The sequence below is a fragment of the Ascaphus truei genome, chromosome 11 (genome assembly GCF_040206685.1).
Source record: "Ascaphus truei isolate aAscTru1 chromosome 11, aAscTru1.hap1, whole genome shotgun sequence".
In the NCBI taxonomy this organism is placed as follows: domain Eukaryota; kingdom Metazoa; phylum Chordata; class Amphibia; order Anura; family Ascaphidae; genus Ascaphus; species Ascaphus truei.
In genome coordinates, this window is record NC_134493.1 from 12,338,397 (window position 1) to 12,619,457 (window position 281,061).

Consider the following 281,061-nt stretch of genomic DNA (forward strand, 5'->3'; position numbering starts at 1 on the left):
ACCTCCCGTCACCCCCCTTCACCTCCCGTCACCCCCCCTTCACCTCTCCACCTTCACCTCCCCTCACCCCCCCACCACCCCTCAACACCCCCCGCTGCCCCCCTCAACACCCCCCGCTGCCCCCCTCAACACCCCCACCCCCCCCTCAACACCCCTCACCCCCCTTCACCTCCCCTCAACTTCACCTCCCCTCCATCTCCCCTCCACCCCCCCTCCACCCCCCATCCCCCTACCTCCCCCCTTCCCACCACCTCCCACCACCTCCCCCCTTCCCACCACCTCCCCCACCTCCCCCCTTGCCACCACCTCCCCCCACCTCCCCCTTCCCACAACCTCCCCCCTTCCCACCACCTCCCCCCTCTCACCACCCCCCACCTCCCCCCACCTCCCCTTCCCAACACCCCCCCACCTCCCCTTCCCACCACCACCCCCTTCCCACCTCCCCCACCACCTCCCCCTTCCTCCCCCCTTCCCACCTCCCCCCTCCTCCCCACCTCCCCCACCTCCCCGCACCTCCCCTCTTCCCACCCCCCCTCCCCACCTTCCCCCACCTCCCCCACTCCACCTCCCCACTTCCCCCTCCTCACCTCCCCCCTTCCCCTCCTCACCTCCCCACTTCCCCTCCTCACCTCCCCCCCTCCCCTCCTCCCCCTTCCCCGCCTTCCCTCCTCCCACCTCCCCTCCTCCCACCTCCCCTCCTCCCCCACCTCCCCTCCTCCCCCACCTCCCCTACCTCCCATCTCTCCACCACCCCCCTCCCCTCCTCCCCCACCTCCCATCTCTCCACCACCCCCCTCCCCTCCTCCCCCCCTCCCCCTCCCCCTCCCCTCCTCCCCCCTTCACCCCTCCCCTCCTCCCCCTTCCCCTCCTCACCTCCCCCTTCCCCCCATCCCCCCTTCCCCTCCTCCCCTCCTCCCACCTTCCCTCCTCCCACCTCCCCTCCTCCCCCACCTCCCCTCCTCCCCCACCTTCCCCCACCTCCCCCTTTCCCACCTCCCCCTTCCCACCTCCCCCCTTCCCACCTCCCCTCCTCTCCCACCTCCCCTCCTCCCCCCTTCCCCTCCTCCACCTCCCCCCTTCCCCTCCTGTCACCCCCCCCTTCACCCCCCTCCACCTCCCGTCACCCCCCCTTCACCTCCCCCCCTTCACCTCTCCCCCTTCACCTCTCCCCCTTCACCTCCCCTCATCCCCCCTCAACACCCCTCAACCCCCCTCCACCTCCCCTCCACCTCCCCTCCACCCCCATTCACCTCCTCTTCACCTCCCCTCCACCCCCCCTTCACCTCCCCTCCACCCCCACTTCACCTCCCCTCCACCTCCCGTCACCCCTCCTCACCCCCCCTTCACCTCTCCTCAACACCCCTCACCCCCCTTCACCACCCCTCCACCCCCCCTTCACCTCCCCTTCACCTCCCCTTCACCACCCCTCCACCCCCCCTTCACCTCCCCTTCACCTCCCCTCACCCCCCCTTCACCTCCCCTCACCTCCCCCCTTCCCACCTCCCCCCACCTCTCCCCCCCAGCCCCCCACCTCCCCCCACCACCTCCCCCCTTCCTCCCCCCTTCCCACCTCCCCCCTCCTCCCCCCTCCTCCCCACCTCCCCCACCTCCCCGCACCTCCCCTCTTCCCACCCCCCCCTCCCCACCTTCCCCCACCTCCCCCTCCCCACCTCCCCACTTCCCCCTCCTCACCTCCCCCCTTCCCCTCCTCACCTCCCCACTTCCCCTCCTCACCTCCCCCCTTCCCCTCCTCCCCCTTCCCCGGCTTTCCTCCTCCCACCTCCCCTCCTCCCACCTCCCCTCCTCCCCCACCTCCCCTCCTCCCCCACCTCCCCTACCTCCCATCTCTCCACCACCCCCCTCCCCTCCTCCCCCCTCCCCCTCCCCCTCCCCTCCTCCCCCCTTCACCCCTCCCCTCCTCCCCCCTTCTCCACCTCCCACCTTCCCCTCCTCACCTCCCCCTTCCCCTCATCCCCCCTTCCCCTCCTCCCCTCCTCCCACCTTCCCTCCTCCCCCACCTTCCCCCACCTCCCCCTTTCCCACCTCCCCCTTCCCACCTCCCCCCTTCCCACCTCCCCCCTTCCCACCTCCCCTCCTCCCCCACCTCCCCTCCTCCCCCCTTCCCCTCCTCCACCTCCCCCCTTCCCCTCCTGTCACCCCCCCTTCACCCCCCTCCACCTCCCGTCACCCCCCCTTCACCTCCCCCCCTTCACCTCTCCCCCTTCACCTCTCCCCCTTCACCTCCCCTCACCCCCCCTCAACACCCCTCAACCCCCCTCCACCTCCCCTCCACCCCCCCTTCACCTCCCCTCCACCCCCCCTTCACCTCCCCTCCACCTCCCGTCACCCCTCCTCACCCCCCCTTCACCTCTCCTCAACACCCCTCACCCCCCTTCACCACCCCTCCACCCCCCTTCACCTCCCCTTCACCACCCCTCCACCCCCCCTTCACCTCCCCTTCACCTACCCTCACCCCCCCCCTTCACCTCCCCTCACCTCCCCCTTCCCACCTCCCCCCACCTCTCCCCCCCAGCCCCCCACCTCCCCCCTTCTCACCTACCCCCTTTGCCCCCCCTTCCGCCCCCCTTCGCCTCTCCCCGCCCCCCCCTTTGCCTCCCCTTCGCCTCCCCTCCTCCCCCCCTTTGCCTCCCCTCCGCCCCCCCTTCACCTCCCCTCCGCCTCCCCTCACCACCCCCCCTTCACCTCCCCTCACCACCCCTCCGCCTCCCCTCACCACCCCCCCTCACCTCCCCTCACCCCCCTTCACCTCCCCTCCTTCAACGCCTTTCGACCGCCATCCCGCCTCTGCCTTTCGCCCACCCGCACTTCTGCCTTTCACCCGTCCACCGCTCACACCCCTGCGCCACACAGCCGCCGCATGCACTCAACAGACACCCGCCACACTCGACACACACCCGCTACCTCTCACCCACTCCACACACTCGATACACACCTGCCGCCTCCTGCCCCTACGCAACAACATCACTGACCAGCTGTCACCCGCACTCGCCACACACCCGCCGCCTCACACCCTAGCAGGACCCCCACCCACAGCCAGCACTCACTACCCACGTGCCACCCGTACTGAACACCCACCCGCCGCCTCACACACGTTCACACCCTAGCAGGACACACGCCTCACATTTTTACATCACTTATGTCACCAAAATATACATTGTACTGTGGTGTGTTTACAATCAACCATTTTTATACAACATCGTATTACATTTTCCACGATTTATAAATAATACTACCTATTACGGATTTACATCCCGGGCAACGCCGGGTATATCAGCTAGTATATATATATATATATATGTATGTAGAACAGCTGTTGCAGATGATGTTATTTATAGTACAGCAAGATCAAAGTACCATAGTGTTAGGAATCAGGGGCCACGTCCCTTGCGGCGTGACCCCTCCTTACCCACTACCAGTACTGCAGCGGCTGCTGCCCCCACCCCCGTCGCTACCCATGCCGCCGCCCAGCGCATACCTTGAACTCCGCCGTGGCCGCCATCTTGGATTCTGGCGCAGGTGTTACAGAGCGCGCGCTTCCTTCTAGGGTTTATAGCGCGCGCATTATGCCTGTCTCCGCCCCCCGCTCGGCGTGGGAGTCTTCACCACGTCTCCAGCACTCTCAGCTGTGCTCTACTACTTCCTGGTCTCTAAGCCACTCACGTGCAGCTCCTCGACTAGCCTCTGCCATGCCCCTCGTCCGGATTGCTCACTATCGCTTTAAATATCCTGCTTTGCCTTCACTTCCTTGCTCTGCATAGCTCCTTGCTACCTGTGTAGCCTGGAACCTGTGTCGTGCTCTCTTGTGTATATTCCTTAGGCTAAGGCCCCGCTCCCAGAGTCAGCGCGCCCGCACTGCAGACAGGCGGTGCGCTGACATACACAGACCGCGATATGCGGTCTGTAGGGAGCGGGGGCCGGAGCGGGAGGTGGGCGGGAGTGGGAGGTTTGAGCGGGAGGGGGGCGTGGCTTGAGCGGAGGGACCCGCTACTCTCCCCCCCCCCTCCCTCCACGGGCTCGGGCTGGAGCTGCTGATTGAAGGTAAGGCAACACACACACGCAGGCACACAAACACACAGGCACTCATACACACACACAGGCACTCATACACACACACAGACAGAGGCAGGCACTCACGTACTCAGACACACACACACACACACACACACACACACACACACACACACACACACACACACACACACACACACACACAGACACGCACTCACGCACTCAGACACACACACAGACAGGCACTCAGACACACACACAGACAGGCACAGAGACAGGCACGCACGCACTCAGACACACACACAGACAGGCACTCACGCTGCTGTCACTCCACACTCCTCCCCGCTCCCCGAAGCCTCTCCTCCTCCCGAAGCCTCTCCTCCCCATTGGCTTACAGCCACACCACGTGACGCGTCAACGCTAGGGAACACCATTTTCTTGTGTCCCATAGCGGCTGACGTGCCACAGCATGTAGTGCGCTGTGCAGCCAGGGGGGACCGGGACCGGCTCGCGAGGATTCCCCTGCTGGTGGGGAACTCGCGTGTGGCCGTCCGCGCCAACGAGCGCAGCGGGACCGAGGCCTTACAGCTACTGATCCGGCTCATCTGAATACCCCCTCTGGCTCCTGAACTCAGCTTTCCTACAGACTACTCTAACCTCTAAGACCCTCGGACTCAGCTACGGATTTTGACTACGGAACTTTCTAGATCCTCGGACTCGGCAAGTACTTGACCATTCTTTATCTACATCCAGGCGTGGCCACGCTACTACGCCACATCCCGGACACGCCCCCTCTGCTGTCGGTGCGTATACTCTACATCCCACCTCAGTACAGGGGACTGGTCTGCGGCTGCACAGCGTGACATTATGCAGAGCCCAAACGCAGACCTGGCTGAGGTGGGCCAACTACTTTCGATCCTTGCGCAATGCATCCAAGCTCTGGGAACGCAGATTTCCAATTTGATTCAACAGCTATCCTCTATCTCACTACCACCCACTCCGCCACCAGCTGCAGCCACACCTGGAAGTGTCCGGCATTCGGAACTCAGAATCCCTATCCCTAAAGCATATGCGGGTGACCATCTGGTCTGTCTAGGTTATTTGAACCAGTGTGAAATTCAGTTTGAAATGTCTCCAAGCCTCTTTCCTACCGGACGCACCTAAGTAGCCTATGTTTAAGTTCTCTTAACAGGGGATGCCTTGGCCTGGGCTTCTCCCATCTGGGAACTGCGTCCGGAGTTCACCTCGAATTACCAGCTCTTCCGCCAAGAATTCCAGCAGGTATTTGATATTCCTGCTCGCAAAGACACTGCTGTCTCTTCTCTAGTTCATTTGATGTTCCTGCTCGCAAAGATACTGCTTCCTCTTCTCTAGTTCATTGGTCTCAAGGTCGTAGGTCCATAGCCAAATATGCACTGGAATTTCGGACCGTCGCAGCAGAGACTCCTTGGATCGAAGAGGCACTTACTGCTGTATTTTGGCAAGGTTTGTCAGAAGCTGTAAAGAATGAACTTGCAGTCCAGCCCCGACCCCAAGGATTGGAGGATTTGATCGCACAGTGCATACGCGTGGATCAGCACCTCCAGGAGCGACATCATGAACGCCAACGTCTCAGGTTCGTGCCTTCTGACCCTCCTTATCCTAGGCCACCTCCGGCTATTCAGCCTGTTCCTGACGCTGTGGAACCCATGCAGATCGGCACTCAGCGGATCCGTACTCCCGACAGGACGGCCGAGAGGGTTCGCCTCCAGAATGAGGGCCTATGCTATTATTGTGGATCACCAGATCATGTGGTACGTTTTTGTCCTTTGAGGCCCAAGGAACAAACGGGACCAGCCACTCAAGAGGGACTTACCCTCGGATCAATTTCTTCTCGCTCCCTCACTAAAGAGGAACTCCCTAAAAGGATTATGCTCCCAGTTTCGCATGAAGGCCCGAATTTTCGTGTAACTACTGCTGCTTTTCTCGATTCAGGCTCCGGTGATAATTTTGTTGACCAAGATTTCGCCACCCGTAACAAGATTTCTCTTATCTCCAAGAAAGCACCAATTGGACTCGAGGCTATTAATGGACGTCCTTTCATCACGTTAGAGCCTCTTCCTCTCACTTTATCTGCCGGTACTCACACCGGTACTCACACCGAGATCATCTCCTTTGACGTAATACACTCTCCTGATGTTTCAGTTATCCTAGGGTTACCTTGGTTACAGCATTACAACCCACGCATAGATTGGAGGGACTGCAAACCGATTCAATGGGAGCCAGAGACAGACGCCTCATCCTCGCCGGTCATAGCTCCTTCCACAGTTATCGTGGAAATGGAAACGCCTTCTGATAACAACTCCACTCTTCCCGAAGTATATGCTATTTTCATTGATGTTTTCAGTGAGTCTCAGTCAGAGATCCTGCCTCCTCGTAGACCCTATGATTGTCCCATTGATCTGGTCCCTGGTGCCGTCCTGCCAAAGTCTAAGCAAAGTCTAACCCCTTGTCTCTCCCAGAGACTGAAGCCATGGCAACCTACATCAAAGAGAATCTTGAGAAGGGATTAATTCGCAACTCTTCGTCTTCCGCTGGTGCCAGTTTCTTTTGTGCAGAAAAAGGATGGATCCCTGAGACCATGCATTGACTACCGGGGTCTCAATCTCATTACTGTCAAAAAACGGTATCCCCTGCCTCTGATTTCGGAACTGTTTGATAGGCTTCAAGGGGCCAATTTTTTTTCCAAGCTAGACCTCCGAGGAGCCTACAACCTCATACGCAATCGAGAAGTTGATGAATGGAAAACCGCCTTCAATACAAGAAGCGAACACTATGAGTATCTCGTGATGCCATTTGGCCTAGGCAATGCTCCTGCTGTCTTTCAGGATTTTATGAATGATGTCTTCCGCGATGTCCTCAATTCCTTCGTAATTATTTACCTTGACGATATTCTATTTTTTCTGAGAATCTTCAAGATCATGTCCAGCATACTAGACTTGTCCTCTCTCGTCTCCGTGTCAATAATCTCTACACAAAGCTCAAGAAATGTCTTTTTCATCAGTCTTCTACCACCTTCTTAGGCTATATCATTTCGGATAAAGGATTTTCGATGGACCATGAAAAATTTAAGGTTGTTTTGGATTGGCCCCTGCCCAATTCTCTTAAGGCCATTCAGCGTTTTTTGGGATTTTCCAATTACTATAGAAAATTAACCGGAATTTTTCTACCACTGTGGCTCCCATCACTGCGCTTACTAAGAAGGGAGTCGACCCATCTGTGTGACCTCCGGAGGCCGTCTCCACCTTTGAAACCTTGAAGCAAGCATTTGTTTCGGCACCCATCCTTCGTTATCCTGATACTAGTCTTCCGTTTACGTTAGAAGTGGACGCCTCTGATTGTGGTGCGGGTGCCATTCTCTCCCAGAGACTCTCCCCTCAAGATAAATTGCACCCATGTGGATTTTTTTCGAAAAAGTTCTCCCCTCCTGAAAAGAACTATTATGTCGGCAATAGGGAACTCCTGGCCATCAACATAGCTTTACAGGAGTGGCGACACCTCCTGGAAAGCTCCCGCGAACCGATTGCTATTTTGACAGATCATAAGAATCTTCTCTATATCGAAAGTGCACGTCGTCTAGGATCTCGTCAAGCCCGCTGGGCACTTTTTCCCCCAAGATTTAATTATACTCTATTGTACATCCCTGGCACGAAGAACATAAAAGCTGATGCCTTGTCCAGACAATTTTCCCCTGAGGAAAAATCCAAAGAAATCCCAGAAACAATTGTTCCTTCGAAATTCATAGTCTCCGCCAACTCTTTTGATATTCTTGAAAAGATCGTAGAAGCCCAGTCACAGATTCCAAGTGGTCTAGAGGTACCGGAAGGAACCCTTTATGCCGCCCCCAAGTTTCGTCAGAAGATCTTGGAATGGGGTCACTCCGTCTGGTCAGCCGGCCATCCCGGCTTCAAGAGAACTTTGGATCTCATTAAGCGCACCTTTTGGTGGCCTAATATGGCAAAACTCATTCACGAATTTACACGCGCTTGTCCAGTTTATGCACAGAACAAGACTCTTCATCAAAAGCCTTCCGGGTTATTCATGCCTCTTCCAGTACCTGATCGTCCATGGTCACATATTTCGATGGATTTTATTGTAGATTTTCGGCTATCCAGAGGTATGACTACCATTTTGGTCATAGTAGACCGATTTTTGAAACAGGCCAATTTTGTTCCCCTCAAGGGTTTTCCCTCCTCTCCCACCCTGGCAGATATTTTTTTTACCAAAGAAGTGTTTCGTATCCACGGGATCCCTACCTCCATAGTTTCTGACCGAGGATCGCAATTCATATCAAGGTTTTGGCGTGCTTTCTCCAAGAGGCTTGGTATGGCCTTATCCTTCTCTTCTGGCTATCATCCCCAAACTAATGGGAAAACTGAGAGACTGAATCAAAGCATTGAACAGTATCTATGATGCTTTATTTCTGATACCCAAGATAATTGGGTTGATCTGTTACCATGGGCGGAATTTGCTTCCAATTCTCTCCGTAATGAATCTACTCAAGAATCTCAGTTTTTCGTGAATTACGGCTTTCATCCAAGTCGGCTTCCAATCTCCATCACTCTCTCAGGAGTGCCAGCAGCCGATGAACGGGTAACCACGCTACAGAACTCATGGATCAAGATCCAATCCGCACTCCTTAGTGCAGCTCAGAGGTTAAAGTCTCAAGCAGATTGCCGTCATCAATAGGCTCCCAATTACAAGCCTGGGGACCGAGTCTGGCTTTCAGCAAAGAATATCAGACTGAAGACTCCTACCCCGAAATTGGCACCTAGGTTTTTGGGGCTTTTCTTGATTCAGGAACAAATCAATCCTGTCACGTTCCGTTTACAGTTGCCTTCATCCATGAACATTCCGAACGCGTTCCATGTATCCCTGCTCAAGCATTTTGTTCAGAGCAATCGCTTCCCTGCAAAAGCCCGTAAACCCAACCCTGTTACGGTCTAAGGACACTCAGAATTCGAGGTGCAGTCCATCGTGGATTCCCGTATATCAGGGGAAAAGTACAGTTCCTTGTACATTGGAAGGGCTATGGTCCAGAAGAGCGTTCCTGGATATCAAGGGAAGACATTCATGCTTCAGCTCTACTCAATCACTTCCACAAGAAAATTCTACAGAAGCCTTGGATGGATCGTGCTGAGGTTGATCTTGAAGGGGGGGGGTACTGTAAGGAATCGGGGGCCACATCCCTTGCGGCGTGACCCCTCCTTACCCACTACCAGTACTGCAGCGGCTGCTTACCCCGCCCCCCATCGCTACCCATGCCGCCACCCAGCGCATACCTTGAACTCCGCTGCGGCCGCCATCTTGGATTCTGGTGCTGGTGTTACAGAGCGCGCGCTTCCTTCTAGGATTTATAGCGCGCGCATTATGCCTGTCTCCACCCCCCGCTCGGCGTGGGAGTCTTCACCACGTCTCCAGCACTCTCAGCTGTGCTCTACTACTTCCTGGTCTCTCAGCCACTCACGAGCAGTTCCTCGACACGCCCCCGCCATGCCCCTCGTCCGGATTGGTTATTGCTGCTTTAAATATCCTGCTTTGCCTTCACTTCCTTGCTCTGCATAGCTCCTTGCTACCTGTGTTGCCTGGAACCTGTGTCGTGCTCTCTTTGTGTTTATTCCTTACAGCTACTGACCCGGCTCATCTGAATACCCCCTCTGGCTCCTGAACTCGGCTTTCCTACAGACTACTCTAACCTCTAAGACCCTCGGACTCAGCTACGGATTTTGACTACGGAACTTTCTATATCCTCGGACTCAGCAAGTACTTGACAATTCTTTATCTACATCCAGGCCACCTAGACTAGTGCTTCTCACAAGTAATTATTTTCTACAACCGCATCTGTTCACAGTAAGAGCATCTTAATTTCAGCTTTCGTAGACATTTTAGTAGGAGACAAAAAGTGAACCCATTATATGCCTGGGCCATCAGAAACAGGACAAACCTTATTCTTCTTACAGTTATCTATCTTTCTATCTATATATGTATCTCAATGTCTTTTACTGTATAGTGCATACACCGAGCGAACCCTGCTCCTATGCACTTTAACCGCATCTAAATATGAGAGAGGAAAACTGAGCAAGTTATAGGCGCAAAGTTTGATACATCTCATTATAATATTGTGCTGACTCGTTCCTCCCCTAACTCCTCCTACAACCCCTCACCAAAACGCTCAGGACACAAGTGGAGCTAATTGAACAAAAAATTGAGCAAAGCACCTTGATACATTGACACAGCGTAAATAATTACGCAGTTTGTGTTGATTTTGGACAATGTTTGTGACATTTTACAGTATACTAAATTAGTTAACAGAGTAGATATTTCTGGTGTACGCTTCTGAGATCCGACTACTAAAAATATTGAATATTTAAATCACAACTTTTTCAAAAAAACCTTCCTCTGTAATCAAATCGTCTGTCACAGGAAGAGTCATAAATGTTATCACGACATGTAACAGTTAGACAGCAGAGCGGTGCAGAACAGTGGACATGCCAACACACAGAGTTAAGTTACTTGGTATAATGCAACTTTATTATTCTCTTGATATGTAGGCTTTTAAAAATGTATATTAAACATGCAGTTATACCTTACATGAAAACATGCACATATACATTTTTTCTTAATAGGATTGTGGCCTGCCATTAAAGAATAAGCTTCTGAAGAATTTATAGAAAAAGCAAATCCCATTAAACAATGACCTTAACCAATGGATAAGAGGTTGAAACAGTATTGTCTTGTAATGCATGTATACATTAGAAGGCGTCTGTGCATGCAATAAAAAACAGAGGGGACAAAAAGATTCGTGTGACAATTTCAATAGACTGTACTTGATAACCATGCTCTGATACGTTTATATTTCCAGCATGAGCCACAGAGGATAAAAAGTTGCACATTTACTGTCAAATGCTCCTACTGTCCTGCTTCTAAAAGTACTTCAGCTTCTAGGCAAGCAACAAGGTATTAAAACATGTGATGGAAAAGCGCAGTATAGCAAATACAAATTTCAGGAAATTAATATCAGCTACTATAGATAACTGAAATTTCTTTAGCTTGTGAAGTTCGTTTTAAACATATTTTCATATCTTTTTGATGTGTACTTTCCCCTGTCATATTTACCCCAGGCTACAGATTAAATTAAATTTAAAACACAGGTGTACTGTGCATGTTAAGATCTCACTTCCAATAAAATGCTCTAATATCTGTAACCAGAAATGGAAAGAACTTCCAAATGAGAAATTTCTCATGTGGTGAGACAACTATCAAGAATCAGAGGATTTCTACTTCAACAGGACTGGTTCATGCCAAATGGTCAGGACATTCACTGTATTATTGACTTTTTGAGGCACCGGTATATTTCTTTGTATTTGTTGTGTGTATAGTTGTATTTATATTTGTTCCTGGCAGCCCTCCTAATTTTTAGGCACTGTGGTTTTTACTCGTAGAGTTTATAGTACACTACTTTTTATTTAAGCATTAGCGCTGTCGCACATACTGTACACCTTTTTCACACATCCCATGAGCTGAAGCAAAAAAATTAGATATTCGCCGATCCACACTATTGTGTAACCGAATCAGCGATATCTGCGATTGGCTTTATTGCCAATTCAGCGCAATACAGTGGATCGCGCTTTGAAGACTCTGGGGTGATGAGAGATTAAAAAGGCAAAATGCTACAGCTCCCGGGAAGGTAAAACCCCCAGGCAGCTACCTTGGGGTACTATTCTCCTCTATTGCACCCCACAAAGTGTTAATCCCCACTGCCGGCAAATACTGTAGTTGAGTTCCTGCAGCTTTTCCCAGTAGTGAGGAAAATACGTTTGGCTACATATAGTTTGCAAGAGCATTTGGTCAGAAGTCTACCGGCAGCCTACCATGCCAAGGTAACCCCAGAACAGGCAAGTCTTAACTTCTAAATCCTCTAATGGCAAGATATACAGGACATTATTATTAATAGTTATTCATTATTATTTAGGTTTGCAAGTCAGAGAGTCTTCCTCCATTAAAAGTAAAGAGAGAAGCCTGAAGAATTCAGCTCAGAGTACGTTAAAACATTCCATTAGAAATTAGGATTTGGCCGATCAGGGGTTACCTTGGTGCGGTGAGCAAGCTTATCATATATTGTAACTATGTAAGTAACTGTTACCACAATTTTTAAATTAAATATTAGTAGGAGTTAAAGAGGTACATGTTGTTATCCAGCATAATATAAGTAATAAAAAACCCCGGAAATGTTGGGTTGAATTTATATATATATATATATATGTAACGGGTATTCTGTATGGCCTGACCCACCCAATCTCACATTTGCCCCTGTGGTCTAACCAGTCCCCATTACATGGTCGTGTCTGGTGGTGCACCTGTTGGCAACAGGACTCCTGAGTCTCCCGCATGATGGTGTATGGGGATTGTCAACCCAGACAGGCAGCTGAGGTAGTGTGTGCGAGTCCTACCTATATCCAGTGCAGCGCCTCCACCTCATCAGGATCCCTGCATCCGCATGGGGATGGTTCTGATGAGGAACTCCTCTTTGGTGGTGCCTTCTGCTGGAGAGTAACTTCACACTCAGACAGTGGGGTTGTCTTTGAACAGGGCATCTTTATTGGCAAGGTGGTATGGGCCAGCTGCCCCTCACAGCTAGCAGCTTAGCCGCTCATTCCTTTGCTGCACTCCATTAGGAAGGTTCCTTCTCCTCTAATAGAGTTGCTCTCCACCTCTCCTCTCAAGGAGATTCACCAGCTTCTCTGTCTCTCTGCTCAAAGCTGCACAGACTCACAGCTCTTGCATCAGACCACTGCAACACTGTTGCAGATCTCCACGTGCCTCTTACTGAACATAGGCAGCACAACAACAGGAAATGAACTAACTTTAGGAAGTGCTGTGCAATATATCAGCTTCCAGAAAGACCCACCTCTTCTCTGTGTCACTAACAGGGGACACAGACAGGCTGTCACTTCCTTTGCTACTATCTTACACATCACCAGGGGTTGAGGGCAAACCTCCATGATGACTACTGGCAATCCTGCTGTTACGCCGGTGCTGCCCGCAGACCACACCCATCCCCTGAGCTGAAGGGGGAAGTGGTAATACACGCACCCGCAGCAAAGGGAGCATGTCCGGAGTGTGGTATGAAGCGTTGCCAGGCCAGGTGTAGTAAGGTAGACAATACTTGCCAGTACCGGTTGTAGAGATAGAGTGAAGGATGCCTCGCCAATGTCAGGAAGTGGAGAGTGGAGATAGGTCATTGTCCAAGCCGTGTTCAAGGGGTTACCAGAGTGAGCGTTGTCCAAGGAGTGCCGAGATCGAGAGCCAGAGGGGGTAGTCGTACAAGCCGCGTCAGAACCTGTGAAAACACTGAGAGAATCCAGATGTACTTCCATACAGAGACTATGTCGAGCAAAGACTGAGAGCAGAGAAGAGCTAGATAAAGCAGGAAGGTCCAATTAGGAACGGAGGCGGGACAAGAAGAGCTACAGGGAGACACTGCAGATTGGTGCAGGCATAACAGGCCAGGTGAGTCTTGTTGGTAACCTGAGTATGCCCGTGCAGTGTGCGGGGGCAGAGCCTGAGGTCCGGGGGACGGGAAGAAGAGTGTGCAGACTGAGCGTGCTCCGTAACTCGTGTACGCGCGTGAACCGAGCCAGTGGATGGTGCAGGTGTGCGTGCAGGTGTGCGTGCAGAAGGGCGTGGGCGCGCCCGGCGCTGAGCAGAGGAATCGCCGAGGGGAGTGATCCCGCGACGGCGACAGGAGCGAGGAGCCGTGGAGGCCGGTAAGGCAGGTTTGTTTTGTGTGTCCAGGGACTCCCTGCGGGAAGGGGGTGCTTTGTGTGGGGAGCGTGGAGAACGCCGATTCCTGACAGTACCCCCCTCTTCAGGAACGGCCTCAGGACGATCCAAGAACGGTTTCTCTGGAAACTTTTTCCTGAAGGACTTAAGAAGGGCCGGGCATGAATGTCCTTTGAAGGTACCCAGGATCTCTCTTCAGGGCCACAGCCCTTACACTGCATCAAGAACTGGAGCTGACCCCTGGATAGGCGAGAATCCAAAAGAGAGTGAACTTCATATTCCTCGTTATTTTGTACAGTAATGGGATCCGGTTTATGAGTCTGATCCGGAAAGAAGTGACTGGAGATAAATGGTTTTAAGAGGGACACATGAAAGACATTGGGAATCTTCATACTGGGTGGTAGTTGGAGCCGGAATGCCACGGGATTGATTTGTTCGCAAATAGGGAAGGGACCCAGGAACTTAGGTGCCAGTTTAGGAGATGGTACCTTGAGGTGGATATTCTTAGAGGAGAGCCATACCAAATCCCCTGGTTTGTAACTGGGCGCCGAACGACGACGACGATCGGCCTGTAGTTTCGATCTGCGGGAGGAGTTGAGAAGGGTAGACTGAATCCTGGACCATGCGGTTTGGAGGGAAGAAATGCGTTCATCTACGTCTGGTACTCCAGAAGGGATGTTGGGGATGGGAAGACAGGGAGGATGGAACCCATAATTTATAAAGAAGGGTGACTCCCGGGTGGACTCGTTTTTGGCAGAATTGACGGCATACTCTGCCCAAGAGAGGAGTTGAGCCCAATCATCCTGGAAATCGAATATGAAACATCTCAGGTACTTCTCCAGGGATTGATTGATTCTCTCCGTTTGTCCAAAAGACTGAGGATGATAGGCGGAAGAGAAAGAAGAAGAGATGCCCAATCTCATCGTGAAAGCTCTCCAAAATTTGGATACGAACTGAGAACCTCTGTCAGAAACAATGGACGAAGGGATCCCATGAATCCGGAAAATCTGCTCCGTAAAAATATCAGCAAGGGCGGGGGAGGTGGGTAATCCTTTAAGTGGAATGAAATGGGACATCTTCGAGAACCTGTCCACGACCACCAAGATAGTGTTCATTCCTCTGGACCTGGGCAACTCCACGAAGAAGTCCATCGAAATGTGGGACCAGGGGCAGTCGGGAACTGGAAGGGGTAACAGAAAACCCTGAGGCTTTTGACGGAGAGTCTTGCTTTGAGCGCATGTGGGACAGGCGCGGGTAAACTCCAGAATATCTTGAGACATCCTTGGCCACCAGAAATTCCGACGAATGAGATCAGTAGTCTTCTTAAAACCTGGATGACCTGCAGATTTAGAGGAGTGACCCCAAGACAGGAACAAATTTGGAAGGTACAAAGAGTTTGTTGTCGGGAACGACCAAGTCCTTGGGAATGCGTCTCTGGGAGTGCAAAATCTTGTCAAGATTCTTGAAAGAAGACGTGGCGAGAATCCTCTCATGTGGAAGGATAGTCTCCAAAGATTCCTCTGGCCTCTCTTCAGAAGAATGTATACGGGAGAGTGCGTCTGCCTTTACGTTCTTGGTCCCGGGAATATAGGAAAAGTGAAAATCGAATCGAGAAAAAAAAAGAGCCCAACGAGCCTGTCGTGGACCAAGGCGTCGAGCGTTCTCTATGTAAAGAAGGTTCTTGTGGTCCGTGAGAATAGTAAACGGCTCTTTTGACCCCTCCAGCAGATGTCTCCACTCTTGAAGAGCCATCTTCACGGCCAGAAGTTCCCTGTTACCCACGTCATAGTTCCTCTCGGCAGACGAGCATTTCTTTGAAAAATATGCACAGGGATGTAACTTATCTTGGGGCGTGGGTCTCTGAGAAAGAATGGCACCAGCGCCGCAATCAGAAGCGTCGACCTCCAGGACGAAGGGAAGTTCAATTTTGGGATGACGGAGAATAGGTGCGGATATAAAGGCTTCCTTGAGTGTCTCGAAGGCGGAGATGGCCTCGGATGACCAAGCAGAAGGATCAGCTCCTTTTTTGGTGAGCACAGTAAGGGGTGCCACAATGGTGGAAAAACTCCGTATAAACTTACGATAATAATTAGCGAACCCTAAAAAACGTTGTATGGCCTTGAGAGGGATGGGTCTTGGCAATTCAGTGACTGCTTGAAGTTTACCGGAGTCCATCATAAAGCCCTCATTGGAAATGATGTACCCCAGGAACGGAGTAGAGGTCTGATGAAAGGTGCACTTCTCCAGTTTGGCGTACAAATGTTGTTCACGGAGACGGGAAAGGACGTAGGAGGTGTGGCGTATATGGTCCTGGAGATCTTTGGAAAAAATCAGGATATCATCCAAGTATACAATAACAAAAATATTGAGTACCTTACGAAAGACGTCGTTGATGAAATCCTGGAAGACAGCGGGAGCATTACATAAGCCGAAAGGCATTACCAGATATTCGTAGTGTCCACTACGTGTGTTGAAGGCCGTCTTCCATTCATCCCCCTTCCTGATGCGCACCAAGTTATAGGCACCATGTAGATCCAACTTGGAAAAAATCTTGGCCCCCTGTAATTTATCGAACAGTTCGGTAATAAGGGGAAGGGGGTAACGATTTTTAATAGTTATGTGGTTTAAACCCCTGTAGTCGATGCAAGGCCTCAACGACCCGTCCTTTTTCTTGACAAAGAAAAACCCAGCCCCTGCTGGGGAATTGGAGTGACGAATAAAGCCTTTCTTGAGATTCTCCTGGATATATTCATTCATAGCGTGAGATTCTGGTAACGACAAGGGGTAGGTCTTGGACTTGGGTAGGGAGTAACCTGGAACTAGGTCGATCGGACAATCGTATGTCCTGTGTGGCGGCAAGAGGTCTGACTGTACCTTATTGAAAACGTCCTGGAATTGATGGTAAATGGAAGGTAGAATAACTTCGGGAACAGAGGTATTGGCCAGCAGTTGATGAGTCTCGCCTGACCTCGGCCTACAGGAATTGGGAGCGGAGGAAGTCCAGTCAATGAGAGGATTGTTAAGCTGTAGCCAAGGAAGACCAAGGGTGATGAGTATCCCAGGCGCATGAATGGCATCGAGAACTAAGGTCTCCTTGTGCAGATGTGAGGACAGAAGCAAAGGAGCCGTCTCTAAGGAGATGTGGGCCGGGGTAAGAGGACGTCCATCGATACCGACGAGTGCGATGGGAACCTTCTTTCTCACGAGTGGTATGCGGTTTAACCTGGCGAATTCAAGATCCACGAAGTTTCCTCCAGCTCCTGAGTCAATGAAAGCGGCGGTAGAAGTCTTGAACCTATCGCCTGAAAGGGAGACTGGAAATGTAAGTTTCTTAGGGAGTTCACCTTTAGAAAGGGGACGTGGAGACATTACACCCAGAGAGAGCCCCTCTGTACTCACTGGGTGTTCCCGTTTCCCGGACGCAGTGGACACTCCCGAACCAGATGTTCCATGGATCCGCAGTAGAAACACAATCCCCCGCCGTGGCGGAACTGCCATATCGGTGTGCGGATGCGTTGTACCCCCAATTGCATTGGCTCTGGCAACTCCAGTGCAGGACGAAGAGATATGGTAGCACTTGGGGGAGCAGGAGTGTTGCTGGGAGTACTGGAGAACGGAACTTGAAAGTTATGGAAGCGAGTGCGCTGACGCTCAGAGCGGCGTACCTGGATACGTTGATCCACTTGGACAGCCAAATCAATGAGGACCTCCAATTGATCCGGCCTCGATTGGCGAGAGAGTTCGTCCTTGATGGGATCTGCCAGGCCTTGCCAGAATACGGAGACGAGAGCCTCTTGTCCCCAATTAGTCTCGGCTGCTAGAGTCCGGAATTCCACAGCATACTGTGTCACCATTCGCCGTCCCTGAGTGATCTGGAGGAGAGAAACAGATGCCATCTCCCGACGAGCGGGAGAATCGAATACTCGTTGAAACTCGGCTTTAAATGCCGGGTAATCTTGGGTAAGGTCAGAACGTCGCTCCCAAACCGGGGAAGCCCAAGCCAGGGCGCTGCCAGTGAGGAGGTTATAAATGTAGGCTACCTTCTTGCGATCAGTATTGTAGAGATGGGGGGCCATTTCAAACTGCACCTCACACTGGTTTAGGAAACCCCTACAATCTTGCGGTTCACCTGCATAAGGCTTGGGGGGAGGAATCCTTACATCTGAGCTGCTAACTGCGCTTGCGGAGTGGGGACTTACATCTGGCGGGGTCGCGTCGGTACCCTGTCTGAGAGTACTGCAAACTGGCGTGTAAGTGCCACAATTTGATCTGCCATGGCCTGGTTTTGCTGAAGCAGATTGGAGAGAAAATGTTGAAGTTCGGTCTGGTCTGCGTCTTGTGGGCTCGACATAATGTTACGCCGGTGCTGCCCGCAGACCAGACCCATCCCCTGAGCTGAAGGGGGAAGTGGTAATACACGCACCCGCAGCAAAGGGAGCGTGTCCGGAGTGTGGTATGAAGCGTTGCCAGGCCAGGTGTAGTAAGGTAGACAATACTTGCCGGTACCGGTTGTAGAGATAGAGTGAAGGATGCCTCGCCGAAGTCAGGGAGTGGAGAGTGGAGATAGGTCGTTGTCCAAGCCGTGTTCAAGGGGTTACCAGAGTGTGCGTTGTCCAAGGAGTGCCGAGATCGAGAGCCAGAGGGGGTACTCGTACAAGCCGCGTCAGAACCTGTGAAAACACTGAGAGAATCCAGAAGTACTTCCATACAGAGACTATGTCGAGCAAAGACTGAGAGCAGAGAGGAGCTAGATAAAGCAGGAAGGTCCAATTAGGAACGGAGGCAGGACAGGAAGAGCTACAGGGAGACACTGCAGATTGGTGCAGGCATAACAGGCCAGGTGAGTCTTGTTGGTAACCTGAGTATGCCCGTGCAGTGTGCGGGGCCGGAGCCTGAGGTCCGGGGGACAGGAAGAAGAGTGTGCAGACTGAGCGTGCTCCATAACTCGTGTACGCGCGTGAACCGAGCCAGTGGATGGTGCAGGTGTGCGTGCAGGAGGGCGTGGGCGCACCCGGCGCTGAGCAGAGGAATCGCCGAGGGGAGTGATCCCGCGACGGCGGCAGGAGCGAGGAGCCGTGGAGGCCGGTAAGGCAGGTTTGTTTTGTGTGCCCAGGGACTCCCTGCGGGAAGGGGGTGCTTTGTGTGGGGAGCGTGGAGAACGCTGATTCCTGACACCTGCATACTTACTAGGTTTACTGCCAGCATGAGTAAGAGATATGTACACCAATTTTACACATGGCTACATTTATATAGGCAATACGATACCGTTTGAAGACGAATATCAGAGGCAGCACTCCAGGTAAGTGGTCAAAAGAAATTTGTATTAAAAAGACATCTTATCCAAGGTTTCGGTCCTCGTGCGGGACCTTTCTCAAGGTGATGTGCCGCACGAGGACCGAAAAGTTGGATAAGATGTCTTGTTAATACAAATTTCTTTTGACCACTTACCTGGAGTCCTGCCTCTGATATTCGTCTTCAAACGGTATCATATTGCCTATTTTATACCATACAGGATTTGCACCCACATTGTTTCAACCAGACGGAGTGCCTATTGTTCTGCACCATCTTATATATATATCCTGTGATAACATCATTGTCCTCTGTGTGCTGGAATAGGGTAGATGTGGGACTTTCCAATGCTGCCTAATTGAGCAGATTGAACAAGGAAGTGTTTTAAAAGACAGACTGAAAGCTGCCATACTGAGAGACTGACTGCTGTCCTTGAGAGAAGGGGACAGAGAAGAGTTCTCCCCAGCTAAGGAAGCTGGCACAGCCCCTGGACTTACTGGACGGTGGTCGCGGAGCCTGCTGGGACTGCCGCGGTTATTAATCCCAGGAAGAAGAAGGAAGGACGAGAGACCGTGCTGAAGCGGGGATGTTCTATCCTTAATAATGGACTTACAGAGAGAGATTCTCTGAGCTCTTGTGGGGCCGAGCTCCCCTAGGAAGGAAGGCCGTGATGCCGCGTTGAAGTGGGGACGTCTGCTCCAAACCCTGGACTAACAGATAAGCAAAACCCTTTATTGCTGTGTACAGAGACTTTATATGTTCAGTCAAAATAGTACCTATTTGGGGTGATAATCAGCTTAGCTGTCCATCCGTGTAGTAAGGGTTAAAGCTTTATGTGTAGTTAGTCTCCTAAGAGGAGTAGGAGTTTATTTTATGATTTTGTTTTGACTTATAGGGACGGTGGGCCTGTTAGTGTATTAGTTGTCCCTATAAATAACCCCATGTAGAGAAAAACTAAGTTTCTTGCCTTAATCGGGGACTAAAGATGCTACAACATGGTGTGGGCATCACTATATATATATATTATATATATAGCTCAACCCCGTTATAGTGCGATCCGCTATAATGCGGATCCGCTTATAACGCATGTTTTTTTGCACACTGCACACTGCATACACTGAATACACACAGCACACTGCATACACTCACTGCACACTGCATACACTCACAGCACACTGCACACACTCACAGCACCAGCACACACTGCACACACTCACAGCACACTGCACACACTGCACACACTGCACACACTCACAGTATACAGCACCAGCACACACCACGCAGCACACTGCACACACTCACAGCAAACTGCATAAACTCACTGCACACTGCATACACTCACAGCACACAGCACACAGCACACAGCACACAGCACACAGCACACAGCCCCTAGAAGAAGCAAAGGGTGCGAAACGCAACGTCAGGCTTGTCTTTGTGTGTACTCCCCGTGGATCCCCCTTACCGGCTGTGAACTCTCTCTGCTACATACCACAGTTCTCTGTGAACTGTGAACTCTCTCTGCTACATACCACAGATCTTTTGCCTCTCTTGCCACCTCAGGATTTTATCACAAGGACATTTTTTTCATGATGATTTGCAAGTATACATAATGATTTTTCCATCTTATCCATGGTGATCCCTTTTTATTAATTTGTTTCCTTGATGACCTAGGTTATACTGTATTGGCAATCATTGTTATCATTAGCAGTCTACAGTTTACAGCACACAGCTTAAATCAATAATTTCTGACCGGCCGGTCTTTACATATTTCTCAGGAGTTGATGACTTTTCTCCTCCTGAGTAGCAATAATCTGTTCCTATTACACATTTATCAAGGATTACAGTATTGCTCTGTTATTTTGTATATCTTATAGCTGCAGGGATCCTAAGGGGATTGTTTTAACTTTGTATCTTGTTTGTGTTCTCCATGTTCATGAATAAACACTTTTTCATTATTATTTTTGCTTGAGTGCTTTTAGTGGGAACTTTTCTTTTTTCTTCTCTCATTATTTCATACACACACACACACACACACACACACACACACACACACACACACACACACACACACACACACACACACACACACACACACACACACACACACACACAACTCAACGCCGTCATAGTGCGATCCGCCGAATTTTAAAAAAAAATATATTTTTTTTTACAAATTTAAAAAAAAAAAAGTTTTTTTTCTGCGTATTGTATACACTCACAACACACAGCATACACTCACAGCACACTGCACACACACACAGCACACTGCATACACTCACTGCACACTGCATACACTCAAAGCACAATGCACACACTCACAGCACACACTGCCCACACTCACAGCACACTGCATACTCACACAGCACACACAGCACCAGCACACTGCACACACTCACAGCACACTGCATACACTCACAGCACACTGGACACACTCACAGCACTCACGGTACACACACCACACCACACACACAGCCCCCCCTACCTTTGGTGTCACAGCCCACCTTTTGGGTCATTGTGGGGCTGATGGGGGGAGGAATGGTGCAAGGCTGGGTGTTCAGTGTGGGGATCAGCGCGAGTTTGGGGGGGGGGCAGTGTGGGGATCGGCGCAAGGCTGGGGGCGCTCTGGGGATCGGTGCGAGGCTGGGGGGGGGGGGTGGTGCGAGGCTGGGGGGGGTGGTGCAAGGCTGGGGGGGCGGTGTGGGGATCAGCGCGAGGCTGGGGGGGATCGGTGCGAGGCTGGAGGATAGTTGCGGGGATCGGTGGTTGGCAGGTGCGGAGCTGCTGAGGGGAGTGCAGGGAATGCTGGGAGAACTACAGTGGCTGCAAGGGGCCATGTAGGGATGCCGGCGCATCACTCCACTTCCCTCCTCCCCCCTATCGGGTGCGTAGCGGCAATTTTTTTTAAATAGCGCGACTCCAGTTATTGCGCCGTCAGATCGGGTGGCCCCGAGGACTACGCTATAACGGAGTTGAGCTGTATATATACATACACACAATTCCAGCACTCGTATGCAATGGCGACAGCGAGGTGCCCTAAAAAATTATTAATATAACAGGAATTCCGCACACTCGTCTTGATGATAAAAACAATGAATGTTTCATTAGCAGGTGAGATCGGCGTTTGGTTCCCATTGAGACTTTTATCAAGTTAAATGTAAATATTCTGTATTTGAACTCTTAAAGTGAACTTCGTAAAGTGAACACCTAACTGGGAGGGGAGGAGGGGCTTGCCTAAGACCTGCAATGTATCGTATGACCCTCCCTTCTGAACGCAAAGCTTAAAAACTCTATCTTCCAACCGAAACTGTTACCTGAATTGTGCTCTTTCCTAGCACCCAATCATAACCCAAGCTGCTTAGAAAACCCCTCTGAATTGCTGACCTCCAATGTGCTTTAGCTACCATTCCCTTGAGACCCTGCAAACTGAACAGCAACAGTATATTATTGACTGGAGGCAGGGTGTCCACACTGTGTTCCCCTCTGAGTGCTGATGGTTTTATTCTGTCCATTTCTATCAATTAAGTGACCTGAACATAAGCATTTTACGTCCATCCTGACAATGGATATGTTACAGAGAAATGCAAACACAGAAATGAATAGTAATTACTGTGCATAAGGTAATATAGAAGTTACCCAAGAGTAATTATTGTTGCAACAGTAATCTAGCATGTTGTAAAATGCTAAATAAGTCCAAGGGGGAAATAAGAACCAATTAAGCGTATAATAAAATTAAGACAGTGGAAATTAAAGATGAGAAAATACCTTAAAGATGTTAAATGGTGTGAAAACGTCTGTGCTGGCAATAAGAAACAACTGGAGCCTGACACAGGAAATATTCATCTCATCTTTCATAATGCGAATTAAAAAGTTATCTTTACTTCTTTTCTAAGAGGAGGTAATTAATTAACATAATTGTACGTCAACGTTTTTTCTGTGTGCATTTGCTTATACAGCTAAACCCCGTTATAACGCGCCTCGCTATACCGCGATTCGGTTATAACGCGGTTTTCCTGTGGCTCCCGTTTTTTTTTTTTTTTAAAAAAAAAAAATTTTATTTAAAAATTTTTTTTTAAATTTTTTTTTGCACACTGCACACACTCCACACTGCACACACTCCACACTGCACACACACACTGCACACACCACACACTCCCAACACACACACTCACTGCACACACACTCACAGCTCTCACAATACAAGTCATGCAATAGCAGTTCTCTTGATGAAATACAGCTGAACGACATATGTTTTTTTTTTTAAATAAAGAAACAATCCAAAACTGAAAGTATTGCATGCAAAAAAAAGTGTTTACAAATAATTACAATGGTGTGTTTCTATAGCACAAATAGATTACAAATGACACGCTTACTATGAAATTGAATTATGCATACAAACTGGTGCCACACACCACTCTCCCACTATACACATTTTGCTTGCACAGCCTTATACTGGCATTTTGTTTGCATTTTGCCAAAGACTTTAGAAAAGGTCTACGTGCACAGCATTGATGTGACATTAGCCCAAATTCCTTTATCACGGAGCAACACAAGTGCAAAGACAGATCTTGTCCTTTTGTGTCATACAGCTAAGAACGGTTATACATGAACAAACTGACAGATATCCAACTCCTCCTATCGGAGGGGCCCAGTCGGTCAAACTCTTCCCCCCCTTCTAATAAATAATGGCAGCTGTCTGAAAAACATTATAACAGCTGGGCAAAACAGTCAACTCGAACATGCATAGGTTTACTAAATGAAATCTCGGAAAGCAGACAAAAACAGCAGCTCACGGCAGCCTGCTGCGTGGCTTTCTACCTGCAGTTGCATAAACTGACGCTCGTAATCTGCAGGACTAGAAAATTGATTGCAAAAGGAGGGGAAAAAAATGGCTGCAGCCGTGAGCTCAGCTAGCTGCTCTGAAAAATATCTCCACTGTATGTCAAGCTATTAACTCCCTGAAGCCTGCGCTACACTGCCTGTCTACACAGGAATTGATCGCATCCTCAGTTTTTTCCCCTGCATTCTTCTACAGACTACAAAGGGTCCTTAACTCCTCTCTAGGCTTTAAACAAAAATGCAGGAACAGTGGTTGAGTGGTAAAAAAAAACAGGCTGAAGGGTTGGAGCAGTAAGCTACACTTGATTAACTCTTGCAATGCCTTGTTGCATGTGGGATTTCAAAATGCATAGACCACCAAGTAACACAGACAAACCTATTTACAACAGAAATGCACAAAGAATGCACTAAAGATCACATGTAAACCATTCTACTCTCATAAATTCACTACAAAGGAAACTGCATTGCCAGTTCACCTTATGGAGTAAAACTGCCTTGAAATAGAAGAAAACATTTCTGTTTATTTTTTATTGAACAGCACAAAAAGCAGACAAAGGTTTAATGTTAAACTGCTCATCACTTGACCTAGTCAAGAGATAGAGATATACACACACATAGAGAGACAGAGATATACACACATATAGAGACAGAGATATACACACAGAGAGAGACAGAGATATACACACATATAGAGAGACAGAGATATACACACAGAGACAGAGATATACACACATATAGAGAGACAGAGATATACACATATAGAGAGACAGAGATATACACACAGAGAGAGACAGAGATATACACACATATAGAGAGACAGAGATATACACACATATAGAGAGACAGAGATATACACACATATAGAGAGACAGAGATATACACACAGAGAGACAGAGATATACACACATATAGAGACAGAGATATACACACAGAGAGAGACAGAGATATACACACATATAGAGAGACAGAGATATACACACAGAGACAGAGATATACACACATATAGAGAGACAGAGATATACACATATAGAGAGACAGAGATATACACACAGAGAGAGACAGAGATATACACACATATAGAGAGACAGAGATATACACACATATAGAGAGACAGAGATATACACACAGAGAGACAGAGATATACACACATATAGAGAGACAGAGATATACACACAGAGAGAGACAGAGATACACACACATATAGAGAGACAGAGATACACACACACACACATGCTCTGACCTCCCCGGCAGGCTGCCATTGAAGAAAAAAAACCACACGGCTGCCGGAGGGGGCTGGGAGGGAGAGGGGAGGGGCTGGGAGGGAGAGGGGAGGGGCTGGGAGGGAGTGGGGAGGGGCTGGGAGGGAGGAGAGATGAATCGTCGCCATTTGTAGGGCTTCCGGCCACCTCTTCCTTCCTTCCCTCCTCACTCCCTCCCGATCAGGTGCGCAGCGGCCATTTTTTTTTTTTTAAATTAGCGCGACCCCGTTACTAACGCGGTGGTCTCGGGGTGGACCCCGAGGACCGCGTTATAACGGGGTTTAGCTGTAATTTGAGGAGGCCAATAGGAAATATTACATAAAACATATATCCAATACTACGTGACACTAATATGACATAATAACGAAAAAAAATTGAACATATCTCCCCCCCCCCCCATTCTATACGCATCCAAAAATCTAAAGTTTTCGAATAGGTGGCATGCACTACTTAATCCAAACACACTTTAACAATGTTTATTTTTATCAGTAGCAGAATGTTTTTTTTTTCAGGTTTGGGGAGCACCTGATAATGTCCAAGCAACGACTGCTATGTGCAATCAGAAGAAAGAAGAGGGGCGCAACATGGTATCAAATCTTTTATGTAATTAGCAAAAAATAAAATAAATAAAATACACTCACTTGATAAAAGAAAGGGAAATGGAGTTTTAAAATCTGCTTAAGATAAAGCCCTTAAAACAGAAACAGAGCGCTGCTGAAATATGGCGTCTTCTCGGTTCATACACAAGTGCCAGCGCTAACCCACAATATTATATACTATAAATGTGTGTCTTATAAAAATTACCTATATATACACACAATGAAATTCTTTACGTTTAACAGTGAAAAAACCTTGAAAAGCGAATGAGTCCTGCAACCTGGAGCACTCCCGGATTGTCCAGATCCTTCAAAAGATGCAAACAACAATAGTCCTCCTTAGCGCTGGTGCTCAAAAATATAAACGTGCACAAAAGACAAAAAATAAAAATAATGTAACATTTCTCAAAGTATTAATAAATATAAATCCTCAAATTAATTTCCATCATTAGTATTTGTGAACATCTGATAATATCAGTGAAATATTACCTTATAACCAAACAATGATGTGACAATTTAATATAATCAGTGAACTATTGAAACAGAAAATACAAATATGTCCTCTGCCCATAATGTTTCCCAGTGATGGTGAGTGTGACTAAATGAAGGGACGTGCCCTAGTCACTCACATGCCTAATTGGGGACTTGGGGGATATTCCTTGGTCAGGTACTGGATTTATTTATTTATAAAATATTTTACCAGGAAGTAATACATTGAGAGTTACTTCTCGTTTTCAAGTATGTCCTGGGCACAGAGTTAAGACAAATAACACATGGTTACAAATACAGTTACATAAATGAACAAGGTATACATTATATACAAGACATTGCATGCACAGTTAGAGATAATATATATTATGGGCGAATGAAACAGTTACAGACCAGATTAAAATGTGAGACAGCCTTAGATTTGAAAGAACTTAAACTGGTGCTGGATGTGAGAGTCTCTGGTAGGTTGTTCCAGTTTTGGGGTGCACGGTAGGAGAAGGAGGAACGTCCGGATACTTTGTTGAGCCTTGGGACCATGAACAGTCTTTTGGAGTCTGATCTCAGGTGATAAGTGCTGTATGTGGTAGGGGTGAGGAGCTTGTTCAGGTAGCTGGGTAGGAAAAAAAAGCACCCAATTTGACAGCACTCGTTGTATGTGATGATGCAATGGTGAATTACTTAAAATCTAATATTTTGTTAATCTCAGTTAAAATAGATGTCAAAACATTGCAACCAAAAAAACAACTGACATTGGTGACAAAACACACAAAACAGACAACAATACTTAATACTATGTAACGGATTTTCTGGCCTGGCCTGACCACCGAATCTCACATTGGCCACTGTGGTCTGACCAGTCCCCATTACATGGTAGTGTCTGGTGGTGCACCTGTTGGCAACAGGACTCCTGAGTCTCTCGCATGATGTTGTGTGGGGATTGCCAACCCAGACAGGCAGCTGAGGTAGTGTGTATGAGTCCTACCTATATCCAGTGCAGCGCCTCCACCTCATCAGGATTCCAGCGTCCGCTTGTGGATGGTCCTGGTGAGGAACTCCTCTGTGGTGCACTCCTCTGTGTAATCACTCCACACTTACACACGAGGGTATGAGTTAACAAGATCATCTTTATTGACTTGCGGCGGGCCAGCTGCCCCTCACAGTGGGTGTACTTAGCCTCTCATGTTCACCGCACTTCCCTTTGAAAGGTGTCCTTTTCCTAAATTGGGGATTCCCTATCTCCCCTTAGGGAGATAGTCCCTGTGCCAGGTCCCTGGTCACAGTCTTATAAGCTGTCTCCTCCCAAGCCTGCACTCAGACTTGCTCCTTGTCTCATAACCTCTTACATAATCTTCCAACAGCTTAGCAACAACTTCCAACAACCTTTCAGAAACTAACTTTTGAGCAGTGCTGTGCCTTATGTATCCTCTGGGGGCTGGCACAACTCTGACATCACTAATCATGGATTCAGAGCATGTGACCACTCCCATCCATACATAGGGCACCTCACCAGGGTGTGAGGGCAAACCTCCATAATTACTGCTGGCATGCCCATAACTTACCAGGCCTTACTGTCAGCAGGAGAGATGACTGTAGCCATTTTACAGCATGGTTACACTAAAACTGAAAACTAGGGGGATAAAGGAATTCTAACCTATCTGCTAAATGGCAGAATATGAAACTCACAAATATATAGGAGTTAACCCCCTAGTACAGCAATGATAAGGGTTAAAAAGCCTGTATGATTAAAACAGGTAACGCAGGACTAATCATGCAGAAGTATACACCAAAGTAAAATACCAGGTATATAATAAATGAATGTTGACTCACTGCCACATGGGGTTGTATAGACCGGATGATATCCAATGTTGAAATGGTCTGATATATCTGAATTTGCTGAACCCCTGTAAGGAACACCAGTATGTCTAGAAAAGCTAATAGCTTAGCAAATCAGTATCAGAGATGTTACTCGTGAATAAAATGCACAAGAGCTCACAAAGTGTGATAACTGGCTCTGGGGCACGGATCTAGTCCGTATCCAGTTATAGCCCCCTAATATAATGTGCCATGTATACACGCTAGGGCTGAGGCAACAGACACATTGCAGGGGGAAAACAAACAAACATGAAAGAGGGGGGGAGTTTGACACACACAGCGGTTGTAATCAGCTGCTGTAACAGAACAAACAGGGTGGAGTGATAATACATACACAAGTAGCACACCCTAAATGCAGCAAAGTTATATCTACGAAGCCAACACTATGGCTGGAAAAACACAGTAATGGTGCAGCTGGTACAAAGCCCTTAATAGAGCATACAGTACCTTTGTTAAGTCTGTTCTTTAGTTGTTAAACATGCAGGGTACCTTATCATAATAAACAGGGTGGAGTGGTGATACACACACAATAAAAACACCCTTAATGCAGCAAAATTATATCCACAAAGCCAGCGTCATGGCTAAGAAAACAAAGTGATGCTGTAGCTGATACAAAACCACTGATAGAGCACACAATACCTTTGTTAAGTATGTTCTCTAGCGTTTAAACCTGCAAGGTACCTTGTAACAGTCAAACCGGCACTAAGCAGTGCCTCTCACCCTCTAACCAGCATGTGAACGTCATGACGTCATGACGTCAGTCCTGTAGCCGCCTCCCACCTGACGCACGTTTCGCTGGGGCGCTTTCTCAAAGGTGGTGACGTGAAGAGCTACAGACCAAGTTTAAATAGTGTGCAGTGACCAATGCAGCAAGCAGAACAGCTGAGTATAACCACTCTAATGTCTTACAGGCAATCAGCAGGCTCCTACCGCCTCCCCCCCTTCCCCTCCCCCACTCCATCCATTTGTCCCTCCCCAGGCCTTCCCCGCTGTTCCCCCCCTCCCCCCTCACCTTCCTTTCCCTTTCCCTCGTCCTTCCATTCTTTTTTCCCCTCCCCCCTCCCCCCCCTTCCCCCCTTCCCCCCCTTTCCTATTGAGTTTGATTATGTGCTTATATAGATTTTTTATTATACTGTATCTTCAGTAGCTCTTTAAGAACATCACACACAGTCTATTTGGTATATATTTTTATTGTTCAGGATCTCTTTCCACTGACTCAGTCTGTGCTTCCCAGGCACTTGCTGATTGCCTGTAAGACATTAGAGTGGTTATACTCAGCTGTTCTGCTTGCTGCATTGGCCACTATTCTGGGCAAGTGCTCAGTCTCACTCATGAAATTGTTAATTGAGTATGAAAGTAAGAAACTTATCACCGTGAAGGCAGATATAAGAACACACCTGGATAACATAAACCAGTGGAAAGATAAAACTGACTTTATTGAATCTGAAAACAAATTACAGACTAATATTGACAAATTCATAAAAGAGCTGAAAGAACGAAAAGCAAAACAAGTTCAAAGAGACACAAAGGATTATGAGGGGGGAAAGATTTACAGACACCATTTTTCCGAAAAAAGGTCCAGACCCAATTATAATGATTCATCAACAGATTGGGATACCTCGAATGACGAGGCAGATAGTACTGAAAGACCTACAGTACTGTCAGACCTGATTCGGATAGGATGAATTTTTTAGAACAGGGACCAAGCTATCCCCTGTTCTACGAAAAAAGAAAACAAGGAGAGGCCAAAAAGGATGGACTAAGAGACAGAAGCGTTTGGGACTACAGGGGCAGGTCGAAACGATATTAAAGGAGACACAGCTAAATTCTATAACATCTAATGTACCGAACATCAATCAGGTTATTAATTTATCTGACAAAATTTTGATCACAGATCAGATTACAGCACTGAACAAGGGCCTGTCGTTCTCTCCGTCGGAGAATTTTAAGATCTTTGACTGGGTTAAAGACACCAACCTGTTTGGGAGGAAACTCCTTTTGCATAAATTCTTTAAGCGACGTGAAACATTCCAACTTAAGAATGAGAGCTTGATTCATCTTGATCAGTTGCATATTGATAACATGCGGGACCTTACTGCACTACTGGAGGAATCCAATAGAACTGAAGGAGAGGGCCCGTTCTCTGATCTGAGACCCAGGTCAAAATTTACTCCACCTCTGGTGACAAGTCCTAATGTAGAAATGTTCATGAGACTTGTCACTAGGGATCTGGAAAATCTGACTCCTCACAATAGATTTGATAATCTATCTTTTCCCGAGCGTCAAGGTCTCAAAGATTTACAAAATGATGCCATGGTCACTATTAAACCCTCTGATAAAGGGGGCAATATGGTGATCATGAACACCGTTGACTATGTAAAAGAGTGCACTCGACTTTTGTCTGATCCTACCTGTTATAAGACATTGAAGAAAAGTCCAACAGAATCCTTTAAAAAAGAACTTAAAGAAATTTTATTAACGGGTTTAGAATCTAGGATCCTTTCTAAGAAAGAGTACGAGCAATTACTAACACCTGCACCAGTCCTGTCCACCTTTTATTGTTTACCAAAGATCCATAAGGGATCTTTTCCCCCTCCTGGAAGACCAATTGTATCTGGTATCTCTAATCTCACGGAACAAAGTAGTAAATACATTGACCAGATACTTCGGCCTTTTGTTGATAGTTTGCCATCGTTCCTCAGAGATACCAAGGATGCTCTTAATCGCCTCAATGACATAGTCCTTGATAGGGATACATTGCTAATTAGTCTTGATGTAGAGTCACTCTATACCTCTATTGTACATCAGATAGGTATAGATGCTGTTTACTACTTCCTTAAAAGTCGGAGCTGCGAATATGTTAAACATAACCAACTTGTACTTGATTTATTGCGATTTATACTGACCCACAATTATTTTAATTTTAATGGTGTTATTTACCATCAACCGAGAGGCACGGAGATGGGGACCACCTGCGCTCCCACCTGTGCGAATTTGTATCTTGGCTGGTGGGAAGCGGAGGTGGTTTTTCATGAAGCCAATGAAGCCTACACCATTCAAATCCTCTTGTGGGTCCGTTTCATCGATGATGTCCTGATCCTGTGGCAGGGAACCAGGGCATCATTTATTGAATTCATTGACATACTCAATAACAACGAGTTCAATCTTCATTTGGCATATGAAATTGACACACAGGAGATTACCTTCCTTGACCTTAAAATCTCGAGAGGGGATGATGACAAAGTAGAAACCACTATCCACAGGAAAAAGACAGTCTTTTACGCTACGAAAGTCATCACCCCAAAAGACTAAAGGAGGGTATCCCTGTAGGTCAGTTTCTGAGGATTCGCAGAAACTGTTCTACCTCCATCACTTTTGAGAACGAAGCAAAAAAGATGAGAGAGAGATTCCTAGAGAGGGGGTACAGCCATCGCTGTATAAGTAAAGCCTATCAGAGAGCTAAATTTACAGATAGGGCCTCCCTTTTGAGTAACCATCGAACTTCAGTTCAGGATCCCAAACTCATTAGATTTGTAGGAACGTACAATAACCAGTGGGCAGAGATAAATACAATTTTGCAGAAACACTGGCCTATCCTCATGGAGGACCCTGACCTTAGCGATGTATTGCGACCAACACCAATTCTGGTCAGTAGGAGGGCATTAAATTTAAAAGATCAGTTAGTTCATAGTCATCTTAGACCATTAACATCTAATACCTGGCTAACAAATAGATCCTTGGGGAATTTTAAGTGTCAAGGCTGCAAAGCCTGTACTCATTTGTCCCTGTCTAACACCTTTCAGAATTGGAACAATACTAAATGTTTCATAGTTAGACAGTTTATCAACTGTAGGACAAGGGGTGTGATCTACCAAGTGATCTGTCAATGCACCAAAAAATACGTTGGCAAAACTATCCGTGAGTTTCGCCAACGTATTTTGGAACACATAGGGGCCATACGTAATCATCTGGATACCCCTTTAGCCAACCACATACATCATGTGCTTGACGGTGACATCACTAACCTTCGTTTTATGGGAATTGAAAGTGTCCCCCCTAGCCCAAGAGGGGGAGACTGGAACCGCCTGATACTACAAAAGGAGTCCAAATGGATTTACCTGTTGGGCACTTTGGCACCCCTCCTCCCCCCCCTTTCCTATTGAGTTCAATTATGTGCTTATATAGATGTTTTATTATACCGTATCTTCGGTAGCTCTTTAAGAACATCACACACAGTCTATTTGGTATATATTTTTATTGTTCAGGATCTCATTCCACGGACTCAGTCTGTGCTTCCCAGGCACTTGCTGATTGCCTGTAAGACATTAGAGTGGTTATACTCAGCTGTTCTGCTTGCTGCATTGGTCACTGCACACTATTTAAACTTGGTCTGTAGCTCTTCACGTCACCACCTTTGAGAAAGCGCCCCAGCGAAACGTGCGTCAGGTGGGAGGCGGCTACAGGACTGACGTCATGACGTCATGACGTTCACATGCTGGTTAGAGGGTGAGAGGCACTGCTTAGTGCCGGTTTGACTGTTACAAGGTACCTTGCAGGTTTAAACGCTAGAGAACATACTTAACAAAGGTATTGTGTGCTCTATCAGTGGTTTTGTATCAGCTACAGCATCTCTTTGTTTTCTTAGCCATGACGCTGGCTTTGTGGATATAATTTTGCTGCATTAAGGGTGTTTTTATTGTGTGTGTATCACCACTCCACCCTGTTTATTATGCTAAGGTACCCTGCATGTTTAACAACTAAAGAACAGACTTAACAAAGGTACTGTATGCTCTATTAAGGGCTTTGTACCAGCTGCAGCATTACTGTGTTTTTCCAGCCATAGTGTTGGCTTCGTAGATACACTGGCGACAAGTTTAATTCTGATTAGGCTAGTTCCGCAAGCCGGGAGATTTCCCGGCTTGCTAGCCAAATCCCCTCAGCGTGCCGCGCATCACGGATGCGCGGTCACGCTTCATCGGGTGCCTGCGCCCCATGCGCGCGTGCCCAGGGCTCCCCGAGGGAGCCCTGGTGTCCCGCGATGTGGGGGACGACGGTGGGGGGTTCCGGGGGACCCGGCGGACCCGGAGAGGGGAGGGAGAAGCCCCGATCGGAGGACCGCTCCTCCGAGGCTTCGGCGCGCGCCCGGTTACTGTCGCGGCCGAGACCGGGTAAAGGTAAGAATAAATTCGGCCGCGACAGTATAACTTTGCTGTATTTAGGGTGTGCTACTTGTGTATGTATTATCACTCCACCCTGTTTGTTCTGTTACAGCAGCTGATTACAACCGCTGTGTGTGTCAAACTCCCCCCCTCTTTCATGTTTGTTTGTTTTCCCACTGCAATGTGTCTGTTGCCTCAGCCCTAGCGTGTATACATGGCACATTATATTAGGGGGCTATAACTGGATACGGACTAGATCCGTGCCCCAGAGCCAGTTATCACACTTTGTGAGCTCTTGTGCATTTTATTCACGAGTAACATCTCTGATACTGATTTGCTAAGCTATTAGCTTTTCTAGACATACTGGTGTTCCTTACAGGGGTTCAGCAAATTCAGATATATCAGACCATTTCAACATTGGATATCATCCGGTCTATACAACCCCATGTGGCAGTGAGTCAACATTCATTTATTATATACCTGGTATTTTACTGTGGTGTATACTTGTGCATGATTAGTCCTGCGTTACCTGTTTTAATCATACAGGCTTTTTAACCCTTATCATTGCTGTACTAGGGGGTTAACTCCTATATATTTGTGAGTTTCCTTTTCTGCCATTTAGCAGATAAGTTAGAATTCCTTTATCCCCCTAGTTTTCAGTTTTAGTATTAAGTATTGTTGTCTGTTTTGTGTGTTTTGTCACCAATGTCAGTTGGTTTTTTGGTTTCAATGTTTTGACATCTATTTTAACTGAGATTAATAAAATATTAGATTTTAAGTAATTCACCATTACATCATCATATACAACGAGTGCTGTCAAATTGGGTGCTTTTGTTTCCTAGTATTCATTTTGCTCTCTCCCCTCCCCTTTATTGCACCGTTGTACACTATATTTATTTTTGACTTTTTATATCATAGGCAGATGCGAGGGTTCTCTTTCCCTTCCCCTTTCCCCTACTTTGCAATTCAGGTAGCTGGGTAGCTTGCCCATAAAGATTTTAAAGGCAAGACAGGAAAGGTGAACTTTGTGCCTAGACTCTAGTGATGACCAATCTAGTGCTTTGAGCATTTCGCAGTGATGTGTGTTGTAGTTGCATTGGAGAACAAAATGACAAATTGAATTGTAGAGGGTGTCAAGTTTGCTAAGGTGGGTTTGAGGTGCCGTGCCATATACTATGTCTCCATAGTCAATAATTGGCATTAGCATCTTCTGTGTGATACGCTTTCTGACCAGGAGACTTAGGGAAGATTTGTTCCTGTAAAGTACCCTTAGTTTGGCATAGGTCTTGGTTGTCAGGGTATCAATGTGCATTCCAAATGTTAAGTGGGAGTCAAACCATAAGCCCAGGTATTTAAAACTAGTGACAGGGGTTAGGGTGGTGTTGGTTCTAATATGGAGCTCAGTCGCTGGAAGCTTTAAGAATTTAGTCTTGGTCCCTAATACCATTGTTACAGTCTTGTCAGTGTCTAAAAACAGTTTGTTTTGGGAAATCCAGTTTTCGAGTCTCAAAAAGTCAGACTGAAGTATGTGTTGAAGGTCAGAGAGACTATGGCTGTGTGCATATAGGATTGTGTCATCAGCATACATGTGTATTGAGGCTTCCTTACAAGCTGTGGGAAGATCATTAATGAACACTGAGAAGAGTAGGGGCCCCAGAACAGAGCCTTGCGGGACACCACAGGTGATATCCAGGGGGTTGGAGTTAGAGCCTGAGATGGACACATGTTGGGATCTTCCTGATAGGCAGGACTGAAACCAGTTTAAAGCATGCTTCCCTATTCCAGAGCTCTGGAGTTTGTTAAGCAGGATAGCATGATCAACTTTATCAAAAGCCTTTGCAAAATCTAGGAATACTGCACCAGTGAGTTGTCCCCGTTCCATTCCACACTGGATTTCATTGCAAACTTTTAGCAGAGTAGTTACGGTGGAGTGTTTCGGACGAAAGCCAGATTGGAATTGGCTAGGGAAATTTGTCTTGGTGTAGTAGTCGCTTGATTGGGAGTGGACACATTTTTCCATGACTTTGGATAGAATTGGGAGAAGTGAGATTGGTCTGTAGTTTGAGACAGTGTTTTTGTCCCCACTTTTGAAGATTGGGACAACTCTGGCAGTTTTCCAGGTCTTGAGGATATGGCCTGCAGACAGGGTAGAGTTGACTATGGAAGCAATTGGTTTGGCAATGCCTGGGGCACCAAGTCGTAGGAACCTAGATTGTAGCAAGTCGGGTCCACATTGGCTGCTTAGTTTTAGTTTGAGGAGCGCTTGTGTAATCTCCTCTTCAGATACTGGGCCAAATTGAAAATTGGGGGCAGTGTTGGGAAGGGGTGGGGCTATGTGGGCACTCCCAGAATGAGATTCAGGTTTGTGGTTTGGGCTGCGTTTCGCTAATAAGTTAGTGGCACACCCCACAAAGTAATCATTGAATGCATTTGCAATGTCAGTGGGGTTTGTCAGAGTAATATCCCCTTTAGTGATATTACTTGGTTGTTGATGGTTAGGAGGCTGGAATATATTGTTGATAAGCTTCCAGAAGTTAGCTGGGTTTGATGTATTTTGGTGGAGATTGTCAGAGTAATATTGTGCTTTTGCGTGCCTTGTTTGCCTTGTGCACATGTTCCGCAGGCATCTGTAGTGATTGAGATCCTTGGTAGTGCCAGTTACTTTGTAGCTTTTCCACAAGGTATCCCTGAGCTGGTAGAGTGCAATAAGGTTGTAACCCATGGAAGATGGGCCCCCCGTACCCTTATTTTGCGTAGTGGAGCATGGGTATCGCAGAGTGTCGTGAGGCTTAGGTACTTGATGTCGTGAGGCTTGACTTCGCGACAGAAATATAAGGAGATATAGTACAATATTGCTACAATTTAATAAAACCAACAAAAACAATACAATTCACAATATTGGAATCTCACTCACAGATTTACATTTCTTTTGCACTTTGGAATGGATGGGTATAGTCCTCACTTGTAGTGGCCCAAGCTTGAGTCTCCCAGACATTGGGTACCAGTGTCTGCACTTGCCATGCTCCTCGTGCATGCTCGCGTCTCCCCAGTATGCATCGTCAGCCCCCTTGATGTGATGACGTCGCCGACTCCCATCTCTACTTGGAATGGGTACTGGCAGCTTTCAATGGACTGCACACGCAACTACGTCACCAGCTCTTGAAGCTCCTTGGGATAGATGCTGATGGCTCTCTGTACAACCTCTTTACACTGTACACCCTCCAATCCAAATGAGCAAATTTGCAGAATTCCACCCTAGGCATTTACGGAACTCCGTCCGTTTCCTATGGGGTATAATGTCTATTTGAGGGGACTTAACCCTTATAAATAGTCCTTTGTTCCTTCAATTAAAAAAACTACTTTTGATTGGACCATGCATTAACACAGGAATTACACACAAATGCAATACTTTACATAATCAGTGGCACCAATCATTTAATAGTGCCCTATGAACCACCCGTAATAAATAAACCATTTAAGGGACTCTTTGAATTAATGTCTTTATTTATATAGCGCCATTAATGTACATAGCGCTTCACAGCAGTAATAGATTCAATCATATAAATAACACAAAGGGAAGAAGTGCTCAGACATAAAAGTAACTATAAGGAAGAGGAGTCCCTGCTCCGAAGAGCTTACAATCTAAGAGGTTGGTAGGAAGAACGTACAGAGACAGTAGGAGGGCATTCTGGTAAGTACGTCTGGAAGGAGCCAAGGTTAATGTGTGAGTTGTTAATTATCAGCCATGGAGCTACTCATATGCTTACTTAAGCAGGTGTGTTTTAAGGTGGGTCTTTAAGGTGGAAAGAGAGGGTGCTAGTCGGATATTGAGGGGAAGGGCATCCAAGAGGTGTGGGGCAGTCAGTGAGAAGGGTTTAAGGCGGGAGAGGGCTTTAGATAAAAAAGGAGAGAGAAGACATCCTTGAGCCGAATGCAAGAGCCAGGATGGTGTTTAGCGAGAAATTATGGCTGAGATGTAAGGACTTTGTACTTATTATTCGTATATTACAGGCATACCCCAGTTTAAGGGCACTCACTTTAAGTACACTCGCGAGTAAGGACAGATCGCCCAATAGGCAAGCAGCAGCTCGCGCATGCGCCCGTCAGCACGTCCTGAACAGCAATACCAGCTCCCTACCTGTACTGAAGCTGTGCGCAATTGTGGAGACTATAGAGCCTGTTACAAATGCTTTATTTACATCAGTTATGCACATATATGACGATTGCAGTACAGTACATGCATCGATAAGTGGAAAAAAGGTGGTGCTTCACTTTAAGTACATTTTCGCTTTAATGCTTGGTATGCCTGTAGTACCTTAGTATACTTACTACATCACCTTCACATTGTAACTTGTTGTTGTCCTACTGGTATATAACATATTCAGACACTTGAACTTGAATGTATAGAATGTAAGTTACAAATATTTCTAAATATAGGATATTAGAAAATAATTCTCAAAAACATTACTCAGTGGGTTCCTAAGGTGGTACTGACCAAATACACATTTCCTTTATATACAATCTACAATAAAAAAATATAACATTACATAACTACAATCAAATTATCTATTCCCATTGATATACTCCAATTGTGTACTCAACATTGGGAATACTTTTCTAATTACTAGTAATGCAAACCCAGAGAGGAAAAGTAAGGAGTTATATTCACCCAAAAACAAAACTTAACGTCTCAACGGACTGAACCGGTTAAGCTAGACATTAAGAATCAATTATGTAATTACATAGTTACATAGTTACATAGTTACATAGTAGATGAGGTTGAAAAAAGACGTAGGTCCATCAAGTTCAACCTATGCTAAATTTAGACAACAGATACTTTATCCTATATCTATACTTATTGATCCAGAGGAAGGCAAACACAAAACCCATTAAGGGGAAAAATTAATTCCTTCCTGACTCCAAGAATTGGCAATCGCATTAAACCCTGGATCAACATCCTTCCCATGTATACTTATTTGGTATATCCCTGTATACCTTTCCCATCTAAAAAGATGTCCAACCTTTTTTTGAACAAATCTATTGTATCTGCCATCACAGTCTCCATGGGTAATGAATTCCACATTTTAACTGCCCTTACTGTAAAGAACCCTTTCCTTTGTTGCTGGTGAAATTTCCTTTCCTCCAACCTTAAGGGATGGCCCGAGTCCTTTGTACTGCCCGTGGGATGAATAGTTCTTTTGAAAGCTCCTTGTATTGTCCCTGAATATATTTGTATATAGTTATCATATCCCCTCTTAGACGACTCTTTTCTAATGTAAATAAATCTAATTTAGCTAGCCTCTCCTCATAAGTTAGAATGTCCATCCCCTTTATAAATTTGGTAGCTCTTCTCTGCACTCTCACTAGTTCCATAATGTCTTTTCTTAGGATTGGTGCCCAAAATTGTACTCCATATTCAAGGTGTGGTCTTACTAATGCTTTGTAAAGGGGCATAATTATCTTTAGTTCCCTTCCATCCATTGCCCGTTTGAGGCAAGATAAGATCGTGTTTGCCTTTGCAGCTACTGCATGACATTGGGCACTATTGCTAAGTCTGCTGTCTACAAGCACTCCTAAATCCTTCTCCATCAAGGATTCCCTCAATATATCTCCATTTAATTTGTAAGTCGCCTTTTTATTCTTGCATCCCAAATGCATAACCTTACATTTATCTGTATTAAACCTCATCTGCCATTTACCTGCCCACGTTTCCAGTCTCTCCATGTCCTTCTGAAGAGAAATTACATCCTGCTCTGATTCTATTACCTCACACAATTTAGTATCATCAGCAAAGATGGAAACTTTGCTCTCGATCCCAACCTCAAGGTCATTAATAAACAAGTTAAAAATCAGGGGTCCCAGTACCGATCCCTGAGGTACTCCACTCACGACTTTAGCCAAACCTGAAAAAGTTCCATTTATGACAACCCTCTGTTGTCTGTCCTTTAACCAGTTTTCATTCCAGGTGCATATATTATAACTGAGTCCAATTTTCTTTATTTTGTACATCAACCTCTTGTGTGAAACCGTATCAAAAGCCTTTGCAAAATCTAAGTAGACCACATCAACTGCATTACCCTGGTCTAAATTCCTACTTACCTCCTCAAAGAAACAAATAAGGTTAGTTTGGCAAGATCTATCCTTCATAAATCCATGCTGACTATTACTAATAATTTTGTTTTCCCTTAGGTATTCCTGAATATTATCCCATATTAAACCTTCAAGTAGTTTCCCTACTATTGAAGTCAGGCTTACAGGTCTGTAATTTCCCGGTTGTGATATAGCTCCCTTTTTAAATATAGGCACCACATCTGCTTTACACCAATCTTGTGGTACTGAGCCTGTGGAAATGGAGTCCTTGAATATTAAATATAATGGTTTTGCTATTACTGAACTTAACTCCTTGAGAACTCTTGGATGTATGCCATCGGGGCCAGGTGCCTTATTTACTTTAATTTTTTTAAGTCGCTTATGAACTTCTTCCTCAGTTAACCAATTGTTCATTAATATGAAGGTTGTGGCTTCCTCCTGCGGCAATACTATTGAACTTGATTCTTCCCTGGTAAACACAGAGGCAAAGAATTTGTTTAATACCTCAGCTTTTTCCTTATCTCCAATAATCTGCCTACCCATCTCACACTGAAATATTTTCTTTTCTTGTTTTTTTGTTATTAAGGTACTTAAAGAACTTTTTAGGGTTGACCTTACTTTCTATTGCAATCTTTTTTTCATTATCCATTTTTGCTAATTTGATTGCCCTTTTGCAATTTTTCTTACATTCCTTATAATTCTGATACGATGTCTCTGTCCCTTCTGACTTAAAGAATCTAAACGCCTTCCTCTTCTTGTCCATTTTCTCCCCTACCTGTTTATTTAGCCACATTGGTTTTGACTTATTTCTTTTATACTTATTAACCAAGGGTATACACTGATAAGTGTGCTTTTCTAACAATGTTTTAAAGACTGCCCATTTATCTTCTACATTTTTCCCTACAAAAATATCATCCAATTGTATTACTACTAGATTAGACCTCAGTTTATTAAAATCTGCCTTTCCAAAGTTGAAGGTCTTTGTTGAACCAAAGTAATCTGTTTTTTGATAGTTTATTTCAAATGAGACCATGTTATGATCACTGTTACCCACATGTTCCAGGACTTGAATATTTGTTATTACTTCTACATTGTTTGATATGATCAAATCCAGTATTGCCCCTCTCCTGGTTTGTTCCTCAATAATTTGGGTCCTATAATTTTCTTTAAGCACCCCCAAAAACCTGTTTAATTTTGTTGTAAAACTAATCTCATTGCCCCAGTCTATGTCTGGATAATTAAAATCCCCCATTATGCAAACATGACCCAGTTTTGATGCCTTCTCCATTTGCAAAAGTATTTTAGCTTCCCCAATCTCACAGATATTTGGTGGTTTATAGCATATTCCCACAAACATTTTCTTTATACTTTTACCTCCACTGCTAATTTTTATCCACAAAGTCTCTACATTTTCATAATTCCCTTCATAGACATCATCCCTTATAATAGGTTTTAGATCCGGTTTAAGATATAAACATACTTCACCTCCCCTTCTATTTGTTCGATCCTTCCGAAAAAGAGAATAACCCTATAAATTAACTGTCCAGTCATGAGTTTCATCCCACCATGTTTCAGTAATGCCTATGATATCATACTGCTCCCTTGCAGCTATTAATTCAAGCTCCCCCATTTTATCTGTCAGGCTTCTTGCATTAGCAAGCATGCATTTAATCAATCTGATCGTATAGGATATAGTCATATAAAATGATTAGGAGTACCCAATCTATATAGATCATGTTATAAAAGGAGGAACAGAAAATATACGGTTTTAATTGTTCAGAAATGATCCCAGATCAGGTTGAGTCCCTTTGGTGCTAGTGTCCCAAGTTGGTAAATCCAATAGGTTTCTCTCTTTGAGTTTCAAAAATTTGGGGAGCATGAGGAACTGGAAAAAGTTAAGAATATATACAGTGGCGGCCGCCTTTATCCTAATGCGGGCATATGCTTTTTTTTGGGGCTGGAGTGAATTGCGTTATTTTAGCGGTCGTGATATTAGCATTTTATTTTCACTGTCTGCAATACTGCAATACCGTCTAAAAACTCAGGGGGGCGTTCACGAGCTGTTGTCTTGGAAGTCTAATACAGTACTTTAGAAGTTTAACCTACGTCAGTACACAGTCTGCGTGTGCGCGCGCAGTAATTGTAAATTTGCATATTTATACATGCATTTGCGGTGCTGTATGTCTCATTTGAAAATTGTTGAAACGCATAGGCATGTGGCGTGTGCTGTAACAGTGTCACATTTCGTCATATACAGTACAGCGCTCTCCCCTCGCTCGCCCCCGCACACACACAGGATAATTTACTGCACTGCAGTATTTCAACTTCTTATCTTATCTACAGTACAGTACACCTCTCCCACACCATTCCTTTGAATGTGTGTCTTTCTGGTTTCAATCACATTCCTGCTTGATAGCTGATGATTACTGCGCATGCGTCTGAAAGTTCACCACTGCTTGCTTGAGTGACTGACCAAAAAAAAAAAATATTTTTTTTTCTCCTCCTTTTTTATTTTTATTTTCTCCACAAGCCTGCATAAACCATCTTGATATTACGATATTCAATCTGTGCTGTAGCTTTTGACTGCGACCCTGTGCGTTTGACTGCACATGGTTGATTTGTGTGCTTTTTATGTACTGTATTTGGGGGTGTAGGGATCAAATTATTATGATGACCTGTCTTTTTAAATTATGTCATTTCTTTGAAAAGCAGTACAGCTAATCCTTCATGCAGCTGTACCCTGTACCCCCCTCCCCCACGCACACACACAAGGCTCGCTCAAGGATTTGAAACTCTTATCGACAGACACCTCTACAGAGTCATTCAGTTTCTGAAGCTTGCCCTTGTGTTTTTAATCTGTCCCTAGCCGAGCATCACCTCTCTATGCGCCTGCGTGTAATCCTCTTTGAGATGGGAGCTAGTTGATTACTGCGCATGACTCACCCAACCCCCCCCCCCAACCCTTTGAGGCTTTGTTTACGGTAACGCTTTGGAAAATCCCTTCTCGAATTTGATATGTAAATCTGATTTGCACAGCACTGTGAGAATTGATAGTTAAAAAAAACATTAACTGATTCATGTTGTTTTGTCATTCTTTCTTTTTCTTTGGTGTAGGTGTGAGGGGTGGGGGGGGGGGGGTTGTCAATGCAAAGTTCAAGAGTGAGTGACCAAAAAAAAATATATTTTTTTCTCCTCATTTTTTATTTTTATTTTCTCCACAAGCCGGCATAAACCATCTTGATATTACAATATTCAATCTGTGCTGTAGCTTTTGAATGCGACACTGTGCGTTAGACTCCACATGGTTGATTTGTGTGCTTTTTATGTACAGTACTGAATTTGGGTGTGTAGGGATCAAATTATTATGATTACCTGCCTTTTGAAAATATGCCATTTCTTTGAACTGCAGTACAGCTAATCCTTCATGCATCTGTACCCTGTACCCCCCTCCCCCACGCACACACACAAGGCTCGCTCAAGGATTTGAAACTCTTATCGGCAGACACCTCTACAGAGTCATTCAGTTTCTGAAGCTTGTGATTGTGCTTTTAATCCGTCCCTAGCCGAGCATTACCTCTCTGCGCCTGCGTGTAATCCTCTTTGGGATGGGAGCTAGTTGATTACTGCGCATGACTCACCCAACCCCCCTCCCCTTTGAGGCTTTGTTTACGGTTACGCTTTGGAAAATCCCTTCTCGAATTTGATATGTAAATCTGATTTTCACAGCACTGTGAGAATGGAGAGTTAAAAAAAAACATTAACTGATTCATGTTGTTAAATTACACTTTTTGTCATTCTTTCTTTTTCTTTGGTGTAGGTGTGGGGGTGGGGGTGGTTGTTGTCAATGATTATGATTATCATGAATGTAAATAAATATTTATTTTATTTTATCAGGAACAAAAAAAACAAATATAAAAATAATCATGAATAGTACATAATGTAATGCAGTCTTTATTAAGTTCTTCTGTCAGATGGAAATTGAGGGCCAGTGGATAATCATGAATAATGCACATTGATAATAATATTAATTAATAATATATTATATAGTAATATAATTTTTTCCGTCTTTATCTTCTTCCTCATTCTGTGTACAGTACAGTAGTTCATTGAGAGAGGAGAGGTTTTGTGTACATCATGACTGCAGTTTAGATACTGTACACTTAACTGTACAAACAGTTCACAGACTGTACACGATACCCCACCTCTCCCCGAGTCCATCCTTTTTTTCTGAAAAGACATGAAAACAAAAAATTAGTGCAGTTATGTGCATACTGTATTATGGCATTGTGTGCTGTGTAGTACTGTCAAACTAGTCTATACTGGAACTACTGTATACTCTGACTACTGTTAAATACTTTGTAACCAGATGGCTGGTGCTGTTCTCTCTGGAAAGAATAAAATTGAGCAGTTACTGTAGGTGCATACTGTATTATGGCATTGTTTACTGTATAGCTACTCCATATTGGACTACAGTATGCAGTTAGTACTGTCAAACTAGTCTATACTGGAACTACTGTATACACTGACTACTAGGAAACAAAAAATCTGTGCCATACTTACCTGTATCATACTGTACTTACAATACTACAGTACAGTACTATACCATACTACCTTCCTGATGCTTGCCCATTACGCGCGATCACAATGGGCAACACAGTCGCAATAGGGTCAATATATTTATTGCATCATTCCACGGTGAGTACATCGTTCCAAAAACTCAGTATGCCTTGCGCCAACTCATCGTTTTTTGAGGGTTTCACAACTTTTCGGATATGGTCCTTCAGCTGATGCCAGACCATTTCGATAGGATTGAAGTCTGGCGATCTGTCATTGGAGGGGGAAAAAAAGGACAATTAGTTAAAGAGATACAGTACACAGTAAAAACAGTGGGAAAAAATGAGACACGGTTACCGCACTTACTCCGCTGGCATCTTCACCCAGTTGATACCGCGCTCAAGGATATGCGCTGTTGACGCGGTGTGCTTCGGATCGTTGTCCTGGTAGAAACGGTGACCATCCGGGAACTCACGTGTGATGTATTCCACAATCTCAGGCACAATTTTCTCTTGGAAGAAAGCTTTATTCATGATTCCTATAACAAGAAAAGAAAAGTGCTCAAAAAACTGCACACTAGTACAGTACAGTGCGTAAGGCAAAAGCGTGTGAAATACCCTGTACAATAATAAACCATAAAAAAATAAACCATAACAATCCAGGGGTCTGTGTCTTCTATTTGTAATCCATTCCGTCTGTGGAGTCTTCATCTGTATTCTTTATCCGCTCTTCTTCTGTTCCGCTTTTACAGGTTTTGAATTTTTTTTTTTAATGTGATTGATTGTTTTTTATGTCCATTTATTCCCTCTGTCCCTATGGATAAACATAATACAGAGCAAATAAAAGCTTGTATTGCTCATGTTTGCTTGCTTTTTTTTGATGCATTTTTAACTGTATTTTGCAGCTTGGTGTGCAAATGTGTTTGCTATGGTTAATTTCAGGGGGGGCTTGCTTTTTAATAGTGGCTTATTATTGGTTAGATTTAGTTGATTGATGGTAATTTATTTCTGATTCCATGTTTTGTTTCTAGGATTTGAATAGTGAATTGTGTACAGTAGTTGATTTGGATTGTATTGTAATCGATTTGTGAATGGATTTATTTATGGTAATTTATTTATTTTATTTTATTTAGAGCATTGCTTGGCATACAGTACTGTAGTGTAGTATGTGTCAGAATGTACTGTATTGAGGTGGTAGTAAGTACAGTAGAACTGTATTTATTTTATTATGTTACTGTAGTTAATGTGTTTAATAATGGGCCAAATAATCTATTATCCATATCTGGATAATAGTTATTTGGCCCATTAATGTAATGTACTGTATGTGTGTTTGGTGGTGCGGGGGGGGGGGTGATTTATTTAAATGTACCGTACTGTGTAGGCCATGTTTTAATTTTTTTACACACAGGGTTGGCACCTGTGCCTTAACCCCTTCATTGCTAAGGTAATGAAGCTGCTTACATATTTAATTTTTATTTATTATGTGGGTGAGCAGGGGGTCTCCTGAGCTGAACAAAATTTATTTCAGCCTTGGAGACCCCCTACTTCCCGAGTTACAGGCCCAGTTATGGGGTGCCCGTATTCCTCTAGTCCCCCAGTCACGTGACCCACAATTTTAACATGGCGGGGATACCGGCACCCAATAACTGGGCCTGTAACTCGGGAAGTAGGGGGTCTCCAAGGCTGAAATAAACTTTGTTAGGCTCAGGAGACCCCCTGCACACGCACACTATGAATAAAAATAAAATGTAAGCAGCTTCATTACCTTAGCAGCTATCCGCTAAGGTAATGATTTTTTTATTTGGAGGGGGGGGGGGGGTTGATACTAGTGTGGGGGAGCAGGGGGTCTTCCGAGCTAAACAAAGTTTATTTCAGCCTTGGAGACCCCCTACTTCTCGAGTTACAGGCCCAGTTATGGGGTGCCCGTATCCCCCTAGTCCCGCGGTCACGTGACCCACAGGATTTTAACATGACGGGGATACCGGCACCCCATAACTGGGCCTGTAACTCGGGAAGTAGGTGGTCTCCAAGGCTGAAGTAAACTTTGTTCAGCTCAGGAGACCCCCTGCTCACGCAGACTATGAATAAAAATAAAATGTAAGCAGCTTCATTACCTTAGCAGCTACCCGCTAAGGTAATGATTTTTTATTTGGAGGGGGTTTGATACTAGTGTGGGGGAGAAGAGGGTCTTCCGAGCTAAACAAAGTTTATTTCAGCCTTGGAGACCCCCTACTTCCCGAGATACAGGCCCTGTTATGGGGTGCCGCTATCCCTCTGCATTGTTTTCATTCGATCCCACAGGATTTTAACATGACGGGTGTACCGGCACCCCATAACGGGGCCTGTAACTCTGGACGTAGGGGGTCCCCGGAACTGAAATCAACTTTGTTAAGCTCAGGAGACCCCCTGCTACAAAACTGTAATTTTAGAATTTTAATAAAACCCCCGCGATCGCCTGTGAGAGGCGCGCAGTTAAAGGGACTGATTCAAACTCTCTTTCTGCACGTCTATTACACAAAGGCAGACGCCGGTAGCATTCACACAGCAGGGGTCCCTGCTTTGGGAAGCTAATGCGCCGCGGTCAGTTAAAAAAAATAACGCGCCAAAACCGGCTAGAATTAGGGTATTATATCGTTTTCCAATTTGTGATCCGTTCGAATAACGGCCGCTGCATCAGTATACTGTATACTGTTGTTATATAAATATACCGAAATGACTATAAAATCAGATAGATCTACACAATATATTGTTCTATTAATATGCAGCAATATAAACAATATATACTGTAGTTATAAATATACCGAAATGACTATAAAATCAGATAGATCTACACAATATATTGTTCTATTAATATGCAGCAATATAAACAATGATAGATATACTGTATTATATAGTTATATAAATATACTTACGCGTTAGTTACCCTTGGTGTCCTTGTGCGTTGTTTGGTTTTTCGGTATGCATGATAGCACACGTTGGTTGATGGCACAACGAGGCCAGAAGCAGCTAACCAGCGTTGGATATCTGCAATTCGGTGTCCGCTCGTGTACATCTCCTTAATTCTCATGCTGAGATCCTTTGAAATCTTTTTAACAGGCATTGCTGCGAGTAGAAAGAAATACAAACACAAGAATGTATATTCGATGTTTAGTCGATGTGTATTCAATGTGCAGTGGATGGTGTATTTATACGTTAATGACTCACATTTGAGTACGCCCACTTTCAACACCTGTATCTCGTCGCCATGCATTAAAGGTTACACACTTTGCGTAGCCTCCCACTCGATGATCTTTATCTGAACTTGCCCTTGTCCAGATACTGCACTGTGCCATCTGCTTCCATTGATCAACCCCGATTCTACGGACACAAGAAGCCACTCGCCTCTGCCGTGCCTGTCACGCAGAAAAAGCGAACGGCAGGAGCCGTTCCCAAGCCAAATCCAACGCGACAGGCTAAGGCAAATAAAGAAAACCTTCTGCTGAGCCCAAAGGCTATGGTTTTTAATACACGTAAGCCTTATTATGTCAAGAAGAAATACGGTAATGTACACAAAACGCAAAACAAATGGCAGCCAACCCATCGAACCCGCAGACCACTTCCTCCAATACACTTCGACGACTCTGCTGCCGCTCTCCCGGAAATCTACAGCCCATCTTCTCCACTACTCGTCCACGACGCTGCCGCCGCTCTCCCGGAAACCCACAGGCCATCTTCGCCACTGCTCTTCGACGACGCTACCGCTGATGCCCCTGAAATCCACGGTCACTTTCTCCATTACGCTTAGACGACTCTGCCACTTCTCGCCCGGAAATTCACAGGTCACTTTCTCCATCCCTCTTCGACGATGCTGCCACTTCTCCTCTCCCGGAAATCCACAGGTCACCTCCTCCACCCTTCTTCGGCGACGCTGACGCTTCTCTCCATGGAACCCCCATCTCATCCTCCATAGCACCCATCCACCCAGATGTCCACAGCACCCTATGCTCAAGAACCAGCTCGTTAGACCGCATGCGGAATGGGTTAAGTGTGGATATCCCCGGGAACTCTATTGTGCTGGCAAAGATAGATCTGCTTATGGAGACCATGCTAACTATGGATCAACGGATGCCGAAGATAGAAACTGACATAGCGGGGATACATCATTTGCTCGGTGTTCATGCCCCAGTATCCCCGACGCCGCAGCAGGAGGGTGGTATGGATGTGATGAATGGGACCTTCGACCACCATACATCAGCAAGCGCACCCCCTCCACCAGAAGATTTTGGGTACATGTATGCCGTTGAGGAGGAGGATAACATGACAACCCCTTCAAGACCACGTCAGGAGACAACACGGCGACCAAGACAGAAGGAAAGCTTCCTCCCAGACAACCTAACCTCGCCCGCCACCACAAGCACACCTGCTCACAGAAGCACACCCGCTCCCAGAACCCAAAATACATACGCTTGCATCGAGACGGTGCCCGACATTATCCTGCGCGAGCTGCCCAATTCACTCAGGGAGAAGTATAGGGTGATGAGTGCTGGTTTACCCCACAAGTATGCCATGTTAATTTTTAATCACCACGTGTCCTACTTGGTGTACTGCGAGTGGGCCGACAAAGTGAACTATGAAGGAAATCGCAAAAAAAAGGCGCTTCCCGAAAATTTAAGAAAGACTATTGTGGAAGAATTGCGGCGCTATTTTTCAATTACAGATCCTTTAATGAAAAGCGTTCGAGACTCCATTAATGGCATTTTGCGCCATACAAGGCATCGGCCCTGGAAGGACAATCTGGTGGGATACGCATTTGTGTGAGTGTTCAACTGTTTTTTATTTTTTGTAAATGTTTTTGTAAATGTTTTGACTTGCTCTACTTAAATAAAGGAGATGTTGCATGTTTTAACTTGTATTAATAAAGAAATGTTTTTACTTACTGTACACACAGGACCTGCACAATTCCAGTCCCTGAGGGCCGCAAACAGGCCCGGTTTTCAAGGTTATCCTGAAAACCGGGCCTGTTTGCGACCCTCGAGGACTGGAGTTGTGCAGGCCTGACTGACTGTTCTGTACACCATCCTACTGTAAATGTTTTGACTTGCTGTACTTTAATAAAGGAGATGTTACGTTTTTTAAATTTTCTGAATAAAGAATTTTTTTTAATAACACCATGTGACTGTAAACCATACTGACTGACTGTAAATGTTTTGACTTACTGTACATAAATGTTTTCACTAGCAGTAAACCATACACCTGTTGATGTTTTGAATTGCTGTGCACTTAAAATGTTTTTACATTGTACAGTATTTGTAAATAAATGTTTTTGTACTTACTCCACCAATAAAAGAAAATGTTGATTTGTTTTAAATTGTTCCATTGTCTCCTTTTATACTGTAACAAAATACAGTGTTTCTAGAATGTACAGTACTGTCCAGGCATACTGTACTGTATACTGTAGGCATGCTCAGTACTGTACATCACAAGAGTATTAAAACAATACATGCTGTACGGGTATAGAATACATTTATGTACTGGAATACATGTAGAATAAATGCATACTTTTTATTTTCTCGGGTTTATTATACAGTATATATATAAAAAAGTATTGTATACGGTCTGAAAACATCAGCATACTGTTTCAGGTATTCTATCCTAATCAATAACAACGGCCACTAAACGGTAGACTCCGGTACGTGTTTTTTTAAATCCGATTTCAGCAATGTGCAGGCATTGTAACACAAAGCGATATTATCCATCGAAATCCCTCCATTTGCCGTTTTCCGCATGAGATGACAAAGTTTTCTTTTCTGAGGAAAAACAAAAGTAAAAGTTTTACTGTAATGTTCAGTCAGTCCTCAAAGAAGTTCCCACAGTCAGTCCCACCAATAAATTTCTCGGGGGGCGTCTCCTGTTCACATGCGCATGCGCCTACCGTCGATGTGATGACACGCATATGTGTTTCAAGAAGGTTCCAATGCGCATGCGTCTAGCTTTTCACCAATTGTGCAGTATCTACTGAAGAAGCCGCTCAGCCAATGATATTGCTTACAGGAGAATCGCTTGACTTTTGAATCGCACTGATATTGATATTTTCAAAATAAAAAAAACAGAATAAAATACGGCAACATTACTCACCATAGAATTTCCCAATCAGCTGGCGCCGGGCCACTGCCAGTCCCGTATTCTTGCTCATACACGTCGTTGACAGATGACAGCGGTACTACTAAACCTGTAGTCAGCTGATGAGGCTGGAAATCGCTTAGGTACATGCAAGCTTGCTCGAAACTGTACGTGAAATCCGGCTCAGGCTGCAGGTATCCGTGCGGGGACAGACAGCAAGGTTGTCACTGATGGTCGGACCGTTATTGGAAGCCGGTGCTGGTGCTGGCGAATTGCTTGCCAGCGACTGACGTTTCTTAGTTGGTTTTAACACGACCTTTCGCCTTTTGCCGTCTGCATGATCATAGATACGGGAAAATCCCGGCGATACACACCAATACCCTCCAAAAAAATCGGGATCAATACGAAAAAAAACATGGATCGCTACTTAACTTTTTCCTTATTGCACGTGTAACGCTTGTTCCCTCTGGTCTGACCCACCCAATCTCACATTGGCCCCTGTGGTCTATCCAGCCCTCATTACATGTTCGTGTCTGGTGGTGCACCTGTAGGCAACAGGACTCCTGAGTCTCCCGCATGATGGTATTCGAGGATGTCAAACCAGACAGGCAGCTGAGGTAGTGGGTGCTAGTCCTACTTACATCACGTGCAGCACCTCCACTTCATCGGGATCTATGCGTCCGCAGGTAGATGGTCCCGATGAGGAACTCCTTCTTGGTGGTGAGGGCCCCTGGAGAGTAATTTCAGACTCACACCATGGGGTTCTCGTTGAACAAGCCATCTTTATTGTGCGTGGTGATAAGGGCCAGCTGCCCCTCACAGTCATTGCTTCAGCCGCACATTGCTCCGCGCTCCCCTTTAAAAGGTACGCCCTCCCAATGGAGTGGGATCCCCTCTCCCTCGCAGGGAGATCACCTCTGTGCCAGGTCCCTGGACACAGTTGGCCTTCTCTGGCTGGATATCGAATGGTGTCACTAGTTACTGCACTAGTGGGCACCTTTGAACTTGCTGCTTCACCTTCACTTTGTAACATCAACCCGCAGCAACCACACTAACTTTAGGCAGTGCCTTATATACCTCAGGAAGCAGGCACATCTCTGATGTCACTAATCATGGACTCAGAGCATGTAGCCACTCCCATCCATACATAGGGCACCTCACCAGGGTGTGAGGGCAAACCTCCATGATTACTGCTGGCATTCCTGTAACTTACCAGGTTTTGCTGCCAGCAGGAAAGATGACTGTAGACATTGTTATGCATGGCTACATACTCCCCCTGGTGAATCCCCACCGTCCCGGCTGGGACCTAAATTTGGTGTACCTTTCTCCAGGAAACACTGCAAAAGGAACACACCAAAAGTCATAACAATGCTTTTCATAATTAGTTATATAACAGCGCTCACTGACCAGCAGGGGCGCTCAAGATTTCTCACAGATCTGGCTTCTTCACTTGCCTTGTCGGTCACTGTTACGCTATACTCCTGGGGCAAGCCACGCTCATGTCTATACACCACCTTATGCATATAGATGCTGCGCCCAATTCTCCAGACTCGTATTAACTGGGATATCCGTTCCTCCTGCATGAGGGGTTCGGGAACATATGGGTATTCTAGCCCATGGGAACATTTATATTTAGCTACAATGGCCCGTTCTGCTCGGCAGGCCCTTGTCAGATTAGCACTGCCCGCTCTCCCCGGCAACACCCATGACAGGGGTTCATCGGGATCCACAGGATCATCCAACCCATCCGGACCCAGGGGTTCTATTAACCCTCGCCCAATTCTATACCACCTCTCCTGGATCTCCCTTAGGTGATCCTCCTCCGTAAACTCCTCTTTAGCCCACCAATGATCTACTACCCCATCCCGATCTATGATGAACCGGGTCCTATCAATCCAGGGCACATATCCCTCATAAAAGGGGGCCCACCATCGGGTTTCCCTGACCTCCTCTAGCGATACCTCCTCTAGCTCTCCCTCTTCTGGTACACCCCTGGAAGATATGCCCGACGTACACTCGGAGGGTGCCTGATTGTCCGAACCCCTTTTCTGGCTCGAAATGGTAACGCTCACATTACTGGGTCACTTGCTGGATACCGACACCTGTCGCATAATCCTCCCTCCTCCCACTGACCCATCATCAGATGTCCCATAGTCCAGGCTCCCAGTCCGTTCATCGGAAGTGACCCGTGAATCCCCTGACATCCCTAAACTGGAGGATGACCCAAAAGTGAAAGTGAATGGGGCTGGGACTTTAACTAGGGCCTGGGGTCTAGCTAGGACTGGGGTTTGGGGATAGGGCCGCACAGTCGGTATCCACATGGCTAGGACCCACTCTTCTCCGCTACCAGGTCCGGTTCCGCCGCAGGGACTCTCCGTCTCTCCGGTCTCACGACTCCTCGATTGCTGCGTCGATCGCCCGCTCCTCTTGGACTTGGGCGTCCGACCTCCACTGCTCGAGCGAAGGGGCGCGATCATCTCCCACTCTGTTCCGCTCGGTCCACTGGAAGTGATGTCTGGACACGCACGTGTCCCGCCGCCATCTTGGGTTGGGTCCCCAAGCGGGACCTCTTCCTCCACCACGATATGCGGCAACGCTTTTTCCGTCGTGGCGCCGCCTGGGCCTGGCTCTGTCCTTCCTCCGCCACCGCCACCTTGGGAGTCTGGGACAAGCATGGACTCTGCTTACCACTCCGGGGCGTTGGAGTGGACCTGCCGCCATTGGATCCGCTGGTCACCACGGCCATGGGACTTCGCCGTGGTATGGGCGACACTCGTCTCCGTTCTTCGCCGACACCGGTAAGTGGCATTTTTTTAATAGTCCTGCTGCTGTGGTACGCCGGCGGTCGGGTCGTAACTGCAATAATGCTGAGGGACTCCTCGTCCGAGGACTCCAATTTTGCATGAGACCGGGTGATTTGCGGCGCGACCCCCTCTTATCACCGCATCGGTGACCGGTTTTCTCGGCTGGCTCTGTTTTGATGACCGGAGCTGGTCCCTGTTCACCGGGACCCATAGTCTCCCTCCAGAGCGCACCGGGAAGTTCCGCCGCTAGCATAGCGACATCTTCCGCAGCCTCTACAACCGGCACGAATGTTGGCATGGGCCATAAGAATTGTAGGCCACACTGAGCGCATCGTGCAGTAGAGCTCACCGCTCCTCCCGGCAGTCGGCACTGCAGGCATAGGCATGCCACCGTCTCTACGCCCTCTACTCGGAGGATCAGGAAGCCTCCTGGAGCCGAGTAGGGATGAGGAGTAGTTATCAGAGGCCCTTCTTCCTGTTTGCAGGCCATAGTCACTAATGGAGGTATTCGCAATAGTGGTCTGTACGGCTTGCTGGTTCCTCGCAACTGAAGGGCATGGGCTGGATCTCTCCGTTGGCGCCACTCCTGGCCAACTTTCTGCAAATTGAGCATTTGCAATATTCTCTGCAACTGGCCCACGCCGTTTCCCAGGGACGTGGGAACCGCCATTTTGGATTGCACTGTCAATCGGGTTCACTGTTGAGGTAGCGTTCGACTGTTTGTATATTGAATGACAAGCAAGTCCATTACGTTCCTCCCATCTCACAATAATGTCCCCTTCGCTATCCTCAGGGTCAGTACCCCAAGGTCCTTAGCAGGCCATACACGGCACAATCACTGTTTTCACGCCATTCCACAGCAGGCTCACAAAAGTCTCTTCTGTAGCTAGCTCCTCTTCCTCACACATCATAACATATTCGTTCTCTCCTTCGGCCTCTGTCAGCCATATTTGAGCTTCCGCACCGTGCGGATTCTCTATTCTGGCGGCCGCCATTCGGCTACTGTTTCTTGAATTATTGTACATGGAGCTCCACTCTGTGGGGCAGCTGCCACACCGATACAATAAAAATGCCTTGTGCACCACCTTGTGTACCTAATGTAGATCTGACTCGTGTTTGCACTACCTCAGGCTAGGCTCACCCTTGCTGTGTCTGCTGTATCTCCTTCCTCCCAGTCTGTGCTCCCTGCGTCGAGTGGTCTGGAATGGACTAGAGTACTTTGGTTCGTCCATGCAGTACTTTGGGGTCTACCTACTGTTGGTCAGTCTAACGCAGACCCTCCCCAGGATTCCAGTCTAAGTTACCAGTTTATCCCTTTAGGCATCATAACACTAGCACTGCCTCAAGGTTTCCGTGACAGCTATAGCCCGGCTCCAGACCTAAGAATCCCAGGGCGTCTATGCGGTCCGCATCTCCAGCAGCTCCCCTGACTACCCCTGGCTCCTTCCCACACAGCACAAAGTGGCAGCAGACACTCTTCCTGTTTCCCAGTGTGCCTAGCAAAAGCCTGTCCTGTTGACATGTATCTCAGCAGCGCCTCCAACTGTAACGCTTGTTCCCTCTTGTCTGACCCACCCAATCTCACATTGGCCCCTGTGGTCTATCCAGCCCTCATTACATGTTCGTGTCTGGTGGTGCACCTGTAGGCAACAGGACTCCTGAGTCTCCCACATGATGGTATTCGAGGATGTCAAACCAGACAGGCAGCTGAGGTAGTGGGTGCGAGTCCTAGTTACATCACGTGCAGCGCCTCCACCTCATCGGGATCTATGCGTCCGCAGGTAGATGGTCCCGATGAGGAACTCCTTCTTGGTGGTGAGGGCCCCTGGAGAGTAATTTCAGACTCACACCATGGGGTTCTCGTTGAACAAGCCATCTTTAGCGTGGTGATAAGGGCCAGCTGCCCCTCACAGTCATTGCTTCAGCCGCACATTGCTCCGCGCTCCCCTTTAAAAGGTATGCCCTCCCAATGGAGTGGGATCCCCTCTCCCTCGCAGGGAGATCACCCCTGTGCAAGGTCCCTGGACACAGTTGGCCTTCTCTGGCTGGATATCGAATGGTGCCACTAGTTACTGCACTAGTGGGCACCTTTGAACTTGCTGCTTCACCTTCACTTTGTAACATCAACCCGCAGCAACCACACTAACTTTAGGCAGTGCCTAATATACCTCAGGAAGCAGGCACATCTCTGATGTCACTAATCATGGACTCAGAGCATGTAGCCACTCCCATCCATACATAGGGCACCTCACCAGGGTGTGAGGGCAAACCTCCATGATTACTGCTGGCATTCCTGTAACTTACCAGGTTTTGCTGCCAGCAGGAGAGATGACTGTAGACATTGTTATGCATGGCTACACACATTTCCACACATGAGGATCTGGCGAAAATTTGTAAAAGTCATAGTTTTCGATAAAATACTGATAAATTTGAACAACTGTTGCCATCTTATCATCTGTTGCATTAATCACGACCCATATTAAATAAGCGTACGTTCTGTCGAGTTTTTGGAACACGGGCTGCCCTTGTACACTCATGGCGGCGGGACTGACTCTGGACAATAACCACAACAGAAACTGGCGCTTGTCTATCTTTAATATGAAAAGCCTAAATTGATATATTATTGTAACCTCTTCCTTCAGTCCCAAGGCCAATTTACAATAGACCACTGTGGTATTAAACGAGACACCTGCAAGTCGACACATTACTGAAGCGCATGCGCATTACAATTCATGAATATCTGCCATCCGGCGGACAAGCGAAGAATTGCAACCAATTAAATCCGAACCATTATCAATAAACACATCAACCGCGCATCAACCGCAGCTGTGAATGCAACATGAATGCGGTATGAATGCGTTCAGAATGCAGCATGAACGCGGTGAAGTGCGTGGCATTCGAAAAAAAATCCCGGAAAAATGCGGTGATGTTGGAGAATAAAAGGGGCCGCAGCTGTATAGTGCAACACCGTATAACGAAGTAAAAAAAAATCAATCAGTTCTCACAGAAGGCACACTCACAATATGGAGGAAGAAATCAGGCATCGAATCCCAGGTGGACTCTAATTGATAGTCTTTGGCCCCACAATGCGATGCTCAGATACAGTACTGTGCCACTGTGTCAATTTCAGGTGTTTAAAAACCAGAACACTAAAATGCCATTTTCTGCACTCGCCTGCACTCGCATATAAAGGCGTATGGTTGGAAGAAATCACGCGCCGTGACATGGGTATTCCGAGGTACACAACGCGTGAAGTGTTCGAATAACGGCCGCTGCATCTGTATATTTACAGTTTGGGACATCTCCTCCCCGGCACTCATCCCAGAAAGCCATGACACAGGCTGAAACGCGTTGGATTGAGCTCATCAGCCTAACACGGACTATTAGCCCCATCTACATTGCTGCAGCCCAGGGGAACCTCCAGTGATGTCACACGCATGCACACAGCAAGCGCGCCACCGAGGACAGCAGTTCCAATCCACAGGGAGACCGAGAGGACACCATTTCCGCAGACCCACCAACTTGTAGGACGCCACTGAGGGGACCCCAGCAGATTAATACACTGGAGGAACAGGTCACATCTGGCATATAACATCGGCTCCCAGACTGCCCTGCATGCGGAACCAGGAAGTGAGAGGAAACGGATCCCCCACTGGGGCTTTATCTTCAGCAGTTTTTAAAACACCATTTCCCTTTCTCTTCTCATGTGAGAGCATTTCTCATTTTATTTTATTTTTTGCTGATTACATAAAAGATGTTATGCCTTGTTGCACCCCTCTTCTTTCCTGTGAGGTACTATCGTTTGAGGAGTGGTTATCCTGTTTTTTTGGAGCTGCAACTACAGACTTTCTTTTTATCAGCAGGACTTGTTTATGCTTAACCAGTAATTGACTCTTGCTAGTGTACCACATTTGACTATACTGTTGTCTCCCTTGCAGTTTGGAGGACAAATCCAACCCCATCTACCAAACGGGAACTGGAATTCATCAACTCCGTGGTTCATAAACAAAAAGAAAAACCAGCGCCTTACAAGTCCAATTTGTGATTATGGAAGTCCAATTGGTGAAGGAAAGTGTCCCAATAATTAGACCTTTCAGATCTTTGAATACCAGATGGTCTGATGTGGCTTCATGTCAAACTGTTTGCAGTGACTTAGGTCACAAAATAACCTTATTATCTTTGTATTTCACAAGAACATTCCCTATGCTTTGGCCCACACTGATACACATTTGTAAAGGAGGAGGCATCACCCAGCATCTTCTCCAGACCATTTGGGTAAGATCAACAGTAGTTCCCCCTGTACATATGGGGGCCAAAGGAAGGTGGCTCTGAGTATTGATGTTAACCTAGCACATTTTTCTACCCACTTTTTTCTATTCCCATGCTATGTGCAATGCCTCCAACTAACAAATTAATGACGGAGTGAAAATGTCCCTTCAACATCTGTAAAAATGTAATAAAGCAGTGTTTCTGGGAAACTTAAGGGGAAAAAGTGTTGCTTAGCCAGTACTAAGCCTGCAAAATAGGCAACTGACCAATACTGTATATTACAAATGTTAAGAACAAGAAGGAACACATAATGCTACAATATCCTCCAGTTTAAACTCTAAGCTGCAACATCCAGTTGATTAATATTCCAGCAGCTTGCTGAGCAAGACTTATTCCGCTAAAAACAGTTTAAGCTTCTTTCATATGACTGCCTAAAATGCAGATGCTGTGGCTGAAATGTATTCCTAAATATATTTGAAACTACCATACATTACAATGTGACGGCTTAGACTATTTATTGCCTCTCCCCTCTTTAGTTTCTGTCTTCTATTTCCCTGGTCTGTAATACTTCATTCCTGTGTTCATTTATTTTTGGCAAGATGAGATATGCTGAGGCAAAATGAGGCACGCATTTTAAAAATCAAAGATGTGAGTACAGTATGCGTTATTGTCAACCAAATAAAAATTATTGTGCTTGTAAAATCCATAGGCTTTTCATAAAAGTGCATTCTTCTGTTCCCAAGGACGGGTGCTTACTCATGAAAAAGTCAGTTCAAACGGTGAAGGAGTGCAGATACCGTGATTTTCTTTTAAGGTATACAGCTGCAGCGGCCGTTATTCAAACAAATCACGGAGCCGTTTTCGTGTGCTCTGCTGTATTCCACGTGGCATTAATACGGCCAATCGCCCCAGGCACACGTGGCTATCGCGATTGCTTTGTTTGAATTTCATAGATTCTGTTTCTTTGTGTGCAATGACATGAATGAAATGTGTACAGTACTGTGCTACTGTGTCAATTTCAGGTGTTTAAAAGCCACCAAAATGCCATTTTCTGCACTCACCTGCACTCACGTCTTAAGGGGGTAAGGTTGGAAGAAATCACGCGCCATGACATGGGTATTCCGAGGTATACACAGAGTGAAGTGTTCGAATAACGGCCGCTGCATCTGTATCTACGCTTTGATTTTGAAAACAATGTTTTAAAAGATACATTAAGTGGCTGAGCCAAAGGGAAAGGTGGAATTGATATACAATACTCCCTTGAGCTACCCGCTTTCTCTCTCTAACCTCTTCTTTTGGTCTTCAGCAGTGGACTGCAGCCAGCACCCATAAGGATGGCCACTACCTAGACCTGATATTCACTAAAAACTTTTCTCTCTCTGATTTCTCCATCTCCCCTTTTACTCTCTCTGACCATAACCTCATCCCATTTTCTCTCTTTCACCTCTCCCCTTCTCCACCTCATCTACTCCTCATCTCTACAGAGACCTGCGCTTTATTAACCTACCAGATTTTGAGTCCACTTTACGCTCCTCACCCAGCTCTGCTCCAGACACTGACAACCTGGTCAGGAACTACAACTCTGCCTTATCCTCCTCTCTTGATCTACATGCCCCGCTTTCTCTCTGCCGTTCTCGCCCTTTGAACCCCAGACCCTGAATAAATCCCCATACGCGCATGCTGCATTTCTGCACTCGTTCCTCTGAATGCCTCTGGAGGACGTCTCACACTCTCGCAGACTTCCTTCACTACAAATTTATGCCATCCTGTTTCAACTCTGCCCTCTCTCAGGCTAAACAAAGCTACTTTTCTTCACTAATCAACATGCACAAGTCTAATCCACGCCGATTCTTCTCTGTCTTTGACTCCCTACTCAGACCACACTGCTGCCTGTTCTTCATCTTCCATCTCACCTAAGGACTTTGCCGATTATTTCAAGGAAAAGGTGGAATCCATTTGTCAGATCATCCCCTCTGTATCCTCCATCCTACACCTCTTCCTAACTCTCCTCCTGCATTCCTTGACTCTTTATCCGCTATCACAGAGGAGGATGTGTCGTTGCTGATCTCCTCTTCTTCCTCTACCACTTGCCCTCTTGACTCCATTCCTTCCCATCTCCTAAAACCTCTTGGTCCTACTATAATCCCTATGCTCACAAACATTTTTAACTTCTCCCTCTACTCTGGTACCTTTCTCTCTTCCTTCAAACATGCAACAGTTATACCATTACTCAAAAACAGCAAGCTTGACCCTACCTGTCTTTCTAACTATTGACATGTCTCCCTCCTGCTTTTTGCATCTAAATGCCTTGAAAGTCTTGCATTCTCTCGCTTACTCCATTTTCTCAACACCTATTCTCTCCTAGACCCTCTACAATATGGCTTCCGCACTGCTCACTCCACTAAAACAGCCCTCACTAAAATAACTAATGACCTCTATGCTGCCAAAGACAGAGGTCATTACACTCTGCTCATATTACTCGACCTCTCTGCAGCATTTGATTCTGTGGACCACCCTATTCTCCTTCACATTCTCCATACTCTTGGCATTCGTAACAATGCTCTTGTGACGGGCAAGTGTAACCAGGCTATATAATAAAGGTTCAGCCCATCTGGTTACCCTTGGAGCCCTTGGGTCCCTGGCAGCTACCTGGCACTATAAGCCAGGGGCTAGGTATCATTGAATGAAAAATTAAAGTGACCCCTGCTTTTCCACTTTTCATGTTCCCCATGTCCCCGACTCATGAAAATTTCTGTGTAAGTTTTAGGTGGGATATTTGGGTAGAAAAGCAATCCGTTTGTTTGCAGGAATTCGGGGTCTAGAGCTACCGGTAGTCCACTAATTCTCCCCTGTGAGCAGGCATGATTTGCTGGTATGCAAGGTGAATTACACCGGGGCTGCCTAGTGTCCCCCAGACTTCTGGTTTTCGAGCCAAGGTATCTCAATCCTATTTCCCGTATGGCTATGAGTCTCCCCAAGGTCCCCCATGTATTAAAATATGTTTTTTTGTGTTTTATACATTTCTTATAAGTCTCTATGCAGTCATCCCGGGCATCTGCTTAAGGTGCCAGCATGTCTGCATAGAGTCAGTAGAGGAGACGGAATGTTGAGAGATGTCGGGGTGCTAAGTGGATGGGGAGGTTGGAGTACTGAGCCCGGAGAACAGAGACCCCTGCAGGGAGGACAGTCTGGTCTGCCAGACTTAGCGGTGTCTGCCCAGATCTTTTTGTTCACAGCTGCATCAGATTCAATCTCAACCACCCCAGTGTACAACTGCGTTGCCCGAAGGCGGACAGCCTGATGGGATTCCCTAAGAATTGCTCCCCTCTGCACAGGACCAGTGTGCTAAGGGTTAACATGTGCTTGTACTGCTGCGACTCATCTGAGTCTAACACATCGCCGGTTTTCCCTGGCTTTTTCCTGGAATGCGACGCACTTCACCTGGAGCATGCCGCATTCATTTTGCGTTCTCAGCCACGGGTCATGCGCGGTTGACGCGCGGTTGATGCGTTTATTGAGAATGGTTTGGATTTAATAGGTTGCAATTCTTCGCGTGTCTGCCAGGTGGCAGATATTCATGAATTGCAATGCGCATGCGCTTCAGTAATGTGTCGACTTACAGGTGTTTCGTTTAAAAAAGATACCACAGTGTGCTATTGTAAATTGGCCTTGATTTTTTTTTTTTTTTTTTAAACTTAATTTTTATTAAAAATTTTTAGGGAGAGGGGAGGAATGAAGAAAATAAAAAATGGGGGGGAGGGAAGGGTACAGAAAATAGAGATGGGAGAAAGTTCACATTCATTTACAATTTTACCTAACAAGATTTCTTAAAATATTCACACAGTTAATATAAATATCCTTTTTTTTTTTTCCCCCCTTTTTTTTTGTTACAACAAAATTAAGTGGGTATTAATTTCTGGTTAATTTTCACTCAGAATCCAAGGTAACCACACCTTCTGAAAATCTGTGTAGGTGTCGTTATTAAGACTAACCATTTTTTCCATGTAGCAAATCTGCCAGACTTAATTTTTAACTTTGGAAATTGAGGGAACAATTGTTTGTTTCCATACTGCCGCTAATTCGCGTCTTGCGGCTGAAGATATGTGGCACAGTAATTTATTTTGATGTCTCATGAGGGGGTAATATGGTTTGTTTAAAAGAAATAACCAGGGATCCATTGGTAGGTCCAAACCGAAAAACCTTTGTGACCACATTTTGATTTCCAGCCAATAAGCTGCTATGAATGGGCACCCCCACCACATATGTATAAATGTGGCTTGTACTCCACATCCTTTCGGACATGTAGTTGGGTACTCTGGGATGAATTTAGCTAGTCTCATGGGGGTTAAGTACCACCTCATCATAACTTTATAGGCATTTTCTCTGATTGTGATACACAATGATGATGTGGCAACTTTTTGAAAAATATCATTCTAGTCTTCCATGTCTAATACCTCCCCCAGGTCATCCTCCCATTGTAGCATATATTTCAGTTTTTAATTCATTTGTGGAGGGGGGCTAACAAAATATCCATACAATTTAGATATCAGTCCGAGGGGCTTATGCAGAGAGGCACGTTAAGGTCAAATTCGGCAGGTTTGCGCCAAAACTGATAGAGATTGAAAGAGATAGTGGCGAGAATTTGGTGGGGCTATTCAAATTCGCCAGACGTGTGTCGAGAAGCGTGATCTCGCCACTGCGAAAAAACGCAAGATTCCAGTAGCTCCGATGCGCATGAACGCGCCAATCGGAGCTACTAAATGGCGCGTTTAGTGGAAATTTTGCACGCCAACAAAAGTTGGCTGTATTATGGACTAATACCGCGCGGCTCAGAATGGCGAGTTTCACGCCAAGTGAAACTCGCCTAATTAGCCATTTCCTGCACACCGCACTACCGGAGTTCCCTGCATACCACAACTATAAATTCCAATCCTGTGGTGAATTTAAGCAGTACCTCTCTGCATAAGCCCCCAGGTGTGTTACTATCTGCTAGACAAAGTGACTCAAATCTAGTTAGCAATTCGGGGGGTCGGATTTTGTTATAAAAGGCTTTCAATTGAAGGTATTGGAGGAACTGATTGTTTGGGATAGCCTTTTCTTTGTGGAAATATTCAAATGTTCTGGGAAATCCTTCTGAACCTACATCTTTTAATCTTGTGATACCTGCTATTTTCCAGTCTATAAACCTATGACGGCCTATTCCTGGACCAAATTCTGGGTTATCATATAGTGGAGTCATAAGTGTATTCCGTGTTGTAAGGAATTGTCGATTTGCAGGTGTTTCGTTTAAAAAAGATACCACAGTGTGCTATTGTAAATTGGCCTTGAGACTGAAGGAAGAGGTTGCAAAAATGTATCAATTTAGGCTTTTCATATTAAAGAAAGACCAAGACCAGTTTCGGTTACAGTATTTTCCAGAGACCCGCCCGCCATGAGTGTTCAAGTGCAGCCTGCTTTCCAAAAACCCGACAGAATTTACGCGTATTTGATATGGGCCGCGATTAATGCAACAGATGATAAGATGGCAACAGTTGTTCAAATTTATCAGTATTTTATCGAAAACTATGACTTTTACAAATTTTCGCCAGCTCTTCATACGTGGAAGCGTGCAGTAAGGAAAAGGTTATGTAGCGATCCCTGTTTTTATCGTATTGAGCCACAATTTGTTGGAGGATATTGGTGTGTATCACCGGCTTTTTCCTGTATCTATGATCATGCAGACGGCATAAGGGAAAGGGTCGTGTTAAAACCAACTAAGAAACGACAGTCGCTGCCAAGCAATGCACCAGCACCAGCTTCCAATAACGGTCCCACCGTCAGTGACAACCCTTGCTGTCTATCCAGAACGCCTGAGCCGGATTTCGCGTGCAGTTTCGATCAAGCTTGCATGTACCTAAGCGATTTCCAGCCTCATCAGCTGACTACAGGTGGACTAGTCCCGCTGCAAACTATCGACGTGGATGATCAAGAACACTGGACTGGCAGTGGACCGGCGCCGGCGCCAGCTGAATGGGAAATTCTATTGTGAGTATTGTTGCCATATTATTTTCTGTGTTTTTTTTATTTTGACAATACAGTATCAATATCAGTGCGATTCAAAAGTCAAGTGATTCTCCTGTAAGCAATATCATTGGCTGAGCGGCTTCTACAGTACTGTACTGCAGATACTGAACAATTGGTGGAATGCTAGGCGCATGCGCATTGGAACCTCCTTGAAACGCATATGCGTGTCATTACATCGTCGGTAGGCGCATGCGCATGTGAACAGGAGACGCCCCCCGAGAAAATTATTGGCGGGACTGGCTGGGAACTTCTTTAGGGGGCTGACCATTACAGTAAAACTTTTCTTTTTGTTTTTCCTCAGAAAAGAAAACGGCAAATGGAGGGATTTCGAATGATAATATCGCTTTGTGTAACAATGCCTGCACATTGCTGAATCGGATTGAAAAATCCACGTACCGGAGTCTACAGTTTAGTGGCCGTTGTTATTGATTAGGATAGAATACTGTACCTGAAACAGTATGCTGATGTTTTCCGGCCGTACAGTATACAATACTTTTTTATAAACGGTATACTGTGTAATAAACCCGAAAAAATAAAAACTATGCATTTATTCTACATGTATTATAGTACTGTACATACAGTATGTGTCTTCTATACAGTGCCAGTACATACAGTACAGTACAGTATGTGTCTTCTATTTTTTTTAATACTCTTGTACTGAGCATGCCTACAGTATACAGTGCAGTATGCCTCGACATTCTAGAAACACTGTATTTTGTTACAGTAGCAAAGGAGCCAATGGAACAATGTAAAACAAATCAACATGTTTTTTTATTGGTGGAGTAAGTACAAAAACATTTATTTACAAATACTGTACAATGTAGAAACATTTTAAGAGCACAGCAATTTAAAACATCAACAGGTGTATGGTTTACTGCTTCATGTGTGAAAACATTTATGTCAGTCAGTATGGTTTACAGCAGGCCTGCCCAACTCGTAAAGTGGGAAGGGCCGAACTGCTCCAAGGAAAAAAAAATTGGGCCGCACGGGTTAAATCATCATCATCATCATCATCATCATCATCATCATCATCTCTCCTCCAGCACCTCTCATCATCATCATCCTCATATCTCCCCCAGAACCCCTCACTATCAACCTTTACGATACTCCCCATCTATCTCTCATACCCCCATCTCTCCCCCTCACCCACACAATAACGCCCTCCACATCAAACACCCAATACCCCCCTCCACATCAAACACACAATACCCCCTCCACATCCCCCCAGCACATTCCATGTCAGCAGCCCCCCCAAGTCAGCATCCCATGTCAGCATCCCCCCCATGTCTCTCTTCCCTCAATATGACACTCTCTCCCCCTCCCCTAAATGACACTCTCTCTCCTTCTCCCCTCATTATGACTCTCTCCCCTTCCCCTCAATATGACACTCTCTCCCCCTCCCCTAAATATGACACTCTCTCTCCCTCCCCTCAATATGACTCTCCCCCTCCCCTAAATGACACACTCTTCCCCTCCCCTCGAAATGACTCTCTCCCCCTCCTCTCAATATGACACTCTTTCCCCCTCCCCTCAATATGACACTCTCTCCCAATCCCCTCAATATGACACACTCTCCCCCTCCCCTCAATATGACACACTCTCCCCCTCCCCTCAATATGACTCTCCCCCTCCCCTAAATGACACGCTCTCCCCTCCCCTCAATATGACTCTCTCCCCCTCCTCTCAACATGACACTCTTTCCCCCTCCCCTCAATATGACACTCTCTCCCTCCCTTCAATATGACACACTCTCCCCCTCCCCTCAATATGACACACTCTCCCCTCAATATGACACACTCTCCCCCTCCCCTCAATATGACACTCTCTCTCCCTCCCCTCAATATGACACTCTCTCTCCCTCCCCTCAATATGACTCTCCCCTCCCCTAAATGACACTCTCTCCCCCTCCCCTCAATGACACTCTCTCCCCCTCCTCTCAATATGACACTCTTTCCCCCTCCCCTCAATATGACACACTCTCCCCCTCCCCTCAATATGACACTCTTCCCCTCCTCTCAATATGACACTCTTTCCCCCTCCCCTCAATATGACACTCTCTCCCCCCCCCTGCAACTCACATCACTCTCTCCCCCCCTGCACCTCACATGTCAGCAGCCCCCCCCATACATGTCAGCAGCCTCCCCCCCATACATGTCAGCAGCCCCCCCTCACATGTCAGCAGCCCCCCCCTCACATGTCAGCAGCCCACCCCCCCACCAGCCTGTTTTTCTCACCCCCCCCCACCAGCCTGTTTTTCTCACACACACACACACACACACACACACACACACACACACACACACACACACACACCTACCTCTTAGATCAGCTCAGCACATCCTCCCTGGTACTAAGCCCCGCCCCCGGCATGCTCTGACCTCCAATCCTCCCTCCCTGCCCCCGCGCACCGCAAAACCCAGGGGCGGGGAGGGAGGAGAAGGGGGGGGGGGAGATGAATCGCCGCCATTTTTTAAAACATTTTTTTAAAATTTTAAAAAAATAAAATAAAATTGATTTAATTAACTGGCGCCCAGCCGGAGTCACCGCGGGCCGCACAGAGAGGCCAGGCGGGCCGCGCAGAGAGGCCAGGCGGGCCACGCAGAGAGGCCAGGCGGGCCGCGCAGAGAACAGCAAGTCAAAACATATACAGTGGGATGGTGTGCAAAACAGTCTGCACAAGTACAGTCCTCGAGGGCAGCAAACAGGCCCGGTTTTCAGGGTAACCTAAAGAGACGCCGACCTGGACACTCATTCAATCACCAGTCGGAAAACGAAAGTGGTGACGTCATCACACCCATGCCGGGACAGCGCGAGACACACGCAGTCACTGGCAGGGACTAGCAGAGACTGCTTGTTGCTGTGGGATAGCCGGGTCGGGCATTTCTAATTTGATTTTAAAACTCATGAATCTTGTGAGTATATTTCTATACCAAGCCTGGAGGCGCTATTAAAGTTGTTTAGATTATTGCACAATCCTCTGTTTTTTATACCCCTTGCTGGAGATTACATACAGGAGACCGGGACAGAATAAGGAGACAATTTCCTGAGACGGAGTTTCTTCCAGTGCCCAGAGGAATCGGGAACATCACGTGGGGTTCGTGTTAACCTGTTAACGTCTGGACCTGGAGGAACACATATACAGATTCTCTCAACTGCATGCTGCCTACCCTGAATCTAGTAAGTGGGCATCTTATTGAGTCATATAAGGGAGGACTTAATCGCTGAAAATACAATACCGCGCAATGTTTTGTACCTGTTTTTTGTTTCATATCACAGGATAACAGTTTGCTGCAAAAGAGAAACTTTTTTCAATGTACATTGAGGACTGAGTCCATTGCCCTTTCATTCACTATTCCACGTCTGAAAAAAGGACTTCACTCGATCGTAACACATATATCCTTTATTCACCTTGATTTTGTATAATCACAATATCATTGTATATATGCGCCAGGTTTTAATTTCACATTTGTATTTGTATATTGTTATAGGGTTACTTTTGAGATAGTTCCCTTAGTTGAATCACCAGGCTGCTTTTTTACACATTTTAATGCACTGCACATTTATATATGTGGTCTAGCGCTGGTTTAGTATTTTTGTTTTTACCATCTCCTTTATTAAAGAAACATATACAGTACAGTGGGATGGTGCGCAAAACAGTCAGCCAGGCCTGCACCACTACAGTCCTCGAGGACAGCAAACAGGCCCGGTTTGCAGGACAACCTTGAAAACCGTGGCTGTTTGCGGCCCTCAGGGACTGGAATTGTGCAGGTCCTGTGTATGTATACAGCAAGTTAAAACAGTAAGTTAAATACAGTACAGCAGGTCAAAACATCTCCTTTATTTAAGTTCAGCAGGTCAAAACATGTAAAGTACAGCACAGTTCAGCACAACAGTATGGTCTTACAGTTCCCGTGATTAAAACAGAAAGTTCACCACATTGTCCGTCCATGGCCGATTCCTTGCATGGCGCAAAACGCCATTAATGCAGTCTCGAACGCCTTTCATTACAGTATTTGTAATTGGATAAAAGCGCTGCATTTCATCCAGAATGTTCATTCTTAAATTGGCAGGAAGCGCCTTTATTACGCGATTTCCTTCGTAGTTCACTCTGAAGGCCCAGTCGCAGTACAACGAGTAGGGAACATGGTGCCAAAGTAACAAGGCATACTTGTGGGGTGCACCAGCACTCATCACCCTATACTTCTCCCTGAGCGCCGGTGGTAGATCGCACAGGCTGATGTCGGGCACTGTATCGATGCGAGCGAATGTATGTCTTCTGCGAGCGAGTGTGCTTGAGGCGATGGGCGATGGTAGGTTGTCTGGGAGGAAGCTTTCCTCCGGTCTTGGTCGCCGTGTTATCTACTGGCGTGGTCTTGACGGGGTTGTCATGTCCTCCTCAACGGCATACATGTACACTACATCTTCTGGTGGAGGGGGTGCGCTTGGTGATGGAAGGGGGTCGATTCTCCCATTCATCACATCCATGTCACCCCCTGCTCCGGCGTTGGGGAAACAGGGGCATTAACACTGAGCAAATGATGTATACCCGCTATGTCAGCCTCTATCTTCTCCATCCGTCGATCCATCCGTTGATCCATATGTTGCATCCGTTGATCCATATCTAGCATCCATTAATCCATATGTATCATCCGTTGATCCATATGTAGCATCCGTTGCTCCACATTTAGCATTGTCTCCAGAAGCAGATCTATCTTTGCCAGCACAATAGAGTTCCCGGGGAGATCCACACTTATCCCATTCAGCATCCCGTCTAACGAGCTGCTTCTTGTGCATGGCGTGTGGACATCTGGGTGGATGGGTGCAACGGAGGATGAGATGGGGGTTCCATGGAGAGAAGCGGCGGCGTTGTCGAAGAAGGGTGGAAGAGGTGACCTGTGGATATCCGGTAGAGGAGAAGCGGCAGCGTCGTCGAAGAGGGATGGAGAAAGTGACCTTTGGATTTCCGGGCGAGAAGCAGAGTCGTCTAAGAGCAAAGGAGAAAGTGACCTGTGGATTTCAGAGGCAGCATCGTCGGATAGAACTGGAGAAGATGGCCTGTGGGTTTTCGGGAGGGCGGCGGCAGCGTCGAGGACGAGGGGTGGAGAAGACGGGCTGAAGATTTCCGTGACAGCGGCGGCAGAGTCGTCGAAGCGTATGTGAGGAAGTGGTCTGCGGGTTCGATGGGTTGGCTGCCAATCGTTTTGCGTCGAGAGTACATCACCGCATATCTTCTTGACATAATAAGGCTGACGTCTATGAAAACCCTTAGCCTTTGGGGTCAGCAGAAGATTTTCTTTATTAGCCTTAGCCTGTCGCTTTTGCCTTGGCGTGGAAACGGCAACCGCCTTTCGCTTTTTCTGCTTCACAGGCACGGCAGAGGCGAGTGGGTTCCTGCGTCCGTAGAATCGGGGTTGATCCATGGAAGCAGATGGCATACAGTAATGCAGTATCTGGACAAGGGCAAGTTCAGATAAAGATCATCGAGTGGTGGGCTATGCAAAGTGTGTAACCTTTTATGCATGGCAGCGAGGTACAGGTGTTGAAAGTGGGCGTACTCTATTGTGAGTCATTACCGTATAAATACACCATCCATTTTGTGGATTCACTGCACATTGAATACACATCGACTAAACATCGAATATACATTCTTGTGTTTGTATTTCTTTCTACTCGCAGCAATGGTTGTTAAAAAGATTTCCAAGGATCTCAGCATGCGAATTAAGGAGATGTACACGAGCGGACACCGAATTGCTGCTATCCAATGCTGGTTAGCTACTGTACGTCTGGCCTTATTGTGCCAGCAACCACCGTGAGCTATCATGCACACGGAAAAAAACGAGAACGCAAAAGGGCACCAAGGGTAACTAACGCGTAAGTATATTTATAAAACTTTAAAAAAAAATTAGATCAAAAAATATACTGTACATCTAGAGTACTGTATCTAATATTTTTGTTATTTCTGTTGATTTATATTACAACAGTATATATATTTTGTATATTTATATTACAAAAGTATATATATTTTGTATATTTATATTATAACAGTATATATAATTTGTATATTTATATTACAACCGTATATATATTTTGTATATTTATATTTATATTACAACAGTATATATATTTTGTATATTTATATTACAACAGTATATATATTTTGTATATTTATTTTTCAACAGTATATATATTTTGTATATTTATATTACAACAGTATATATATTTTGTATATTTATATTACAACAGTACAGTATATATTTTGTATATTTATATTTAGTTTACAACAGTATATATATTTTGTATATTTATATTTATATTACAACAGTATATATATTTTGTATATTTATACACTGGCGACACACTTTATTCGAGCTCGGCTAGTCCCACGAATTCGGGTATACCCGGGTGTATTGAGGTTTGTGACTGTTTTCTGCCCGAGTGCATTGAGGTATTTTCCGGCAGGGATTGAAGCATTTTATTCCCGTTGGCTGCAATACTGCACAGTACATATATATATACTGCATTACAATTCATGAATTTATGCCATCTGGTAGACACGCGAAGCATTGCAGCCTATTAAATCCTAATCATTATCATTTAACAGATCAGCCGCCCATCAGCCAGGCATGAACCCAGGCTGGGAAGGCAAATGCAACGGGGCTTGTCAGAGGTGAGGAGCGGCGCATTCCAGGTATCTGCCAGGTACATACCGGGTATTTGCTCGAATAAAGTGTGTCGGTGCAGTATTTATATTACAACAGTTTTATATTGCTGCATATTAATAGAACAATATATTGTATCCTGTTGATCTACTGTCTCTAATATTTTTACTTACCGGATGGTTTTTCTTTACATTGTAGGGAGACAACTCTTCTGGTGGACAAAATAAGTGAGGAGAATGATGAGAAGAGTGCATTAAGGGTAAAATACACTCTGCAGGAAAATCACAATCTCACTGTATCCGAGACCAGCATAAAGAAGATGAGACGCAGCATTGGATGGAAATATGGACGTGTGAGGTTAGTACTGGACAGTACAGGAGGTGAAAGTGTTGTTTCGCAAACTGTACTGTACCGCTAAAATTATTTATTCCTTGTCATTTCAGAGCGTACCCCATGATAAGGGATGCAAACAAAATCAAAAAAGGGGTCCAGGCCCAGGTGACGAAGCGCCAGCAAGGCGTGAAACGCGTTAGAGACAGAGGTTTTTTCCTGCACCCATACCTGTCTGCACCATGACTTCTCAATAAAGAACTTTTATTTTCATTATACTGCTGCTGTCCCGTGGATCCAGTTTATCGCTGTGCGCTGCACTTCTACATCTGTGGCTACCCGAATAATTTCTACCAGCAGGAGCACGCTTTCCAGAAGGCACAATGGGCAAGGTCACGTGAGTTGTACCTTTAAACAGTACATAGAGGTATTTTATTGGTGTGTTTATACAAGTGTCAGTACCAGTCCACATTGGCAGTGAGGGGGTGGGGCTCATATATCTCCATCACCCACACTCACCAGGACATTTATTCAGGTCACAGACTACACACGCACCCATATATACCTCACTCAATTATATACCTTATACCCAGCCTATTCCCTTCAATCAAGAAATCATTGTTAATTACAGAGCATGTCACTTGAGCACTATATTTGAACATTGTTCTTCTACTTGTACTGTACCGCTAAAATTATTTATTCCTTGTCATTTCAGAGCGTACCCCATGATAAGGGATGCAAACAAAATCAAAAAAGTGGTCCAGGCCCAGGCATGGATCGACAGTGGGGTAACTTTCCAGGATTGCATCTTCACTGATGAGTCTACTGTGTCGCTGGAGAGATTTGCAAGCTTTGCATTCCACAAAAAAGGCCGCATATCTTTGAAGCCGCGGCCAAAACACCCCGTGAAGCTGCATGTGTGGGGTGCCATCTCTAGGCGTGGACCAGGATGCATTGTCATCTTTGAAGGTAAAATATATGAAATATAACGTCTCGGAGACGAAGCCCTACTCCAGAGGGTGAAATGTGTAGAGGGGGAGATCGTGGTGTAGCCCTAGTGTTATGTGCCAATAAAGCTTTTTGAATTCATCCGGGACCTCGTGGAGTATGTCATGCGCAGTTGCGCCGGAGCTCTTCCAATCCATCCATACCTATTGAAGGCAGCACGCGGGAGCTGGAGGACAGAGGCTAGCAGGACCCAGACCGGAGTGGAGATAAAGGTAAGAGTTTTATTACTTTATTGCCTCTCCACTTACTCCGGTCACTCTAGTGGTCATTCACAGCTTCCTCTAACCCAGCCCACATGACCACTTTGACACCGTCTGGTGCATTTGCTTAACAACTGAAGAGCAGGACAGGCTTTTCTCTTTACTGTATCTCTTTAACTAATTGTCCTTTTTTTCCAATGACAGATCGCCAGACTTCAATCCGATCGAAATGGTCTGGCATCAGCTGAAGGACCATATCCGGAAAGTGGCGAAACCCTCCAAAAAAGACGAGTTGTTGAAAGGCATAATGAGTTTTTGGAACGATGTACTCACCGTGGAACGCTGCAATAAATATATAGACCATATTTCCACTGTGTTGCCCATTGTCATCGCGCGTAATGGGCAAGCATCAGGAAAGTAGTACTGTGCTGTAGTATTGTAAGTACAGTATGATACAGGTAAGTATTGCACAGATTTTTTCTTTCCCAATAGTCAGAGTATACAGTAGTTACAGTTTTTTCTTTACAGAGAGAGCAGCACCAGCCATCAGGTTACAGTACATAGTATTTAACAGTAGTCAGAGTATACAGTAGTTCCAGTATAGACTAGTTTGACAGTAATACAGTAACTGCCTACTAACTGCTCAATTTTTTTCTTTCCAGAGAAAGCAGCACCAGCCATGTACAGTAGTACTACACATCACACAATGCCATAATACAGTACGCACATAACTGCACTAATTTTTTGTTTTCTTGTCGTTTCAGGAAAAAAGGGTGGCCTGGGGGGAGGTGGGGTGTTGTGTCCAGTCTAATCTATTTATACAGTCAAATGTACAGTATATAAACAGCAGTAATGATGTACACAAAACCTCTCCTCTCTCAATGAACTACTGTATTGTACACAGAACGAGGAACAAAATAAAGACGGAAAAAATAATATTACTATATATTACACATTACAGTATATATTATTAAATAATATTCTTATAAATGTGCATTATTCATGTTTCCCCATATTTTACAAATGTTTTCTAAATGTTTATCCAATTCCAATCTGCCAGAAGAACTTAATAAAGACTGCATTATGTATTATTCATGATTATTTTTATATTTGTATTTTTTGGTTCCTGATAAAATAAAATATTTATTCACATTCATGCTAATCATAATCATTGACAACAACCACAACCCCCCCACCCCTACAGTACACCAATGAATAAGAATGAATGACAAAACAACATGAATCAGTTAATGTTTTTTTTAACTCTCAATTCTCACAATGTTGTGCAAATCAGATTTACATTTCAAAATCGAGAAGGGATTTTCCAAAGCGTTACCGTAAACAAAGCCTTAAAGGGTTGGGGGGGGGGGGGGGGTGGGGGGGGGGTGAGTCATGTGCAGTAATCAGCTAGCTCCCATCTCATAGAGGATTACACACAGGCGCAGTGAGGCTTTATAGCTCGGCTATGGACGGATTAAGAACACAATGGCAATATTCAGAAAATTAACGACTCTGTGGAGAGAGGGGGTTGGGTGACTCATGCGCAGTAAGCAGCAAGCTCCCATCTCTAAAAGGATTAGAGTACACGCAGGTGCAGTGAGGCGATTGGCGCTCGGCTAGGGACGGATTAAAAACACAATGACTAACTAACTTCAGAAAATTAATGACTCTGTGGAGGTGTCTGTCGATAAGAGTTTGTGTGTGCGTGGGGGAGGGATGAAGGATTAGTTGTGCAGCAGTTCAAAGAAATAACATACTGTAGAGTACAGTAATTTCAAAAGGCAGTTCATCATAATACTGTAATTTGATCCCTACACCCCCCCAAATACAGTACATAAAAAGCACACAAATCAACCATGTGCAGGCAAACGCACAGATTTAACATCGTAATATCAAGATTGTTTTTGCAGGCTTGTGGATAAAATAACAGTTAAAAAATCATAATTAAAAAAAATTTGGGGGGGGCACTCAAGCAAGCAGTGGTGGGTGAAGTTACAGGCCCATGAGCAGGAATAAACTAGCTCCCATCCGAAAGAGGATTACACACAGGCGCATAGAAAGGTGATGCTCTGTGCAAATCAAATTCGAGAAGGGATTTTACAAAGCGTTGCCGTAAACAAAGCCTCAAAATTCCCATCTCAAAGAGAATTACACGCAGGCGCAGTGAGGCTTTGTAGCTCGGCTATGGACGGATTCAGAACACAATGGCAAGATTCAGTAAATTAACGACTCTGTGGAGAGGGGGGGTTGGGTGACTCATGCGCAGTAAGCAGCTCCCATCTCAAAAAGGATTACACGCAGGCGCAGTGAGGCTTTGTAGCTCGGCTATGGACAGATTCAGAACACAATGGCAAGATTCAGTAAATTAACGACTATGTGGAGAGGGGGGGTTGGGTGACTCATGCGCAGTAAGCAGCTCCCATCTCAAAAAGGATTACACGCAGGCGCAGTGAGGCTTTGTAGCTCGGCTATGGACGGATTAAGAACACAATGGCAAGATTCAGAAAATTAACGACTCTGTGGAATTTCAAATCCTTGAGCTAGCGTTCTTGGGGGAGGGGGCTACAGGGTACAGCTGCATGAAGTTCAAAGCTAAAGACATACTTTAATTTCAAAAGGCAATTCATCATAATAATACACCCCCAAATACAGTACGTAAAAAGCACACAAATCAACCATGTGCAGTCATACGCACAGGGTCGCAGTCAAAAGCTACAGCACAGATTGAATATCGTAATACAGTAAGATGGTTTTTGCAGGCTTGTGGAATAAATAAAAAAAAAATTACAATAAAACATTTTTTTTTAAAAAAATTTGGTCACTCACTCAGGCAAGCAAGCAGTTGTGGGTGAAGTTACAGGCGCATGCGCAGTAAATTCCTGCTGCCAAGCAGGAATGTGATTGAAACCAGACACACATTCAAAGGAATAGTGTGGGAGAGATGTACTGCATTGTAGAGAAGATAAGAAGTTGAAATACCCTGCAGTGCAGTTCATTGTCCTGAGCGAGAGGAGAGCGCTGTATATGCCGAAATGGGACATTGTTACAGTACAGTACACGCCTATGCGTTTCAACAATTTTCAAATGAGACATACTGAGTCATACTGTACTGCAGAACAACACTGCAAATGCATGTACTGTATACTTTAAATATGCAAATTTACAATTACTGCGCGCACACACAGACTGTGTACTGACGTAGGTTGAACCGCGAAGGTATTAGACTTCCAAGACAACAGCTCGCAAACGCCCCCCTGAGTTTTTACACGGCATTGCAGTATTGCAGACAGCGAGAATAAAATGCTAATATCACGAGCGCGAAAATAACGCAGTTCACTCCGGGCGAAAACGACAAAAAAACGCACCTAACCGGGATAATCTGAGAGCCGCGGATCTAGTCGACTTAGACTCAGATCCGCCGCCACTGTACTTTGTGGAATGTCAACCCCACCCACAGGAATGTTAATGAGCCAAAAAGGACACAAAGATCTTTTTGTTCACAGCTGCATCAGATTCAATCTCAAAGGCAGACAGCTTGATGGGGCTCCCAAAAAACTGCTCCCCTCTGCACAGGACCAGCGTGCTAAGGGTTAACATGTGCTTGTACTTTGTGGAATGTCAACCCCACCCGCTGGAAAGTTAATGAGCCAAAAAGGACACAAAGATCTTTTTGTTCACAGCTGTATCAGATTCAATCTCACCCACCCCAGTGTACAACTGCATTGCCCCAAAGGCGGACAGCCTTTGGCGCAGCCAAAGGGTACTAACCATTTGCTGCCGTTCACTGATGTTAAAGCTGCTCTATTTCAATCTGAAACACATCATCCCTTTATCCCCTGTACCCAATTTTCCAACTCTATCTGTCCATGAAATGTCTGTGAATTCACTGTATATCCCTGTTCTTTTAATGTAACCATGTATTTTTATAACTCTGTGCGCAGGACATACTTGAAAACGAGAGATAACTTTGAATGTATTACTTCCTGGTAAAACATTTTTATAAATAAATAAAACAGTAGGTGGCAATAGGTTGACTGGGGGAAGGGGCAAAAGTTTGGCGCATTTTCCATTGGTCAATTTGTATGTTCTGCCGATGGGGCATCTCGAGCCGGTTTGACACTCCTCCTCCTCTGACGTCAGCCAAGAGACAAGCCTCTGTTTCTATTGGCTAGTGGGATAGGGTTCCCTCGTTCTAATTGGTCGCTCATCCTACCTCCATGCTAAGGATAGCTTATTGGAGTGTATGTAAGGAGATGTACGAGGCAGAGAACTAGAGCATCCAGTGACTTGTGTCGATGAAGCCAAGGCGGGCTTTTCAAAGTTGCTCTGTTGCAAATAGCAGAGCAACTGGCTTTGTTTTGAAGCTAGGAAAGTCTGCCTCACAGAGACTAAGTCCTGTCTTCTGCGGCCAAGTTCTACAAATCGAACGTAGCAGTGGCGGATGGGATTTCAAGCCGAAAAGAGGACCAGGAGAACCAGGTGGACATCCCGGTCAGTGTCAGCCCATCCAAGCGGTGCCCTGCACCTAGTAAAGCCTGAATTTTCTCCCCAGACCCTCAGTAAGTTTGCAGTTATCTGTATATTGTGTAATTCTTCTGGTTGTATGCGGGTTTACCAAAATAAACTACATTTTGTTTCTACTACCTTGTTTTGCCTAATACATGAACCCGGTACAAATATAAATAGGTATTAAGAGTCCTGGTCTCCCGTGAAAGCTCTATCCTGGATCTCCTCTTACCTCTCCCATTGTAATTTCACTGTCTCTTTTGCTAACACCTCCTCTATCGATCTCTCTGTGGGGTTACCCTGGGGCTCTGTCCTGGGACCCCTTCTCTTTTCTCTTTACACACTCTCTCTAGGTGACCTATTCACATCTCTTGGGTTCAAATATCACCTCTATGCTGATGACACACACATTTACTTTTCTACAACTGACCTTACACCTGCTGTACAGACTAAAGTTTCTGAATGTCCCTTGGCTATATCATCCTGGATTGCCCTCCACCGACTTAAACATAACATGGCAAAACCAGAGCTCCTCATAATTCCTCCCAAACCTGGCCCTACAACCTCTTCCACATTACTGTTGGAAGTACTATCATTCACCCAGTACCCCAAGCATGCGGCCTAGGGGTCACACTCTACTCCTCTCTCACATTCTCTTCTCACATACAAAAGGTAGCAAAAAACTGTTGTTTTTTCCTCCGCAATATTACCAAGATACTCCCATTCCTCTGTTGCTCGACTGCTAAAACTCTGACACAGACCCTCATTCTCTCCTGTCTCGACTACTGTAACCTCCTGCTGTCTGGCCTTCCTGCCTCTCACATGTCTCCCCTACGATCTAGCCTAAACTCTGCTGCCAGAATCACTACTATTTCCGATATCTCTCTCAGCATCTCCCCTGCTGAAATCCCTCTCCTGGCTTCCTATCAAATCCCATATCACACACTCAAATCTCCTCCTCACTTTTAAAGCTTTACACTCTTCTGCTCCTCCTTACATCTCAATCCTAATTTCTCGCTATGCACCATCCCGACTCTTGCGTTCTGCTCAAGGATGTCTTCTATCTACCCCTTTTGTATCTAAAGCCCTCTCCCGCCTTAAACTCTTCTCACTGACTTCCCCACACCTCTGGAATGCCCTTCCCCTCAGTACCCGACTAGCACCCTCTCTATCCACATTTAAGACCCACCTCAAACACACCTGGAAGCATATGAGTAGTTCCATGGCTGATAATGAACTCATACATAAACCTTTGCCCCTTGCCGACGCACTTACCAGAATGCCCTCCTACTGTCTCTGTACGTTATTCCCACCAACAAATTAGATTGTAAGCTCTTCGGAGCAAAGACTCCTTTTCCTAAATGTTTTTTTTTTTTTAATGTCTGAAGCACTTTTCCCCTTTATGTGTTATTTATATTATTTGTTATTTATACGATTGTCTGTATATTACTGCTGTGAAGCGCTATGTACATTAATGCCACTATATGAATAAAGCCATACAATACAATATATAGTATGGGGGACTCCTAGCTGTGAAACTAATGCAATCTAGTGCAAAAACAAGTTCCAAATTACCAACAATTGTCTCTTTCTAATGAAATGTTTTCTTTGGTATGCTTACTGGTAGCTGTACTGCTGCTGACGTACAGTACTGTTTTGCAGCAAGAAAGTGTTGATGATCCCATGGTCTCTTTTTCAAATAGGAGCACTGCAGTGTCTATGTTTCTAGTAGCCGTATGGGTCCTTAATAGGTATAGATTTGTCATAGGTTGTGATACCTTATAATGGACCAAAATGTTTTTTCAAAGATGTAATATCCTTTATTTGTAAAGCGGCAACATATTCCACAGCGTGGTACAATGGGGGTACAGAATGACACCAGTAAGGTCAGACAAGCACAAACAGATACAGAATGTAATGCGTACCCTGCTCCTGAGGTCTTACAATCTAGAGGGAATATGTGGCAATGTTGAAACAAAAGGTAGAGTGGTTTCCCATTGTGGGAGGGAGTATGTCTCAGGGTGGAGTATGGTCTATCCACACAGCTGAACCCATTAAGGTTTTGGGGTGAAGAAGTTAGGGGGCAGTTAGCGTGGAGTTTGGTACAGCCGCACATCTGCTCCTTTTTAGGGTTGGAGTGGGGGTGGTGGATGTTAGGGGTATGCCAGATAGACTTCCTTCACAAGGTGAAATTTCAGGGAGTTTTAAATGTCTCAATGCTGGGGAGAAACTGATGGTGCGTGGCAAGGAATTCCAGACAGAGGGTGCAGCACGGGAGAAGTCTTGTAGGCGGGAGTGAAAGGAGGTTAGAAGGCAGGAGAAGAGGTGGGTGTTGTGGTCAGAGTGGAGGGGAGCATTTAGGGATATATTTGGGGATGAGAGAGGACATTTAAGGGGGCAGCATTGTTGGGAGATTTGTACGTTAGAATAAGGGATTTCAATTTAAATATAGAGGATATGGGAAGCTAGTGTGGGGATTTTCACAGTGGCGCAGCAGAAGTGGAGCGGTGAGTGAGGTAGATGAGTCTGGCGGCAGCATTTTAGATGGATTGAAGTTGGGACAAGTGGACGAAGGGAATGCCAACTAGGAGAGTGCTGCATTAATAAAGGCATGATATTAGTGAAAGTGAGTGAATTAGGATTTTAGTTGCATCAAAAGGTGGAAGTGGCAGGAGTTAGTGAGTACTTGAATGTAAGAAATGAACGAGACAGCAGGTTTGGTGTGTTGATAAGATTGTGGCATTATTAACAATGAGGGAGAGTTTGGGTGTAGGGGTGAAAGTAGCAGGGGGAAAGATGACTAATTCTGTTTTGGACATGTTCAGGGAACGGTGGGACATTCAGGAGGAGATTGCAGATAGACAAATGGTGACATGGGAAAAGAGAAAGGAGTAGAGGTAAATGTTGATGCCATCAGCATAGAGATGACACTGAAAGCCAAAAGATTGTATTAGTTCACCAAGAGAAGAGGTATAGAGTGAGAAGAGGGCCAAGGACAGAGACTTGTAGAACCCCAACAGAAAGAGGGTGTGATGAGGAGGAGACACCAGAGAATGAAACACTGAAAGAGCAGTTGAATAGGTACAGTAGGACATGAACAAGGAGACAACTGTGTCACAAAGGCCATTGGAGTGTAGTATGTGCAGGAGAAGGGGGTGATCAACAGTGACAAAGGCAGCAGAGAGATCAAGGAAAATTAGTAAGGAGAAAGTTCCCTTAGACTGTCAGTAGGCCGTTGATCACTTTTGTTAGTGCTGTCCTGGTGTCGTGTAGTGGGTGGAAACCCGATTGCAATGGGTCAAGAAGGGAATTGGAGGAGAGAAATTGAGTCAAGCGGTTGTATACAAGCTTCTCAAGTAACATGGCAGCAAAGAGAAGAAGAGAGATAGGGCGGTATTTAGAGAGGGAGGTTGGGCCAAGAGGGCTTCTTTAGAATGAGCTTGACAAATGCATGCTTGAACGAAGATGGGAATCAAAAAAAGTGAGTTAGGGTGGGGTTTAGTGTTCCAGAGAGGGAGTAGAGGGAATGTGAGGGAATAGGATTAAGGGACCAGGTTGTAGGGTAAGATGATGAGAGGAGCACAGAGACCTCCTCTTCAGTCACAGGGGAAAATGAGCTTAGGGTGGATTTAGGTTTATGAAGGGAGGTGGGTGTTGCATGTGATGTCATGTCTAATGGACTCAATCTTATCAGTGAAAAAGGTGGACCGTGAGAGTGGAAGGGGAGAGATGTGCTGTTTGTCAGAGAAGGGAGTTAAATGTGGAAAATAGGCATTTAGAGGGCAGAATTACTTAGAGGGCAGAATTAGTATGAGTAGAAAACTAGGTGTGCTTGGCAAGGGAGAGAGCAGTGTTATTGGAGGAGAGTAAGAATTTATAGTGGATGAAATCGGCTTTGGAGCGTGTTTTTGTTCTAGGAAAGTTCAGCAGTGTGGAGGTAACGGGTAGAGCTTGTGTGCCATGGTTGTGACTTAATTTGTCAGGGGCGATGGGTGGTGGCCCAGGTCTGGACAGGAAAGGTTACAGAAGGCAGAAAGGAGAGGTTGTAAAGATGTTGAAAATTAGAGGGGTTCTAGAGCATGTAGGTTTCTGTATGTGCATTTTGAAGTCGGTGTTGTTGAGGGTGCAGAGTGAGGCTGAAGGTTAGGAGGTGATGATCAGACAGAGGGAAGGGCTTGTTAGAGGAGTTATAGGCAGTGCAGAAGAAACCAGATCAAGGGGGTGTCCATTGCAGTGAGTACGAGAGGTGGTGAACTGGGAGAGACCATAGGAGGAGGTTAGAGATGAGGTGGGCAGCTGAAGAGGCATTGAGATGGTCAATAGGTATGTATGTCCATATCATTCAAAAACTTACCAGATCTATTCTTCATGTGTACAGTATAAAAACATTGATGTAGTTTATGTATTATTTCAAGGCTTCTGGGATTAGTATGATTATGGTTAGAAATTCATTATTGGGTATATCCAATCATATTGTAGTGCCTAATTATCTTAGAAGGCATGGAACTATAATGTGGCACTTGAATTAATTATTGTGTACCACCAGTTGTGTATATATACCTGTACTGTACCACAGGCTGGAAACGTGTTCTAGCATCATAAGTTAAAATAAATGTTGCCATGTATTAAAAGTCTTGTTTGACAAATGTATTTCTACTCTACTTTTTCCTTACAACCGACGTGCATTATCATGACCGTTATTACGAGGCTTTCAATCACACCGGAGGAGGGAAAAGTCAGTTCAAGCTCCAGGGCAAGCACAATAGATAGCAATGACAACATAAATAATGTGTCAATAGGCTTTGAATCGGGTATCAACTTGGAGGATAGAATCACTGTAAATCCATTAAAGATGTAAATAAAGCACCTAAATTGCTGAACAACGGAGGTGCAGGACAGGCATGAAGGGGAATGTTGATTACTATAATCGGTAGTCCGTGAAAAGTAAGTAAATGATCTGGTCAGACCTGGAATTATCTTCCCGGTGCCTTGTATCTTTGCGGTGAAGGTTTTTTTCTCTTGCCCCCATGGTAACACCTTCTCCGGTTCAGCTGGACAGTCTGCTGTGTGCGATCATGCAGCAGGAATGAATTGTAACGGGTAAGTGAAGCCTCTGCGCGTCACTCCAATCCGAAAGTAATGCAACAAAATGTAAAAGATTGGTGGGACAGCGGACCCGCAAAAATATCAACAACTCACCGGGAAGAAAAAAATTGTTTAATGAGTTACATGCTAAAAAACACTGAACAAAATAGAACAAAACAAACATGGAATCTTCCCCTATCCACAGATTCTATGTTTGTTCTATTTCGTGTAGTGTTTTTTTTAGCATCTTTTATTTTTCTAAGTTCCCGGTGAGTTGTTGATATTTTTGCGCGACCGCTGTCCCACCAATCTTTTACATTTTGTTTCAATCACACAGGCACTATTTAAATCAGAGGTCGAATGATTTTCCCTTCAGTATGTTTAGAAAAAGAAATGCAGTTAATTGAAAAAGTAAAGCATTCAACATACTGTAACTTGATATTACTCAGGATCGTTATTTCTGGTTTGTTGTGCCTTAACAATTGTCACACCAGGGATTTAGTACAAATAAAATATCAAACCAGACTCTTCTCCTATCCATATGTAACACAGTCCCCCCCCCTTCACCCCCCGCCCCCAATCGCAGATAGAGTGTATGTGAGGGGAATTGATATGTATTACCAGGTGCGGTGCTTTCACCTGTCAGGTTCACAGGAGACCTGAACCTCCGCCAGTGAGAGCCTGGGGTGTATCCTTTGGAACGATATTCAAAATGTACAGCGCCTCCACTTGTGTAAGATTCTAAAGGTAGAATGACCCCTAACACAGGACCCACATATAATAACCACATACACAAAAGGTATATATATATATATATATATATATATATATATATATATATATATATATATATATATATAAACAGTTTACAATAGGGGCAGGTAACACACTACAACAATATACATAAACCATATGACAGTGTCCCTCTATAACTCTGACCTCCTAGGGCCATACACCCACACCCTATACCCAGGTGTCTCAAGAGTCCCAAGAGTTCCGCAACCCACCCCTTAGGCGTGATCATTGCCTGTGTGGTACCGGTAATGGTGGTGCACTTGGTGACTGTACCTGCTCCTGCACCCGGGTACAGCATAACAATACAGAACGGAAGAGGACCCATCTGCGTCCAGCGCTGAAGTCGCAGCGATGGCGTCCTCCTCCAAATATAAGGGTATCCATCTGGTGATCTCACCACACAGACAGTCTCTTATCTGTGGTGAGGTGGATCTAGTCATAGACCTCACTTGTCAGAGCCACGCAGCACTGCAGCTGCGTCCCTGAACAAACTAACTGCTAAAGGGCAAAGTCCCTAACTGCAGGTGCCTTCCCTAAAGCAGCCACACACTAGGATGAGTAGGGGCCTACCTGGGGCCTAGGGGTTTCTGGCCTAGTGCACGGGCCCTGCACCTACATACCTTCCCCTGACTGTGTTCCAGTTCTTACCAACTCTTCCTTCTTCTGCGCGCCAAATGTATCTTTCCCCAGCAGGAGAATCTGGCCCTGCCATTGGCTCCCTGGTGTCACCTAAGCTCCAGCCCCTGGGGCTGCGGGGATTTGTAGTTCCCCATAGAGCCTTCTATCATTGGTGCAGCGTGTGTGATCTGTACTGTGCATGCTCGATCTTGCAATGTCGCCGCTGCTCTTCTCTGCACAGGCGCAACCTTAGGGAATCCCTCTGCTAAGGGTAATGGCCGCCGCAGCTCCAGATACTTACTGCGCATGCATGAACCTCGCGCCAACCCCAACATGGCCGCCGGACACCTTCTGCGCATGCGCGACACTCCGTGCATGCGCAGACATGAAAAACATGTGGCGCCCCTGCAGCTCCCCGACAAACCATGGGAGTCCTCGTTCTCCTGCGGAGGTAAGGGGGGCCAGGGGGAAGCCTGCTACACTCAGATTCTATGTTGTGTTCTATTTTGTTCAGTGTTTTTTTTAGCATGTAATTCATTAAATAATCTTTTATTTTTCTAACATCCTGGTGAGTTGTTGATATTTTTGCGCGTCCGCTGTCCCACCAATCTTTTACATTTTGTTTCAATCACACAGGCACAATTTAAATCAGAGGTCTAATGATTTTCACTTCAGTATGTTTAGAAAAAGAAATGCAGTTAATTGAAAAAGTAAAGCATTCAATACAACCTGATATTACTCACGATCGTTATTTCTGGTTTGTTGTGACTTAACAATTGTCACACCAGGGATTTAGTACAAATAAAATATCATTCTAAAAAGCTTTTGTAAACCCAGAGAAGAATTCAGCTGCAGAACATACCACTTAATATAACAGAAATAATTAGGGATACTATTGAGTTTATAATTCAGGCGTTTAAATAGCTTTATTTTGCCATGAATTTACACATTTTGATACAAGTTACAACCTAATTGACTAAACACATGAAATAGCAATGAAACCGAGTCCTTTAGGGTTTGCACATACTAATTATAACTAGCATGTAAATATGCAAATTATTAGTAATAAATGGTTAAACCCACATGCACACATTACTCAGATCCCTAGCCACATATATAGTTCATGTAAATATAGGTTGTGTAGAGCTACAGAAACATCCACTGTGATCACCATCACTGGTCACATAGGAGGTTATTCATTAAATAGCCATAATGCCGACTGCCAATTGGGGAACTATCACAAAGAAACTACCATTAAAATAAAGTTTCTATGCGATAGCGTCCTGATCAGCACTCTCACAGGACATTGGTTGCATCTGTCAAATCTGATCAAGAAAATATATGAGAACTAAAGGAAGATATCGGGGTTTATGCCGTGTCTGAAGCTGTATCTTCAGATCATGAGCGAGGCATCGCGATTTCAAATGTATTACAATATCAACTCAATTCTAGAAGATCTAGTCTCCTGAAGAGAAACAGTTGCAGCCGAAGGGAGGATTTATTACCTGATTTGCAGTTAACACAGGACCGGGCTCTGATACCCCACATTGCGGCTTATTGAATCCCAGCCAATGTATCAGTGCAGAGGAAAGTGTGTTTTGATGCACTGTTTGATGCTCCATACGTAATAATGTTAAACTTATGCCACTTTAGACCTGGCAGATATTTTTGCACATGTAAAAGAAAAAAAAGAACGACGCACAGAAATGTAGCGTTTGATACATCTCCTTACATTGTGTGCACCACCGTCCCTGACTTCTCCTACTGACACTCTCTTAGCTGCAAGCTGGTACCGACAGGGCAAAACTGAATGAAGTACTTAAATACATTGATATGGGGTGAAAATGTCCCAGGCTCGTGACAAAATTGCCTTGATACACAGAGCCCATAGTTTGGAGTATATGTCTACTTCAGATGTGTGTTGAATTTCACATTGATGCTGCATTTTAGCCCATCTTTCTCATGGTTTCTGTGTAGATCCTGCTTGTGTTTGTTAGCTTTTTCTGGTCCAGATCCACAAAATTGTGCAAAGCTTTAGCACGGGTGTAAAGGTGTGCTAAATCTTAGCACCCTTTTATGGATCCGGGTCAAAGATCTAAAACTTCAGTAGATTGTAGATCTAAAACTTTACAATTAGAGTAGGAGTCCTCCAGGATTCATTTTCAGCTCCTGTAGATATTATGTTAATAATATTAAGACAAAATGACAACCACATTTGAATGTAAGAAATGATTGAAGTACAGAGCAACTTGGTTATTTTTGTGCAAAATATAAAGCAATTACAAGACTGACATTGATACATTGGTACATTTGAGTAAATGACTTTATTCACCAATGATTGTTAATATAAGAAATTCCCAGTTGAAAAGAATAGAGAAAACCTCCAAGAGCCCCCACTGCAACAGATGTCTTGTGACACAGACAGCGTTCTGTAGATAAAGAAAGCAATATGACATTAGTATCAGAGTATTGCACAAGCATAAGGCCAAATGTATGAATTGTATTTACATATGCCACACTGAGGCCTAGATTGTGAATACTGAAGAGGCAGGGAGGGGCTCCTTCAGCAAACATTTTCACTGCACTTCCCCATATATTTTTTTATAAATGTTGTCTAATTCTATAGAAATCATTTCAGGAATAAATCTTGGTAGTAGTGTAGCAAACCCACAAACCTCCGAAACAGATCCAAAACGTCATTAAAAGTTCTGAAGAGTTTGTACTTTCAGTGTTTCCTTCTCTGGGGTCTCCTCTTCTCTCCCTCTCTCTGCTGAGGTCTCATGAGGCTCTGTCTTTCCCCCTCTGCTCTTCTCACTTTAAATCTATTTTCTTGGTGAACTACTGTAATACAATATTTAGACTTTGAGTGTCATCTCTATGCTGATGATACCCTGTGTCACCAACTGTCTCTCTGTAATCTCCTCCTGACTGTCCCAATATTACCTAAAGCGTAACATGTCCAGAACAGAACTAATACTCTTTCCCCTTCCACTGCCCCCCTCTACACCCAAATTCTCCCTCACTGTCAATGACACCACAATCTTATCAATACCTCAAGCCCACTGTCTATTTGACTCTGATCTCGCCTTCATTCCTCACATTCAGTCCCTCACGGAGTCCTGCCCTCTGAAATATCACCAGGATATGCCTATATCTTACTCATGATGAAACTAAAATCCTAATTTTCATGCTCATCTTGTCCTGGCTTCACTGCTGCAACCTTCTCCAAATTAAAATTCCCCTTGTCCACCTATTCCAACTCCAATCCATCCAAAATGCTTCTGACAAACTCATCTACCTCACTCACCACTCAACTTCTGCTGCCCCAATCTGCAAATCCCTGCACTGGCTTCCTATATCTACTAGAATAAAATGTAAAACCCTAGCTCTGACTCAACACTGCCCCCACCCTTACATTCTGACCACGACATCCGCCATTTGTCCTACCTTATTTCCTCTTCACAAACACCACCTACAAGACTTTCCCTGTGCTGCCCCAACTCTCTGGACTTCCCTACCACGCACCATCAGACTTGCTTCCAGGAATTTAAAAACTTCCTGAAACGTAACTTTTCAAGGAAGCCTGTCTGGCATACTCCCCGCTATATAAAACACCCCATAACATCACTCCCCCCCCAAACTTAAATGGTATCAGCTCTCAAGCTGGGTCATACTCCAACCTGAGGCATTCTCTGTCCCACAATGAGCAGCCATTTTACCTTTTTAATAAAAGATTGTCCTTCATTCTCTCAAGATAGTAAACTGTCTGAAACAGGGCTCTCGTTACCTTTTGTATCCATTTGTGCGTGTTTGTCCTTATTTGTATGCAAGTCTGTTTATATCATTAGCAAATTTTTGTACCCCCATTGTACCGTGCTGCTGAATATGTTGATGCTTTACAAACACAATAATAATAATAGCCCCCAAATATGGATTCCAGTAAAAATTAATGGCCCTCATTCTTTAGATGCTGGATTGTTCCTGGGTTTAACAGCATTCAGGAAGAAGGCATGAAGGCAGAGGGTGCTAAGAATCCCTGGAAGTTAAACAAAAACTGTCATTCAAACCTAAATCTGGCTATCTGCAGTGTACATCGCCCCAAAGGTGGACAGCCTTTGGCACAGCCAAAGGGAAGCTAAAGTGTGTGAGCCGTTTGCTGCCATTCGCTGATGTTTGGTGATGTTAAAGCTTCTCCATTTCAATCTGAAACTCACCAGCCTTTTATTCCCTGTACCCAATTTTCCAACTCTATCTGTCCATGAAATGTCTGTGAATTGACTGTATAACCTCTGTTCACTTAATGTAACCATGGATTATTATCAAAACTTTGTGCTCAGGACATACTTAAAAACGAGAGGTAACTCAATGTATTACTTCCTGGTAAAATATTTTTATAAATAAAATCTACAACTGCGGGACTCTCTCCAGTGAAGCGGCACTGCAAGAACAGGAAGACAAACTTGACAAGATTAAATGTGATATTCTTGGCTCTAGTGCAGAGAAAAGATTATGTCCTCATTGAGCTCAAAAGTGGACACCTAATTTATTATAGAAGTGCAGAAAATGAAAGAATCAGTGGAGTAAACATAATCGTTAAAAAAAGATATATAAAAAAAAACATAGATGGGTATGAAACCTCAACTGAAAAATCAGCCAGAATCATCATTTGGGTGGCAAAGAGATCTCAGATTCAGAAATTCCAAGTGTGCCCCAACATCAACTCACACAGAAAATGAAGTGAAAGGCTTACCGTGAAATCCACTTAACAACAAAGGAAATTGTCACCTCAAGATTGTTATGGGAGATTTCAATGCAAAGATTGTTGCCAAGCAGAAAGACGAAGCATCAGTTTGTAAATATCGTTACGTTAGCAGGAATGAACGGGGAGACAGATTTGGTAGAAGTTGCAGAATGTAAAAACATCTGCTGTACATAATGAATTCATTCTTCAAGAAGAATCCAAATAGAAAAGTTACATGGAATGGACCAAATGGAATCAAGAATGAAATAAACTATATCCTAACTATAATGAAACACATGATTGAAGACTGACACAAGGAGTGATCATCAATTGGTTCACTGCAAATTACATCTGACTGTGAAGATGGAAAGAAGAAAACTGTTTAAAAAGAAGATAGTAGCATTCAACATCAATAACAACAGCAGAGAATTTCAAATAGAACTGATCACTTTAGCTTAGTCGAAATGCATGGGGACACATCAGAAACAATTATAAAGAACGTATGATGAGTGTAGTTGAAAGCGCAGAAAGCATTGGAGGAATTGCTAACAAAAACCATTATAAGAAAATATTTGATGAGACAAAGCAATTGCTGAGGAGACAACAAGAAATGAAATACCGAGGAGTAAGAACAATAATTCAATATGCAGAGCTGTGCAAACATATAACTGAAGATGTTAGGAAATGTAACTGTGACGTGTTGAAGAAGACTAAGGCTGAGTCCACGCTAGCGCTGAGCGTGCTTGGCGCGCGGTGCCTGCTGCATTTACTTCTTTTAATCTTTATCCTCACGTCAGCAACAGGAAGCCACAGGGATAGGCAGGCCACAGCAACAGGCTGGGCTCTGGAACACGGAAGCCACAGGGATAGGCAGGCCACAGCAACAGGCTGGGCTCTGGAACATGGAAGCCACTGGGATAGGCAGGCCACAGCAACAGGCTGGGCTCTGGAATAGGGAAGCCACGGGGATAGGCAAGCCACAGGGACTGGAAAGCCACACAGAAAGCTCAAGAACTAGAAGGCACAGGAACTGGAGCCCAAGGTGGCAAGGTACAAATAGAAACATATACAATGCTCAGGCAGGGGCTGGAAGTCACTGGCTGCTATTTAAGCCCTGGAACAGGTGCAGCCAATAGAGCAGGCTGCCAGTAATCAAAATGTCCACAGCAGCCAGGTAAGGGCGGGTCCCAGCCAAAGCCTGGACTGGAACCCTTACAATACAGACCGAACAGTCTACTTCCAATACCTTACACTAGTTTTACAAAGATACTCACTAATTGGCAGCAACAGAATCTGGACTTTGCTCTACCTAGAAAAAAAGTGGGATTTAGCAGTGGATAGAATACAATGGACCACAGCCAAGTTGTACAAGAATTAATTTCACAAAGTAATGAATATGATCTACCACAAAGTTTAGGATTCGTAGATTATAAGAAATCATTTGTTTCTATCTACACCTCCGGCTGTAAATGCATTAAGAAGACAACATTTTGAAGAAGTGTACATTGATATTATAAAGAATATTTATGAGACTGCCACATCAACGATTATATTACAGTACATGTAGATACAAACGAGATAAGGACCAGCAAGGGAATGTGGCAGGGAGACACCCTCCCCAAAGCTTTTCACAGCAACACTTGAGGAATATTTCAAGACATTAGATTGGGAAGAAAGAGGAATCAAAATCAACAGTGGATAATTGAGTCACCAATGATTTGCAGATGACATCGTTCTTTTTGATACATGTCCAGAAGACCTCCAGCAACAAATCAAAGAATTTGATGAAACAAGTAACAAAGTAGGCCACCATATGAATCTCAGCAAGACCAAAGTGATGTTCAACTAATCTGTCAACTCTGCAAAGATTGAAGTAAATGGAATGGAGCTAGAGGAGGTCGAAGACTAGATCCATGAGGAGGCCTTCATCCAGCAGTGGATAAACAAGGGCTGCTTCTGATGATGATTATATATAAATGGTGCATATTTTAAGTGTATTTCATTTTAATGTATGTATTTGTAATGTTTTATATTACGTATGTATTATGTATCTAGTGTCAAAAAGTCCTATTAGCCACCATTGGCTAATAATGCTATTTGTCATGACTATTGCGGCAGGGTAAGGTTTGTTAAGGAGGTAGGTGTGTGTAGGTGTGTGTAGGTGTGTGTGGTGTGGGGGGGGGGGGTGTATTTGGAGTAGGTGTCCTCCCAGGGAGGAAGTTTAGGCCCCAAGGAGGTTAAGGAGAGGAAGGGGGTAACTTTTGCAAACAAAACTGTTATATCAATATAGTAAAAAATTGGTAAGCAGTTAGATAGTTAGGTTATTAACTCATTGGCCCCTTTCCCTACAAAAGGGTAATATAATCGTGTTAGTCTTTCCTTTCCCTATGAGTCCAGGACTTAAACGTATTTAATATTGCAAAGGCAATATAGCATGCTGATGTGGAGAAGTTTCCTTCAGGCCTGTTTCAGGTATCTCTTCACCCTATACAGAATACCCAAAGGAGCTTCAGCATTTGTTTGCTTTGTTTGGCAAAAAAAACTGCTGAAGCTGCCTCTGAGTGGGGAATATGACCTTTAAAATGTAAAATACATGTCCATTCTGCACAGTTGTAGTAGTCCTATTGGCACGTGATATCTGTAACTGTGCTGAAGATAATGTACAATGTTTATTTCTCAATTAAAAATGAGCTGAATCGTAATGCTGCTGTATATCTGGATCACCACATAGAAAAAGTATTGAATCGACAAAATAATTTCAATAAAAACGGCTGGATGTGGGTTTTTATGTTTCTCATAAACAGTCATCAAAATGTTCAGCAAAAATTGCTAGCCTGAAAAAAAATGTTTTTTATCGCCATAAAAAATTGCAAAATGTTAACATTTTTGGAAATCACTTAACTAAACACAAAAATATTTGGGAGTGTGAAAATATTTAAAGGTACTGTATATGTTACAGAAGTGTTTCCCTGTCTGATTGTTATGCATGGGAGACCTATGTTTAAAGGCTGAGCACAGCACTGAGCAGGTTAGATCTCAGTCTGAGATTTGACTGACTTGATTAGCCTGCTCACCGGGCTCGTTCGTGTCTTATAAGTGTGTAGCTCGGAGCCCTGTCTGAACCAGGGAGTAACACGCTACAGCTCTAGAGTAGTGGTTTTCAACCTTTTTTTCGTTATGGAACCCTAGAATTAGATTGTGAAATTCCATGTTGCGTGGGGAGCCGCCACACCTCCGGGCCTGGGAGAGCTGGGAGAGTTCTCTCAGCTCTCCCCCTCTCCCCCCCTGGGGTGCCCACAGAACCTCAGTTCAGCTCTAGAGGCAGTAAAGCCTGAAACAGGGTCTGTTTACCGTATATTGGAACTGTTTCTCTTGTGTATCCTGGACTTGAGCTGCCCTTGCTGGGAAAAGGGCAAAGCCCTTATCAAGGTTTTATGGTTTTGTTAACCATTTATATGCTGATGATAAGCTCTGTTTTATTCCACCGTTTTTGAGGCTCAATAAAAAGCCTATATTTAGACAAACCCACGGGTCATTGCATTTTTCCTGCAACAGTGTACTAATGAACGTATTTAGTGAATAAATAAGGTACAAATGTCTCTAACCCTCTGGTTTTCTTACTAGGATTTCCCTCATACAAAATAAGTCTCTAAACATCATAACATTTTGCAGGGAAAAAAATTCACTATGATTTTCTGAATAATATAGTTACACTTGGTATACCTTTCTGTTACCTCCATTATTACATAGTTACATAGTAGATGAGGTTGAAAAAAGACGTACGTCCATTAAGTTCAAACTACGCAAAATTTAGACAACAGATACTTTATCCTATATCTATACTTACTTATTGATCCAGAGGAAGGCAAACAAAAAACCCCAGTGTTATATCATCCAATGGTATCTCATTAGGGGAAAATAAATTCCTTCCCGACTCCAACAATTGGCAATCGGATTACTCCTTGGATCAACATCCTTCCCATGTTTACTTATTTGGTATAACATGGAGAAGCAAAAGGTCCTGGCTCTCGGTCTTCCAAAAAAGGTAATTTAATACAGCAAGAACTCCAATTTTGGATTTCTTGCTGTATTAAATTACCTTTTTTGGAAGACCGAGTGCCTGGACTTTTTGCTTCTTCATGTGATTCTTTGGGGACTTTGCAGGATGATCCCCTTTAGCCCGTGGGCACCGGCAGGTGATATTTATCTAAACGATTGCTTGTGTGCCAGAACATCCTCTATCATTGACTGTCTACTTATTTGGTATATCCCTGTATACCTTTCCTTTCTAAAAAGATGTCCAACCTTTTTTGAACAAATCTATTCTATTTGTCATCACAGTCTCCATGGGTAATGAATCCCACATTGTAACTGCCCTTACTGTAAAGAACCCTTTCCTTTGTTGCTGGTGAAATCTCCTTTCCTCCAACCTAAAGGGATGAACCTGTGTCCTTTGTACTGCCCGTGGGATGAATAGTTCTTTTGAAAGCTCCTTGTACTGTCCCTGAATATATTTGTATATAGTTATCATATCCCCTCTTAGACACCTCTTTTCTAATGTAAAAGAATCTAATTGCACGAATAAATGTATGACAATACATTAAAAAAAAATACCTACACTAATTGATGTAATCACTTCATTATTTCCAGGTGATAGTAGACATATATATGTTGCAATGAATGACAAATGATTTGCAAGTAGTTTATAGAAGTTTGACTAACTACTGTAGGGGGAAGGGAAATATGTCGTTTCTCAGGCTACCAAATGAACCTGCCCATTGTACAGTCAGCAAAACATTATGGAGAAGAAGGCTCCCCACTCATCCTCTATTATATAGATATTGATATTTTCCTGCAGGATCTTAATATGCAGACATAGATCTTTCTTCCCTTCCACAGATTCAAAGTTATTGCTAGGAGTCCGACCATTAGTATCACTATAGCTGATGATTTGGAGCGAATCAATACGTCTCTCCCCTCTTTAACTATATTTATCTGGCTTATTCAATTTCATCAGTTAGACAAAAAAGATGTAATTTTAGCCATGTGAACTTTGTTTTTACACAGTGTAGACAAATACTGTATATACTGTAAACCCACAATATAGAATCTAGGATGAATGTTGATATGGGTCTATTTTACTTACCCGACACTTTTTTCTCTCTTCTCTTTACTCTCTTTGGAGATTGCTTTTCTTTTTCAATTACTGATGAAGTTGTAAAATTTTCAGCTGAACAAATGGAAACTAGTAATCAATACCATAGTATCGCTGCACAAACATTACCAGGAGATAGGTTTGTTGATTTGGTGGCATTTCTAATATTAATCACCACACCCGTAATATAGTACAGCTTAACCCCACTACAACACGATCCGTTACAACGCGAATCCGCATATAACGCGAGGCAAGCGTGGCTCCCAATTTTTGTATTGATGAATACTTTACAACACGATTATTGGTATCTTAAATACTTTATTGTTCAATGCATACAATTGTACATTATTTCTAACGCGGTCCGCTTATAACGCGATGTGATTCTTTGGACCCCAAGCACAGCGTTATAAGGGGGTTCTGCTGTAGTTGGTTTTACTTTGGGGTTGCAGGTGGTGGCAGATTTCCCATTAGGCTGAGTAGGCTATAGCCAGAGCGGCAATGATTTGGGGTGAGGCAATAATTTGGGGAGAAAAGGTGTGTGCGAGAGCCTTACCTTTTCCGGTGCTGGCCCCCTCTTGAAGTGTCTTTTTGTCATGGTGTACCCAACGTCAAATGATGCTGCAATGTTACAGGATGATGCATTGCCATGGCAACACAGCATCATATGACACCGTGACATCATGACGTCAATACGCTAGTGTGGAGGGCTGCGCCCAAGCCCACGAGTGGCAGAAAGGTAAGTCTGCCACTGGTAGGAGGACAATAGTGACAACTTCAGAGTAATTTTGATCATAGTGCACAAAATACATTTATAGGTTATTTGCATTCAGGCAGCATAGTTTATGCCATTGCCTACTCGGTCAACGTGCAAGTTCATTCTTAAAGACAAGTAAAGACACCTTACAGCCTGTTGACTTTCTAGGGCCGGAAGGGGCCTTATGGAAGAAGACTGCTTACTAAATATGGCCCAATGTCACCACATAGAAATACATTATCTGTTTGTCTCTCATCAATAAGAGAAAGTGAAGAAAGAGCAGCCCGGAAGGAAAAGTACCGTTTGTGTAGCGAACACATAAATCATCATCAATAAGCATAACATGTCCGCCATATTTTCAATTCAAATTTCCCTTACCTATATCAAAACAGCCACTGGTAGAATCTTGCCAGCTGATAATTTCATTCATCCATCGTAATTTGTAAAAATCCAAAAACCCAGATAAACCACATAGCATAACTGAAAAAAATAAAAGCGTTGGTTTCATTTCAGTACAGTACGTATTTAATATTTTTAGTAATAAAGGACTTTAAATATTTAGCTTTATGAAAGCATTATGCAAAAAAACGTATTCTGGCAATCGTATCACTTATTGGGGCACATTCTGTAACCACTGTTAGCGCTGATCCATGAGATCTGCACAAAATAGCCCCATGTAAATCAATGAGGCTTCCTGTGCAGCTCACATGGATTAGCGCTAACAGAGGTTACAAAATATGCCCCACTGTCTTTATACAACAGAATTGCATGTGGTTACAACGGGACTCGTGTTTGAATGATATTTAAACAAGTCAGCTCATTCTTTATCCTTTTAATTGTTTTTCAAGGGTTTCCAGGTATCGCATATAAAACATGAGTAAATTGAAAAATCTCAAACAATCCAGGGGGAGCATGTAAGAGAAGAAAAGACAAGAGAACACACAATATAAGTGTAGATGTAAGGAAAATTGAGATAAGGCACGCGATTTGGGCCCGTTTCCATAGAGACCAGCAGATGGCGCCCGAGAGGAGGAGCGGCGGTTCCCCATTGTAAGTCAATGGAGCCATTCATTTCAATGGGGATTCCTTAACGCCGACCTCCAGGAACGGTTTGGCAGCCATCCAAACCGCAAACCGCAGAAGCGGATACAATATCTGAAAAAGAGCTTTTATCACACTAGTTCAAGTTCAAACACAATTGGCGTGGGAAACTTAGGTTCTAGGGCACCCAGAAATAAAATTCTTTTTACCCCTAGACCCTAGGAACCCCCACACTCGACCACCACCGTGTCCGAGGATTAAGGACCCCGTAAAGGGTCGCACTCACCACGAGGGTGGCGCCATTGACTCCAATGGCGGAGGGAAGAGCAGTGCATAAAAACGACTAAGTCCGAATGAGAAGAAACTCAGAGCCCATAACTCCGGTTCTGTCCAACCTAGAGGGCTGAGATTCGGCCACCATGCAGTCCTAGTTTTGGCAGGATTGCATTGCAAATACCGACCCTCTCAGGGCAGCAGGACGGAGTCAGGGTAATTGCAAAGTTTGGGTTTATGCCATTGACTTGCATGGCGGAAAAAAGCCTAATGTTAAAAAATGGTTTTTAAACTGTATTTTTGTATCTCCGACCCGGTGGGTCGCAGCGAGCTGAAACTTGGCCACCATGGAGAGTCACCACCGGCATAAGGGTCTGGCAAGTTTCAGCCCGCTCGGCCCAGCTGAACGGATTATTTTAATATACATTGATATTGGAAAATATATTGTATTTCAAAGCGGGGATAAAAGCCCGCGAAGGTTTCTGACTCTGTTAAATGTAAATGCACAGGGGGGCGACCCATTGTCTAAAACAGACCCCCTGATCAAAGGCTCAGCCACTCTGGCTGTATACATTAGGGCGGAGAAACGCAGGGCTTGAGTGGTCTGTAAGTGTTATAATTCACACTTACTGACAAAGAGTTTCCTGACCAGATCCAGGTCTGGTAGACATGTAAGCGCCCTGACTTTGTGTGGGGCTAAAGAAATGAGACCCCCAGGGCCAGAAGTACGCATGTGCCAACTAGCTGAGGGGCATGATCTATCAATGTTCCCACGTTAGAGATTGGGTGCAGGTCATTGTTCTCCAATGACCTGCACTCAATGACAAAGTATAGGACTGGAATTACATATAAAACAGTGTCAGTCCTATGCTCAGAGTCTTCAATTTTACCAACTACTTGATGCCTGATTGCTGTATGAATTGCTAATCCTGTTTCTTGATTACTTCATCACCCCAATCCCTAAGTAAGTGTTATTTCTTGTCTGTTATTTGTACTATCTTGCGTGCTCACCTATCTAAGGAATAAACTCTCTTTATTATATCTAAGTTGTTTTCAATTCAACCCAGTTATTTGGTGTATATTATATCCTATCACAAGTTACCGTGACACTGCTCACCACCTCCCCTTGCTGACTGTGCCCTTGAGGGGGGATCCTGACTACATTCATTCCATATGGGTAGCAGCCCTTCTTGCAAACTGCCTTTAATCCATCTACATCTTGTGAGTAGGCTGGACATACGAGCCAAGAAATTACTACGTGCCTTATCTCAATTTTCCTTACATCTACACTTATATTGTGTGTTCTCTTGTCTTTTCTTCTCTTTCATGCTCCCCCTGGATTGTTTGGGAATTACCTTACATCTTGAAACCCGTGAAACAGGTCCCACCAGAGGGTTTGAGCTGTGTTATTAGATTAACACTTTAATTTTTGATTGTCACATTTTTATTTTGTGTAATTTATATTAGTTCTACACATTCACTACTTTTAATTTCACATTTAAGTTGTTCGCGCCTTTATATTCACTTTTTCACTATAAATTGAAAAATCTGGCACTGTGTTATTTATAAAATGCTTTTAATTGTTACATTGAAGGACGTTCTCTAAATTAGCACAATGCTTCCTATTCTAGCAACTCCTATGCAATTAAGAAATTGCTGTCAACAGAGGGAGAATTCAGTCCGTGGGTGCTAATGTCCCAGATGGCCACTCTTAATGAGTTACAAACATATTAAAATCATTTACAGTATTAGGTAAATAACAAGATATGTTACTACAGTAAAATCTATTAAAATGAAGGGGGAGGTCGCTGCGGACTTTCTAGTAGATCCTCAAAGCAGGCTATAATTAATCAGTTGCCATATAAAGTGCATGATTGTTTTGTTACCCCTATGTTGAAAGCTGTTGCTTATAACCCTGTTCCTGCATTTGTTATATCTTGTACTGATGGAGCGGCCGTTATTCGAACACTTCACGCGTCATGTACATCGGAATCCCGATTTGAAACCGCGGGATGAATTCCAGCCTTCCCGCACTAAGATGCGAGTGCAGGAAAATGAATTTTAGTGTTCTGGCTTTTAAAAACATGAAATTGACACAGTAGCACAGTAACAGAGTGACACAGTGACACAGTAGCGCAGTGGCACAGTGACACAGTAGCACAGTAGCACAGTGACACAGTAGCACAGTAGCACAGTAGCACAGTGACACAGTAGCACAGTGACACAGTTGCACAGTAGCACAGTAGCACAGTAGCACAGTGACACAGTAGCACAGTAGCACAGTAGCACAGTACTGTACACATTACAATTCATCCATTTTATTGCAAACGAAGAAACAGAATCCATGAAATTCAAACAAAACATCCGCGATAAGCGCGGGTGCCTGGGGCGATTGGCCACGTTCATGCTGCGTGGGGAACAGCAAAGAACTCAAAATCGGCGCCAAGATGTGTTTGAATAACGGCCGCTGCATCAGTATACAGTACCGACACACTTTATTGCAGTGTGGTCGGTACCGCAAGCCGGGATATTTCCCGGCTTGCTTGTGGCTGCCCCTCGGCGTGCCGCGCGTCATAGACGCGCGGTCACGCGTCTTCGGGAGCCTGCGCCCCCTGCACGCGCGTCCAGGGCTCCCCGAGGGAGCCCTGGTGTCCCGCGATCGCGGGACAGCGGCAGGGGGTTCCGGGGGACCCGGCGGACCCGGTAGCGGTAGGGAGAGCGCCCCGATCGGAGGGCGCTCTTCCGCTGCTTCGGCGCGCGCCCGTCACACTCGGGCGCGTGCCAGGCTACTGCTGCGGCCAAGAACGGGCAAATGCTCGAATAAACTTGGCCGCAGCAGTATTGCCCTACGACCTGATCTGTGCTGTAGCACTTCCCAGGTCCATCGTTCCCTCTATCAGGCGTCAGCAAAGTGACGTCCTAAAACCCATGCCGGAATTATGTAACTATTACCCATTGGGGTTAAAAGATCTGGGTTACACATAAGCTACACACGTGGACTGATCACGATATTCCCTGGTAAGAGATATCCTCAACCTAATTAGGGCGGCAACTGCTTTAAGGATCTACTAGAAAGAGCCCGCAGCGACCTCCTCCTTAATTTTTATAGATGTTACTGTCGTTACATATCTTGTTGTTATTTACCTAATAAAAGATTTTAGTATGTTCGTAACTCATTAAGAGTGGCCATCTGGGACATTAGCACCCACGGATTGAGTTCTTCCGGCCATATTTCCCTCCCCCCCTTGTCTATATAGAGTGCAGCTAGGTGTCTTTTTAGGTTGCTTCATCAACCTTTTTGAATACACATTGCTATATATCCCTTGTGCACCATATTGCTATTAGTGTTTCCTTGATCTGTAATAGGTGAGCAGCAGGTAACATTCTATTCTATCAACAGAGGGATGCAGAATAAAGTGTTGTATAGAATGATGGGAATACATTTAGTAAATCTCGCTCAGTCAATAAGAAAATGAACGTAATTCTGGAATTTGGTGCACTTGTTTAGCCTTAGTACGTGTTTTTTCTCTACGCTTGGCTTTCTTTAGTTAGTATAAAGTGCTGCTTCATTAGTAATTTCATCCTTGCCTTTTTCATCAGTATCTTACTTTAGCATATTTAATCACATGGGGGAATATGTACAACTATTCTAAGGCGTTGCCTTGTATAAAGTAACGCCTGCTGTTTGCTTGCTCAAGCATTATTTGGATTAGTAAATGATTACTGTACCTTCACAAAAAGCCAGAACTCGTCATACTAAAATACATACTTGAGAGCTAACAGAAACATATTACTGTACATGATCTTAGATCTCAGTGTTTACTGTCGACGGATAAGTGAACTTAAAGAAAATGTCAGAAAAATATGATTGGGTAAGGAAAAAACTGGGTAATTAAAACAAAATAAATCTGCACGTTGTCCATGTTAATCTTTTTGTAAAGCTAAACGTGACTTACTATTTTCCATGAAAAGATCTTGTTGTAATTTTGGAAATCCATTGTATTCAATTTCTACGTTTTTCTTCATCATATTTGCACAGAACATATTTGTGTAATAAGGAGCATCCTGCGTAAATAGATTTCTTGTGCATCCTTTCTGTTGGCAAAAAAAAAAAAAAAAAAAGAAAGACAAGAAACTGTTTTTGCATTTTATCAAGTGTATATACTGGGAGTTGTATCATTAAAAAGATACAAAGAAAATCATTTAGATAATAAATACCAGAGGCTGATTTGTGAGGGTACTTTTAAAATTAATTTTGGTTGTTTCTAACTCACCTGGCTACATTAATGAATAAGAGGAATTAATGAGGTAAGTTATACCATAATAATGGTGGGGTGATCATAGAGTAGTGTATATGTTTGTCGTGGGATGCTATAACTTTTCCAACACAAGAGCTTGTCTTTTCATTGTACATAAGAGATATCACAAGACTCTTCTATTAATGTAGACAATGCATTTTGTAATGTACATCTGTTAGGCCATTAAGGGTTCACTTCAATTACCCATCATCTTTACCAATGTCTTCCGGCTGCAAAACCAGGGCAGAAAACCTGCATCAAATATTTTTTCCCATTTCATTTTTTGTGCCTCTATATACATACAGCTGCGGCCGCCTTTATCCTAATGCGTCCGGATTATTTTGCGGTATATTTTCTTTTTTCCGTAGCGCTTTCCGGTATGTTAGCGCTCGGATTTTTAGCGGTCTGCTATACTGCAAAACCGTCTAAAAAACACAGGTGGACGTTCGCGTGCTGTTGTCTTAAAAGTTGAATAAGTCTAATGCATGTCTAATGCATTATGTCTGTGTGTGCGCGCGCGCAGTATTTGTAAAATGGAGGATTTACAGTATACAGTATTACAAAAATATAGCGTTGTGTCTTCTTCGAATATAAAATTATCACATTTCTATACAGTACTGTATGTACTGTATTACAGTATTTTGTAATCAGTACTTTTACTTGTTTTCATACTCTTTTTATATTATGCGTGTACCGTACAGTACTATATGTCTCATTTGAACATTGTTGAAACGCATAGGCGTGTTACAGTATCACATTTCGGTGCATACAGCGCTCTCCCTCTCGCCCCCGCACACACACGGCTAAAGTACTATTTCAACTTCTTATCTGCAGTTCAGTACACCTCTCCCAGCCAGATGGCTTTCTGGCTTCAATCATCCTGAACCTGTCATCACATTCCTGCATGTATAACGTACAGAGCCTGGTGTCACATTTCAGCACCTGCATGTAATCTTCTTTGGGAAGGGACCTTGTTGATGATTAATGCGCATGCGTGTATAACTTCACAATCATGTGTAAGTTCAAGTCTGGAAAAAAAAAATCTTTTTTCTGTTTATGTTTAGTTTCCAGACATGTGTGCCTGCATAAAAAATCTTGTTAGTCTGATATTCTATCGGTACTGTAGCTTTTTAATGTGACACTGGTCATTCACATGCTTTATGTGATTTTTATTGATTTGGGGGGGTGGGGATCAAAACATGATGATGACCTGTTGAAAATATATTTTTGAACTACAGTACAGCTAATCCTTCATGCAGCTTTACCCCCCTCCCCCCCGCAGAAACACACAAGGCTCAAGGATTTCAACTTCTTATCGACACCTCTCCAAAACCATTCATTTTCAAAAGCTTGGCTTTGTGATTTTAATCATCCCGAGCCGAGCGTCACATCTCTGCACCTGTGTGTAATCCTCTTTGGGAAGGGACCTAGTTGATGATTAATGCGCATGTGTGTATAACTTCACAATCATTTTCAAATGCTTGGCTAATCCCTTATGCTAATCCAGTATGATGAACCCCCCCCAAACCTTTGAGGCTTTGTTTACAGTAACGCATGCGCACTTGTGATAAACCCTTCACGAATTGAATGTGTTAATCTGATTATGTAACCAATGAATAAAAATGTAACAAATGAATAAAAATGTAAGCCTTCTTGAAGAATCCCCCCCACACACACACACACATTCACAGTGAATTTAAAGTTCAAAGAAAAAAATATGAATGTAATGAAATATTTATTTTATCAGGAATAAAAAATACAAATAATCATTTTCAGTGTTTATCTTCTTTGTACATGTACAGTAGTGTACTGTAGTTCTTCTGTCAGTTGAAATTTGAGGGCCGTGCATAATCATGGAAGAATTAAAGATACAAATAATCAGTGTTCGACAAACATATACATTTGCATGCCCCGGGCGAGTGGATTTAACATCGTGGCGAGCTCCTATTGGCCCAAGTAGCACACGTTTGGTACTAAGTGGCGAGTAGATTTTTTTGTTCGGCGAGTAGATTTTTTGGTGATTTGTCGACCACTGCAAATAATCATGAATAATGCCCATTTATAATAATAAAAACAGTAATACAAATTTTTAGTCTTTATCTTGTTCGTCATGGCCACATTCCATTCTGTAGTTCATTGAGCGAGAGGGGGTTTTGTGTGAATCATGACTGTAGATACACTATACACACAGTTGACACAATTTACACATGATACCCCCTCCCCCCACCCGTTCTTTTGTAGTGCAGCCAGCTGTCTCTGAAAATGAAAGAAAAAATTAGTGCAGTTAAGTGCATATAATTGCATTGTGTACAATAAAACGATGTCATATTGGACTACTGTATGCAGTTACTAATGTCAAACTACTGTATACTGGAACTACTGTACTGTAAAATACTTTGTAACAAGATTGGTAGTGCAGCTCTCTCTAAAAATAAAAAATTAGTGGAGTAAAGTGCATGCTGTATACTGTAAAACAATCTGTGCCATACTTTCCTGTATCATGCTGCACTTGGTGTGCCTGTACTTACCATACTACAGTACAGTACTATACTACCTTCCTGATGCTTGCCAATTACGCTCTATCACAATGGGCAACACAGTCGCAATATGGTCGATATATTTATTACATTGTTCCACGGTGAGCACATCGTTCCAAAAACTCATTATGCCTTGCGCCAACTCATCCTTTTTTGAGGGTTTCACCACTTTTCGGATATGGTCCTTCAGCTGATGCCAGACCATTTCGATAGCTTTGAAGTCTGGCGATCTGTCATTGGAGGGGGAAAAAGGAGAATTAGTTAAAGAGATACACAGTAAACAATGTGAAAAAACGAGACACAGTTACCGTACTTACTCCGCTGGCGTCTTCACCCAGTTGATACCGCAGGCAAGAATATGCGCAGTTGACGCGGTGTGCTTCGGATCGTTGTCCTGGTAGAAACAGTGACCATCTGGGAATTCACGTGTGATGTATTCCACAATCTCAGGCACTATTTGCTCTTGGAAAAAAAGCTTTATTCATGATTCCTGTAACAAGAAAAGAAAAGTGCTCAAAATGATGCACACTACAGTAGTACAGTACAGTGCTTAAGGCTACAGTATGTGACTTTGTGCATTATTATACTGTACCATCAAAGATGACGATGCATCCTGGTTCACGCCTAGAGATGGCACCCCACACATGCATCTTCACTGGGTGTTTTGGACGAGGCTTTATAGACATGCGTCCTTTTTTGTGGAATGCAAAGGTGGCAAATCTCTCCAGAGATACAGTAGACTCGTCAGTAAAGATGCAATCCTGAAAAGTTTCGCTAGTGTCGATCCATGCCTGTGCCTGGACCATTCTCTTGATCTTGTTGACGTCCCTTATAATAGGGTACGCTCTGTAATGACAAGGAATAATTTTATACTGCACCGACACACTTTATTCGAGCAAATACCCAGTATGTACCTGGCAGATACCTGGAATGCGCCGCTCCTCACCTCTGACAAGCCCCGTTGCGTTTGCCTTCCCAGCCTGGGTTCATGCCTGGCTGTCGGGCGGCTGATCTGTTAAATGATAATGATTAGGATTTAATAGGCTGCAATGCTTCGCGTGTCTACCAGATGGCATAAATTCATGAATTGTAATGCAGTATATATATATATACTGTGCAGTATTGCAGCCAGCGGGAATAAAATGCTTCAATCCCTGCTTGGAAAATACCTCAATGCACTCGGGCAGAAAACAGTCACAAACCTCAATACACCCGGGTATACCCGAATTCGTGGGACTAGCCGAGCTCGAATAAAGTGTGTCGCCAGTGTAGGTACAGTGCAGTTTATTAAACCATGCTTTTCACCTTCTGTACTGTCCAGTACTAACCTCACAAGTCCATATTTCTATCCAATTCTGTGTCTCATCTTCTTAATGCTGGTCTCTGATACGGTTAAATTGTGATTTTTATGCAGAGTGTCTTTGACCCTTAAGGCACTCTTCTCATCATTCTCTTCACTTATTCTGTCAACCAGAACAGTTGTCTCCTTACAGTTAAAAGGAAAGACAACAATACATTACAGTAGGCCACAAGTACTGTACAGGTACTTTTATGCTCAGGCCTACAGTATGGCCAAATATAGATATTACTTTAATAGAATAGTTATACTGTATAAATATACAGCGATAACAATAATAATAGATACTGTATAGAATAGTTATATAAATATACAGCGATATTGTACTGTATACAGGTATATATATATACAGTATAACAGATATAACAGTATAAATAATATATGTAACAGATATAATATTAACGGTACTTTATGTGTGTGTGTGTGTGTGTCATAATGTGAGTAAACTGTGTACTGAAATGGGGGGTTGTGAGTGCGTGAGTCATAATGAGTAATAATGAAGTGAGTGACAATTACTTTACAGTATACAGTACTTACGCAGTAGTTACCGTTGGTGTCCTCTTTACCTTTTTTGTCTTACCGTGGGCATGATAGCTCACGGTTGCTGCTGGCACAACGAGGCCAGAAGTACTTAGCCAGCGTTGAATATCCGCAATTCGTTGTCCTCTCGTGTACATCTCCTTTATTCTCATGCTGAGATCCTTAGAAATCTTTTTAACATGCATTGCTGCGGGTCGAAAGAAATACAAGCACAAGAATGTATATTCGATGTTTAGTCGATGTGTATTCAATGTGCAGTGAATCCACAAAATGGATGGTGTATTTATACTTTAATGACTCACATTAGAGTATGCCCACTTTTAACACCTGCACCTCATCGCCATGCATAAAAGGTGACACACATTGCATAGCCTCCCACTCGATGATCTCTATCTGAACTTGCCCTTTTCCAGATACTGCATTGTGCCATCTGCTTCCATGGATCAACTCCGATACGACGGACGCAGGAACCCACTCACCTCTGCCGTGCCTGTCATGCAGAAAAAGCGAAAGGCGGCAGCCGTTTCCAAGCCAAGGCCAAAGCGAAAGGCTAAGGCTAATAAAGAAAACCTTCAAAGGCTACAAGTAAGGCTTTAAAGAAGCCTTATTTTGTCAAGAAGAAATCCGGTGATGTACACAAAGCAAAACAAATGGGTCACCTTCTGCATCAGCCCTCGCCGCCGCTGCCGCTTCTCTCCTGGAAACCCAGAGGACACCTTCTCCATCACTCCTCACCGCCGATGCCGCTTCTCTCCCGGAAACCCAGAGGGCACCTTCTCCATCACTCCTCGCCGCCAATGCCGATTCTCTCCTGGAAACCCTGAGGACACCTTCTCCATAACTCCTCGACGACTCTGTCGCTTATCTCCAGGGAACCCCCATCTCATCCTCTTATGCACCCATCCACCCAGATGTCCACAGCACCCCATGCACAAGATCCAGCTCCTTAGACCGCATACAGAATGGGTTAAGTGTCGATATCCCTGGGAATTCTATGCTGGTAAAGATAGATCTTCTTTTAGAGACCATGCTAAATACGGATCAACGGATGGAGAAGATGGATCAACGGATGGAGAAGATAGAGACTGACATAGCGGGGATATATAATTTGCTCGGAGTTCATGCCCCTGTACCTCGGACGCTGGAGCAGGAGGGTGGCATGGATGGGATGAATGGGACCTTCAACCTTCCATCACCAAGCCCACCCCTTCCATCAGAAGAATATGTGTTCATGTATGCCGTTGACGAGGATGACATGACAACCCCGTCAAGACCACCCCAGGAGGCAATACTGACAAGGAGACCAAGACAGGAGGAAAGCATCCTCCCAGACAACCTACCCTCGCCCGCCGCCACAAGCACACCCGCTCCCAGAAGAACACCCGCTCCCAGAATCCAACCCACATACGCTTGAATTGAGACGGTGCCCGACAGCATCCTGCGCGAGCTGCCCCAGCCACTCAGGGAGAAGTATAGGTTTGCAAGTGCTCATATACCCAGAGGCATGCCTTGTTAATTTTCAAGCACCCCGTGCTATACCCGGTGTACTTAGGGTGGGCCCACAATGTAAACTACAAAGGGAATCCCCAAAAAAAGGCTCTTCCAGAAAATTTAAGAAAGACTATTGTGAAGGAATTGCGGCGCTATTTTTCAATTACTGATCCTTTAATGACAATCGTGCGAGACTCCATTAATGGCATTTTGCGGCATATAAGGCATCGGCCCTGGAAGGACAATCTGCTGGGGATCGAATTCGCTGCGTGATTGGTCGTCTGTTAAAATGTTGATTCATTTCTGACTTGTTCATTGTTTTAAATTGTATTCTAATATTTTTTTTTAAATATACATGTATGTTTTTAATTACAGTACACCATTCATGTTTTTTTACTTACAGTACTCCACCAATAAAATAAATTGCTGCTTTTTTAAAATATACCTGTATGTTTTTAATTACAGTACACCATTAATATTTTTTTACCTACAGTACTCCACCAATAAAAATAATGTTGATTGTTGTAGATTGTATTCATACTGTCAATGTTTTTACTGTATTGGACACCATAAATGTTTTTTTACTTACTGCACCCACCAATAAAATAAATGATTGCTTTTTTTAAATATACCTGTATGTTTTTAATTACAGTACACCATTCATGTTTTTTTACTTACTGCGCATTACAGTACTTCAAAACAGTATTATCTGTATTTGTATTATTACAGTAGAACACACATACTGTACTGTAATACATGTACAGAATAAATGCATACTTTTTATTTTGGGGGTTTATTGTACAGTATGTAAAAAAGTATGTAATAAAGCTCAGTTATTCTATCCTAATCAATAAAAATGGTACTGATTCAGATTCAGCAGTGTGCAAGCATCGTTACAAAAAGCAATATTATCCATCGCAATCCCTCCATTTACCTTTCTCAGCCTGATGACAAAGTTTATTTTCTGAAGAAGAAAAATAAATACTGTAAATACTGTAATGGTTAGTTCAAACTAGTCAGTCCCCTAAAGAAGTTCCCACAGTCAGTCCCCACAGTCCCCTCGGTCAGTCCCAACAATTATTTTCTCGAGGGGGCGTCTCTTGTTCACATACAGTACACGCATGCACCTAGATGTAATGAGACGCATACTGTATGCGTGTCAACAAGGTTCCAATGCGCATGCGCCTAATTGTAGAAGCTGCTCAGCCAATGATATTGCTGGACTACATTTTAGCGAATTGTGACTACAAGAACTAAATAACCATAAGCAAATCGATTGATTACAGGAGAATCGCTTTACTGTGCATTGATATGTTAAAAAAAGAATTACATACGGCAGCTGTACCCACCATAGACTTTGCCATTCGGTTGGCGCCGAGCCACTGCCAGTCCCGTAGTCTTGATTATACATGTAGTTGACAGGTGACAGCGGGCCTGCTACACCTGTAGTTAACAGCTGATGAAGCTGGAAATCGCTTTGGTACATGCAAGCTTGCTGGTATCTGTACGTGAAATCCTGCTCAGGCTGCAGGTATCCAGGCGGGGGCTGATAGCAAGGGTTGCCGGTCAGCAGGTTTTCACAGACGGTCGGACCGTTATTGGAAGCCGGTGCTGGCGCTGGCGCATTGCTTGCCTGGGACTGATGGTTCTTAGTTGGTTTTACCATGATCTTTCGCCTTTTGAACTCTCTATGATCAAAGACACTGGAAAATTCAGGGGCAACACACCAATACCCTCCTCCTAACTCTGGGTGCAGGAGCAATACAAAAAAAATGTGGATCGATACATAACTTTTTCCTTATTGCACGCTTCCACCCAGAGCATCTGGTGAAAATTTGTAAAAGTCATAATTTTCGATAAAATATTGATAAATTTGACCAACTGTGGCTATCTTATCATCTGCTGAACTAATTGCTGACCATATTAAATAAGCGTACGTTATGTTGGGCTTTTTGAAAACGGACTGCAGTGGTGTACTCATCTCTGGACCTCTCTGGACAATGGAATAGACCACCAGACAGTTTGCATTTAGTTTTTAATATGAAACGCCTAAATAGATACTGTGTTGTACAACTTCTTCAGTACCAAGGTCAATTCACAAAGGACCACTGTGGTATTTTTTAAACACCTGCAAGTCGATACATTACTGAAGCGCATGCGCATTACAATTCATGAATATCTGCTACCTGGCGGATACGCGAAGAATTCCAACCAATTAAATCCGAAACATTCTCATTAAACAGATCAAGCACGGGTGACGCCGGCATGATTGCGACATGAATACGGCACGAACGCCGCACGAACACGGCGAAGTGCGTGGCATTCGGAAAAAGTCACCGGAAAATATCGGTGAAGTGTTAGAATAAAAGGGGCTGCGGCTGTAGTGGATACTGTAATTTGGGGAATAAGCAGAATTTCCTTTCAGTTTTCATTATTATTATTATTATTATTATTATTATTATTATTATTATTATTATCTGCAGCCGATCATAAATTTTTAGATGGACAACTTTTTCCAGTGACCGATCCAATGGTTTAAATCTAGGTGACATGTCTTTTTTTACCAAAAACTTCTAAGTATTTAAAAAATAATAATTCATGTTGGTTCTTTATTGGCTCTCTGGTAAGTCATCAAGCTAATGACAAACACTCTACCACTCAGCTACATATCATTTGAAGTAATTGGCTTTTATGGATTAACTATAGATATAAAAAGGACAATTTCTCTTAGGTGAGCAGCACTCTGGCTGAAAATGCAGTTGTTTAGTCACAGTGGTGGCAGGATGCATTGATTAAAATCTTATATTAATAAGCTCATTAAATTTCAACTGATACTAACACTGGATTTACTCATGACTAATTAGTGGTGGTAAGTTCTTTGGTGGAAGGATGATAAACTTTAATGGATTTAATCTCTGTACATTTTTAGGTATAAAAGAGGAAATATACTCTTCTACAAAGCTGATTTCATGTCTTTTCCACATATTTTTGCTAACAATTTGTATTCATTATGGAACATTTTGAACTTCATAGTGAACTGCCATTCTTGTTTAGTTGATTATGGAATAAAGGGTTGATATAACATGAAGTTAACCTACAGTATGTTATAAGGTACAGACGGAAAATATATTTTGGTTAGGCTTGACAGGAATGGGGTTGTGGACATGGTACACATGGCACTACAGATGCAGCGGCCGTTATCCGAACATTTCGTGGGTTGCATTGCTTAGCATACCCGGTCATGGTGTGTGATTTCTTGAAATTTTCCCGTGTTAAGGCGCAAGTTTACTAGTGTTTTGATCGAGTGAAGAAAATTGCATTTTAGCATAGTCTGCAATACCGTCCAGAAACTCAAGTGGGCGATCACGAGTTGTCTTAAAAAAATCAAAATGCAAATCACTTATTTATTAAGGCCTGCTTGAGGAAAAAAAGGAAAAATACGACTTCATTTTTTTGGACTTGAAAATCCCATTGGCAATGAAGTCATTGTAAACCATTTACTGCAGACTGCAGGACTTCTCAGGCATGCGTATGTGCGTGAAACCAGGCCAAGAACAAAATCTCAAACATAATGTTACTTTCTTGTTTAAGGTCCCATGGCCCGGGTGAGTGGAGGTGTTGATAAGGAGCCGAATGCCTTTTGCTTGGTTTACACAACTACGCAAATTGTTTCATCTTTGTGTGATTCTGGGTTGACAGTGCAGGATTACACTTGAAAGAAATAATTTGAACTGAACTGTTGTAAAATAAAAGGTACTGTATGACCCAAAGTTGAAAGTATTGAATAGAATCCCCCCCTCACCCCAAAAAAATTATTAGTATTTTGGGTGGTGGTGGGGGGGGGGGGGTTCTTCCCCACATTAATTGCACATGCAAGGTCTAATTATAATGCAAAATGCAACATCATAGAGAAATAAAAATGTAGTGATTTATAAATATAAAAATTGATCAAATATGAGTACAAATGCATACTGTAACAAAGTTTTCCTTAAAATCACTCATTTATTAAGGCCTGCTCGAGATAAAAAAAATACGACTTCATTTTTTGTGGACTTGAAAATCCCATTGGCAGTGAAGGTATTGAATAGAATTCCCCCGAAAAAACAAACTTCATTAATAATTTTTTTCTTGGTTTCCTGCCCCAATAAATTACACCTGCAAAGCCCAATTATACAGTAAAAAGCAACCTCATTGTTCAAATCACAACATTATTATTTGAGCAATGTTGAAATTGATTAAATATTTTTAAAAAAAGCATTACATAAAGTGTTTCTTCAAATCACTCATTTATAAATCCCTGCTCGGATAAAAAAAGGATATGCCTTTCTTTCTCTCTTTTTTTGACTTGACTGGAAATTCACATTGCAGTGAAGTCATGCCAAATTCCAGTGCAGGTCTTATTATCAGCCATGCATGACCCGAAGCATAGAGTACCTAATGTGTCTTTCTGTGTGAAAGTCCTGGATCGGCCGGGGGAGGTGTTGATAACGAGTCGAATGCCTTGTCCTTGTATTTTTGGGGGGGAAGGTGCAACTAAAAGGTTTCATCTTGGTGTACATAATGTTGTGATGAGTGTGCAGGATTACAGTTGAAAGAAATAATTTTAAATGTTGTAAAATATAAACAACATTTTTCAGTTCCTTGAAGAGTCATAGAGAAATAATAACGTAGTGATTTTATAAATGTAAAAAATTGATTAAGTATTAAAACCAGGAAATGTAAATTTCTATACCAGCAGACAAATCATGAAACCGTCTTAGACTTTTAGATATCTACTGTAGTCCCATGGCTTTGCTTTTTGAGGGTTGGGGGGAGGTGAGATGCAACTCAATTGGTCTGTCTTACAGTACTGCACGGGTGATCGTGAAGGATTAGAAAACAACCGTTTGAACTGTTTGCAAATGTAGTTATTTTCTAAATCTTACATTGATTAAATATGTAAAAAAGCATCACAATGTTTTCCATTAACCATGAAGTTGAATAAAATAAATCAACATTTCCGTGTGAAATTATCTAACAGGTTATGACATGTAATTGAATCACAGTGCATAGTGTGTTGTCCAAAATAATACTGTAGCATGACAAAGTTTTAAAAGCATGAAGCTGGTAATTCTGACTGTATAAAAGTAAAAAAAAGACAACATTTAAAAAAAAAAAAAAGCGATATTAGAGTTCCATTGAACTTCATCCTTATCTTTTGACGCTCAATTTCAAAGTTTCGTTTCTGAAAAATAAAAATGATGCTATAAATTCCGGAAGTGCACATGCGTCATGTTACGCTCAAGTGCACATGTGTACAAGCATTGATGGGCTATGGCAGGCATACAGTACACTATACCGGGCTGCTCTCCTCGGTGCCTCGCACCACCCCCCGTGCGCGGCTCAAATGACACGCATGGTCATGTGATGTCACGTTGCCATGGTAATTTTCCGTCAGGTTACCAGGACAATGTATTGCTGGAAGGGAAGGTACTATAAGTGGATTACAGAAGCTTCACACAATCCCCTGGCATTTAATTTAAATGCCTGGGGGGAGAACGCAGGACCTGTATAACTGCTGCGTCCCCCCCATAAAATCTAGCACCCCCCCCAGGGTAATTAAAGTTAATACTGTATAGTACATTATATTTACCTTCATTATAAACTTTGCCAACCGGGTGGAGATGAGCCAATGTCAGAGGTGTATTGTGCGTACAAGCTAGGGTCACTCATGTAGTCTGCATTATATTTATCTTCATTATATATGTTGCCAACTGGGTGGAGATGAGCCAATGTCAGAGATGTACAGCATTGTGCATAACAGCCGGAATCACTCATGTAATCAGCATTATAGCTGACAGATGCCTGCTGAAGCCGGTATTCAGGTGGGGCCAGGTAGCAAGGATTGCTGCTCATCAGGTTTTCAGTCACGGTCAGCCCGTTATTGCAATAGTATTGGGAAGCCGGTTTGGGTACACTGCAGGGTCGGGAAGTACCTGTACGAATCTTAAATGGATGAAACCCGACCTTTCTTCTTTTACAGTCGCCATAAGCAAACATACTGGCAAAATCTGGGAGCACAGACCAATATCCTCTTGTACAGGTATCTCCCAGAGGAGGGGCTGTGTGAAAAAAGCAATCCTCATTAGTTAATGTTTGCCTTATCGAATGCTTCCAGCCACGTTCGTTTGGTGAAAATTTGAAGATTTCATATTTTTCAATTATGTCGTTGTAAATCACTGCTAAAGTCATCTTCTTATCTGTTCTAGCATTAATTGCAGAAAATATGAGAAATTCGTACTACATTGTGGTTTGGTATAAGGACTTGACATGATGTCCATTCACCAAGCAGGGATAGCAATGTACAGTAGAATAACGGAACAAGCATTGTGTATACTGTGGGGATTTTAATTATGAAACACCTACATTTGATAAAGATCAAGGTCAATTTACAATCGATGATTGTAGTGGCCACTCTTTATCTAGTTTTTAAACACTTGCAAATTGACTACACACAACTCACTGGTTGCCCTGTGCAAAGGGATTCACTTTTGCCATCTGGCGGAAACACGCAGAACAGCACTGGTTGGGGGTATGGTTAATTCGACTGACCAATATGACTCAAATTCTGTATTAATGAATGTGGATAGGAGACAGTTAAATGAGCACATAATGTAGTATCTTACATACAGTAGATATATTTATGCTGCTATTCTGTCCAAAACATTTGATCTCACTTAGTAGAAGGAGTAGAGATAGAAAATACCGTATAATGCTTGGTAAAAAGCTGACACTCCAAATATGATTTGAACATTCTAATTCTGTTGGCCTGTTTCCAAATGTATGCTAATACGTTTCAGTAGAACATTGGAATGTGAAAACAGCCAGGATAGGGATGTGTACAGAGTTGGGAGGCTAGTGTATCAAGTTTCAAATGGGTAATATATTTTTGTTTGGCCTGATAATGAGGGGGACTTTATACAGGAACAGGAAAAAAAAATTTCAGAGAATGTTCCAGCACAACTTAATTTCACCACAGAAAATAGTAATATTGATTAAGGTATTTGGCCTAAATGCATAACTAATATGAATCACTTACAGAAGTTATGAATAGTGTATAAGTTTGATTTATTTCATACATTTCTTTGTAACAATTTTTTCATTCTGCTGTTATCCTACGCTTTTAGTGCAGTAATAAAGTTCTAAACTGGGAAAGAACCGGTGGCTGTTCCTGGGACTGCAATTTGTTTACATTCTAAAAACAAGTGATGGATTACGAGGAGAGATTCAACACAGCTGCCAGATTCCAGTCTCCTTGAATGGCTTTTATGACACACATTACGTTGTTGTTTAGTCTTAACACACTGCCACTGATCTCAGCCAGTATGCGGGAAACTTTGCGATACCTACTGGAGATCGAAGAAATTAAGGGGTGCCTTTCTTGTTTTGTTAACACAGAATCTATTGGTAATCATACAGTACCTATTGTAAATGTACTGATTTTTCTCACCGACCCAGATATTTTAATCACTGAAATCATCTCATGGCATGATTTGTCCCGTATCCTTTCTATCAAGAGTTAAATCATCTAAACAGAACAATAATTTATTGTATGCCCCCTGTCTTGCTCTTATAACATTTAGCCCTCTATTTCTAATAGTGCCATCAATTTGATAGTCCGGGGACGCGCTCTAGTGTATATTAGACTGTATTTGTTTGTTGCACTGTTCAAGCAGTTGGCTAGTCAAATAATATTTTTAAAAACAAAAAATTGCTGTAAGTCAAGTCTCTCCTTCACAATGCATGCTGTACTGTTAAGCTAGGAAATTCTTAACATATCACATTTTGTCCTAATCTTGTATACTGATATATTGCTACACGTAAAGAAAACCCGCACTGCTGGTGTTAACCCTGGTGAGGTGCTAACTGGATGAAGACATGATAGTATAAATGAGGAGAAAAAGAACCCAGTTTACTAGCACTCATTCACAACAAATGTATAATGATAATTTTAAAATACTTCATTAATAACTTATGAATAAAAAATAGGGTGTTAAAACGTAATTAAAAACTATTGAACAGCACGTGACTGTATCTGTTGGTAACCCACCCGGGTCTAGGTGGGTAAATATACACAGCAACCAGTGTAATCTCTATTTGGGGTAGATATATATAGGTCCAACCTAGCGCATTATATACCAGATTATTTAGAGTGTATCCATTAGAGCGCAATACACGCTGTGATACACTCACATAGAGACAGTCTCTTAGGTGGGCTTTCTCTGACTCCTTTCCTGCATTTCAGGTAGCAATAACCTATAGCAATTGATCCCGAGTATCTATCAGGAATCATACCATATCTACCCACCTAGACCCGGGTGGGTTACCAACAGATACAGTCACGTGCTGTTCAATAGTATTTAATTACGTTTTAACACCCTATTTTTTATTCATAAGTTATTAATAAAGTATTTTAAAATTATCATTATACATTTGTTGTGAATGAGTGCTAGTAAACTGGGTTCTTTTTCTCCTCATTTATACTATACTGATATATTGTCCTGGAACATAATTATGTTTTTTCTCCGCTCTCGTGATGCCAGCACACTTGCACCGAAACTAGTGGTGCATTTCTCCCTTTTATGTGATTCCTGTCACTGTTCAGTGTAACATTGCAACACATGTATCCTCCCCTCCCTGATTTGTCTGTTGCCTAGCAACTACAGCACAGACCCCTGTTAGTTTCTCCCAGAAACCCTGGCTGTATAGTTAGTCCACTATATTCTGTTTGTACAGCCTAGCTCACTTCCTTTTGGATCCAGCAGTCTTTGAGTACACATCTCTTACTGCCTCTCCCATACAAGGCATTCTTAATTTACTTCTGCCCAACATATGCCACTCACCCACAGTTCCCCTCATCTGTTGTTGTTATTGTTTGTTTTGCAATAAAAGAACATATATACTTGTATACCCTTGGGTAATAAATTTAAAATAAATAAGTCAAAACCAATGTGGCTAAATAAACAGGTAGAGGAGGAAATGGAAAAGAAGAGGCAGACAGTTAGATTCTTTAAGACAGAAGGGATGAGGGCATCATATCAGAATTATAAGGAATGTAACAAAAATTGCAAATGGGCAATCAAATTAGTAAAAATGGATAATGAAAAAAGGATTGCAATAGAAAGTAAGAAAAAATTAAAGTAGATAATGCCCCCGATGGCATACATCCAAGAGTTCTCAAGGAGTTAAGTTCAGTAATAGCCAAACCATTACATTTAATATTCAAGGACTCCATTTCCACAGGCTCAGTACCACAAGGTTGGCGCAAAGCAGATGTGGTGCCTATATTTAAAAAGGAAGCTAGATCAGAACCGGGGAATTACAGTCCTTTAAGCCTGACTTCAATAGTGGGGACAAGGAAAAAAGGCAAGAAAAAAAGGGGGGATGGGGGAGCACCGGTGGAAGGCTGGTATATAACCTAAATTGGTTGTGTAATGCTCTATGACAATGTGAAGGGTTTTGTGGGTGTAAAATAATTTTTAACACTCACACGGCCTTGTGCGAATGCTGTCGCATCAAGGTATCTTTTGGACTCCCTTTTCTTTCTTCTTTTTTCTCCTTTCTGTCTTCTGGATTCTTTCGCCGCCTTGCGTCTGTATTCTTCTTCTCCTACTTCTTTGATGTTTATCTCACCCTCGGAATAAATATATACACAAAATATGTGAGCAAACTGTGATTGTATCAGGAAGGTATCAGGATATATAGTAAGAATATAAATAAAACACTCACACGGGCATGTGTGCGTGCGCTCTAAGGGATGGTATCTTGGTCTTTAAGGGGCAGTCCCACTTCTTAAAGTAAAGTATAAGCTCTAAAAACAGAAAGTCAAAGGCCACACCTTAGTTAAAAGGCAGAAACAAAATAAAATGTTACTACTCACACGGCCAAGTGTGAGTGCACACTTGGATATGGTATCTTTTGGTTCTCCTTCTGAGGTCCCAGCTGGGAAAGGTCCACTGGTGCTGAACGTGGGTCCTCACCCCCCCCAATGGGTCAAAAAGTTCTGAGCCCGAGAAATTCAAGGCCAAGGTCTTTATTAAATGAACAATAAAACAACAGAACACAGCTAACTCAGCCCGTGAGTTACTCTGTGGAAAGGTAAAAAAGCCAGTCTTTAGGGAATCGAGCAGGGCTTGTGGTACTGCAGCTGAACTGCCTCCGCGTCCGGATGTAGCGCTGCACATCCGCGTGTCCCGCTCCCGACGGTGGCTTGATAGGTTCAAAATTACTGGGGGATTTTGAGCTACGCGTTTCGCCCTCAGGCTTCCTCAGGCTAATTACGGAGCCTGAGGAAGCCCATAGAATACAAAAATATTACGTCGCGTCTTCTTCGACTATAAAATGATCACATTTCTATATGTATTATTTAGTAATCAATACTTTTACTTCTTTTCATACTGTTTTTATATTATGCGCATGCGTGTACTGTACAGTATGTCTCATTTGAACATTGTTGAAACACATAGGCGTGTTACAGTATCACATTTCGGCGCATTAAACATTATGATGACGTTTTGAAAATATTTATTTGAACTGATAATCCATTATACAGCGCTGTCCCCCTCGCCCCCGTACACACACAAGGCTCAAGGATTTCAACTTCTTATCTACACCTCTCCCACACCATTCATTTGTAATGGATGGCTTTCTGGCTTGAATCTTCCCGAGCGTGGCCTTACATTCCTGCGCATGGGACCTTGTGATTATTAATGTGCATGCGTGTATAACGTCCAATTCAATTAGAAGTTAAAGTCTGAATTTTTTTATTTTTATTTCCGTTTCTAAACATGGGCTTGCATAGCAATTCTGGTTATTATGAGAATTAATCACTCAGCTTTTTAATGCGGCACTAGACATGCTTTATGAGGTGGGTGGCATAGTATGTGACTTTTATTCGGGGTGTGGGGATCAAAACATTATGCTGACCTGTTGAAAATATGTCTTTGAACTACAGGTAATCCTTCATACAGCTTCCCCCCCTGCACACACACACAAGGCTCAAGGATTTCAACTTCTTAGCGACACCTCTCACAAACCATTCATTTTCAAATGGTTGGCTTTGTGGCTTTAATCTTTCCGAGCCTGCTCTCACAGTTCTGCGCCTGCGTGTAATTCTCTTAGGGACCTGGGACCTTGTTGATTATTAATGCGCATGCGTGTATAACTTACCATTCAATTAGAAGGCTCAAGGATTTCAACTTCTTATCGACCCCTCTCACAAACCATGATAATGACTCATCCATCCACCCCCCCCAACCCTTTGAGGCTTTGTTTACGGTAACGCATGCGCACGTGATAATCCCTTCCTGAATTTAATATGTTAATCTGATTAGCCCTTCTGGGCCCTTCAACCACCTGCCCCCGCTACCATTTCACGCACAAGTCTTATAACATGAATACAAATGTTTATCTACACCTTCCCAAATTTAATATGTTAATCTGATTAGTCCTTCTGGGCCCTTCAACCACCCGCCAGTGGAGGGGGGGTGTTTCAATGATTATGATTATCGTGAATGTAAAGAAATATTTATTTTATTTTATCAGGAATAAAAAATACAAATAATCATGAATAATACAAATTTCAGTCTTTATCTTCTTTGTACTGTAGTTCTTCTGTCAGTTGAAAATTGAGGGCCGGTGGATAATCATGGAAGAATGAAAAATTCAAATAATAATGAATAATGCAAATTTATAATAATAAAAACAGAAATACACATTTTTAGTCTGTCTCTTCTTCGTCATGGCCACATTGCATTCTGTAGTTCTTTGAGAGAGGGGAGGGGGTTGTGTAAATCATGGCTGTAGATACATTACACACATAGTTCACACAATTTACACATGCTGCCACCCTTCCCCCCGCCCGTCCTTTTTTTGTGCAGATCTCTCTGAAAAGGAAAGAAAAAAATGAGTGCAGTTAAGTGCATATATTGGCATTGTGTACAGTATAACTACTCCATATTGGACTATGCAGTTACTACTGTCAAACTGCTGTATACTGGAACTCATTATACATTATAACTACTGTAAAATACATTGGAACAAGATTGGTAGTGCAGCTCTCTCTGAAAAGAAATAATGAGTGCAGTTAAGTGCATGCTGTATACTGTAAAAAATCTGTGCCATACTTACCTGTATCATACTGTACTTGGTGTGCCTGTACTTACCATACTACAGTACAGTACTGTACCATACTACCTTCCTGATGCATGCCCATTACGCTCTATGACAATTGGCAACATTAACAATATGGTCGATATATTTATTACATCGTTCCACGGTGAGTACCTCGTTCCAAAAACTCAGTATGCCATTCGCCAACTCATCCTTTTTTGAGGGTTTCACCACTTTTCGGATATGATCCTTCAGCTGATGCCAGACCATTTCGATAGAATTGAAGTCTGGCGATCTGTCATTAGGGGGGGAAAAAATGGAGAATTAGTTAAAGAGATACACAGTAAACAGTGGGAGAAAATGAGACACGGTTACCGTACTTACTCCGCTGGCGTCTTCACCCTGTTTATACCGCAGGCAAGAATATGCGCAGTTGACGCGGTGTGCTTCGGATCGTTGTCCTGGCAGAAACGGTGACCACCTGGAAATTCACGTGTGATGTATTCCACAATCTCAGGCACTATTTTCTCTTGGAAAAAAACTTTATTCATGATTCCTGTAACAAGAAAAGAAAAGTGCTCAAAATAATGCATACTACAGTAGTACAATACAGTGCATAAGGCTATAGCATGTGACTTTGTGCATTATTTTACCATCAAAGATGACGATGCATCCTGGTCCACGCCTAGAGATGGCACCCCACACTTGCATCTTCACTGGGTGTTTTGGACGCGGCTTCATAGATATGCGTCCTTTTTTGTGGCATGCAAAGGTTGCAAATCTCTCCAGTGATACAGTAGACTCGTCAGTAAAGATGCAATCCTAAAAAGTTTTGCCACTGTCGATCCATGCCTGTGCCTGGACCACTCTCTTGATCTTGTTGACGTCCCTTATCATAGGGTACGCTCTGTAATGACAAGGAATAATTTTATAGGTACAGTACAGTTTCTTAAACCATGCTTTTTCCTCCTGTACTGTCCAGTACTAACCTCACACGTCCATATTTCCATCCAATTCTGCATCTAATCTTCTTGATGCTGGTCTCCGATAAAGTTAGATTGTGATATTTATGCAGAGTGTCTTTGACCCTTATAGCACTCTTCTCATCATTCTCTTCACTTATTGGTCAACCAGAAGAGTTGTCTCCCTACAGTGTAAAGGAAAAACAACAATACGTTACAGTAGGCCACAAGTACAGTACATCATTTATGCTCAGGCCTACAATATGGCTAAATATATATAATACTGTAGTTATATAAAAATACAGCGATATAAGTAATAATAGGTATGTATATATATACCTGTATATAGTAATAGTTATAAATATACAGCGATAACAATAATAGATATATACTGTATATAATATATTTATATAAATACACTGGTACTTTAGGTGTGTGTCATACTGTTTACAGTGTACTGAAATGGGGGGTGCAATTCACTTTGAAATACAATTGATTATAAGATTGCAAGAATGCAATTATCATAATTGAGGAAGGAGGTGCAACACAAACAAATTGTACAGTACAGTATACAGTATCTAATAATTGCTAGGAAAATGGTTCTGCTAAAAACAATAAGCCATCTAAACAATAAAAGTGCTATTGCAGTACTGCACGGTAAAGAAAACATATTAAAAATACTTTACAGTACGTGTACTTACGCGGTAGTTACCGTTGCTTTCCTCGTGACTTTTTTGGTCTTACAGTGGGCATGATAGCTCATGGTGGCTGCTGGTACAATGAGGCCAGAAGTACTTAACCAGCATTGAATATCTGCAATTCGTTGTCCTCTCGTGTACCTCTCCTTATTCTCATGCTGAGATCCTTAGAAATCTTTTTTAACAGGCATTGCTGCGTATAGAAAAAAATACAAGCACAAGAATGTATATTCGATGTTTAGTCGATGTGTTTTCAACGTGCAATGAATCAACAAAATGGATGGTGTATTTATACGTTAATGAATCACATTAGAGTACGCCCACTTTTAACACCTGCACCTCGTCGCCATGCATAAAAGGTGACACACATTGTATAGCCCACCACTCGATTATCTGTATCTGAACTTGCACTTGTCCAGATACTCCATTGTGCCATCTGCTCCCATGGATCAACCCCGATTCTACAGACGCACGAATCCGCTTTCTTCTGCCATGCCGAAAAAGCAAAAGGCAGGAGCCGTTTCCAAGCCAAGGCCAAAGCGACAGGCTAAGGCTAATAAAGAAAGCCCCCTGATAACCCCAAAGGCTAAGGCTTTTAAGAACAACAGAAAAAGAGGAAAACAGCGCCCTGCCAGGGAGTCAGGTGGTGACTTGACTCCCTGGCAGTGCGCTATTTTCCTCTTTTTCTGTTGCTCTGGATTTCTACCTCTATGGCTGGCACGCCACAGTGGACTACCAGATACTGCAGGAGTGGGTAAGAATATCTTTATTATTCATTTTGACCAATCATGGAGGAGTACCATTACCTTGATCATCCCTATGAGGTTTATGTGAGGTGACTTTAGCATTATTACGCTCCCTCCATTATTGTTGATCCTGGCGCATATTGGTGACTCACAGGTCATTTGGAAACATACCCACTCCGTCATAATCTATTTGGAGTCCTTCAAGATTTATTTAGTGATAAGTTTCCCAGCGGTTGGAGCACCCATCTCCCCCTTACCTATAAGGCTTTTAAGAAGCCTTATTATGTCAAGAAGACATTGGCTGATATATCCTTAAAGCAAAACAAATGGAAGCCAACCCATCGAACTGCCAGGACACATTCTCGTGCACTCCGCGACGACGCTGCCGTTTCTCTCCCGGGAACCTCCAGGAAACCTTCTCCTGCACTCAACGACGCTGCCGCTTCTCTCCAGGGAACCCCGACAGGTATCTCCCACTCCAGCACCCATCCACTCAGATTTCCACAGTACCCCATGCACAAGATCCAGCTCGTTAGAGCGCATGCAGAATGGGTTGTGTCAATATCCCTGAGAACTCTGGTATGCTGGTAAAGGTAGATCTTCTTTTAGAGACCATACTAAATATGGATCAACGGATGGAGAAGATGGATCAATGGATGGAGAAGATGGATAAGCGCATGGAGAAGATAGAGACAGACATAGCGGGGATACATAATTGGCTTGGAGTTCCCACCCCTGTATATCGGCCGCAGGAGCAGGAGGGTGTCATGGATGGGATGAATGGGACCTTCAACCTTCCATCACCAAGCGCACCCCCTCCATCAGAAGTATATGTGTTCATGTATGCAGTTGACGAGGATTGTATTGCATTGTATTGTATGTCTTTATTTATATAGTGCCATAAATGTACATAGCGCTTCACAGTAGTAATACATGTGGTAATCAAATAAATAACAGATAATATAAATAACAGATCATGGGAATAAGTGCTTTAGACATAAAAGTAACATTAAGGAAGAGGAGTCCCTGCCCCGAGGAGCTTACAGTCTAATTGGTAGGTAGGGAAAACGTACAGAGACAGTAGGAGGGAGTTCTGGTAAGTGCGTCTGCAGGGGGCCAAGCTTTATGTATCATGTGTTCAGAATATGCACAGTGCTATTCATATGCTTCTTTAAGCAAGTGTGTCTTAAGGTGGGTCTTAAAGGTGGATATAGAGGGTGCTAGTCAGGTACTGAGGGGAAGGGCATTCCAGAGGTGTGGGGCAGTCAGTGAAAAAGGTTTAAGGCGGGAGAGGGCTTTAGATACAAAGAGGTAGTGTGGGCGGATGCTCACAGAGGTATGCAAGGGAGACTCGTTATTGTGAAATTAAATAAGGCTTTTTATTGCGCCTGTTTCCTTAACATCAGGAAACCATCCAAGCAAGGGATAAACAAAGCTTTTATTCACTTAGGAATATTTCTTGTGAAATAATGTGCAGTTCACAACTCCCTTAGATAAGCATGTCTCCCAGCCCCAAAACATATAGCATGAAATAAGCAGATATAAGAAGTCTCATAAATGAAAGTCTTATCTGTTCCTTGTGGTTTGGAGGGAAAATCTTCTCTGTCCCTGGTTCAGCTCCCTTTTCCTCAGGGTGTGTCAGCATTCAGGTTTAGAAGTTTTCCCTGTGTCTTGAAAGCAGTTTTGCTGTGTCTTCTGGCAGGGCTCAAGACAAATTGTGAGAGTCAAAGACAATCTCTGCTCTGTCTCCAAGTTCAGCTCAGGTATGAGCTAAGGAGTCTCAAAAGACAGGCTTTTCTAAGTAATCTAATCAGGCAGGTGGTGTTTGTTAATTGACTACCAGCAGTTAACCACCACACTGCTGGATTAGAGGCACATTACTTGAACAGGGATAACTCCCCTGTTACAGGTAGAAAGAAGACATCATTGAGAAGAACGCAAGAGTCTGGATGGTGCATAACGAGAAATTAGGGCTGAGATGTAAGGAGGGGCAGAAGAGTGTAAAGCTTTAAAAGTGAGGAGAAGAATGGAGTGTGAGATGCGGGATTTGATTGGAAGCCAGAAGAGGGATTTCATGAGGGAAGATGCTGAGACAGATCTTGGAAAGAGTAGAGTGATTCTGGCAGCAGTGTTTAGGATAGATTGTTGGGGAGACAGGTGAGAGGCAGGAAGGCCGGACAGCAGGAGGTTACAGTAATCAAGACGGAAGAGAATGAGGGCCTGAGTCAGAGTTTTGGCAGTCGAGCAACAGAGGAAAGGGCATATCTTTGTTATATTGCGGAGGAAAAAGCGACAGGTTTTAGATATGTTTTGAATGTGAGGGGCGAATGTGAGAGAGGAGTCGAGTGTGACCCATAGGCAGCGTTCTTGGGCTACTGGGTGAATGATTGTAGTTCTAACAGTAATGTGGAAGGATGACATGACAACCCCGTCAAGACCACGCCAGGAGACAAGGCGACTAAGGCTGCGTCCAGGGTGAATCCAGCCGGGCGGAGGCACGCTGAGGCTGAGGGAAAGCGGGTGCTTTCCCTGGCCTTAGACCGCGCGCCGTCCAGGGGCGTGTCGGGGGGGGCCTGCGACGTCACGGAGCTGGTTCGCCCTCATTGGGTGAACTGCTCACGTGACCGGCCCTGCGCTCCGGCGAGCGTAGAAACTAAAAATTGTATAAGACCTACGCTTCTGCACGCTTGCGGAAGCGTGCGCGAGCCCCTGCTAAAGCCGCTCTCATTGCGGCTGCAGGGGCTCACTGCCGAGCAGCAGCGCGCCTCAGCACGGGTCAGCGCCTAAGTGCTGACCATGCCTGAGGCCTAAGACAGGAGAAGGAAAGCATCCTCACAGACTACCTACCCTCACCCGCTGCAACAAGCACACCCGCTCCCAGAAGCACACCCACTCCCAGAATCCCACCCACGCACGCTTGCATTGAGACGGTGCCCGACATCATCTTGCTCGAGCTGTCCCAGCCACTCAGGGAGAAGTATAGGTTTGCAAGTGGTGGTGTAGCCCAGAAACATGCCATGTATATTTTCAAGCACCACGTGACCTACGAGGTGTACTGCGGATGGGCCCACAATGTAAATTACGAAGGGAATCGCAACAAAAGGGCTCTTCCTGAAAATTTAAGAAAGACTATTGTGGAGGAATTGCGGCGCTATTATTCCATTACAGATCATTTGATGAAAATCGTGAGAGACTCCATCAATGGCATTTTGCGGCATACGAGGCATCGTCCCTGGAAGGATTCACTGCTGGGGATCGAATTAGCTGCGTGATTCATTTTTGACTTGTTGATTGTTTTAAATTGTATTCCTAAATAAATGTTTTTACTTGCACCATACACCTGTAAATGTTTTGACTTGCTGTACTTCAATAAAAAAATGTTGTTTGTTTTAAATTGCATTCATAAATAAATGTTTTTACTTGCACTATAGTGAAGGGATAGAGGCACAAGCCCCCAGCGCTGATGCTGACCAGGAAATGTCCATGTGTAAATTCACAATACTAAAATATCTTCATTCCTTCCAAACACATCAGCTTAATAAGCCCAGAGATTCATATTCCACAATTGCATAGGTCAAACAAAGTCACCATATAACAGCCAATAGCCTAATACAGGTATATCTTATATGGTTGTAGGTGGCTAACCCAAAGCTTGATTGTAGTAAGTCATACAGTAGGTAATGTAAAGCAACTAATGAAGTTACTCACGCTGTCGGCGTGCTCCTACCAGAGGGATGAGGCAAACAAGAAAAAATCGTAGATGGCGGTGCAGCTGCCTTGGAGGAAGATATGAACCAAGACTGCCAGCTTACTAAGTACAACAATTTATTAGTGGCACATTAAAAACAGCAACGTAACACTCTTACGTGTTTTGCGTGGTCACCCACGCTTTATCAAAGTGTACAATCACACAGACACATGAATCACATAAATACCCATATGAGAGTGCCGATACATCACGGAGGGAGGTATTATGGGTATTTGTGATTCATGTGTCTGTGTGATTGTACTCTTTGATAAAGCGTGGGTGACCACGCGAAACGCGCAAGAGTGTTACGTTGCTGTTTTTAATGTGCCACTAATACATTCTTGTACTTAGTAATCTGGCAGTCTTGGTTCATATCTTCCTCCAAGGCAGCTACACCGCCATCTACGATTTTTTCTTACTTGCACCATACACCTGTAAATGTTTTGACTTGCTTTACTTCAATAAAAAAAATGTTGTTTATTTTAAATTGCATTCATAAATAAATGTTTTTACCTACAGTACTCCATAAATGTTTTTTGACTTACTCCACCAATAAAAAAATTGTTGATTGTTTTAAATTGTTTCATTGTGTCTCCTTTTATAACAAAATGTAGTGTTTCTAGAACATACTGTACAGTACAGTTCCATGAGCCATACTGTACAGTACTGTATACATGCGCATTACATCAAAACAGTATTAAAACAATACATACTGTACTGTATGGGTATAGAATACACACTGTAATACATGTAGAATAAATGCATACTTTTTATTTTTGGGGTTTATTATTTTTGGGGTTTATTATACAGTACAGTATGTAAAAAAAGTATTGTATACTGTATGAAAAAAAAACAGCACACTGTTTCAGGATTCTATAAAGCTGACAGTTATTCTATCCTAATCAATAAAAATGGCACTGCCACTAAATTGTTGCCTCCGGATTCAGCAATGTGCAGCTTCAGAAATCCATCGAAATCCCTCCATTTGCCGTTCTCCGCCTGATGACAAAGTTTCTTTTCTGAGGAAAAATAAAAGTATTACTGTAATGGTTAGTTCAAATTAGTCAGTCCCCACGGTCAGTCCCAACAATAATTTTCTCGGGGGGCGTCTCTTGTTCACATACACGCATGCGCCTAGATGTGCGTTTCAACAAGATTCCAATGCGTATGCGCCTAGCTGTCCACCAATTGTTCAGTATATATTGTAGAAGCTGCTCAGCCAATGATTTTGCTGGACTTCATTTTCGCAAATTGTAACTAAAATAATAGCACTAAATAACCATAAGCAAAGCGACTGATTACAGGAGAATCGCTTGACTGTGCATTGATATTGATATGTTAAAAAAAGAATAAAATACGGCAGCTGTACTCACCATAGACTTTGCCAATCGGATGGTGCCGAGCCACTGCCAGTCCCGTATTCTTGATTATACACGTAGTTGACAGGTGACAGTGGGCCTGCTACACATATAGCTGACAGCTGATGAGGCTAGAAATCGTTTTGGTACATGCAAGCTTGCTGGTATCTGTACGTGAAATCCTGCTCAGGCTGCAGGTACCCAGGCGGGGACAGACAGCAAGGGTTGCCGGTCACCAGCTTTTCACAGACGGTTGGACCGTTATTGGAAGCCGGTGCTGGCGCTGGCACATTTCTTGCCAGGGACTGACGATTCTTAGTTGGTTTTACCATGACCTTTCGCCTTGTGAAGTCTCCATGATCAAAGATACTGGAAAATTCAGGCACAACACACCAATACCCTCCTCTAACACCGGGTGTGGGATCAATACGAACAAAACACGGATCGATACATAACTTTTTTTCCTTATTGCACGCTTCCACACACGAGCATCTGGTGAAAATTTGTAAAAGTCATAATTTTCGATAAAATATTGATAAATTTGACCAACTGTGGCCATCTTATCATCTGCTGCACTAATTGCTAACCATATTAAATAAGCGTACGTTATGTCGGGTTTTTAGAACATGGACTGCAGTGGTGTACTCATCTCTGGACCTCTCTGGACAATAGAACAACAGGCACTTTGCATTAAGTTTTTAATATGAAACGCCTAAATAGATACAGTGTTGTAACTTCTTCAGTAAATTCTGGTCAATTCACAATGGACCACTGTGGTATTTTTTAAACACCTGCAAGTGGAGACATTACTGAAGCGCATGTATGTTAGAATTAATTACAATTCATGAATATCTGCCACCTGGGGGATACGCGAAGAATTGCAACCAATAAAATCCGAACCATTATCATTAAACAGATCAAGCGCAGGTGACGGCCGGTATGAATGCGGCATGAATACGGCATGAATGTGGCATGAATGCGGTCAAGCGCGTGGCATTCTGAAAAGTCACCGGAAAATAACCGAGATTTGTTCAAATAAAAGCGGCCGCGGCTGTATATATAGCATTCCTTAAATCTTGATGACATTTCACTTGCCTGAGCACCAAAAATATCCATTGTTGAACAATTTCAGTGAAGCCGCATAAATTCACCATTGGGTATTGCCCTGATATGGTGGGGTGGGTAAAAACTGCTGGCATGTAAAATGGTGTTTCTGAATGTTTCCTTAGGTAAATATCCATAAGGATTTGCCCATCATGACCAATTGAGACACTCAGATGCAGAAGCTTAACATTAATGTTACTTGACTGAAAAGTCAGTTTGATATTTATTCTGTTGTGGTTGAGGACATCGATGAACTGGCTATGTTGAAGGACTGGGCCCTGCCAGAGTATGAAAATATCATTGCTGTACCTCAACCACAACAGTACATGTACTCTCAAGTCTCGGTTTGCCTCTGAAAACACCTACAAAGGCGGCACATTTTATTTGAGTGCGGCTAGCTCCGCAAGCCTGGGGATGCCCCGGCATGCTAGTCGCACTCCCTCGGCGTGCCGCGCGTCATCGACGCGCGGTCAAGCGTCATCGGGTGCCTGCGCCCCCTGCACGCGCGTCCAGGGCTCCCCGAGGGAGCCCTGGTGTCCCGCGATGTGGGGGACGGCGGCAGGGGGTTCCGGGGGACCCGGCGAGCGAGAGGAGAAAGCCCCGATCGGAGGGCGCTCCTCCGCGGCTTCGGCGCGCGCCAGGCACATCCCGGCGCACGCCTGGTTACTGCTGCGGCCGAGACCGGGCAAATGCTCAAATAAACTCGGCCACAGCAGTATTTGCGTTCCCACCACCACAGAAAAAGATTTGCAAAGGAGGGTGTGCATGTAGCACCAATTGCCATTCCCCTGATCTGTAAGTAATAAGAATTCTTAAATACAAAATAATTATATTTAAGAACAAAATCCCAAAGATGTATTAATGTATCTGTGAGTGTAGGGCTGAGATTTTGCATGGAAAGGAAAAACCTTGTGACATAGATGCCATCCTCATGCTGAAAACAGGTGTGAAGTGTTTCCACATCACATGTGGCAAGTATAGTTTGATTATTTACTATGATGTTATCCAACCTAGATAAAATGTCCATGCTATTTCTGAGATATGACAGTAAGGTTTCTATGGATAAATTAAGAAAATAATCTAGGAAACGGCAAATGGACTCGCTCAACTCCCCTATGCCCGAAACAATCGGACATCTAAGGGGTGGGAGAGGTGTTTGTGGATCTTTGGCAAAATATTTAAAGTTGGTATTACTGGGAACCTTGTAATGAGGCCATCATGGTGCCATTTGGTAATTACACCCTGAGAGTATGCCTCATGTATAATAGAGTCAAACTCGGTCTTAAACTTCAGAGTGGGATCTCCGGGAGTTCTCTAACATTGGACATCGTGTAACTGCTTGAATGCTTCTTTTTCACAAGAAGAGTTTGGCCATAACACAATATTGCCCCCTTTATCACAGGGCTTTATTTCGATTGAGGTCATGGCTTTCAGTTCCTGAATTGCAGTCCATTCCAACTTTGAAATGTTGCTTGGGCCTAATGAATCTGGAAATTTGGAGATTGCATGTGTCACCATATTTTAAAAGACTTCAGCTTGAGAGCAGATTTAATATTGGCGACCGGCTTCAATTTATTTGGAGTAGGGTCATCGTGATACTGCTGAGAAGAGAGTTGTAGAAAGGGTAATGGTGCTGAAGTTGATGTAATAACATTTGGGGAATTAAATTCCATGTCCACTGTTTTTTTTTTAGATAATGGTTATGCAATAAGAATTTCCTACAAAAGAGCTGAACATCTTTTATCCACTCAAAATTGTCACACTTGTGTTGGCGCAAAGGATACAGATGCAGCCTCCAGTATCCGATGACTTACCTGGGAAAATACTGTGGCTATCTCACAGTAAATGCTGCAACATTTCTGTGAGATTCTGCAGCCAGACTAATGGCCCATCGGATTAACACAGCGGGGGGGGGGGGTCCCTGCAGTCTCATTCAGTTTGAATGGGACCTTCAGGGACCCCCACTGTGCTAATCCGATGGGCCATTAGTCTGGCTGCAGAAATCTCACAGAAATGTTGCAAGTTTACAGGGGAGATTGCCCCAGATTTTCCAAGGCAAGTCATCGGATACTGGTGGCTGCATCTGTAGACCATGCTGCAGTACGTTAATTTGCGTTGGAGTCAGAATAGTATCTGGTTAATTCACAATGGTTAAAAAATTTATTTCGGTAGTTTCTGTTGACCTTTTTGACCCTTGTACCCATATTGGTCTCTGTCTCTTTACCGTCTTTCTTCCCCGTCGTGTCCTCCTCCCCAAATTCCGTGTGCTGCTCCCTTGAATAAACAAGATTGATCATGTTTAGAGCCTTTTTTGGATATAACATCGCAGTCAGAAGAATCTATCAGATGTTGTGGCTCCAGATGATGATACCGAGGAGCCATCTTTAGTTTTCCTTTGATTCTTTATATTCTGTTTCGCGCGTCGTCATTTGTAAACTTTACCAAGCCTATAATCTGACAAGTCCAGTGAGAATGCATTTTTCCTCATTGTTAAGATTTCTTCTTCATATTGGTTAAGCTCTATCGCCATTTGTTTCAGCACATTTGTGTCAACGGTATCCATGGCTTTCTGCAGGATCTCAATTTGAGGTGTTATTTCTGCAAGCGTAGACTCATCGTTTGCAATGAGAGTGTTAATCAGCTCAAATAAGCAGACACTAAGAGCAGTTTCCAAACGTTTCTTTCATTTAGGATCAGAAAAGATAAATGCTGGGAAAGTTTGCAATCGCAGCTCCCTAAGGATCAATTTATTTTCTAGATATTTATTTAGGGCTGTTTTGTTCCACAATCATTTGCTCATTAGAGTTTTAAGTGCTCAGATCTGATCTTGTTCTGAGGGAGTGCTTAATAGGAACATACAATAGTAAATGGAATAGCCTGCAAGATACAACACTGGGGTATCTTACTTGCTGATAAAGATCTCAGATCCATTTTGGGTGACACAGTCAATCTAACAAGTAGGAGAGCACCAAATTTGAGAGACAAATTGGTTAAAAGTCAGTACTCTCCCCCTTTGACCACTACTTTTCTCAACCAATCTGAGATGAAAGAATTGTATGTGTGGCTACTGTTCGGTCTGCAAACACATGAAACAAACATGTATTTTTAAGAATTCAGCAGGCACAAGAGAATATAACATTCTTTATTTTTTTCAACTGTAAATCCAAAAATATAATCTATTATCTCAGTTGCCCATGTGGCTTAATTTACATAGGCATGACTACGAGGGAGATCAGGATCCGTGTTGTAGAGCATTCTAGAAACATTAAGAATGCACAACGTGGGGGCGTGGTCTGGAGCCTGACAAAGATGGCTGTGGTTTTCAGATGCTCCAGGAATATAGAACACAATCCTTAACAATCCTGGCCCAGTCCAAGCTTCATCCAAACAATCTTTACAAATTCAGCTAGTCCTTGCATTAAGGATAATTGTGAGTCCAAATTTGAGAGCCTTGCACAACATTGTGACAAACTAAGTTTGCCTGGTGGGCGAAGCCACACTTCTAACTGAGGCACAGGGACTGTGTTGGGGTTTCGGGGCGCGCCCCACCCCTCCTGCCCGATGCACAGATACAGGCTTCACAGAAAAGGCATCGCAAATAAAAGAGAGATAATTTGAAGGGAGAAAACAAAAACGTGAGTAACTGTTTCCCCTGGAACACAGCCATCCCCTATACCAGGCCAAGAAGGCCTTAATAGAATACAAGAGGCCTGAGACAATAAGGCCAAAATCTACATTGTAAAATATAAATATACTGCCTTGGCCTGGGAGACGATCACAGGGCTTTCTCCTCTGAAAAATACATACCCTCGGGTGTAGTGGGGTCAGGCGGGGCCATCACCTTCCCCCAGAACGCTGTGGAGGAGTGTCAGAAGCAGTGAGGCTTGCCCCCTCATGGGAATAGGGCTCTCCGCGGAGAAATAAATAAAAGCCATCTTGCTCGGGGGAGGGGGGGGGGGGAATTCGGTGAAACCACTTGATCCAAACGCCGACACTGCCCTGTAATAAGGCGGGGACAAAGCGGCCGCGAGTGATCCGAAGCGGCCACGAGTGATCCAGAGCAGCCACCTTGTTCCCAAATCCTCTCATGGAAGGCCATTTTGCCTGTGAGAGTGATGGTGTTGAGGCAGCAAAGTGTCCCCTTCCCCTGGCCATGAAGTTTTGCTGGCTGGGTCCGGAGAACACGGTGGATCTCCCCAGGTGCAGGCGGGACCATCCATGGGCAGGGAGGAGGTGGGAGAGCCCAATCGGAGCTCCGGCTCAGCCTGGTTTGATCGCAAGATGGCCACCATCGGCCTGTAGTGCAGAGAGCTAGATATCCTGCCTCGGTTGAACTCAGGCAGCTATCCGGTTCCTATACCCTCTGGTGGGCAGTTAAGACCGTGCGGCGAACAGATCTGGCAGCCGGGTCTCTCGGGCCAGGGGACACACGTGACTGCAGCTCGGGTTAGCTGCAAAAGCCATCCACAGAACAATATAGTAAAAAAAAAAAAAACTGGGACTGGGCAGAGCGGGCCAGGAAGGAACAAGGCAGAGGTGGTGCAGAGAGATCCCCAAGGTAAAAGATACCTAATACCCCCTGATTGCTAGATTTCTGGTTCTGTGCCAATTACTGCAGGGGATCCTGGGTCCTGGGACCTATGTGGAGATCAGAAGTGGATGATCTCTCTCCTATACATCCTAAGAGGTGCTTCTGGGGAAACTGAGGCAGAGAAAATTGACATTTAGTATAGCGGTGGGGATTATTGACCTGTTATAAGGTCTCTGCTCTGTACAAAAGTAGATTCTGGGAGGCAGAGAGACAGAGACCAAAGCCGCCAAAGATCTCAGCATATAATTAACATAAAGTGGAGTGCTGATTCCACAGGTGCTGTGAATAAACTGAAATACCTGTAAGCATCTGTCCACTATTAAACACGCAGATTATTAAATAATTAAAACCAATCATAATCAGAGCATATACATGTTTCATCTACATTATCTACATGCTACAGACCTTGACAGATAATTAAACGAAGGCCAATAAACGGTATCCATCTGCTCTGATATAGCAGGAGGGGTTCCGGCCTTGCGCCCCACTAAGAACTATCAAAACAGGAGTAATTGAAACAAAGATGCTCCTCAGAGATGCGCACGTGGCGCAGTCCACAATTACTGCCTGAGGCCAGCTCCATGAATTGGTGGGACTACAAAATAATGTTACTATATACAGTACAGCTCAAACCCGTTATAGCGCGATCCGCTATAACACAGATCAGCTTATAACGTAGTGTGAGCGTGAACCCCGAATATTTTGCCAATCTTTACACACACACACACACACACACACACACACACGCACACACGCCTCTGGTGGTGCTGGGGATCGTGGTAGGGCTGGGGGAATGTGCTGGGGCTGCCGGCACCTCACTCCTGCCTTCTCCTTCTACCAAATATGCCTGGGGATCGTGGAGGTGCTGCTGGGGGATCGTGGTGGGGCTGCTGGGGTATCATGGTGGGCCTGCTTGGGGAAGTGCTGGGCATCGTGGTAGGGGTGCTGGGCATCGTGGTAGGGCTGCTGGGGGATCGTGGTGGTGCTTCTGGGGGAATGTGCTGGGGCTTCCGGCACCTCACTCCTGCCTTCTCCCTCTACCCAATATGCCTGGGGATAGTGGTGGTGCTGCTGGGGGGTTAAGGTGGGGATCGTGGTGGGGCCGCTGGGGGAATTGCTGGGGCTGCAGGGGGAAGTGCTGGGGCATTGTGGTAGGGCTGCTGGGGGATCGTGGGGGGGAACTTGGTGGGGCTGCTGGGGGGAAGTGCTGGGGCAAGTGCTGGGCATTGTGGTGGGGCTGCTGGGGCTTCTGGGGGATCGTGGTGGGGCTGCTGGGGGAAGTGCTGGGGCTGCCGGCGCCTCACTCCTGCCTCCTCCCTCCGATCATTTTTTTTCCAATTAGCGTGACCCCGGTTATAACGTGGTCGGATCGGGTGGCCCCAAAGGACCGCGTTATAATGGGGTTCAGCTGTAAGAAAGACAGACAAAGCATAGATTGGAGGAGTTACAGTAGAGGCAATGCTTATTCTAACAAAAACCAGTGGCAATTCCCCAAAAGACCCAGGTACACCCAGGTACATTCTGAATACATGCCTTAAACTTTCCTTAAACTAGCCCCAGCATTTCTGCATTGATTAATGGCCTATCAGATTAACAGCGGGGGGTCCCTGACAGTCCCATTCAAACTGATTAAAAGAGGGACTTAAAGAGTTTGATCTAAGAGATGCATGAAGAGAGATGTTTCCTTTTATTCTGCACCTCATAAAGTATATACAAGGACAGATTACATATTTGTAGATTCTTCTATAATCCTGAAAATAACAACGGCCACAATGCACCCAATTACATGGTCAGATCATGCCCCAGTAGACGTTTATATTGAAGATATACATAAGAAACCAAGTAGAGGGACATGGAGACAAAATGAGTCACTACTAAAGATGCCAGAGGTCATCTCAGAGATCAGTAACGAGGCAAATAATTATTTCCAAACCAACAAAGGTAGCGTGGAATCGCCCTTTACACTATGGGAGGCCCACAAGGAGTTGTGAGAGTTAAACTTATAACACGACGTGCGCGCGCGCGTCCGTCACCGACCCCTGGCGGCCAATGGTAGTGTTCATTGTTGAAACTACCATTGGCTGCGAAGCGTGGCGTCGTCACCGCTGCTGTAGGTGGCGTCTTTCAAAACTGATTCCAGGTGGCAGCAGCGCGGCGTCAGTTTCAGCAGCCAATCAATGCCCAGACGTTTTCATTGATTAGCTGCTGAAATTGGGGCGGGGGACGGGGGACTGTGCGCAATAGTTTTTTAACTATTTGCTTTTACCCCCTGGTCCCCGCTGCTCACAACCCCCGGTCCCTGCTGCTCACACCCCCCGGTCCCTGCTGCTCACACCCCCCGGTCCCCGCTGCTCACCCCCCCCCCCCCCAGTCCCCACTGCTTACACCCCCACCGGTCCCCGCTGCTCACACACCCCCCCGGTCCCCGCTGATTACACCCCCCCCCGGTCCCCGCTGATTACACCTCCCCCGGTCCCCGCTGATTACACCCCCCCCCCGGTCCCCGCTGATTACACCCCCCCCCCGGTCTCCGCTGATTACACCCCCCCGGTCCCCACTGATTACACCCCCCCCCCCCGGTCCCCGCTGATTAAACCCCCCCGGTCCCCGCTGATTACACCCCCCCGGTCCCTGCTGATTACACCCCCCCTGGTCCCCGCTGATTATACCCCCCCGGTCCCCGCTGATTACACCCCCCCGGTCCCCGCTGATTACACCCTCCCTGGTCCCCACTGATTACACCCCCCCCCCCGGTCCCCGCTGATTACACCCCCCCCCCAGTCCCCGCTGATTACACCCTCCCTGGTCCCCACTGATTACACCCCCCCCCCCGGTCCCCGCTGATTACACCCCCCCGGTCCCCGCTGATTACACCCCCCCAGTTCCCACTGCTCACACCCCCCCGGTCCCCGCTGCTCACACCCCTCGGTCCCCGCTGCTCACACACCCCCGGTCCCCGCTGATTACACCCACCCCAGTTCCCACTGCTCACACCCCCCTGGTCCCCGCTGCTCACACCCCTCGGTCCCCGCTGCTCACACACCCCCGGTCCCCACTGCTCACACACCCCCGGTCCCCACAGCTCACACCCCCCCAGTCCCCGCTGCTCACACCCCCCCGGTCCCCGCTGCTCACACCCCCCCGGTCCCCGCTGCTCACACCCCGCAGTCCCCGCTGCTCACACCCCCCGGTCCCCGCTGCTCACACACCCCTTGTCCCCGTTGCTCACGCCCCCCGGTCCCCACTGCTCAACCCCCGGTCCCCGCTGCTCACACGCCCCTGGTCCCCGCTGCTCACGCCCCCCGGTCCCCACTGCTCACACCCCCCCGTTCCCCACTGCTCACACACCCCGGTCCCCGCTGCTCACACACCCCTGGTCCCCGCTGCTCACACACCCCCCGGTCCCCGCTGCTCACACCCCCCTGGTCCCCGCTGCTCACACCCCCCGGTCCCCGCTGCTCACACCCCCCCCGGTCCCCGCTGCTCATACCCCCCGCTCTCCGCTGCTCACGCACCCCTGGTCCCCGCTGCTCACACCCCCCCGGTCCCCGCTGCTCACACCCCCCGGTCCCCGCTGCTCACGCACCCCTGGTCCCCGCTGCTCATGCCCCCCGGTCCCCGCTGCACATTATACACATGACATGATCATCCTGTGACTGTGCGATTATTTGTCAGTGTCCTACTGTATGTCTCAGGCAATCACAGGCTGTCACACACAACTTTATTGCAGCCTCTTGTTTTGGGGAGGGGGGTCTCTGTTGCTTGAGATGCCGAGAGGGACCCTGGCTTCCTGCTCCCTCAGGGTAGGACGCTGAGCGCGTCACGTGGGGGCGTGGTGTATCGGATCATTCCATCTGCTGAGGATGATCATACATCACCCAGCAGACGGAGGAGCGCGCGCACGCAGAATGCGGCGTCGCGAAGTCACAAGTGTGCTCCAGCCCTAAGTTTTGCAACACAGAAAGAGAGAGAGAGGCAGAAAGAAACTCTAATCCGGCAGGAGAAGATAACGGCTTTAGCAGAGGCACATAAAACAAATCACAGTAAACAATTGAAAAAGAATTAAGGGATCTAAGAGGGAAATTAAACTTGAGCCTGACTGAAAAAGCTATAGCATGGACAAAGGCCGATACAATGCTGGTCACAAGATTGAGGAAAGATAGGATGCAATCTAGAATAGATACTGTAGCATTAGAAAAGAGGATGGGGTGACAAAATCTAATGAAATCACCATATTTTATAAAAAATCTATATAATTGAAATAAAGTAGATACAGTATAAGGGAACAACACCAGGGAAAAACAGAGAAAAATTCTGAAAAAAATGAATTTGCCTAAACTCACATCACATAAAAACATTATCCCAGTCGATCACATTGAAATAAGTCTCAGAAACAATAAAAGGGCTGAAAATGCCAAGGCCCCTCCTGGCCCAGACGGCCTGTCCAATATATATTATAAAACATTAGCTCACATACTAGTACCTCAAAAGTAAAGATATTTAACAATGTTTTAGAAGGAGAGAAGTTCCCACAAACAATGCTTCAATCTAAAATAATATTAATACATAAAGAGGGCAAAGACCCCACACAATGCAAAAGTATAGATCAATATCCCTAATTAATAATGATTTTTTCCCCAAAATGCTAGCCACTAGATTGAATAAGTATCTTCCGCAATTGATAGATGCAGATCAGGCAGGATTTATACGAGGTCGGCAGGCAGCGGATAACACAAAAAAAAACAATAAACTTGATCCAAATAGCTAAGCAGAATAACACGCCTTCAATGTTACTATCAGTGTTACGTCTGGACGTCTGGACACAGAGAAAGCTTTTAATCGCATCAATTTGGCATATGTTTCAGACACTTAGTGTTTTTGGAGGCAAATTTGTGATCGCTATAGCCTCGTTATATAGGGAACCTACAGCTAAAGTATGCTACCTCAATATACAGATAGATAAAATACATATCAGAAACAGCACAAGACAAGAATGCCCTCTGTCACCCCTGCTGTTCGCTCTAGCGATAGAACCTTTAGCAGTTCAAATCAGATTGAACGCGGATATCGGAGGGATAGAGGTAAAACAAAAAATATACAAGCTGTCATTGTTCACCGATGATATATTATTAACGATATCAAGACCCCTAACCTCTCTGCCAAACCTATTCAATAATCTAATCAGAGTTCCAAAAAGGATCAGGGTTTAAAATAAATAATGACAAATCCGAAGTCTTAAATATAAACCTCCCATAGGAACAATTAAAGCTTATAAAACTAAATTTTGATTTCAAATGGAAGACCCAGGCCATAAAGTATTTGGGAATTTGTTTGACCAACACACAGGACACCATATATGAGGCAAACTACCCAGCAATGATAAAAACATTGAAAAAAGAGTTAGAGGAATGGTCTAGTTATCATATATCCTGGATAGGTACATTAAACACTATTAAAATGAACTTACTACCACAAATCTTGTACCTATTCCACACATTACCAGTGCGGGTCAGGGCTAGGGATATACACGAACTACAGATACAAATTACAAAATTTATATGGAACAACAAAAAAGAGAGAATAAAGTTGCACACACTCATTAAATCCAGGGCATCCGGAGGTTTAGCTCTGCCAAATTTATTGCAGTATTATCAAGCAGCTCATTTAAGCCAGTTGATCCACTGGCATGCTCACAAAAGTAGGAAAAAATGTGTGAAAATTGAGTCTCACACGCTCTTACGGTCAACTATAGATAAGATATTATGGTTAACAAAGAAAGAAAGACCAGAACTGATGGTGCCTCTGGAATCTATTACACACTCACTTAAAATGTGGGACTCCTTGAAATTCAAACATGAGTTGACCAACCTAAAATATCAGATGACACCACTATTTGAGAATCCAACCTTTGCCCCAGGCATGGAACCAACAGCTTTTAAAGATTGGAGCAAGGCAGGAATAACAAGGGTAAAAGATTTATGGGTAAATAAAGAAATTAAACGGTTTGAGACAGTAATGAGAGAAATTGGGTTACATAAATCAGCCTTCTTTAGATATCCACGGACCATATAAGAAGCAACGGCTCATATAATGAATACACAGTATTTGAGGACATGTGCCTCTCGGGAGAGGATAAGAAAGGTCTGATTTCAAAAGTATACAACATATTAGAAACTGAAACGAACCCCAAATTTATGACAAAGTGGGAAGAAGCGCTGGGAGAAGAATTAGATCAAGAAGAGTAGGATAAAATATTTGAAGGGATTGCAAGGAGTTCCACATGTGTCCTAATTAAAGAAAACGCATACAAAATGCTTCACCAATGGTATTACAACCCACTAAAATTGTCCACATTTTTAAGAAACATGTCACCCCTATGCTCAAGAGGATGTGGTCAGCAGGGATCATTTGTACATATGTGGTGGACATGCCCAAAAGTTACAAAAGTATGGAAGGCCACACATGGTATGGCACAGGCAATTCTCGGATTTGCTTTCCCCTTGGATCCCTGGACAGCTCTGCTATACAGATCAAGTGAAAATATGGAAAGAAATTAAAATAAGCTACCGAGACATACATACATACATACATACATACATACATACATACATACATATATACACAGCCGCCAGGTGTGAAATAGATTAAGCCTAGAAACAGAAACAGCCGCCAACCCTAGATGCAGTAAAAGCGAGACTAGGGAGGGTCTGTCTTATGGAAAAAGTGACGGGGATACAAAATGACACAGTTCATAAATTCTTAAAAGTATGGGAACCATGGAGAATTTATATAGGAAATAGATATCTTACTATGGGAACTCTCCAAATTTGAAAAACTAGGGCAGAGGTTGGCAACCGCTCTTTCAGCACCTACATATGGCTCTCCTCACTGCGCTGCTCTTGGCTGTGGAGGGGGGGGGGGCTTAGCCAGTGCTGGTCAGGCCTCTTGTTGCCGCCCAGCATCTCCCCAGCTGCTGGCCTGCCTCCTACACTGTCCCACGCGGGGCCTCTCTGATGCCATCACGCACTGGAAGTGCATGCCACAACTTCCGGCATATGCTGATGTCACAGAGCAGCCCGGCATGGGACAGTGTAAGAGGCAGGCCAGCAACTAGGGGAGATGCCAGGCGGCAACAAAAGGCCCGACCAATGCCAGGTGAGCCCCCACTGCAGCCAAGAGCAGCACAGTGAGGGAGAGAGACAGCAGCTGGGGAGTAGCAATCCAGGACAGTGAGGAGAGAGGCAGACCCATTGTAATGTTCATTATGCACAGCAATTCCTGGAGGGAATAGCACAGGAAGCCAATCAGGCCAGAGCTGCACAGGAGGCAGCAATAAGCAGGTGATTGCATGAGCAGAGAGGGTTTGTCTGGAACCTGCATAGCTCTGTAAGGAATGGGTTCCAGCCAAACCCAGGGGCGGATTCCCCTTCCTCAGTGATCATTGCCGAAACGCGTCTGATGTGTTTTGGGCACTCACAGCCACCATAGTTGTCTGAGAGCAGAGCTAATTCCTCACGCAGTCCTCACGCAGCTGTTGGAGCCTAATCACGTGTGCTCGTGTACTCTTGAGCAGGATAGGAGAAGCAGCCTGCTGGAAGCAGAGAGGCTGGTGAAACCCCTCCTGCAAGGAAATCAACAGAGGACAAGTGAAGGAAGATCTGCCTAACAAAGACAACAGGAGCTGGCAAGCTATGCACCGATGCACTGCTGTATAGCACGATTGTGAGTGTTCCTACTTTTATCCTTTCCTGTAATAAACGTTATTATGCCATGTCCCTCTCTCTTTTCTTTTCTTAAAGTGGAACAAGTGTGAAGAGAAACACTTATCATCTGGATGAAGTTAACCTGTGGATACTTTCTCCAAAGTGGACTTACTTTGCGGGACATTTTCACTTGCACATTTGTTTATGTAAGTGCACCTTTCACAGAGATTGGATATATTCTGCACTGTATATAGGATAGTTGTGTGTTTTATAGGTTTAAACACATAGTGTTTTTGCACATTAGGGCACATATTTAACCCACGCGCTGGTATTCCTTTTTCCTTTATATATTACTTTTTGGGAGGATTTGAATCACCTCCCCCCTCTCCCCCCCCCCCCCCCCACAATCCAGCAGCGGGATATTTAGTCACTGTTTGTATTTAGTAGTTGCCGCTGTGTTTTCTTTATTCAAAGCCTAGTAAGGGTAGCTTTGCCAGGTGTAATTATGTGTTTTCCCCACACATGCAGCTCAGTGAGTCAGAGAAGGTGGGCAATCAGTGACAGAGGCCTGGTTCTCACTGGAACTGTTTTAGTGAGTTGCACTTCCTGATTTAGCCAGTCTGCCTCTACCGTGAGAGGGGCGAGGTTTACCCAACTAAGCGGTCAGGGCTCTGGCAGGCTTGAGGCCCTCCCTCCGGGGAGCGGTGTGGGAAACCAATACCTCCTATCCTTCAAGGGGATAGGGGAAGAGCAAGGACCACTCTCGGTGCCCTTTGGCTGGGAGTGGGTCCAGGGACATCCTGAGGGTGAAGACCCTTCTATTGCTGCCATCTGTGGCTGCTGAAAAAGTAAGATCACATAAAGCATTCTGAGTTTTACTATACCTCCTGCCTAAGAGGAAGTCTATTGGGAGGAGGGGGACGTTATTCTTCTGCAGAGACTTCACCCCATACAGCTGGGGGCTGCACGAGATGGAGGCGCTGCACCTGTGAGTAGTATTCAGGCAAGACCCCAGAAGTCTGTCCTATTATTCCCCTTTACCACATTGCGGGAGACTCAGGGCCCCCTGTTACCAGCAGGTATGCACCACACAAAGCCATGTAACCAGAGTAGCATTTCCCCTATGAGACCCTATGTGAGATTGGGTGGGGGAAACAGGGTTACATTTGTAAGAAACTTCAACTGTAGCTCAGACCTACCATTTTGCCAACAATGAAGTACAACAGTTGGTGAGACAGTAAGTAGTCAGTATAACCACTTTTTGTCATCTTCCTCCGGCAAGGACTACTCACAACACAGGACTCTCCCTGGTCATTCCTGTAAAATGGAAAACACTGTAAGTGCCAAGCGTTACTATTTTGTTACTTACTGCCACTTGTATGCAGAAAAAGAGTGGCTCAGCCACTAGTTAATATATTAGTCCAAAAAAGGCTACACAGACGATCATTTTTTTCCTTAGCATTGTTATGTAAAACGCATACCAACATGTTTCCTATAATGCAGGAGTAATAATGAGCAGAACAGTCGCTAATTAGAACATCATATCCCTGAAAGAATCTGTCTGCCTGACCTCCAGAAGCAAGTGAGCAGTATTATTTCTACTGTGTATACAGTTCTTGTTCTCACGAGGTAGGTTCAGATCTTTTTTTATTTGGTGACTGTGGGAGATGAGCAAGATGGTAAAATAAGAACGACGACGACGACAATGCAGGAAACACAATGAAAGGTTCAGAACATACCACCAACTTATTGTGTTCAGATTCTATGGTGAATGCTGTTCAAAGAGAAACCATAATCAAAATCCATTTTGAACTCAAAAGGACATGAAGCAATAACCAGCAGAAGATCAATTAGGATTACATTTGAAAGTAGTTAATCAGCTCAGATGGCATTGTGAATATCTTTAACCCCACATGACATTTCGAAACGTTACGGTATTTTATTGTGTTACTTTGTGCAGTATGTGGTCATCAGTGCCTGCTGAAATGTGAGAAATAAGATGCTACCCGTGACATTTGCTAAATAAAGTTAAACTGAAGGAAACCTAGGATAAATTATTAATTCTTTTCTGAAGTATCACAGGAGTCAAAACAATCAAGAAATACTGTACTGGCTCATATTTACCCAGCCAGCGGGTTCCTGCCATAGTGCACCTTCCGGTTTTGGAAGATACCTTACAGCCTATTGACGTGAGTGGGCTGCAAGGAGTCTTCCCGCGCCAGAAAGGTACCTTATGGCAGAGAACTGTTTAATACTTTTGTCCACCAACAGCACTGCGTGTAGGAAAGATATCCTACACAAGAGCCTCATCTTGCACTCAAGGGACAAAAATGGATCCTGCTTTATTACTAATTATTTATTATCAAAGGAATATGAATATTCCAAATACATATACATACATATATACACACATACATACATACATATACACACACACACACACACACACACACACACACACACACACACACACACACACACACACACACACACACACACACACACACACACACACACAGCTAGCTCAAACTCTTACACCCACCACATCATGAATATATATTTATGCCAAAATGAGTGCTACTGAGGTGCCCAATGCTACATCCAATTGACAAAACATATATGGTAATAAGTATCAAATTTAAATACTTCAATAATAATATTAATTACTTGGCTATTTAGTTAAACCCTTTGGCCAAAGCATCGTATGCATACCAAACGTCAAGGTATAACCAAAAATGCAGATCCTAACACTAAAACTGTGAACCCTTCCTGTTACCTCTGTATGAGGGGAAGCAACTGCAGTGAGTCTTGTCCATTCAGCAAAATGCCAGAACCAACCAAGTTAAAAAGGTGGGGAGGGGTGAGCTCTGGGGGGAGGTGCCACCTAACCTCCATTTAACTGTTACCAGTCAGAAATTGATTAACACACACATTCCCAGCTTGCTCAAACTCCTACACCCACCACAGCATGAATATATATTTATGCCATAATGAGTGCTATTCATGATGTGGTGGGTGTATAGTAATTTATGGCCTTGTGCTCAAAAATAGATACAAGGATATATATAGCAACAATATTGAGTTTGAAACCTGTGGCAAATTATCAGCTGTGTTGCATCTTAAAGTATAGCGCAATAGGGTAAAAAGACCCCGCCATACAAACCTGAGTAGGAATTTTTGCGACGCTATAGCGGTGGCGTCCTTGGAGGTTGGCGGCTACCTCTAAGGAACTCCATAGATCATGTTGTATGGCGGTGTCTTTTTACCCTATTGTGCTATACTGTAAGATGTAACACAGCTGCTAATTTGTCACAGGTTTCAAACTCAATATTGTTGCTATGTACTGTATATCCTTGTATCTATTTTTGAACACAAAGCAATAAATTACTGTTAATTGTAGTGTTTACAGCCTTTTCTGATCGGAGTCTGTAATAAAGCAGGATCCATTGTTGTCCCTTGAGTGCAAGATGAGGGTCTTTGTGTAGGATATCTTTCCTACACACAGAGTTGTTTGTGTATGTCTATAATCCCTCTGCACCGGAATTTTTTTAAATTCCTTTAATACAGCGTTTTGGCTGAACGGATGATCATAGACAGCAGCTTTATTAATACATAAGTCCCACAGTATAAAAAGGCAATGTTGGGAATGAGCATAAGCCTTACAGACACCATTTTGTCTCACTCAAGCATGCTTCTTCCTGAACTTTATATCATCATAGATGCAGCTGCAATGTGCGGCTGCTATGATATCTGATGAACACACAAAGGTGGGATCCCCAAAAGGAGAGGGGGTCCCAGAAACCCCAAAGAATGGGGGCACTCACGGAAGTGACCCAATTTTTTTGGAGTTTCTGGGACCCCCTCTACTTTTGGGGATCCCACCTTTGTGTGTAAATTAGTTATGTGCTAAACTCCAGGGGAGCTTCACCCGTGATGAATAGGACATTGAGTGTGTGTTACTTATTAGTCACTGACGGAGTACTTGTGGGTTGTAGTGTATTCCTGCCCCCTTTTTTCTATTGCTATATCTGCCTTACAACTTGCTAGCATTCACTGTGCTGAAAAGAAGGAGATCAGAGAAGAATGCATCTGCTACCAGGCGTTTAAGGTTGAAAGAGGCATGATTAACTGAGTGCTCCCTAGCAGGAGGGTGACCTGAGGCAAGGATGGACATGACTTCAAAGCTCAAAATGTTAAATAGGTACTTTATTTCTATTAAATTCTACAAATTACGGACCGCTAGTCCGTGATTCACATTACACGGTTCACTTGCATTACATCCCGCATATTTCTGCAGGCAGAGCTACTACTTTTTTGAGGATTTCTACAAAAGCAATCTACAGTAGCTGTAGTGTCTCAGTTTCAAAAAGCTCAGTGGTAGACATGGTAAAGTTGAGTCACTTTCCTCTTTGTGAAATCTGCTTTATGCTATTCTCCAAGTCGCTCATTGTGACAGGGTCTCTTCCCTGTCTAAAGGCTTTTCTGGAAAAGCCTATCATTAACTACCGAGTCCAGCGGGGAACTGGTTAATCTGCAACCTGAAGCAATTAATCAGATTCCACTTGGCTCATTAGCAGACTTTAAAAAACCCTGCAGTAGTGACTGCAGGAGATCTCTCTGATCCAGGAAGCTGAGCGCACAAGAGGGATCACACTGCACAACAGTCAAACCCCCCGGGGCCACTGTGGAGGATACCCTGGCCCTGGACTTCCCAACCTCTATACAGACAGGATGAAGCCGGAAGCCCCGAAGGTAAAACTTACCCCACACTGAATTCTGTTTTATTGATGGTAAGGGACTTAGCCCTTCGACTCACAGATACAGTAGGGACTGACTTTTGTCAGAGCTCCATGCGGAGATCGGTATGTTTATTTTTGTTTTCTCCTTATTACAGATGCAATATTTTATGTTAAAGCTTTGGCCAAAATAAAAGCCTTCCAAAGCAGTCTCCTGTTTTCACCTCGGCACACATCTCCCACACTCATTGTAACGCAGCTGTAATCCCTCTAACTTCTGAAATACATTTGTAACATACACTTGGTTTGGGGTTAAGAAAAAATATTTAAATTCGGTAGCAGTATAATAAATGTGGCATTGTGTTATTTATTGCAATATTGGTAGAAGTTTGAACCATGATTATACACTAATAAGGAAATGTACATACCTAGTTCCCAAAAGAAGTATAATACATTTGTCACTGAAAAACTCTGAGAAAACTTGGGAATCTTCCAGCAGTAAGTATACAAGTTCTGGGTTAGTGTGGTTCCAGGAGGAAGGAAGAATCCAAAAACTGTCTGTTAACAAGTCCCGAAAGTCTTTAAATATGCAAATAAACATGGAAATAAATATTATTCTAAGCAAATCAAAACTCGATAAACACTTTTACATGAAATAACAATATTATTGAGGCACTCGCATACAGTAATACAAATACCGGTGCTGCTAACCCCAGGTCAGACCTGCTGCAGTGCAAGACATCCAAAGAAAACGGAGATCGAGGGCACTTGTCCGATTTTCAAACAAAATGTAGTTATTTAGTCACAGAGGACCTACATTTTGCCTGACACAGCAGCCTTTCCCAAGGACATGGCCTGTCAGCCAAAACGCTGGTCTTCTATGGCTAAATAAATCAACAAAATTGTGAAATCCGACAAGTGTCCTTCCTCTCCCTTTTATTTAAACATTTTTACATAACATTATTTTTCTAAACTACTTTAAGCCAAGTTTCATTATTTCTGGTAAGCCAAAGTTTACTAAAATTAAATGTAAAAGTCAAGCATTTAAATGTATTTATGAAATAACACCTGACATGACAATATGATTTTTGGGTATGTAGTGTTAGCTTCGAAGCCAAATAAGAAATAAATATGCCTAAAACTGTATACTCTTGTAGCCTTGCCTTTTTTGGGCTACCAGTCTGCCCTCCCTGTCATGCAAGCCCTGGTAATAGTGTAGGCAGTGACAGGACTAATCATGGTTTCCCCCCACAGAGGCAGCTCCCTTGAGTGACAGTGGATGTGGGACAAGGCCTGTGTTCTGCCCAATCATGGGTTCAGACCTTGTACCTTCCTCCCACTGTACTTAAGGGGTTGCACCACTAAATTTAGGCAGTTGTCTCTATCATTTAGAGAGACAGGTAACACACAGGATTGCCTGCACATTGGCATCCCCTGTTCCTCTTCCCCTTGGGGGGAGAGTGAGTGATTACCATTCCCCTGGCTCTGCTGGAGGGCCAGGGAAGAGTAAGGACTGCTTTGTGTGCCCTTGGCCCGGAGTGGAGGTCCAGGGACCATCCGGAGATTGAAGACCTGCATTGAGCTGTATTGGGCAGAAGACTGAGTGATACTGTGTATGCAGAGGAATAAACCGATTCCAATTAAACTATAACCCCTGACTGGTTTGCAATCTTCTTTGGGGGGGTTTGAGTAAGTTTCTTCTGTAGGAGATTGCCTCCAAAATCTCGAGCTTTCAGCAGATGAAGGCACTGTGTTACCAGAGATAAATGTCAGGTATGTACCCCAGAAGCCTGTCCAGACGTCTCCACAATCATCGGCGCACCACTCAGCATTCTGTGAGCCAACAGGTAGCATGCACCAATCACCTGGTAACAGGGGAATCTCCCAAAGGTTGGGGGAAACACGGTTACGCTCCAAAATCATATGTGTTCTTTTTGTAACTTCAAAAAATATATGGGTCTGCTGTTAACAGGACTACAACAATACTTAATGTTTTCTTCTATATATATATATGAATGTCTTCTCTATTCTTGGGAAGTTTTTCTTCCAATTATGTAATGAACCGTTTCATTGTTTAAAATAATATTTTCCAATGTAATAACCATGTAAAGAGCCTTCCCTTACCATTAAAATACTGTGGATCACTTTGCTTAGCAAAGTAAGTTGCCTTTTTAGTGAGAGATGTCAAAGTATTTTCCAGTCTTTTTAGACGTAGCCAGTAAAAATATAGCTCTTTCTTCATAGCCCATCTCTCCATCGTTCCTTTGACTTGCTCTGAAAGTAAAACACAAAGTATTGGATGAGGAATAAGATTATATACTCTTATGAAACATAAAACAATGCTAATACCCTTTTTTTTGTGTGTTTTTGCAATAATTACAATCCAATGGAAAATAATGATGTTGAAATTAGAAATGTGTATATTTACTATATTATAGACGTCATTTAATTTATTTAGCAGATTATACTATGGGAATATAGTTCTTAAGAATATGGCTAGTTCTATGGTATAAAAGATTAATGCCATCTCAGACATGACCGTGTACATATTGAAAGTGGGAAAGAGAGGCTCCTTGCAGGGAATAGTTAGCTATACAATAGATTACATTCAGTGGTGTAAGTGGGAAAGAGAGGCTCCTTGCAGGGAATAGTTAGCTATACAATAGATTACATTCAGTGGTGAAAGTGGGAAAGAGAGGCTCCTTGCAGGGAATAGTTAGCTATACAATAGATTACATTCAGTGGTGAAAGTGGCCTAATTAAAGTGTTGGTAATGTGACAGATTTAAATAAATAAACATTAAACATTGTGGCAAAGATGTAAGCAACAATAAAAGGGGGTGGGGCTTTCTGAAATAAATCTCCATTTCCTTAAAAATCTAGTGGAAATGTAAGTTTCTAAATAAAATGTATTGATACCTTGGATGTTAAAAAAAAAAAAAAAAAAAGAAGGATAATGGTATCCGACCCATTACACAGAGATTTATGCATTGTTAATGGTGCATCGCTTTCCTTCTCATTAGATTGAATATTGTGCAAAGAAAGAGAGACAGTGTGAAGGAAAGCTTCATAAAATCTCGCCACACACTTAATCCTGTGAGTGTGACCTATAAAATAACCTTTACATAAATCAGTTAATGAATAGCTCTACTATGTAATAATAAGCATATCATTGTGACATTGCCCTTTCTACCTAAGGCATTATTAATGTCCATAAAAAGGAGCTAATAAAGACTTGCCGGAGTAGTTTATAAGTGGGTAGTTATTTTTTATGTTGTATTAGGGAGTGATTCTTTGCTCTGGATCCAGCCAGTCATTTAGTATCAGCGTTTGCAGCATAGTTTACTCTGTTTGTGGTAGCAATGTAGACAGAAGAAATTACAGCATGATTCAACTGTGTACAATACTGTGATGAAATAGGCAGCAAGGCTTCCTAAAATTAATGGGAGGTGCTGTCATGCTGCCTGTGCTCGTTCTAAGGCCTATGGGAAACTATAGGGTTAATGGTGGGCATCAGGGTTTGGCCCATGTAATTACTGATATATTATGCTTAAACATGTAGATGCAGTGGTACTGCTTGGATTCGGGGGTTCTGGACATGCAATCATTAACTCTGAATGTACTCCTTAAAAAAGAGCAATGTTTACTGGGGCTGTATCCTGCTTTGTATGCCTGTGATGGGGGTATATCGCTGTATATCGCTCCATATTTCTGGCATGATTTTGTGTACGTTTACTATGTAAATATGTTAGGCCCATTGTGGGTAAGCTGGGGGAGAAAGAGAGAGCCTGTTGAGAGTGAACACGAGAGAAAAAAGTAGAGCTTTGTTCTGCCCCGACATGTCGGCGCCAAAGCAGCATGCTGCGTGGAGCCCTGAACCGGTTAGATGCAGCCGAGTAGAGGCTCCATAAGTACTCGCCCGATTGGCCCGTTCAAAATTCCTGCACGCACTGACGTCACTCTTTCTCAATCGTCTGGTGCTGTAGCCATGCCCCATCAGTTATTGGCCTGTTCGATTCGCCCACGTAACTCCCGATTGGCTAAGTCGCTTTTGTCCATGTTTTGAATAGGAGCAAGCTGCCTACATAAAGCAAGTGGATGAGATTCAAGGGTGATGAGTTTGGCTGACTCCATAGGGACTTCAGCTTCCGGGGGCGTGTCTGGGGGCGGCCAGTTTCATCATGGAGCTGGTTCGCCCTCAATCGGCGAACCGTTCACATGACCGGCCCTCCACTCCCCTCAGTGCGCAAATTTAAAATCTGACTGTCTCCTCCGCACACCTGTGGAAGCGTGCGTGAGCCCCTGCTAAAGCCGCTCTCATTGCGGCTGCAGGGGCTCACTGTTAAGGGTGAGCGCGGCTCAGCGTAGGTCAGCGGCTAAACGCTGACCATGCCTTCGGCCTTACGCCACTGAGGTGTGCAGCAGAAGCTGATAGCAGCGGAAATCTCTCAGGAATGGATCCTATGGCGGCGGACACAGTGGGGTCGGCAACAGGAGTCAGTTTGTGTGCTGGATCGTGGGGATTATTCATCGAAGAAAGAACCCCAGGGAAGGATTCTAGCACTGATGCAGAGGAGACCAGCAACCATTCATCACATGGAGGAGCACTGCCATGGAAGCAAAGCTTTGGCAGCCCCAATGTTTGGGATATCCAGCTGCGCAGAGTGGCGTTCCCCACCACACAGGGCTAAGTAGTTAGGACGCTACTAGTCATGTCTCCCATAGGGATGTTTTGAACCATCCCCAGTCCATTGATAGCAGTCCCCATTATACCAGGCAAGTAGCCAGTTGCCTACCAATTACCTTGGGCTGGATAGCCAGGGGACTAGCAGTCGTGTTGTCCTGTAAAGGACTGTCTTGATTTTGGGGCATCCACAGTTGATGGATCATGGTCCCCATCTCACCAACCAACTAGCCAGGAGGCTACCATCCATCGTGGGCTAGGTAGCCAGATGGCTACCAGCCACTTTCCATTATTTTGTTCTTTTAACTGCTGGGAAGTTACTAAAGGACTAGGGGTGGACTGTTTAGGCTCCATTTGAGCCACTCACTTGAACTGAGGAGTCCAGGATCGCCTTGTTTAGGCGGCATCCTGGGGTTAGTGTAAGTACTGTGAGTATTTGCCATTCCCCTTTATGTGTATATGATATATATCCCTGGATGTTTGATATCCCTATTGCCGTGTCGGCATATAATAAACCCAAAATGTATTATATTCCCAGTATATAGCTAGGATGACCTGTGTCGGGTGTCTACACTCAAGGGCTGTGGTGACAGCAGATATCACGATGATCTGGACACAGATCGGGGACCTCTAGTGAGGCACCCGCTGGCATGACAAATGCAGTACCCCTAAGTAACTAGGTATTAGACTACTCGGGTGGTAATTCTACATAGTCTGAACAAGCAGTCTAAGCCATTTCCGGACAAAAATGGGGATTTTCATCAAAAAATGGCACAAACTGTCGCTTAGGCCTGTAGGGGAGTTAGAAAAATATAGCATATAGAATTCTGGTGGTGGAGAGGATTGATACATTCCTCACCTTCACTGAAACAGGGCCACAATATGCTGCTCCCATTCGTACTGTACATGAGAACCTGTGGTAGGTTTGGTCTAGCACCTATCATTACAGAATTGAGTGGGTACTATTGAACGTTTCATGGATATTACTACTTGGTCCTTGTTGCTCAAGCAGGCAGCTCAACAGAAGGATCAAGTGATACTTCATCAGCCAAATCATTTAGTCCAGGTAATGCTTGTTTGTGGGTCCTGGTTAGTGTTCACATGATACTGTAAGTGCTAATCTTTATTTGTACGAGTGACTAGTAACACTGCGGAACATGGATGTAAATCTTGGTAGTAATCTTGTGCACACATGTGGTGTATTTATGTTACATGTTTCTGATGTATTTAAATGTGAATCTGGTGTGTGTGTGTATTTTAAGGGTGGGCACTTTCCCATATGTTTTGGTTTTACTCAAAAAACTTTTGTCTTGGCTTTGCCAGAACTCAATTGATTTTGGATTTGGTTTAGAATTTTTTTTCTTTTTTAAATATAGAAAAATCTCAAAATATTTTTCTAAATGTTTGAACTGTAAACCCCCCCCACGTCTTCTACTTTTATCTTCATGCCTTTCTCTTTTCCTTTTCTCTCTACAGTCTCCCCAGCATGTCCTCCTCCCTGCTGTACCTCCTTGAGTCTTTCTATCTTCTTTCACCTTTCGTGTCATGCTCTCTTTTCTCCACTCATGTATTTCTCTTCTTTCCCCCTTATGTCTCTCTCCTTTAAATTGTCCCCAATGCCATTCTAACTGTTTCCAACCTTACCTCTCTTTTCTCACACACATTTATTTCTTTTGACCCTAATGTCTCAGTGTAAGAGATGTGTGCAGAGGTATTTAATGGAGACCGATTAGGGTGAAATTAAATCCAGGCTTTGTTGAGCCTGTTCGTTTAACACGGCAAAACATACAAAAAGAAACAAAATAAAGGCCTTCTCCACTTTGGAGAATAATTAAACCTTGACTCCAGCCTTATCTAACTGGGTGGGTAGCTAGGCTGATTACCACACAAAGAAATATAAATATATACACACACACACACACACACACACACACTAGTCCAACACAAAAGTTTCTTATCTGTTTCTGTTTGTGCTTCTGTAGAAGAAGGCCTCTCTATACTCCTGGGTCACAGTATCTTTTTGTGCTATGGCACTCTCTGTGTCCAGGTATAGAGATCTTTTCACCTTGTCTTGCTGTCAGCATACAGTCCTTCTGCGTGCATCAATACATCATCTTTTTCTCAGGTCAGCCCAGTTGTGGGCTAAGGAAATCTCTGCAGTCCTCCTTCTCCTTATGTCAGCCCAATTGTAAGCTAAGGAATCTCTCTCCTGTTTCTAACATCAGGCTTTTCTCAGAGTCCTAATCAGCCAGGTGGAGTCTGGTTGATTGCCTGTGTGCAATTAACTAGCACGCTGCTGGATTTAGTTTCAGTTTCTCTGAAAGAGTGATAAGTCCCCTGTTACATACCTCCCCTGTTTGTGGGAAGCTCGGGTTTACCACGGCCAAAGCCCATCCTTCCACTCTCACTCGAGATATCTCTGCGGTTCGAATGAGAGAGGATGGAGGAAGAGAACCCTTAGTCCTGCTGGGATTGGAGCCCTTTCTCCAGGTCAGTAATGTCTCCCAAAGAGCGTGCTTGAGTTCAGCACTCTTCAGTCGCTCAAGGAGGACTTTTCCCAAGCACAGTCTTTCTTCTGACCACTTGGTCACATATTTTTCCCTGCGATCCTTTCTTCCCTGAGTTTAGGGTGACCACCTGCATCGGGTTCTGTAGCCATTTTCACTGATGGTTCAAGCTGGGCAGAGTTTTTATCCATACCGATTGACTCCCGTGGCATCTCAGTATGGTAGTTACCTGGTGTTGTACCTGTAGAGGTGTGAAAACCGAAACAGTTCTGCCACAATCGAGCCAAAGACTGTATCTTTCTAGCGGATATTTTCATTGTGAGGAATATGGCTTAGGCCATGGGGCCACAGTAGCATGACTGTATTGGTATTGCGCTTCTCAGTCGTATTTCGGTTCTTCTTTCCTGACTTACAGTATGTGGAAAGCCGATCGTACTACTGAGTTGACATTGCGGGTACGCTTATAGCAATGCAGCGCTTGCTTGGTTGTGATGTTGAACCTATATCTGGATTGAATCACACCAGCAGTTTCCTTTAATTTTTTTGTAGTATCTTTGCTGCAGACACTTCCTAACATTTGACTGGAGTAAGATTACACACTGCTTCAAATGTTCATAATTCCTTCTTTGCCGTTGCATTCTCCATAAGGATTGGAGAAGGCAGGCTGCTTTATTCTGGCTATTTAGCCGACGAGTTTTCATTCCTCTGTTCATCAGCGTGTATGGTGAGCGCTGCAGAGCTGCTTTTAAGAAGTTTAGCTCATCAGCGAGAATCCTGTTTCTGGAGCTTGCTCTTAGTTTGAATCAACGCATTCTTGTTATATTTTGGAGCTCTGCAGATTTCTTTGCTCAGGCCACAGTTGCTTGCCTCAGTTTCTGGACCTTCTGTGCTCCCTCTTGTACCGAGTCGCTTGGCCTCTAGCGATGCTCTGGTGATGCTCAGGGTAGCCTTCAGTTTCTCATTCTGCTTTGCGGGGACACACTGGGTAATCAGACATTCCTGCAGCACTTGTACTTCTTTAGCAGCCTGCAGAAATCGCTGCTTCTGTTGGCATTCTGTAGGTGCGAACGCAGATCTTTCAGTTGGTTATGCAGTAGGTGCTCTGCTTTTCATATTCAAATAGTTTCATAATTTTTTCTAGCTCATTAAGCTTTTCATTTTTTTCATTGACATGGTCAGTCAAATCAGAATTTTCTTCTTTCAGCCTTGTATTTTCTCTTTTTACTTTCTCTGTAATATTTAGGGCCTCCTTGTAGTCCTCCTTCCATTAACGCACTTCTGAGTTGAGACTCCCGGTCTCCTGGCATGAGACTTCTATCTCTAGGTGGAGGGTGTGAAGCTCCATAAGAGAGTTTAAGATCCATACTAAGACTGTAGTCAGCTTTTTGAGAGATGTCCAGCTCCTCAGAGAGACTGTGAAGTTCCTTTTTTAGAGACTTCGTTTTGTGCGGCAACTGCTGATCTCTTGTTGTGAGGCATCCAGTGCTATGCGGAGAGTATGAACCGGATACTGTTTACCTCCTGGTGTGAGGTATTCAGTTCTATGCGGAGAGTATGAAGCTAATTCTGAGAGATTTCCAACTCTCTATGGCAATCGCAAACCTCTTGCTGAAAGACTAATCTCTTTCAGTGCCTCCTCATACTTCTGTTTCAGATTAGCAATCATTCTATCAGACTTGCTCTGCTTTTCATCCATGGCGGTAATAGTAGTGTTCGCAGTATCTAGATCCATCCTTAAATCCTCCATTTTGGTCTTGGCTGCAGAGTAAATTGTGCTCGCAATCTTCTGTAGCTCAGAAATATTTTCTCTCTCCATTTTCAATTCTTCACAGAGCAGATCACAGTTATGCTTGGCAGATTGCAGTGCATCTTCAAGGCTGGTCAAGGGATAGTCACCCACTAGCTCCGGCTCCGCTTCCCTGGTATTGCTGGTTGAGGGTTCCTCACTGTTGGCCCCGGAAAGACACTTCTTTGGCTTGCACGACTTCTGCTTTGAGCCCTCTGGATATTCTGTCATCCGCGTGACGAATCCTCCATTTTTTCTAGGCTGCAGGGCATCTCAGAACCCGTCTATCTCTGCGGAATCTGCGGACGCATCTGTTCCTTCCACGGTAAGTGAAGAACCGCTTTTTCTTTTTCCGCCTTTTTGTTTTGGACGACTCCGTCCCATCAGGGATACTGGGGTCTCCATCTTAATTTGGAACTTCAGCAGCTTCACTGTATCCACCAGGCTTTTCTTGCAGTTGCATGAGCAGGCAGGAATATTCAGGGTCAGAGAGTTTAGGCACCTCCAGCATTCTTATGGTGTTTTGTGGGTGTGACTCGGTTTGGGTTCCCCATAAGAGATATCTTCATCCTTATCCATATTCTCATAGGACCGGAAGGGCCACCCTTTTGTAGGTTAGAGTTTATTACAGTAATGCCACATCTTGTCCTCCATTTTGGGGCAATCAGCTGTATTTTTCCTTTCTGACCTCGGGAGGCGCTATTGCAGCTGTATAGCTAGAACCCCAACTGGTAGTCCTACAGGTGGGAAAACTTTGCTTGCACAGTTTGTAGCTCTCTCAGGCGTCTCCTTAGACTTTTTCTTTTTCTTCGGTAGGTTCTGAAACATCAGCAGAACTGTGCACACATGATTTCTCATCAGTGATACTGAATGTGCCCTTGCCAAGTAAAATGTTTGCATTTCCTTGTGACCACAGCGCATTGCTTGCTGCTGCAGTTCCTTGGCTTGTTGAAAAAAATATTCCTCTGGCTGCTGCCCTTTATCTGGGGCCACGTAGGTATTATCCTCATCGTCCGAATAAGGCCTGAAGGGACATTGCTCTGTGTGGGTGGGCTCTTTACACCAGGAACACATTTTCTTCCCCATTCTTGCAGTCTGTAATTGACTGCGGCTGGACGGCCATTTTAAATTCCCAGGTTTTGTTTTTCTTTTACACGTGGTGGGGTAGACTCTGGTCATAGCATCAGTCCCTTGTTTGGGTCACCATCTGTCACAGTCAATCTGTGGCCTTGTGGTTTTCTCCAGTGCAGTGTAGCTTTCCTGTCTTGATGTGTAGCCCTGTAATTCTGGTCACTGCTGCATGTGATTCTTTGTTTTGTTTTTCAGGCTATTTTCAGGAACTGTATGCAGGCAAAAGCACAAAAATTCACAGGCAGTCTCCGGGGCCCCTTTTAAATTCAAGGGCCACCTCTCATCCCAACTTCTGACACCATATGTAAGATGTGTGCAGAGGTACATTTAATGGAGACCGATTAGGGTGAAATTATATCTTGGCTTTATTGAGCCTGTTCCTTTAACACGGCAAAACATACAAAAAGAAACAAAATAAAGGCCTACTCCACTTTGGAGAATAACTACACCTTTACTCCTTCCCTATTTAACTGGGTGGGTAGCTAGGCTGATTACCACCCGAAACAAATATAAAATATATATTATATACCGTATTGGCCTGAATATAGTACGGTGAAGGGTGAAAATCATCAAGAAGCGCAAATCATGTGGAAAATAAAGAAAGACAACAAACTTATGGTGCAGTATTATGTGAACTTTGTGTGATAAATGGCTGTGGTTAGGTGCTCAGAATACTCACAAACGTGAGAAGTACGCAGGCATATAAAGGTATCTTTAACCCATGGGATGAGGCCAATTAGTAGGATAGGAACCGCACTGCTAATCAGGTATACTGTAGCGTTCTGGTACACTTGCGTCCCCTTAGATATAAAATGAACCGGACATAGTGCAGACTGTACATAGAATATTTATAAAAACAAGCAAAATCCAATCAACTCACATGGTGATGGAAAGAAACAAGCGTGTAGATCACAAAGTGGATCTCTGCAAGACCGGGAGAGTGGTGTCTCTGCTTTTCCTCTGTTCAGCTTTGCGTGTCACGGATGCGTCTCACCGAGGACCGGAAGTGACGTCATCCGCTCTCAGAGGCTCCAGTTTCGTCTCAGGACATCACTCTACACGTTTCACCTTGTAGGTGAAGACTCCTGAAGAAACCTACAAGGTGAAACGTGTAGAGTGATGTCCTGAGACGAAACCGGAGCCTCTGAGAGCGGATGACGTCACTTCCGGTCCTCGGTGAGACGCATCCGTGACACGCAAAGCTGAACAGAGGAAAAGCAGAGACACCACTCTCCCGGTCTTGCAGAGATCCACTTTGTGATCTACACGCTTGTTTCTTTCCATCACCATGTGAGTTGATTGGATTTTGCTTGTTTTTATAAATATTCTATGTACAGTCTGCACTATGTCCGGTTCATTTTATATCTAAGGGGACGCAAGTGTACCAGAACGCTACAGTATACCTGATTAGCAGTGCGGTTCCTATCCTACTAATTGGCCTCATCCCATGGGTTAAAGATACCTTTATATGCCTGCGTACTTCTCACGTTTGTGAGTATTCTGAGCACCTAACCACAGCCATTTATCACACAAAGTTCACACAATACTGCACCATAAGTTTGTTGTCTTTCTTTATTTTCCACATGATTTGCGCTTCTTGATGATTTTCACCCTTCACTTGCCTACGAGGATTGAAAGAGCAGTCCTGCATCAAGTCACAGCAGCATTGAATACACGTGGTTGTATAAGTATCACTGTTTATTTTCTTATTTATTTTAACACTGTGGGTTTATTTGATGTTGATTTAAACCATATACACTGAGCGCCACATTTTGATAAGTTTATACACAATCTGAATATAGTACGGGCCTGCACATAATAAGACCCTACAGTTTTGAAGGTGTTCTACATGAAAAATATAAAAGGTGTTAGGCTGCGCATACAATACGAGTACAGTTTTCAGAAGGACATTTTTAGGAAAAAAACATAGCTCTATATTCGGTCTTGTCCCCTTGCCTTGCTAAAAAATTAGCCAACATTAAAAAGCAAACACCACTCAAAAGCCAGAAATAACAAATTTAAAACACCAGCAAAACTTCCTGTAGACTACAAAAATATGCAAAATAAATATATAAACACAAAAAAGGGCTCAAAAAGAGAGAAAACAAATACTGAATTAATAACAAAAATTTACTTTATATGTCAAGTAATGAAGCATATAGCACTCACATTAAAAGAAATATCTAATAGATCTAGTGGTCCGAGTACACATACAGGGTCGGGCTCTGTGATCGGAGACCCCGCGAAGCTGCATAGGTTTTATAGTCCTATGACATCACATTTTCGGCAAATGGTTCACATTGCTCTGATTGGTCAGTGAAAACCATGTGATTGCTTTTTTTTTTGGATCATTTTTTTGCTTTTGGATTTGAATGATGCACTTTATTTGCATATTTATTTTAATTATACATGGTTTTGTTTTGGTGTTTTAATTGTTAATTGTGGTATTTATTTTGGATTGGATTAATTGATTGGTGTTAATTTAGTTCTGTTTACTTCTTTATTTGTTTTTAGTTTCTCCATTGTTTTTAGTTTCTCCATTGTTTGGAATGCATTGGATTTTGTTTGTGATTTTTGTTTTTAGGTTGACCATTTACTGGCATAGGGCCTCATGCAGTAAGCCCCGATAAGGCTTTTTCGGCATTTTATAGCCGTTTTTTGCCCTCCTGATTCAGTAAGCCCCGATAAGTGGGAATTATCGGCAACTTTTCTTGCGAAAAAAAATTTTTCGCCACCCGGCTGCCGATAAGCCACTTATCGGGACTTTTTTTTCCCGCCTGAATTCAGTAAGCCCCGATCAGCTTTTTGGTGCTGATCGGCAGGCCAGATTGGAGATTTTATGGCCAATCCAGCCCGCCAACTAAAGTTGGCAACTTGCTGAAGGAGAAGCATCGGCAAGGGCGACACTTAGGAAAAATCAGCCCTTTTTCCTGCCTGTGATTGATGCCGGGGGTCTCCGGAGCTGATACCCGCACCGGAGCCCCCCGGCATGCATCCGAGGCAGGAAAAAGGCATTTAAAAGCCACTTCATTACCTTAGCGGCTAACCGCTAAGGCAATGAAGGGGTTAACCCACCGTGCCAGCGTTATTGTGGGTAGCGGGGATGGGTGAGGGGGGTATTTGGCCCTGGGTGTGAGTTTAGGACTTGCGGGGGGGTTGCGAGGGCACTTAACCCCTTCACGACCGTAGCAGTTAATACCGCTACGGTCCTGAAGGGGTTAAGGCCTCCCGCTACCCACCCGCAAGCCCTAAACTACCACCGTTGGGGCTAATACCCCTTTCACCCACCCCCACTAGCCACAATATTAAAAAAATACACACCCCAGCCCCACAATAACTACATAAATAAATAATTATATTATATATATATATATATATATATATATATATACCCAACAACACCTATACCCCCCTAACATACTGTATAGTAATTGGTACAATGACTATTATCCACAAAAGGATAATAGTGCAGTTGTCCATTTACAATACATACACAACAATAAAGACTTTAAATACATATAGCACTCACCCATGTCCCACTGCCACGATGAAGGCCATCCTCATCTTCATCCTGCCCATGCCCCATCCGCTTCTGCAAAACAAACACAAGAATTACAACATCCAAATTAATGTCCCCTAACCCCTTAATCACCATAGCGGTTATTAACCGCTACAGTTATTAAGGGGTTAAGCCACCATCACCCACATACCCTCCCCCACAAAGCCCCCCAACCACCCTCACCCAATACCCACAGGGGAGTCCTACCAAATACCCTTGGGCCTAATACCCCCTCCCCCAGCACATACAGTACAATAATGTGCCAAATAACTATTATCCACATAGGGATAATACATTATTTGGCCATTATTAAACACATTCAATAACGTTAAAATGTAAATAAAATTGTACTAACCTCATCAATAAGAAGTCTCCGTCGCCAGCATCATCCTTGGGGTCCGTTGCCAACATTAGAAATAGCCACAACATTTCAATATCATTAACATAACACTGAACCCCTTAATCACCTTATCGGGTACTAACCTGAAAGGTAATTAAGGGGTGAAGCCATCCTGCAATGCCTACAACAGTTATGCATAACATCTTCAGTGAAATAAAAACCAATTGCCTAACCAAATTCCATTTAATCATTCAATCTGTAGGCTCACATGCCTCATAAAACATTGCATTTACAGTGTATACATGTAGCATAACATGTAAACTGCATGTACACGCTGCAAATCAATGTTAACAATACAATAATGCCACTCAAATCGCCATACATCACAAGAAGTATATTATTTAATACAATAAACTCACCATCAATGAATTACCACACATCAATTACATCCCTAAACAATTAAAATACCATCCATACCAATTACACAATGAACTAAAGCTATCCTAACAGAGAACCACTTCAAAACATAGAAAAAAGTACACCAACAAATACAATATACTAAAGCAAGGCTTTCCATATCCTATTGTACGGCCTGGAAGCCCAAAACTTACATCTGTCTAAAAATAAAATACATTTAGCACACATCAATGCATAGCCACAATGATTAACAATACAGAATTAGAAGCTTTAACAACACTATCATTTCTTACCCTGTATATATATCTGTACACATACATACAGACATACATACAGTGGGAAGAAATGATATGCATTATAAAAAATGAAAACATGAAAAAGCAACACAAAAAACAGTTACATTAAGTACATTTCTTTATTTAACTTACCATTACTTGCCCCCACCGACTCCCGTTGATCAGCTTACTCACGAACCAATCCACGACACCATCCACGACACCATCCAGGAACAAATCCACGACACCATTCAGGAACAAATCCACGACACCATCCAGGAACCAATCCAAGAACAAGTGCAGGAACCAATCCAGGAAGCAAGCCACGAAGAAATCCAAGAAACAATCCACGACACGATCCAGGAACAGGAACCCATAAAAGAAAAGAAAAAAACAAATTAAACATTAAAATAATAAAACATGACAATCAAGGGTTGTACTAGTTTTATTCTTAGTGAATCTGTATTACAATACCTTGTTCCGGGGTCTTCTTGACATCCGGTGCCACGCCCTGGTCTTCAATCTTCAGGAGGAGGTCCGTCCTCCTCGGCATCTGCCTTCAAAATGAGACGACATAGGCTTTTATAGGCCTATGACGTCACATTTGTCGTCATATGGTTCCCACGGCCCTGATTGGGCCGTGAAAACCATGTGTTTTGGCCGATGTAAAAAAATTGATGACGTCACTTAAAGGCAATGCCAGCACAGCCAATCAGAATGGCTTTGCTGCTATTGCCTTTAAGAAAACGTCATGAAATGACACATGGCCGGACTCACATGGTAAGCCAGCCAATCAGAGCGTGGGAACTCCATCCCTACTCTGATTGGTTCAAGTACCATGTGAGTCCGGCCATGTGTCATTTCATGACGTTTTCTTAAAGGCAATAGCAGCAAAGCCATTCTGATTGGCTGTGCTGGCATTGCCTTTAAGTGACGTCATCAATTTTTTTACATCGGCCAAAACACATGGTTTTCACGGCCCAATCAGGGCCGTGGGAACCATATGACGACAAATGTGACGTCATAGGCCTATAAAAGCCTATGTCGTCTCATTTTGAAGGCAGATGCCGAGGAGGACGGACCTCCTCCTGAAGATTGAAGACCAGGGCGTGGCACCGGATGTCAAGAAGACCCCGGAACAAGGTATTGTAATACAGATTCACTAAGAATAAAACTAGTACAACCCTTGATTGTCATGTTTTATTATTTTAATGTTTAATTTGTTTTTTTCTTTTCTTTTATGGGTTCCTGTTCCTGGATCGTGTCGTGGATTGTTTCTTGGATTTCTTCGTGGCTTGCTTCCTGGATTGGTTCCTGCACTTGTTCTTGGATTGGTTCCTGGATGGTGTCGTGGATTTGTTCCTGAATGGTGTCGTGGATTTGTTCCTGGATGGTGTCGTGGATGGTGTCGTGGATTGGTTCGTGAGTAAGCTGATCAACGGGAGTCGGTGGGGGCAAGTAATGGTAAGTTAAATAAAGAAATGTACTTAATGTAACTGTTTTTTGTGTTGCTTTTTCATGTTTTCATTTTTTATAATGCATATCATTTCTTCCCACTGTATGTATGTCTGTATGTATGTGTACAGATATATATACAGGGTAAGAAATGATAGTGTTGTTAAAGCTTCTAATTCTGTATTGTTAATCATTGTGGCTATGCATTGATGTGTGCTAAATGTATTTTATTTTTAGACAGATGTAAGTTTTGGGCTTCCAGGCCGTACAATAGGATATGGAAAGCCTTGCTTTAATATATTGTATTTGTTGGTGTACTTTTTTCTATGTTTTGAAGTGGTTCTCTGTTAGGATAGCTTTAGTTCATTGTGTAATTGGTATGGATGGTATTTTAATTGTTTAGGGATGTAATTGATGTGTGGTAATTCATTGATGGTGAGTTTATTGTATTAAATAATATACTTCTTGTGATGTATGGCGATTTGAGTGGCATTATTGTATTGTTAACATTGATTTGCAGCGTGTACATGCAGTTTACATGTTATGCTACATGTATACACTGTAAATGCAATGTTTTATGAGGCATGTGAGCCTACAGATTGAATGATTAAATGGAATTTGGTTAGGCAATTGGTTTTTATTTCACTGAAGATGTTATGCATAACTGTTGTAGGCATTGCAGGATGGCTTCACCCCTTAATTACCTTTCAGGTTAGTACCCGATAAGGTGATTAAGGGGTTCAGTGTTATGTTAATGATATTGAAATGTTGTGGCTATTTCTAATGTTGGCAACGGACCCCAAGGATGATGCTGGCGACGGAGACTTCTTATTGATGAGGTTAGTACAATTTTATTTACATTTTAACGTTATTGAATGTGTTTAATAATGGCCAAATAATGTATTATCCCTATGTGGATAATAGTTATTTGGCACATTATTGTACTGTATGTGCTGGGGGAGGGGGTATTAGGCCCAAGGGTATTTGGTAGGACTCCCCTGTGGGTATTGGGTGAGGGTGGTTGGGGGGCTTTGTGGGGGAGGGTATGTGGGTGATGGTGGCTTAACCCCTTAATAACTGTAGCGGTTAATAACCGCTATGGTGATTAAGGGGTTAGGGGACATTAATTTGGATGTTGTAATTCTTGTGTTTGTTTTGCAGAAGCGGATGGGGCATGGGCAGGATGAAGATGAGGATGGCCTTCATCGTGGCAGTGGGACATGGGTGAGTGCTATATGTATTTAAAGTCTTTATTGTTGTGTAAGTATTGTAAATGGACAACTGCACTATTATCCATTTGTGGATAATAGTCATTCTGCCCATTACTATACTGTATGTTGTGTATTGCTGCTATGTTTATTGGGGGCATTTGTCCCCAATAAACATGCTACTATGCGTTAACCCCTTCATTGCCTTAGCGGCTATCCGCTATGGTAATGAAGCAGCATTAATGTATTTTAATAATATTGTGCGGAAGCAGGAGGCCCCCTGAGCTGAAGCGCATTTATTTGTGGCTCAGAGACCCCCTGCCTCCCGAGTTACAGGCCCCGGTTTGGGCCATCGGTTACAGTGTGGACGCCATGTTTATTGCGGGGACGCTATAAACATGGCGGCGACTCTGCCACCCAATGACACATACCGGGGCCTGTAACTCAGGAAGCAGGGGGTCCCTGGTCCACAAAGCAATGCGGTTCAGCTCAGGGGACCCCCTGCTCACTGTACAGTATAATTAAAAAGACATTCATGCTGCTTCATTACCGTTGCACATAGCCGCCAAGGTAAGGAACGAGTCTTTATTGATGTGTGTGTGTTTTATTTATACTATACATGTGCAGAGGGTCTCCGGAGCAGAACAGCGTTGGTTTGAGGTCCGGGGACCCCCTGCCCCCCGAGATACAGGCCCCTTTATGGGGTGCCGGTATCCCTCTGGTTTGTTTACAGGCCGCGGTCACGTGATCGGGACCTTGAAACGCCGAGGGATACCGGCACCTCATAAAGGGGCCTGTATCTCGGGGGGCAGGGGGTCCCCGGACCTCAAACCAACGCGGTTCAGCTCCGAAGACCCCCTGCACATGTAGAGTATAAATAAAAGTTGTTTTTAAATACTTTTTTTGGTGCCGAAGTTTGCGCTGAGAGAGCGGCTTGTCTCTCTCAGCTGCAAACATCTATCGGCACCAAAGGCTTATCGGGAGCCTTATCGGGAGCCAGGCTGTATCGCCACAGCTCATCGGCAGCTTTGCTTTCGCAGTGCTTCAGCAGGGATCGGAAGGATTCGGCCCTTACTGAATACTGCGAGGGCAAATCGCCCAAAAAATACATTTTCGCAATTCGTGCCGAAAATTTTGTATCGGGGCTTACTGCATGAGGCCCATAGTGTTAAATGATGCCCATATTATATGGGCATTATGTACCCACTGTGGCATTCAATTGTTTTATTGGCATTTGTTATCTATTTAAGTGGCTATGTGAAGTGCTTTATTTTGCTATGTGGTGTCACCGATGAAGAAGTCCGGTCATTCGGTTGAAACGCGTAGGGATATCACTTGCGCTGTGACCTGTGTAGCAGTTTGGAGCCTCTGCCTTGCCGATAGCCATCTCCCCGCTGAGAGATCCAAATCTCACGCCGACGCCGACTACCCAGCTGGGCAACCCCTCCCCTACCAGTGAAGGACGGAAGGAGAAGGTCTGTGACGTCAGACGCCGCCAGAGTGCGGGAGTAAGAGACACGAGAAGGACACTATTCAGCAGATTTAAGCAGAGCCAAGCAAAGCTGCGTCGTTACAGAACCCAGAGTGGTTAAACTGCTTTTTATATCCTGGAGCATGTGAGTGAACTGGAGCTCCTTGCTCTAGTTTTGTTTATGTATTTGTAAGGAATCCGCTCCTGACTTTGATTATAGCTTTTGCAGACTTCTGCAGTTGCAAAAGCTTCCTCTGGCAATCAATGGCACATGTGCTGTCTCTCATTGCAGCTTCTGCCCTGTGCTCCATCATTGGAGGAATACTCACACACCCTCCTCCTGTGATTGGATCTCCGCCCTTTATATCCTGGGCGTTGGCACTGAACCAGTGCCTAGCATAACTCCTACCTTGGACGTTACCATCTCTGCCACAAACCACCCAAGCCTCTCTCCTAGTGTTCTAACCTTCCTAGTTCCTGAGTATCCAGAGGCCTGTTCCTGTCTCCTGTGCTGAAGCGTGGTTAGCCAGCACTGGTACCTGCTGCATTCTCTCCTAGCGGTGGTTACCCTTAATTTCCTGGTACCTGCTGCATTTTCTCCTAGCAGTGGTTACCCTTAATTTCCTGCAGCCTGCTGCTATCTCCATGCAGTGGCCTGCCCTGGACTTCTGCGCTGAAGCATTGGTTTCCCCGACGCTGCCCTGCGGTGTACTTCGGCCAGCCTGCTGTCTCCCCCTGCTGAGACCGGCGTCATGGGCCGAGGCCTCTCCTCGTGCAGAGGCCACTCCCACGCTCCTAAGCTGAAGCGGGGAACTCCTGTCTGCCTGTTGCCGATTCCTTGCTACGACTACGACCACCCAGATGTCTTCTATCCTGACCCTGCTTCGGCCATCGATTGTCCTGTCTTCTCCTACCCCGACTTTGGCTTCAATAACGACGATGCTGCCTTCTCCAATCCTGACCCTGCGATGTACGACTACGAACTGCGGACTCCGGATCAGTCTGCGCGGACTAAGGTCGGTGATTATATAACCCCACCTCAGCCCCGCGGTCCGGTCCCGGTTTGTGGCGAGCATCGGCGTAACAGTATTAAAACTGTGTTGCACTATTTTTTCTTCTCTTTTCTTTTTAACATATGCTGCTTATACGGAGACCTGATTCCTGTGAACAAACATCTTTACCTGTGAGAGGAGTTTTTGCGCTTCGTGTGCTCCTCCAGACTCCCTGCACATGTACACTACTATTAAAATGTATGTTTATACTTCACGATCGCCTGTAAGAGACATACATGGAGACACAGTGTCTCCATGCAGCTCTTACAGGCGGCTTTTTTTTTACTATCGGGCGATCTGGCATATTTTTGCCCACCCGGACCAAAATGCGCTTCACTTGTTTGTGAATCCCGCGTTTGGCTTCACCTTGTAACGGGCGAGTAAAAATTTCCCAATCGTCCACAAAAGCTCACTGCTTAGTGCATAGCCCCCATCATCTTTTCCTCAGGTCAGGCCAGTTGTGGGCTAAGGAAATTTCTGCTGTCCTTCTCCTTATGTCAGCCCAAATGTGAGCAAAGGAATCTCTCTCCTGTTTCTCACATCAGGCTTTTCTCAGAGTCCTAATCAGCTAGGTGGAGTCTGGTTTATTGCCCGTTTGCAATTAACAAGCACACTGCTGGATTTAGAGGCAGTTTCTCTCAAACAGTGATAAGTCCCTGTTACACAGTCTCTATTTTCTCATTTATGTTAAAAAAAAATGTAATTCTTGTCTCTCCTCTTCCCCAAAGCCCCACGTTTTTATTTGTCTTCTTTTGCCTTGCATGTTATCCTCTTTTTAACCCTCATGCCTCTGTTCTTCATTTCATTTTTTTTTCATTCTTTCCCTCTCCTGCTTCTTTATTTTTCTCCTTATGCCTTTCTTTCATTATTTACTTTAGTTTTATTTTCTTATTTTTGCTCTTCCTTTCTTTCTCTTACTAATTTCCCCTTCTCTGTATTACCTTTTACCATGCTCCAGCCCTGCGTTGCTCTACTAAGTACCTTGTGAGGTCCCATACACAAGCAGGTAGGCATAGGAGCAGGAGAGCAGAGAGGGAAAGGGATTTATTCTTTAGCTTCATTGTCCCCCAACAGGTGGAAGTGGCAGGCCAGAGGCCACCTTGTAGAACATCACTCATATGTAAAAAAAAAACCACTGCAGACAATCTACAGTTGCCTGAGATTATGTGGCTAGGAGAGCAGCTAATCACACGCACTCTATTTGGAACAGCATATTTTTCTTCAGCGTGGAATATGGAAAATGTGTTTAACGGTCACTGCACCTTTTGGTGTTTTTAACTAAAACCTCTCCATGTACTGCTATAAAAGTAAGAGAAGAAAAATAAGGATGTTTGGGTCGCTCTCTCTCTCTCTCTCTTCCTCTGGGGGGGATGACAATTCCCTCCTAACAAAATAAGATGAAAATTGCTTTCAGTAGGTCGTTTGACGCTTATGACATTTCAGAAAGAAACAGAAATCACTTTTGTTTGAAGGAAAACTCACAAAAATATTCTTAAGAGGAAACACCCGTTGGGAGGTTATTGGACACTTATAATAACACTTCAGTAAGTGGCTGAAAATACATTTCAATTGAAGGGAAATGGAAATACAGTAAATCACAAAAAAATATCTAATTAAATATATACCAATAATTCTACATACATTAAGTCCTTAGTCTTAAACATTTGTGAGGGGAAAAATACTTCTAAAAAGCCCCCCAGATTTACATACAGGAGAGTGAAGAATTTGGGAAACAAACTTATATCGAGTGATTTAAAATTTAAGGCAAAAATATTGTTACTAATGCCATCTACCATTGTGGTTACTATGCCCAATGTTCACATACTCAATAATGAATATGTAAAGCACCCAATATCTATGTAATATGCTGTCAGGTCCAGGCACTCAAAATATATAGGCTGCATGAGTAGACTACTAATAGATCACATAAGTGGAAACAAATCAGCTATAAGGAACAGTGGTAAGATTTTAGGAACAGACCAAGAGAAACGTAACCCCATTGCGGTACATTTTGAAGAGAAACTTCTTTGGCGGCACCTATCTAATTCTCATAGGACTAAAACTCCTTCATGGAGACAAAAAAGTGTCACGATCAGGCGCGCTCGCGCATGTGCACCCGCGGACTCAATTCTCACAACACTAAAAGTCCCTCATGAAGACAAAAAAAGCTATTGGGCGCGTGCACCACAGTTAGCTCAAAATTCTCATAGCACTAAAAGTAATTAATGGAGAGGAAAATGTGATCAGGCGCGTGCACGCGGGTACACCAACAGTTCCTTCAGCTCCAGCTGAACAAGAAAAAAACAATATATAGCAGAGACAAACAAATACAGTTCCCACGACGCATTCGTACAGGAAACTCAGAATGGAGGTCAGGAGTTCACAATGGTGGCTGTCTTACAACTGGGAGTGGGGCAAACTTAAGGTGACCAGATTTCCAAAATTAAAAACCGGAACACACAAAAAAATGACATTACTAAATACTAATACTCTGTCTCTTTATCCCCCCACCAACCTCCCAAGCCCCCATTGACGCCCCCCCCCCCCCGGGACGGACTGGTAATTGTTTACTTGGGGAGCAAGTGCATCCCCTCAGTCCTGATATCATGGGGCCAATGCCCCCCCACACATCTGTAGCCAACATTATTGCACCTATTATCACACAGTAATGGATGCAATAATGTTGGCTATATGTGTATGTAGCCACGATAAACACAAGCGCACACACCTGTACGTCCACCATACAAATAAACAACCACACACACAACGCGTTAACTAAAACAGACACACGCACTGATCTGAACAACACTCAAGCACACACACAGCCCCCGACCTGCACAACACACACCCTGACTTGCATAACATTCTCTCACACATACACACACTGATCTGCACAACACTCTCCCATACTCTTCCCTGTACAATACTCACACAGACAGACCTGCACAGACACACTGCCACTGACCTGCACAAAAAGACCAGCACAGACACTCCCACAGACAGACAGCCACTGGCCAGCAGACACACAGCCACTCACATACAGACCTACAGACACTGACCTGCACAGATACACAGACAGACCTGCACAGACTCACAGCCACTCACACATATACTGACCTACACAGACACTCACAGACATGCCCCAGGGTGGGTAGGCCTCCTGGTTGGGTAGCGGGCAGGGTTAACCCCTTAATTACTATAGCGGTTAATACCTGGCAGGGGTAAGGTAGTAGGTGCCCATTCATTGCCATTGGGGTTATCTTTGATCCCATTGAGGGCATAGGCAACCACACTAGCAATTAATGGGTGAATTGGATAGTATTGGTTGTTGTTTTGCATTTTAATATTTATTGAGGGGATAGGTGAAGGTGGTATTTGGCCTATGTGGACACTAAGCACCCACCATGGGGCTACTAACCCCTTCACCCACCCCTCTACCCCCAATAAACCAGGTACTCAGGTTTAACACATGCATTACCTTAGCAGTTGGCTGCTAAGGTAATGAAGCTGCTTTTATTTTAATAACACAAAACTGAACCACATTAATGTCAGCCCCGGGGACCCCCTGTTTCCCAAGTTATAGGCCTTGGTATGGGGTGCCGATATCACTCTGCATGCATTGTTTAAATTTCCCGCGTCACGTTACCGAGACATTTAAACTTTGCGGAGAGGTCCGCGACTGTCTCCGTTTTACCGTTCTCGTAACTTTATAGATAAAATAAGTACACTTTCAATTCCACTTCGCACCTTATTTAGGATCGTTGAAATATTCATGAATCGCTACTTATTCTCTCGCTATTAACACACCCTAAAAAAAATTCTACAATTTTGATTAATATCTCCACTTTATCAAAATGTGATGAATCCAGGCCACAGTTCCATGTGGAGGAATTTACAGTGTATCATCTGAAGGAATGTGAGAGTAATGACCGAAGGAGACAACTGTATATAAGGCAACTCAGCAAGGTTTTAACCATTGGCTTGTCAGTAGGGTAATAGGTCTCTTTAAAAAAAAAAAATATATATATATATACATATATATATATATATATATATATATATATATATATATATATATATATACAGCTCAACCCCGTTATAGTGCAATCCACTACAACACGGATCCGCTATATCGTGGTCTAAGCTTGGCTCCCGTTTTTTTTTTGGCAAACTTTAATAACACATCACGGGTACCTGGATGGTTGGTAGAGAGTTCACCATAGCTAACAGCATTCAAAAGGCAAAGACACAAGACAGGCAATGAGAAGAGGAGACAGTATTTTGGCTAATTTAGACTCTAAAAAGCTGTGCAGAAACACTGGCTGATTTTCAAAAGGCACAAACTTGACTCATTTTATAATGTACAGACAGTCACACTTTTTGCACATACTTATAAGGGATGATATCAAAGGTGGCAAATAAGCACTTTTATACCAATAAGCACCGCTCTATACAGTCAAAATACTGTACTAGCAATGCATTTGTGACAAGGTTTGGGGACTTTAAAAAGGCACAATAATTTACAAAGGAAAATAATGTAGTTAAAAAAAATATGTAGCACACACACACACACACACAAACCCCTCCCCCCTCCCTCCACTATGGAGGGAGGGGAGCTGGTTCCAGGCCGGGGGACTCACACAGAGACAGCAGACATCTCGGCTTTTCCTGTGCGTGAGATCCTCCACCCGCTCCCCCCTCTCGCAGACTCACCAGCTTCTCCTGCACTGCACACAGATGAGCTGCTGGGTCATTCAGCACTTCTAGGGAGACTCAATAAACGGTCTGCCTTAGGGGAAGTGTATTCCCTGTTTCTGCATGTGTAGCTAGCTGTGTTTTCCCTGTTAACATGTTCTACTACTGTATGCCTTAAGCATATATATAGCTGGTACATTTGCAAGCCAGTAAGCTGCTTACTAAGAAGAGTCCCTTGTATTGTCCCCCACTGTCCTGGGTTGCAACTAACAAGTCCAGCACTGGGTCAGTTTCTGTTCTTTCTCTGTGCATACAGCTCAGTAGCAACCCTGCTGGTACTAAATGGGCTAATTTTTCAATGTTATGCAGCCTTTCCTTGCACTAGTCTATAAATAACACATTTGTCAGGACTTAATTGGGAAAAACCTGAGTGCGAGTCCAGGATAGAGCAACTAGCTACATGCCCTGCAGTCAAGTCCAGCTAATGAAGTAAAGTAATAGTAAAGTAATACTTTACTTTACAAGTCTCTTGTTACACACACACACACACACACACACACACACACACACACACACACACACAGGTGACACACAGAGACCGCTGACATCCCTGCTTCTCCAGAATGCGTGAGATTCTCCACCCGTCTCGCAGACACCACAGCTGCTCCTGCACTGCACACAGATGAGCTGCTGCGGTGGTGGGTGCTGCTGCAAAGCTGGGTTCAGGGAGAGTTATTCCAGCTCTCCCCTCTGGCAGCCATTTTTTTACCCCTGATCACGGCGGCCAGTTTTTAAATCGCGATTCCGTTTATAACGCGGTCTTATTCTGTGACAACTGATCATGGCGTTATAACGGGGTTCAGGTGTGTGTGTGTGTGTGTGTGTGTGTGTAAAAGGGGATAAATAGAGATATATCACTATAGATGTTTAGAGGGAAAATGAGAGAGGTAGGGAAGGTGTTAAAATCAAGTTAGATATAAATCACAAAGGTATGTGAGCCTGAGAGATGCAAACAACACAAGTCAAACAGACAAACAAACATGTAAAACAATGGAAGGTGAACAAGGGAAAGAGGAGAGGGGAGATGGGAATATAGAAATGTAAGGGTAACAAAAATGGCAAACAGAAAAAATGCCAAAAAATGAGAATAAAAAAAACGGTGGAAACACAGAACAGCTATCCACAGGAGCAACTACCTTTCTCGATTCACTATAAAACAAAAAAAGGACAGCGCGGCCACCATAGTGTGAGGATTCGGGGGTCATGGTGGTCTCAGCATGACCCCTCTTTGCCTCTTACTGCTCCCGCTGCTGTGTGACGTCCCCGGTCCCACCCGGTCCCCGTTGTTGTGGGGCTTCCCCGTCGTCTCCGACGGGCCACCGCTGCCCCGCAGGCAGCCTGCACTCAGGTGGCTGCCATTAGTCCTGGGCGTGCTCTCCAACATTACAGAGTGAGTGCCGGGCGAAGCTAAATTATTCACTGCACTGGCAGTGAAACTATGCCCCCCACTCATGCGCAGGCTACAACTCAATACCAAAGCTGCTCACCTGTGTGCTTATCAAGGTAACCTATACAGGATGGCTCCACGCGCTCCTCCAGGCCTATATAGTGCGTCTTACGACTTCCACATTGCTCGACATAGTCTCCACTTGTGGATGTCTACTCTGGTTTCCTCTTCTCTTTGCTACTCAGGTTATGACCCGGCTTAATCGACTACTCTCTCTGGCTCTCGACCCCTGCTCCTTCCTGACTACGCTGCTTCTCACGTCCCTCGATCTCAGCCTGCATCGCAACCTTCCAGACCTCTCCACTCCCTGACCCTGGCAACGGCAACTACTACGTCTCTTCTTTACCCAGTACCGGCAAGTATTGCTATAGCTATATCCACCTGGCCTGGCAACACCAAAACACCACACTCCGGACACGATCCTTCTGCTGCGGGTGCGTGCACACATACATCCCACCTCAGTAAGAGGGACTGGTCTGGTCTGCGGGCAGCACTGGCATTACACATAGCGTACAATATTTTAATAAAAACGAGATATAAAATTAGGCCACTCACAAAAGTAGATAGAACATGTGCATAGGATCTGTACAAAGTTCATCTAGGTAGTCACTGATATTCCTCAGATTGAGAGCTGGAACCTAGTGGTGAGCAGTGTGTGCTGTGTATCCACTTCCAGATCTGGGTACACTTCAGAGATGTGCATCCACACAGTAGTCCCCCGGCACAATCACGATACCTCTCCTGGTTCTTCAGCTCCTGTCCGTATAATGTGCTTCTCACATACTCCTTGGTGAACAGTTCTATTGACCAACCCTACGTGTTTCGTCGCAACAGTATTGGCGACTTCATCAGGGGTTAGAAGATGGAGGGACTAACAGCCCTTATATATTTAAAACTTGATTAATTAATAATCTTAATTTAACCCATTGGGGTGTATATGAGTGTCTGCTGATTATATGGCATATGGAACAAGACAAAACAATAAATGGCATTTGCATGTAACAAAAAACAAAACAAGTATAAAAGTCTAACGAAAAATAATTTTTTTACATTTTTTTAATTGAATAATTTTTTTCCCTCTGTCAGATCAAACTATTAGATGAAAGCTAATGAACAACCTATTAGAATTAATAATATAATAAATATATAGATATAGATCGTGAGTTCACTAAGGAAATACCAGAGGAGAAATTGCAGCAGTGCAAAGGTTAATAATAATTTTAAAAAAGGATTAAGTTGAAGGAACAACATTTAACTAGTCTGTTATAATGTATAAGATTATATAGATCACTAAATGCATATGATCATAAATATAATAACATCATAATAGATGAAAATATTGACCTTAATAGTGAAATGCAAAACACTAGTAACATTCCAAAATGTGCAATATGTTGCAATGATTAAATATTTAAAAATATATATGTAGTGTATGCTACCAAATAAAAATGAGAATTTATCAAATGAAAATAGAAATAAAAATTAAATTTAATAATAAAAATAAAAATAGCATAATGAATATATAAATTAATATATCTATAACCTAATCTAATGTGATTGTTTTGGGCACTGAGACCCTGCCAAAGCAGGCAAATACTGCAATATGATGTGAAAAAATGAACTTTATAATCTATATCATAAAAATCAGCTTAAATTGTTAAAATGATGATTCGGTCAACTATAGAGAACTACTGGGGATGGACCAAAAACAGTAAATGATGCCTTGAAGGAACCAAAGAAAGAATACTAATAATCTATATGAGTGTACTGGTGTCAATACACTCATTGAATCCCCCAGGAGACAGAGTTCCCAAAGTATTGATCCATAATTTCTCTCAAAGACAGAGCCTCTTGACTCTATCGCCTCCCAACAATGAAGGGGCAATGTGCTCTAAACCAATAATGCTCAGGGAGGATGGATCCTTATTATGTTTAAGGGAAAAGTGCTTAGATAAGCTATGTGCTTGATTCCCATTTAAAAAATGTACTGCACCGACACACTTTATTCGAGCAAATACCCAGTATGTACCTGGCAGATACCTGGAATGCGCCGCTCCTCACCTCTGACAAGCCCCGTTGCGTTTGCCTTCCCAGCCTGGGTTCATGCCTGGCTGACGGGCGGCTGATCTGTTAAATGATAATGATTAGGATTTAATAGGCTGCAATGCTTCGCGTGTCTACCAGATGGCATAAATTCATGAATTGTAATGCAGTATATATATATATACTGTGCAGTATTGCAGCCAGGGGGAATAAAATGCTTCAATCCCTGCTTGGAAAATACCTCAATGCACTCGGGCAGAAAACAGTCACAAACCTCAATACACCCGGGTATACCCGAATTCGTGGGACTAGCCGAGCTCGAATAAAGTGTGTCGCCAGTGTATGGTGCTTGTTGCAGGGTACATGCAACTACACACGTGGGTTTCTTGACAAGGCTTATTTATTTAGCCTTAAAAGATATACAGTACACAAAACAAAAATAGCTTTTCATCAGCAACAAACGAAAATGGCTTTTCTTCAGCAACAAACGAAAATGTTTTTTTCTTCAGCAAACCAAACAAAACAGTTTCTCTTTAGCAGACAGTTTATATATAAGGTAGCTATCCTTTTTCTATGCAGGGGACAGACAGTTCACAATTCAACTACTTTGCTACTCAGACCTTGTTTCAGTAATCTTTAGCAGCTTACTCCTCTCTCCTCAACAGCCAGGCTCCATGTGTCTACAGCCTGGGTTTTAACACATCTTGATTAGGCAGCTGGGATCCAACTAATTGTCCTGAAGTTCCCAGCTGAAGTTAACCTAGTCAGTGCTGCACTGCAGACTAGACATAGGTTTTCCAGGCATATAACTGGTGGCTTTTATTTACCCTGTCACATTCCTCCCCTGTTAGTGTGTGGCTGGGGCTACGCAAGGCTGAAGCCCGACCATCCACCCCTTCTCTAGAAAAGATGTCAGCATTTGCGTTCTCTTTTCCAGGCTTATGCTGAATCTCAAATGAGAAGGGTTGGAGGGCCATATACCACCTAGTCAATCTAGCATTGGAATCCTTCATGCTATGTAACCACTTCAGTAGAGCATGATCCGTCACCAAAGTAAAATGGACTCCTGCCAGGTAATGCCTCAAAGCCTCGATTGCCCACTTTACTGCGAGGCACTCTTTCTCAATCACTGAGTAGTTTTTTCCCCTTGGGAACAATTTCCTACTCAGGAAATCGATAGGATGTTCAACTCCCTCAAACTGTTGTGACAACACTGTCTCTGATGCATCTGTTTGCACTATAAAAGGGCTGTTGAAGTCTGGGCTTCTTAGGATGGGACCCTCTGATAAAAAGGTGTCTATGTCCTTAAAGGCTCTCTGACAATCCCTTGACCACACCACTTGTGTAGGGGCACACTTTTTTGTGAGGTCCGTTAAAGGGGCTGCCACTTCCGAATAGTTGGGGATGAACCACCGGTAGTACCCTGCTAAACCCAGCAGAGAGCGTACCTGCATTTTTGTTTGGGGGTTCGGAACTTCTTTCAGGGCAGCTACCTTGTCGGCTAGTGGCCTTACTTTTCCACCTCCCATTGCATACCCTAAGTATTTGGTTTCCGCTTTACCCAAGGCACATTTCTTAGGGTTGGCTGTGAGCCCTCAGTCTCTTAGAGATTTGAGGACCGCTTTCAGCCTATTTAGATGGGCCCGCCAGTGTTTACTATAAATGACAATGTCATCTAGGTAGGCTGCGGCATAATTCCTATGGGGCCTCAGTACCTTATCCATGAGTCTCTGAAATGTGGCTGGGGCTCCATGCAGTCCAAATGGCATTGTCACAAACTGGTATAAACCCATGGGAGTGGCAAAGGCTGTTTTGCATTTGGACTTTTCCTCTAAGGATATTTGCCAGTATCCTTTTGTCAAGTCCAACGTGGATATATATTCCGCGTTACCAAGGGCGTCAATTAATTCGTCCACCCTTGGCATCGGATATGCGTCAAACTTGGATACCGCATTGACCTTTCGGAGGTCCACACAAAATCTTACATTCCCATCGGGTTTAGGGACCATAATTAGTGGACTACACCACTCACTGCATGATTCCTCAATCACTCCTAAGTGTAACATTTCTTGTACCTCCTTCTCTACCAGAGCCCTATGACTTTCAGGCAACCTATAAGGACGGGAATGTACTTTTACCCCAGGTGCTGTCTCAATTGCATGGGAAATTAAGTTAGTTTGTCCTGGTAAGTCAGAAAAAACATCCTGAAATTGTGTAATTATTGCTAACAAGTCCCCATTTTGTTCAGAGGACAACTGTTTACCCATTGGGATTTTATCATCACTCACAATGTTCTCCCGTGGAGGCTGAGGACCCAAGTCCGTTTCCCCCTCCACCGGGTGGATGAATAGAGACCGCTGCATCTTCCAGGATTTCAGCAAGTTCACATGGTAAATTTGTTTACCCTTCCTGGACCCTGGTTGAGCGATCTCGTAATCCACCTCACCCGTACGGTGGAGTACTTTGAATGGGCCCTGCCATTTGGCCAGGAGTTTACTCTCGCAACTGGGTAACAATAATATCACCTGGTCTCCTGGGTGAAACACTCTCATGCGAGCATTCTGATTGTAATGTCTCTCCTGACTGTCCTGGGCTGATCTAAGAATTTCCTTGGCAAAATGGCCGACCACATCTAGGCGCTTCCTAAGGTCTAGTACATATTGCAGGGTATTCTTAGAAGGGACTGCTGTTCCTCCCAGGACTCCTTTAGGAGATCTATGATACCCCGGGGTTGGCGGCCATAGAGCAATTCAAATGGAGAGAATCCCGTGGAGGCCTGGGGAACTTTCCGCACTGCAAACAGCAGAAAAGGGAGAAGTTCATCCCAGGCTCTCTTCTCTGAATCTACAAATTTCCTCAGCATCCCTTTTAAAGTTCGGTTAAATCTTTCCACCAATCCGTCAGTCTGTGGATGGTAGACCGATGTCCGAACAGACTTGACCTCTAGTAACTTTAAGACATCCTGCATCAGTTTAGCCATGAAATTTGTACCTTGGTCTTCAACATAACCTGGGGAAGTCCAACCCGTGAGAATAGTTCCAACAACTTGTTGGCTACTTGCTTCGCTGTTGCTGTTCTCAGGGGGAACGCCTCAGGATATCTTGTCTGATAATCAACTATTACAAGGATAAACTTGTGTCCTTTCACAGAAGGTTCAAGAGGTCCTACCAAGTCTACCCCAATCCTCTCAAAGGGAACTGACACCAAGGGTAGAGGAACCAAAGGGGCTGGTTTTTGTCCTTTTGGACTAGTTAGCTCTCTCTCTCTCTCTCTCTCTCTCTCTCTCTCTCTCTCTCTCTCTCTCTCTCTCTCTTTCTCTCTCTCTCTCTTTCTCTCTTTCTCTCTCTCTCTTCCTCTCTCTCTCTCATGCTGCACATAGCTTAGCAATATCACTATGCATCCCTGGCCAATAGAATCGGGATGAAATACGGTCCAATGTTTTATCCCTGCCCAGGTGACCACCCCAAGGGACAGTATGGGCTAGAGAGAACACCGATTTAACAAACGCCTTGGGAACAAATATCTGTCTGGTGACCTCCCCTGTTTGTGTCTGCCTATTCACCCTATATAGGATATCCTTTGATAGCTCAAAATGGGGGAATACTATCACCCCCTGTGCATCTAAAATATGTTCATCAATTTTCACCACCTTGTCATACTGTCTAGCAAGGACTGGGTCTTCCCTTTGCTTCTGGCGAAAGTCAGGGAGGTACAGGTCTGGTAAATCTCCAGGGCCCATATCCCCCTCCCTTTGGCCATCCCCAGCCATCACTTGTGACCTCTGACTACTAGAATGGTCACCTTGAGACCCAGATTTCTGCAACCAGTCCTGTTTGTCCAAGCGTCATTGCTTCCGAGTCTTTTGAACCCGGTGTCTACTGGGAAAAAGGTCTGCTGAGAAGGGGAACAGTTTGCCAGGGTTCTCCTGAGCCCTAGAAGGAGGCTCCTCGTGAAAGACTGGGGCCATTAGGTCCGAAAAGAAAGGCCAGTCCCTACCAAGAACAACGGGGGCAGGGAGCCAAGGAGCGACTCCTATTTCGAGGTAAGCCTCCTTTTACCTGTAGCTGGATTTTGGCCGTCGGATAGTGTTTTACATCGCCTTGTATACATTCTATGCTCCATGGGGAGTCAAAAGAACATACATTGGGCGGTAACAGTTCCTGGAGGACCAGAGTTTTCCCAGAGCCCGAATCTAAAGGGCCTGGATGTTTTTTCCCCCAATCAGGGCTGGAAGTAGCATGGCTTGTAATTTTCCCCAGTAAAAGCCGAGGCGACAGTTCTGCTGAATGAACAATCCATCAGTGGACAGTCTACATACCGGTGGCCTTGTTCTCCGCAGGCGGAACATGGAGAGGGTTCCCACGCAGGAGGGTGCTGTGGATAGCGCTCCGCTGGACCGGTTACTGGAGACCAGGCATCTGGTGGGTCCTGTGGACGATGTCCTCGGAAGTTCCTCTCATTTGGCGATGAGCCGACATCTGGAAGGAGATGAGGGTCTCTGCGGGGACCAGCATTTGGACTCCGTCCTTGCTGGAATGACTGCTCCTTCCGTTGGACTTGGCGGTTCCGTGACGGGCCGTAGGTTCCCCATTGATCCGACCTCCCTCTTTGGGCATCCGCAAATGTCGGTGGAGTCTGGTCCAGGACACTCTCCTGCTGCTCAGCCCCAAGGAAGTTCTCCACGAGTCGGACCGCCAAAGCTAGGGTTTCAGCTGCGTGGCGTTTTACCCACGAGCGTGTGGAAGGGGGTATTATTTGTAGAAATTGTTCCAAAACCACCTGCTCAAGAATTGCCTCCTTAGTGCACTCCTCGGGTTGTATCCAGCGCGTACACAAGTCCAATAATCGCTGAGCGAGAACCCGGGGTCCCATCTTAGCGGTGTACTTCATGTTCCAGAACCGCTGCCAATAGGTCTCTGGGGTCAGACCTAAGCGATCCAGTATGGCGGCTTTCACTTGTCGGTAGTCCATTGCCTGATCTGTAGGGAGGCCCTGATATGAGGCCTGGGCTTCTCCTATGAGGAGCGGGGCCAAAGCAGTTGCCCAGCGATTTGCAGCCCCGCCCTGAGCTTTGGCGACTCTTTCAAATATGAGTAAAAAAGCCTCTGGATCCTCGTTAGGCGCCATTTTCCTCAGGAGTATCGGGGGTCTGCTTGCCAGTTCTGCACTGGCAGGCCCTTGGAATTGGGTCAGCAGCTTGGCAATCCGCTCATCCTGTGCTGCTTGTAGTCTTTCATCTCTCTCCGCTTGCAGCCGGGCCTGCTCCTGCATTAACTGTCCCTGCTGTCTGGTCTGCTCGCACAGAAACTCTTTAAAAATTTCTTCCATTCTTGTGTGTGTGTGTGTGTGTGTGTGTGTGTGTGTGTGTGTGTGTGTGTGTGTGTGTGTGTGTGTGTGTGTGTGTGTGTGTGTGTGTGTGTGTGTGTGTGTGTGTGTGTGTGGCCTTTTAACTGCAGGAGCCTTTTGAAAAAAATCCTTCCCAATTCTTGACACCATATGTTGCAGGGTACATGCAACTACACACGTGGGTTTCTTGACAAGACTTATTTATTTAGCCTTAAAAGATATACAGCACACAAAACAAAAATAGCTTTTCATCATCAACAAACGAAAATGGCTTTTTCTTCAGCAAACCAGACAAAACAGTTTCTCTTTAGCAGACAGTTTATATATGAGATAGCTACCCTTTTTCTATGCAGGGGACAGACAGTTCACAATTCAACTACTTTGCTACTCAGACCTTGTTTCAGTAATCTTTAGCAGCTTACTCCTCTCTCCTCAACAGCCAGGCTCCATGTGTCTACAGCCTGGGTTTTAACACACCTTGATTAGGCAGCTGGGATCCAACTAATTGTCCTGAGGTTCCCAGCTGAAGTTAACCTAGTCAGTGCTGCACTGCAGACTAGACATAGGTTTTCCAGGCATATAACTGGTGGCTTTTATTTACCCTGTCACAGTGCTCAATATAGATAACAAAAGCTATATAAACTCATAATGGCATAAATGATGTATGATGAATCCTTGAAGTATCCCACACAAATGATGTGATCACCCATAAAATGATAAATATACCAGATCCACTGTATATCGATAAACTGGATAGAGTTCCACCTCTTGATTAGTGAGAACTCACACTTGCTAGTGTCCAGGCATGAAGCATCGATGTGGATAGCTGGAGAGTGTATAAGAGAGTGGAATAACTCACTGTTGGTTGATCTCCGGTGAGATGTGCCTCCACAGGTGTGTGCTTCCGGTACTCCGCAAAGTCCAATAGAGTTGATGAAGGAGAAATAGAGCACTACTGAAACAAAAGAACTACCAGAGAGTGGGTCCCAAAATAAAAGCCGTTTTAATGGATCAGTGCATGGGTACTAAATGAGCACTAAGGCCCCCACCATCGCGTTTCGAGCTACCCGCTCTTTCTCAAGGTGCATACTGATCCTTACAAAACCCATACCTGATATACATTCATTTTCCCACCATTCGCCGCCATCTATCCGTCGCCGAGACGCGTCACAAGTGGTGCGCCGTGCGCGGCATAGAGTGGTGACGTCAGCGCATCTTTGAACGTATAATAACAACCAAAACTTTATTAACACTCGAACTCAACATAATTATAACTATGAAAACTTTATTAACAAACAGAGACCTAGCAATATACGAAGCCTTGTTTGTATATAGATACATATGAGTAAAAACAGAATAAAAACATTTTAAAAAGAAATGGTTAATGTGAAAAACCTTTTGTAGATGGACAATAAGACCCCCTCTCTCTACAATAGAATCAGAGCAGGATGTAATTTCTCTTCAGAAGGACTTGGAGAGACAGGAAAAGTGGGCAGGTAAATGGCAGATGAGGTTTAATACAGATAAATGTAAGGTTATGCATTTGGGATACAAGAATAAAAAGGCGACTTACAAATTAATGTAGGTGTGCAGCGCACAGCATCCAAACGAGAGCAGGTCTGGCAAAAACTTTCTTTATTTAGCAAGGCATAAAATTGAGGGACGCAGCCCTTCAACGCGTTTCGTGCAAAGCACTTTGTCAAGAAGTGCCTTTACACGATATACAGCCACTTAAATACAGATGACCGGTCAAATCTCGCAATATGTGGTGACGTCATCAAACCGCCACTAGCCAATGAAAATGATATCCCTCACGCATGTGCGCCGCGATCGAGCCCCGTGATAATAACAACCACCGCATACCAATCATCTCACTGTCACGGCGACGTGCACCAGCGCTGCTCAGGAGATCAACCCTGGATGCGGCAATTGAGTACCCCAGACCCTCCGCCACGCGCATGCGCATGTGGATAATCTAAAGTGCCTTATCCATTGACGGATCGATGCGTCTGAGCTGCCTAAGAGTAGAAGAGAGCAGACTCATATACAACGATCCATCCGGAGAGGCAATGACAGATTTATAAAAGTGTACATTAAAAAAGCGGCTTATCTCCACAAAACTACGCGTTTAGTTTGGCAATCAATGTCACCATACATCATTATAATAAACAGTTCAATAATATACAATTTATTGTTTAAAAACTTAACTAAACTAAACTAGATACACCCTTAAAATACAAGTATACTGCTATACTCATGTAAAAACAGTTGTGCTCCCTCCTGATGACATTGTGATCATTATATCCATATAAAGCAATACTCAAATATTAATTTATTTCCTCTGTGGAGAACCTTATAGAAAAAACACATTGGCAATTAAGCACTGAAAGCATTAGTATAAGCCAAGCATGTCAAACTCAAATGCTAACAAGGGCCAAATAAACAATGTTTAAGTCTAGGTGGGCCGCAAAAAAAAAAAACTTAAATTTTCATAGAAACGTAGGTTTATTTCGAAAAGTACTGTGTGTGCGTGCGTGCGCATGCTTGCGTGTGTGTGTGTGTGTGTGTGTGTGTGTGTGTGTGTGTGTGTGTGTGTGTGTGTGTGTGTGTGTACCTCACAAAACAAAAATAAAAAAGCCAGATGTGAATGACTTCTGAACCTATTAACCTGTGTCAGGATGCCCCTCTTGATTTCCAAAGCAGCAATCCCGCCTGGGATCTTACCTGATCCGCTGTCCCTCAAGGTACTATACTGGATGGGAGGTGTTTCCTACCTGTCTTCCGATGTCTCCCGTGTGAAACTTGAGTCAGATCTGGAAGAAAGCAGAATAGGTTATTTCGGTGTAGGTATAGGGCAGTTAAGATAAAAACGAGAGGCAGAGAGAGAGGCAGAGAGAGAGAGAGAGGCATATAGAGAGAGAGGGAGGGAGAGAGAGAGAAAGAGAGAGAAAGAGGCAGAGAGAGAGAGGCAGAGAGATAGAGGCAGAGAGAGAGAGCGGGAGAGAGGGAGAGAGAGAGGGAGAGAGAGAGAGAGACAGACAGAGGCACAGGGACAGAGGCACAGGGACACAGGGACAGAGGCACAGGGACAGAGGGACACAGGCACAGGGACACAGGGACACAGGCACAGGGACACAGGGACACAGGGGCACAGGGGCACAGGGACACAGGGACAGAGGCACAGGGACACAGGGACACAGGGACACAGGGACATAGGGAAACAGGAACACAGGGACACGGACACAGGGACACAGGGACACAGGGACAGGCACACAGGGGCACAGGGGCACAGGGGCACAGGGGCACAGGGGCACAGGGACACAGGCACAGGGACACAGGGACACAGGGACACAGGCACAGGGACACAGGCACAGGGGCACAGGCACAGGGGCATAGGGACACAGGGGCACAGGGAAACAGGCACAGGGACAGAGGGACACAGGGACACAGGCACAGGGACACAGGGACACAGGCACAGGGACAGGGACAGAGGGACACAGACACAGGGACACAGGCACAGGGACACAGGGACAGGGGCACAGGGGCACAGGGACAGGGACACAGGGACAGAGGCACAGGGACAGAGGCACAGGGACAGGGGCACAGGGACAGGGGCACAGGGACAGAGGGACTGGGGCACAGGGACAGAGGGACAGGGGCACAGGGACACAGACACAGGGACACAGGCACAGGGACACAGACACAGGGACACAGGGACAGGGGCACAGGGACAGAGGCACAGGGACAGAGGCACAGAGACAGAGGGACAGGGGCACAGGGACAGAGAAACAGGGACAGAGGCACAGGGACAGAAGCACAGGGACAGAGGGACAGGGACAGAGGCACAGGGACAGGGGCACCGGGACAGGGGCACCGGGACAGGGGGACAGGGGCACAGGGACAGGGGCACAGTGACAGGGGCACAGGGACAGAGGGACAGGGGCACAGGGACAGAGGCACAGAGGCACAGGGACAGAGGCCTGACACTCTCTCTCTCTCCCTCTCCCTGACACTCTCTCTCTCCCTCTCCCTGACACTCTCTCTCTCTCTCTCTCTCTCTCTCTCTCTCAGACACACACACACTCAGACACTCAGACACACACACACTCAGACACACACACTCAGACACACACACACACACACACACACACACACACACACACACACACACACACACTCAGACACACACACACTCAGACACACACACTCTCAGACACACACACACTCATACACACTCATACACACACATACACACACACACACACACACACACACACACACACACACACACACACACACACACACACACACACACACACACACACACAGAGACACACACACACAGACACCCACACACAGACACCCACACACAGACACACACAAACACACACACACACACACAAACACACAGAAACAGAGATGCACACACAGATCTCCTTCTGCACGTGCAGCTCACACAGAGATTTGACAGGGGGGAGGGGGGCTTCTGTGAAGACATACCCCTGTCCGTGGGATCTCCAATTAACTACTGAACTCTCTGCACCTCATGGAGGGGGCGGCCATGATCTCTCTGGTTTACCAGGCTTCAAGGAGAATGCAGTCTCTCCACCGGGGTTTTGACTCCGCCCCCGTGTCCTCCCACACACGGCACGAGTTCAGATTGACTGCACCCGGCCACCGTACGCCTCCAGCCCCTGCAGGACATATTTTACTTCCGCCTGTGCTACTCGCTTCCCCCACACCCGCGCTCGCTTCTCCCGCGGCCAAAACTTTTTACCGCCGCCCACGCACTCGCCGACACACACGACCGCCGCGCTGGTTGTGAGCGGGCCGCAAAAATATCCGTTGCGGGCCGCATGTTTGACATGCCTGGTATAAGCCATTGTACCACATAGGAAACAACAATAGGAAACAACAAGTTATTGTCTATTTGTGTCCGTTCTTGAACGGTTAATTCATCATTTTTGATTTGCTATTAATAAGGTTCTTTTCATAAACCAACCATATAATGAACCATTAGAATATTTCCTGTACATAATTTCTGTAAATAATTTCTTTAGAAAATGCCCCACACAGTATATTTCTTTAATATATTCTGAGATAGTAATCGGGTCACTTCCCAAAGAATGCTGCCATTGTGTAATACACATTTGATCATTTAGTAACATAATTACAATTTTTCAGACATAGATAAAGACTACTTCTGTCTCAAGGTTCGTGATCATTTTAAAAAGTGGTTTATAGTCCACTCCACATTCATTCCTTCTGGGAACCTTGTTCTTAAAGTAAAGATCCAAAAGGACTCTCTACAATTCAAAATGTTGAGGATATCACCCCCTCTCTCTCGTCTTTTGACTTTCTCTAAACCTATAAACGAGAAGTTCTTTATACTGCCCTTACTGCATTGCGTAAAATGCTTTGATACAGGATGTTCCAGATCCCCTTTACGAATTAATCTACAGTGCTCTTGCATTCTTATTTTGAGAGCCCTCGTAGTTCTACCAACATATCTCTTCCCACAGCCACAACTAATTAGGTAAACTACAAAGTTTGTATTGCAATTAATATAGCTACCGATGTTATATTTTTTATGTGGACTGTGGGAAAAGAAATGCTGCGAGGGCCTCATAAACTGACACATGTTGCAGTTATTGCACCTAAAAGAGCCTTTAGTCAAGAACCGGTCAGGGTCACCCACTTTGGTGGATATCACGCTAGGGGAAATAAATGCGGCCAATGTCTTGGCTCGCCTGTATACACACTTTGGGCCTGACTTTGTATACTCACATAGAATGGGATCCATTCGTAGTAATTCCCAGTGCTTGTTTATGATCTCTCGAACCTGGCCACTTGATCTATTATATTGAGATATGAATAGGGGGCACACCTTATCATTTCATTGAACAGTATTCTTCCCCTTTAGCTCATTCCTCACTCTGGACCCCGGGGGCAGAGTAATTTCTCTATCAATCTCCATTACCTCTTGTACAGTGGATTGGAGGGTCTCCCGATCATACCCTCTTTCTATAAATTTGTTGGTCAGCACCTCAGACTGGGCCTTGAAATCACTCATTGTAGAGCAATTCCTCCGCAATCTGAGGTACTGACCTTTTGGTATTCCCTTTACCACTGATCTGGGGTGACAACTGTCCGCTCTAAGGAATGAATTTCTTGAATTTGTTTTTGTATATACATCTGATTGTATTTTATAGTCCATATCAATATAGAATAGAATGTCAAGGTAGCTAATGTGTTGTGAGTGACTATGGACTGAGTATATATACAATGAATTGATACCTTAATACCCAGTGCTCTCCCTCCCTTCAGAAACACACACACAGCACTTTGAGCACCATTTTTCTATCCTTGACTTACAAATTAAATGGAAATATATTGGGGGAATCCTTGATGGGGAAGGATTTAGGAGTGCTTGTAGACAGCAGGCTTAGCAATAGTGCCCAATGTCATGCAGTAGCTGCAAAGGCAAACACAATCTTATCTTGCATCAAACGGGCAATGGATGGAAGGGAAGTAAACATAATTATGCCCCTTTACAAAGCATTAGTAAGACCACACCTTGAATATGGAGTACAATTTTGGGCACCAATCCTAAGAAAAGACATTATGGAACTAGAGAGAGTGCAGAGAAGAGCCACCAAATTAATAAAGGGGATGGCCATTCTAACTTATGAGGAGAGGCTAGCTAAATTAGATTTATTTACATTAGAAAAGAGGCGTCTAAGAAGGGATATGATAACTATATACAAATATATTCAGGGACAATACAAGGAGCTTTCAAAAGAACTATTCATCCCACGGGCAGTACAAAAGACTCGGGGCCATCCCTTAAGGTTGGAGGAAAGGAAATTTCACCAGCAACAAAGAAAAGGGTTCTTTACAGTAAGGACAGTTAAAATGTGGAATTCATTACCCATGGAGACTGTGATGGCAGATACAATAATTTTTTCAAAAAAAGGTTGGACATCTTTTTAGATGGGAAAGGTATACAGGGATATACCAAATAAGTATACATAAGTATACATGGGAAGGATGTTGATCCAGGGATTAATCCGATTGCCAATTCTTGGAGTCAGGAAGGAATTATTTTTTTCCCTTAATGGGGTTTTTTGTTTGCCTTCCTCTGGATCAATAAGTATAGATATAGGATAAAGTATCTGTTGTCTAAATTTAGCATAGGTTGAACTTGATGGACGGAAGTTTTTTGTTAAACTCATCTACTATGTAACTATGTACACCTGAAAAGAAAAAATATATAGGTGTATACATACAAAGAACTAGGAAATAGAGAATGTATATATATATGTATGTATGCATGTATATATATATATATATATATATGAAAAACTATCTATTCCTATGTATACACATATTCTAATTATGTAAGAGAATATGAGGTCATACTGTCCAGATCAATTATGTAACAAATGCACAAAAAGAAATTGAAAATGAATTTTAAAGAAGATCTTAAACGATATAATCTAATTATATCCCTGTCACCCCTGTCACATTTTGCCTATCATCATTTATTTATTTGTATTAGTTATACAGATAACTTTATCCATATAAGAAAAGCACTGTAAGTGAAAAGGGTGACATAGAGAAACAATTTATCTGATCCTGAAAGAGAACTCTTATCAATAAAAAGTACATAAACTAATGCATAATGTCAAACCAAAAGATATGCAATCATCATTAATAATTTCATTTTAAGAATTGACTTAGATCCCAATCAGAGTTTAAACCATTCGGGATCCTTGTATTGAGAGTAAAGATCCAGTAAAGTTCCCTTTTATCTAGTAATTCCAATCTATTACCCCCGCTAATTGGTTTAGGGACGTGCTCAATTCCTCTGTACTTTAATTTGTTAACATCTCCAGATTTGCAATTGGTAAAGTGTTGAGATACTGGATGGGTAAGATTTCCCAATTTATTAAGCCTAATATGTTCTCTCATTCTGGCCTTTATGGCTCGAGTGGTACGTCCCACATATTGCTTACCACATCCACAGTCCAAATGATAGACTATGAATGTGGTATTGCAGTTTATGAAAGAGATCATTGGGTATTGTTGTCCTGTACTAAAGGATACAAAACTGGGAGATGGTTCCAAATAAGCACAAGAGATACATTTTAAACACTTGAAACATCCTTTGGGAAGATTACTCCCTTGTGTCTGACTCGAGGACGAAAAAAGACTCCTAGAGACATAATTGGCTATGGTTTTTGCCTTTTTAAAAACAAAACGTGGGCCTTCTAAATACACTTTTTTAAACAATGGTTCTGCAAACAAAATATTCCAATGTTTCTTCACAATATCTTTAATAAAATTAACTTGTACATTATGCTGTGTGACAAAAATTGGACTATTACCATCCTATGTTTTTTTGTTTTTTTAGTTTCCTTTGTTTATCCAAAAGGTCATCCCTATTCATGCCTGCCACTTCATCAAATGACCTTTTAAGATTAAATTTAGAATAGCCCCTTTCTTCAAATCTATTTAGAAGTTCCTCAGATTGTTTGTTTTAGGAAATCTTCATTATTGGAGCATATTCGTTTCAATCGTATAAATTGTCCTTTAGGGATCGAATTTAAAAGAGATCTGGGATGGCAGCTGTCTGCCCTTAGGTAAGTATTGCGTGAGTTATTTTTTCTATATACGTCTGAACTAATCATCATATTCATATTAATAAATAAAGATAGATCAAGATATTGTATGTGATGAAGATCATAAGTGTAAGTGAATTTTAAATTTAACTCATTGTGATTAAGGTGATTAATAAATAATAAAAGTGAATCTTCCCCTCCTTCCCAAATAAAAATGAAATCGTCTATAAACCGTCTATAAAAAGTGATAAACTATCGATAGGGATTGTTATCTCCAAACACGTGGACCAACTCCCACCAACCTAAAAATAGGTTGGCATATGAGGGAGCGAAGCTGGTACCCATAGTGGTTCCACGTGTTTGGAGATAAAAAGTGCCATTAAACAAAAAATTATTGTGAGTTAATAAAAAATCTATACAATCTAAAATAAAGGTGCTTTGTGTTAGTGAAAGAGTGGAGTGATCTAAATAGAATCTGACAGCTGCCATTCCATGATGGTGTGCTATGATAGTGTATAAAGAGGTTACATCTAGTGTGACCCAGATGTAACCCCTTTTCCATTCAATACATGTAAGTTTATCCAAAAGGTCACCGCTGTCTGATATAGGAAAGTAAAGACTGTTTAAAAGTTTGTAAATGAGCTGGAGGTGCTTACCTCCAGTTTGGGAAAGATGGGTTCATAAAGACAAAGTGGCACATCCAGCTCTATTTCAATTTCAATTAACATTATGCAAACCACGGTTATTTTTATATGTTTTATTTTTTATATTTTTATATGTTATGTGTTATATGTATATATATGTGTATATATATATGTTATGTATATATGTATATATATATGTTATATATATATATATGTTATATACTTTATATGTTATATGTTATATATTCTTATATGTTATATGTTACAAAGTTAATGTTTATGCTGGGAATTTAGCACTAAAATACGGGGGAAACAAGTTTATAAAAAAAAAAAAAAGTTATCACTAGCGGAATAAAATGTAAAATACGTTATATTTATGGATTAAAACATATCTCTATGTATCATTGTGCCGGTGGGGGCTCCCACTAACGCCGGACATGCGTACTATTGTACAGCTCCCAATGCTCCGGAGCTGTACTCAAGTCCCAGGGAGGTCAGTCCCCACTATGGGGAACCGACCCCAAGTAATTAGGGAGCTAACTGACCTACCCTCTGGGCACAAGAGCCGAACTCGGGGGCTCCCGAGGTGAGCTCTTGCTCTATTTGATTTTTTATATTGTATTCTCTTTTTTCTCTGTTTTAATTTGTTTTTCTTATTTTGTTCCTCATGTGACTTTCCCTGTTCAGTAAACCCACCCCCTCCTCACCCTTCTCCCCGACCCCTCCCAACCCCTAGGAGACGAGAGACTGATCATGGTCGAGGTAAGAATCCCAATAGAGGCAATATGGATGTGGAAGCACAAATGAAAACTCTTAGACACACCAGGATGGGTGAGTACATACATATATCACAGAGAGCCAATACTCAGGGTATGTAATATCGCATTAACAATATTCTCGCACAATGTTAAAGGCTTTAATAGCCCAATCAAAAGGCGGATAGCTTTCGCTGACTACAAGAGGAAAAAAGCAGACATACTGTTATTGCAAGAAACACACTTTAGCAACACAAACACACCCAAATTCCTGGACAAGGGTTTTTCTCATTTCTATACAGTACATCCTCAGCCCCAATTAAAAAACGAGGAGTTGCCATCCTTTTCAACAATAATACCCCATTTGTGGCCCAGAAAGTTAAAAAAGATAAAGACGGCAGATTCCTCATATTAATTGGAACAATATACGAACAATGGATTACAATAGCTATATATACGCCCCATGCATACAGGACGCAACGTTCTTTAGCAAATTCTTTCAAACCCTTCAAGCAATAGCAAAGGGATGCGTCATACTGGCAGGGGATTTCAACATGACAATACATTCGGGCCTCGATAGATCAGGAGGAGGGCAGTCAGATTACAAGAAAACAAGGGCATCCCTGATCCAAGGTTGCAAGAACAACCAGTTGGCAGATATATGGCGGGAGATGCATCCAATAGACAGGGACTATACGTTCTTTTCCCATCCGCACCACACATATAGCAGAATCGATTACTTCATGGTTTCATGTCGAATGGTTCCAATGGTCTCCCATACGGCGATCCATGATATTTCATGGTCGGACCATGCACCAATCGAGCTAAGGTGCAAAGATATTCGGCTCAGCCGACAGGGGGCGAACTGGAAACTTAATGAATCCATCCTTAAGATTCCTGAAACGTGCTCAACAATCGGGAACGAAATAGAGCAGTTCTTCCGTATCAACACAGGCTCTGTGGAATCCCATACTGTACTATGGGAGGCTCACAAAGCTACACTACGTGGCGTTATAATTAGTATCACAGCAAGGCGGAAAAGAGAAAGAGAGGCCAAAATCATTGCTTTACAATCCAAGCTACACACCCTAACATCCAAACATAAAGCTAACCCTGATATACAACTACTACAGGCAATCAAGGACATTAAGATAGAATTGAATATGCTATTAACCTCCAAAGCCGATAACTCACTGAGTTGGTCCAAGAGGAAGTTTTATGAAAAGGCTAATAGACCGGATACGATGCTAGCCCGAGCGCTACAAAACAGGCAATCTAAGTTTAACATCCAAGCTATACGCTTAAAATCCAATCATTGTACGGCCAACCCACAAAAAATAGTAGAAGAATTTGGAGAATTCTATAGATCCCTTTATGATGGAAACAAAGTGGCACATAATCAATATACGAGCACAGCCTTAAGAGATTTCTTAGCTACCTCGAACCTGGGTAGATTAACAGAGTGCGACCGACAAGCCCGGAGTACTGACTTCACATTAGAAGAGGTAGAACAGGCTATTAAAGAACTTAAACCTTCAAAGGCACCTGGACCTGACGGTTTCTCGGGGCTTTATTACAAGAAATATGTGAAATATTTAGCCCCAAGGTTGCTCCACATGTTTAATGCAATTTTAGCAGGAGCTCCCATCCCCGGAGATATGCTGCGAGCGTCCATATCACTAATACATAAACCTGGCAAAGACCCGCTGGACTGCAAAAGTTACAGACCGATCTCCCTAATTAACACAGATATTAAGTTGTATGCTAAATTATTGACCAACAGATTAGGTCTTATCCTACCCAGACTTATACACCCAGATCAGGTCGGGTTTATCGCAGGGAGACAAGCAGCGGACAACACCCGACGTATTATTGATCTGATAGAATTGGCGAATAAAAATAACACCCAAAGCATGTTGTTAAGTCTGGACGCTGAAAAAGCATTTGATAGGATAGACTGGCCATACCTACAAGAAACGCTCGCAGCATTTGGCTTCGGGGATCAGATGAGTAGGGCGATCATGTCGTTATACTCAAACCCAACAGCTAGGGTGATACACCAGGGCTTCCCCTTCACATTCATTCGAAATCAAAAGTGGCACCCGGCAAGGATGCCCGTTATCTCCCCTTCTATTCGCCCTGTGTATCGAACCACTAGCTGCTAAAATACGAGCTAATTCGGATATCGCAGGGTTAAACGCTTACTCACAATCACATAAAGCGGCCCTGTATGCAGACGATATCCTATTAATCATAACAAAACCCCTTACCACACTACCCAACCTATTTGACCTCCTGAGCAGATTCTCAAAGATATCTGGATTTAAAATTAACCAATCTAAATCGGAAGCACTCAACATTAATCTCCCCAGTCACACGGAAAAGCTGTTGAGGTTAAACTTCCAGTTCAGCTGGCAACAGAAACACAAAATATTTAGGAATCCACATCACCAGAGGGGTCAACCTCATATACAGTGCAAATTATCCCCATCTAATTCGGACTCTTAAAAAAGATCTATACAGATGGTCCTCTAAGAGGATATCATGGATCGGTAGGATACACAGTGTCAAAATGAACCTATTGCCACGTATCCTTTATCTCTTTCAGACACTCCCTGTGCCACTCAAAACAACAGATATACTCTCGCTCCAAACAGAAATCTATAAATTTATCTGGTGTAGGAAAAAACCGAGAGTTAATCGCTCCAATATGAAAAGACCTGTTGCTGCCGGTGGTTTGGCGGTACCCTGTTTATTAACATACTATAAAGCAGCCCAATTAAGCCAAATTGTTCAATGGCACTCTAACCCCCAATTGAAACGATGGGTAGAGTTGGAAAACGCCGCATGTTCCCCAAAGGAACTTAGCGACCTGATTTGGTTACCAAAATTAGCGTTTAACCACAGAGAGATGCCGCTCACCTCAATGACCAACTCTTTATCGATTTGGGAGGCGACAAAATTTAAGAACACTCTGACATCAAAGTACTCAATGATGTCCCCCATTTGGTATAACCCAGCGTTCGCACCCGGTATGGCAGGGACTAGTATCCCGATTTGGAAACAAAAAGGCTATTCACGAATGAAAGACCTAGAAGGAGACAACCAGAAAATCAAGACCTTCGATCAATTAAGATTAGAAAACGAAATACCTCACTCTGAATTCTTTAAATACCTCCAGGTCAGAGCATTTTATAACAAATTTGCCCCATATCCCCCTTTGACGAAATTCGAAAAGCTCTGTCGGAATGACGCCGACACAAAGGGACTTATATCAACAATTTACGGAGAGGTAATCGGCTCTGCTGACCCCAAACAACAAATCCCTACATATAGGACTAAATGGGAAACAGACCTAGGGGAAACCCTAGAAGATGAGGAATGGAGCGCCATCTATTTGGCCTCCGCCAAAAGCTCCATATGTACCACCCTAAAAGAGAATGCATATAAGGTCCTCATGAGGTGGTACCTCACCCCACTGAATTTATCTAAATATATACAAGGATCCTCCCCACTATGCCCCAAGCAGTGTGGAGGATCAGCAGATTTGTTGCACATGCTGTGGTCTTGCCCAAAATTACTCCCGATCTGGGACGAAATCAGAAATTGGATCCAGAGGGTTTTTGACCTCACAATCCCCCCTGACCCGTGGCTGTTCTTGCTAAACAGACCACTGCCGGGCCTATCAAAAGCAAATTCCAAGCTAATAGCACATTTTGCTCTCGCAACGAGATGCGAGATCGCAGCATTGTGGAAAAGCCCTGATATACCAAACATCCCAAAGATTCGAAATCGCATTTGGTTCATCTGCCAGATGGATAAGTTAACCAGTCTAGTTAACGACACTGGCGACAATTTTCTAAAAGTCTGGACGCCATGGTTGGCACAGACAGATATCCCGGGGATTGAGAGCACCACAATCTGGCATTAATATCAACAAATGCGTTGTCTTTTGGGGGAGTCAACATAGACAAACAGATTCACAACTGCCGGAGAAGGAATAAAACTTTTATATGCCCTCAAGACCAACTCAAAGACCGATTCTCCTTTCCTTCCCCCCCCCCTCCCCCTCACAACCCCTCCCCACACCCTCCCTCCCCTTCAAGAGGTTTTTTTTTTTTTTTTAATTTTTTAATTATTATATATATATATATATATATATATATATATATATATATATATATATATATATATATATATATATATATATATATATATATATATATATATATCTTATACTATATTAGTGAAAGCACTGTATGCCTGCCTGCCAGCCTGCCTGGATGTCCGGTGTCCCTAGGGGAAATCTCATTGGTCCCTTGGTCTGCCCCCGCAAACCTCTCATTGGCCTGAGGCGGAGTGACGGGCCAAAGGACACACAGGGACACACACACACACAGGGACACACACACACACACACAGGGACACACACACATACACACACACACGGACACGGACGGACACACACACACACACACACACACACACACACACACACACACGGACACACACACACACAGGGACACACACACACACACACACACAGGGACACACACACACACACACACACACACGGACACGGACGGACACGGACGGAGACACACACACACACAATCCCCTCCCGGGTGCCCCTCACTCTCCCCCGTCAGCTGGACCGCACCTCAACTTCCACACACCCCCCACCCTCCCTGTGCCCGTACTTACCCGGAGTCCCGTGTACACACACACATTCCCACCCCCCCCCCCAAGCTCACACACACCTCACCCCCCCCCCCCCCCCAAGCTCACCCCCCCCAAGCTCACACCCCAGCGCCGCTACAGTCAGCGGGGGAGCGGAGCGAGCGCCCGGGACACACGCGGGGGAGCGGCCACAACATGCGGCCTCCCGCCTCACATCCACGTGGGAGCGGCCGGATGAGTGAGGCAGCGGCCGGATCAGTGAGGCAGCGGCAGGATGAGTGAGGCAGCGGCAGGACGGGTGAGCTCCCCCCCCCTCCACATGCTACGTGCTGCTCTTGCCCCTCCGCTCCCGGCTCCCCCCTGTCACCGCGTGACAGGCCGCGGGACGTGAGATGGGAGGGGGGATGCCCCTCCGGTCCCCGCTTCACCTTCTCCCCACCGTTGTCCCCGTTGCCTGCGCAGGAGGAGGGGGGGGGGGGGGGGAGCGGGTGTTGGTGCTGGTGTGTGTAATTGTGTGAGACTGTGTGTGAGTGTCTGTGACTGTGTGTAAGTGTGTGTAAGTGTCTGTGACTGTGTGAAACTGTGTGTAAGTGTCTGTGACTGTGTGTGACTGTGTGTAACTGTGTGTGACAGTGTGTGTAAGTGTTTCACAGTGTGAGAGTGTGTGAGTGTGTGTAAGTCTGTGTAAGTGTCTATGACTGTGTGAAACTGTTTGAAACTGTGAAAGTGTGTGTAAGTGTGTGTGACTGTCTGTGAGTGTGTGTAACTGTCTGTGATTGTCTGTAACTGTGTGTGTGTGTGTGTGTGTGTGTGTGTGTGTGTGTGTGTGTGTGTGTGTGTGTGTGTGTGTGTGTGTGTGTGTGTGTGTGTGTGTGTGTGTGTGTGTGTGTGTGTGTGTGTGTGTGTGTGTGTGTGTGTGGTGCACTGTGCAGTGTGAGCAATGAGCAGTGTGTCAGTGTGTGCAGTGTGAGCAATGACCACTGTGTGTGCAGTGTGAGCAGTGTGTGTGCAGTGTGCAGTGTGCAGTGTGTGTCAGTGTGAGCAGTGTGTGTGCAGTGTGTGCAGTGTGAGCAATGAGCAGTGTGTGTGCACTGTGTGCAGTGTGAGCAATGAGCAGTGTGTCAGTGTGTGCAGTGTGACCAATGAGCAGTGTGTGTGCAGTATGCAGTGTGTGTCAGTCTGAGCAGTGTGTGTGCAGTGTGCAGTGTGACCATTGAGCAGTGTGTGTGCAGTATGCAGTGTGTGTCAGTGTGTGCAGTGTGAGCAGTGTGTGTGCAGTGTGCAGTGTGCAGTGTGTGTCAGTGTGACCAGTGTGTGTGCAGTGTGCAGTGTGTGTCACTGTGAGCTGTGTGTGCACAGTGTGCGTCAGTGCGACCAATGAGCAGTGTGTGTGCAGTGTGCAGTGTGTGTGTGCAGTGTGCAGTGTGAACAATGAGCAGTGTGTGTCAGTGTGAGCACGGTTCACATCCCGGGCAACGCCGGATCTCTCAGCTAGTATATATATATATATATATATATATATACACATATCTCTATTGTAATTTAACCCTGATTATTATTTTTATTATTGCTCTTACTATATGATTTGCTTATACACCATATGGCCGAGTAGGGACCGAAAAGCCATATGATTCTATCATATACACCAATATTCCTGAACGATCTACAATACTATATTTATATCCAATGTACACAAGTAGCCATTCTAAGTTCATATTTTGTATTGTACAATTATGTATGCTTTTACCAATAAAACACAAGTTATAAAAAAAAAAGTTTGTAAATAATGATCTACATATCTAGAGACACCATCTCCCAAAGATCCAATACGCGAAACTATTGGTCTCCCAGGAGGGGAGACCAAAGTTTTATGGACCTTTGGGAGATGGTGAAAGACAGGAATGATGGGATGAGCCTCAAATAGAAATTCACACTCCTTTGGATCGAGGACCCCTAAAAGGGAGCCCTCATCCAGGAGGGACCTAAGTTGTTTTAGAAATATTGTGGTGGGGTCGCCATGTAGCACAGAGTAGGAAGATACATCAGATAATTGACGAATAGCTTTATCTCTATATTGTGTTCTACTCTGTACAACAATGGCTCCCCCCTTGTCTGCATCTTTAATGATTAAAGTTTTATTAGATTTTAATTTATGTAAAGCATCCTTTTCTATCTTGCTGAGATTATTGATCCTGCTCTGTAGGGGAGACAACTCAAATGTGTATCCCCTAGAGAGTAGGGTCAAGTCCCTCTCAACAAGCTTCTCAAAAGTCATGAGGTAATGTCCCTTCATATGTGTTGGGAAAAATACTGACCTCGGGGTGGGCAATGGGGTATTGAAGCCCTAGCCCAGACCATCCTGCCGGAGGAGCGACTTGGAGGGAAGGAGAGGAGGAATTATCTGGGTGAAAGGCGAGCAGCGTAATAACCCGTCCTGGCTATTGTTGTTGCGGCTGCGGAAGCCACTATCGTTGGGATATTGCTGCTCTGTCAATAAAATAGACTGTTCGTTATTATCAAAGACTGTGTGTGACTTGGAAAGTACTACCCTGGGACCCAAGGGGTTCTTCTATACCGGTCCTGTCCCATATTCCTGGGAGTATAGAAGATGGAGGCACTGCACCACTAAGAGATCATGGAGGCTACCACCCCAGAAGCCTGGTCCTGGCTCCCCCACAACATCGCGGGAAGCTCAGGCCCGCCTGTTCCTCACAGGTACACACCACACCGCATGTAATCTGCCCTCATGCACCCTAGACACCACCGTAGAGTCTGGGGGAAGGGGGGAAGCAGGGTTACACATAATTAGAATATGTGTATACATAAGAATAGATAGTTTTTCATTATATATATATATATATATATATATACACACGTTCTCTATTTCCTAGTTCTTTGTATATATACACCTACATATTTTTTCTTTTCAGGTGTAGAGAGATGAGGTCTTATTGTCCATCTACAAAAGGTTTTTCACATTAACCATTTCTTTTAAAATAGTTTTTATTCTGTTTTCACTCATATGTATCTATATACATACAAAGGCTTCGTATATTGCTAGGTCTCTGTTTGTTAATAAAGTTTTCATAGTTATAATTATGTTGAGTTCGAGTGTTAATAAAGTTTTGGTTGTTATTATACGTTCAAAGATGCGCTGACATCACCACTCTATGCCGCGCATGGCGCACCACTTGTGACGCGTCTCGGCGACGGATAGATGGCGGCGAATGGCGGAAAAATTAATGTATATCAGGTATGGGTTTTGTAAGGATCAGTATGCACCTTGATAAAGAGCGGGTAGCTCGAAAAGCTTTGGTGGGGCCTTAGGGCTCGTTTTTTGTACCCATGCACTGATCCATTAAAACGGCTTTTATTTTGGGACCCACTCTCTGGTAGTTCTTTTGTTTCAGTAGTGCTCCATTTCTCCTTCATCAACTCTATGATTCCCATTTATGACGTTCCTTCTATCTTCTAGAAATCTTGTGCTAATGGTACAAATCGTGCGACACACATACTGTGGCCGCAAGAACACGATATCATATGGATGACAAATGATGAAAGACAATTAATCCTTCCTTTAACCTTGTGTAATTCTTTTAGAAAATGACCTAAAGGAATTTTGGACAACCAAATGCCTGCATGTTAAACATTGTTTTCTCCCACAGACATGGTTGCCTTGATGTGAATTAACAGAACTTGATATCCCATTTGTGATGTTCCTGAGTTTACTTGGTGCCAAGATATTTAAAAAAAAATTTGCATGCTTGTACGTAATGGGAATCATAGGGGTAGAGATGGTCCTAGAATGGGATCACTCTGGAGAATACTCCAGTGTTTCCCAAGGACCCCCTTCATCAATGAAGCCGCTTGATTGAACCTCGTAATAAATAGAAGATAGCTAGCCTGAATCTGACCTGGCTCATTATTCGCTACACATGAAGTATGGGCTTAAACCGTCTTGATTGATTTTTACATTTGGATTGTGATAGAAGAGTGTTCATATCAGCTTGCCTCACTTCATTAAATGCCTTCAGTACTTGATCCTTACTATATCCCTTGCCCAGAAATGTGGTCACTAGTTCTTGACTGTTTGATGTAATAATTTTATAATGTGCAGTTCCTCTTGATCCTATAAAATTGCATCTTTGGAAAATATTCCTACCATTTAATATGGCGATTGCTGGAAGCGTGCAGATAGTCTACAGTGACCTCTTTAAAATGTGTTTTCTTATAAATTTGGTGGTCACCCAAACATGTGAATAATTCAATATCCAGGAAAGTAATCTGCGTGGGATGTATCTGATATGTAAATTTTAATCCAATATCGTTCTCGTTCAATGTTTTTACAACGCAGACAGTTCCTTTTCCTCACCATCCCAAATCAAAATGATATCGTTGATTAAACAGCCATAGAACACCAGGCCCACCCCCAGCCTAGCATTCACCCACACATGGAGGTCCTCCCACAACCCCATGTATAGGTTAGCATAGCTATGGGCGAACCTGGTGCCCATGGCCGTTCCACATGTCTGTAAATAAAAAAATGTTCTCAAACAAAAAATAATTGTTCTGTAAAATAAATTCCATGCTAAATAGCAAAAACTTTCTCTGTTCATAATTAACTGTATTTACACCCCAGCGATGCTCGATACATGTGTATAAAGAAGATACATCGCAGGTGGCCCACAGGTAAGTTGACTTCCACTGGATGTCCTTGGTGGAGTCAATTGAAATGTATATATTTGGAGGACCTGCCATTCACAGGTGCTCTGATCCTTTTTGGGATATTTTTTATTTCTGTTTCAAGTGAATGGAGGATTGTTTATAATATATGGCAGGCTTAGTGAATGTAAGGAATTGGGGAACACGTCCCCTGCGGCGTGTTCCCTCCTTACCTCCTTCTGCACAGCAGCCCGCTGCTAGCGGTCAGAGAGTGCGTTCCTCACGGCGCGCTTACTCCTTGTCTCCTGCTGTACAGCCTTCTGCGCACCTTACAGAGCGCGCGCCCATGGAGGGCAGGCGCCAACAGAGGGCGTTCAGAGATCACACTGCGCTTGGCTCCGCCCCTCTGCTGGTACAGCGCGGTACACGCACACATGACGCGCGTGCACCACTCGCCAGCTGCGCGTCAACACTAATCTCTCTCCCACCTGTCTTCTGCACCTTGCAGCCTATCCCTGCTTCCAGAGGCCACGCCTCCGCTCCTCCCCTCACTCCTATTCATCCAGCTCTCCTATATATGCTCAGCCTTTCCTTTCATTCTTTGGTTGAGCATAGTTCATGGTAGCCTTGTGTTCCAGCGTACCTGCCTTGCCTTGTACCTGTTGTGCTTTAACCCTCTGCTGCTTATCTCTTCTGTGTACTGACCCGGCTTGACTTTAGGACCTCTCTCTGGATTAACGACCCCGGTTTGCCTCTGACCATCCGCTATTCTCCATCCCTGACCACGACTATCAGACCAACTACCTTCCTACTGGCTCCAACCCCAGACCACGGCACTCCAGACACTGACTACTCTCCTGGCACCTACCTACAACCTCGGCAAGTATCAAGACTAAACCACTCTCTCCTGCCCAGACCTGGCGATCTTGACTATCCACCCTCCAGACGTGCCTCCGCTGCTGTGGGTGCGCAGTTTCATACTTTCCCACCTCAGTACCGGGGTCCCGCCTTGTTTGTGGTGATCGCAAGAGTTACAGTTAATCTCTAATTGGGATTAACAAACAGAGCAGAGATCAAGACATTTAATGATGATGAAATAAATACTATTTAAGTCAACCCCAGAAGAAGCTTTTGGACTAGAAAGACCTACTGATCACAAAAGAAGGAAATTAAACTTTTCTCTCATGGAAACACACTGACTGAACATTACAAGCAGAAATGAATTCTTAAAAGGCGTTAGAATTAGAAATTGCCCCACAAAAAGGAGTGAAAAGAATAAATTCTGCGATAATTGTTGTAGGATCCTAAATAAAGCATCATTAGATCTGATTCTCCTAGTGATAGAAGAGGTGGGAATTCAACTGAGTAAAGTCAGGCATGACATTTTGAAAATCGAAATTATAATTAGAGGAGTTGAAAGTTAGAATGAAGAAATTTAAAGATGATCTAGTTCACTTTAAAAAACAAACATTTAAAAAAATAATCTGACTATAATGAAAACAATCTCTCTCTAACCTCTTCTTTTGGTCTTCAACAGTGGACTGCAGCCAGCACCCACAAAGATGGCCACTACCTATACCTGGTTTTCACTAAAAACTTCTCTCACCGATTTCTCCATTTCTCCTTTTCCTCTCTGACCATCACCTCGTCTCATTTACTCTCTCTCGCTTCTCCCCCTCTCCATCTAGCCCTTGTTTTTGCAGAAACCTGCGCGCTATTAACCTACCAGCTTTTGATTCCACTTTACGCTCCTCCCTCTCTTCTCTCAGTTCTGCTTCAGACCCTCTGCCTTATCCTCCTCTATTGATCTACATGCCCCGCTTTCTCTCTGCCGTCCTCGCCCTTCTAACCCCAGACCCTGGCTAAATTCCCACACACGCATGCTGCGTTCCTCCACTCGCTCCTCTGAACGCCTCTGGAGGAAATCTCATACGCTCGCAGACTTCCTTCACTACAAATTTATGCTGTCCTGTTTCAACTCTGCCCTCTCTCAGGCCAAACAAACCTACTTTTCATCACTAATCAACACACACAAGTCTAACCCACACTGACTCTTTTCTGTCTTTGACTCTCTACTCAGACCACCCTCGACTGCCTCTTCTTCCTCCATCTCACCTCAGGACTTTACTGACTTTAAGGAAAAAGGTGGAATTCATACGTCAGAACATCCCATCTGTTGCCTCCTCCCATCCCACACCGCTTCCTAACTCTCCTCATGCTTTTCTTGACTCTTTTTCTGCTATCTCAGAGCAGGATGTGTCACTGCTGATCTCCTCTTCTCCATTTACCACCTGCCCTCTTGATCCCATTCCTTCCCATCTCCTAAAACCTCTTGCTCCTTCTAAAATCCCTATGCTCACACAGATTTTTAACTCTTCCCTCTACTCTGGTACCTTTCCATCCTCCAAGCATGCAACCATTATACCATTACTCAAAAACAGCAAGCTTGACCCTACCTGTCCTAACTATCGACCTGTCTCCCTCCTGCCTTTTGCGTCTAAACTCCTTGAAAGTCTTATATTCTCTCGATTGCTACACTTTCTCAACACCTATTCTCTTCTAGACCCTCTACAATCTGGCTTCCGCACTGCTCACTCTACTGAAACAGCCCTCACTAAATAACCGACGACCTCCATGCTGCCAAAGACAGAGGTCATTACACTCTGTTCATATTACTCGACCTCTCCTCAGCATTTGACACCGTGGACCACCCTCTTCTCCTCCACATTCTCCATACTCTTGGTATTCGTAACAAAGCTCTATCCTGGATCTCCTCCTACCTCTCCCATCGTACTTTCAGTGTCTCTTTTGCTAACACCACCTCCTCCTCCATCGGAAATGAAGGAGCAGATAAGATGATAGTACAGGCTGAAAAAAAACTGAAATGCATGCTTGCTAATGCAAGAAGCCTGACAGATAAAATGGGGGAGCTTGAATTAATAGATGCAAGGGAGCAGTATGATATCATAGGCATTACTGAAACATGGTGGGATGAAACTCATGACTGGACAGTTAATTTAGAGGGTTATTCTCTTTTTCGGAAGGATCGAACAAATAGAAGGGGAGGTGGAGTATGTTTATATGTTAAACTTATCTAAAACATATTATAAGGGATGATGTTTATGAAGGGAATGATGAAAATGTAGAGACCTTGTGGATAGAAATTAGCAGTGGAGGTAAAAGTATAAAGAAAATGTTTGTGGGAATATGCTATAAACCACCAAATATCTGTGAGATTGAGGAAGCTAAAATACATTTGTAAACGGAGAAGGCATCAAAACTGGGTAATGTTTGCATAATGGGGGATTTTAATTATCCAGACATAAACTGGGGCAATGAGATTAGCGTTACAACAAAAGGAAACAGGTTTTTAGGGGTGCTTAAAGACAATGATATGACCCAAATTATTGAGGAACCAACCAGGAGAGGGGCAATACTGGATTTGGTCATATCAAACAATGTAGAAGTAATAACAAATATTCAAGTCCTGGAACATTTGGGTAACAGTGATCATAACATGGTCTCATTTGAAATAAATGATCAAAAAACAGATTACTTGGGTTCAACAAAGACCTTAAATTTTAGTAAGGCAGATTTTAATAAACTGAGGTCTAATCTAGTAGTAATACAATGGGATGATGTTTTTGTAGGGAAAAATGTAGAAGATAAATGGGCAGTTTTTAAAACATTGCTATAAAAACACACTCATCAGTGTATACCCTTGGGTAATAAGTATAAAAGAAATAAGTCAAAAACAATGTGGCTAAATAAACAGGTAGGGGAGGAAATGGACAAGAAGAGGAAGGCGTTTAGATTCTTTAAAATCAGAAGGGACAGAGACATCGTATCAGAATTATAAGGAATGTAACAAAAATTGCAAAAGGGCAATCAAATTAGCAAAAATGGATAATGAAAAAAGGATTGCAATAGAAAGTAAGGTCAACCCTAAAAAGTTCTTTAAGTACCTTAATAACAAAAAAATGAGAAAAGAAAATATAGGACCCTTTCAGTGTGAGATGGGTAGGCAGATTATTGGAGATAAGGAAAAAGCAGAGGTATTAAACAAATTCTTTGCCTCTGTGTTTACCAGGGAAGAATGAAGTTCAATAGTAGTGCCGTTAGAGGAGCCACAACCTCCATATTAATGACCAATTGGTTAACTGAGGAAGAAGTTCATAAGCGACTTGAAAAAATGTAAGTAAATAAGGCACCTGGCCCCGATGGCATACATCCAAGAGCTCTCAAGGAGTTAAGCTCAGTAATAGCCAAACCATTATATTTAATATTCAAGGACTCCATTTCCACAGGCTCAGTATCACAAGATTGGCGTAAAGCAGATGTGGTGCCTATATTTAAAAAGGGAGCTAGATCACAACCGGGAAATTACAGACCTGTAAGCCTGACTTCAATAGTAGGGAAACAACTTGAAGGTTTAATACGGGATAACATTCAGGAATACTTAAAGGAAAACAAAATTATTAGTAATAGTCAGCATGGATTTATGAAGGATAGATCTTGCCAAACTAACCTTATTTGTTTCTTTGAGGAGGTAAGTAGGAATTTAGACCAGGGTAATGCAGTTGATGTGGTCTACTTAGATTTGGCAAAGGCTTTTGATACGGTTTCACACAAGAGGTTGGTGTACAAAATATAGAAAATTGGACTCCGTAATAATATATGCACCTGGATTGAAAACTGGTTAAAGGACAGACAACTGAGGGTTGTCATAAATGGAACATTTTTCAGGTTGGGCGAAAGTCGTGAGTGGAGTACCTCAGGGATCGGTACTGGGACCCCTGCTTTTTAACTTGTTTATTAATGACCTTGAGTTTGGAATCAAGAGCAAAGTCTCCATCTTTGCTGATGATACTAAATTGTGTAAGGTAATCGAATCAGAGCAGGATGTAATTTCTCTTCAGAAGGACTTGGAGAGACTGGAAACCTGGGCAGGTATATGGCAAATGAGGTTTAATACAGATAAATGTAAGGTTATGCATTTGGGATGCAAGAATAAAAAGGCAACTTACAAATTAAATGGAGATATACTGGGGGAATCCTTGATGGAGAAGGATTTAGGAGTGCTTAGCAATAGTGCCCAATGTCATGCAGTAGCTGCAAAGGCAAACAAGATCTTATCTTGCATCAAACGGGCAATGGATGGAAGGGAAGTAAACTTAATGATGCCCCTTTACAAAGCACTAGTAAGACCACACCTTGAATATGGAGTACAATTTTGGGCACCAATCCTAAGAAAAGACATTATGGAACTTGAGAGAGTGCAGGGAAGAGACACCAAATTAATAAAGGGGATGGACAATCTAACTTATGAGGAGAGGCTAGCTAAATTAGATTTATTTACATTAGAAAAGAGGTGTCTAAGAGGGGATATGATAACTATATACAAATATATTCGGGACAATACAAGGAGCTTTCAAAAGAACTATTCATCCCACGGGCAGTACTAAGGACTCGGGCCATCCCTTAAGGTTGGAGGAAAGGAAATTTCACCAGCAACAAAGGAAAGGGTTCTTTACAGTAAGGGCAGTTAAAATGTGAATTCATTACGCATGGAGACTGTGATGGCAGATACAATAGATTTGTTTAAAAAAAAGGTTGGACATCTTTTTAGATGGGAAAGGTATACAGGGATATATCAAATAAGTATACATGGGAAGGATGTTGATCCAGGGATTAATCCGATTGCCAATTCATGGAGTCAGGAAGGAATTAATTTTTCCCCTTAATGGGGTTTTTTGTTTGCGTTCCTCTGGATCAATAAGTAAGTATAGATATAGGATAAAGTATCTGTTTTCTAAATTTAGCATAGGTTGAACTTGATGGACCTACAGTGTCTTTTTTCAACCTCATCTACTATGCAACTATGTAATTATGATCTCTCTGTGGGGGTACCCCAGGGCTCTGTGCTGGGACCCCTTCTCTTTTCTCTTTACACACTCTCTCTAGGTGACCTAATCACATCTTTTGGGTTTAAATATCACCTCTATGCTGACGACACACAAATTTACCTTTCAACCCCTGACCTTACACCTGCTATACAGACCAAAGTTTCTGAATGTCTCTCTGGAATATCATCCTGGATGGCCATCCGCCGACTGAAACTTTACATGGCAAAAACAAAGCTCCTTATACTTCCTCCCAAACCTTGCCCTACTACCTCCTTCCATATTACTGTTGGAAATACGATCATTCCCCCAGTAGCCCAAGCACGCTGCCTAGGGGTCACACTATTCCTCTCTCACATTCTCCTCTCACATTCAAAACTTGTCGCTTTTTCCTCTGCAATATCACAAAGATACGCCCTTTCTTCTGTTACTCGACTGCTAAAACTCTGACTCAGGCCTTCATTCTTTCCCGTCTCGATTACTGCAACTTCCTGCTGTCCGGCCTCCCTGCCTCTCACCTGTCTCCCCTACAATCTATCCTAAACGCTGCTGCCAGAATCCCTCTACTCCTTTCCTAAATCTGTCTCCGTGTCTCCCCTCCTGAAATCCCTCTCCTGGCTTCCGATCAAATCCCGCATCTCACACTCAATTCTCCTCCTCACTTTTAAAGCTTTACACTCTTCTGCCCCTCCTTACATCTCAGCCCTAATTTCTCGCTATGCACCATCCCGACTCTTGCGTTCTTCTCAAGGATGTCTTTCCTCTACCCCCTTTTTATCTAAAGCCCTCTCCCTCCTTAAACCTTTCTCACCGACTGCCTCGCACCTCTGGAATGCCCTTCCCCTCAATACCCGACTAGCACCCACTCTATCCACCTTTAAGACCCACCTTAAGACACATTTGCTTAAAGAAGCATATGATTAGCACTGTGGATAATCCTGGACACATGATACATAAAGCGTGGCCCCCTGCAGACGCAATTACTAGAATTCCCTCATATTGTCTCTATACATTCCCCTACCTACCAATTAGATTGTAAGTGCCTCAGAGCTGAGACTCCTCTTCCTTAATGTTACTTTTATGTCTGAAGCACTTATTCCATGACATGCTATTTATATTATTTGTTATTTATATGATTACAACATGTATTACTATTGTGAAGTGCTATGTACATTTATGGCGCTATATAAATAAAGACATACAATACAATGTATATCAATGGAAGAAATTAGAAAGACGTCCTAATTATCCCACATGATCTAAGACAATTTCCGGGAAGACAACTGTTGTTACCAGTGGCTCAGATACTGGTTCTTCAATAGAAGGAGCACATCCACAGACACCAGGGGGATCATCTTTTTTAGACAGGGAAAAAGGAAAAATAACAAAGAAAAGACGGAAACAAGGAGGAGCACAAGAATACCCAAGGACTACCCCAGTGATCTGTCTATGTCAGCTATGATTATGTAAGGATTCTGCTTGATCCATGCCGGGTTTTCACTACGCTCCAGGTTTTCTGTTTCTCCTGCCCTTTCTGCTCACTGTGGCCATTTTGGGTACTGGCGACCTGCTTTATAAGGCTGCAGTTACTATAGGGAGTCGCCGAGCAAAGTTCTACCATTTGCAGCTCCTGTTGGTCTTTGCAGCTACGCCTTACCCTTTTGCCTATTTTGATTTCCTGGTGCTGACCCCAGCCCGTGACCCAGACCTCGCTGCATTCCACCTGCCCTGACCTCCGCCTGTCTCACTGACTTTGCAACTCTGCCGCCAGCCCTGACCCCTGTTTCCATACCGACTACAGATACTCTTAGAGGACTCTGTCCCTGGGCCCGGGTCGGTTTATTTGTATCCCTACCTCAGCCCTATGGGTCCGCTTCCCGATTTGAGACGAGCACCATCACAGAGTAAACACAACTTGGTTATTAATGTATCCAATTATCAACTAACACAAATGGAAGTTGCTATTTTGTCCAAGGGACCCTCATTTCTTCCTACGACAAGGCCAAATCAATTTGAACTTGAAGTGGAACTATTTAAGTCCTTCTTTTGCAGCAAAACGACAGACCTGCCAGAACAACAGTGGCAGCAACAGACACAGGTAAAAGCCAACACGTGTAAGCTTAAATCCAGGTTCACTGCACCATTTAAAAATTCAGGCGTTAGTGTGTTTATGCGGTTAGTAAAAAATTATATAAAGAACTATTTTTTTTTTTATAACTTGTATTTTATTATACATAAATGCATGATATACATAGAAAAAATACATCGGGTGCATATTTAGCATACCATATACAATAACAGAGGCATAATGAACTCACATAGTTTTTCAAGCCCTTCTTAACCACGTGAGTGAGAATCTTCATTCGTACTGTAAGGTATTGGGGTAAATGATAATTATTATAATAAATAATAAATAAAACAAAAAGGGGGGAGGAGGTAAAGGAGGGGGTGAGGCGAAGGAGAGAGGGAAGGGGGATCTGAGGATAAGGATGCATCCGCTCCCAGGAGGCAACGTGGCGGCGTGAAGGTTGTGAATCAGCTAACGCGGTCTTTCAGCGGTATAAGTGAATGGGTATATGGAGTGTGAGGTTCTCGTTGTGGGGTTGGTTTATATGCCCCCAAAGGAGAACGCATTTATAACTATTATAGCCAAATTGTGTCACGCTCTACCCCAGGGATGTCTGTTTGGGCAAGCCAAGGAGCCCAGACTTTTAGATAATTGTCGGCAGTGTCATTAACTAAACTCGTTAACTTTTCCATCTGGCAGATAAACCAAATGCGATTCCGAATTTTTGGGATAATTGGGATATCGGGGCGTTTCCATAATGCTGCGATCTCGCACCGCGTAGCTAGAGCAAAATGTGCAATAAGTGTATTGTGTGATTTTGATAGGACCTTTATGGGTCTGTTCATGAGAAACAGCCACGGGTCAGGGGGAATAGTGAGATCGAATATTCTCTGGATCCAATTTCTGATCTTTTCCCATATCGGGGATATCATCAGGCAAGACCACAGCATATGTAACAGGTCAGCTGTTCCTCCACATTTAGGGCACAATGGAGAGGACCCTGGTATAAATTTAGATAATTTGAGTGGGGTGAGGTACCATCTCATAAGAACTTTATATGCGTTCTCCTTCAGTGTGGTGCATATCGAGCTTTTTGCTGCTCCCAGGAATATAGTAGTCCATTCTTCGTCGTCTAGGGTCTCCCCTAGGTCCTTTTCCCATTGGATACGGAATGAAGGCGATTGTTGTTTTGAAGCTGCAGGTTCGATTACCTCTCCATATATCATAGATATAAGTCCCTTAGTGTCGGTTTCTGCCCGACAGAGCTTTTCAAAATTCGTCAACGGGGGGTATGGGGCGAATTTATTATAAAATAATCTGAGCTGGAGGTATTTATAGAGTTCAGCGTGGGGAATGTCTTTTTCTAATCTGAGATGGTCAAAAGATTTAATTTTTAGATCATAGCCCTCCAGATCTTTGAGTCTATCATAGCCTTTTTGTTTCCAAATTGAGTGAGTATGACCAATAAGACCAGGTGCAAAGCTAGGATTGTTCCAAATGGGTGACATCAGAGAACTTCCTGAGGTGAGTGAGTTTTTTAATCGTGAAGCTTCCCAAACAGATATGGAGTTAGTCATTGAGGTAAGCGGTAAAATAGTGTTTTTCCTTAAAGTTTTAGGTAGCCAAATTAAATTGTTAAGCTCTAAAGGGGAGCAGGCCGCGTGTTCGAGCTCTACCCATTTTTTTAATTTGGGGTCGGAATGCCATTGTATGATCTGGCTTAGTTGAGCCGCTTTAAAATATGACGACAGGCAGGGTACCGCTAGGCCACCGGCTGAGGTAGGTCTTTTCATAGTTAATTTATTTACTCTCGGTTTTTTACCTCCCCAGATAAAATTAGATATTTCAGACTGAAGTGAGAGTATGTCCTTCAGTTTGAGTGGCACAGGTAATGTCTGGAAGAGGTATAGAATTCGGGGAAGTAGATTCATCTTAACGCTGTGAATTCTTCCAATCCAAGAAATCTTCTTGGAAGACCATCTGATTAGGTCTTGTTTTAGAGTCCAAATCAGTTTGGGATAGTTTGCTTTGTAGATGCTTTTTGCATCTTTGGTGATATGGATCCCTAAATATTTTATTGAATTATAAAGAACTATTTTGAAAGAAATCATACGGTTTAACTTAATACTTGAACAAAATACTGCCTTAAAAACTCAGAGAGAAAACAAAGATATTTTTTTTAAAAGCGGATGAAGGAGGGGCATTAGTTGTACAAAACTATAGCCATTATAAAGCAGAGGCCATGAGACAATTATCTAATCAAGCGTGTTATTCCAAACTTGATCATGATCCAACACCTGGATACCAGTTAGAACTCAAGGGTATGCTTCAGTTAGGCCTTAATAACCTATGACTAAATGAGGAAGAGGTTAATTTTTGACAATGAAAAATCCAATAAGGCCAGTGATTTGTTGCCTAAAATTCACAAGGGTTACATAACCCACCAGGTAGGCCGATTATTTCAGCAACAAATTCAATTAAAAAACCTCTGGCATTATATGTAGACACTTTTTTACAACCACTGGTCCTAAATCTGTCTCAGCGTCTCCCCTGATGAAATCACTCTCCTGGCTTCCTATCAAATCCTGTATCACACACTCAATTCTCCTTCTCACTTTTAAAGCGTTACACTCTTCTGCTCCTCCTTACATCTCAACCCTAATTTCTCGCTATACACAATCCTGACTCTTGCATTCTGCTCAAGGAAGTCTTCTCTCTACCCCTTTTGTTTCCAAAGCCCTCTCCCGCCTTAAATCCTTCACACCAACTGCCCCACACCTCTGGAATGCCCTTCCCCTCAATATCCGACTAGCACCCTCTCTATCCACCTTTAAAAACCACCTTAAAACACACCTGCTTAAGGAAGCATATGAGTAGCTCCGTGGCTGATAATTAACACCTCATACACTAACTTTGGCCCCTTGCAGATGCACTTACCAGAATGCCCTCCTAATGTCTCTGTATGTTCTTCCTACCAACAAATTAGATTGTAAGCTCTTCAGAGCAGGGACTCCTTTTCCTAAATGTTACTTTTAAGTCTGAAACACTTCTACCCTTTGTGTTATTTATATCTTATTATTTATATGATTGTAACTATTACTGCTGTGAAGCGCTATGTACATTAATGGCGCTATACAAATAAAGACATACATACATACATACATACATACATTAAAAGCAGATCATATATTACAGACACTTTATTTTTTGCAAAAAATACGATCCATACCATTAGAAGGGAAAGACATCTTAATGGTAACAATGGACGAAACAAATTAATACACCATAATTCCACATGAGGATTACCTAAATATCATCAGACAGAAATTGGAGGAAACACAAAAATAATCCCCCGTAGATTACATTATGCTTTGCCTTCATTTCAGCCTTTATAAAAAAAAAAAAAAAAAAAAAAAAAATCAAATTTGAACAAACATTTTACTTACAAACCTTAGGAACAGAGATGGGCACCCTTGTACGCCAATCTTTTCATGGCTGATTTTGAGGAGAATTTTATTTTTCCATCTGAGTATTACAATAAAATGTTTTTCTACTGTCGATACATAGACCATCTATTCTTTTTGTGGGAAGGCACATCTGATGAACTCAAACGGTTCTTTGACTATTTAAATGGACTAAATACTTCTAAGTACACTTCACTAAAAACTGGAGCAGTAGTCAAATTTATTTTCTTGATGTATTACTGACCAATGTAGATGGTACACTGCACAGTGATCTATACAGGAAACCTACCGACAGAAATGCAACATTGCACGCATCCAGTTTCCACCCAGAACGTCTCCAACATATGTTACCATTCTCCCAGAAGGGTAGGGCAACACGCATTTTGATAGGTAACAACAACTTTAAGAAACGCTTAAGGAATTTGAGAGACGTTTCATAATAGGGGACAAAAGAGATCGGTAATTGATACGGAATTTACTATGATACCAAAAAATCCAGTGGGTACAAAAGCAAATGATAGAATTACATTTGTCACTAAATTCACCACCGCCAGTGTAAAATCACATTGGAAAGTTTTACAGACAGTTGAGATCTTGAATAAAATTTGTAAGGTTCCCAAGATTTGCGTATAAAAGGGGTGAAAATCTCAAGGACATACTTATTAGAGCAGATTATAAAAATTATTAGTCAACTCCGCATTTTTTAAGCACTCCTAAACCAGGATGTTTTACAGTAAATGTCAAAGCTGCCGTGTATGCAATAGTCTTAATACAGGGGATCAATTCCATCACCCCAGAAGTGGAAAGATGTTTAAAATCAAGGACCGCATAACCTGTACCACTACTAATATTGTATACATGATTAAAAGCCCCTGTGGCCTATGTTACATAGGGAAGACCAACAGGATGCTTAAAACAAGGTTTATCGAGCACAAAAGCAAAATAAGTCATCGTGATGAGGAAACTGCTTTAATGAAACATTGCAATCATTCTAACCACAAAATATCTTCATTAAAATTGATGGGTATTGAACATGTGCAAAAAGTAAAACCAGGAATAGAAAAGGATATATTATTGCTACAGTGAGAGTCATATTGGATCTATACTCTTGACACGGTATACCCTAATGGGTTAAATGATTATCTATCTCTAGGTTGTTTCGTTGAAGGAAGGTAATTATAACAAGTGTCTTTTTTGTATTTCAGGCTGCTGCCACTGTTTGCTGGAATTTTGGATACATATGTTGAAGATCAGTTACTTTCTGGAACATGACAATTAATAATTCATATACAGTTATGATTGTACTACTTTACAACAAACATCCTTTTAAATTTAAATTTATTTTAATATTAAATTCTCACTGGACACAGTTGGGTTAATGATGACTGACAACGATTGTTGATATCCACTGATTCAGCCTTATTTATGTTCTATGTGCCTGGAAGAAGGGATCTCTGAACGACTTCATGCCGAGTAAATTAGGAAACTCATGGCCAAACTACAAGAGGGATCACCATAATAGCATTAACAAAGGCTTCAGCGATTACACCGAGGATCGTGATGATGTCAGACACCCTGTGGAGAAATACTGGGTGCCTTGACGACCGGATAGCCGTGTGAAGGATGCGTGATGACGTCAACTGATCTGTCGGTAGAGAGGACTACACACAATACCGTGATGGAGTCGGATGCATCCCGTGTAGGAAAACGAGGAATCAAGCAAAAAAGGTACCCTCGTGGGGAACACATGATGACATCAGACTATGTGATGACGTCAGATGTCGAGGATACAGCACGTGACAGTGTGAGGACCAATCGCAGAAGCAGAAGAGATAAGCTGAACTGCAGTTACATCAGCACGTGAGGAAGATCGTGGTTAAATCAACATACACTGGCGACACACTTTATTCGAGCTCGGCTAGTCCCACGAATTCGGGTATACCCGGGTGTATTGAGGTTTGTGACTGTTTTCTGACCGAGTGCATTGGGTTATTTTCCAGGCAGGGATTGAAGCATTTTATTCCCGCTGGCTGCAATACTGCACAGTATATATATATATACTGCATTACAATTCATGAATTTATGCCATCTGGTAGACACGCGAAGCATTGCAGCCTATTAAATCCTAATCATTATAATTAAACAGATCAGCCGCCCGTCAGCCAGGCATGAACCCAGGCTGGGAAGGCAAACGCAACGGGGCTTGTCAGAGGTGAGGAGCGGCGCATTCCAGGTATCTGCCAGGTACATACTGGGTATTTGCTCGAATAAAGTGTGTCGGTGCAGTACGGCACTATGGGAAGGTGGGGGCTATAAGAAGGACATTATTGGACATTCACAGTATGCCACTTTATTTAACTTGAGAAAGAACTATGGGTCGAAACGCTGTGCATTGGCTTTAATAAATTAGAGTAACTAAAATACGAATGTGCCTTGTGTTGCTTCTCTGTACTTGGTGAAGTCGATGACATGCAGCGTGTCCCTCATATGATTTGAGTAGGATGATATTTGGCTGTAAATAATGATCCAAATTTTGGGATATGCTGGATGTCATCCACTCCACCCCAGACACAATCAGCCGCCCTGGAGGATGGTCAAGACTTTTATGAATTTTAGGGAGGTGGTAAAATATGGATATCATAGGGTGCTCCACAAACAGTTAGAGATGGTGGGAGTCAAAAACCCCTAGCAATGCTAGGAGGAAAGTCCATATAGTGTGTATATTTAGAACTCAGGAGGCAATTGACTAAGCAGTGAACTTTGCGCCCGATTGGAAAATTTGTAATCCCACGATAAAAAATGAAGCCAGACGCGGGATTCACTAAGAAGTGATTAGGTGCGGGCAAAAACATGCCCGAACGCGCGAGCTGTTTTTCCCCCTTACTATCATGCTTAAAATTCTAAAGCACGATAGCTGATAGAAAAAAAAGCAGCCTGTAAGAACTGCATGGAGACGCTGCGTCTCCATTCACGGCTCTTATAGGCGATTGTACATTATACATATATATTTTAATACTTGTGTACATATGCAGGGGTCTCTTGAGCTGAACCAAATAGGGTTCAGCCTAGGGGACCCCCTACTTCATGAGATACAGGCCCCGTTATGGGGTGCTGGTATCCCCTGTGCTTTTAAAACTCCCGCGTCACGTGACTGGTGGATTTAGATCATGCAGGGGGATACTGGCACCCCATAATGGGACCTGTATCTCATGAAGTAGGAGGTCCCGAGGCTGAAACCAATGCAGTTCAGCTCAGGAGACCCCCTGCTCATCTACACTAGTATCAAAACACATATCAATAAAAAAAATGAATTACCGTAGCGGCTATCCGCTATGGTAATGAAGCAGCATTAATATAATTTTTATTAATAGTGTGCGGGAGCAGGGGGTCTCCCAAGATGAACCGCATTGATTTCAGCCTCAGGGACCCCCTGCTTCCCGAGTTACAGGCCCAGATATGGGGTGCCGATATCTCCTCCATTATTTAAATATCCCGCATCATGTAATGTTGACACTTTAAAAATGGCGCCGACACTGGCAACCGATGCCTCATACCGGGGCCTGTAACTCGGGAAGCAGGGGGTTCCTGAGCCAGAAATCAAAACGGTTCAGCTCAGGAGACCCCCTGTTCCCGCACACTATTAAAAAAAATACATTAAAAGCAGCTTCATTACCTTATCGGCTAGTCGCTACGTCAATGAAGGGGTTAAGGGCCAATAGCAGCTTTATTGGTGGCAATTGTCCAATAAACCCTGTAATATGTGCTACCTAGGCCCTGGTGGTCCCCGCGGGCTAAGCTAACCCCTTAATCACCCAAGAGTGAGGTCCCAGTCAGCACTGTGGCACGTGCGCCCGGCAGGGGGGGTGTGGCGCATTCACAGCGCTGCACTGCGGTCTGAAGGGAGAGGTACCATTTGCGACAGGAGGGGGCATGGTGGTGGGTTTGCAGGGACGTGGTCATGTCCTCACGCGGCTGGTTCGCCCTCATTGGCTGAACCGCCAGCGGGGGCGTGGCCATGCCTCCGTCGCAAACTCTGAACTTAAATTTCCCTGCCTGATTGAAAACCTGTCACGCACCTTTCCCCAGGTAGGAACTGGGACCGGCCTGACTGGGGGGGCAGGGCTTGAACCCACAGCGCACGTAGAAGTAACTGGGGCCGCCCCCTTAGTGGTTATTAACCACTATATAATTAAGGGGTTAACCCACCCTCTCCCACTACCCACCCAGGAGACCTAACCACTCTCCCCAGGCAACTACCAATGAATGGGTGCAGTGGGTACATCATGCCCATATAATATGGGCATGATTTACCACTATAGCAAGAAATGGGGAAGCAATATAAAAACAGGCCCAAATAAAAAAACATTACATTGCAAAATGAACACATTACTAATGTCAAACAATGGAATGGCACAGTGGCTACATCATGCCCATATAATATGGGCATGATTTAACACTATGCCAGTCAATTGCCAACCTAAAAAAAAAAAACACAAATCTCAAAATAAAAACAAAGAAGTAAACAGAACAAAATTACCACCAACCAATTAATCAAATCCAAAATAAAGACCAGAATAAACAATTACTGCTGCGGCAGAGTTTATTCGAGCATTTGCCCGTTCTCTGCCGCAGCAGTAGCCTGGCGCGCGCCCGAGAGTGACGGGCGCGCGCCGAAGCAGCGGAAGAGCGCCCTCCGATCGGGGCGCTCTCCCTACCGCTGCCGGGTCCGCCGGGTCCCCCGGAACCCCCTGCCGCTGTCCCGCGATCGCGGGACACCAGGGCTCCCTCGGGGAGCCCCTGGACGCGCGTGCAGGGTGCGCACGCTCCCGATGACGCGTGACCGCGCGTCTATGACGCGCGGCACGCCGAGGGGCGGCCACTAGCAAGCCGGGAGATTTCCCGGCTTGCGGTACCGACCACACTCGGATAAAGTGTGTCGGTACTGTAAAACCCCAAAACAAAACCATGAATAAATAAAATAAATATCGAAATAAACTGTATCATTCAAAATCAAAAGTCAAAAAATAATCCAACAGTAAAAAGCAAACACCAATCAAGCCAGAAGAAAACAATTTAAAACACCAGCAAACATTCCTGAACACTACATCAATATGCAATATAAATAGCATACACATTTAAAAACAAAGAACCAATATACATTTAAAATACATACTGTACAAGCAAGTTTTTGCTAAAACAACCATTGCTTCTTACTGTATGTATGTATAGCCCTAAAGGGCCATACATAAATACATTTGCAATGAATGTGTGCAATCCCAAAAAATACAATAAAAAAACCTGTAAATGAAAAATAACAAATATACATTTTTTCCCCTTACCTTTAGATGTCTTCACCCTCCGATTCCCATGGTTACCGCAAACTCTCGAACCAATCCATGATCCGAAACAGCAACGGGCCACAGGTTAAAAAAATCTAAAGTCCCTTTCTTCTTTCTTTTTCATCATATGGGCATGATGTACCCACTGTGCCATTCAATTTTTTGATTGGCATTAGTAATGTGTTCATTTTGCAATGTAATGTTTTATTTGGGCCTGTTTTTTTTATTCCTTGCTATAGTGGTAAACCATGCCCATATTATATGAGCATGATGTACCCACTCTACCAATGAATGGGTGAATGGTGGGGGTAGTTGCCTGGGGAAGGTGGTTAGGCCTCCTGGGTGGATAGTGGGAGAGGGTGGGTTAACCCCTTAATTACTATAGCGGTTAATAACCGCTAAGGTGATTGATTAAGAGGTTAGGGGACATTAGATTGTATTTTTGATTGTACTGTATTGTTTGTGGCAACAGAGGACATGGACGGTGATGAGGATGGCCTTCATCGTGGCAGCCCAGCAGGGGTGAGTCCAAGTTTTATTTATTTTATTTCTGCAGCTTAATGTTTTATTTAATGGACAAATGCACTATTATCCATATCTGGATAATAGTAATTTTGACCATTAATGTACTGTATGCGTTAGGGGGGAGGGGGGTATATTTGTTTCAAAGTATTGCCTGTTATGTTTTTTTGGCCACACGATTGGTACCTCAGGCCAGCTGGAACCCCCGGACTCCTGCGGGGATCACCCAAGGGCCCTGGTCTCCCGCGGGGATCACCCGAGGGCCCCGAACTCCCAAAGGGATCACCCAGGGACACCCACCGGCCAATTGTATTAATTGTATGGTGGAAAAAACGTAAACAATGATTTTATTCATTGCTCCATTTCTTTTGGCTGGTGCAAAAATCTGGCATGCTTTTAAAGTTCAATGACTTATCACTGCTTAGTGAATCGTGCTGATTGGCAAAAAGAGGCACGTTTGCCGTTTTTTGCCTGATCGGACATATTTTTTTTTCACTTTTTTTTTTAGGCTGAAATATTCCTTTTATGGCCAATAAACACTGTTAGCACTGCTTAGTGAATCGCGCAGCAGGCAGTATCGGTCTTAAAAGCCATTTATCGTACTTAAAAGCAGTTATCACTGGTCAATTTCTCTTTGAAGCAGTTGCACCGCCTCACAACTTCCATATTGCTCCACATACAGGAACTTGTACTCAGACACAGTGATGACCTTACTATATCTAGTTTCCACAAGAAGACTCTGAATTAGTGACTGAAATTCACAAGTTCACCATTCAAAATTTGATCAAATGTTACATCCTGCAAAAGACGATGAGCTTCCTGTACGTAGACCACCCTATCCTCAACCACAATACCACCTCACTTTGATCTAGATCTTTAAATTCACTCCCTCATCCTAGGATCCTCTCCAGCAGCCAGGCGGCAACTCTTCTCTCCATTTCCTCCTCGGGCTGGTCACCCAGGCATAGTCCATGAGAGCCTCTTCCACCCAAGCTCTCAACTGTCACTGCTATATTGGGCCATAATCACAAAGTCCCTGCTCTACTGGAGCTGTTGCTTCTGGACCAGCCCAGTAATAAGGGTAGGAACCAGTTGCGCCCCCCTACTAATATAACCTCCTATAACCTCTCCCCTCACTTCCCCACTAGCAACAATTCGCCCCCACACCTACTGAGCATGCGGTCATGTTGCCCTTTTAAACAGGTGCTCTGGGTCTGGCTTTAGCATGAAAAATTTATTTTGCACATTTCATGTAAAATGTATTTGCAGCCCAATGTAAAACTGAAATGACCAATCCAATGTTCAGACAGATTGCTACTTCCTCTATTCTGATCCGATTTTATTTGATCCTTTGATATTTTTCTAATCACATATCTGTTCAGCTGTCTGTTTGTAGAAATGGTGCAATATTAATCTTTAAACCCTTTCTGGCAAACTAGAAGAGGCACAGAGTGTTACAATTTATGAAAAACACATATACCTGTTTTATTTTATTTGCAATTAATTTTTAAGTATTATTACCTCCAAATGGCAATCGGTTACAAGTCACCGTTGGCAAAGGGTATAAAGTGAATAAATATTGTATTAATACTTACAATTACAAGACAAAAAGTAAGGCAATATACAAATATATGTACAGTATTGAATATCTCTGAAGAACAAATTATTTTCTTTTAACGTTAATATTTTATTTTAACAGATACATTTTTTCTTTATATTGGCACTTTGTATCAGACAAATAGGTAAAATAGATTCCACACAAATCTAGTAATAAAACAATGATTACCATTCATCTTTTTAAACATATTTAACTCAAACTACATACCTAATAAAAGCTTGAATCCCACCACGCCATCAAGATTAAATTCTTGGTATTCGTTCTTCAGGAATAAAGTAGCTTTCTCAATCGCTGAAATAAGACTGCTCAGTATAGTCTCATTTTCTGATGAAGTAAAATTAAATAGAGCCAGTGCAATTAGCAATAGTGTTAACTGCATTGCTGACTGGGTTCAAAACCTTCTTAAAAAAGACATACAGTATGTCCTTGATGAGATGTCTGTTTATAATTTCTGTATCTCAAGAGCTGTTTGTGGGTAGTTCCAATCTTTTGTTGTGTTTAAGGGAGGGACCTCTTTAAACTTTTGTATTAACCCTTATAGAGCATTGTGACAGGGTGAAGTCAGCTACTAACAGTTACTGTATGCCTGGGAGACATATGTCTGAGTGCTTCATCCAGCACTCAGAGGGTTAACCCAGGAGGAATGGTTGGGTAATCAGGAGGAAGCAGACACCTGACAACCAGCAGGAGTTATAAGAAAGCTTTTGCTCGCAAGCAGGCGGCTGCCTAAGGCTGCGCCATGGAAGGACAGGCACCACTGAGCAGCACGGACGCTCCGCGCTGAGCCTCAGCATCCTCAACAGGCAGCACACGTGTGCTGAGGAGTTGGGTTTTCAGCCGACAGCCAATGCTGTTTTTCAGCGTGCTGTCGGCTGAAAACCTCCAATCACAGCAAAGCAGCGTCAACGTCGCCGCGGCTATTGGCCCAGCAACATCACTGCCCCGCCTCCCGATTGTGCACGCTGGCTCGCCTGCCAGTCCATGGGATCGCTGCTGACCGGGCAGGCGAGCCTCAGCGTCAGTGCGGAGGAGTGCGGGCTGAGGCTCTATGGACACAGCCTAAAGCTGCGGTCCCAGTAACTGCCTGTGCGCACGGCACGGCGTGCGCTGTGCGTGTAAGCACCGCCCCTCAATGGGGCTGGGCCCAGTAGACACCGTCACGCTGAAAGTGCAGCCGCGCCGTGCTGCAGGGCTTTTTACATCAATCAAATTGAGTTCAAAACTTGCGACGGAGGACGAACCAGCCCCGTGACGTAATGGCCACGCCCCCGCAACTCCCCGACCACGCCCCCTCCCGTCGCAAGCTTCCCTTTCTCCTGGAGACCGCAGATCGCGGTTAGCGCTGTGCACGTGCCACTCCCTCCCCCCCCCCCGCCGGGCGCGCATGTCACAGACCGCACTGGGGACTCAGCCTTAGGCTGAGTCCACGCTGCCGCTGAGCTCCTTGATGCTTGAGATCGGTGACATCACCAGCTCTCCAAGCATGAGTGATCACTGTCCTGCAACATTTTTAGAGCAGGAATGGGGGGCGTGGCTATTACGGGAGGGGGCGTGTCATTGGCTGGATAGGGGCTGTCTCTCTCTGTGTCTCTCTCTGTGTGTCTCCATTTCCTCTCTACCCCTTCCCTCCCCTCTCTTCCGACCCCCCTCTCTCCCCCTTCCCTCATCTCCCCCCCATTGCTCTCTCATCTCGCCCACCCCCACCACACCACTCCGTTTACCACCCCCACCACACCACTCCGTTTGCCCCACCACCACTCCGTTTGCCCCCCCACCACACCACTTTGTTTGCCCCCGCACACCACACCACTCCGTTTGCCCCCCACACCACACTACTCCATTTGCCCCCCCCACCGCACCACTCCGTTTGCCCCCCACCACTCCACTCCGTTTGCCCCCCACACCACACTACTCCATTTGCCCCCCCCACCGCACCACTCCATTGCCCCCCCACCACACCACTCCGTTTGCCCCCCCACACCACACCACTCCGTTTGCCCCCCCACACCACACCACTCCGTTTGCCCCCCCACACCACACCACTCCGTTTGCCCCCCCACACCACACTACTCCATTTGCCCCCCCACACAGTACCACTCCGTTTGCCCAGCCACACCAAACTACTCAGTTTGCCCCACCACCACACAGTTTGCCCCCCACCACACCGTTTGCACCCCACCACTCCGTTTGCCCCCCCCCCACCACACAGCACCACTCCGTTTGCCCCCCCACCACACAGCACCACTCAGTTTGCCCCCCCACCACACAGCACCACTCAGTTTGCCCCCCCACCACACAGCACCACTCCATTTGCCCCCCCACCACACAGCACCACTCAGTTTGCCCCCCCACCACACAGCACCACTCCGTTTGCCCTCCCATCACACAGCACCACTCCGTTTGCCCCCCACCACACCACTCCATTTGCCCCCTCCACCACACAGCACCACTCCATTTGCACCCCGCACCACACAGTACCACTCCGTTTGCCCCCCCCCACCACAGAGCACCACTCCATTTGCCCCCCAACCACACAGCACCACTCCGTTTGCCCCCACCACAAAGCACCACTCTGTTTGCCCCCCACCACACAGCACCACTCTGTTTGCCCCCCACCACACAGTTTGCCCCCCACCATACCGTTTGCCCCCCACCACACAATTTGCCCCCCCACCACACAGTACCACTCCGTTTGCCACCCCACCACACAGCACCACTCCGTTTGCCCACCCACCACACAGCACCACTCCGTTTGCCCCCCCACCACACAGCACCACTCCGTTTGCCCCCCCACCACACAGCACCCCTCCATTTGCCCCCCCACCACACAGTTTGCCCCCCACCACTCCGTTTGCCCCCCCACCACAAAGCACCACTCCGTTTGCCCCCCACCACACAGCACCACTCCGTTTGCCCCCCCCACCACACCACACCACTCAGTTTGCCCCCCCCCACCACACAGTTTGCCCCCCTCACCACACATCACCACTCTGTTTGCCCCCCCACCCCCACACCACACCATTCCATTTGCCCCTCCCCACACAGCACCACTCCATTTGCCCCCCCACCACACAGCACCACCCTGTTTGCCCCCCCACCACACAGTACCACTCCGTTTACCCCCCACACTACCCCACTCCGTTTGTCCCCCCACCACACAGCACCACTCCGTTTGCCCCCACCACACAGCACCACTCAGTTTGCCCCCCCACCACACAGTACCACTCCGTTTGCCCCCCCACACCACCCCACTCCGTTTGCCCCCCCACCACACAGCACCACTCCGTTTGCCCCACCACACCACCCCACTCCGTTTGCCCCCCCACCACACAGCACCCCTCCGTTTGCCCCCCCACCGCACAGAACCACTCCGTTTGCCCCCCCCCACAACACTCCATTTGCCCACCACCACACAGCACCACTCCGTTTGCACCCCACCACACAGCACCACTCCGTTTGCCCCCCACCACCACACATCACCACTCAGTTTGCCCCCCCCCCCACCCCCACACCGCACCACTCCGTTTGCCCCCCCACCACCACACACCACCACTCCGTTTTCCCCCCCCTCACCACACAGCACCACTGCATTTGCCCCCACCACACAGCACCACTCAGTTTGCCCCCCCACACTACTCCGTTTGCCCCCCCCACCACACATCACCACTCAGTTTGCCCCCCCACCAAGCCACACCACTCCATTTGCCCCCCCACCCCCATACCGCACCACTCTGTTTGCCCCCCCCCCCACACTGCACCACTCCATTTGCCCCCCACCACACAGCACCACCCCGTTTGCTCCCCCCCACACTGCACCACTCAGTTTGCCCCCCCACCCCCACACCGCACCACTCTGTTTGCCCCCCCCCACACTGCACGACTCCGTTTGCCCCCCCACCACACAGCACCACCCCGTTTGCCCCTCCCCAACACACATCACCACTCCGTTTGCCCCCCACCACACAGCACCTCTCTGTTTGCCCCCCCCCCCCACACCGCACCCCTCCGTTTGCCCCCCCCCCACACCGCACCCCTCCGTTTGCCCCCCCCACACAGCACCACTCCGTTTGCGCTCCCACCACACAGCACCACTCCGTTTGCCCTCCCACCACACAGCACCACTCCATTTGCCCCCCACCACCACACAGCACCCCTCCATTTGCCCCCCCCCACAACGCACCACTCCGTTTGCCCCCCCACACAGCACCACTCCGTTTGCCCCCCCACCACACAGCACCACTCCGTTTGCCCCCACCACACAGTACCACTCTGTTTGCCCCCCCACCACACAGCACCACTCCATTTGCCCCCCACCACCACACAGCACCACTCCGTTTGCCCCTCCCACCACAAAGCACCACTCTGTTTGCCCCCCACCACCACACAGCACCACTCCGTTTGCCCCCCACCACCACACAGCACCACTCCGTTTGCCCCCCACCACCACACAGCACCACTCCGTTTGCCCCCCACCACCACACAGCACCACTCCGTTTGCCCCCCACCACCACACAGCCCCACTCCTTTTGCCCCTCCCACCACACAGCACCACTCCGTTTGCCCCCCACCCCCACACAGCACCACTCCATTTGCCCCCCACCACCACACAGCACCCCTCCGTTTGCCCCCCCCCCACAACGCACCACTCCGTTTGCCCCCCCACACAGCACCACTCCGTTTGCCCCCCCACCACACAGCACCACTCCGTTTGCCCCCACCACACAGTACCACTCTGTTTGCCCCCCCACCACACAGCACCACTCCATTTGCCCCCCACCACCACACAGCACCACTCCGTTTGCCCCTCCCACCACAAAGCACCACTCTGTTTGCCCCCCACCACCACACAGCACCACTCCGTTTGCCCCCCACCACCACACAGCACCACTCCGTTTGCCCCCACCACCACACAGCACCACTCCGTTTGCCCCCCACCACCACACAGCACCACTCCGTTTGCCCCCCACCACACAGCACCCCTCCGTTTGCCCCCCCCCACACACAGTACCACTCCGTTTGCCCCCCCATACAGCACCACTCCATTTGCCCCCCAACACACAGCACCACTCTGTTTGCCCCCCCTTCACACAGTACTACTCCGTTTTCCCCCCCACTACACAGCACCACTCTGTTTGCCCCCCCTCCCCCCACACAGTACCACTCCGTTTGCCCCCCCCCACCACACAGCACCACTCCGTTTGCCCCCCCCCCCCCTACCACAGCACCACTGCATTAAGGAACAGGCTGAATAAAGCCAAGATATAATTTCACCCCAATCGGTCTCCATTATATGAACCTCTGTACACGTCTCTTACAAGCATAAAGCATAGGGTGACCAGATTTTCAAAATGAAAAACCGGGACACAATAAAAATTATTTAGAAAACAAATTACATTACGTGACGCACACCGTTGCCATGACAGCGAGACACCGACGTCAGGCAGTGACATGTTGCCATGACAATGTGGTATCATGTGATGCCTCGGCACCATAATGCGTCCCGTTGGTGGGGGCTGCAGTGTGTGTCTCTGTGTATAGGAGGTGGGCCCTGCAGTGTGTGTTTGTGTGTATATAAATAATGAAGACATTAATTAAAATTTAAAAAATAACCAAATTAAAATTAAATAAATAATTAATTGACAAATTAAAATTAAATAAAAAAAATTTAGGCATTAATTAAAATGTATTCAACGTATAGCGGTATAGGGTGAAGTGGGTGCGCCAAAGTCAGTGGAACTTCCAGCATATATATCCGTAATAATAAACCAGGACTGGTGGAAAGAGTAAATAACGGAGTGGGTATATTGAAAAATGTGATATGTGAGTCACCTTTTAAACACATACGTCTCCTGAAGGAGACCAACTATTGTGCCATAAGGCACTCTAGTGACACCTCATTGGAGACAACACAGTGCTATTAATGGTACTCATCTACAGTATAACAATCACAAATAATTAATAAAAGAATCTTACCCACTCCATCTGTCTGTCATAGTCCTGCATGGTCCATCCAAATGGCGTGCAAATCTGTCGGTAGTAGTCCAGCAAGAGAAAAAAAGAGCAAAACAGTGCACTGCCAGGGAGCCAGGTGGTGTAAAAATATAAAGTCTATTTATTCAGCAACACTCACAAAAACACTTGTTTATGTATATATATAATAATAAAAAGATCACTTGTGAACACATTTACGTGTCTTGGGCAGGTCTTCAACCCTGCCTTTCATCTTTTTATTTGCTATATGCTATGTTGCCTTTTTCACCCACCATAACTTAAAACGTGATGGTAAAGCCTACAGTCTTGAAAATGATTAAAGCCAGCAGTACATCCAACGTCACACTGATGATACCCATTAAGGTTGATGAATCCCAGTGACTTAGAATGGCGCTAGACAACAGTGATAGTGCAAATAATTAATAAAGTGAATTATAAGGTGTAACTGAAATGATTCTCAACCTTCACAGGGAATATGTACAGATTCCCTTACAAGTAGTGTAGCATCTAGGGTAGGAAGGGAGCGATGGTATCAGGAACACCCAAAAAAGAAGAGCAAACAATGATGGTGCAGCAAGTTAACACTATAATGGTGCAGGTAAGTCTTGGCTCTAATAGAATGCCTACTTACAACAAGTAAGGGATTAAACAGCAAAAACAGGAGTTGAAATTGGGGATGATTCGTGAAGACTTCCACTCACGTTGAATTTCATAGAAGACAAGGAGAGACCATAGTGTAGTTCAAAAAGTAACAGGTTTATACATTAAAAACACATAAGAAATGTACTCACAATATGTACATAGAACGAATTCACATAAGGGTTTACTTGAGGCAGTAGATTTGTCTGGAATCAGATGGTAAGTTTGCAGCCACTTCAGAGTTCCCCCTCGAGAGTTCCCCCTCGTCGGATCGCGGTGGAGAGCGTCTGACGTCACGTCCGGTCAGGGACTGACGACTTCCGGTTTGAGCGAACCAGGAAGTGGACGGCAAAAGCGCAGGGCAGACTCGATGCCTTCAGTTGTGGAGCAGCAACAAAACTGTAGTACAGCTATGCTGTGGGAGGCTCTGCGCGTTTCGCTGAACTACGACAGCTTCTTGAGGAGCAGAATCACACCCCTAGTGGGTTCACACTCTAAATAGTGTGTGAAATTAATTAATCAATAAAAAATCAATAAACTAATCAGTTTAACACAGGTTCTCCTCCTTAAAGGGTACATAACACTGCGATCAACCGAACGACGCACTAAATAAATATAAAATAAATATAAATAGAATAATAGATTAGACTTGATGATTATAAAAAGTACAATACATAGAGCAATATAAATCAATTGGCTCAATGATTATGGGAGAGAGAGAGAGAGAAAATATCAATTAGTAAAATACATTACAACAAGATATATTGAAGGGTTTCTAATCAGAGATTGTATACTAGATGATATAACCAGAAATTAATAGTGAGGGATAAACCAGATCGTATAAGACATAATATTATTATAATAGAATTTAATGGACATAATTAGATCATTTGCAAAATATGAGACTAAAGGAATGGTGTCACTTCAAAATCGGCAATTAGACCGTTTGGTATAAGGGTGTTCAATCTATGTATCCAGTACATCTCCCTTTTGCTTAGATCCAAATCCCTACTGCGACCTCTCCAGTGCTGTGTTACATTCTCAATTGCAGTAAACATCAAACCTCTAGTACTGGAATTGTGGAAGTTTGCAAAGTGTTTAGAAACACTATGGGGCCTATGCAGAGAGCAGCGCTATTTCGAAATTCGCCATTTTTTGGAGAAAATCGCGCAGAAAGCAGCAGAAAATGGCGAGTTCCGAAAAACGCGCCAATTTTTCTTTTCTATTTGTAAAACTCGCCTCGCGGCTGGCGAGAACCTCAATCTCGCCAGTTTTAAAAATATCCGTATGCAGAGAGGCGCGAACGGCATCTAGCGGCTGTTCGCGCCAATAAAATGGCGCGATTGTCTCCTTTTTGCCTCGCCAGAAAAAACTGGCAAGAAGCTGCCGCTCGCGGCCATTGCAAAGGGAAAAAAAAGGCGCGAATTTGTTTTTACACGTTTCTGAAGCGCGCATCTCGCCAATTTAAACTCGCCACACGCATCCATGTTAAACATAGCAGAATTCGCACTTTTCTGCATATGGAGAATAAAACTCTCCAAAAAAGCTACTTTTTAATAAATTCGCCAATTTTAAAATTCGCTGCTCTCTGCATAGGCCCCTATGTGTTAGTACACCTCGTCTAATGTTGCTTAAATGTTCTAAAATATGGGTTTTAATAGCCAGGATTGTTTTTCCCACATATTGTAACCCGCATGGGCATTCTAAGACATAAATCACATATTCGGTATAGCAGTTCATATATAGTTTTATTTTTAAATCCTCCTTGCGATTATTACATTTGAAATTCTTTTTGTCTAGTTGTTTATATTCGCAGACTAATCTACTGCCTCAAGTAAACCCTTATGTGAATTCGTTCTATGTACATATTGTGAGTACATTTCTTATGTGTTTTTAACGTATAAACCTGTTACTTTTTGAACTACACTATGGTCTCTCCTTGTCTTCTATGAAATTCAACGTGAGTGGAAGTCTTCACGAATCATCCCCAATTTCAACTCCTGTTTTTGCTGTTTTATCACTTACTTGTTGTAAGTAGGCATTCTATTAGAGCCAAGACTTACCTGCACCATTATAGTGTTAACTTGCTGCACCATCATTGTTTGCTCTTCTTTTTTGGGTGTTCCTGATACCATCGCTCCCTTCCTATCCTGGATGCTACACTACTTGTAAGGGAATCTGTACATATTCCCTGTGAAGGTTGAGAATCATTTCAGTTACACCTTATAATTCACTTTATTAATTATTTGCACTATCACTGTTGTCTAGCGCCGTTCTAAGTCACTGGGATTCATAACTGTTTCTGTATTTGATTTGGTGGCTGCTTTTCACTTTAATCACTGTTTGTCTCCACTATGGAAGTTGTTTCACCTAATATTTTTGCTACAAGACAATCTAGACACTTATTATTTAATTTGAGTGAAACAAATACATCACATACACCTGTCACTAATGATCTTTTAGAGGAAGAATTCCATAAATTAGAAAAACTACTGATCAAGGATACTAGAAGATGGTTGGATTTAAAAAAATTTAAATAAATATATTGAATGTCATAGAATTCCTAGAGGTTTGAGATTCTCAAAAAATCCCTCATCTAATTTAGAAGATGAGGAATTTGTTAAGAATTGGAATGAGACAATAGATAAATGTTCTTTTAATTTAATGAGCTCTTTGGTTAATCAACATAAAAAACATATCAAAATGATTGATGAAGAAGTTACTATCATAGAAGAAAAATTGACTCATTTAGAAGACACCTCTGAATTTAGAATAAAAGATCGTGATCTAAAAAGAAAAATTGATAAACTTGAAAACGAACTATTTACCAGTAAGTCAAATAAATTCTTAAGAGACGAGGGAGACTACTTAAGAGGGGAACAAAGGGATTGGAAGAAAAAGAGAAATTACCATCAGTTAGAAAGATCAGAATATAGACAAGAGGGATTGGGTAATGACCATCATAAAACTTCTGAACAACCACCTGCTAAATCCCACTCTACAAAACCTTATACTAATGATAATAAACGATATTTTGCACCTAGGACACCTTGGAGAGATACCAAGGATTCTAGATCTATATATTCTAACCCTGGAAAAGACTCTATGTCCCACTCTAACTCTAACTTCACTAAAAAGAAAGAACTCCAAAAAGAGAAAGAATACCATAGAGAGAGAGAATATCCTAGAGAAAGAGAGTTTCAGAGAGATAGAGATCAGGGGATAGAGACAGAGAGAGACGGAGAGAGAGAGAACAACAGAGAGAGAGAGAACAACGAAGGGAGAGATTTAAGAGAGAGAGAACAACACAGAGAGAGAGAGAGAGAGAGAGTTACAGAAAGATAGATAACTCCAAAGAGAAAGAGAATATAAAAGAAATAGAGACTTAAAAGAAAGGGAAAATAGAGAGAAAGAACAAAAAGAAAGAGAATATCAAAAAGAAAAGGAATTAAAAAGAGAGAGGGAATTAAGAAAAGATAGAGAAGATAGGAGGATAGAGAGAGATAGATATGAACCTGCTAGACAATCAAAACCCAGTAGATCTCACTCTCCCATTGGTGCTACAGGGACTAGTGATTTTTTAGAGATAGAGGATACCCTACACATATGGGAAACAAAAATCCCTTCACCCCACTCTCAGAGAAAGAAGAGGGGAGTACTCACCCCAAAGGAGAAAGAAGCAGAGAGGAAAGCGGGGGAGAAGAAAGAAAAAAGAGAGAATAAAAGATCATAAAAATAATAAAAGCATATTCAATTTGAGTTCTATAAATCTGTCTGCCCCACAGTTGAATTTGATCTCTAAGGGTTTATCCTTCACCCCTACAACTGGGCCAAATAATTTTAAATTATTTTTGGATGCGAACAAATACCTAAGAAAACTCACTGTGAAAAGGTTTTTTTTGAGTAAAAATGTTGAGTCTAGGATGACTAATCTTAATCCGGTCATTGAAAAAGAGACTGAAGTATATAGGCATACAACCCTGAAGAAAAAATCTACCTTTAATCCTACATATTATAATTGTAACCATCTTGAAGTTTTTTATAATTTAATTACTAAAGACTTTGAGGATTTATCTAACAATAAAAAATCTAAAACTAGAAATAATCTGACTAAGGAAGAAACGAAGGCTTTGGAAGAAATAACTAACGATACGAATATAGTTATAAAGCAGGCTGACAAGGGAGGGGGTGTGGTCATTATGAACAGAGAGGATTGCCTTAAGGAAACCAAACGTCTTTTGGGAGATAATAAAACATACAAAATTCTAAAAAAGAATCCAACTAAAACATTCATTAAGGAATTACAATCATTATTGGAAAAGGGTAAAAATAGGCATTCTAACAGAACGTGAGTATAAGTTTCTGTTTAATGAACATCCACAATTGCCAATTTTCTACAAATTACCAAAAATCCACGAGTGTTTAAAACAACCCCCGGGTAGATCAATTATCTCTGGGATAAACTCCCTAACGTCTAATCTGTCAGCCTACATTGACACCTTCTTACAAGGTTATGTAAAATCTTTAAAGTCTTATTTGAAAGACACTACAGATGTGCTTGAAATCCTAGATACTATTATCTGGAAGGAAGACTATATTATGGCCACTATTGATGTATCATCTCTGTATACTTCCATCATGAAAAATTTAGGATGTGAAGCTGTCAGATTTTTTCTAGGGCAAGATCCCGAACTTAAAGAGACACAAGTTCAATTTATTATTGATGGTATTTCCTTCATGTTGGAAAAAAAATATTTCTGGTTTGAAGACACATTTTATATTCAAAGATGTGGCACCGCCATGGGAACGAGGTTTGCCCCCAGTTATGCCAATCTCTTTATGGGACTTTGGGAGGAGAATAACATCTGGACCAATGGCATTCTGGGGGCGGGCATTGTCCTATTGCGGCGCTACATCGATGATATCATTTTAATTTGGCTAGGTGATCAACATGATCTAGATCTGTTTTTAACAAATATGAATACAAACACCTATAATTTACAGTTTACATCTATGACCAGCAATGTTTCATTGAACTTTTTGGATTTAAACATTTATATAGAAAATGGTCTTCTAAAAACCAGGTCCTTTTTTAAAGACGTGGACAGTAACAATTATATTCTGCGTTCTAGTTGTCATCACCATCTATGGATGGATAATGTTCCATATAACCAATATAGGATGCGCAGAAATTGTACTGACGAAGCTGTCTTTGAAAATCAATGTGACACATTAAAAACACGATTCTTGGAAAAAAATTATAGAATGGACATCCTAGATACAGCATTCACCAAAGCAAAGGCTTTGAATAGAAAGGATTTCATTGTACCCTCTAGTAGACAGACAAACGTGAATAAGAATTTTGACACTGCATTTGTAACTACCTTTAATAAAGAAGCAAATAAAAGTAGTAAAATAATCTGCAAACATTGGCATATTCTGCGCAATTACCCTGTTTTAAAAAATGAAATTCCAGAAAATCCAAAAATAATCTTTAAAAAAGCAAGAAATTTAAAAAATATTATTGCTCCAAGTGCACTTAAAAAGTTGGAAACTAAAAATAATGGATGGTTCCAAAAACTTGAAGGATTTTATGGTTGATCCACCTGCAAAGCCTGGACAAAAAGAATTTCAAATGTAATAATCGCAAGGAGGATTTCAAAATAAAACAATATATGAACTGCCATACAGAATATGTGATTTATGTCTTAGAATGCCCATGCGGGTTACAATATGTGGGAAAAACAAAAAGGGCTATTAAAACCCGTATTTTAGAACATTTAAGCAACATTAGACGAGGTGTACTAACACATCGTGTTTCTAAACACTTTGCAAACTTCCACAATTCCAGTAGTAGGGGTTTGATGTTTACTGCAATTGAGAATGTAACACAACACTGGAGAGGTCGCAGTAGGGATTTGGATCTAAGCAAAAGGGAGATGTACTGGATACATAGATTGAACACCCTTATACCAAACGGTCTAAATGCCGATTTTGAAGTGACACCATTCCTTTAGACTCATATTTTGCTATTGATCTAATTATGTCCATTAAATTCTATTATAATAATATTATGTCTTATACGATCTGGTTTATCCCTCACTATTAATTTCTGGTTATATCACCTAGTATACAATCTCTGATTAGAAACCCTTCAATATATCTTGTTGTAATGTATTTTACTAATTGATATTTTCTCTCTCTCTCTCTCCCATAATCATTGAGCCAATTGATTTATATTGCTCTATGTATTGTACTTTTTATAATCATCAAGTCTAATCTATTATTCTATTTATATTTATTTTATATTTATTTAGTGCGTCGTTCGGTTGATCGCAGTGTTATGTACCCTTTAAGGAGGAAAACCTGTGTTAAACTGATTAGTTTATTGATTTTTTATTGATTCATTAATTTCACACACTATTTAGAGTGTGAACCCACTAGGGGTGTGATTCTGCTCCTGAAGAAGCTGTCGTAGTTCAGCGAAACGCGTAGAGCCTCCCACAGCATAGCTGTACTACAGTTTTGTTGCTGCTCCACAACTGAAGGCACCGAGTCTGCCCTGCGCTTTTGCCGTCCACTTCCTGGTTCGCTCAAACCGGAAGTCGTCAGTCCCTGACCGGACGTGACGTCAGACGCTCTCCATCGCGATCCGACGAGGGGGAACTCTCGAGGGGGAACTCTGAAGTGGCTGCAAACTTACCATCTGATTCCAGACTAATCTACTGCCTCAAGTAAACCCTTATGTGAATTCGTTCTATGTACATATTGTGAGTACATTTCTTATGTGTTTTTAACGTATAAACCTGTTACTTTTTGAACTACATTATGGTCTCTCCTTGTCTTCTATGAAATTCAACATGAGTGGAAGTCTTCACGAATCATCCCCAATTTCAACTCCTGTTTTTGCTGTTTTATCACTTACTTGTTGTAAGTAGGCATTCTATTAGAGCCAAGACTTACCTGCACCATTATAGTGTTAACTTGCTGCACCATCATTGTTTGCTCTTCTTTTATGGGTGTTCCTGATACCATCGCTCCCTTCCTACCCTGGATGCTACACCCATTAAGGTTGAAACATGTCTATGAATTGTTTCTCTGGCTTTGCATCTGATTCCCATGCTGTGCTTTAAAGCTGTGTTAGCTTATATGGGCTCCATGTAACAATGGTTTTTCAGATAAAAGGTGACACTTTGTGTGCTCATTTGCATGCCATGTCCCAGAATCCCTTGCTGCAGTGGAAACACTGTATGGTGAAAGGCAAGGTTGCAGACCTGCCTAAGACTTGTGAAAAACGTGATATATATATAATATATATATATCTCCAAATCTTTTGCAGACAGAAGTAACAATATATCTTCCTATATTGATTCAGGGCACCTTGATAGATTTGGCATTCCAATGTGATTCTTTTGCAAGAGGGCCCAGTCTAATGTTATCTGGCCTTGATGCGAGCAACTACTATCCTAAAAAAAAACAGTTTTTAGGTGCTGTCATGAAGCATAATGAAACAAATATGGAAGTGGACCCTCATAATTCCATTTTATCCTTAATGGGAGACAGCGCGATATTGGTAAAGAAAGAGTTTCCGAGGTTGGCAATTATCCCCTTGCTGGTTCTATAGAGTGGTATGGTACAGGGGGGAGGGGGAGGTGCATGTTCTGATAAATTGTAGAGGACAGGCTTCAGTGAATTTATTCAGTAGCAGGATCATTGTTACAGAACACTGGTAGTTTGGGCTGAACATCAAAGTATACAGTACTAACCCCATGCAAGGTGTAAAGACTGCAATTTCCAGGTCATAACACAAGCAGTACAGTACTTCAAATAAACATCATCTAAATAGAATAACTGTAAGTGGCTACTATTCAATTGTTTATGGTTCAGTCACTGCCGGTGTGACCCCGGTAGGGTAGTTAGGACCCTCAGGGGTTGTTGTTGTAGAGGTTAACTCCTTATTTAGCAATTAGTAAAGCATTGCCATGGCGACTCGTCACAGAGCGTCTGAACCGCGGTAAGTAGAGTGTTGCAGAGGCCTCAAGCGATCCCCCGGCATTTAATTTAAATGCCTTGGGGAAGAGCGCGGGACCTCTACAACAGCCCGCGCCCCCCCAGACAAATCTCCCGCCCCCCAGTTTGCGCACCCCTGACTTAGGTCCTAAAATTGCAGTAAAAGCATACAGTACCATATTTAATTTTTTTTACTGGATTCGAAATGAACTCTGTTTTAAATGAGTTTGATGAGAATGATAGGTAAATACTCTTAAATAGTATTTACCTAACTAAACTAAATACTAATACTAAGTAAATACTATTAAATAGAAAAAAATACATTTAATCAAAGAATTTCCTGCATTCCTACAAGTGAGGTATCTTTACACATCCATGCGTACATCAACACTGGCGACACTCTACATCACCGCTTTCAGTGACTGCAGGAAAGCAATGCACTGTATTGCAATGTTTGGCTTGTGCCCCTGGCACCATAAAGGTTAATAGAGCTGGGTCTGAGTCTTGTTTTATTAAAAAAATGTATGTTCCTAGTATTCTGTTGCGTGTTTCGCGAATAAAAAGGGAAATGCACACAGCTTTTGTGTTAATAGTGATTCATTGCCTTGCAATCTCAAGGGCCCTGTCCTGTGCATTCCATGTAAACCCTTTCAGAAGATTAGTGCTCTGTATACATCACATTCATTCTATCTGAAGAGTTTAATGCATGCTCTCCAGATAGACCACTAATAGCTATTGAAACATGGAAGTCCTGCTAGCTTTTCAGTAAATACGCTGCTTTTTAACAATGCTCTAAATAGAACCTCAGAATATATAGTTTTGAATTTTTTTTATTCATTTTTCAGAAGAAAATAACATGTATAGAAAGGGGAGGTGAGCCTGGGTGAGGATGTATAAGGAATTGGGGAAGACATGTGCTACAAGGGCAGGTCAAAATCCATTAGCAAAGTACATTTTGTACAATTCATTAAGAAGTATTGACATTTAGTGCATGATAGTGAAACCACATATTCCACACTTTACTATATTTATGTTAAGTATTATGCAGTAAACTCGATAACTTTTCCCGTAAATTTATCTCTGAGACTTTATTTCTTAGAAGAGATAGGGAGGAAGAGACTGACGACTTAGCCGAATTAAGGATATGCGAGGTCAATCTATCAGCCCCAGGAATGGGCTTACTGAGTAAAAATATCACTGGATCCCAACGTACAGTAAACAAAGGCCTGTCACCCGGTCTATAAGAAGGAAGACCTTCCTACACATAGGCTGGCTTTTTGGGCAGGACCACCATATATGAACTAGTGTGCCCCTGTGCCCACAATCTCGCCAGTTCTTAGGGGAAAGCCCTGGAGACATTGGACCTAATTCTCTCAGGTGTTAGGTACTACCTATGTAACAATTTTATGTTGACTTCTTTTATGTTAGAACAGATAAATGATTTCGAAATTCTTACCAAATTTTCCTACCATGTTTCATCATCTAATGGGGAACCAATATCTTCCCCCTATTGAACCATAAATCTAGACTTGGGGTGCCCATTACTGGTATACAAATGCTCAAATGTTGCTAAGAGCCTAGTGGTTGCTTCAGAGTAGTTTAAGGAAGTAACAAAGTGCCCGAGCTGTAAATACTGGTAAAAACAACTAGGAGGGAGCCCTGTAAATTCCTGAAGGGCGTGTAATGATTTTATATTAGGGCCTTCAAATAGCTCCTTGATCCTGGAAATGCCTGCCTTTCACCATTGTATGAATAGAGTTGGATATACCCAGTTCAAAGCCTTTGTTGTTGAAAATGGGAAGTAGAGGGGATGGTATGGATAAGTTCAATCATTTTAATCCAAACATATCCTATATGGAGTGTTTAAGGACTGGATGAACACAAAAAGTTTGCTGCTTGAAGTTTTTGGGAAGACAAAGTAGCACTGACATGTTATAATCCTTAGCCACCGCTTTCTCCAAATCTACCCATAGCTTAGTCCCAGGAGATAGTAATTATTGGAGTAGGGAGCAAAGTCTAGAAGCTATATAATAGCATTTAAAGCAGAGCCAAACCACCTGCTTGACGTGGAAGAATCATTAATGATTTTTTAATTCTTGGCTTTCAGTCACTCCAAACAAATCTAGAAATATCCTTTTCTAAATCTTTATTTGCCTGGAGTATTATAGAAACTGGTAAGGTGTGGAATAAATACAGTGCCCTTGTTAGTACTGTACATTCATCTTCACTAAATTAATTCTGCCTGTTCATGAAATTGGATAATCTTTCTACTGATTCATATCCCTATTCAACTGTTTGAAGAGAGCAGGATAGTTACTGTTATGTTTTTGGAATATTAAACCCTAAGTATTTCAAATGTTGTTTGAATCAAAATTCAAAGATATGAGCTTAAAGATATGGGTTGGAAGGTGAAGACTTAGGCCTTGACCCCGCAGCCTACTACAGCGTCCGCTGTGGCGAACGCTGCACGGACGAGCCCTCCCCTCAATGGCGCCAGGCCCGCTGCGAGGACGGGGCCGCAGCACTGGGGCGAGAGCTGCTCCTGCTCTCAATAGAATTGAGAGCAGGACTCGCGTCGAGCGATACGGCACGCCCCCCGGCGGTTCAGCCAATGAGGGCGAACCTGCCGGGTGACGTCATGGCCACACTCCTGTCACTTCCCCGCCATGCCCCCCCCCCCCGGTCTCTCTTCCTGCAGTGAGCTGCAGACCAGGTAATCGGCTGCACGCGCCGCCAATCTCGCGGGCGCGCGTTGCAGTGGAGATACCGGGGCCTTAGCCTTAGCGCTTATGACTTAGCTCCATTTATTTTATAGTTCAAAACCAAATTAGGTCAGTTCCTGAAATAAAAAAAAAGTGAATGAAAGGGATCCTTCAGTAAGACAATATCTGCAAATATTGGTAGTTTGTAGTCTACATGGTAAACCTTTATACCTCTACCTCCATTAACTCTTATTTGAGAAGCATGTGTTTCTATGACTATCACGAATAATAAAGGGACGAGAGGACATCCCTGGGAAGTCGCATTGTTGATCCAGAACGGGTCTGAAATAAAACCCAATGTTTTCACTGATGCAGTCGGTGAGTTACATAATGCTTTGTCCCCATTCAAAAAGTGGGAGTAGAAACCTATGTGTTGAAGGGTTAGGAACATCAATGGCCAAGAGACGCGATCAAAAGCTTTTTCGGCATTTAGTGCCAAAATTAAAGTAGGAATTGTATGTGAATTTAAATGGTGTATGAGATTAATCACTGTTAAGATTAAACACTCTGGTAACATTATCGAAGGCCAGTTGTTTCGGGACAAAACCAACCTGTTCTGCGTGAATAATGGAATAATGGATTTCAGACTGTTCAATCTATTAATTAGTACCTTAGCAACATTTTTTACATCCCCATTTATACATTGCACAGGGCCAGCGTGCTAAGGGTTAACATGTGCTTGATCTTTGTTGAATCGGCAACCCCACTCACTGGAATGTTAATGAGCCATGGGGACACAAAGGATAGATCTTTTTGTTCACTCCAGCGCACAGCCTTATGCGCAGCCGAAGGGCGTGAGCCGTTTGCTGCCGTTCGCTGATGTTAGTTGATGTTAAAGCTGCACTATTTCTATCAGAAACTCACACACCCTTTATCCCCTGTACCCAATTTTCCTACTTTCTGTCCATGAAATGTCTGTGAAGTGACTGTATAACCCTGTTCTTTTATTGTAACCATGTATGTGACGATGGAGGGGATTTGGCCCGGGATTAAAGGGGTTGCACCCCATTTGGCCACCCCTGACCGCACCGGGAGACAAGGGGTTAACTGGGCTGAGGTCCAGAAATGTGATGTAACCCTTGTTATGACATGTAAATGCATGTTCCCCTGTTCCATTATAATGTCTGGTTACTTAGTGTTTGCATCACACACACACTAGAATCCATCCGGGAGCACAAGGGTTAATAGTTCTTTAATGATTATAGCTCTTTGTGTAATTTTCCCGCCTTTTCAGGCACCATTTTGCAGGTCCCCATTGGACGCCATTAGGGCTCAATGCATTTCAATAGGAATTTGTGCTGTTTTAGTCCTGTTTCCTGTAGTGACCAGCAGGTGGCGTCCGAGAGGAAGAGCGGCGGTTTCCCATTGAAAGTCAATGGGCTCATTGACTTCAATGGAGATGCCTCGAGGTAACCTAGTTGGCTGCCGTCCAGACCGCAAACCGCAAAGCGGATACAATGTCCTTCAAAAGAGCTAAACTCACTGGGTCAAGTTCAACGTCAATTAGCGAGGGAATAAACAGTTCTAGGGCACCTAGGGGTAGAATTCTTTTTGCCCCTAGTTCCTAGGCGTCCCCCCACTCGACCACCACCGGGTCCCCGAATCCTGGACCCCCGATAAGGGTCGAACCAGATAGAGCGAGTCGCGCCATAGGCTTCAATGGCGGCGGCAGAAACAGCTCAGAAAAATGACTAAGTGTAAAATGTTGAAATGTGTAAGTCCATATCTCCGGTTCTGGAATGCCCAGAGGGATGGGATTTGTGTGACATGTAGCCAAGATTCCGACTTTAATGCATGCCCATTTCCAGCCCCCTTAGACCCACCAGACGGAGTATGGACCCCCTTGAAGTTCGGGAGTTTTCCCATAGACTTCAATGGCAGAAAACCCCATTGACTTCAATGGCGGCGATTTACCATTGAAAGTCTATGGCGGAGCTGCCCGTTGTTTTCAATGGGGATTTAGTGAAAAGCTGAGATTTCTTTTTCAATGGAGATTTTTGTATTAAAATGATTTAATGTGCATTTGTGTAACTCCGGTTTCTTAGGTCGTAGCAAGTCGCTTTTTGGACCATATGGTGTCCCAGTTCTGGCAATGCGAACTGGGAAGTTTGGACCTGCTAAACCTAACGGAACCGGATATTTTAATACGTTTATGTTTTATGCTTAATAGTGTATCTTAAGGTATGGACAAAGACCCAGAGGAAATTCTTTTGGGCCATAAGGTAGCAGATGGCCCTGGGAACACCGCTATGTCTAGGATTTAAGTGCTGTTCAAAGAGTTTTATCACCCTCACTGTTTATCCGAAGCCCAAACCAGGGCAGGTCTTAAGTGTTCCAGTTAACACCTTTCAACAAAGGTTTTCCTGCCAGAACTCCAAATGGTAGACTGGCTGGCATTCCTGATGTAAATGTGGGGCTTCAGAAATGAGACCCCCAGAGTTCTACTGCGCATGTGCCAACTAGCAGGGGGGCATGGGTCAGAATGCTTTCCCACGTTAGTGAGTGGCTGGAGGTAATTGTAAACCAATCCCCTGTGCTTAAGGTTAAGAATAGAAGGAGAAAGGTTTATAAACTGCTGTCCACCCATATATCTTTTGTCTTCGTTTGCTGATATGGTTACCTGATACCACCTGAATGGTTTCCTGATTGCTGAGAGAAACGCTATGCACTGTCTTCCTGCCCGAGGTCTTTTCATGCTTTTGGGTGTCTTTATGACTATGAAGAGTGCTGTATGAACTGCCAGTCCAGCTGTGACTGCTTCATCATTTCCCTTTTACGTAAGTGTCTATATTTTGCTTGTTAGTTGTACATATTTGCTGTGTTCACCTTTATCAAGGAATAAATTATATTTATCATATCTAAGTCTCGTCCCAGTTCAAACCCAGGTATATATATATTTATATATAGTTTTGGTGTAAATTACAGCCTGTCGCAAGCTCTCGTGACAATGTATTTTTTATAACTCTGTGCCCAGGACATACTTGAAACCGAGAGGTATCTCTCAATGTATTACTTCCTGGTAAAATATTTTTATAAATAAATAAAAGAGATAGGTTTGTAATTGGAACAGTGTGTGGGGGCAGATAACATCTCACTAGGCAGTTCAGCCTCTCTTAAAGCTTCATTAAAGTGACGAAGCAATCTAGGAGCCATAATGCCAGAAAATGTTTTATAGTATTAATTTGAGAAGCTATATGGACCCGGTGCTTTAGAGGACTTAAGAGTTTTTTGTTAAGTCTAGTATCTCTTCGAGGGAAAGTGGTTGACCTAGCTGTTTAGATACCTGTGAACTCAGGGACAGTGTTACATTGATCCAGATAGTCTAGTATGGCTTTCTCTCCTGTAAATTCAATAAAAGAGTTATGTTTTGCACACCTATAAATGTATAATAAGCAATATACTTGCTATTAGAGGTACCGGTGCTCCGTGGTTCAGGGAAAAAACCTGTCTGGTGTAATTGCAAAGTGTATGAACAAAGTGGAGGATCCAGGGCACTACGGATTTATAGAAAATACATTTATTCTAGGCACACACAACGTTTCGAGCTGTACAAAGCTCTTTCTCAAGTGACTGGCAAAGAAAGCATCAAGAATGTCCAATATATATAGTCCAAACATAAGTGATTAACTCAAGAAACCCCCCTTCGTTACCCCATGTGATTCCCATAGTTTCCTGATTGCACTTCCGCATGGTATTTGATCAGATGACATCATAATCCTGGGTGTGTTGTATCAGCATCTCCTGATTGGTTCTTCTTCCTTCTCCCATCTCCTTATGGGTAGCCTGCTGCGTGTCAGCATGGTGTCCTCTGTGATGTCCTGATTCCTCATGGTGTCGCTCCCGCGGCGTCACATCCGGCGCCAAGATCAAGAGCACAGTCCTGGCACATTAGGCTTCTTCTTGGGACTGCGCATGCGCAGTGGAGCCTCTGTCATCCTGATGCTTTCACGTGTCGCTCCCCTGACGTCATCTCCAGCGCCTGGTGCCCGAATCCTATTCTGGCTTCTTCTGGCCACTGCGCATGTGCGCCGCTGCGTGGGCATGAAGGGGGTATAGGTGCAATCAGCTGTCATGCGCAGTAGTGTTCTACTCGTGTGATGTAGGAGGGTAGAGTTGTCAGTCACTTTTCAGCATCAGGATTATATACATGCAAAAAGAAATGAAAGATTGTAATCATTGATAGGCTGTTAAATGTTCCCACCACCTCTAAATTATACCTAACACTATACTTACTATCACAACAATATAAATTAAAAACATTGTAGGTTAGAAACTTACTATGTAAAAAATGGAGGAGATCTAACTCTAGCTTAGGTGCAAACCTTCTATAGGAATTGAGTCAGCAGCAGCAGTTTGAGAACACTGTGAATGGTTAATTATGGTTAATATGTGTATTATCTGCTATCCAATGTATATTATCATGGATACAAAATAATTTAGTCATTTAGGATACACAGCATCTAGGGTGAAAGTCCAAAAAGCCTCCTTTTGGAGTAATGCTTTGTCTCTTTCTTTATTCTAGTGTGTGCTAGAATAAATTTATTTTCTATAAATCCGTAGTGCCCTGGATCCTCCACTTTGTTTCTCTCCTGTAAGCCAGTCTTGGAAGATGCCTTTTATATTATACATTGATTCAAAAATATGACAAATTCTCAGTGAGTATGCTTCAGGCAATAAACTAAAGACCCAGTTTTGTCCTTTATCACATTAATAGTTTGGCTGAATTGTTTATTGCCTAACTTTTGTAACCAGCAGCTTATCCAACTTATTACCTTTATCATAATAAAGCTGCCTGGTCCACCTCATTGCTTTTTTAGTGTCTTCTATAAATATGGTGTTGAGTTTTTGATCTATTGGTATTCCTAATTTGGCAGTGGGTATTGTGCTTTGTCAGACTCTAATTTCGATCAAGGTTAAGGAACTGAATCTGTTTGTTTTTTTGCTTTCCTTTCCTGTACAAAGCGAGATTTATTATTTTTCCTCTCAAAACAGGTTTGTGAGCTGCCGACACCTTGGAGTTCAAGACATCGTTAATCTTGTTCAGTCTAAAGTAAGATAATAGTTGGTCCTGCAATGTTTTCTGAACCTCTGGGATACCGAGAAGCTTATAATTAAGCTGCAACTTTAATGGGGTGATGGGACTTGAGAGACCCTTAAGGTGCGCAAACCTTTGGGACTGTGCCCCCCTGCCTGCTCTCCCCCACTGCTCGTATCCCCCTTATCTTTGTTCCGGCGTCAAATGATGCCGCGGGGTCATGTGACGTCATGTCACATGATCACACTGCATCATTTGGCGCTGCGTTGCCATGGCGGGCACCCAAAGCCAAGGTAAGTGAGTTACACAGGCCTTACGTGCTCCCCGGCTATTCATTTAAATACTTTGGGGAAGAGCGCGAGGCCTCTGTAACTTCCGCACCCCCCAAAAAAATCTCACGCCCCCCAGTTTACGCACCCCTGCCTAAAGGCACAACATGACAGGAACACATGACACTCAAATAGGTATGACAGGTACATTATTTTATATTACATTACTGTATATATTAACATTTGTAATTGGCTGCAGGCCAAGCCTGTCCATAACAAGGAGAAATCTATCCGCTCAGTCTGTTTTTAAGTTATCCAATGTAAATGGAAGCCCAGAATGAAAAATGATAGCTACCCCTATTTTCTTTTGTCAGGCAGAGGAGAAGAAGATTTATGGATATAGTTTATATTTCAATAGCGATCGGTCTTTGGTTTTAAGATGAATTTCATCTCCCTTTCGTTTGTTCAGATCCATGACTGCGAGTCTCCTAATTGGAGGGACATTGAGACTCTTAACCTTGAGTCAGATCACTCTCAGAAGAGGTTACATAGTTACATAGCAGATGAGGTTTAAAAAAGACTTTCATCCATCAAGTTCAACCTATGCTAAATTTAGATGAGAGATACTTTAACCTACTGTATATCCTTACTTATAGTGATGTATATTGATCCAGAGGAAGGCAAACGAAAAACCCCAGTGACATATCATCTAATGATATCTCATAAGGGGAAAAATAAATTCCTTCCTGACTCCAATAAATAGCAATCAGATTACTCCCTGGATCAACATCCTTCCCATGTATACTTATTTAGTATATCCCTGTATACCTTTCCTTTCTAAAAAGCTGTTCAACCTTTTTTTGAACAAATCTATTGTATCTGCCATTTCAGTCTCCATGGGTAATGAATTACACATTTTAACTGCCCTTACTATAAAGAACCCTTTCCATTTGTTGCTGGTGAAATCTCCTTTCCTCCAACCTTAAGGGATGACCCCGTGTCCTTTCTACTGCCCTTGGGATGAATAGTTATTTTGAAAGCTCCTTGTACTGTCCACGAATATATTTGTATATAGCGTGTGTGACATAGTCCCAGAATATTAGGCAGCTGTTTGTCCGATTTAATGCAGAAAGTACAAAAGGGGAAAAAATGATCCATTCCACAGTTTCACATTTGCTGAGACTGTAGGATGGAAACTCCAGGCCAAAGTTTACAGTGGTTCTGGTTTTCAATCACCTTTTCATCTAATTGAGGAAGAGGAATATATTGCAGTTAGGTTGGCTGCTTCAGTCTCTCTCTTAGAGCCTGGAGGCTGGGAGGATGCTGCTCCCCAGGATCCAGTTCAGGGAAGACGGCTCCCCTCACATGTTGCAGCATCTGAGAATCTATTGGGATGCTGTCCCCATCTGATAGTTAAGGAGTCAATGTTATATCTGTGTGTTATTTAAAGTTGGTAACTGGCTTACCCAGTGTAACGGTTCTGCTCACCACGAACAAGGCGGGACCCACGTTACTATGGTGGGATAGTATTAAACTGCGCACCCACAGCAGCGAAGGCACACCTGGAGGGTGGATAGTTAAGAGAGACGGATCTGGATTGGAGAGAGTTGGGTTAGTCGTAGTACTTGCCAAGGTTGTAGGTAGGTGTCAGGTGGGTAGTCGGAGTCCGGAATGCCGTGGTCTACGGTTGGAGCCAGGAGAATAGGCAAGAGTCCGTTAGCCGTGGTCAGGGATGAAGAAGAGCGGAAGGTCAGAGGCAAGCCGGGGTCAGTAATCTAGAGAATGGTCCAAACACTAGCCGGGTCGGTACACAGGGAGGCAAGCAACAACAAGGTGAAGGCAGTAATGAAGACAAGGCAGGCACAGGGAAGTGGGAACACAAATTTACCTATGACTATGCTCAAAGTGTGAATGCATTTATAGCAGAAAGGAACCAATGGGAGAGAGGGGAGGAGCAGAGGTGTGTGCACAACGGAGGCAGGGATAGGCTGTGAACGGTGCAGGAGACAGGTGAGGGTGATCAGAGTTGATGCGCAGCTGGGGAGTGGTGCACGCACGTCACATGTGCGCGCTGCGCGGAGCGGCCATGCATCGCAGGCGGCGGGGCGGAGCCAAGCTCTGTGAAATTCCTGAAAGTCCTCCATGGGCGTGCATGCTCTAAGGTGCGCAGGAGGTTGCACAGCAGGGGACAAAGAGGATGCACGCCTCGGGGGACGTGCTCTGAGAATCTTTGCAGCAAGAGGCTGTGTAGTGGAAGGTAAGGAGGAAGCGTGCCACGGAGGACGTGTTCCCCGATTCCTTACACCCAGCCAACATTACAGATAGGGATATGCATGCAAGTTAGACTTCTGAGAGAAGTAGGTTTTATTTTTATGATTTCTTTTCTTAAAGTAACGGTGTTTGAAATGGAAAAATAAACCGCTGAAGGTTGAGGGTTGAGTGCTTCTTGTGTGTATACACATGTTGTCCTCCTTTTCTATAAATTAAACCCTGTGACGTGAAGAGCCTGGGCAAACGGCAGTGCTATTGTGATGGTTCAGGGGATTCCTTCCCCTTCTTATGCTCCTGACATCACCCTCTCTGTCCCTTCCCCTGCCAACCTCCCTTCGCTTACCCACTCCGGTCCCGCTCCGGTAGCCTCTGACGCCGTTCCCTTACTTCAGCCATTTCCCGAGCCCCTGCGGCGACACTCCCTGCTCTCAGGTCCCCTCAGTGTCCGCTTCCATTCCCTCACCTCCGGTGGCTATCCCCTCCATTCCCCTCCGCAGGTGTGTCCGCGGCGCGGCGCTCCACGCGTCTCATGACGCAGCCTGTGCGCGCGCACTCTCAGTTTACAGAGCGCGCGCGCACACGCTCTTTTTCTAAAGCCTGTCAGTCTCTGAACTCCTCCTCCCATGCCCTGCAAGCAATCTCTCAGCAATGCCCTGCAAGCAATCTCTCAGTCTGACTCCACTGTCTCATCCTCTTCTCCTCCTGACCTATCCCTGCTGTCTCCCACTTCTCCCTCTGCTCCTCCTCTCTCTCTCCTATTGGTGTTCCCTCCTTTATAATCCCTGTCTGTCCTCTCTATCATTGCTCTGCATAGTTCCTGTTTTCCCTGTGTGTGCAGTCCTATGCTTTGCTCTCTCTGTGTTCCAGCCTGTACCTGCTCCTACTTATCTTTGGATTCCCCTGGTTTTGACCCCTGCTCGTCCTGGACTACCCTGCTCTCTGTTACCCTTGAACCTTGCTACGAACTTTACTTTGCTGACCTCTGGAACCCTTGGACTTGCCTTACGAACTTGACTACTCTGCTTTCTGGATCCCTGGACTTTGGCGCACAGACACGACCATTCTTACGTTAAACCACCAAGACGTTGCAAGTATACTAACTATTTTCCAACAGGCCCAGTAACGCCATACCACACTCCGGGCTTGCCCCCACTGCTGTGGGTGTGTGGTAATACCGTTCCCACCTCAGTATTGGGGTCTTGCCAGGTCTGCAGGCATACGGGCGTGACATTATGCAAAGCCCAACAAACGCAGACCCCCCTGAGGTGGGTACAGGTCTTTCTATAGAGGCCTTACAATTGTGAGCAACCAGCTGTCCACAGTCTCCCAGCAATTGGCTAAACTCTCCCTTCCAGAGACCCCCATGGCTCCAGCACCCTCGGTTGCCACAACCTATGCCAGCTCTGGACCCCGTATTCCTTCATCTATTCGCTATGATGGGGACCCCCTCGCCTGCCGCGGTTCTTAAACCAATGCGAGGTGCAATTCGAGATGTCCCCCTCCCTGTTTCCCACTGGCCGTTCTAAGGTAGCGTACATCTATGCCTTGCTCACCTGAGACGCCCTCGCCTGGGCTTCCCCCCTCTGGGAACGTAAAGCGAATTAACTCAAGATTACCCTTTGTTCAGACGCGAGTTTCAACAAGTGTTTGATACTCCTGCACGGCGCGAGACAGCCGCATTCTCTCTCTTCCATATTTCACAGGCCCGAAGATCTGCTGCCAAATACGCCATTGAGTTCCGTACTCTTGCCGCTGAGACCCAATGGACTGATGAGGCACTCGACGCCGCATACTGGCACGGACTCTCAGATACCTTGAAAGACGACCTTGCCACTCATGCCCGGCCTTCGTCCCTGGAGGAGTTGATTACCTTGAGCGTACGCATGGATCAGCGTACTCAGGAGCGACGGCACGAGAGGCACTGTTCTAGCTCTCTTTCTCCCTCTGTTGTCTCTCACAGGTCGCCTACAACACCTCTCCTGGCACTAGAGGCTCCGGAGCCGATGCAAGTTGGCAGTCAGCAACTTCGGGCCACGGAAAGAACACGGCACCGTCTGGATAGACTCTGCTTCTACTGTGCTTCTCCGGAACATTGTCTCCAGAATTGTCCCCTGAAACCGGGAAACGGGCACACCCAGTAAAGGTAGAGGGGCTTCTACTGAGTAATGTCTCTCCTTGCCCCTCTCCTCCCAAAGCTTTCCCAAAGAAGTTTCTGCTTCCTGCTACGTTGGAGGGTCCGAACCTTTTCCTGCAGGTTGAAGCTTTCATCGATTCGGGATCTGGTGGTAACTTCCTGGACCAGAAGTTCGCGTCGGAGAATCAAATCCCCATGGTTAGAAGGAAAACCCCCATTGGCCTCGAGGCCATCAACGGCCGACCACTCCAGCCGGCGTTTATCAATTGGGAGTCTATTCCTCTCACACTGACCTTGGCTGATGGTCATAAGGAGGTAAAAATCTTTGATATTTTTCAATCTCCTACAGTGCAAATTATTTTAGGATTGCCTTGACTTCAACTCCACAATCCGCGCATTGACTGGACCGGTACTCTGCCTCTCCAGTGGCCTTCGTCTGCAGACGCCGTTCCTGCGGAGTCTCCTGTTGCAGTGCTTGCCGGCCTGGATTCCGTTCCTTCTAATCTATTGACCCTGCCTACCGTGTATCATGAGTACCTGGATGTGTTCAACAAGGTACAAGCGGAGGTTCTTCCTCCCCATCGTCCATACGATTGTCCTATCGATCTAATTCCTGGGACCATCCTGCCTAAGTCTAAGTCATATCCACTCTCCATCCCGGAGACCGAGGCCATGACGTCCTACATTCAGGAAAATTTGGAGAAAGGATTCATCCGCAACTCTACCTCCCCTTCCGGGGCTGGCTTCTTCTTTGTGAAGAAGAAGGATGGATTACTTAGGCCGTGCATTGACTTCCGCGAACTCAATAAGATCACGGTGAAGAACCGGTATCCTCTTCCGCTTATCTCAGAACTGTTCGACCGTCTCCAGGGGGCCTCTATCTTCTCCAAGCTCGACTTAAGAGGTGCCTATAATCCCATTCGCATAAGGGCCGGGGACGAGTGGAAAACAGCATTTAACACACGTTCAGGACATTATGAATATCTTGTCATGCCCTTTGGTTTATGTAACGCTCCTGCTGTTTATCAAGAGTTCATGAACGACATCTTCCGTGATGTATTGGGAACATTTGTCATAGTCTACCTAGACGACATTCTTATTTTTTCAAAAAATCTGGAGGAACACATTCAACATACCAAACTAGTGCTTTCTAGGCTCCGTTCTAATCGCCTATATGCCAAGATGGAGAAGTGTTTGTTCCACCAGACCTCTACTGCCTTCTTAGGCTATATCATCTCCAGCCAAGGCTTCTCCATGGATCCAGAAAAACTGAAAGCTGTTCTCGATTGGCCGCTGCCTAATTCACTCAAGGCTGTGCAGCATTTTCTCGCCTTTGCCAACTATTACAGGAAATTCATCAAAAAAAATTCTTCTATTGCTCTTCCCATCACCACATTGACCAAGAAGGGCGCCGATATCACTTCCTGGTCTCCAGAGGCTATTCTTGCTTTTGATGTTCTCAAGAAGGAGTGGCTCAGTGACTGACACTGAGATTGCTGCAGGGGAGTCTGGTTCAATTCCCAGTGTCGGCTCCAGCGCTGCTTACAATTAGCAGCGCTATACAAGAACATGCTATTATTATTATTATTTTGTTTCAGCACCCATCCTTCGTCATCCAGATACCTCCCTCCCTTTCACTTTGGAGGTCCATGCCTCGGACATAGGAGCCAGCGCAGTCCTTTCCCAGAGGACTTCTCCCCAAGAGAAGCTTCACCCCTGTGGTTTTTTTTCACGGAAATTTTCATCTGCCGAAAGGAATTATGATGTTGGTAATCGTGAACTTTTGGCCATAAAACTGGCTCTTCAAGAATGGAGGTACCTTTTGTAAGGTTCCAAAGAACCAGTTGCTATTCTCACTGACCACAAAAATTTGTTATATATCGAGGGGGCTCGTCGTCTGGGACGCCAAGCTCGGTGGTCACTCTTCTTTTCCCGCTTTAACTACACCATCTCATATATTCCTGGTACCAAAAATGTCAAAGCGGACGCTCTCTCTCATCAATTCGCCACTGAAACCGAAGCTAATGAAACCACGGAGCCTATTCTTCCTGCCAAATGTATAATTTCCGGTAACAACTTCGATGTGTTGGACGAAATCAACAAAGCTCAAGCTCACATTCCCAGCAGGTTCAGGGTACCAGAAGGATGCCTATATGCAGCCCCACGCTTTCGCCATAAAATTTTACTTTGGTGTCATTCTTCTAGAGCAGTCGGTCATCCAGGCTTCAAAAGGACAGTAGATTTCATTAAATGGACATTTTGGTGGCCAAAGATGAACAAAGATATTCTTGACTTTACCACTGCCTGCCCTGTATGTGCCCAGAGTAAAACACTCCATCACAAACCTTCTGGACTTCTCTTACCTCTTCCCATTCCGGAACAACCCTGGAAACATATATCGATGGATTTCATTGTTGAACTGCCCAATTCCAAAGGAATGAACACCATTCTGGTCGTAGTGGACAGGTTCTCTAAACAAGCACACTTTATTCCCCTCAAGGGTCTTCCTAACTCTGCCACTTTGGCTGATGTCTTCTCCAAAGAAATTTTCAGGTTACATGGCGTTCCCATTTCTATTGTCTTTGACCGTGGATCGCAGTTCATCTCTAAATTTTGGCGGGCATTTTCCCAAAGACTGAATCTCTCTCTTGTTTTCCTCAGGATACCATCCTCAAACCAATGGTCAAAAAGAAAGGATGAATCAAACTCTAAAACAATATCTAAGATGCTTCATATCTGACTCACAGGACAACTGGGTGGATCTTTTGCCTTGGGCCGAATTTGCTATAAATTCTCTCAAAAACGAGTCTACTCAGGAGTCTCCCTTTTTTATTAACTTCGGTTTCCACCCCAGTAGACTTCCTCTCTCACATTCTCCGTCGGGTGTTCCTGTGGCCGACTCTCATGTTGCTAATCTACAAGAATCTTGGAAAAAGATCCTCAAAACTTTACAATCTGCGGTTGCCAAACAGAAGACCAAGGCGGATCGCCATCGTCAACCTGGTCCTTCTTTCAAACCCGGTGATAGGGTGTGGTTATCATCAAAGAATATCAGGCTTAAAACACCATCTCCCAAATTATCTCCCAAATTTCTGGACCCATTCAAAATATTAGAAAAGATTAACACAGTAGCTTACCGTCTTGACCTGCCTACCACCATGAGGATTCCTTCCGTGTTTCACGCTTCCCTTCTTAAACCTTTTGTTCAGAGTTCTCATTTTCCTGTTCCCTCCCGGAAACCCAATCCAGTCTCCACCCTGGGACAACAGGAGTACGAGGTCCAAGCACTATGTTGTTTAACTCAGGCTTCTGCCTGCTTTATTTTCATCCCAGTAAGGGACTGCAGCTTTAACAGGTGTAGGCAGGAGGCACTCAGGCATGAACCTTCAGCGGTTTACTCATATCACCGTTATAACATTTCACACACTGTCACTTTTAAGAACCAAAATAAATCATATAAAGAAATCCTATCCCATTCAGGGATCTAACTACACAGCAGAATCAGCCTCTCTAACTGCTGCTGGGCCAACTAACCTGGTTCCCCAGCTTAAAACAATGCCCTCTCATTTAGGGTCACTAGATACAGCATACAGTCTTTTAGATACAGCAATAAACATTTGTTTGTCTTATCTGTTCGTGGTGGGAACTCGGTCCCAAGTGTCCAGGCAAATCCTCTGGTACTGTGATACTTGAAGGGGGCATCCTCCCCAAACTGGATGCAGGGGAGCAGCGACACCCCTCCCCCCCAGGCTCTAAGAAGAGAGACTGAAATGCAACCCTCTCTGCTCTAAATACCTGTGCTAGTGATTAGGAACATCTTTGGACTATGTCACAGTATGTATATCCATAAAGAGACATACATAAATACAGTGGCAATGAATGGGCATAAAAAAAATGCAATCACAATAAAAAGTTAATTAAAAACCTGTAAAAGGGAGATCACATGGTGTCGGGGAGGTGAATGGCAGCTTAGTGGCAGAGCTCCATTCCCACCGGTGCCTTTAGCTCAAAATATAGCAGCAGCAGCGGGCGATCACTGATTACTCCCCCACGAGTGTGTTCCTGAATACACAGAGATGGCAATGAGCAAAGCTCTCAGGAAAAAGACCCAACCTGTCACCACTTACTTTAAAAGTAAAGAACCAGCAAAGACAGGCAAAGCAGGGATCCAGGCCCCACCACCTTGCTCAGAGCCAGAGATGGAGACTGCCGAGGAGGATCCAGAACCGGAGGATCTTGACATTATGAGACGCAAAGACATGAAGGAATTTTGTTCCAGTATGAAAAAATTCTTTAAATCTGAGCTGTGGGCACTGAAAAAAGACGTGGATGCGCTGGGCGAGAGGACTGCGACCCTGGAGTCCAGGTTGGACGAGACAGCAGGGGCTCTAACACAGACCCAAACACAAGTTCATACACTAATGGATCAGGTCAGAACCCTGGAGGACAAAATAGAGGATGGAGAGAACAGGGATCGGAGGTGCAATATCAGATTGCGGGGGGTACCCGAATCTATCACTGACCCTGAAGCTTTCGCAACGAGCTGGCTTGAACACCTTTTCCCGGACAAGACTGCAGGGGATCTGATTTTAGACAGATGCCACCGAGCGCTACGAGGGAGACCCCAAAAAGGAGACCCCCCCAGGGACATAGTGATGCGCTTTCACCATTACCGGGTCAAAGCGGAGACTTGCAGAATTTCAAGGGAAAGCAAAGTCATGGAATTTCAGCAGATCAAATTCCAAGTCTTCCAGGACCTGTCCCCAGCTACCCTAGCTAAAAGGCGCACCCTAGCCCATGTCACTAGAGCTCTTAGAGACCAGAACATACGCGGAGCGCAGGACTGCCTCTGCCCTTCGCGGGTTTCCACGATGACGTCAGCGAGAGGCCCCGTCTCCTCGCGAGACTTGGAATCCGGTCCTGGGAACAGCGGCGCGCACTGCTGACGTCACGGCGCCGGAAGGTACCAGGAAGAGGAGGCGCAGGGTGCCTGGTGGCCAGGGAGCGGTGTCACGCAGCGTGCAGCGCTGGGGGCAGCGCGGCGGCGGGACAACAGAGGCTACCCTCCGGCGGCTGGAGGCATACATATCAGCTGCCCCAGGGGGGGGTCAACTCTGCCCCCGTGGAGTCCCCGGTGCCCCCTGATAACCTCCAGATAAGGAAGAGTGACGAGGGGGGGAGGAGTGACGAGGGGGGGGAGGAGTGATGAGGGGGGGAGGAGTGACAGGGGGGAGGACAGGGGGGATGAAGAGGTGGGGGGGAGGACAGGGGGGGTGAAAAGGGGGGGAGGACAGGGGGGATGAAGAGGGGGGGGGACAGGGGGGATGAAGAGGGGGGGAAGGACAGGGGGGATAGAGAGGGGGGGAGGACAGAGGGGATGAATTGGGGGGGGACAGAGGGGATGAAGTGGGGGAGGGAGGATGAAGAGGGGGGAGGACATGGGGGATGAAGAGGGGGGGAAGGACATGGGGGATGAAGAGGGGGGGGAGGACATGGAGGATGAAGAGGGGGGGAGGACATAGGGATGAAGAGGGGGGGAGGACATGGGGGATGAAGAGGGGGGACACATGGGGGATGAAGAGGGGGGAGGAGGGCATAGGGGAAGAGGAGGAGGGGAAGAGTGGAGGGCAAGGAGGGGAAGAGCGGGGGGCAAGGAGGGGAAGAGCGGGGGGCATGGAGGGGAAGAGCTGGATAAGGGAAGGAAGATAAAAAGAGGATTCTAATAGCAAGGATTAAATCACCTACTATATATCCTTACCAGCAGCACCCTAAGGGCAATTGATGTAAGGGAGGGGGACATTAAACATAGGATTGGGTCACTGCAAATTCCCAGCCAGGGTAAAGGTTGTTCTCACTACATCTGTTAATCGTTCACCTAGTTTAGATAGTTTACACGGTTTATAACGTTACCCCCAAGATTTGCGTTCAAGTATGGGGGGGAAGTTCGCTGACGTTGCTTTTGTTCTGATCCTCGTTATAGTTACCAACATCTAGCCAAGCAGAAAGATCGCTACTGTACAGATATACAAACAGGCGCCGGTGGGATTCCCCATGTCGGCACACATGTGTTTCTCTTGTCGCTCCCTGAAGAGAAGGGATCGCTTACAAGTCCCAGGGAGGGCAGAATAAGATTGCTGGGGCAGCTGTATTCTCCCATGGGCAGAAGAGCCGCACTCGGGGGCCCCCGAGTCGGGCTCTTATTTTATTTTGGTTTTTTGTGTTTTTATACGTGTTCTGTTTCTTTGGTTTAATATAAGTTTCCTTCCTTCTGTACTTTCCTGTGTTCTGTCTTGCCTCCCTACCCCCGCCACCCACCCCCCCCCCCTCTCCACACAGCTGGAGGTACCAACTGAAATGCGAACAGGAGGTTCTAGCTCTGGTACTGGGTCCAGTCATGGTCATGCGCAGTCCAAATGAAGACTCATTGGGTGAGTGGTCGAATATTAAGTTGCAACTACACACAAACTCTCAGTTATGGCTTTAATATTGATCCCACAATGTTAAGGGTTTCAACAATCCCACAAAAAGGAAGCTAGCATTCTCAGACTATAAACGAAAACAAGCAGATATCCTGCTACTACAGGAGACACATTTTAGTAGACAAAATATACCCAAATTCCTAGATAGAGAGTTCTCCCAGGTTTACCTATCTTCAGCCTCTGTCAAAAAACGGGGAGTAGCCATTTTGATTAGAAATAAGACCCCGTTCATCCTACAATCAACCAAAAGAGACACAGACCGCCGTTATGTAATTATTACTGGCACAATCCGAGGCAAATTTGTCACTTTGGCATCGGTCTATGCCCCTTGCGAGCAGGACACGTCCTTCTTCGATCATTTCTTTAAGATTCTAAATCACACAGCTAAGGGGAGCGTCCTGCTGCGGGAGATATCAATATGGTCATGCAACCACATATGGATAGGTCAGGAGGGACAGGTGCAGATAACAGGAGAGTGGGGCTCTCTCTCCGTCGGGGCCTCAAAGCTAATCAGTTAACTGACATTTGGAGAGAGTTGCACCCGACGGACAGAGACTACACATTTTACTCCCATCCCCATGGCTCATACAGCAGAATAGATTACTTTTTTGTATCCTGCCAACTGGTTCCTATGATCTCCCTAGCTGGGATTCACGATATTTCGTGGTCGGACCATGCGCCGATCGAGCTAAGGTGCAATAATATTCAAGCCATTAGACTAGGAGCGAATTGGAAACTCAATGAATCTATACTAATAATCCCCTCGATGTGTGAGGCCATTGGTAATGAAATCAAAAAAAATTCCATCTTAATCTAGGATCAGTCAACTCCCACCTCACATTGTGGGAAGCTCATAAAGCAACTCTACGAGGCACACTAATTAATCTTACGGCTTAAAGAAAACGGGAAAGAGATGCCAAAATTGTCACACTCCAATCTAAATTACACTCCCTCTCCTTAAAACACAAAAATAGTCCAGACCCCCAATCCCTACAAGAAATCAAAGACACCAAAATTAAATTAAACCTACTTTTGACCTCAAGAACTGAGAATTCATTGAGTTGGTCAAAGAGGAAATTTTATGAAAAGGCAAACAGACTGGACACAATGCTGGCGCGTATGCTCAAAGACAGGCAGTCGAAATATAACATCCCAGCCATACACCTAAAATCCGGGTCCACCTCAGCCAACCCGATGAAAATAGTTGAAGAATTCGGTTTATTCTATGAATCCTTATATAATGGGGAGAAGGTGGCCCATAACCCTATAACGAGCGGGACCTTGCGAGATCTCCTGGCAAGCTCAAAGCTAAGGAGATTGACAGCTACGGACAGAGAGGCCCTTGGGGCAGATTTCTCTATTGAGGAGCTCTCACAGGCTATCAAAGAGCTGAAACCATCAAAGGCTCCTGGGCCGGATGGCTTTTCGGGGTTATATTACAAAAAAATTGTCAAACTGCTCGCCCCAAGGCTGCTCCAGGTGTTTAACGCAATTTTATCGGGAGCTCCCATCCCCAGGGAAATGCTGCAGGCGTCCATATCTCTAATCTATAAGCCTGGTAAGGATCCGCTGGACTGTAAAAGCTACAGGCCAATCTCACTAATTAACACAGACATCAAATTGTATGCCAAATTACTGGCCAACAGACTTTGCCCTATCCTACCCAGACTTGTACACCCAGATCAAGTCGGATTTATTAAAGGCAGGCAGGCAGCGGATAATACCCGACGATTTATTGATCTGATAGAATTGGCTAATAAAACAAACACCCAAAGTATGTTACTAAGTCTGGATGCTGAAAAAGCTTTTGATAGGATAGACTGGCCTTATCTGAAAGAGACGCTTGCGGCATTCGGCTTTGGAGATCAGATGAGTGAGGCGATTTTAGCGCTTTATTCAGGCCCTACCGCCAGGGTCATACATCAGGGATACCCCTCTCTGCCATTCCAAATGAAGAGTGGCACGAGACAGGGTTGCCCACTCTCGCCCCTCTTATTCGCCCTATGCATCGAACCACTGGCGGCACAGATCAGAGGCAACCCAGACATCTCAGGGTTGAGCGCTTATGCACAATCTCACAAAGCGGCCCTGTACGCAGATGACATCCTCTTGATTGTTAGAAAACCCCTCACCTCCCTGCCAAACCTTTTTGACCTGTTAGACAGATTCTCGAGGATCTCAGGGTTCAAAATCAATCAGTCCAAATCTGAGGCGCTTAGCATCAACCTCTCTAGATATACTGAGAAATTACGTCAACTGAATTTCAAATTCAATTGGCAAAAGAAGAGTATCAAATACCTGGGAGTCCACATCACTAAAGATACTGCTAGCATTTATAAAGCAAATTATCCCAATCTGATTCGGACTCTAAAATCTGATCTACGTAGATGGACCTCCCAGAGAATTTCTTGGGTAGGCAGGATACATAGCATTAAAATGAATTTACTCCCCCGTATCCTTTATCTTTTCCAAACACTGCCTATACCTCTCAAATTGAAGGATCTACTCTCACTTCAATCTGAGATATCTAATTTCATTTGGGGAGGGAAAAAAACGAGAGTAAACAAATTGAATATGAAAAGACCCATTCTGGCGGGCGGGCTAGCGGTGCCCTGTCTGTTATCATACTACAAAGCGGCACAATTAAGCCAAATTGTCCAATGGCAATCCAACCCAAATTCGAAACGCTGGGTGGAGCTAGAAAGCGCGGCATGTACCCCATTGATACTCAGCAACTTGATTTGGATGCCCAAAACAGGGTGCAAATTCGCTACCACGCCGCTTTCCTCGATGACCAACTCACTGACAGTTTGGGAGGCAAATAAGATGAGGCATTCCCTCACATCAAATCATACCATGATGACCCCCTTATGGAACAATCCTCAGTTCGCTCCGGGCCTAATAGGTAGTAATGTCTCAATTTGGAAGCAAAAAGGTTATAAACGAATTAAAGACCTGGAGGGTTAGGACCGGAAGGTCAAAATGTTCGATCACATCAGACTAAAAAAAGATATGCCCCACTCCGAGGTTAGAGCGTTTTACAATAAATCAGCTCCTTATCCCCCATTAACTTCATTCGAAAAGCTCTGTCTGGCAGAAACAGACACTAAGGGACTTATCTCACAGTTATACGGGGAGGTGGTCGGTTCTGCTGTACAGGGACAACAAACACCCTCCTTCAGATCCCAATGGGAAAAGGATCTCGGAGAGACCCTTGAGGATGAGGAGTGGATGGCTATCTTTTTAGCCACAGCAAAGAGCTCCATTTGCTCCACTCTCAAGGAGAACGCATATAAAGTCCTTATGAGATGGTATCTCACTCCACTGAGATTATCAAGGTTCGTGCCATGTTCCTCCCCACTGTGCCCGAGACAGTGCGGGGGAACGGCAGACCTGTTACATATGCTGTGGTCCTGCCCGCGGATCTCCCCATTGTGGGAATCAATCAGGAATTGGATACAGAGGATCTTCGACCTAGAAATACCACCGGACCCATGGCTATTCCTTTTGAACAGACCATTAACGGGCCTTACCAAAGCAAGTAATAAACTAATTGCACATTTTGCACTAGCCACGCGTTGCGAGAACGCAGCATTATGGAAACGCCCCGACATCCCAAATATCCCAAAGATTCGGAATCGAATAGGTTTATCTGCCAGATGGAGAAGTTAACAAGCTTAGTTAACGACACTGGCACCAATTTTCTAAAAGTCTGGACGCCTTGGCTGGCCCAGACGGATATCCCAGGAGTCGAGAGAGAATCAATTTGGCTATGATAGAAACAGATGCGTTCTCCTCGGGAGGGGGTAACTACCCCCAACCTTGAGTCACAGTTCCAGGTCCTATTGCACCCCCGAATCACCACAGGGACATCAAAAGTTGACCCGCTTACAATGCGCTTGACCACAGCCTAGATCGCTACATTTGAAGACTGGGGTTATACCACAGCTACTGTCCAAGATGCCTCCTCCCCTCTCCCTTCCCTCCCCACCTCCTTCCCTCTCCCGCCCCCCCCCCTTTTTTTTTTATTCTTTCTTTCGATTTCGTTTCGTTTTGTGTGTGTATATGATCAATGACATATCTTGAATAATCAACGTCATACAAAAACTTGTTCAGTTAATCTATTAGACTATGGTACGCCGTCCGGTCCAGTAGGGCTCGAAAAAACCGGGCGGACGCATCCAATATATGTTATAAGTTTATATTTCATGTAGACATACTACAACTTACATGTCTTATTCTGTTGTATATTACATCTGTAAAACTCAATAAAAATTTAAGTTATAAAAAAAAAAAAACCTGTAAAAGAAAAATAACATACATTCTATGTTTTTCCTTACCTTTAGACGTCTTCACCCTCCGGTTCCTGGGGACACTGCAAGCTCTCGAATCAATCCACGATCCCAAACAGCAACAGGCCACCGGTAAAACAAATCCAAAGTCCTTTTCTTCTTTCTTTTTCTTCATCTGTAAATTGTAATCCAATTTTGGGATCTTTCGGGGTCTTCTGGGGTCTTCTTCTTAATCTGTATCTTCTTCCATCTTCAGTAAGCATTCCCTTGTACTCCTATTGGAGGAGGAGGTCGTCACTCCTCGGCTTCTAGCGGTCATATGGGGCTGCTTAGCTTTTATAGGCCTATGACGTCATATTTTCGGCAAATGGATCACACGGCTCTGATTGGCCAGTGAAAACCATGTGTTTTTGGTGACTGTAACAGGGACTTACCCCTGTTAAGAAACGTGCCTCTAATCCAGCAGAGTGCTGGTTAATTGCACACCTGCAATCAACCAACCCCACCTGTCTAATCAGAACTCTGTCAAAAAAGCCTGTTCTGAGACACAAGAAGAGGATTCCTGAGCTCACAATTGGAGCTGACCTAGGAAAGACAGACCAGAAGGACACTTTGTGGACACTGGACTGACCAGAGGAACAGATGTCTTGAGCTTCAGAAGGACTGTACTGTATGCTGATAGTAAGACAATGGGAGCAGACCTCCTATACCTGGACAGACATTGCCTTAGCACACAAAGGTGCTGATCCAGGAAAGCAGAGAGGCTTCCCCTACAACTACAAGAAACAGATAAGACTTTCTTATGGGACTGCTATATAAGTGTATATATGTTTATATATTTGGGGCTGGTAAATAGCTTAGCTAACCACCCAGTTAGAGAGGGCTGAACTACATGTGTAGATATTCTCTCAAAGCGGAGTAGGTTTTTTGTTTGGCTTATTTTCATATGTTTACTGTGTTAAAGGGTCAGGCGCAATAAAGCCTAATTTTAGTTTAACTTTAAACGGTCTCCATTGCGTACCTCTGAACACGTCTCTTACATATGGTGTCAGAAGTTGGGATGAGAGGTGGCCCTTGAAGTTCAAAAGGGCCCCGGAGACTGCCTGTGAAAATTGTTGTGCTTTTGCCTGCATACAGTTCCTGCAAACAGTCTGAGCAACAAAACCAAAAAAATCACATGCAGCAGTGACTAGAATTAAAGGGCTACACATCCAGGCAGGAAAACTACACTGCACTAAAGAAAGCCACAATGCCACATTGGACTGGGAGGACTGCGACAGACGGTGACCCACACAAGGGACTAATGCTCTGACAAGATTTTAACCCACCACTGGTGAAAGAAAAGAAAGGGGGGGAAAAACCCTGGGATATTAAAATGGCCGCCCAGCTGAAGTTAAATACAGACTCTGCAAGAATGGGGAAACAAATGTGTGCTCAGAAAAAGGGCAGCAGCCAGAGGACTATTTTTTTCAACGAGCCAAGGAACTGCAGCAGCAAGCAGTGCGCTGTGGACCCAAGGAAGGTACATAAGTTTTACTTAGCAAGTGCACATCCAGAATCACTGATGAGAAAGAATGTGTGCACAGTACTGCTGATGTTGTAAAACATACCAAAGTAAAGAAGAAGAAAAAGTCTACAGAGACGTCTGTGAGAGATACGAACTCTACAAGCAAAGTCTGCCCACCTGTAGGACTTCCACAATTTGGGGTTCTAGCGAATACAGTGACAACAGCTGCAATAGCGCCTCCTGAGGTCAAGAAGAAAAATACATCTGATAGCCCCAAAATGGAGGACAAGATGTGGCGTTCCTGTAATGAACCCTACCCCACGGAAGAGTGGCCCTTCCGGTCCGATAAGGAGGAAGACATCTATTATGGGGAACCCGAACTGAGTCACACCCACAAAACACCCCAAGAATGGTTGGGGTGCTTGAACTCCGTACGTACCGAAAAGACCGCTCTCTATGATGGCGAATGTGATCGGCAGGAGCAAGAGCGGGAGCAGCAGATCTCTGAATATTTGCGCCACCTAACGCAACTGCAAGGAAAGCATGGCCAAAAGCTTAAGTCAAGGACCTCCAAGGTAGTATTTTCTGAAATATTACCAGTGCCATGCGCTACCGCAGGGAGACAGTCAGAGATCAGGGAGGTTAATGCATGGCTAAGAAAGTGGTGTAGGAAGGAGGGGTTTGGGTTTTTAGAGCACTGGGACTTCTTTTCTGAGAGGTGCCATCTATATTCTAGGGACGGATTGCACCTCAATGAAGAGGGATCTTCTGTGCTAGGGGGGAGAATGCTAAAAAGGTTGGAGGAGATTTTAAACTAGGATGGAGGGGGGAGGGGAATGAAACAGATAATGAACTAAATGGAATAGATGAGGATACAAGGTGGTATGGAGGTAGAATGGGGGCAAGTGCAAGTTTGACAAGCAGTGAGACACCCATAGTAATAGAGATAATACTAGAAAACTTCTAAAGACTAAACCAAGTGGGAGCAGAAAGGAAGGAGCAGATAAGGTAATAGTACAGGTTGAAAAAAAACTTAAATGCATGCTTGCTAATGCAAGACGCCTGACAGATAAAATGGGGAAGCTTCAATTAATAGCTACAAGGGAGCAGTATGATATCATAGGCATTACTGAAACATGGTGGGATGAAACTCATGACTGGACAGTTAATTTAAAGGGGTATTCTCTTTTTCGGAAGGATCGAACAAATAGAAGGGGAGGTGCAGTATGTCTATATGTTAAACCAGATCTAAAACCTATTATAAGGGATGATGTCTATGAAGGGAATGATGAAAATGTAGAGACCTTGTGGATAGAAATTAGCAGTGGAGGTAAAAGTATAAAGAAATTGTTTGTGGGAATATGCTATAAACCACCAAATATCTGTGAGATTGAGGAAGCTAAAATACATTTGCAAATGGAGAAGGCATCAAAACTGGGTAATGTTTGCATAATGGGGGATTTTAATTATCCAGACATAGATTGGGGCAATGAGATTAGCGTTACAACAAAAGGAAACAGGTTTTTGGGGGTGCTAAAAGATAATTATATGACCCAAATTATTGAGGAACCAACCAGGAGAGGGGCAATACTGGATTTGGTCATATCAAACAATGTAGAAGTAATAACAAATATTCAAGTCCTGGAACATTTGGGTAACAGTGATCATAACATGGTCTCATTTGAAATAAATTATCAAAAAACAGATTACTTGGGTTCAACAAAGACTTTAAACTTTAGAAAGGCAGATTTTAATAAACTGAGGTCTAATAGTGATACAATGGGATGATGTTTTTTGCAGGGAAAAATGTAGAAGATAAATGGGCAGTCTTTAAAACATTGTTAGAAAAGCACACTTATCAGTGTATACCCTTGGGTAATAAGTATAAAAGAAATAAGTCAAAACCAATGTGGCTAAATAAATAGGTAGGGAGGAAATAGACAAGAAGAGGAAGGCGTTTAGATTCTTTAAGTCAGAAGGGACAGAGACATCGTATCAGAATTATAAGGAATGTAACAAAAATTGCAAAAGGGAAATTAAATTAGCAAAAAGGGATAATGAAAAAAGTATTGCAATAGAAAGTAAGGTCAACCCTAAAAAGTTATTTAAGTACCTTAATAACAAAAAAATGAGAAAAGAAAAAATAGGACCCTTTCAGTGTGAGATGGGTAGGCAGATTATTGGAGATAAGGAAAAAGCTGAGGTATTAAACAAATTCTTTGCCTCTGTGTTTACCAGGGAAGAATCAAGTTCAATAGTAGCACCAAAGGAGGAAGCCACAACCTCCATATTAATGACCAATTGGTTAACTGAGGAAGAAGTTCATAAGCGACTTGAAAAAATTAAAGTAAATAAGGCACCTAGCCCCGATGGCATACATCCAAGAGTTCTCAAGGAGTTAAGCTCAGTAATAGCAAAACCATTATATTTAATATTCAAGGACTCCATTTCCACAGGCTCATTACCACAAGATTGGCGTAAAGCAGATGTGGTGCCTATATTTAAAAAGGGAGCTAGATCACACCCGGGGAATTACAGACCTGTAAGCCTGACTTCAATAGTAGGGAAACTACTTGAAGGTTTAATACGGGATAATATTCAGAAATACCTAATGGAAAACAAAATTATTCGTAATAGTCAGCATGGATTTATGAAGTATAGATCTTGCCAAACTAACCTTATTTGTTTCTTTGAGGCGGTAAGTAGAAATTTAGACCAGGGTAATGCAGTTGATGTGGTCTACTTAGATTTTGCAAAGGCTTTTGATACGGTTTCACACAAGAGGTTGGTGTACAAAATAAAGAAAATTGGACTCAGTAATAATATATGCAACTGGATTGAAAACTGGTTAAAGGACAGACAACAGAGGGTTGTCATAAATGGAACTTTTTCAGGTTGGGCTAAAGTCGTGAGTGGAGTACCTCAAGGATCGGTACTGGGACCCCTGCTTTTTAATTTGTTTATTAATGACCTTGAGGTTGGATCGAGAGCAAAGTCTCCATCTTTGCTGATGATACTAAATTGTGTAAGGTAATAGAATCAGAGCAGGATGTAATTTCTCTTCAGAAGGACTTGGAGAGACTGGAAACGTGGGCAGGTAAATGGCAAATGAGGTTTAATACAGATAAATGTAAGGTTATGTATTTGGGATGCAAGAATAAAAAGGCGACTTACAAATTAAATGGAGATATATTGGGGGAATCCTTGATGGAGAAGGATTTAGGAGTGCTTGTAGACAGCAGGCTTAGCAATAGTGCCCAATGTCATGCAGTAGCTGCAAAGGCAAACAAGATCTTATCTTGCATCAAACGGGCAATGGATGGAAGGGAAGTAAATATAATTATGCCCCTTTACAAAGCATTAGTAAGACCACACCTTGAATATGGATTACAATTTTGGGCACCAATCCTAAGAGAAGACATTATGGAACTAGAGAGAGTGCAGAGAAGAGCCATCAAATTAATAAAGGGGATGGACATTCTAACTTATGAGGAGAGGCTAGCTAAATTAGATTTATTTACATTAGAAAAGAGGCGTCTAAGAGGGGATATGATAACTATATACAAATATATTCAGGGACAATACAAGGAGCTTTCAAAAGAACTATTCATCCCACGGGCAGTACAAAGGACTCGGAGCCATCCCTTAAGGTTGGAGGAAAGGAAATTTCACCAGCAACAAAGGAAATGGTTCTTTACAGTAAGGGCAGTTAAAATGTGGAATTCATTACCCATGGAGACTGTGATGGCAGATACAATAGATTTGTACAAAAAAAGGTTTGACATCTTTTTAGATGGGAAAGGTATTCAGGGATATACCAAATAAGTATACATGGGAAGGATGTTGATCCAGGGATTAATCCGATTGCCAATTCTTGGAGTCAGGAAGGAATTAATTTTTCCCCTTAATGGGGTTTTTCTGTTTGCCTTCCTCTGGATCAATAAGTAAGTATAGATAAAGAATAAAGTATCTGTTGTCTAAATTTAGCATAGGTTGAACTTGATGGACGTACGTCTTTTTTCAACCTCATCTACTATGTAACTATGTAACTATGTAACTATGGCAGATAGAGTGAAGCTGCGGAAGTTTCAAATAAATACAGAGACCCCAGTATCCCTGATGGGACGGAGTTATCCAAAACAAAAAGGAGGAAAAAGAAAAAGAAAAGCGGTTCTTCACTTACCTTGGAAGGAACAGACACGTCTGCAGATCCCACGGAGGAAAAGGAGGACCGAGATGCCCTGCAGCCTAGAGAAAATGGGGATTCATCATGCGAATGACAGAATATCCAGAGGGCCCAATGCAGAAGTCGTGTAACCCAAAGAAGTGTCTGTCTGGTGCAAACAGTGAGGAACCCTCAACCAACCATACCAGGGAAGCGGAGCCAGAATCAATGAGTGACGATCCCTTGACCAGACCAGAAGATGCCCTGAAAATTGCCAGGCGTGACTGTGATCTGCTCCGGGAATAATTGAAACTGAAGAGGGAAGATAATGCTGAGCTACAGAAGACTGTTCTCGCAATGTACTCTGAATCTGGGACCAAATTGGAGGATCTAAGGACAAATCTAGATACACCTAGCGCTACTATTAACGCCATGGATGAAAAACAGAGCAAATCTGATAGAATGATTGCTAATCTGAAGCAGAAGTATGAGGAGGCACTGAAGGAGATTACAGTCTTTCAGCAAGAGGTTCGCAAGTGCCATAGAGAGGTGGAAGTCTCTCAGAATGAGGTTCACACACTCCGCATAGAACTGAATGCCTCACACCAGGTCAACAGTGTCCGGACAGAGGTGGAAGTCTCTAGAAAGGAACTTCATAGACTCATTGAGGAGCTGGACATCTCTCAAAAAACTATCCTCAGTCTTAATATGGATCTCCAGCAAAAATGGTTTGATGAGGCGGTCACTGCTGCCGCAAGGGTAATGAAGCTTCCTCACGCAATGAAAATAAAGTTAATGGTTTATTAGTGCATGTATACAAAAAAATCTGCCACAGAGAACACTCTGACGCTTTTCGTCACGTTAGTGACTTTGTCAAAGAGTATCTGACACTTGGGCTGATGATGTTTAAATAGCGCGACACTACTATGTGATTGGTTAACAAATAAACCAGAATCAGGTGGATATGATATATCCCAGGCAAAAACGAATTAATAACCTGTTAAGTCCTGATGCTAATTCATTGCCCATCATCCAAACATCACCATAGACCCAAAGTTGTTAACAAGACAATAAAATGACACAAAATGTAATTAAAAACAAAACAAACTCATCAAGTCTAATCTTATCTAATCTATACCTAGACAACAAGTGCCAGTTAATCAGCAGCAGAATATTCAACATATTATATTACATATTAATAAACTTCTAAAACTATTAACAATACATACATATTAATAGGTATGAAAGTATAAAAATACCTTATATTGCATTCTATAGATATGTTATAAATCTATGAGAGAAATAGTTAATCAAATACTATTGTGATACATACAGAAATACATAAATACTATATACAATAAATCCTAAGAAATGAAGTATCCCTAATATTAAATTTTAATCTTAAATAAATCATAGTAGAAATAAACAATTTATAATAATTATATAAAACATAAATAATGTAAATCTATACATACAACAATTATTTTACCAGAAAGTGTTTAAGATTCCATTCAATATTCATACCGATGGGGTGTAACGTATTTAAAGCATGAATCCAAAACATTTCTCTTATGTTTAATTTATTTAACCTATCTCCCCCTCTAGGATGAACATGTACATGTTCCAGCACAGAAAAAGAAAATTTAGAGATGTCACCTAAACTACAATTTGCGAAGTGCCTAGATACCGGATGCAACAAATCTTTTTTCAAAATATGTCTGATATGCTCTTGAATCCTAATTCTCACTGATCTGATAGTACGTCCAACATAAGATTTGTTACACCCACATCTTAGAAGATATACTACATAACATGTGTAGCAATTCATAAAGCTATTCATATGCAGAATACCTTCACAGGTCATGATCTTTTTCAAAGGTCTAGCGTATTTGCAGGTTGAACAACGTCCACAAGGAAAAAATCCTTTAGGGATATTAACTAATTGTTTTTTATCCAAGTTAGCTGAAAATAAACTAAGAGATAGATGATTCCCAATTGTTTTTGATTTCTTGTAAATAAATCTAGGACCCCCTTGAATCATAGGGGCAATATCATGATCCAAACTGAGTACTTTCCAATGTTTATGGATAATATCTTTAATAGCCTTAGATTGCCTATTATAAACTGAAATAAAAGATGGACATAATAAACTGTCTTCATGGATATATGGCTTCTTCTTATTGTTACTCTTCGACTTTATAATCTGTTCTCTATCCAGAGAATCTGCATATTTAAATGCTTTATTTATATCTATTTCTTTATAACCTCTATCCCTAAAGTTTTTCATCATTTCACATGACCGTTTCAAAAATGTCTCATTGTTGGAGCAAATCCTTTTGAGCCGAATGAACTGGGCCTTAGGTATACTCCTGATAAGGGCTGGAGGATGACTACTGGTGGCACAAAGAATGGAGTTTTTATATTGCGGTTTACGGTATATGTCAGTCTGTATTTTCTTATCAATATCAATAAAAAGTGTCATATCTAAATAATCTATGTGATGAATATTTTGTGTATATGTGAAATATAAATTATAATCATTAGTGTTTAGTGTTTCAATAAACGTGCTCAGTAAATGTAAATCTCCATCCCACACCAAAATCAAATCATCAATGAAACGCCGATAAAATACAATGTGACTACGAAATAAATTAGATTCGTGATATATGTGCCGTGCTTCCCAATAACCCATAAAAAGATTTGCATAAGAAGGTGCAAAAGAAGAACCCATAGCAGTGCCTAATTTCTGAAGAAAATAACGTGAATCAAACATAAAATAATTGTGAGTAAGTAAAAAAGTGACTGATTCAACTAAAAAAGTGCTCAAAGTGACTGATAAGTTAGAAAGACCTAAAAAATATTCAAGTGCCTGAATACCCTGTTCATGTGTAATGATGGAATACAGGGAATACAGCGGTGGATCACTCGGCTCGTGCGTCGATGAAGAACGCAGCTAGCTGCGAGAATTAGTGTCCAAAGTGACCCATCTGTATCCCATCTTCCAATCTAAATCCTTAATTGATCTAATAAGGTCCAAAGAATCCTTTATAAAAGAAGGTAACTGGTAAACCAAGGGCTGAAGGAACTCGTCCACATACCGCGATAACCCATCTCCCAAAGATCCAATACTCGCTACAATGGGTCTACCAGGAGGGTCAACCAGCGACTTATGGATCTTTGGGAGATAATGAAATATGGGTACCACGGGATATGGACAGGCCAAAAACCCCAACTCCTTTAGATTGATAACTTCCAAAATCCTACCCATTTCCAAAAGTTCATTATATTGTTTCAAAAACTCCTCAGTAGGATTCGTCTTTAAAGGTCGATAAAGTGTTAAATCTCCAAGCTGTCTGTATGCCTCTTTTTTGTATTGCTCAGATGACAGAACCACCAATGCCCCTCCTTTATCTGCCTTTTTAAAGACAAATCTCCTATCTTTTTTCAGAACTTCCAATTGCTGAATCTCACATATAGTGAGATTTTTATCTCTAACATTAGAAAATGAGAAACCTTTATTTAATAAGCGGATATCACGTTCTACCAATTTCTCAAAGGCTGGGACACGCTTGCAGTGGGGAGTCTGAACTTTAAGTTTATATATTTTTACATTGGGACACTGGACTCAAGAGTACTTATTCAATACGCACATTGTTGCCATTATTGCTCTGGATTCTGGATAGTTCATGCTTATGGACAATTTGTAGCACCAGTTTTTTTCCTATGAGTGATCACAGGATATTTGCTGTTAATATGGATCTCAAAGTCTCTCAGAAGGAGCTTCAGACCCTCAACCTAGAGATGAAAGTCTCATGCCAGGAGACCGGGAGTCTCAAAGCAGAAGTGCTTAGATGGAAGGAGGACTACAAGGAGGCCCTGAATATTACAGAGACTGCAAAAAGAGAAAATTTAAGACTGAAAGAAGAAAATTCTTATTTGACAGACCACGTCACTGAAAAGAATGAAAAGCAGCACGAGCTTGAAAAAATAAAGAAACTTTTGGAAGATGATAAGTTTGAAGCAGAGCACCGACTGCAGAACCAACGGCAAGGTCTGCGTACACACCTCCATAATGCAGAGGAGAAGCAGCAAACTCTGCAGAAAGAAAATCTGCAGGCTGCCAAAGAGCTGCTAATGAAGTACAAGTGCTGCAGGAACATCTGATTACCCTGTGTGTCTCCGCAAAGCAGCATGAGAAACTGAAGGGTACATGGAAACAAAAAAAGAACAGCGCAAAAAAACCATTGTGTAGTATAATAAAATAATTATTTATAGTGTAAAGGTGAGTATTGCACGTACATCAACAAAAAGGGTTAATAGCATGACATGTTAGGGACATGTTACCACTCGGCAGGCACAGCAGGATACAGACACCGGTTCCTGGATATCCACCCTCAGAATGCTGGTATCCGGTTACAGAGTAGACAGCTCAGCGTTGGGGAACCTTCCCGCGCTGTCACAGAGTCCTCGGTAGCTGCTTCTCAAGGGATGATCTCCACGCTTCTTCCGGGATGATCCACGCCGGCTTGTGACGTCATCCAGCAGCGTCTCTTGGCCGGTCGCGTCTTTAGTGCGTCACTGCTTTCCAATAGACAGTAGAGCTGTGCACCGAGTCCCGGACAAGTCCCGCAGCAGAAATAAAAGTTCAAGCTTTAAACCGCAATGGGGATATGAATAAAGTGTAAAGGAACGCGCCCTCTTCCTACGCGTTTCGTACTTCCGTACTTCGTCAGGGAATGATGGAGGAGGTTCCGAGGGCAGTTCTTATATGCTCAGCATTGCTGGTATTGGCCGGGCTAATTACATTCAACTCCCCCCACCTGAAGAGACACTTAATCGTCCCATGGAGGCGCTCGGTCAACAAAGATATTCTAATAGATTAACATACATGGGATAAAACACTTATAATAATGGTAAACTTTAATAACATATAATAATGCAGACAGACTCTAAAAATAAAGAGACAAAAGTTAATCACACCATAAAGTCACACTTAAAACGATGTATAGTGCTAACTTCCAATTAAAAATATATGTATAATAAACTTAAGATTTAAATATGACTTCTAGCAAGTAAATAAAGCCTCATAAGAAAATCTATATGATAATGAAATGGTCGAGGAATAGATCTTGGGGGATGGATTTTAGTTATATTCATACAGAGAGAGAGGGTACCATATTAATACTTAAAACATTCGTGGTTAAATATAAAAATTCATAATTGATTAAATATAAAGGAATTTTTGATTAAAATCACTGGTATTAACTAAAAGAGAGACCATACGTCAATCTCCTCATTAAGACCTAGTGGAGACAGAGTCTGGAGTTTATATATCCACAGACTTTCTTGTTTAGATAATTTTTTATCTCTGTCTCCACCGCGTCTTCCTGGTTGTACAGTCTGGATACCTATATATGTCAGGAGTGAAGGGTCGCAGTCATGTTTAATTTTAAAATGTCTAGACACGCTATGCTGTTCTAGTCCTAGTCTAATATTTCTGGCGTGTTCTAGAATCCTGACTCTTAAAAATCTTTTGGTTCGCCCTACATATTGGTATCCACAAGGACACTGTAATAGATAAACCACATATGTGGTTTTGCAGGAAATGCAGTCTTTCACTGTAAACTTTTCTTTGGTTGTATTGGATATGAAGGTTTTACGATTGGAACTTAGCATTTTGCAGGCTTTGCATTTACCGCAGCAATAGTTGCCGTATGGTTTGCTCGGCATCCATGGTAACTCCAGTGATATATTTACTGGAGAGCCAATATCGCTAGGCGCTAGGTAATGCTTGAGCGTCTTCGCCCGACGGTAAATGAAGCTTGGATTTTTTTGGAGGGAGGGGCCTAGTACAGGGTCATTACAGAGAATGTTCCAGTTTCTATTAATTATTTTCTGCACACTAGTGCTAACTGAGCTAAACTCTGTAATGAATGGAATTTTAATTGTATCATCTACTTCATCATTTTTTGTTCTTTTTTTCTGAATCAGTAGTGAGTCCCTATCCATTCTGTCCACTTTTTCGAGTGAACTGAGCAAAAGAGCCTTATCATACCCACGTTCCAAAAATTTCTCAAATAGGGAAACCGATTGAACTTCAAAGTCAGCTTGGAGACTGCAGTTGCGTTTAATACGCATAAACTGACTTTGGGGTATGTTGTCAATCCAGGATCTTTTGTGGTTACTGGAAGACAAAAGGAAGCTGTTACTATCCACTTTTTTGAAATAGGTTTTTGTATTAATGTTTTCACCAACCTTAGACATTAAACTTAGGTCTAGAAAGTCTATCTGGCTGACATGTGACTCAGATGTAAATTTCAAGTTATAGTCATTTTGGTTCAGATAGACTTTAAAGAGCTCCAAAGTGTCCTCGCCACCCTCCCAAACACACAAGACATCATCGATATATCTTTGCCAAACAATAACCCGATTAGCAAATGGGTTATTGTGCCAAATAAAGTTAGCTTCCCATATCCCCATGTATATGTTCGCATAACTGGGAGCGAATCGCGTCCCCATGGCCGTGCCACACAACTGTAAATAGAACTGATTCAAAAATAGGAAATAGTTAAGGAAAGATTTAATCATAAGGCAGGCAGATAAAGGTGGAGGAGTAGTCATCCAAAACCGTGAAAGCTATGAAAAGGAGGCCATGCGCATTCTGAATGACCCTGGCAATTATAGCAAATTAAGTCAGGATCCGACTAATAAGTTTGTTTCTGAGCTACAGGGCCTACTTGATGAGGCTGTTGCATCCACAGTATTATCTAAATCAGAATACCAATTTTTGAATGTTTTATTTCTCACCATACCAGTATATTACCACCTTCCTAAGATCCACAAGACCTCTATCGACCCACCGGGTAGACCCATAATCTCCGGAATTGGTTCCGTGACGTCAAACTTGTCGCAGTATGTAGATTATTTCCTACAAAAATATGTGAAAATACTGCCATCTTACATTAAAGATACCACTGCCGTTCTAAACCTAGTCAAAACCATCCAATGGCAGGAAGGTTACAGATGGGCAACTTTTGACGTCCAATCCCTTTATACATGTATTCCCCATGATAAAGGGATTGAGGCAATAAAGGAGACGTTATCTAAAGATATGGATCTTCACCCTTTAAATTGTGAATTTATTATCGATGCCATTACTTTTATATTGTCACACAACTATTTCCTATTTTTGAATCAGTTCTATTTACAGTTGTGTGGCACGGCCATGGGGACGCGATTCGCTCCCAGTTATGCGAACATATACATGGGGATATGGGAAGCTAACTTTATTTGGCACAATAACCCATTTGCTAATCGGGTTATTGTTTGGCAAAGATATATCGATGATGTCTTGTGTGTTTGGGAGGGTGGCGAGGACACTTTGGAGCTCTTTAATGTCTATCTGAACCAAAATGACTATAACTTGAAATTTACATCTGAGTCACATGTCAGCCAGATAGACTTTCTAGACCTAAGTTTAATGTCTAAGGTTGGTGAAAACATTAATACAAAAACCTATTTCAAAAAAGTGGATAGTAACAGCTTCCTTTTGTCTTCCAGTAACCACAAAAGATCCTGGATTGACAACATACCCCAAAGTCAGTTTATGCGTATTAAACGCAACTGCAGTCTCCAAGCTGACTTTGAAGTTCAATCGGTTTCCCTATTTGAGAAATTTTTGGAACGTGGGTATGATAAGGCTCTTTTGCTCAGTTCACTCGAAAAAGTGGACAGAATGGATAGGGACTCACTACTGATTCAGAAAAAAAGAACAAAAAACGATGAAGTAGATGATACAATTAAAATTCCATTCATTACAGAGTTTAGCTCAGTTAGCACTAGTGTGCAGAAAATAATTAATAGAAACTGGAACATTCTCTGTAATGACCCTGTACTAGGCCCCTCCCTCCAAAAAAATCCAAGCTTCATTTACCGTCGGGCGAAGACGCTCAAGCATTACCTAGCGCCTAGCGATATTGGCTCTCCAGTAAATATATCACTGGAGTTACCATGGATGCCGAGCAAACCAAACGGCAACTATTGCTGCGGTAAATGCAAAGCCTGCAAAATGCTAAGTTCCAATCGTAAAACCTTCATATCCAATACAACCAAAGAAAAGTTTACAGTGAAAGACTGCATTTCCTGCAAAACCACATATGTGGTTTATCTATTACAGTGTCCTTGTGGATACCAATATGTAGGGCGAACCAAAAGATTTTTAAGAGTCAGGATTCTAGAACACGCCAGAAATATTAGACTAGGACTAGAACAGCATAGCGTGTCTAGACATTTTAAAATTAAACATGACTGCGACCCTTCACTCCTGACATATATAGGTATCCAGACTGTACAACCAGGAAGACGCGGTGGAGACAGAGATAAAAATTTATCTAAACAAGAAAGTCTGTGGATATATAAACTCCAGACTCTGTCTCCACTAGGTCTTAATGAGGAGATTGACGTATGGTCTCTCTTTTAGTTAATACCAGTGATTTTAATCAAAAATTCCTTTATATTTAATCAATTATGAATTTTTATATTTAACCACGAATGTTTTAAGTATTAATATGGTACCCTCTCTCTCTGTATGAATATAACTAAAATCCATCCCCCAAGATCTATTCCTCGACCATTTCATTATCATATAGATTTTCTTATGAGGCTTTATTTACTTGCTAGAAGTCATATTTAAATCTTAAGTTTATTATACATATATTTTTAATTGGAAGTTAGCACTATACATCGTTTTAAGTGTGACTTTATGGTGTGATTAACTTTTGTCTCTTTATTTTTAGAGTCTGTCTGCATTATTATATGTTATTAAAGTTTACCATTATTATAAGTGTTTTATCCCATGTATGTTAATCTATTAGAATATCTTTGTTGACCGAGCGCCTCCATGGGACGATTAAGTGTCTCTTCAGGTGGGGGGAGTTGAATGTAATTAGCCCGGCCAATACCAGCAATGCTGAGCATATAAGAACTGCCCTCGGAACCTCCTCCATCATTCCCTGACGAAGTACGGAAGTACGAAACGCGTAGGAAGAGGGCGCGTTCCTTTACACTTTATTCATATCCCCATTGCGGTTTAAAGCTTGAACTTTTATTTCTGCTGCGGGACTTGTCCGGGACTCGGTGCACAGCTCTACTGTCTATTGGAAAGCAGTGACGCACTAAAGACGCGACCGGCCAAGAGACGCTGCTGGATGACGTCACAAGCCGGCGTGGATCATCCCGGAAGAAGCGTGGAGATCATCCCTTGAGAAGCAGCTACCGAGGACTCTGAAGGTTCCCCAACGCTGAGCTGTCTACTCTGTAACCGGATACCAGCATTCTGAGGGTGGATATCCAGGAACCGGTGTCTGTATCCTGCTGTGCCTGCCGAGTGGTAACATGTCCCTAACATGTCATGCTATTAACCCTTTTTGTTGATGTACGTGCAATACTCACCTTTACACTATAAATAATTATTTTATTTTACTACACAATGGTTTTTTTGCGCTGTTCTTTTTTTGTTTCCATGTAGCTTGGTGTCTGAGCAATTCCCACTGACCAGCAGCACAAAACCTCACTTATTAAGGTTGTATTACACAGTTTATTTATTGTATTTAATTCTAAGTCACTTAATTTACCACAAACCACTTATGAGCGCAAGTCCTGTTTCTGTTTTCACATGAAACTGAAGGGTACCCTGACCATAACCAGAGCATCGCTAGAGACCAAGCTTAGAGGCCAGGTGACTCGGTACAAGAGGGAGCACAAGAAGGTCCAGAAACTGAGACAAGTAGCTGCGGCCTGAGCAAAGAAATTCACAGTGCTTCACAATATAATGAAGGAGAAGTGGAAGCAAGCTCAGAGAAAGCACAGTGAAAAGATGAAGATGACCCAGAGAAGTGAATTGCAGGATGCACTCAAGAAACAGTGATCTCTTGCGGATGAGATTACAGTACTACAAGAAAAGGTATTGACCCTGCCCAAATGTCAGTATCCCAGAGCAAAAAAACCCCATAAAGACAAGGGTACAGTGAGAGCTGGGAACATCGCTCATCTGAAAAACAAGGTTGCAAAGTTTGAACCACCTAAATAAGCACTAGCTAAACCTTCAGCCACCCAACAGGCAACAAAAAAGGAATATGTGCAGAATCAAAACCAGAAGAATCCTTAGCTGATGAAGCTGAAAAGATAGGACGTTCTCTGGAAGTGGATATGGAATTGCAACTCAATCCAAAAGAAGCTGAACTAGCAACTCTATAGAGTGGAAAAAGTACAGAAAGACAGCTTCAAGAGCGGAAAACTGAAAGGGCTATTCTTAAATGCTCTGCAACTGTCGCCATACAGTCTGCATACAAAAAGAGGAGCGCCTGACGCAGGGGAAATCTCATGACCACACTCTCAGTAACTGAGAAGTGCTGATCTCAAGCACCTTCTGGGGGAAACACGAATAAACTGGAGAAACTGGAGAAAGGGCTCCAATCCCAGCAGGACTGAGGTTTCTCTTCCTCCATCCACTCTCATTCTAGTCACAGAGATATCTCGAATGAGAGTGGAAGGATGGGCTTCGGCCGTGGTAAGCCCGAGCTTCCCACAAACAGGGAAGGTATGTAACAGGGACTTACCCCTGTTAAGAAACGTGCCTCTAATCCAGCAGTGTGCTGGTTAATTGCACACCTGCAATCAACCAATCTCACCTGCCTAATCAGAAATCTGTCAAAAAAGCCTGTTCTGAGACACAGGAAGAGGATTCCTTAGCTCACAATTGGAGCTGACCTAGGAAAGACAGACCAGAGGATTTCCTTAGTGGACACTGGACTGACAAGAGGAACTGATGTATTGAGCTGCAGAAGGACTGTACTGTATGCTGATAGCAAGACAAGGGGAGCAGACCTCCTATACCTGAACAGACATTGCTTTAGCACACAAAGGTGCTGACCCAGGAGAGCAGAGAGGCTTCCCCTACAACTACAAGAAACAGATAAGACTTTCTTATGGGACTGTTATATATCTGTATATATGTTTATATATTTGGGGCTGGTAAATAGATTAGCTAACCACCCAGTTAGAGAGGGCTGAACTACATGTGTAGATATTCTCCCAAAGTGGAGTAGGTTTTTTGTTTGGCTTATTTTCATATGTTTTGCTGTGTTAAAGGGACAGGCGCAATAAAGCCTAATTTTAGTTTCACTTTAAACGGTCTCCATTGCGTACCTCTGAACACGTCTCTTGCAGTGACGTCATGTAAAGGAAATAAAGACAGCCAATCAGAATGGCTGTGCTTCCTTTCCCTTTAACATGACGTCATCAAAAGCAACATGGCTGCCATCACATGGTACTTGAGCCAATCAGATTTTGGGAACAATATCCTCAATCTGATTGGTCGTTGTAGACCATGTGACTCCCTTTGGATGTCATCACATCGTTTCCCCAAAAAACTCTGTCATATGGTCTACAGATTGGGGATATAGTTCCCACAATCTGATTGGCTCAAATACCATGTGACGGCATCCCCTGTGCTTTTAAAGCTCCCGCATCACGTGACCAGGGGATTTAAATCCTGCAGGGGGATACCGGTGCCCCATAACGGGGCCTGTACCTCATAAAGTAGGGGGTCCCCAAGGCTGAAACCAATGCGGTTCAGCTCAGGAGACCCCCTGCACATGTACACTATTATTATAATGTATATTTTTTACAGTACGGTTGCCTGTAAGAGCCGTGCATGGAGACACAGCGTTCTTACAGGACTGTAGAACTTTAAGCGCGGTAGCAGGGGGATGGGGGGAAATCAGCTTGCGTGATCGGGCAGATTTTTGGCCGCACGGACATCAATGCGCTTCACTTGTTAGTGAATCCCGCGTTTGGCTTCACTTTATAACGGCGAGTCAAAAATTCCCAATCGGGCGCAAAAGCTCACTGCTTAGTGCATACTGCACCGACACACTTTATTCGAGCAAATACCCAGTATGTACCTGGCAGATACCTGGAATGCGTCGCTCCTCACCTCTGACAAGCCCCGTTGCGTTTGCCTTCCCAGCCTGGGTTCATGCCTGGCTGACGGGCGGCCGATCTGTTAAATGATAATGATTAGGATTTAATAGGCTGCAATGCTTCGCGTGTCTACCAGATGGCATAAATTCATGAATTGTAATGCAGTATATATATATACTGTGCAGTATTGCAGCCAGCGGGAATAAAATGCTTCAATCCCTGCCTGGAAAATAACCCAATGCACTCGGGCAGAAAACAGTCACAAACCTCAATACACCCGGGTATACCCGAATTCGTGGGACTAGCCGAGCTCGAATAAAGTGTGTCGCCAGTGTAGCTCCAATAGTCTGTCTAGACACTACATGGAAAAACACAATAAAGTCCGGACCTCACTATTAGTAATGGGTATTGAAGCCATTACATCCTCCCTATTAAGTGGAGATAGACACAAGAGATTAAATTTCAGAGAGACCTATTGGATCTATGTATTAGATATATTTGGTCCAATGGGTCTAAATGAATCTATAGACATTAGCACAGTTGTGTGATTGTTTCTCCTCCTCCTGTCTACTGATTTGGTGCAGAGGTCTGGTTTGAACATGTTCCCTCTGTCTCCTATTCATGAGAGGTTCCTTGGCTACACTTTAGATCACAGCACATATTAATACACATTATTTATTTAGTTTTATAATTAACGTTGTTTGGATATTATCACTTTGTCCCATATTGTCACATAATCACAATTAAACACAATTTAAATTACTGGTTATATTACATTATACATGTAGATAAAATGATTAATGGTGAATATTTTGGAAATTATAATACAGATTAATTTTTGGAAAACTAATAGTGTTGTTTACACACACACACACGCGCGCGCACACACACACACACACACACACACACACACACACACACACACACACACACACACACACACACACACACACACACACACATCTAGTAGGTTCATTCACGTAAAACACTCACAATAATTTGTAGAATAAATACATTTTATTCAAATTAATATATACACATATTATTTTTTCCACTTTAAAATGGTATTTTGAACTATACCATTATAATTAATATATAATTATGTTGTTAAAACAATAAAAATAATAATAACAAAAAATACAAAATAAATATTAACCTATCAAATATATGATTGCTGTACAACCAAGTATGGTCAGATGATAGTTCTTTTGACTTGCTAGCTGGGCACCCCAGATCCGTTCTCTTCTGTAAAATGTATATAGAATTAATAAAATAAAAATATTTCCTTAAAATACAGTTTTCTTTGATAATTAATATCGTTCTCAATCGACTTTGTCCTTTATAATTTACTTATGATTATTATTAGGTACAAAAGCGCCATTCATCCCATTGGATTCTCAGTAATGATTAACCATATAAATAGTTAAGAAGAATCTAAAAGACAATAGGGGAAAATATATGCAAACAGATACTATAGATATATTTTATTTGGATGTATGTGATGAGATTAGGCATTAGATGTATTGTGCATTGGTTTAACCTCTTTATATGCATTGTTTTTCTTTCAAAATAACACAAGTGCCAATGCTGTTCTCTAATAAGCCAATTAATATTGAGATTTTCCTCTACATTTAGATTTTAAGATATATACAAATGTTGATTATATTTGATATATATATGTACAAACTATTGTTTTATATATATATATATATATATATATATATATATATATATATATATATATATATACAGGCATACCCCGGTTTAAGTACACTCACTTTAAGTACACTCGCGAGTAAGTACATCTCGCTCAATAGGCAAACGGCAGCTCACGCATGCGCCAGTCAGCACATCCTGAACAGCAATACCGGCTCCCTACCTGTACCGAAGGTGTACACAAGTGGGGAGACTATAGAGCCTGTTACAAATGCGTTATTTCCATCAGTTATGCACGTATATGACGTTTGCAGTACAGTACATGCATCGATAAGTGGGAAAAAGGTAGTGCTTCACTTTAAGTACATTTTCGCTTTACATACATGCTCCGGTCCCATTGCGTACGTTAATGTGGGGTATGCCTGTATATATTTGACAGACTTATTGTTAATGATTATATGACTCTGTACTCTATCCAAGTCTACAAATATGAATATAGGAGACTTGGATGTATATACAGATTTATATACATAGGTTTAAACTAATTAGGTCTCCTTTGATTGGATTCTGGCACTATAAATACAACACAAGTGTAGATAGAATCCAGCCCCTGATGAAATCAGCTTGGTCTGATGAAACGCGTTGGGTCACGTGCTGCTAATAGTTGTTTATGAAGATTTGCAAACACGACGCCGAAGAAGGAGGCTGCGACCTGCACTAGAGTACAAGGAACTCGAAACTCAGGAACTCTTTTCAACTGTTGCGGGTTGCCGGAGGACTTCCTAAAGGGTGACACCGTTATAGAGGATTCCAGGGGAGGATATCCCACGACTGATCGGGCAGAACAGCATCCTGGAAAACATGTTGGGGCATTAGTTTTCTCATATAACGCATTTAATTCAAGGCTGTTTGTGAGTTTGTTAAATTGTCCTAAAACATTACATTTTACCCACTGGTATTACACTAGGATCGGGCACTTTTTCATCTCTTTCTTTCAATTCAGGTTACGTGAAGGGAGGTAGTTGTACCCATGAAGAAGGCTGCCAGCATCCAAAGGATCCATCAAGGTTGACCCATTCGGGTCACAGTGTAACTGGACTTTTCATTACGGTTTTGGACTTTTTATTCTTTTTTTAGTTACAAGATTTAAAAGGCAACCTGAGAATACAACCAGTATCTCACACAGAGGCCTGAGAGAAGACTGTCTACCTGGAATCCTGAGACACAGCAAATCTAACTTGGAAAGAATTGTGCTGATTGAGTTACTATACCTTTGAGGATAAGATCTACCCATTGACCTGCTGTTATACTTTTTTTGTGTGTTTAACTGAGACTAAGCTTTACGGCAGGTGATGGTAGTTAATTAATTTGTCTAGTTAACCTCCTGAGTGGAATAGGTTTTATGTTGTTACTTTGCCTTAAAGGGACAGCGTACCCAAAGTGTTAGTTGTTATATCTGTGGACAAAACAAACCATGGTGAATTACACTCCTGCTGCAAACTGTATCTATTTCTAACTGATCACCTATCATCCTTTTAGAATTGGGATGCTACCGCAGTGTGCCCAGGACCAGTATGGAGCATATTTTCAAGCCCTACTGCAAGCCACCACAGTACACTAGGGGGCACCTCCATGCAACAGGAAGCAACCCAACTGTTAGCAGCTCTGATTGGGAGTATTACAGAGGTGCATCAATGAGGACCGTGCAATTCAGTGTCTATCCTAAACTGTCAGAGTGACAGCAAATGATAGAGAACCACAACCAATTTAGGCAATCCAGTGCCTGCAGAAGTGCCTCCAGAAGATGATGCCACAGGATGATGTTGGTTGAAAGATGGAAGACAGGGCACACGGATTTGAAAATAACAAAAGTATTTAATAAAGCTAATATAACGTTTCGACCACAATGATCTTTGTCAAGTGTAAGTGGCTTTGTGGCTTACACTTGACAAAGACCATTGTGGTCGAAACGTGGCTTTGTGGCTTACACTTACACTTGACAAAGACCATTGTGGTCAAAACATTGTGCTTCATTAAATACTGTAATTTTCAAATCTGTGTGCCCTGTCTTCCATCTTTCATCTTGTACCTGGGAGTGGAAGCAGCCTTTCGTTCATTGATGGGGGCACCGGTAACTATCAATTATTTTTTGCACGTTTGTTTTATACTGTATGTTGTGCAGCACTTACTCATGTTTGTTTTGCACAGGATGATGTTGGGACATACCTCATGGTCTTTGAGCGGACTGCATTGGCAGCGTTGTCCCTGCATTCAGTGGGCTGGTACTGTAGAGCCCTTCCTGTCTGGTGTAGCCCAAAGGTCTAAAAGAAGAGGCTGCAGCAAACTATGAGCGTCTCAAGGCAAAGATCCTGGTATAGGTGTGACTCCAGCAGTTCATTGATATAGGTTCTACACGTGGCAATACCATGACCAGGAACCCCTAAGATCCCATATGTTTGATCTGATCTACCTGGTGAGGAAGTGGCTAAAGACGGAAGGCTATACACCTGCCCAGATTGTCGAAATGTTGGTATTAGACTGATTCCTTCAAAGTTTGGTGCCAAAAGAGCACCTGTGTCTTGTAGCGCAACATTAACACACAGAATTGGAGCAACAACTAAAGTTTCAAATGAGATGATTAAAAGCTGCTGCGGATCGGGATGAAAGTACACTGCCAGAAGAAGTAACCAACACAGCGACCAACGGATACTGCAAACCGGAGTCATACAGTATGTACAAACAGTGAGTAAACTCCAACCCAAAATTGGGCAGTGAGCAACATCTGAGAATTCCACTACCACAAACGGGAGCCCATGAGTAAAACTGTGTGTTAATTGTGTTACCGGCAAAAGTACCTACAAACTGAACATATATGCAGCATAAACGTCTCCTAATAGAAATTAACCACCATGGATAGGATATCAATCTAAACCATCATAGAACATATACCCATATATATGGTGGTCTGACTCCAACATTTATTAATAAATATATAATATCTCTAAGAAGAAAACCTATAATATCTCAGGTTCCCAATACACACTCCATATGTAGTGTTTGGCTCCACACAGCGCTCAACCAATACTTCCTTGGAAAAGAGGGAAATTGAATGCTGAAAAGGTTTTTTAATTGTGCCTCAGTGCCGAACACAGATTGAACTTTATCCATTACATATTGGGACATTCATAGTGTTAACTGCACTTGTATAACAGAGAGGTTATACATCTCACTCTCTGTAGAAGTTCCTTCATTATAATTTTATGTTAATAATTGTGTACATTAAATGCGGGGTGATTAAGCTTAATCAAGACATACAGTAGGGTTTATTGTGCGATAGACTCCTGATGAGGAGCTATTAAGTTGTACTTATTATAGTATACATTTTCATTTTTTAAATAAATGTTATTTGTTTTATACTGCTTACTTGGTCCTTTAGAAAACTTAACACACCTATAGAGCTTCCTATATTCATCAGATTAATATTCATGCGCCAGGGTGATTTTCCTTTTTCACTTGTTCAATTACTGGGGGTTTGAGATTTCCCATTTCACCTGAGCTGCAGAATATTTAAACACAACATTGATCACACTCGGAGGTTACAAATTAGCGCTTTAATAATTTCCACTATACACATGTTAAATTGGTGCTGCAAGCCTGTTCACCACATATGTGCAACTTATGTTTTGGTATTATCTAAAAGGATTCTGATCTGTTGTCATAATTAGCAGTGGGTCCATCAGAGAGGAATCAGAGAATTATGCAATGCATATTATAAAGGACACACTGTATGTTGCCCTGTGTCCCCCCTTTCTGGAAGATGTACTGCTGGTTGTCATGGGAGACCAAGTCTTATCAATACATTAATACCGGGATTCTGGATTGAGCACAAGGAGGGCAAAATAATTTGTAATTTATTTCCCTTTCAGACGAACACACAATACTTCACAATTACACTTAATACACACTTACTGGGATGGGGGAAACGAATTAAAATGTCCACGGAACGAATTACTTGAAAACAAAGTCTCTGGGCAACCCTGCACGCATGCAAGTGGGTGCACGGTTTGAGCCGTGCGACAATACCTGGCTAGGGGCACAAGTTGCCACCCTTGTATCTCCGCCGAAAGGATTCTTTTCGTTGGGTCCTTACAGGATTCGTTCGGGAATCCTTAGCTCAAACGAATTTTGGAAGAGGGGCATGATCCTTGGTTACGATGTTGTTAACCCCTCACACTCTGGAACCGCTGACGCTGTAACTTGAACGAGTCTTAGATGGAACTCCGATGGATCTAACTAGGACTGGGCTGCAGGCATTTTTATAGGGTTAAGGGTCCTATCTCTAACATACCCAGCCAGTCCTCCTATGGTAACAACTTTTCCCACCTATCCCAGACTTGCCAGTAGCTCACAAAAAGGGCAGAAGTTGCTTCCCGGTTTTCTAAGAGCATGCGCTAACTTGTCACCTAAGCTGCTTAGCATACCGGGCCCAACCACTTATCTGGCGATATTAAGTCTGGGGTTTGGCTATGTGACAGGGTAAATGAACGTCACCAGCCCTATACCTGGCAGACCTATGTTTAGGTCTGCAGTTCAGCAGTGATTAGGTTAACATTCAGCTGGGATATCTAGTTAATTAGTCTGATCCCAGCTGCCTCATCAAGGAGCTTTAAAAACCCCACACTGCACACACATGCAGCCTGTCTGAACCATGGAGATACACTGAAACTCTGGAGGGAGAACAGCTTGATTTAAGGTCTGTTTTTCTGGGACATTTTGTTTGATGCTGAATTGTTTCTGTGGACTTTGAACAGAAAAGGCAAAGCCCTACTCAGGACTTATACTGCTTTAGTTTATATATGCTGAAGAAAAGCGCTTGTTATTTTTTTGTGCCATATTTTGAGGCTCAATAAAAAGCCTTATCAAGAAACCCATGTGTGGTTGCATGTACCCTGCAACAGGCTACCAAGTGTTGATAGCCCATACTTTGCACTGATATCTGGTACTTTGCAATAATCCGGCCGCCCTAACACCTAGGGTCTCTGAGGCTTTTCAACTCCGGACTTCTCTAGACACTGGAGCACCAACTCTGCAGGGTGCCCAATGAAGTGGAGATGAAAAATTGTTCAGCTCACCCATCCTTAACACATTGACATGCTAAGGGATTCATTGCCGGACTGGCAGGAAAGGGTTCCTGCCTTTACATTTTAAAACCTACCTGAAAAACATTTAAAACATTTTATTTTTATATGTACTTTCTGTATGTGTGGGTGATGTAAAAACAACATGTATGTGAATGTTACATTCTCAACTATCTGTATTCCAAAAATTAGAGTGCTAGCTCCTTCCTAACAAAAGTTAGCTAGTTAATTGAATAGGCTCTGCGGTTTGAGCTATGGCATACAATGTATCACTGCTTGCATGAATCGGTAACTGCAGAAGCACTTGACCTTAATTGGTTAACGAGACCGCAGGATACATTGTTGCATTCTGCAACTTCAGCTAGACCGCAAACCACTTATCCACTTGAGTTTGTGGTTAAGATTTCCCTGGAGGGTTTTGCGGTTTTTGAAGTCATACAGAGCTTCAATTGAGCCGCTTACCACAGATGCACTTATTCAATTATCGCTTGGCACAGCGCTAGAAGCTCCCCCTTGTGTTGCGAATACAGTTTGCACATTCAACATACACTCATAGGACTGCAGCTAGTTTCTGAGCTGCACAACAGGGACATAACAGGGACATTACAGTGGATGTATAGGGGAAACATGGCATTGTGGTGACCAACAATTAACCCCTTCATCTCCAACAAGGTTTAGGGGTAACTAGCGGGGCACAAGACCTTTATTATTGGCCTGGTTAACCCCTTCACCGCCACACTGGCTACAGGTGACTGTTGTGCGTGCATACCTGTGAGGGTCCAGGAGATCTGAGTAGTCCGAGATGGTGTGGGGAACAGGACAGGCTTTTGGTGAATTCTACCTGCTTCTCAGGGTGTCAGCGCCTCCAGCTTCAGTGGGCTCCAGGGTTCCCAGACACAGTCCCCACCAGAACAGACTTCTTTCACACCCCTGCCCAATAGACTGTAGACTCAGGCAGGGGTATACAAAAAGGGATGCTCTGTCGATGGAATTACAGCGGATACAGAGTAGATTGATCTGGGTCCCAGAACTCTGGATGGTGCTTGGCTCTCTGATAGCCTTGAGGCCTCTAATCTCTCTCTCTCAGTAAGCCCAGGAGGGACTGCCTGGCATGTCTCACTCCCAGCCTGGAGGAGCAGTACACACCTCCTCTCCCTAGGAGGGGTGGAAGAGAACTCTCTGTGCTTCCTCACCCCAGGAGGGTGGGAGCTCAACTGCTATAATTTAGCACGTCCTCTTTGATGCACCAGGAGAGGCCACAAGGTCTGTACCATGATTGGTTACACACAGACCCTTGTGTCACCTTCACTCCTGCCACTCAGAGAGTCAGCATGAGGGGGGAGGGGGGGCTCAATGCCCCTAGGATAGCCTGCCACAGCCCGTAGCTACAAAGGATTTATGTGACAGGAGACAGAGAGGCAGTCTGGACCAGCCATGGCTACATGTATGATTACTTATATAGAGCCCGTTTTATAGTCAGGACAAAGAACTATCTTTTTACTTATGTGTTAACGCAATCAAAGTAAGATATGATCAGACCTAATTGGTTACAACCCAGATGACCCAAGTATACTTTACTCTCCACCACAAAACGCCAGTAGATCATCTAACAGACAAAGAAAAATAGGGAATGTGCACTTTGCCATCTGTATAGATTGTTTACAAAAGATGTGATCTTGCTAGGTAAATATATGTACGTTCAAACATGATTTAGTTTGCGTGGGAACTCTCAGTTTACTGGAGAAGAGGTTAAATAAAATAAATATATCTGTTTTTTTTTTAGAAGAGCCGGATTAAAGTATTTGTTGGATTAAGGGACTGGGGTAATATCAGACTGGAGCATAACAGAGATATCAACTCCAAGAACTGAAATCATCAGTGAGATTTGTAATTTCTACATAAAAAAAATGAATGCAAAATTACTGGGAGTGGGGGAGGGGAAGGGGCATTGTTATCAGTGAGACTTCAATGTATTCACAGAAAGCGCTAATGTTAAAAAAAAAATTTAAAAAAAATTTAAAAAAAAGTCAGGCTGACTCCAAATCTGTAATAATTACAATAAATGTATCAAGAACAAAAAAAAGATGAACATCTAACTGTTTTATTCTCCATCAAAAAAGAAAATATGCACTCACAAATACAGTAGGTCAAATGTATGACACTCTCCAGACACTAATGAGGTTTTACATCGCAGGGGTCTTGATAGGCATCTGACCCAAATGCATTATATACAGCAGCATTTCAACAGGAATTAATCATCTTTATTTATTTAGTGCTTTTCTCCCAATGGGACTCAAAGTACTTCACAATGACAACACAGAGCACAGTACATAGTATTGTATAGGCACAACCGTTGCCCCAAAGAGTTTATAATATAAGTTTGGTGCCTGAGGAACAGGGCGATATAGTGATTTGCCCAAGGTCACAATGAGCTGAAAGGATTTCAACCAGGTTTCACAGTCAGTATCATTGCTTTCAGAGCAGGGCCGACTTGATGGCGGTCCCATCGTGACCCTTCAACGAGCCCCACGCTCTTCCATACAACAAATAAAATGGTTTTCGCGGGAGAGCACGGGGTCTCTGTAAGTATCTCTTACCTGATCCGTTGACATAACACGGCATCTCCTTCTTCAGCGTCCGATCATCATGGCACCACGATGGCAAACAGGGCCATCTTAACAACATTAGGGGCCCCTGGGCAAAGCAGTGCACGGGGCCCTGCCTACACTGTCGCTCCCAGCCTCCCACGCGCTCACTAGCAGCAGGCACCGGAAGTTTAGATGCACAACAAAAATGCGTTATCGCAAGTAAAAACATGGCGGTAACATGAATTTCTTTATATATTTTTTGCAATTGAACATGTCAACTGTTGTCCAAGGTGCAGGTATAGATACAATGTGTTAGCTTGTATGTACTGAGGCTTTTTGGATAAAAGTGTTTATTTACTTGATGTGTTCAATGAAGTTAAAATTGTTTGGTTTAGATTCTGATATTATGGAATTTAATATGAAATAATATTTATTTAATACTCTCCATCTATGGGGGTGAAAGTATATATACCTAGAGATGTTTGATGCACTGAATAAGGCAATACACATGTAACCATGCTGTAAAATGGCTACAGTCATCTCTCCTGCTGACAGTAAGGCTTGGTAAGTTATGGGCATGCCAGCAGTAATTATGGAGCTTTGCCCTCACACCCTGGTGAGGTGCCCTATGTATGGATGGGAGTGGTCACATGTTCTGAATCCATGATTAGTGATGTCAGAGTTGTGCCAGCCCCCAGAGGATACATAAGGCACAGCACTGCTCAAAAGTTAGGTTGTTGGAAGTTGTTGCTAAGCTGTTAGAAGATTATGTAAGAGGTTATGAGACAAGGAGCAAGTCTGGGTGCAGGCTTGGGAGGAGACAGCTTATAAGACTGTGACCAGGGACCTGGCACAGTGACTATCTCCCTAAGGGGAGATAGGGAATCCACCAATTTAGGGAAAGGACACCTTTCAAAGGGAAGTGCGGTGAACATGAGAGGCTAAGTACACCCACTGTGAGGGGCAGCTGGCCCGCCGCAAGTCAATAAAGATGATCCTGTTAAACCATACCCTCGTGTGTAAGTGTGGAGTGATTACACAGAGGAGTGCACCACAGAGGAGTTCCTCACCAGGACCATCCACAAGCGGACGCTGGGATCCTGATGAGGTGGAGGCGCTGCACTGGATATAGGTAGGACTCATGCACACTACCTCAGCTGCCTGTCTGGGTTGGCAATCCCCACACAACATCATGCGGGAGACTCAGGAGTCCTGTAGCCAACAGGTGCACCACCAGACACTACACTGTAATGGGGACTGGTTAGACCACAGGGGCCAATGTGAGATTGGGTGGGTCAGGCTAGGCCAGAAAATCCGTTACACACATACTGTAGAGGCAAGCTGCATTTCATGATTTCATGAAGCACAAGCACAAGCAATTTGCACTTTTGATGTATTCAATAAAGCGAAGGCGTTTGATTTTACTCTTCATCTGTTTGTGATTTAGTGATGAACACAATTAAATTTGAGCAGTGATCAGGGTTACCACCTTCTACTGAAGGGAAAATAAAAAACATCCCTTACTTGGTGTGGTGTGGTGCGGCGGCGGCGTCTCCCGGCATCCTGCTGCAATTCTGCCTCCAACTGCAGCGAACATGGCTGCGCGGCGTTGCCATGGCAACTGCACGCTATGTGACATCATGACGCTGCGCTGCCATGGCAACGTGACGCCGCGAAGCGTCCGGTTGCCGTGGCAACGCGGCGTCAAATGCAGTCATGTTTACTGCAGTTGGAGGGGGACTTGCAGAAAAATAACGAAGAATGCAGGATACGTAGACGCACCACACTGCACCCCGCCGCCACCTGGAGATTGACAACGGTAACCAAAACCTCGGAGGTAAGTGCCCGAAACTCTGAGTGTTTGGGTCAAACCCAGAGAGGTGGCAACCCTGGCAATGCAACTGAAAACATGGTATGAACTAGCTGCACAGAGTTGTTTGAACTGCATTGTTCCCGGAGGGGATTTGTTGCACCAA

At 43.9% G+C, this 281,061-nt stretch overlaps 1 protein-coding gene across 1 annotated transcript; it reads right to left on the minus strand.

Annotated features, from left to right (window-relative positions):
- Positions 1–83,393: 83,393 nt before the first annotated feature.
- On the minus strand, positions 83,394–214,546 carry C11H16orf89 (chromosome 11 C16orf89 homolog). Its single transcript, XM_075565278.1, has 8 exons — positions 214,375–214,546; positions 144,538–144,687; positions 142,842–142,992; positions 138,877–138,994; positions 98,351–98,489; positions 93,459–93,560; positions 92,318–92,401; positions 83,394–84,859 (listed from the first exon to the last, which is right to left on the minus strand). The coding sequence occupies exons 1-8, from the start codon at positions 214,544–214,546 to the stop codon at positions 84,759–84,761; spliced, it is 1,017 nt and encodes a 338-aa protein (XP_075421393.1). The 3' UTR covers positions 83,394–84,758.
- Positions 214,547–281,061: the final 66,515 nt, after the last annotated feature.

What these genes read in the sequence shown, in the direction of transcription:
- C11H16orf89 (XM_075565278.1), bottom strand. Translation starts at nt 214,546, where the DNA reads ATGCAGTTAACACTATTGCTAATTGCACTGGCTCTATTTAATTTTACT. An exon ending in ACTTCATTGTTGGCAAAATG is followed by an intron (nt 98,490 to 138,876) that starts GTAGGTCTGAGC and finishes TTTTGCCAACAG; the next exon opens with AAAGGATGCACAAGAAATCT. An exon ending in CAGTGGCTGTTTTGATATAG is followed by an intron (nt 92,402 to 93,458) that starts GTAAGGGAAATT and finishes CCATTTGTTCAG; the next exon opens with CTGAAAATTTTACAACTTCA.